The 288358-nt window shown below is 37.6% G+C and overlaps 15 protein-coding genes across 21 annotated transcripts; 9 read left to right on the top strand and 6 right to left on the bottom strand.

The window, feature by feature from the left end:
• The first annotated feature begins 357 nt into the window (after positions 1–357).
• LOC145766936 (eukaryotic translation initiation factor 1A, Y-chromosomal-like) lies at positions 358–6810 on the top strand. The gene is made up of 6 exons (XM_082578644.1): positions 358–512; positions 1988–2082; positions 2998–3090; positions 4393–4525; positions 4750–4967; positions 5944–6810. Exons 1-6 carry the CDS (start codon positions 497–499, stop codon positions 5947–5949), a joined length of 561 nt encoding a protein of 186 aa, XP_082434770.1. The 5' UTR covers positions 358–496; the 3' UTR covers positions 5950–6810.
• A 12624-nt stretch (positions 6811–19434) lies between these two features.
• Positions 19435–31907, top strand: LOC145767355 (protein unc-93 homolog A-like). 2 transcript variants are annotated; one of them, XM_082579165.1, is made up of 10 exons: positions 19438–19672; positions 20155–20342; positions 23924–24104; positions 24868–25010; positions 25278–25512; positions 27102–27240; positions 27558–27731; positions 29671–29764; positions 30321–30499; positions 31568–31907. In XM_082579165.1, exons 1-10 carry the CDS (start codon positions 19485–19487, stop codon positions 31670–31672), a joined length of 1626 nt encoding a protein of 541 aa, XP_082435291.1. In that variant the 5' UTR covers positions 19438–19484; the 3' UTR covers positions 31673–31907. The 2 variants fall into 2 exon arrangements, 1 of the variants encoding a protein (XP_082435291.1); XR_014288767.1 differs by lacking the exon at positions 31568–31907 and having other exon boundaries at positions 19435–19672; positions 29671–29827; positions 30321–30361.
• Positions 31901–46525, bottom strand: LOC145767353 (protein unc-93 homolog A-like). The gene is made up of 10 exons (XM_082579163.1): positions 46290–46525; positions 45780–45967; positions 39730–39910; positions 39445–39587; positions 38507–38741; positions 37158–37296; positions 36535–36708; positions 34972–35065; positions 34650–34828; positions 31901–34324 (listed from the first exon to the last, which is right to left on the bottom strand). The coding sequence occupies exons 1-10, from the start codon at positions 46469–46471 to the stop codon at positions 34184–34186; spliced, it is 1656 nt and encodes a 551-aa protein (XP_082435289.1). The 5' UTR covers positions 46472–46525; the 3' UTR covers positions 31901–34183.
• An 18183-nt stretch (positions 46526–64708) lies between these two features.
• LOC145766351 (lysosomal protective protein-like) lies at positions 64709–73242 on the bottom strand. The gene is made up of 10 exons (XM_082578046.1): positions 73060–73242; positions 72328–72439; positions 71149–71286; positions 70670–70828; positions 70170–70261; positions 69400–69490; positions 68989–69156; positions 67378–67514; positions 66797–67046; positions 64709–66495 (listed from the first exon to the last, which is right to left on the bottom strand). Exons 1-10 carry the CDS (start codon positions 73215–73217, stop codon positions 66406–66408), a joined length of 1395 nt encoding a protein of 464 aa, XP_082434172.1. The 5' UTR covers positions 73218–73242; the 3' UTR covers positions 64709–66405.
• A 4637-nt stretch (positions 73243–77879) lies between these two features.
• On the top strand, positions 77880–78839 carry LOC145766820 (general transcription factor II-I repeat domain-containing protein 2B-like). Its single transcript, XM_082578526.1, has one exon. The coding sequence runs from the start codon at positions 77880–77882 to the stop codon at positions 78837–78839; it is 960 nt and encodes a 319-aa protein (XP_082434652.1).
• Positions 78840–88484: 9645 nt separating this feature from the next.
• Positions 88485–100442, top strand: LOC145767051 (methionine synthase reductase-like). Its single transcript, XM_082578789.1, has 4 exons — positions 88485–88639; positions 90308–90451; positions 94380–95262; positions 96131–100442. The coding sequence occupies exons 1-4, from the start codon at positions 88591–88593 to the stop codon at positions 97209–97211; spliced, it is 2157 nt and encodes a 718-aa protein (XP_082434915.1). The 5' UTR covers positions 88485–88590; the 3' UTR covers positions 97212–100442.
• An 8306-nt stretch (positions 100443–108748) lies between these two features.
• Positions 108749–110111, top strand: LOC145767338 (exodeoxyribonuclease-like). Its single transcript, XM_082579139.1, has one exon. The coding sequence runs from the start codon at positions 108786–108788 to the stop codon at positions 109815–109817; it is 1032 nt and encodes a 343-aa protein (XP_082435265.1). The 5' UTR covers positions 108749–108785; the 3' UTR covers positions 109818–110111.
• Positions 110112–110122: 11 nt separating this feature from the next.
• LOC145766819 (protein mono-ADP-ribosyltransferase PARP4-like) lies at positions 110123–156073 on the top strand. Its single transcript, XM_082578525.1, has 40 exons — positions 110123–110278; positions 112740–112941; positions 114353–114504; positions 115305–115489; positions 116005–116122; positions 117793–117930; positions 118362–118526; positions 119116–119303; positions 119674–119791; positions 120476–120597; positions 120917–121138; positions 121617–121743; positions 122235–122378; positions 123160–123291; positions 123566–123652; positions 124230–124459; positions 125389–125464; positions 125720–125860; positions 126242–126361; positions 126662–126805; positions 127400–127611; positions 128840–128939; positions 129487–129681; positions 129963–130043; positions 130488–130670; positions 131622–131735; positions 132181–132373; positions 133156–133396; positions 136890–136972; positions 142364–142399; positions 142977–143108; positions 143264–143977; positions 144588–144725; positions 145135–145239; positions 147002–147256; positions 147814–147899; positions 150594–150708; positions 151281–151345; positions 151755–151842; positions 153830–156073. The coding sequence occupies exons 1-40, from the start codon at positions 110147–110149 to the stop codon at positions 153964–153966; spliced, it is 6216 nt and encodes a 2071-aa protein (XP_082434651.1). The 5' UTR covers positions 110123–110146; the 3' UTR covers positions 153967–156073.
• A 2576-nt stretch (positions 156074–158649) lies between these two features.
• Positions 158650–172439, top strand: LOC145767562 (aromatic-L-amino-acid decarboxylase-like). The gene is made up of 12 exons (XM_082579405.1): positions 158650–158756; positions 161344–161485; positions 161780–161988; positions 162339–162459; positions 163510–163668; positions 163977–164095; positions 165431–165497; positions 166357–166451; positions 166882–166949; positions 169220–169310; positions 169628–169852; positions 171257–172439. The coding sequence occupies exons 1-12, from the start codon at positions 158733–158735 to the stop codon at positions 171449–171451; spliced, it is 1515 nt and encodes a 504-aa protein (XP_082435531.1). The 5' UTR covers positions 158650–158732; the 3' UTR covers positions 171452–172439.
• Positions 172440–174480: 2041 nt separating this feature from the next.
• LOC145767564 (uncharacterized) lies at positions 174481–179121 on the top strand. Of its 2 annotated transcripts, XR_014288807.1 has the most exons (4): positions 174481–175124; positions 175741–175929; positions 177706–177824; positions 178798–179121. XR_014288807.1 is itself a non-coding variant. In XM_082579410.1 (3 exons), the coding sequence occupies exons 1-2, from the start codon at positions 175695–175697 to the stop codon at positions 177816–177818; spliced, it is 348 nt and encodes a 115-aa protein (XP_082435536.1). In that variant the 5' UTR covers positions 174481–175694; the 3' UTR covers positions 177819–177824; positions 178798–179121. The 2 variants fall into 2 exon arrangements, 1 of the variants encoding a protein (XP_082435536.1); XM_082579410.1 differs by having other exon boundaries at positions 174481–175929.
• Positions 178324–190337, bottom strand: LOC145767563 (ethanolamine kinase 2-like). Of its 3 annotated transcripts, none has more exons than XM_082579406.1 (9): positions 190181–190337; positions 187124–187246; positions 186017–186153; positions 185336–185476; positions 184183–184328; positions 183005–183088; positions 182210–182382; positions 181819–181892; positions 178324–178884 (listed from the first exon to the last, which is right to left on the bottom strand). In XM_082579406.1, exons 1-9 carry the CDS (start codon positions 190298–190300, stop codon positions 178788–178790), a joined length of 1095 nt encoding a protein of 364 aa, XP_082435532.1. In that variant the 5' UTR covers positions 190301–190337; the 3' UTR covers positions 178324–178787. The 3 variants fall into 3 exon arrangements, with proteins under 3 accessions (XP_082435532.1, XP_082435534.1, XP_082435533.1); XM_082579408.1 differs by lacking the exon at positions 190181–190337 and adding an exon at positions 187960–188060; XM_082579407.1 differs by lacking the exon at positions 178324–178884 and adding an exon at positions 179914–180775.
• A 1701-nt stretch (positions 190338–192038) lies between these two features.
• On the bottom strand, positions 192039–206872 carry LOC145767038 (fatty acyl-CoA reductase 1-like). The gene is made up of 13 exons (XM_082578772.1): positions 206727–206872; positions 205331–205531; positions 204454–204629; positions 200076–200170; positions 198881–199019; positions 198513–198636; positions 197925–198144; positions 196183–196272; positions 195831–195912; positions 195394–195483; positions 194806–194935; positions 193697–193824; positions 192039–193150 (listed from the first exon to the last, which is right to left on the bottom strand). Exons 1-13 carry the CDS (start codon positions 206742–206744, stop codon positions 192988–192990), a joined length of 1656 nt encoding a protein of 551 aa, XP_082434898.1. The 5' UTR covers positions 206745–206872; the 3' UTR covers positions 192039–192987.
• Positions 206873–221354: 14482 nt separating this feature from the next.
• On the top strand, positions 221355–240912 carry LOC145767023 (rho GTPase-activating protein 26-like). Its single transcript, XM_082578751.1, has 16 exons — positions 221355–221558; positions 222835–222958; positions 225226–225328; positions 226160–226289; positions 227136–227267; positions 227871–227942; positions 228461–228630; positions 229122–229350; positions 229941–230051; positions 231221–231402; positions 231864–232022; positions 232769–232928; positions 234918–235111; positions 235400–235581; positions 236117–236724; positions 237187–240912. The coding sequence occupies exons 1-16, from the start codon at positions 221436–221438 to the stop codon at positions 237661–237663; spliced, it is 3156 nt and encodes a 1051-aa protein (XP_082434877.1). The 5' UTR covers positions 221355–221435; the 3' UTR covers positions 237664–240912.
• Positions 240913–242258: 1346 nt separating this feature from the next.
• On the bottom strand, positions 242259–258475 carry LOC145767339 (vesicle transport protein SFT2B-like). 3 transcript variants are annotated; one of them, XM_082579142.1, is made up of 5 exons: positions 258375–258475; positions 251931–252029; positions 248278–248439; positions 247505–247540; positions 242259–243755 (listed from the first exon to the last, which is right to left on the bottom strand). In XM_082579142.1, exons 1-5 carry the CDS (start codon positions 258441–258443, stop codon positions 243627–243629), a joined length of 495 nt encoding a protein of 164 aa, XP_082435268.1. In that variant the 5' UTR covers positions 258444–258475; the 3' UTR covers positions 242259–243626. The 3 variants fall into 3 exon arrangements, with proteins under 3 accessions (XP_082435268.1, XP_082435267.1, XP_082435266.1); XM_082579141.1 differs by lacking the exon at positions 258375–258475 and adding an exon at positions 256806–257175; XM_082579140.1 differs by lacking the exon at positions 258375–258475 and adding an exon at positions 254055–254164.
• A 12990-nt stretch (positions 258476–271465) lies between these two features.
• Positions 271466–282268, bottom strand: LOC145767540 (uncharacterized). The gene is made up of 8 exons (XM_082579382.1): positions 282229–282268; positions 281906–282030; positions 281019–281237; positions 279639–279803; positions 273636–273764; positions 273172–273259; positions 272157–272367; positions 271466–271684 (listed from the first exon to the last, which is right to left on the bottom strand). Exons 2-8 carry the CDS (start codon positions 282005–282007, stop codon positions 271609–271611), a joined length of 990 nt encoding a protein of 329 aa, XP_082435508.1. The 5' UTR covers positions 282008–282030; positions 282229–282268; the 3' UTR covers positions 271466–271608.
• Positions 282269–288358: the final 6090 nt, after the last annotated feature.

Raw genomic sequence — 288358 nt, 5'->3', positions numbered from 1 at the left:
AGACGACGACGAGGATGAATGGGAATTTATATAAATGATAAACAAAAATATCTGCACAGTGCAAGATAAAATAAAATTTGTGTTAAATGGTCTCATGGTGAGGTGTCTCTGCCACAGGTTGTGACACTCACATCAGCTATGACTGAATGTTCTTAACATTGCTGTGTCTGGTCAATCCTAAATATATAATATACGGTAGACATGAAAGTCAATCTTCCTTGAAGCAATTAATAGAAAGACACAAGGTTGCTTTGCATGTAGTTTTAAACTCTAGTATGGATTGGATATGTAGTGTCCAGTTGTAGAAAGTTGATGACAATTGGATTTAAATTATGTTCTTTTTTTTTGTGCAGTGTAGGTTCAGACAGACTTTGTTTTTTGTTTGTATTTACTATCTGCTTGCATTGATAAAAGGATAAGTTTTTTAAACAGATTAAGCCTCATTACCAAACAATACACAAAGTTTTCAACTTTTGCAGAAGAGCCAATCACAACCATGCCGAAAAATAAAGGTTTGTTTTGTAATAAATTGATTTCAGTATTAAATGTCAATATTGTTTTGAAAATTAATGTTAGGTATATATAGTTATATACTTGATAAATTTAACAACTATCATTATGTGCCATCTCCGAGCTGATGGCTGGTCTTCAATTGCTTCCATTATGTCACGTTCTTTGGCTATTCTTTTTGCTTTGCGGATGCTAGACAAGTCAGCCCACCGTTTTACATCATCTTCCCGAGTTCATCTCCTTTCCTGTACTTTTTTCCTTCCACCATACCTTCAATAACCAATTGATGTACGGTAGCATTGTAGTAGCTCTTACCAACTCTCTCAAAATATCGCCCCGATAGCTCAATTGGTTAGCGCTGGTTAGGTCAATTGGATATTGATTGGTTGGTTAGGTCAATTGGATAGCTCAATTGGTTAGATGTAATCCACTAAGCAGTTTAGGTGAACTGTGATTAGCCTACTTGCAACAGGAGTTATACTGTAGGCTACAGACAGTGGCGTAGCGTAACCATGGCATGACTTATTTAATTGTGGGGCACTCCAGAAGCACAAATATTTAACTTGACATGAAAATTTAGCCTCGGGCGACTTTTGCAACGGCCAAGTGAGCTGGCCGAAAAGGCTGAAAGGCTTGCTAAACTTGCTAAATTGACATTGCTAACACAGTCAAATAGCTTGAGAAAAACTGCCAATGAAAAAGAGAAAGCCTTGGACAGTTGGACACACTTGACAAACAGCTCCAAGAGAAAGTGTCATGCTTGTCATCTTTATGAAATGTTTTGTAACGTACAGTATATGACCATTTATCTGGACTTGGGAATCCGTTGTTGAAAATAATTAATAGTTTTTGCGCTTAAATGATTGTGTGTACCAAGATTGCTTGTCTTTGTGTGTTTTTAATATCATTCATGAATCTTATTTACTGTATATATGTACAATGTCTTTGTGATTCAGTGTTCAGAATTACAAAGACAGTGTTCAGTGTTCGTTTCACTTGCTTCGTTTTGTCAGTAGTGTGATTTTTAATTGTTTTGGTTTGGCTTATGGTAGGTTGCCATGTCCGATGGAATGAGGCTTTAAATTGCAATTTTAGTATAAATGTGACAGTTTATCCAAACTGAGTTCAATTTAGGTCTTTCGAAAAAAAAGAGTTTTTTCTTCAAACAGGTATCTTCTACTGTACATTATTATTATTTTTCATATTGATTCCAATGTAATAGAGTCCGGATATACAGTACAATTTTAAACCTGTGCTTAGCTTAGGAAATAAACCAGCACAGAAATTTTCATTGATTAAGCACTGTTAATGCGCAATTTAGATCAAAATCAGGTTGGGAATTTTTTTAATTTAGTATTGAAAAAGTGGGGAATTTGTTTATAAAAAATGTGTGGGAACCCTGAAAATGGTTGTTTTGCTGTCTGGGTAAATTTGTAAAGAGCTATGCTACCGTATTGATTGTCATGTGATTGTTTAGGAAAGGGAGGAAAAAATCGAAGACGTGGTAAGAATGAAAATGATCGTGAGAAGCGAGAACTTGTTTTCAAGGAAGATGGTCAAGAATATGCTCAAGTGAGCTTTCTATCTATTCAAATTGTGTTCATTCATACTGGTTGTGAAATATTTTAAACTACAACATCAGTTTTGATGAAGGGTATTTGTGTCAAGTATCTAATAAAGCAATATATAAGCATTTCTTGTAATAAGATAGGCTACTCTTTGAAGTAATGTTAATATGGGTCTGCTACTATTCGGTGAGTCCGATTCGGTGAGAGCCTTTTTCGGTGAGAGCCCTATTCGGTGATTTTTTTGAATTTTTTTTTGAAAATTATCGGGTATAATACAGTAGCCTAATTAAAACCCCTAACGTAAAACCCCCAAAAAACCCCAACCCCCCAAAAAAAAACAAACCCCAAAAAACCCAAACCCCCCAAAACCCAACCCCCCAAAAAAAACCAAACCCCATCCCCCAACCCCAAAAAAACCCAAACCCCAACCCCGAAAAAACCCCATCCCCAATCCCTAAAAAACCCCATCCCCAACCCCCAAAAAAACCCATCCCCCAACCCCCAAAAAACCCCAACCCCTATCCCTTGACCCTATAACGGCAATGATAATTAGGCTACGGTACCCAATAATTTTAAAAAAAATCACCGAATAGGGCTCTCACCGAAAAAGGCTCTCACCGAATAGGGAACTCACCGAATCGGACTCACCGAATCGGGCCATTCCGTGTTAATATACGCTACTTGCTTAGTGTTGTAGCATGGACCTAATGTAATGCTGCATATTGAATGAAAACGGGATTTTCATGTCTAAGTGATTTCCTTTGCAATTAGTCAAATTTGCCCTCTTGTAACTTTCTCTTTTTTTCACTGATGAAAGAAGATTTGTTTATTTTCTGAGCTTTGTTTCTCTTTGTAACGTATTTGTTTTACCTAGATTATCTTCTCGTATTATTCCAACTTCATTTTCAATATTTTTAAGGTCATAAAAATGTTGGGAAATGGCCGGCTGGAAGCGTTATGTTTTGATGGCACAAAGCGGTTGTGTCATATCAGAGGAAAACTTCGGAAAAAGGTTTGTTAATTTTTAATATCAATTTTTGGATACTGTTAGGTTTTGTACTGTACTGGTCCAAAATAATAAGTTTTGCATTTATATATGCTTCTACTACACTGATTTCAACCATCTAGGGTCAAGCATTTACCCTTTCACTGACTGCAGATTCATTTTAATTTGAAAATACCTGTACAGTAGTCCCTGTTTATTAAGTCCACCTTGGGACTAGATGATTTTGGACATAATAAGCGGAGGCCTATTAACCGCGTCGTGGACCTAATAAGCGGGAACTGTTGTATTACTTTTACTGAATTCATTTTGAGTAATGTCCAGTGGTTAAGTTTTGAATGATGTGTTTTTGTAAAGTGCCATATCCATCCACCCCATTCCACCCCCAGGATCTCAAATAATGTTTTTAGCACCTATAGCTTTGGTATCAGGCTTGCTTCAGCTTAAATTAACGTTTGATTATGTTCCTTTTAGTAAACTTTTATATATATTTTTTCAAGTTTCACTTTCACATAGAGTTTTATTGTTGCATTCATCATTCAAGATTCTTGAAATAAAATACAATATACAGTAACTGTTTTGTGAAGCAAATTGACTCCTTGCTTAGTTTGTGGTGCCAGAGGTGGGTGTCATAAAAGCACGCATTTTTCTAATTTATGTCAAAACTTGAAAATGTTTTTGTTGTTGTATTTGTGTGGTTTCATCGGCAACACTCGAGATTTTTAGTTCTGCTCTGCCACCAGAAAAAACTGAGAAACCACCGATGTTGCAACCGAGAACGCTACAATATCTATCGACTTCTAGCAATGCTCAATATCAAATCTGAAGTGTAATAAATTAAACTGTTTAACAAAGTGCATTATTTTACCTTTAGGAAGTAGGATAGCATGGAAGGGAAATGTAAAAGTGCCATAAGCGTTTACACATACATTGCATTTTCCCTTTAAAGGTTGTACTCACTCAAGTGCCTTTTGAACGTGGTGTCAAGCTGGTTTTTGTAATTGGTTGCAGTCCTTACTATTCTCATAAGAAACTATGCTCTTTTAAAGCTTTTTATGCACTCAAGCACAATAGATGCCTGGCTGGCAGAAGTTTTTGCTTTTAGGGAAACTTTTGCTTGCTGACTATGCATGACACATTGGATATGTACGATAAATGTTATTATCACTTGAAAAAGAATGCTCAAAACCAAGCGCAATGGTAAGGAGAGCATATTCAAGTAAATTAAGTCTTTTTTATTGTTTAATCATGAATAAACATGAATTTATCTGTTTTTTTAAGTTTTTGAAGTTCAGAATCTATTTTATACAGGTTTGGATCAATCAGTCAGACATCATATTAATTGGTTTGCGAGATTACCAGGACCACAAAGCAGATGTGATAATGAAGTATAGCGCTGATGAAGCTAGAAACTTAAAACTTTATGGAGAATTGCCTGACAATGGTAAGCAACTTCTGAATTTCTCACATTGCCAAGAAATTTGGACTAACCGTTGTTTAATGTGTAAAAACTTGCAATAATGTAATATCCTTCATCGAATGCGATGTCTTTGTCCTGTTGCAAGCATTTGTACCTATTGATGATTGAGACAGCATGTGACAGTAAGTTGGGTGTAATCGACATCGAAGGAACAATGTTCGCTAAAACTCGACTTCTATTTATTTCAGCTAAAATCAACGACTTTGCACAAGACGATGAGCATGACATCATGTTTGATGACATCAGCAGTGACGTGGCGCCGGTTGTTGTCAATAATGACGAGATTACAAGCAGTGAAGAAGAAGAAGACAGCTCCGATGAAGAAGGAGGATTAGGAATCTACAAGGCTCCTCCAGGAAAAGCAACTAAGTCATCAAGTTCCGGTGGAGCGTTTGATGTTGATGGTGTGAGTTTTTTTTGTATCGAAGTTCATGGGTCATGACCGGTGGTTGAGGATTTTAGTTCAAGTAGACGGGAAGACAAGGAAGCCAATCTTCGTGACCACCTTCACTCCTTAAGGCATGCCTTTAAGCATGCCAAGACACAGCCGCTTGCTCTTAGAGGAGTAGAACCGACGTCCTTGCGTCATCAAAGGCTTTCACCACTCGGCTATGCAACGAGTTTTGTTGATCAAAGAATGGAGGCATTTATCCTTAATTACTTAATACTTATATATGGCTAAGCCTTGTAAAGTTTGAAATGTTTTTCGTTTGGTGGTTATGCACTTGTTTCAGTTAAGTAAAAAAGGCAAAATCTTATTTTATACCTCATTCCTATTGCCCTATTTATACTGAGTTGGTCTTCGTAATTTAAAAACTACTGCGTCATCTGTTGACCAAGTTGCCGACAAGATAAAACCATATTTGCGAAAATCACAAAACTCCAGCTTTGGGCTGAAATCGATCAAGTTTAAAAAATGCTTCATTTTTATAAACCACCGAATACATTTTTTCTGGGCAAAACGCTGCAAAGCAGAGCATGCTTTCTGCAGATAAAAAGAAATCACTTTCCCCTGGTGTAACATACTCACCCCCCTCAAAAGTTCAACAATACAGTATCTCTGACTTTTTTTTTGGGTGGGGGGGGGGTGATTCTACGATAAAACGTTATGGTTAGAAGGAGCGATTTTCCTGGCGTCAGCACTACCTGACTACTCACTGGTGCGATACTGATGAGTCCAGCCTCATGGGCGAAACACGTGTCTGTCGCTGTCAATTCTTGCGACAATCGACTGACGAGAAACAAAAAACGTTATGTTATTTGAAACCGATGTGGCGACGTGTGGGCGGAAAATAATTTTTTTTTTCAATTATTATTTTTTGCTAAGACTAATTAAATTTAAATGTAACATTATATCTAACCATTTATTTTTTTTATTGCAGATATAGCATCAGCTGTTTTTGGAAACCAGTTTTTTGTTTTCCGTCTATTTTTCGTGCGTTTGTGGTAAAAGTGTCAACTTGTTTCGTTCACGAGAACCACTTTGTAAAAATAGTGTAAAATCATCGGTTTGCATCATTGCATGGGGAAGGAGTGTACTCAATGAGCGTCAAACTGAACCGTTGCGAAAATGTGCCGTTCCGTTTTGATGCTGTCCTTATACCTCGTATAAGTTGAGTTGGAGCATGTATTAAAATTTAATAAGACGTGCAGTTTCGTTTGAAAATCTTTCGCTTTTCTGTTTCATTACTCAGTTGTTGCAACCAGTGAAAATTTGTTCCTTTGATGCCAACAACACTGTCGTCCGCATGATATATCAGCGCGAGTACATTTGTGGAGGCTCGTGTTCGAACAGTACTTACCCAGCAAACCAGTCCTTTCTCACAGTGCTTCAACACCTGCAGACGTCTAGTTGAGTGGTGAGCTCAACCTATTCTTGACCCGTGCGCGGACATTTTGCCGAAAGGTTATGTGGACACATAATATAATAAATTTGTATAATTTCGGCAATTTGTCCAATCGACATTTAGTCCTTTCGGCAAAATGTCCAGGTACCCTCTTGACCTGATGTGAGCTTACAGAAAAAGTCTTGTGATGTTTTTCTGCCATGAAACTTTATTTCTGAAACTTAAAACATATTTCAATTTGATAACCTTGTGTTGGAAAAGTTGAAAGAATTTGGCTCTCATTGAAGATAGGTGCAAGTTCTACGTCATCGTGGTCTTGCGAAGAAGCGTACGACTCGTTTGCAGAACAGCGTTGCACGACTTATTCTGTTAAACTGTAATAAACGGTGTTCTATAATTACAGTTGAATGAGTTGTGTTTCTGTCTTGAAAGATGGCCGTAGTAGCTGAAAATAGACAACACAGATAGATTGCGATGCCAGGTCATCCATGCTAACAATTTCGAGTTAGGGCATAAGAAGGTAAATTGGACCCGATGCCATTCCCAGTCCTTATAACATGACAGCTTAAAATGCACTACATTATAGCAAAAATATTTGCAATGCTTCGAAATTTTTATCGAAACAAATTAAAAAAAAAAAAACGCCCATTTGCTAACAAAAATTAGTATCGTAGGCTAAGTGATATTGTGTAAGATTAATCTACACTGCTCAGCTTGCATTGACGATATTTTTTAGTTTGCAGCAACAAGTTCACTTATTTGGATAGATTTTGTATTGAAAAAAAAAGTGATATAACACTCTTAACGGCGCATATAATAATCAATGTTGCCATCGACATGGACCCAAAAATAAGGACAACCGAAAAATTAGATTAGGCTTTAAAAAACGTTTTTGAGCATACTTTGTATTTATACGAGCCGTGCTGTGCTTTTGATGTCTTTTCAATAAAATGCCAATGAAGCAATGTCTTTTGATGACCCCGTGCAAGTTTTCTTTCCAGAAACCCGTCGACGGAAACGCAGGAGATTTTTGTTTACAGATGAGGATGCTGAAAGCAGCAAGGAAGCATTTAGAATAAATTTTTCAATGCTCTTCCAGATGAAGCTATTACCAAGATGGATGATAGGTTTGAAAAAATCATGGAGTTCCAAAAAAAGTATGGTTTTGTGTGTGATATTTGTTTGCCGACCTCCATAACGGAGGAAAATCTGTTTAAAAAGTGCTAAGAAGGAAAATATTCGTTTGATGAAGTTGCTAACTTGAGTCTTAGAAGTACAAAAACTACTCCTTTAAAGACACAACGTTGGACCAGTTCAAAGCTCGACGTAGAAACTATCCTTCTTTTGGTCGTAACCGGTTTATTCAAGCTTCAGTTGACAACATTGGAAGCAGGATGGTGGACACCAACAATGAAAATTTTGTGAAGAGCTTGGAAATTATTGTACCAGAGTTATGGCCGGTTGTAATCGAAGTTCCATGGCAAAAAGGGGAGCAGATATTACGGAAAATAGAGGAGGTATTTCCTGTCACCACTTTTATTTTCGATTGTAGCCTAGCCTACGTTGACAATCCTTGCCATATACCAGATACGATAAAGTTGCTCAAGAATGTAATACTAAACATGATTGCTATAAGTTCTGCTGAAGCCGAACGTAGATTTTCGCAAATGAACTTGGTCATCACACCGCTACGATCGCGGCTGACCAAATCACTTGTTTCAGTAATGTTATTCATCAGCAGCAATGGAATGGCACTGTGGCAACTCAAAAGTGGTTGCGGGATAAGATCTAAATAAAATGACCTAAAAATTAAATTTTCATTCGAAACGAAACAAACGTTTTTGAACAAATCTTTGCGCTTTTACAAGCTATGATACCTGAAGATCAAAGGCGATAGTTTTTGCCAGAAACGGACTGTTCCAGCAACTCCTTGTTCCTAGAAAGCACTTTCTACATCTCATGACAGCTCAAGTCTAGGCTTACCTTTAGCCTACATGTAGCAGAGATTTAACTGTCATTCACTAAGTCTGTTTCTTTTCTTGGTTCACTGAGCCGATATAAGAAAGAACACCTGCTCCACAAACGCATTAATGACCGGAAGAGAGACGATGACGCTAACCAGCTTGTAGAGCAATTGAAAATTTTGTTTCTAATAAAGATCTTCATCCACTTGTCCTCAGGTTCATCTTTGCGGAACACAACATCTGGAATCTTTTTGAGCAAATCCTCAACAGCCGAGACCTCATCGAAGAACTCATGCTTCATTGCCATTGGAGGATCAATTTGTTTCGCTAACCCCTTAACTTTCTCATACTCAATTGTTTGATCTCTTAGCAGGGTCCAGTTGATGTGTGTTGGAATGTTGGATGCTTATCAAAGTGATACCACTCGTTGATATATTCCCAAAAAAAGATAGAAGATTTGTAATTGTTAAAAATAAGACAAAATAAGGATTCAAGTCAAAAACAAGGACATTTCTTAGAAATAACGACAATTAATTTTTTTAAGATATTGTCTTTTAAAATAAGGATAAATCTGAGAAATAAGGACGGTATGGCAACCTTGGGTATAACTTAGCTCATAAAACCAAAGACCTTGCAGACAGGTTATTTGTTTTGTAGCCTATAATCTCGTTTGCACCAACTTGGAATATGCTTTTGCTGTATTTGGAGTTGTACTGTTCGTTAATAGCTAAATGAGATTTTAGTGTAACTGTCACATTGGCAGCTTATTGGTTCTTACTCGCAAAGCTGCAAAGTGCTAACACAAGCGCTCATTTCAGGAGGTGCATTTCTTCACTTTCCTACAGTCATCTCCAGAACTGGCGACTGAAACTCATCGAAACCAAAACTGTGGTAGCAGCTTTCCACCTTCATAATCGGGAAGCTGATCGTGAGCTACACGTCCAGAACAACGGAAAATCTCTGTCGCTTTGCCCCGAACCAAGATATCTTGGGGTGACACTGGACAGATCGCTCACATACCGCCACCATATGGTGTCACTGCGCAAGAAACTCATATCCCGCGCTGCGCTACTCAAGCGCCTGGCAGGCTCTAGCTGGGGGGCGAGGGCTGACACTTTGCGTGTAGCAGCCTTAGCCCTTGTCTACTCTTCAGCAGAGTACTGTGCACCTGTTTGGTGCCGCAGTGCTCACTGCCATAACATCAACACTGCCATAAACAGCGCCCTGCGCACAGTGACCGGATGCCTGCGTCCCACACCATTGAACAATCTCCCCATTCTCGCTGACATCCAACCCGCTGAGCTTCGTCGCGAAGAAGCCGCTCGGTCGACGGGCACTGGAGCCTAACCATCTTCTCCACCACAAGATCTCTGCTCTCCCAAACGAGCACTCCTGTCGACTGAAATCAAGATAGCCATCCGTGCCAGCCGCTCAACTTCTTATCAACGAAGCTGCTGATGTACAAGACATCTCTGCGGCTGCTTGGGCGGACCATAAATGGAGTTCTGAATGGAAGTCAACCGCCACCAGACTCTATTCGTTCATCCCCGACGCCGACACACGCCCCATTGGCCTGACACTACCAAGACAGGCATGGGTGCGCCTTAATCGTCTCCGTACGGGCGTCGGGCTTTTCCGCTCAACCATGCACCAATGGGGAATGGCCTCTTGCTCCTCCTGTGAATGTGGTTCCGAGGAACAGACCGCAGACCACATCATCAACGACTGCTCCATCTTCAAGCCATCTAACGGAGTGGAAGGTCTGCGTGTCATGGATGATGAAACCAAAGACTGGCTGCTCTCTAGTAGCCTTGCAGTGTAGTCCGGGAACATCGTGAATCTGGTGTGGTAAAAGGATAGACCCTTGGCCCCAGATGCTCACACGACGACTAACTGGATACTCTTTTTTCAACCAACAAACATTTACATGGGGTTGTAAGCAAATACCAGTAGAACTCGGTTAATCCGGATTCGGTTAATCCGGATCTTTGCCTAACCGGATAAAACTGGAAGTACAAATGAACAAGTCTTGATAGAACCGTCATCGGTTAATCCGGATCTTCGCCTAATCCGGATGGAATCGCCGGTCAAATCGAATCCGGATTAACTGAGTTCTACTTGTAGGCTATGTTTATTTGCTTTGAAATCAAAATGCAATGAATTCTACACCTAATCACGGTAAAAACGTTTTTTAATGAACTCGTTGTTAAAACTGGTGATATTGCACTTTCCAAGTTATTAAAATTAAAATTTTACCAGTAGCCTATATCTGCTTAAAACAAGTAGCCTACATTTGAACTTATACTACTTACTATCATACCACGACGATATACTCGTATCATACTACATCGTCATACTGTTATCAAAACATTTTCCAACTAACCCCACCTACCATTTTCCAACTAGCCCCATTAGCATATGACAAACTATTTTCCTGAAATTTTCAAGCATGGTGCATTTGACTAAAATTTGTTTATTTTGTAGTGTTGTAGAACACCTACAGCTGGCACACACCAAAAAAAACTTCTGCCTATCTTTAACGACATCGACGCAAAAGATGTTTCTTAAAACGCCAAAAATTTTACTTCGAAAGTAAGAAAATAGCCTACAAAGTTGTCAGCCAAACAGGCATAACTGGACTCAACAAATCGAAACTAACATGGATTAGCCTATGTGTTTTTATAAATTACATCACATGGTGGCAGTAAATATTTTAAAAAGTCATCGAGAGTTAAAAAAATGATAATTTTTCAACTGACCCCGCCTTCCAACTACCGTAACCCCGGTCTCTTCTAAATAGGGCCTTGCGTGATTTAAGCTTTTGAATATTGAGCTTCTGCAGCAATATTTACAACATTTCTTTCTTTTTAAATTGTCACACAAAAAACATTAAACAAATTGAAATAAATAAAAGGTTTCTCTCTCTTTTATTTCGTCTATTGTGATTATTGTACGGTACAATATATAGGCCTACACAGTTTGAATAAAACAGCACCATAACAATCTAGGTACCACAACAGACAGGAAGCAGCGAAAAACTATATCAGTCATCGAGTCAGCTGCTGCTAGCATTTGCAAATTACGTTGAAGCAAGATAGCCTGATGTTCAGTAAAAATGAAATAAAAAAAACTTTACATAGAAATCTTTAATTATTATTTTTGAAACAACCGGGAATTAAAGACCATTTCATGAAGATTTAGGCAAAATGTAGGTTACTAGTTTTTTTTATTAAATTTGAATTTATTTCTTTTGTTAGGCTATATAGTGTTGGAGTGGACTTAGAGATGATAAACTAAAAAACTATTATTTTTAAATTTTTCCATGGCCCCCTTGAAAAAGGCTCATGGCCCACTAGGAGCGAAGACCCCGTGCTTTAGAAAATGACTAAAAATGTTATGTGGTTGCCAAGAAACAAATTAGTCTTCGAGCAGTAATAATGACAATCTTTATGTAAATTATGAAGGTCATCGTCGTGTGAGCGTCTGGGGCCAAGGGTCTATCCTTTTACCACACCAGATTCACAAAGTTTCCGGACTACACTGCAAGGCTACTAGAGAGCAGCCAGTCTTTGGTTTCATCATCCATGACACGCAGACCTTCCACTCCGTTAGATGGCTTGAAGATGGAGCAGTCATTGATGATGTGGTCTGCGGTCTGTTCCTCGGAACCACATTCACAGGAGGAGCAAGAGGCCATTCCCCATTGGTGCATGGTTGATTGTAATTTTGAAATCAATAAAGTTTTGTAACAAGAGCGTTTATTAAAGTGCAGTGCCGGTCTTTGGGGTGTGCAAACCGTACGATCTCACAGGGCCCGCAATTTACTTAGAAAATGCGGTAGCCTAATCCAAAAAAAATGACAAAGAAAATATGATCTTATCCTTTTGCTATGCCACCGGACAGCACCATTTTACAGTATTACGATATTCATACACAAATTTTTGTTGAACGTGCTCTCAGAATGCACCAAGTTTAGAATAATTTTTCAAAAATTGTTGGGGGAGGCCCAGACACCCCGTCGGTGGGTGTCGCATTCGGCAAACACGCCGTCGGCTTCGCCCACCGGCCGTCAAAACCAGTGGCGTATATTTAGGGTGTTCAAGGTGTTCACTGAACACCCCAAGAAATCCAGAAAAAAAGAAAATTTCCATCGATTGTCGATGTTCTTTACTTTCATGATATTCTAACATCTTGCTGCATGCTGATTGCTTTCTTTTCAATTGCAAAACTCGTCCCCTTCTAATTTTAATACTCCAACGTTTGAGGTCATTGCGTTTAATTTTTTTCGGTCATTACCTTTAAAGGGGACCTGAAATGAAAAATTAAAAATTTTTTGGTGATTCTTTAGTGTTTAAGTATTATATTTTTCGAAAATTTTTTTTGATATGTCTTTTTGTTTGGGAGATAAAACCAAATGAAAATCAGCCACCTGATGGCGCTATGTGTCTTGTGACGTCATCGGCTGGCAACCAAGTAAACGGTAGCCACTTTAACAAGTAGAAATTCTGCCACTGCGAATGACTACAATGCAACCGCCAACCAATCAGAACATGATATAAGAGGTTACCGTCCAATTGTGACCCTTTTAGCACTCAGCCAGAGAGTTAATGCTTGTTTTGAACTTTATTTGGTAATTATAGAAGAAAAAAGCGCAATAGCAGTGGTGGGAATCGAACGCGCGTCAATGAAATAACTACTTTCTAGCCCTAACCCTAACCCCTAAGCCAACCAGCTGACAAAAAATCCATCACTTGATTTGCTTTGTATTATCTTCTTTTCGCTTTTTTTCACGTCATAGAAAACGTAGCTTATGATTGGTTGGCGGTGCATTCTAGTCAATTGCAGTGGCAGAATTTTTCCTTGTTAAAGTGGCTACCCAAGTAAACAGCTTGATGCATTTGCCTTAGAAACGTCGCATAGGTCATTGTATATTGAGTAATAGAAGATCAGCATATACAAGATGTCTGAAATAAGACAAGGATTTTTCTTTGAACCAAAAAAACTTCGACTTGACAGCGAAGAACATCATTCTGATTCGTGCTCTGACAACACCAGTTCGGACAGCAGTCGGATGGAAAATTTGCATTGAAAAAAATGCAGGAAAATAATTTGCTTGAACCAAGTGGTTTATATCAACTAAAAGTAGCCTATGTATTCAGAATTGCCGAATATGCCTACCCTGCCAATGTTTTACTGTCCTACTGACCTGTTTCAAAGTCTTGATGCTTTCTCGCTTTGCTATTCGATCCAAACGTCCGATCGTACTCACAGACCTGCAGCCTACCTAGGTCGATCGAGTTTTGTGGGTACTGTATTGACAGTGGCTTTCACATATTTTGAAAAATCAAAGACAGAAGAAACAGCTTCAGGGATGAGCAGGTGTCTGGACTTGGTGCCTTGTAGCTCTGCCTGTAGATCACGTTAGTAATCGCTGGCCAGAAAATGATTGCTGCACACACAGCAGTGCTTGTTTACAGGTGGATTTTTGAGTTTCATCGCTGAGATCCATTTCTTCAGCTTGTCATCATTATTCAGAGGTAACGATGAAAGGATATCCCTTTGACGATTCCCCGGTTAGTACAACCGGGAGCCATACAAGAACAAGAAGCCATCATTTTAAGAGCGTAAAAACTCCCTTAGCACAAAATTGTTCGCTGTTTCGGTAGCCTACGCGATTTGTTCCTTGTGTTTGCACGCAAAACAGTAGACCTTGGATGCGGCTTTGCCAGCCAATGACGTCATCAAAAATTTTGACCAATCAGAATCATTCAATTCAAAAAAGGTTATTTTAGGTTTTTTAATTAATGGTAATAATAATAATCAATAAAAAATCATTCTTTTCATATTCTTTTTTTAATGCTAATTTATTTGTGCTTTTATAGAGTAGGCTACTGATGAAGCCGCCTTTACGGCGGCGAAAGCTCTACCAATAAATTTTTGTTGTTACCAAACCTGGTTGATTTTTTATTGATTATTATACGTTTGGTTGAATCCTCTCACATGGATCCTACAATTATTGATGATTAGCAATTCCCATAACACCGAGAAGCCAGAACAGAGGTTAAGAGTCTGCAGAAACCTTTTATTACTAATAATAATAATGTTAGTTTTTATATAGCGCTGTATCCATTGCAGAATGTGTTGCTCCACAGCGCTTTACAAAGCAGATAGTGTCAATGCAGCCGTATAGAGGCGCAACTGAGTACATTATTACCCGAATCCACTCCATTGCTCAGTGCCAAGCCGAAATTAGATTCAGTACCATTTTTAAAAAGTCTTTGGTATGCATGGGCGCCGATCCCTATAGGACAGTGGGGACATGTCCCCACCATCTTTTTACATGTCCCCACCATCTTTTTACATTATTTTTGGAACGTAAAAGGGAAAATATTAACCGAATGTCAGAATTGTATCAGTCAGACATTTAAAATATATTGAAAGGAGGGGACAACATTTTTGTTTTACGCGAGGAAGCCCCAACCGTAGTAGAAATTTTTATTAGGCGGAGAAACCCTGGTGTAACTCGCAAATTGTATTTGTTTTGGTTACGTGAGGCCGAGGGCCACACAGTGCAGAGTTTTAGAATTGCTTAGAAAGAGTCGTACAAGCATGTGGTGCAATAAGTTTAGTTTGTGTTACTTTTGTACAAGAAAAAAGCTTTTTTTTCAGTTATTATTACATTGAGGTTAAGAGCTGCTGAAACGTCTTTTCCCGATTTGACAAAAAATTGTATATAGGCCAAATCAGTAGTTGGAAGGCTGGCAGGCAGCTTTTTTTTAATTGAAAAAACTCTTACAATTTACCCAATTTTTAAAAGACTTGTCACGTTTCAAATCGTCTTCAGTATGGACATGGCCATGGTCAACCTCCTAAACTTCAAACACCATAGACGATCGATCGGTCAGAGTATTTTGCAGTCATTGACAGCTTGCAGCAAAATCTTACTGACTATCTCAAGTCGACCGATCTTGAGCACTACGAAATTCTACAAGAATCACTCTTTAGTGGAAAGCTACAATCACATTTGGTAGACGATTATCCTGAGTTCTTTGACACAGAGTCCCTTGCACAAGATTTTCGAATGATATTCAAGAAGATGCCATCCGCTGTTCGGCAAATGTTTCCGCAAGTGGAACTTTTGCTCAAAACACCAGCCAGCTCGTGTTAAGCTGAACGGTTATTTTCAATTTTGCGACGTATCAAAAATTTGTTACGATCTACCATGACACAGAAACGGCCAAATCATGCAATGGTCTGCCATGTGCACAACAAAGTTTTGAAGTCGATCAACCTTCATTGCCTCTCCAAGGACTTCGTTTTTAATTCGCTGGAGACTTGTTGCCGAGTTGCAGTGTTTGGACTTCTGTTGTCAAATGCTGACACTGACAATTAAAATACATCGCATTAGACTTGTAGCCTATCTACTGTATTCGTTTGATTGTTGAACAGTCTTTCAGCTCGCTTCGCTCGTCTCCCCTTTCTTTCATACTTTTCCTAGTAAATGTCCCCACCAATCTTAGAGAGCGATCGGCGCCCATGTTGGTATGACCCGACAAGGTATCGAACCCGCTTCATGCCTACCGCTTCAGAGGCGGGCGCACTAACCACTAAGCCACCGAGCCGGTAACACAAAAAATAAAAAAAATTGTTCAAAGACGTTTTATTTCAGAAAGATCTACAAATACAAAAGCCATGTATTTTCGTTGCAGTGCACCTTTAAGCTGGGTGTGCACTGACAGCTTGGCGAGTGCTATTTAAAATAAACAATTAAGAAAAATGACGTCACAAGGCAGCGAAAACAGCAATGGTTTTAGTTCAGCCAGGCTGTTCACTCGCTGATCTGAACACCTTGGTGCGTCATTGGGGGAATCCAAGGCAATAGCAAGTTTTAGCTTGTTGGATTAGAGTTTGAGGTGATCAGAGTTGGAAACAAGATAAGATAAAATGTTTTTTATGCACCAAGTGCCAGTAAATTAGAACTAGCTTGTCTGAATCTGCAACAAAGCTTATGGCAACAGCTTTATTTTCTTGTTTATTATCGAGTTGCTTTGCTAATTGCTATTGTTTTTTGTTTTAACTTTCACCTGTTTGTTTTTAATTTGCTTGTACATTTCTCAAGGTGTTGCGACCGTGCCTAATCCTTGCATGAAGTAGGCTAAATCATTTCCATCTCGAGCACGCTTTAACTTTCGCGTTTTTTCTGACTCCTGCGCTGTGTTATAGCAAGTAATATTGTTCGTTTTGATGATCGGAAATAAAAACTGAACTGAAGTATCTATATCTGTGACAAAAATGAAGATATCTATATCTGTGACTTTAGAAATGCAATTTAATGTTTGATATATCAAGTCTTTCATTCAATAGACGCTGTTAAATAAATATCTATTTTGTATTCTTCTCCATTCCGACAACATTATTTTTGTCAGTTCTGTTCATGTTCAGAATTTGTACTGAAAATGCTCTCAGAACGCACCACATTCAATGTTAATTTTAAAAATTTTCTGGGGAAGGCCCCCCAGACCCCCCACTGTTGCTTTGCCCTCACTGAACACCCTGTCAAAGTGGTTACGGTACGCCACTGGTCAAAACCCCCCTCCCCTTTCAAAATACCTAGCTACGCTACTGAATTGGATCATTATCATTGGGGGCCGCAAAGCATATTCCGCACAGGGCCCGAAATACCCTAAGACCGGCACTGTTCAGTGCAACCAATAAGAGTTCAGGCCAATAAATAGTCGCCTACAAGCAAAAACATTTTCAGCACAATATTACAAAAATAATTACAATTTTGAAAAAGGTATATAGGCCTATTGTTTTGTCATAACAGAAATGGCTATCTGTAACTCTCAGCATGTGACCTGTTAGGCTGCACGAAACTAGCCCAATGTGTCCGTGGAAATTGAGAAAGAAATTAAATGGAATCATAGTTAATAAATATACCTCAATCATAGTTAATAAATAATGGAATCATAGTTTATATTTATTAACTATGATGGAATGTAAATGAGAAACTATTGAGTAGAGGTGGTTGTGATATCACAGAATCTTGTTTGTCTGTTCTAGTGTTGCCAACTTTTCCGATGCTTTGAATATGTTTTTGGCCTGAGAAGAGGAGCGAACGACCTTTTTTCTGAAAAGCACACCATCCTAAACAATTAAAAACCTTTTTTGAGACACATATTGGTGTAACTAAAGCTATGAAAATTCGTACGGCGTAGGGAAAATTTTGAAGAACTGTAAAGTAATTTACTGATGCACATCTGGCAACAATGTCTTGCTTGACAGCTTGAAAGTAGGTAAGTGCATTGAATTTTGATCACATTCAGTAGCTAAACGTATGTAGTTTTTGATTGCAGAATTTTGTTATGAAATGAGGAGAAGATTTCAGTTTTTGAACAGCTGTAGTCAAGTCTAAATTAGTTTTTGAGCCAAATTATTCAGAATTTAACCTAGCCTGTGTGGAATAAGCTAATAACTTAGTAGGCTACTGCAGGGGTCCGCATATAGTAGGTTGCGAGAGCATCCGCATGTATAAGAGAGCAGGCCCGGATTTAGGGGGGGGGGACAGAGGGGACAGTTGCCCCGGGCCCCCCGACTTTTGAAGGGCCCCCTATGTGGAAAAAATGTGATTTTGTGTTATTTTTTTCCTTTTGGCCTTTAAAGTTTCTTCAAAATGCTGTGCAGTACTGGACTGATGCTACTGTAGACGTAAAGATGGTTTTTCGCGTCGTAGGCGCGAAAAAATTTTTTGCACGGGGGCCCCCCGATCTAAAAGTGCCCCGGGCCCCCCATCAGCTAAATCCGGCCCTGTAAGAGAGGCGGAGAATTGTCCCCGTTTAAAAGACCCACCCGCTTAATCAGCCCAAAATCGTCCGATCCCGATGTGAGTTTAATAAGCGGGGACGACTGTATTGAAATTGATATTTAATTGCAAAGTATTTTGCTCAAAGTATTTTGCCCAATATTTTGCCCAAAGTATTTTGTCGGCAGCCGTGGCCGAGTGGTTAGCGCGTTGGGCTCGCAGTCGAGAGCCTGCATGTTCGACTCCAGCCACCCGCACTTGCTGTTGTTTCTCTAGGCAAGAAACTTTACGATAATTGCCTCTACCCAGTGATCGATTTCGAGTAATGGGTAGTACCAAATTTAAGTCATAAGTAAAGTAGACAACTGGAAACAGACATTGCAGTCGGCTGCAGCGTGGGTCAGGTGTACGTCGGAAGGTGTACGTCGGAAGGCGTACACCGATGCATAGCGCTCAAGTCCGCTTTCCCGCAATGCAGGATAAAGATAAAAAAAAAAAAAAAAAAAAAAAGCCCACAAATATATGCTTCCGAAACGTTTTGATCGCGAAGATTTAGAACAATTGTTTTTGGGTCGTGCCAACAAGTATGCTATGTGTGGTCCCCTGGGCTACGGTACCCTAACTAGCACAGTGATGTTTGCTAGTCATAGTTCAAAGGTTCTCAACCGTAGCCCAGGGGACCGTAAGTAATTGTTGGTAAGACCATAAGTATTTGTTGGTAAGATATTTAAAAAAGATTTTTTTTTAGATATCCCTGTACCAACGTAAGAAGAAAAAACTTCACACTAAAACACACAACGTTTGATGCAAAAATGTGGGATGGGCGTAAATCTATCTTTAAATTTTCTTTGAAAAAGGAAACGAGAGAAAAAAGTTGACGACCCCGAGTCCCGACGTAGGCCTTCATCCAATCAAGACAACATTTTTACACGCGCTACGAAAACATCACCTTATTTAGTGAAGCATCAGTCTGAGTAGGCTAATGTAATCAGAAGTTAAAGTTACTATTCAATGTGTTTTAATTCATCTCTATGAACAAATGGTTATTTTTCAAAAAACACAATTGTTACTTACGGAAAATATTCATACAGAAAAAAGGCTATCCTTATTTTCGAAGCGGATATTTTCCGAGTGTGTACTTTCCAATTGGGATTTTTTCTGTAGTCTGGAAATATTTTTCGTATGGACATTTTCCAGCCTGAATAATTTCTGTGTAGATTTTATTCATTTAGATTTTTACCCATTAGGATACCTATCAGTGGCCTGCATTTTTATTTAGAAACAGATTAGCCTACGACTGAAGTTGAACAATGAGTACAACATTGGAAAACGAAATTGATGGCCAAGAAAATCAAAATGCGTCTCCCGACGATGGAAATAACTTTGAATCGAAGACTCAACAACACTGTCTGTCGGACGAAAGAACATCTATCCCTTTATCCACCGAAACCATGGTTGAAGACATCGAAGAAATTTTAAAAGATCCCGAAGCTATCAAGTATGTACCGGCTCGATGGGTTAAGTTAATGGTTAGTGTTCCGCCTTTGAATCCATAGACCATAGGGAAAGGTTTAATGCTTACTAAAGACTTTTTAAAGTGGTAGCCTGCTGAATCTTATTCCTTCTTGGCACTCAGCAATGGAATAGATTCGGGTAATAATGTAGCCTACTCAGTTGTGCGTCTATACGGCTGTATTGACACTGTCTGCTTTGTAAAGCGCTGAGGAGCAACGCATATCTGCGTTTGTGACATAAAAAGCGCTATATAAAAACACACATTAATATTATTATTATGTTAGATGATTAAGATAAACACAGCCTGGTTTATAAAACTTGAAATAGCCTATTTAGTCTAGCAAAATTTGACAATCAATTAAATTTAAATCTTTTTAAGCCTAGGTATAATTTTGCATCACACTCTGAGAAGTAAGTTATAAATAGTCTGATTTTCAATAAAATAAAATTCACATGTTATTTCAGGCGGGAGAAGTTTAAAATTATGAAAAATCTTCTCCTCATTTGTTTTGCTTTCTTATGCAACTTCATTGCTTTCCAAGGAACTTCCAGTCTCCAGTCAAGTTTAAATTACGCGGAAGGCCTAGGAACCGCGTCCCTTTCTGTTATATACGCTGCCCTAATCTTGTCGGCAATGTTCTCGCCAACAATTGGTTAGTTTTTTGAAATTTAACACAATGGTTCTCAAGTTGTGCGTCACGGCCCCAACGTTAATCGTTTACAATTTCTAAGGGCATCGTACAACAGAAATAGTTTCTTGACTATTTTGTAACTTTGTACATAATTTTTAAGTTACAAATGTATTCGCATATTTTTAAATCAATGTTGCCATATTCCGATAAAAGAAATTCCCAATACCACTTCACAACTTTTCCAAAACAAATTTGCATTTCTTTATCGCTTCATTCATTGAAATACGTTTCTCAGAAAATTCAAAAAGGGAGCGTTCAAAGATTACGTAACGCTGTTTTTCCGAATTTTTGACCCCCCTCCCCCATGTGACGCCACGTAACGTTTTTGTAAACCCCCCCCCCCTTCCCCCACGTGACGCTTTTCCATTACAAAGCCCGTTTTGCCAGTTTATATCCAAATTATGACGTGGAAACACGTGCTGATAAAATATCTTGGTTTGTATGCACCTAAAGCTTACGTTTGAGACATGAAATTTTAGCTATGTTCCACGGCCTACTAGAACACGGCCAAATATGTTGCTATTTGAGGAAATTTCTAAGAGTCTGAATTGTTACAATCATAGCTATGACAAACCTATCATCTTCCCATTTTTAAAAGTAAGTAAAATGAGCAATATTTGCATCTAGACATATTTTTGGCTTGTTTTTCCAGAGATTAGATATGTATGTTAAGCACAACTTGTGCAATAATAATGTAAAATATGTAAAAAATTTCCAACTACATCCTGGAGGTAGTCTCATCATACAGTCGTTAGGTTTTGTATAGCAGGATTTTTTGCCAATAGCCACATTTTGCTTGCAAAATTAAACTTGGTGGAAAACAAAACGAACTAAAATTTAAATTAACACATCAAATGAACCGCTTACAACATAGAATTCACAAAAAATCCTTCATATTTTGAATGGAACATGCAATTTTACCAAAAGCGACACACCAAACGATATTACCTCCAGGTTGCAGATGGAAAATCTTACATATTTTACATTGTTATTGCATAAGTTGTGCTTAACATACATACCTAATCTCCGGTTAAACAAGCCAAACATATGTCTAGGTACAAATATTGCTTATTTTACTTACTTCTGGAAATGGGAAGATCACAGGTTTGTCATAGCTATAATTGTAACAATTCAGACTCTTAGAAATTTCCTCAAATAGCAACATATTTGGCCGTGTTCTAGTAGGCCGTGTATGTTCTTTTTTTGAAATTAAAACGTTATGTACCTACTGAAAACGTTTTGTAGCCCACCCGGTTCAACTCAATAGAACCACCCTGTCCACAGTCAGTGTTGGGCGATATTGAAAAAAATACTCGATATTTCTCGATATTTTTGTTCTAATTAAGAAGAGTTTCTCAGTCTTCAAAATTAGCGTCGGCAATCAGCAATTGCCGAGGTGATTGCCGACCCAGATGCATGAATGGCGCATTAGCGTCGGCAATAAAAATGCCGAGGCCACACGAGCGCTTGTAAGGTTAGGGCTAGACATTCCTGCCAGTCGTTATGCCACAGCCATAGATTTGCTCCTTAGTCAACAGCCTGATGGAGCTCTGCGAAAGAGGCGTGTGGATGGGTATCAAAGCACGAAAGCCGCAAAACGTGGACGCTTCATTGCGAACGGCGAAGACAGTGTAGATTTACAGCCAAGCGATGAGCCTTTTGATGAGTCCGTTTCCAGTGATGACACGACAACCTCATCCTCCGATACAGCATCTAATGATTCCGATTCTGACATCTAGTTCTTCATCATAAGAGACTTTGTGTTGCTCGCAGTATCCTAATTGTGCCGAAATTATGTTAGTGCATACGTAAATCGTTGCAATGTTCTCGCAGGGAGCGATTAATTTGTTACCGGTACCTGGTTGAGCAGTTAACGTTATTTTATGATAATTCAACGTCGCTAGATGTCGAATTAATGTAGTAAGTAGCCTATGTAAAACAAACGTAATTTTCTTATTGGCATTGTTGTTACGCAATATAACCCGCCGGGAAAATTAAATTGATTTGTGCTGAGTGTCGGCAGCAGTGGCCGAGTGGTTAGCGCGTTGGGCTAACCACGTTAGCGCGTTAAAAAAAAAAAAAAAGCGCGTTGGGCTAGCAGTCGAAAGCCTGCATGTTCGACTCCAGCCACTCGCACTTGCTGTTGTTTCTCTGGTCAAGAAACTTTACGATAATTGCCTCTACCCAGTGATCGATTTCGAGTAATGGGTAGTACCCAATTTAAGTCATAAGTAGAGTAGACAACCGGAAACAGACATTGCCGTCGGCTGCAGCGTGGGTCAGGTGTATGTCGGAAGGCGTACACCGATGCATAGCGCTCAAGTCCGCTTTCCCGCAATGCAGGATAAAGATTTGAAAAACAAACAAACGTTGAATCAACCCAAAATTAACTTACTTTTCCTCCCCTTGAGTTATTCAACGTGAATTACCGTAACAGCGTGCGTATCGCGTTGCTCGCTTTGTCGCTACTTTTGGCATTATTACATCACAACAAATCAAACAGTGCGGTCGGGATAGACTACTCTAGTATATTTTTCGCTTCTCGTTTTGCATATTTTGGTGCAATGTTTTTCCTAATGAACGTTCACAGTAATTGCCGAGGCAATTTCAACTTTTGCCGTTTGGCCTCGGCAACGTTTTTGTAGGGGTTTGCAGTTACGAGTCAGGGCTGTAATCGTTAAAATATCGAACGATATTGAAATAAATATCGATATTGAAAAGATACGTATCGTATCGAAAATTCGGTATATCGCCCAACACTATCCACAGCTATCACATTCTCTATGTCTCTAGCCTACTTAGTAATTAAAACGGATATAGTTCAGGCTTTAAGTGATGATACTTTTATTTGCAATTTACTTAAAATAATATATACATTCTAAACCGGTCAAAATTTGCAGCCATAAAAAGGGCCAAATAAGGCCAGATTTTCTGGCCTTATTTGCATCAATTTTTTTAAGCCAACTGCAATTTTAAAAGGCCAGATTTTTGGAGCTTAGCATAAAAAAGGCCATCTGGCAACCCTGATGTTGTTCACTCACATCAAAGCAAGCTTTGTGATGTAAGAATGCTGCCTTGCAATTTCGCAATGCGAGGTTTTAAGCACTTAGAACCTGTATGGAATTACAGGAATTACAGTACTGTAGTTGATACTTGATAGAGATTTTGTTGGTGCTGAATAGGTGCTGTTGGATATGATTTCAGCTTAATTTAGTATCCAAACGACGATAGCAGCCAGCACAAATAAACTACCGTACCGTACTCGTAAGCGTTACGTAACGTTTTGCTTGAACCCCCTCCCCCCGATGTGACGCTAATGCAACGCTTTTTATAACCCCTCCCCCTCGATAGCGTTACGTAATATTTGAACGGTCCCAAAGGTCTTAATTGCTTCTGTAGTGTCCTATTTACTCGGGGTATGCAAAGATTTTTGTGAAACAGCTGACTACAGTCTTTTTGTCAAAACCATCAAACTGGATACGTAGAATACACTGACGACGAATCATTGAGGCAAATCCCTTTTTCCGATTTTCTTGTTTCAGTGATCAAATGGTTCGGATGCAAATGGACGATATGTGCTTCCATCGTCGGTTACGTCACCTACTCCTTTGCTAATTTCTACCCGCATTGGGCAACACTGATCCCAAGTTCCATCATTGTGGGGTTCGCTGCTGCCCCTTTGTGGTCGGCGAAATGCTCATATCTAACAACGACTGCAAAAAGGTGAACCACGTTTTTTTGAGTTGTGCTTGTCAAAGTTTTGCTTTGGTAGCCTTTATTTCAAGTCATAGCAATCTATGTTTCAAATGATGCAATTAATTGTTACGTGAACATTAAAGTTCAGTTACGTCGAGCAGGCCTATAACAAATAGCAGATATGTAGGCAGTAGGCTTCATGCGTCTCGAAAGTTGGCTAAAGGGGAAACTTATTGTTATTCCCCATTGAATCAGCTTTCAATCTTCTGCTTTATCGACTTTTGCTGAAATCGACACTTTGAGTTTAAATTTTCCCAATCATAGAAAGCAGAAGCGAAATGAATTACAACGCACCAATAAGGCTCATAAAGCTGTCGATAAGCTGTTGCCATTTTTTCCCAGTTAATCGCCGAAAAATCACATTATTACGGCTTGGTTTGATTTGGTTTTCAATCTTTATACTCGGACTGACAAAACCTTTGATAGGTTATTAATGTTACTTTCACATACTTGTAGAAGCTTTTGACGCAGGGCCGGCTACGGAGTACGGAGGTAGGCAGAGTGAAGTTTCCGATTGTTGCCGAGGAATTATTATATCCACTAGATGCCGCTGAATAGAGAGCAGTTTTGAAATACGTTGCTCAAGCGCACAGAGCCGAACCAGCGCTGCTTGGACTTGAGTCGGGTGTTTAACCAGTAACCACTGAGTTAACGGAGCGAACGAACGGTTACTAGCAAAAGCCCATATTTTTTTACTACTGAAGTTTAACTTAAATTATTGCTGTTTCAGGTACGCCCGACTGACAAATACTTCCACCGAAACTGTTGTTAACTGGTTTTTTGGGATTTTCTTTCTATTCTTTCAGTTCAACAACATCATTGGACAACTTATATCCTCATTCGTCCTGTCGAGCGGGGACTCAAGAAATCTGGGTGAGTTGGCAATCAGTTTTTGCCTTTTCACAACAATTAAGACAAAATTCTGCTCTCATTCAGGCATGCCAACCTTGGCATGACAAAGCCACGTAGCCTCCTCCCGAGCGGTGTCGATACGACGTGTGCCGGCTGTTGAACAGGCGCTACACCACCTGACTACACAGTCGCACCCACTACGCAGTTAATTTTTTCTTCTTACGGAAAATTGCCACATATCTCTTTGACCAGCGTATTCAAGAAGCTTTAATCTAATTCTTATTACAGCTTTCCCCACTTGTTTCAACGCTTCTTACATCGAGGGTTTTTGTGGACCGTACGACTGCCAAGAAGACTTCAACGCTGTTCGGCAGACCTTCAACTCAAGTGAATGCCCAGTCACTGAATTGCAAGGTGGCAAGACACCACCAAGTCTGCTTTACACTTTGATGGGAATATACGCGGTCGTTGCTATAATTGGGGCTGGTGTAGTTGCAGTTTTTGTCGATCCAGTTTTACTTCGGTGAGATAGAGTTGCAAAAGACTTATGGTGTACCAGTCCTTTGCGTTTTAATCAATTACTGTCTACCAAGTAACAATCAGTGGGAAACGAAACTTACAGGTCCACGGACCTATAGCATCGTTATTTCTGTAGCTTTCTTGGTGTCACAATCAATGAGCGAGGTCTCGCGACGGGCAGCTTTGTATCCTAACGAACGTGCTGTCTTGATTGTGGAATCCTTGAGCGATGTGTTATTATCGGTTACTGACTTGTAGTGACCTCTGATTGCGAATTTTTTATTATGTAATGTATTTCCAGAACATTCATTCAGAACAAACCTGGAATGTTCTTTTGTTTTTCACAATTGCCAAATGTCGTTTGTCATGACGTCATAAGGATGTTTAACAGTAGATCTGCGATTGCTAAATCTTTATTATGTAACGTATTTTCTAGAACCTTCTACCCTACGTGACAATCTGGAAGCTTCTTTAAACTTGCTTGTTTACGTTTAGTGCAACTTGACAGAACAATGAGTTCTTATGATGTAACATTACGTAACCTTCTCGAAGTTACTAGACCGAACAACCTTCTATATATAGTGGTGTAATTTGCGTAATCGTTATTATGAGTTGATTATGAGAGTTGTGTTATGAGTTTTGGATTGGTAATAGGTGCAGAGATTATTGTTGATTGAGAGTTGAAGTAATTGAATACAAGTAGATGAGAATTGGTGCTGATATAAATTGTGTTCGAAATTAGAGTTATTTGAGAAGCCGTTCGTTAAAGTCCTTCAAGAATTTTCATTATCATTTTACCAGTAGAACTATTGGACATTTAATTGACTGCCTTTCGGTAAGCCCATTAAACTACGTCATTGAACCTTTCCAAGTCTCTTTCCTGGTAAGAGATAGAAAGAAACTGTGACACTTGGCTTAACGTTTTTTTTTCATCAACTTCAGTATGGTAGCCTATAGGTATAATAGAGTTCAACCAAACTTTAGATGTCATTTATGGAGGCATTTATTCTTGGTTTATGCACGTTTGATCAGTGATCACGAACCTTTTAACGCTTTTTTAACTGTACGAACCCCTGCAAGGAAATAATCGGCCACCCCACTAGTGGGGACAAAACCGAGTTTTGATGATAATGATAATAATTAGTGTATGCGAAAATAAAACGCAATCTTAGCTCTACTTCTTGCGGTATTAAATAAACAGAAAAAGATCAAGTTTAGGCCTAATTGAAAAAAACTTCATAATTTTTTTTTTCTAATGTGAACGTCAAGAATTTGTTATCTGAGAAGTAATTTGTAAGTATTTTTTAAGTATTTTTAGTAATATTGTAAGTATTGGAAGTATTTTTAACCCATGTACAAATACGATCAAAATGTTCTTTATAAGTGGTGTGTTTCATTACATAAACTTGGCTGTCAACTTGACTTAAATGACATTGGGAAAAATAATACAGTATACTTCATTACACAATGTTTAGACTTTTAGATTGTACTTGAAACGTGCAACTTGCTGGCAATCGCTGTATCTGTTGTGTCATCTCCATTTGAAATGTTTTTGCAGACAATTTAATTAGCTCTCTGCATTATTTTTTACAGTCAAAAAGAGACCAGAGGTCCATTTGATCTGCTGATCGCCACTTTTAAACATATGAAGGATTACCGTCAGATACTACTAATAGCGATTACTATGTACAGTGGATTCGAACAAGCGTTCTTTACAGGAGACTTTACAAGGGTAGGAGACTAGCTATAAATTCTAGCTATTTACTGCAGCGACTCTCATGGGCAGCCCAGCCAGCAAAAGTTGCCTTTGACTTATCACAATGCTATCTCTTAGGTCATCATGCCATCGGTTAGTGAAGATTGGTTGTATTTTGATAATGCTTTGAAACATATATGGCTCACGAATGCAAACCATAATTTTTTGTGTTTTTAGTAAAACATAAAACGATCCTTAGCCTACTTGGTACATGTTACACGTCCAATCTAACGTTGTTTTATGTTTGTTTATAGTTTAGTCGTTGTTAACTCATTATTCTTTTCATTCTGCAGTCTTACATATCGTGCCCTGTAGCAGTGAATTGGATTGGCTTTGTCCTGATTTTCTACGGTACATGCGATTCCATTTGCTCCTTTATGTTTGGCAGGATGGAAAAATACACTGGAGTGTTGCCATTGTTTATCGCCGCGTTTTCCCTGAACTTCATTTCCATTTGCGCCTTAATGGTGAGGTTGATGTCTTGAAGTTTGTAGGCTACATAGAAGCAGCGCTCTTCGACCTTTTTGTTATTGCGAAACCCTTCTTTACTTTCGTGCTTGTCGTGGAATCCCCATAACGAAAATTTTGATGAAAACAATAACGATCTTGTTGATAGCATAACAATGAATAAGTGACGCAACCAGTGGCGGCTGGTGCTGTTTGTGAGGAGTGGGGCTGCAATAAATTGTCCAGGGGGCGAAGCCAGTCGCCAAGTTTTCCGCAGGCGAACGACTTCGCGAGGGTGTCTGGGGAGTGTCCACCCAGAAAAATTTGAAAAATCACATTAAAGTTGGTGCGTTCTGAGCATGTTTTTACCCCAAATTTTGAAAAAATGCATTCAAATTTTGTTGAAAAGTTGATGTATTCCTAAGCTGTATTTAAAAAAACTAACAGTATTGCTTTGGAGACAAACTTTAGCCTACTAGTATTGAGCTTAGTCTTGACTAGCCTAGCCGTTGCATACAAGGTTCAAGTGATTTTGAGATGCCCTAGGCTGGACTAGCACTTCCTATAACCTGTTGAATACCTTAACTCTACAGCAAACACTTCTAAATTCATGGCTCATAGCTACTCTGCGAAATAAAAACTAACTTTAAAAAGTCTGTAAGGTTATTCGGTTAGGTGGGGCTGTTTTCCATGCAGCCCCAACAGATTTAAAAATTGCTGTAAAATACCAAAAGAGGTAGAGCTTCAAGAATAATTTTTAGCCAATCAGAGCGCTTGCAATCCAGAATCTTGGGCTGCAAAGAAGTTTGGCCAAAATCGGTGTTGCCAAACGAAACTTTTAATATTTTAAATTTGATCCGCAATTCTTAAGTGAAAAAAGTAACCGGGTCGGACAAACACAAAGGAAAACATATTTTCCCTCTTCTCTTTCTTTCAGTTGGGGCTGCAGCCCCATGGCACGAGGCGCCACTGGACGCAGCGGCTATCAATGTTTATTTTTGGCTATTGACTGCCTTCAACTTCTTGTCTAACTGGCCTGCTCGGAGTGCGAGTGCGAATGTGGTCTAAGAATTTGAAATGATGCATCAAAATACTGAATAAAGAAATCAGTTTTCCAACGAAACGATCGAGGAACCCTCATGGAACCTTTCTACATGTTTAATGTTTCCTGTTGAAGAGCACTGGTATAGAGTATAAAATTAAACATATCTGAAGAAGATACTTTACATAGCATAGAAAGTATGAATATAAACGGATATAACCTGAAATTACAGAGGCTTAAACCAATTAAGCAGCCCGCAAACTTTGCCAGTAGGTTGTAATATTCGCCGGATGGTAATAGAATGTGGCTTAATGCTTAGACAGCGAGTACCGGCGAATTGGATACTACACAAAATACAGAATTAATCTGGAATTTAATCTTCTTCTTGTCAGAGAAAGATTAGCAAAATGGCTGCAACCCACTTTGCTAGTTTACTTGTTTTGTGAATAAACTATAGCTTGCCTAACCGGTAAGAGGTCAAAGGAAATCACCCTTGAAAATTAACTGGTCGGCGGTCAGAAATACAAATACAGCATGGTGATTGGTGGGGTTAATATCCTCATCGGTGAATGTCACCGCTAAATCGGCCAACACATCATCTAAGTCGGTTTAGTATTGCCCAGAGTTTATGATATCATGCATCGGTTTCCGGTGCTTCATACCAGAGGTATGGCAATAAGAACAGAGCCAGTAGCCTAATTCTTGCATATTCTCTAATCCTCGACATTGGCTCTTTTGCTAAGATTAACTGCTCCAGCCATTGCTGTAACTTCAAAGGCTTAAAATTCACATTGCCTTGCATTTTGTTACATTTTTTTTAAAGAAAACTATACTTTACTAAAAAAATTACTATCTACAGGTACAATATGAAAAAGTAACTTACACATTATTTTTTAACCTTGATTTGTTATTTCAAGGCTTGGATTCCATATCCGTCTAATCGGGCTGTGTTCTTCGTTGTTGCGGCCGCCTGGGGGATTTCAGATGCTGTATGGCAGACCCAACTGAATGGTATTTAGATTTCACATCTTTTAGCTATTGCAGCCAGAGGTGGATGCAGCTAGTTGCTTTAGGGTGGGGTGGCGATTTCAATAAAACAACATAATGTATGAAGGTCTACATTAATGCGACCTTTCAAATACAATGCATCGTAAATAAGGTTACTTTTCTGTATTTTAAGGAGTAGAGGGGTAATCGTCTCCCTGGATCCGCCTCTTCCAGCCATGACTTGAAAGCAGCGTCAATTGTACAGAACCAAATCGTAATGGCTTGCAGTTATTTGACATACCCTGATCAAATAGTCAGCATCTTGAATGCTGGATTCACATCATGGGCAGTTATGTCTTCTTTGAGCCTCCCATTTGTGCAATGTGTAAAAGAAATAAGCTGATTGATAAATACATAACCTTTTCGGAAGGCTGCTATAATATGACCAAAGAAGTTCACACGAAAAATACCTAAAAAAAAATCATAGATTTTTTGTTTGACAGTTTTTTTCTCTTTTTGACAAAGTTGATTTTTATACTTTATTTCCTGCAAACTGCGACTCGATGATGCGTTGTTGCAGCGCTGTACGGGGTGATCTTTTTGACCAATCAAGAGGCTTCTTTCGCCAACTATCGACTATGGGAATCCCTTGGCTTCGTTATCGCTTTCGCGTACCAGAACTTCTTGTGTACACTCACAAAGCTCTGTATATTGCTCACGGTGCTGGTTTTGGGGATGACTATGTACTGCATTGTGGAGGTTAGTGTTTCCAGTTCGTATCTTGATAAACGGCAGCCAGGGGGCGTATCTAGAAAGGGGCCCTGGGGGGATTTCAATAAAATGTTGGTTTTTGAATCTTTATCCTCGGACTGACAAAGCCTTGATAGGTTATTCCTGGTAGTTCTGCATACTTGTAGAGGCTTTTGACGCAGGCCGGTTACCGAGATTGACAGAGTGAAGTTTTCCGGTTGTTGAAGTGTTATTGCCGGGGAATTACAAATGATTACAAAAATACAATGATGGGCAAGTCTTCATTATTCTGACCTTTCAAATATATCATGAATTAAGTTACTTTTCTGTTTTTGGGGGAAGAGGACGATCACCCCATAGATCCGCCACTGACGGCGGGAGTCGTCCGGGGTCAATACCCCTGCTAAAATTTTTCTTCTTATGAAAATCATATCGTGGCGACATTAAAATGCGTGTTTGCTTCATGCGTGTATTATACTATCTTGTACTTTTCTGTTATAGTTTTCAGATAGGCCTACAGTTTCTTATATTTGTTCTTTCTTGCCTGGATTGATCGCCCTTGTTGGCATGACGGTCTGACCAAAACACTATCTTGATACTATGCTTGTTCTTTTTGCTTTGGTTTAACATTGGATCAGTGATAAAAAAACACTGATTTGCTTGCTGAGTATGCACTTTAACTTTGGCTTATCTTGCGTTTTAATGTTCTCATCACCACCCAGCTACATTGGGGCACTTGTCTTCCACGTCTAATGATTACCTGTATCAATGGCCGTTGAATGGGTGAGAGGGTAAATTGGAGTGTGTACCAATGAGACTTTCGGGGCCCAAATTCAGATACATCTAAGAAAAACGTTTCTTCAAGTTCCCAGGCCCCTTGGAATAGTTACGGGCCCCTAAAACCTTCCCAGGCTCAGATCCAAAAATATCTTCTGAACCCTCCTCCCTTGTCAACGCTATTGCCTGTATGTATTCTAACTTGTTGTCGAGGTGTGTTTGCCTAATTTACATACTTGCGCAGCTTAGCTGATGATTCTTGGCTTGGCCTTTCGTTAACTTGCTCTCGTGTCCTTCCAGGCCGATAGGAATAAAACCAAACGGAAGATCAGAGGAGAGGAGACGCGAGAGACGACCGAAGATAACCAAACAGTGGTCACGCAACCGAGCATTGACGCGTCATAAAAGGTTACTGTTGCGCTTATGAAAATGGTTATGATTTGAATTCTTGATATTTGGGCATGTAAATAAATGTGATTTTTTTTGTTAATAGGTCAGTATATACATTGCAGGTTGGTCATTATAACTTACTTTACGACTAGCACTGCATGTAACTCATTGATGTCCAAATTTCGTACGGCTAGGACATGCATTCTCTGTTTTGTCACTTGAGATTTAAGAACAACACATTAGTACTCTACGAAAGCTTTTAATTACGCTTTAAAATTCTCACAATAAATAACATTAAAAATATCACATAAAATGTAGTATAACCTAACATTTAATACTATAACGTTGGTGAGCAGAATGCATTAATTATATCTTGACAGACATTGCATTACCTACGCTTCATTCAGCATGGCTACGCTTCATTAAAATACGCTTCAAGGTCATCGATTCATTGCACACAACGTGCTAATTAGGTCACAGCATTTCTACGTCGTCGCATAAATTATACAAAGCAATATCGTGACCTGGACGATAAAGATAGTACCAGCTACAAAACACGAAGTAGGTCACCAGCACACCAATGGACGGGAAAATGTAGAATAGCTTTGTAAGTTCTATCTAAAACGTGGATGAGCAGGTTAGACATGGTGTGTGCCTTTTGAAATAAACAATTTTCGAAAGCAACAGGCATATAACCTTTTTTTCAATAAACTGATCCACAAAGGGGTGCGACAACAAAGGTGCTATTACAAAAAGTATGGATGACAGATTCGTGCTCCATGTCGAGTTGGCATGGCTAGCAATCAGCGTTGTTTTACCCAAGAACACAGCAACGATAACCGGACAAGGGCTCAAACACGGGACATAGCAAGTACAAAGGGCTATGGAAATGAAGTACCGGTCGCGGTAAGGGCTTGTTTGTTTAATAGTTTCAGTGATTCCCAAAGACACACACCCATCACTGGCTCAATCTAAGATTTAGAATCTAAATCTACTCACTTTGAGCCCTTTAAAAATGACTTAAAGTAACCGTTTGCACGACGAGCGACTGGCAATCGTTGTCTTGCAAGACAAAAAGCGAAAAAGAGATAAGAAAATTGTGAAAACACGCTATATAGCATCAACTGATATGCTACATACCATGCTTCAGAAATGGTACACACACAAGCAAAAATAAATGTCCAAATATCTTCTGTGGAAACATCAACACAAAACGAGACATTACACGATTGCCAACTATTTCACAATGGAAGTCTAGAAAATGAAAAAGATATGTCGATATTGTCACAAGAAATTTTCTTTACCGTTGATCCTTGTATCTATTTGTGCTTGCTACCCCGAAGAGAGGTAAATAAAGATTACAATCGGCCTGGAGCTCAGTATTTGTCGCAGGCCTGTTGTCCATCACCATGCTAATCAACTGTACGATCCCGCGAATCGGGCAATGATCTTCAGTAGGCCTTGGCAAATATAAAATGTAACAAAGCAACCGTAATTTACAGATACTCTTATTTGTCGACAAATCCTTTCCACAGTTTACAAAAACAATTTCAGAACTCTTTTTAAAATCTAAGATCAATACAGCATTCATTGCACGACAAAATGAGATCAAGCCAGTTCCTCCCAAAGTTTACAATCAGGAATTTGAAAGAATTGACAGCAACAGAAAGACATTGAAAAGCTTTAGAATATTATTAACATCGTCAGCGTCTGCGAATCACTCCACAAGAATGTAAATGCATAGAGAACCAATTTTGATTACGCTTTATCTTTAAGTGCCTTGTTACATTGGACTTACAATTACCAGCAAGCCGAGTGCTGCGAGCTTTAGTCAAGGTTCCGTTACCCTTGGGTCATAGTCATTTTTCTTTGACACAATAACGTTGATTGGGTTTCGTTGTAATTGTTGGAGCAGCAGTCGGCTTGCAGTATCGAAGTAGATAGACACTATATTCAGCATAAATACAAAGCAAAACAGTTAAATGCAGCTGTAGTTTCAACAACTGGTAAACGACTTTGAGTCTACATAGTAGACTCAAAGTGGTCAAAAATCTGATTGTTGAAACAACGAAACGCTCAAGAGCAATCTTTTTAACTCCTGCTTTGTGATAAAAGCTTTTGAATTAAACTCGCTGGCTGGTTTTCAATTAGAAAACTTGTGCAAAAAATTTTGGCCAACCACGAAGATGGCGACGATTGAATAATGGTATTTCATATTTTCACTTTCTGTTTAAACAACTTGTGGTTTTCGGCACAATTTTTTGGTTAAAATGATAATTGTGTATCTTATCGTTATTGAACTCAACTCTTGGGGCTGAATCCTCCCTTTTTGTACTCTCGAGATGGCGCCCACAAGCTTACAACACCGACATTCAACAAACTGTGCAAAGTGCAAACGAATCGCATTCTCTATCTTTCAATTGGAAGCACCATTTTCTAAACGACTTAGCGAAACTTATGCTTTGATTAGACTGCTGCGCTAAATTATCGCTTGAAGGCAGGGATTGGACTCTTGTCTTGAAATCATCATATTGTTGTTATTGTATCTTTCTTCTTGGTCATGCTGTTATTCGACTGCAGGTAGGCATCATTTACTTCAGCTTCTTCTGATACTTCGCTTTTAGAGAATGAACGGCTCCCATTGTTCCGTTTTTTTCTAGCATCGTACTGAAAAAAAAACTTTAACTTTCAACAAGCTATGCATAAACATTGAAGCGCATCTGCGAAAGGTTTTGGTTTGAGAATGAATAAACTATGACATTATTTTAACGACGTCTTGCCACGCAGCCTTCCATTCACTACACAAAGCAAGAAACAATTATCGGAAGATAAAAACTGGTGCATTTCAGCAAACGCACCATGGCCTTTTGTCCAATGTAAGAAAAATGTTGTCTGGAAAAGCCAAGTAAGTGAAACACTACTGTTTTTTCAAGCATGGGAATGAACACAACTTAAAACAACATGTTCTCCGTAAAGAAACACTCAAACTTACCTCCACGAAGTAATAGAGTGACATTCCAACCAAAAGTACACCCAGCAATACCCAGAGCTTTGCACTGACGCAGATAAAGCTTTGGTAGGCAAATGCAATTACAAAACCTAATGATTCCCACAACCTGTAGTTAGCGAAGCAGGCTTCTTGATTGGTGACGAATAAAACACCATATAAGGCTGAAATAAAATAGCAACACTGATTAGATTATTGTTAGAAAATATATGATTGCTTTTTCGTTAGGCTACTGTGAGGCTTATTGTAAAAGATGGAGTCTAGATTAAAAGACAATAATCCTACATCAACATTTACAAGATCTTACCGTTCAACTGGGTCTGCCATACGGCGTCTGATAGTCCCCACAGGGCAGAGAGGATAAAAAACATAGCCGGACTTGAAGGGTATGGAACCCAGGTCTAAATAGAATATATTATATAACTTATCATAAAAATCTATCAATCAAATTCAACTCAGTCGTAAATAACTCCAATTAAGTCTAACCGAACAGACAATCAGTTCTTTTTTTCCTCATGAATTTAACGTCTGCAGACATTGAATCAATACAAAGGACTGGTTTGAGAATGGATGTGAACCATTCTCCTAAACTCATTCTTTTCCTTTCCACCTTGCCAGATATTTTTCTAAAAATTCTAAAAAAAAATTGAATAAGTCTAAAAGTATTTTTCTAAAAATATCTGACAAGATTTTCATTCTTACGGTCTATTTCTTCAATTTTGCATTTTACGCCATTTTTGTAAGCAGGTGGCCTTTTGTATATATTAAATTTCGAAGAATTATCCCGAACCTATTTAACTGTTCAAAACAAAAAGTAAAGTAAACAATATCAAAACAAAATGGACATAAAACAAAGAATTTCAGAGAAAACAATGAAACATCTCAAAACAAAAATGTTTTGAAATGTTTCGTTGCGGGGAAAGATTTTTTGTCTTGCTTTTGTTTCGAATTAAGTTTTGTATCAAACAAGGCGACATGGTTGATCTTTAAACCTAGTTTTAATCGGTGAAAACTAGGTTTAAACCGGTCAAAACTGGTCAAAACCCAGAAAAATTGGTCGGCTACCTGGGCTATGGGCTATTTAGGAAATATAAAAGCAGTTGTGAGTTGTGACCATTTTGATATGCAGGCCATGAACTTTCATTAATGGCCGCCAATACTGACCAGTCAGGCAAAATTTGATGGCAAATGTTTTTCATAAAAAAAAAATTTGTTGAAATAAATTCTTGTACTTCAGTTGGCTGTGCAAATTGTTCATCGTTCTACCAAGCCTTTTACAGAAACTTATTTTAAAGAATTTGAATTTTCTCAATAATTAAAATACCGTAACCAACTGATTAAAATATCAAAAATAAACAGAGAAATTGAATATTTTTTGTTCCAAATCCAGCATTTAGGTTATTGTTGATCAAAACAAAATATAGTTGAACATCATTACTAAACATGGAAGGTAATATTTTTAATTCAATTGAAAAGCAACTTGATTCATACACTAAAGGGGTTTTGACCAGTAATAGGTGGTCAAAACTGCCCGGTTTAAGCCAGGTTTTAACCGGTTTTAAGTCTATTATTATTATTATTAAATTATTGTTATTGTTATTATTAAATTATTATTTTTTTATTATTATTATTGTTATTATTATTATTAAATTATTAATATTATTAAATTATTATTATTGTCATTATTATTATTAAATTATTATTATTGTTATTATTATTATTAGTATTGTTTATTAAATAACAATATTGTAAAACATAACATAAATAATGATTTTAACAGTCAACATTTAAATTGCTACAGGCTATTGAGTCACAAGCAGCTAATAGCAATCACAGTTGTTTTACATTGTTATACTTTATAGCGACTTACCAAAAAGATTATGATTAGAACAAGGTTGATTAAAGCGGCCATGGTGAAAAGCGGAATTCTTCCGGTGTGTTTTTCCGCTCTACCAAACAGAAAGGAACAGGCAGAATCAGTTAATCCGAAGCAGATCAACACAAATCCTACCCAATTCACCGCAAGAGGACATGACACGAACGACTGTGAATTCAAAATATTTTTCGTCAACAAATTTATTTCTTCTTGCTGGTGGAGATTGATTAGTTAAGGAAACATTTATCCTCGAACTGAGAAAGCCCCTTTGAGAGCTTTATTCTGGCAGTTTTGCATACTTGTGGAGGCTTTCAACCACTCACACAGGTCCGTTTACCGAGATTGACGCAGTGAAGATTCTGTTTAATAAAGTGTTGTTGTCTGTGAATTATTCCATCCACTAGGTGCCACTGAATAAAGAACATTCATTAAAATACGTTGCTAATGCTTCCATTCCAAGAGCCGAATCAAAGCTGCTTCATCCCGTGCTTTCTTCATGCACAAAGTCGGGTGCTTAATCAACAAGTTATCCGATTCCATGAAGTCGCTACAATATATGACAGTAACGCTACACTATATATCATACACTGTGCAACAGCTTAAAGTTAGCAGCCTACCCTTGTAAAGTCTCCTGTAAAGAATGCTTGTTCGAATCCACTGTACATAGTAATCGCTATCAGCAGTATCTGACGGTAATCCTTCATATGTTTGAAAGTGGCTATCAGCAAATCAAATGGACCTCTGGTCTCTTTTTGACTGTAAAAATGCAAAGAGCTAATAAAATTGTCTGCAAAAACATTTCAAATGGAGATGACACAACAGATACAGCGATTGCCAGCAAATTGCACGTTTCAAGTACAATCTAAAAGTCTAAACATTGTGTAAAATCAGTTATTTTTCGTTACTTGAAAAGGGCTAACATGTGTATGGCCGAAAACGTTCGTAGTTTATAGTTTATGTTCAGTTTAATATATTATGTGAAATGCTGTGTGGTTGCTTGGTTTTATCTATTTATGGTTGAAGAAAGTCACCTCTTTACCAAAATTGTTTTCTGTAAAGAAGTATAAACTGTATTATTTCACCCAATGTCATTTAAGTCAAGTTGACAGCCAAGTTTTTGTAATGAAACACAACACTTATAAAGAACATTTTGATCGTATTTCTACATGGGTTAAAAGAATATTACGCGCAGAAATGCTAAAGTGATAAATTATTCGAACTTGGTTAACCCATGCTTTTATGTATGATGAAAGAAATACTTTGATAACGTCGTCAAAACGTTTTGCGGCAAAAAACATTCTCATGCAAATAGCGTAACCGACTGCAATGCAACTAAACAAGCTGTAACGGTCAATTTATGTTTTGATTAATTACATCCCGGGCTTTTTATTGAGTCGCTTACAAAACTAGTTTAACTGTGGGCGAAAACAATGTCGATATCAATAAACGTCACACGAAATCATGTTTTTTCCAATGGAACAATGAGTTGCCAAAGTCGGGCTGTTTGCTTCTGTGTTACAGTGAACCTGCAGGCTGTAAAAATTGCTACGGCCACGGTAATACCCAACCCTGCTTTTTTAAGCCAACGAATAGCAAGTACGTATAGCAGCAACATGGCTATTTTGAAACAATTCATGGAGAAAAGCGAAAAACAAGCTGCAAGGCAGGTGTACCGTGGCTATGTTGTCACAATGCTTAACACGTCAGTTTTTGCAAATTGCTTCCTTTTGTAACAAAATAATCATTGCATGTAAAAGAGTAGGTTATCGTTGTTTATACGCAGTGCTTGAACTTCTCAGGCATTATTTCGAAGTACAAAACTTCTTTGGAAAATTTTCAAAACCGTTAAATGGAGCAATTAATGGAAACCTAATTTAAATGGGCCTCATTTTGGACGTGAAACCAAAATATAAACTTCCGCACATGCATACTTAAAAGTAACTAGAAATAAACTCAGTGATCTTACCGCACGGTGACTGGGTCTACAAAGGCCCCCACAACAAACGCTCCAAACAAGGCAATAGCAGCATATATTCCCATCAGCGTGTAAAGTAACTTTGGTGGTGTCTTGCCACCTTGCAATTCAGTGACTTGGCATTCACTTGAGTTGAAGGTCAGCCGAGCGGCGTTGAAGTCTTCGTGGCAATCATTGGCTCCACAAAAGCCCTCAATGTAAGAAGCGTTGTAGCAACTTGGGAAAACTAAAATAGACGCACAAACTTGAAAGTTGTTGCTTTTGGGGGGAAAATATTTCAGTTGATTAAGAATAACAAGGTGGACTGACAAGGTTCTTTTACAAAACTTTGTTCGCACGTTTCACAAAGAGCACAGACACCCGTAGAAGCTCTAAGAGAAATATTTCAATACAATGCAAAGCCCTCCAGGAGGCTTGCCTATCTGAAGCTTCAAAATTCATTTTGGAAAAAAATAAGTTGCGTGGAAACTGACGAAGCAGGTGAGGGATGCAGCAGTTTTTCAGTTGTGAACTTTTTCACTATTCTCGGCGCTGTGCAGCTGCTGCCACTTAGGCTACAACTTGTGTGGAATGTACAATTGAAGGCATGATATTGAGTACAGTCATGTGCAAAGTCATGCAGTCAACTGTCACAAACAGAGATAGAGCTGTAGCCTATCATAAATTCTCTGTTTTCAAAATCAATTAAAATATTAAGTTTCATGTTTATTGAGTCAGGTACATAGCCGAGTGGTGAGAGCCCTGGTTCAACGTTTGAAAGCACGCCGGTTCGATACCGCTCAAGAGCATGTGGCTGTGTCTTTGGCAAGGCATATCAGAAAGTGGACACGAAGATTGACTTCCTACTTTTCCATCCACTTAATCTCAATTTTGAACCATCCGGCGTAAGCCTGGATTCGACAAAAAAGTTTATTAAAAAGAGAACGAACCTAAATTTTTTGAACTTCCACTTGACAAGACGAATGAGGATATAAGTTGTCCAATAATGTTGTTGCACTGGAAGAATAGAAAGAAAATCCCAAAGAATCGATTGACGACAGTGTCTGTGGATTCATTTGTCAGTCGGGCGTATCTGTAACAACACTTCAACGTTCAGCTGTGCAAAAACTAGTCAGATCCAATTATGAGTAATTCATTGTCACAAACCATGCAAGACTATGACGCAGCTTCATGTAAAATTTCCGTACTTGGTAGAAAATAAAACAATTTTTTACCTCTTTGCAGTTGTTGTCAAATAAGTGCACTTCGCCGACCACAAAGGAGCAGCAGCGAACCCTACAATGATGGAACTTGGGATCAGTGTTGCCCAATGCGGGTAGAAATTAGCAAAGGAGTAGGTGACGTAACCGACGATGGAAGCACATATCGTCCATTTGCATCCGAGCCATTTGATCACTGAAACAAGAAAACAAAAGGCTCGATACAATTTTTATACTCGATACAATTCTCGATACAATTTTTCTTCTATGCAATAAATTGAGTTTCACTTTTAGCAGCATGATAGTTGTTTTCTTTACAAATGTAGATACAAACGATCTGTTTTAGCCTGATGCTACGGGTTCACTGTGGTAGAAGTACCGGTTTGCATTAGCTTTCGGAGCACAGTTTCCTAGTCATGTGCAATAGCGTGCTTTGCTTGTGTGTTGACTCTTTCCGGCCGAGTTCTTTCTCGTCTATATTTAACGAGAAAGATTTCCAACGTGTTTGCAGTTCACTGGTTTTTGATGGAAGATCGTGATTCGTGACCGTCTTACATCACAGCAGGGATGTCTTAAAAGTTTTACATCACAGCGATGTCTTAAAAAGTTTTACATCACAGCGATGTCTTAAAAAGTTTTACATCACAAGGATGTCTTAGGTGTCACATTCTGACACCACTAACTCTCGTGATACACCACAAAGAATAAAAAAGCTAAAAAAGAAACAAGTATCAGATTAGTGTCGTCCACCACGAGAGGATGTTCACCCAAGGGGTGAAAGTGTCTGGTCGACTTTCAAAAGGACATAGGTTCAACTCCCATCCTGGGCTCGTGGATGTGTTTTGATAATACACTTAATGGCATATTATAAAGTGGACATATGAAGCTTGACTTTTGCACCTCCTGACCACTTGATCTAAAATCTTTAACCTCCAGTTATAAGTCTCAGTGCGACAAAAAAGAAAATTGGTGTGTATTTACAGGCCTTTAAGCTCTTCCTATGTTTCTGAGCTCTATTTGTTTTCCAAGAAATACAGTAGACGATAAATGGAGTCTGATTAACAACATCAACCTCAGAAAATTGAGATATTTCGGACACATAACAAGAAGCAACTCGTTGGAAAATTCAATGTTGACTGGGATGGTGCAAGGCAAACGAACAAAAGGACGACAAAAAATGAAAGATTTTAGCAATATCAAGAAAATTACGGGAATAAAAAACATGCTGGAAGCACTAATAAAAACGAAAGACAGAACAAAATGGAGGCAGTTCACAAGGGAGATCACAGCTGAACAAACGTTATCAATCTGTTGAAGAAGAAGAAGCTCCTTTGTTTTTTCGGCGACCATGAATGACCTGTCAGAGCTTCTTCCCGGAGGCCAAAATCTCGCGCCTAGCAGCCCAAATCAAAAAATCCGCTAAAAGGTGTGTTTTTAAAAATCATTTAATTAATTTCGTGTTTTTGCGTTCACTCAGGTAAGAACAATGCAAACGAGACCCTAAAACGTATTTACAGTTACATTTAAATTCACTGCTTCCCAAAGAAGGTGTAGAACGAGTTTTCTTCGAGTTTTTATAGGTTGGCTCTCAGACTTTTTGAGAAACTTTATTAACAACATTTGTCGTCGGCGTGTGAGAGACTTTGCTCTGTTTGTGTAAACAGATTGCGAATGCGCGTAGAGAGAAAAAAGTTTCACGTACACAGGCAAGTGGAAAAAACAAAACTTTCTAAATACCAAACATGGCCTACCGGCCCGGTAGTTTCGGAGGCCATTTAACGACTTAGCTCAGAGATTTGTATTTATTACTCTACACCTGGTATCCCTGCTTTGGTATAATAAATTATTATTTTAAGTTTAATCGCACATGGATGTAACAGGAGAAGTGTTTGAAATGCAAAATGGTTTCAAGCAACCAATAACATGGCATTTTATCAGAATTCAAAAGTGTATTGATAGGGCGTAGTTTATAAGGCACCAAAAATGTAAAATACACAGATTTATGCGAAGAAGTTTGAAGTTGAGTAAACAGTACAACCTTTAAAGTCTGCAAAACTGGATGGCATCAATCATAAAGGCAAATACATACGCGACAAGGCGAAGCTTTGGTGGCTATGAAGTAGCCGCCAATTCATTATTTAAGAAAAACCTTTTTTATTGTGTGTTTGGGGCCTGTGATGTATTGTGTGGCGGAACTTAACAAAACGTTACACTTTTCTGTATTGAAAATAGTAAGTTGCCAAGTAAACAAGCACATCAATGAATGAACTCCTGGTTTGTGTTTGGATCCGTTAGGCTACATGTACCCATCAATCAGCGAATTACTTACAACTTGAAATAATTAATCTTTTCAAGCAATTTAAGTTCAAAATTATAGCTTTAAAATGAGTCAAAATTTTCTTTAAAATAAATTGAAATCATTTAAACGCTGAGCAGATAAAGCCATTCTTTTTATCGTTGTCGCGAAACAAGATAAAAAAATGCAAACCAAATGCCTAGCTCTTTTCTTAGAATGCTTTCAGTTTGAAAATCTGGACGTGGTTTAAGAATTTCGCTCGAGAACAAATCCGTCCCAACGCAAATGCCAAGCTACATCCAAACAAATGATGGGAACTTATTTGAAATGTAAGCCTACCTAAAAGTTATTGTACTCATTCGGCCAATGAATTAGACATTTTTTCATCATCATCACATGCCGTATCCGCATTGAAGGTTGGCTGTTATTTGCTTCCACACGTAATCAGTTATCGTCAAATTTCTTAAATACAACGAGTAGAAAATGACAGGGAATCGAACACGGAATCTCTCGATTCCCATTCGGGCACGCTAGCCATGATTCGTGTGTAATACTATCGGCAAGGGTTGGGAGAAAATTTAAAATTAAGTTGAAAAAATTAATCTATTTTCTTTATGAGTTTCGTAAATGTCTTAATTAAAGCGCAGGTTACTAGGGCAAGCAGTTGCCGACAAAAAGTTAGTGGGTTAAACTAGTTTAATCATTAAACATTTGGTCTAATTATTCATCTGAGGCCGTCGATGCCTGGTTCAGGCAAGGCAATTGAAGAAAAATCATTAAACCCATTTTCATCAAACCAGACATACTTCGAAGCAATTAACATTTAAAGTCATAAAACTTTTAAACAGAAGTGATTATTAATTGAAGTAGCTAGAAAATCAAACATTGAATAGGCAAACACTGTAAAGTTATGAGTAGCATATCTATGATCATCTTACCAGCGTGAAAAATATTTTACCTATCAACAATATTCTCTTGGTTTTGAAATTGTAATTTTATCTCTTGCAGTTTGTAATATTGCACGATTAAGTCCCAGACAGCACAATTCGTCATTTTTACATGTAAAAATGGCGGATTTTGTTGTCTGGGATAGACATGATGTAAGAAACAGTGTTTAATATTTACTACACACTAAAATATGTAGTACAATGATTCTATTTCTGTCTTCACTAGAAGTATTTATTTCAAGGCGTTTATTTCAAGCGTATTTATTTCAAGCGATTGAAGTATTTATTTATATTCAATCGCTAAAGCATGCCCCCCCCCCCCAAATACTGTTTCTGGGTGATATAAACCAATTACTTTTGATTTTTTGTAATAAAAATGTACGATTGTGAAAAAGGGATCGTTCTTCTTCGCTATCAGCGAACGGTGTCTATTGCTGTCATTTCTTAGTATAATCGGCTGTCGAGAATCAAAGATGTATGAATTGTAAAACAATATATATACAAACTACAGAGGTTTGGTAGAAAACTTTTGTTGTGCCATAACATATACAGCCAAGTAACATCAGCCGATTCAAACAAATACATTTTAAAACACGCACAAAAAAGGTTAAAAAAAGTTTTTTGGTGCCTGTTTTTAATTGTGATTTTGAAGCCGCTGATGCTAAGTTACTTGATTTTATATATTTGCAAAATACATAAGCTAGTATCACAACAAAAACATTAAAGCTCAACTTTGTCTGTGCTCAAGCATCGCAGAGCGGCTTCCTGTGTCAAAATAACGAGAAAACAGTAACACTGCTCTCGGGGTTGTGATGAGGGGAGCGTTCTTCCTGGCTGTCAGCACACGGCTGCGCACTCACTGGTACAGCATTTCAATAGCGAAAATTTATGTTAAAATACTCAGTTGTTATCGTTTTCGCATCGTTTCAACGTCGCTAAACGTTGAATCAATGTGAAAAGAAGATCTTTTCGACCCGGACGTGTTAATAACGAAAGATAAAATGCGTAGACGGTATTTCTTTTCCCAGGGATTTGCATACGAGCGATAACGTAAACAAACAACAGTTTCAGTCAAGTAGACTCGTTTCAAATGGCAAATCAAATAATTCTATCACAGGAAGAATTTTTGCTTGTTCGGAGAATCGTGATATTATATCGGGATTGAGATAAGTAAAGTGGGCAGTGGTGAACATGTGCCATGGCAAACAAAAATCGCTGTGAAAAACTTAGTTTTTTTACATAAACGAACTCGCGCAAACACAGTTTGTACATATACATATTTGAGAAACGTCTTTTGAAACGTATTTCAAGAAGCGTATCCCCACACAAATACAAGTTAACCGTGACGAGGGACTTTACGTAAAACTTTCCATGTATTAAAGCAATGTCACATGCTGTTGGAAGCGCACAACAATAAAAAGGATTATACCGTGCAGACATACCAATGGGGTCAGTACCTAAACAGCTAATTATTCCTGTTTTACATGCATTCAACGTCTGCAAACGTGGAATCAAGGCGTTTTCTAGTTGGGAAACAACGATTTGTATGCAACGTATTATTAAAGTTTGTCTTGTAAAATATCTCTTCGGACGCAAGGTTGCAACAAGACGTTTTGTTATCAGTTTTGAATGTAATTGTTTCCTGAAACATTTACACGCTCCGTCGCTCCATGCATTCAGTACGCAGAATCTTTACAGGTACATTATACCTGTGAATGGCGATGTTAAATCATTGTAAACATTGTAGCTGTGTAGCCTATATCGCCGTAAATTTCCAGAAATCATTGTCCATTTGTGCCGTTTCCTGAGCGGCTTCAGAAAACAGAAGGTAGGCCTACTCCATTTAGACTTTAGAGATATATTTGTTCAACAAAGGTTGTACTTTGAACATACGAAGTTCGGAAAATTGTTTTTTTTTAAATGACTTATCTTCAAATAACGTTACCTTTATATTAAACAATGAAAGAAATGCTTTTTAATGCTATTGAAATAAGTCCCCCGTATTTTTTAAATACTTTTCAAGCTCCTTATGACTTATTTAATGCTATTTACAGATATTGTCATCTTAGGAGAATATGTGACTTCATTCTATAAATACTTTTTATGCCTCAGAAAACTTATAAAGCGAAACGATGTTTTCAAAATGGTTTGCGACTGTGACGTACACAACAACGTCACGAGCGTAAAAATCTGACAAACACGTTAAACATACCCAGGTAGTGAAAACTTTTTATATAGGTGACAACTCGTTTCATATTGGAACAACAAAAATGAGCCAAAAATTTAAATCGCCTTTTCTCCATATGAGCTGCTTCTATATACCTCTTTGTGAGGAAACAATTGAATAAGGCTGTTCCTTAAACACCCGAGCTGACGCGTCGAAAACATCCGAAGAAACACGAATAGACACAAAAACTTGTTGTGGAACAATTCACGTGAACACAAAAAAAGTTATTTAAGTTTTTACTGAAAATAAAATTTCATTAGCTATTAGCGGTCGAGTTTTGTCTAATACTATATGACCTTGTTATAGAATAACTACTGTATAGTGAGATCCCTGGTTTGACGTTCAATAGGGTACTGGTTCGACACCGCTCAAGAGCATGTAGCTGTGTCTTTGGCAAGACACTCAAACGCATGCCTTCGATTGCGGAATGGCGCCCCTTCGATTATACCCCTTGTTTTCTCTCGTAATTATGAACAGTGCGCTGCTAAAGGTTATGGCCGGCTGATCTGAATGATATAGATTTTATTCACTTATCGCATAAAATTCGTAATTTTTGATGCTCTTTATCCTGTTGATGCAGCCAACGGATCCTTACCAATAGTAGGAGTAAACATGGCGGAAAGGATTAGGGCTCCGTACAGGATTGAAAGAGATGTTGGACCCAAACCGTCAGCGAAATTGAGGCTTGACTGAAGACTGGCTGTACCTCCGAAAGCAACAAAGTTGCACAAGAAAGCGAAGCAGATGATTATAAGATTTTTCATAATTTTTCGCTTTTCTCGTCTAAAAAAAACAACAGAAGCAACTGATAAACAACATAAGTTTAAAGCAAAGCAATTGTGTAGTTGTTTTTGCATGAACACCCGATTCATCAGTTGTGGCATATTCTCTAACGAAATGCTGAAAATAATAATAAATGGATAAACACGTGGTGAATTCTTTAGGTAATTTTGTAAGTACTTTTAGAAATACGTCATTAAACTGTTTAAAAACTGGGCAAGTTATCTCAGCTTTTTCTACATTCATATGCAAAGAATTAAGGATATGTAAACTAGCCTACGTATAAAACACTTTCATATTGCTTAATTTTCTTCGCATACGTTACCTCACAGCAGCAGGATCCATTAAAATTTGCTCAATGTCTTCACGGCTATCATCAGAACTAGAACTTTCTGATGGCAAACTTTTCTTTCGAGACAATCTTCTATCGTCCTCCTCCAAAAGCAAGTTGCTGGATGTGTTACTGGTTTCGTGATCATTGCACTTTAGTTCTGCTGTTAAAGTCATTTTATCTTGCAATATACACAACTTTAATGTAACTTAAAGTATTATTGATGGAAATCTATCTGTATGAGAGAAACAAAAAAAATTATGTTACTCCACATCAAACTATTATTCAAACACGAAAAATGTGTCAGCCAATAGTTGCAATTTTTCTCAAAGAATATTCTTTCCAAAATAAGAAACAAAATTATCAAGCGGGTATTTTCCTCTTAACAATAACAATCTTGCGTTGGAAAAATATAAGAGTAGAAATCATGGGGGTAGAAACCATCTCGTTTCTTTCTAGCCTACAGCCATTGCTTACTTTCTAACTTCTTACACAAGACACATAATCTTCGTTTAGTTTACATTCGCCCCAAGTTGTTAGCACACGTGCTTCAGTTTCGATTGTTGTTAGAAGCCCCAATTTATTTCAATGGGGTAAATTTTTATTAACCCAAACTCTATAACTTTTCTTGCGCTAACAAGTTATTTCAAAACTCTAGCGCTAAAATGTTTAACAAGGAATTTAAGCGATTTTCAAAACCTTAGGGTTTATATAAAAAATTGGACATAGGAACGAAATAATAAATAGACAATCACCCAAATTCGGTTATATTTTTCTTGGTATCTGCCTTGAACTTGCCTAAAAAGCAGCTTTGCCTTTGCCGTGGCTAAATTGTAAAACACGTGCCCTCTACGAAGCCCTTGTAGCCTACGTCATTTATTACACTCCCGTCTAATCTACATTTTTTCCTTCTAATCTTCATCGTCTAACCTACTTCTGCTGTGTTTGTGTTGATCTTTTGCTACCATCCTGATAGCGCCATAATCCAACCAATAGCTGTAATTTACAATGCGTGGTTTTTACTTTTCATTTACTCTGATTGTTTGTTTGTATGTGGCGCTATTGAAACAAAATAAATTGAATTGACTTGGCTTCACCCATTCATGTGATTACACTGCAGCAGTAGCGTTGAGAAGGAAAACAGAAATAAACCAACGTAGTGGACGAACTACGTTGGTGTTGCTATGCTCTGTGACAACGCCCACAAAAGAGGAGGAAAGAGAGTATTTTTACTGTTTCTTTTATTCTCTTCCACGGGCGGCATTGCCTGTGACGTCATAACGGAAGACAGGAAACTAATTTGTGAATCAATCAAACCGGAAAAATCGGTATCTTTTTTTTCTCACGCTCTCGTTTTTAAGAAAAATATATCCGAATAAGAAGTTATATGTTAATATATGATGAAAAAGTTGGAAAATATATTGATTAAGTTTGAATATGAACACTGATGTTGAGGTTATGCAGTTTAAAAAAAAAAAAAAATTATAAACTAGAGCGAAAACAATTAGGATTGTTTTGATAACGTCAAACTAAAAATAAGGAAATCCGTAAAAAAATAGTAGGAAAGTGATATCATACTGACGTAAGTATAGTCGGGGCTGTGTGAGTATTTTTGGTCACGTTTTAGGCATTTTTAGGAGCAAATATTTTATTTTTATCAAGATGCACACTTTGTATGTAACCAAATTCATCAAATTAAAATTAGATTTAAGAAGAAGTTTTGTTTAAATTTAAGTTAGCCTACCATTTCAAAATTTTTTATTCACAGCCACAAAAGGATTTCAACAATTTATTTCTTGAAAGTTTGTACAGCTTAGTGTGTTTTAGCCTTTCAGCAGGCTGGAATTTTGAAAGTTTTACCTGAGGTGTACCCACCTTCACAGCTAACATTTTCACTTTATAAACTATCTCGATTCACATTGAAATTTATCAATTTAAAGATTATTAATTAACTAAGCTATGTGAGTGAGCAGTGTTTACTTCGAAATATTGCATCATTTTGATGGTATTTGTTTTTAGATACAAAAAACTTTTCGCTCCCTTTATCCCCAACTATGCTTGCCCTTGAATAATATTATTAGAAGCATTTGAATAAGATACTAAAGAAGCCGCCTTTACGGTGGCCAAAGCTTCATCAGTAAATTATACAAGTTTTCGATCCTGGTTGATTATATTGAGTTGCATCCTAAATGAAGGAAGGATCCTTGTGAAACTTCTGATTCTCAAAAACACTGAGAAACCGAAACAAAGGTTAAGATACATCGGCGTTCACTTTATTTCCGATAATTTTTGGCTAGATTTAAGCATTTACATCTGTAAATTTGGTTTCAGAATGATTTTTCCGATTAGGAATCGAACCAGGTCCTTGTGTTCCCGATTCCAAAGTTGGTTTCGATTATCTTAAAATTAAAATTCATAGCTTTAATTTGGCTTAGCCTACTATAATTCTCAATGACATGAAACCATGAAAAATGCTTTTATAGAATTACAAATTTGTCTTCGCAAGCCCTTCTTTTCTTTCCGCCATTGAGACAAATAATTTGATAGCAACTTGATGGGATTAAATTGCATAATTCAAAAACAATACATAAAATAAAAGATAACTACATTCAGTTGTGTTTATACGTAGCTCAGTGCAGATTGTAATTTCAGTCATTTATTATTAACATTTCACGAATATTTGTTGTTTTGTTTCGATGAATTAGTTATTTTCCTGACGAGCTCAAAAAAGTTTGCCGAAAACGTTTGAATTTATGTAGTTATCTTTTATTTTATGTATTGTTTATGAATTATGCAATTCAAACCCATCAAGTTGCTATCAATTATTTGTCTATGCCATTCCGACAAAGTTACGAGATTCTCAACAGAAAGTGATTTTTGATTTTGGAATTTCCAAGAAAAGGCTACTATTGATACTTTTCAAAAATTTGTCTGGCAAAGAATGTCTTTAAAGTGGGATAAGGCTAAGCATTACGTGTTTGCTAAGTTAATAGATTTATAGCTTTTTCTGACGATGCGTCATTCAGAAACTTGTACATAACAATTGTTGGAACTAGAAGTCTTTTAAACAACAGATTACCAAAAGTATTTTTCAGACAAGTTCAGCTAGCTGTTTAGACATACGTGTTGGCCTTTTGATAGGATTGTTTAAAACAAAAATATGTAAAAATTTTTTATTTGTTTCGTTTGTTACACACAGTTTTATTTTAACATAAAAAAATGCTTTTAACAACATCAGTGCTGTTTAGCCTACGGTACTGTACATATCATGTATAAGCGTAGGCTACACCCGGGCGCAAGTTAACCAACATCAAAAACAAATCGGCTTGGCCATGAACGATTGGTATCAGTTAAGACTTTTATTTAAGATTCACTGACAAAACACAGGATTCTCTGCTATCTTGAGTAGTATAGGATGAAGCTACAGACCATTTTTAGACGTTATAACACAAACGAAGCGAGTAATCTAATATCAATTGCTGTGTTACATTGTGGCCACGGCTTCCGACTACAAATGAACAATAGCACACATCACCCTGTAGCCTGCACAACACAAAGCGAATCCTGGTGTTTGTCATCCTTGGTGACATCACATAGCACGCGATCGTCGAACCGTTATGTTGTCACGGTTTAAAGGATAAAAAAGCTTCCATTTGCAGCAACTTTTTTCTTCCCCAAATTTGTGATCACTAGCCTCTCAAAAAGTTCACCAGAAACTAGACTATCTATCTGACCAAGTTCGGAAAAAAGTTATTTTTACATAATTTTAACGTCGCTAACGTAAAGTAAATAGATAAAAACATAGCTTCAAATACGTTTCGTAAAAGCAACTTTTGAAATTAGTGAATTAAGCTTTCAGTTTCGCATGTTGTGTAAACTGTCAAAGTCTCCAGGACAATTCCCATTAAATTCTTAACAAGTTTTAAACAACATTAAGTCTGACATAAGGTGAAATGGGGCCATAAAATTTACAGGTCAACTATGACGGATTGCAGATAAATTGTGTTTTGATTTGTATTACGTCATCTGTAGGAGGCGATTGATGAAAGAGCAAACTAGAAAAGTGGAATAAATTGACTTTAATATTTTTAAGTTTTCGTAAACGTGATTTATCGCTCTACTTTTACTATCGAAACAGGTACATATTTTTTCAAGCTACATAAGTATGCAATATTTTTTAATTGTTTAAAATACAAAAAAGGAGGTGTTTGGGGAATTTTAAATGTTCTCGAAAAACAAAATACTTTTCAATAAAAGGGCATGTGCTACAAATAGAAGACGTTTGGTAACTTTACCTATCAAGCAAAGTGGTGTAGAAGCTGGGCTCCTCTTTGATTACATTTTACATAAAAGACACTGCATTTTTATGTCAATGCGGTCTAAAATTTTGTTTCAGCTGCATTTGTCTTTGGGGGATAAACACAATTTTAATGTAATCTCAAATTAGAGCACTGGTCTTTAACATTTCGTTCAATAATGAAGACATTTTCCCTCCCAATACCTGTAAAATGAGTAGCCATTCATTGGCTAAAACATAATTCGTCAGCGTGCACTTGCCATAAAAGTCTTGAGCTAAACTGTAGGATGTTGTCTATGACTAAGCCAAAACGCGTTTAAACACTCTATATTTTGTGTATCAAGACTATTTACTCTTTCAACAATAATTCTCTAATAATGCCAAGCGACATAGCTACTTTGCGACAGTAAATTAATGACAGGTCGAATACCCTTGTACCAAAACTTTACTTTCTTCATTTTGTTTTCTAACTCACTGAATCGCATGACATGATGTCTTCAGGTTCAGATTAAACAGGACAAACATTTTGATAGAAATAACATAGACCGACATCATAAAAATGATAACAAGAAAATAAAATGGGTTCAGAAACTCAGGTAAAGTTTATTGCTAAAACTATTGCCATCGTAAAGGCGGCTTCTTCAGTATCAGGAAAGGCACAGCAAATGAAAACAGATAAATTAATTAACGTTTGGCGTTTAGTTAGCTGCGTTTTTCTCGGGGTCAAAGAATATATCAATAATTCATTTCGTCTTTCACACTGAAAATTCATTTTTGTTTAAGCCAAGCCCTTACTTTGCTTACTACAGCTTAACTTTTCTGGCTTTTCACACTCTACAGTACATTCAACAATTGAAGATAACTGTAACCTACCTGCTTTGAATACTGAAGCGTTTGGGTGCTCATCAGGACAATTACCGTTTCTAGCTCTACTTGCAACGTTCATCTGCTTTATTACTTCATAACAGAATTGGCTACATTAAATGTTCGTTTTAAAATATATTTTTTTGTAGGGTAGGCTATTGTCGAGTTATCTGTGAAGTTGTCTTTGCTAAAGTCGTTTTGCAACTACTGTATCAAGGTATTTTTTTCATCGTTTAGATTCTCTCGCTTCAGTTGTGCACAGATCGCAACTTTTCTCAGACGACTTACTTCTCTCAGACGCTTTTGATTTCTGACTCATGAATGATAAACCCACGACTCGTTTCAAAGTTGCCTGCGGTCTTTTTACGCAAGCTACGCTTAGACAAGACGAAACTGTCGATATCGTAGCGATCTGCTGAGCTGTAATCGAACAAACGTGTTGTAAGTCCACATTAAAGCTGCAAAACGTGTTTTTGTCCAACTGGCATAACAGGTTATCACAGCGCCGATACTTTCATAAAGCGAGCCTGCGCACACGCCCCTTTGTTCAGAAACCGTAAAGTTTTCAGACCGCAACCCAAGTTACCGAACGAGAACATAAATATGTAGCATCACCACCATGAACTGGATTTGCATCACTACGAATGTTTTGGTTTTGAGAAAGAAGAAAAAAAAGATCTTTGTCTCTCTTCAAGTCAAAGACTTATATTGTAAAGGCCACGGTCGGCAGTTTTCTGAAGTCTACCGTATAATCGAATATAAAAGAAACTCTTAGAAAAGAATATCAATATGGCAGCCCTGATTGTATTTCAACAATTTGCCAATCCTTGTCAATGAGCTTGTGACGGTGCTCAATGGCCATTAGCGGATGTGGATAGAAGAGAAGTTTTTTTATGGTGCTGCAGGGTCTTTTTTAAATATGCTTTGCTAAAAGTGGAAAAGAAGACAAAGAGATACAGTAGGAGGCTTAATAAAGTTAAAGCTTTAGCTCGAGAGTTCAAGGGCGTGCTTCTCATAATTTTTTTCCATGTTTTGTCCCAAAATATTACATTTTTCAAGTTTTTTTTAAGGGGGCACATATCCAAGTAGGCTTACCCTTTATGGAATATTGTTGCCTAGGGATATATGTGTTTATAACCGAAACATCTTTCTTTTCTACCATCTTGAAAATTTTGGCCTGTCTTTACCTTTTTTCTATGTATCTGTATTAATATTAACAAAAATGCTTTGCAAAGTTATAGGTGCGCTTTCACAAGCGATTCTCACAAATGTTCAGGATTTGTGGCTTATAAACTCAAGAATCGTATCAACGTATAGCCAGAGGTGATTTTGCCCTGCTCTGCCTCTTTCAAAGTTTGAGCCAGTCCAAAGCATTTTGACGTATGTATGCTATTTTTGACGTATCCAGGCATACCTCCTGTGGTTGAAGGTTTATATTAAATGGACGAGAAGGGAAAGAAGCCAATCATCGTGTCAGCCTTCAGGCATGTTTTTAAGTGTCCTGCCAACAACCAGTGGTGTACCGTGACCGTTTTTTTGGTGTTTACTTTTTCATTAAACTTTAAGCATGTTTTTTTGTATCTAAAAACAAGAAAAAAACAAACAGTGAATCTGACTCATTTGAACAGCACCCACGGCTTTTTCAAATAGCCTACAAGTAGACTAGAGATCACCGACAACAGTGAACACTAAAAAAATGTCCATCGCTGCTAAAGACACAGCCGCACGCTCTTGAGCGGTGCCGAACCAGCGCCTTTTCGAACGTCGATCATGGCTCTCACCACTCTGCTATTCAGTGGCGTAGCCAAGGGGGGGGTTTGGGGGGTGCAACCCCCCCCCCCTTTGGCACGCGTGTGACGTCACGATATTGAGAATGATGCTTTCAGTCTAAACAAATTGCCTAATTTTAAACAAAACTGCATTAAAAGAGTGAGTTTTGCCAATACCAAACATCTCAGCCAGGAATTGGCAACAAGAAAACATAGAGACTTAGCTTTATTTCCGAAAAATGCCGAAGAAAACATGATCTTATCCTTTTGCTATGCCACCGGACAGCACCATTTTACAGAAATATTCATACCCACGTTTTTGTTGAAAATGCTCTCAGAATGCACTAAATTCAAAGTAATTTTTCAAAATTTTCTGGGGGAGGCCCCCCAGACCCCCCGCCGCTGGGTTGTCAAAACCCCCCCCTTTCAAAATTCCTGGCTACGTTACTATATGTACTTATGCAGCCAACGAAGCAATGTTATTGAAATAGGAAAAAGATTACAAACATGTATTGATCAGAACAATTAGTTGCTGTACTGGTATCCATAAAATTTGTCGTAGGCCTATAAATAAAGACGGTCGTTTTTCTGCTTGTTCGCCATTTTGATATTGCCTATAGCAATGGTTTTTAACCTTTTTGTCTTGGCGGACCTCTTTTTGTGCCTTTGAAGCGGTCGCCGACTCCTAAAAGAAATTATCTGAAATTTTTGGCATATCTCATCTTCCAGTGGAAACAAATATTTCACAAGTTTCTAAGTAACACACTTAGAAGAATTTTCTGAACTCGTCACGCACTTATGACGATTGATGACATTGGCAAAGTTATGAGCTATATATAGGCACACAGGTTCAAAAACCAGTAAAAAGCGTTCTTTTTTTATAAATGTTATTGAAAATTAATTGAATTTTTACGACATTCACAAAGAATTTCTTCCTTTTTTCATTTGTAATCAATATTTCTTTGTAATCACAGTCATGACAAAACTTTGAGTGCTAATAGGCTATTGACTAACGTTTGCATTTCAAAGTTAAGTATTGATCAACAATCTGCTGTCTGAAAAGAATAAAGTTGAATATACTTAGCCTTGTGAAATATTGAACTCTTTTGTATGAATTCTTTTTGAGTTAGGAAGCCGAATCTTTGTGTGACGTCCTTTGGAATTTCAAACCACTCACCAAGGCGTCGCAATGCACAACTTGAGAATCACTGTAATAAACAAATAAAGCACAACTAATTTTTAAATTCAAAGAAAATGAAGGGGTGTACCAGCAAACAGTGGCGTAGCCAGAAAAAAAATTTGGGGGGGGCCAAATATTTGATGAATTGAAGAGAACGACAAAGTGTTTGATTTAAGCCATCGCCACCTGATGTGCAGTGGCGTATCCTGGTGGGTTGAGCAAGGGAAGCAATAAAAGTGGTGGGTGTTAGAGCGTGCCGAAGGCACGCGTATTCTAGGGGGGTCCGGGGGCATGCTCTCCCGGAAAATTTTTGCAAAATTACACTCAAATAATGGATTATAGCGCTTTCTGGAAACACTTTTAGGGTAATATTTGTATGAAATTTATTAGCATGTAAACAGCTATTAACTTATTAAAGGTAGCTCTTACGCACGAACGGGCAAAACCTGCGGCTAAATTAGAGAACACCAAAAACTCAGCTACAATAACTACACATAAACATAACAGAGTAAGCCATTCTGAAATTGTTTCCACAAATTAGTTAAAAGAAACGTAAATCGCGTAAATTTTGCGCGATTTACGATTTGCAAAATTTATTGGTATCTTTCTGTGTGACTAAAACAAACCCTTGGGGGTGTTAATAGCCAGATGACTTGGAAAACGTTATAAGTTTCTACAAATTTTATTATATTTTCAACAAAGGGCTCAACTTCGGAATCCAAACTTTGAAAATTTGGGGGGGGCCATGGCCCCTTTCGCCCCCCCCTGGCTACGCCTATGCCAGCAAACATCTATAGTCTCATTTGTCTCATTCATTCATTATAGTCTCATTTGTCTCATTTGTCTCCAGTCTCATTGTCTCACAATAATCACTCAAGTTTCAAATCATCATCTCAACCAACACTTCAAGACAACTTTTCACTTTACTACGCTGAAGAGATCGGAAGATCGAAACACTGGCCTTTGTCCGCAGTTACTTTTCGTAATGTCTTTTTAGACATTCTTTTTGGATCAATAATGTCTTTTTAGACATTACTTTTAAAGAAATAAAGAAGAGTCAAAAGGCATGTAAATTTCACTCTGTGTGGAGCTACATGTACTTGAGAGGTTAACTGTTAATTTTTTATTCACTTGTTAATTTTTAAATGTCGTAATTTATCAATCATGCTGCAAACTCGGAAACTTTCAAAAAAAACCTGAAGACGCTTCCCGGATCCCTGGTTGAGAACCACTGGCCGTCTGGCCTATAGCTTAACTCAGGGGCGTATCCTCAATGGAAGCAAGGGAAGCATTGCTTCCCCTGCCAAAATTGAAAAAAGAGAAGATGATATTTTTAAGTAAAACGGTTTCGTAATTTCTTTACCTGAATACGAATTAGAACAGTTTCTAACTCACGTCCCCGTATGATTTCAGCTCGGTTTTAATTTAAAAAAAGTTGGAAGCTTACGGATGCAAAGATTGTATCGCTTCCCTTGCTCTCGTTTTTGCTATAAGGAGAAACAAGCGAGAGAGAAAGGAAAAAAAGCAGCGCAAAGTTTGCGAGATTTATGTTTCTTTTAACAAATCGATGGAAGCAATATTTAAATTGCTTCCAGAGTTGCCAGATTGGACGAATTCCTCGAATTAGGCTTTTTTTTAAATTAACTCTTCAAAATGCATAATCAATATTTCTCAAATATCGTAACCTTACCAGATAAAACCATATTCACCATTGTTCAATACATGTTCTATACTTGTTTATACTCGTAATGTGGCCGATTAAAACTCATCCGCTACAGTCTTTTTATACTTGCTATTTTTGGGCTACTTTCAGAATTATTTTTGCTACAGTTTATTAAAATCCACTACAAGTCATTATGTAGCCTACATTTTATAATTTTTAATAGAAACAGGTAAATAGGCCTATATCCATTTGGCCTTTTTGTCTAATATTTTCCTTGTTTTGGCCTTTTTTGTATTATTTTGGCTTTAAGACCTTTTCATAGTCTAGTAATTCTGATCTGTTGGATAGGCCTATTGTGTCAGTGGGCTAGGACGCTAGGTAATGAGAAAATCTAAGGCGCTGTTATGGTTATAATATGGGCCTAGTAAGCAAAAGTTTGAGCCAAATGTTGGCTTTACACTGTTATCTTGGCTGGGTAGACTTTGGCATAAGACATGATATGTGAGGTCTAGGCTAGAATTGACTTAATTGACTGAAATGAATTCTGGCTTAAGCTACTTCAGCAGTAGGTAGCTGTAGCTGAGTTTTTGGTGTTCTCTAATTTTAGCAGCATATTTTGCCCGTTTGTGTGTAAGAGCTACCTTTAATAAGTTAATAGCTGTTTATCTGCTAATAAATTTCATACAAATATTACCCTAAAAGTGTTTCTAGAAAGCATTTTAATCCATTATTTGAGTGTAATTTTGCAAAAAATTTCCGGCGGGAGCATGCCCCCGGACCCACCTAGAATACACGTGCTTTCGGCACGCTCTAACCCCCCACGAGTTATATTGCTTCCCTTGCTCAACCAACCAGGATACGCCGCTGGCTTAACTGCGTTCTTCAAAATTTGTTGTAGCTTGTAGGCTATAGGTTATCTTAACTTCTTAAAGGCATGTTTCTCGGCAGCCGATTTGTAGCAAGAATTGACAGCGATAGACACGTGTTTCGCCCATGAGGCTGGGCTCATCAGTATCGCACCGTATTCTGCCACAAATTTATTCGACCACCAAGGCATATTAAATGAAACTTTCAAACGGGAATTAGGCATTAAAATGCGTAAACTGAACATTCAAGAATACATTTCAAAAAAAATTACCGAAAAAAAATTGTTTTCAATGGCACTGGCAAGGCCCAAAGTCCAATGTTTCATGTATTTTCATTACTTTTCAAAATGACCAAAAAGTGCAAACACAGCTCGGGAATACGTCACAAAAGACAGCAATAACAAAAGCCACGTTACAACATCTGATGTTTTAACATCACATCTGAGGCTTTGAGCAAACTGTCTGATGTTTTGACGTTGAAATCTGATATTTTGATGTACATACATACATAGCCTACAGTTAAATCGCCGGCAGTAACAACTGTTGCGTGATCAGCTGATTGCTCGTCTTTTGTTACGTAGACTGTACAGTCGCACGCTTCGCTGCTCAGGCCCATTCTGGTTTTGAAAGCTCTGACAAAAGCACGCGCGCAATGATGGTCAGACCGCAATGGGGCAAAATTTTATTGAAAATTGTTTTATGGTAGCAAGTTAAACACAAAGAACGTGGAAAATCGCCAAGTCAGGTTTTTCCTTTAGTATCCCTTTAAGAAAATCTTTAGGTTACCACGTGCCAGAAATCAGAATTAAGGAGTCAACAAGTTCATTTACTTAAGAGGTTTGTTTGTGAGAATAACAATCAATCGTGTTTTTCAAGAAAATGTCATTTAAGTTCAAACTGATTTAAAGAAGCAGCTATAGCTCATGTTTTGGTACAAAACAATGATCTTCTCTTTCAAATTTTCAGTTGAAGAAAAACAAAAACTATCAACTAACGCATCAAAGAGGTGAATTGCATCAAAATCAATCGATTAAAATTTTAGTTTTGTGTTTCACTCAGCTAAAACAATGAGTCCTTTTTACATTAGCACAATGTCAGCAGACGTTGTAACACAACGCAAAAAATCTCAAACTCCAACAAGTAGTCAATGTCATTCCCCACGTTAGCACAATCATCATAGATTCTTAAGGAGTTACCATTGGTGAAGGTGGGAATACCTCGGACAGATTTTAGAAATTTCACGGAAAGGCACAACACTAAGCAGAAATAACTTTTAAAATAAGTTAAATAAATTACTAAAACACTTCAGTGGTCGTGAAACAAATTATTTAAAGCCTAACTTCAATTTTGAACAAAGCCTTGCATTCCAGGTCCTTCACCAAACTAATTTCTTCTTCATTTCTTTCTTAAAGGGGTAGTACAGGAAAAACCTGACTTAGCGATTTTCCACGTTTTTTGTGTTTAACATGCTACCATAAAACGATTTTCAATAAAATTTTGCCCCATTGCGGTCTGACCACCATTGCGCGCGTGCTTTTGTCAGATCTTTCAAAACGAAATTGGCCTGAGCAGCGAAGCGTGCGACTGTACAGTTACGTCACTAAAGACTATAGCAATCAGCTAATCGCGCAATAATTGTTACTGCGGGCGATTTGACTGTAGGCTATGCATGTATGTACATCAAAACAACACATTTCAACATCAAAACAGCAGACAGTTTGCTCAATACATCAGATGTGGTAACGTGGCTTTTGTTGTTGCTGTCTTTAGTGACGTATTCTCGAGCAGTGTTTGCACTTTTTGGTCATTTTGAAAACAATGAAAATAAATGAAACATTGGACTTTGGGCCTTACCAGCGCCATTGAAAACATTTTTTTTTCGGTAATTTTTTTTAAAATGTATTCTTGAATGTTCAGTTTACTCATTTTAATGCTTAATTCCTGTTTGAAAATTTCATGTAGTAGGCCTTTAACAATTTGGCTTTGTTGAAACTCTGATGCCCCTAAATTTGTTTTATGGCTTTGCTACTTTAAACAAGGTCCAATTCAACTCAGCTTCGTAATTTCTTTAGCTGAGGGCTGATGATGCATTGTGGACAGTGGCGTACGCGGGGGAGACATTGGGCCATGACTTTCCTGCATAATTTTTTTAAAACTGTTTCAGCAATTTAACAGGCTATAAGATATTAAAGTGTTACTTTTTGCCAAAAAATGTCAAGTTAGATCAAATGCCCTTCCCTCCTCGTTGCAAAAGATTACGTGCGCCACTGGCTGTAAACACAATCATTTTTTTGGTCAGGTGGAGCCTTTGTTCGTCATTTCCTTTCGTGTATTCTATTGCTTCCCACGCAACAACGCTCCTTGCAAAAAAAGAAATAAATTATCTGTTAACTCAGACTACACTTTTTTTCATTGCATAATCATAGGTATTATTTATCTGAGTCCAAGCCACAGCTGGCTAAAGTTGATCTCCACTCTGTCTGAAGGACAACGCTTACATGGTAGGCCCCACCGAAAAAAATTTTAAACCCCCGATGCGATAATTTCAATCTACCCCCTGCAAGTGGGGCGAAATCACCGGAAGCAAATTTGACTTGGAAGTCGTGCATGCTCATCACAACAAGCTTAAAATTTAGTTTTATAAAATCTAACAAGGCGTCATAACTAGAGTTGTAAATGCAAAAAAAACGAACCGTTTTTTTTTAAAAAAAACGTTTTTTTTCCAAAAAAACTTGGGCCAAAAAAAACACGCGTTTTTTTGTTTTTTTTGTTGTTTTTCATATTTTTCTGGAAAAGTTGCAAACTTTTTACAATTTGCAGCTTAGTTTCATTATAGTGCTCTTGAAAAACATTAAACTAGTAAAATTGGTTTTATTGGTGTGCTAAAATTCCTAAGTGTGTGTGCTTGGCAGCAGCATATGTTTTTTGCATAGCCCTATAGCCCTTCGTTGTTTCACTTTCTTCTTCATTCTCAGGCATGTTTGTGGCAGTAGACCTGACAAACATTGAATTAATGCAATTTGATACATGACATAATGTAGATGAGTTAATTTCTTTTTCCTTTTATGGAAGTGCCCTTTATGGAAAGTAGCCTACGATGTTAGTATACCGGTAAGCCTACTGGTTATTCTTGTACACACTCAATGGGTTGACGAAATTTTGGCAAAAACAAGATGGCAGTATTCAGAACACACATTACTGTACCTTGTTTGTGGTAATTTACTAATGCAAGCTATTGCCAATAGCTTGTTTAAAGCTATTGCCAATAGCCATGTTGACTATTGCTAGTAACTACCAACCATGAATGAAGAAATTTCCCCTTTAAAGTGTAGTTTTTCAGCACTGCTCAGTGTTCACATAGTGAATAAATGCTTCATAATACTTTTCCTGACCAGTATAAAGTTTTACCCATATTAGGCTACCGCAATGCAGGATAAAGATACAAAACAAACATCAAAGATGAAAACTTATTTTATTTGGGAACTACGCTGGAGTAAAAAGGAGTGAGAATTGATCTCTTGTCGTTACGCACCAATAAAACCATAATGCGTAACTTTATTTTTATTGGGTAGAGGAAAGATTGATGAAAAGTTTGGCAAAAACAGAAAAGTGCTAAAGTCTCAAAGTCCTGAAAACGACAGTACAGTAGTTCAATTTGGATGGATAAGTGCAACCATAGGGGAGAGTGGGGCTAGTCGGAAAGATTTTTTTTTAAAGTGAAATTTAAAGCAATTGGTGCATAACCTGACAACTTGAAGTGGCTTAAATTATCATCTATGGTGTCCTCTACCATACAACCAAAAATAAGTATTGAGTCAATTCAGCTTTTAATGAAAATTTAAAATAAACAAACATTCAATTGATTTTTCAACTAACCCCATGCCTGGGGTTAGTTGAAAAACGTCAGTTTAATGCCCACTAATGAACTGGATACCCTTTTTTCAACCAACAAACATTTACATGGGGTTGTAAGCAAATATGTTTACCTGCTTTAAAATCAAATGCAATGAATTCTACACCTAATCATCGTAAAACCATTTTTTAATAAACGCATTGTTAAAACTTGTGATGCCGTATATATAACACTTTCCAAGTTATTCAAATTAAAATTTCACAATGTATGTCTGCTTAAAACAAACCCATTGGAGCTTATACTACTTATTATCATACCACGACGATATACTCGTATCGTACTACATAGTCATACCTTTATCAAACCATTTTCCAACTAACCCCACCCACTATTTTACAACTAACCCCATTAGCATGTGACAAACTATTTTCCTAAAATATTCAAGCATGGTGCATTGGACTAAAATTTGTTTATGTCTTAGTGTTGTTGAACACCTACAGCTGACACACACCAAAAAACTTCTGTCTATTTTTAACGATATCGACGCATAAGATGTTTTTTAATACGCCAAAAATTTTACTTCGAAAGTAAGAAAATAGAAATTTGTCAGCCAAACAGACTCAACAAATTGAAACTAACATGGATTATGTGTTTTTATAAACTACCTCACATGTTGGCAGTAAATATTTAAAAAAGTTATCGAGAGTTAAAAAAATGATCATTTTTCAACTAACCCCGCCTTCCAACTAACCCCACTCTCCCCTACTTCTTTTAAAAATGTCTATGACAGCACAATGGTGTGATTAAGGGAAAACAAATATGACTATGACATCACAAAGGAGTATTGAACCTCTTCAGGGAAAATAAAAAAACATCAAAATGTTTCCATCTTTCATTACATTTAAATGTGATTTGGGTTAAAAGTTGAGACTTTAGCACTACACTGCTTTTGCCAAACTTTTCATCAATCTTTCCTCTACCCAATTAAAAAAAAAATTTTTTTTTTAAAGTTACACATCATGGTTTTATTGGTGCGTAACGACAAGAGGTTAATTTCTTTTTATCTGACAAAGTAGTTGTCAAAATTTGTTTTAATGTTCATAAACAGATAGCCCACCCCAGAAAACATGGGGTAGAGCTAAAAATTATCCAAATATGTTGAGCGGTTCTTGAGATATTGCCATTTTTCTATTGCTCCTTATCTATGAAGCCACCTAGTGGCTAAGGTTACTTCACTTATAACTCGAGAACCGCTTGTGTGATTTTCATCAAGTTTGCACCAAATGCACATCAACTGGAACAACCCCTTAACGTTATATTGGAAAAGGTGTGGAGTGCTGGTCAAAAGTGCCTTTGTTAAGTAGAAAAACAGGACACTGACCACCTGGTCCTAACATGCCCATTAACCAAAATCCCAGGTGGCTTCGAAACTGTACACAAGTGTGGTACTGCATTTAACAACTGGCTCGACCAAAGTACAGACAATACTTGAGATGTGCCAACCATAGGACACTGTTACTACTATTTGAGACAGTGAGAAATCTTTATGGCTCGTGTGTTGAGACTTGGGATCTACAAAATTGCAATGAAAAAATAGGCCTATACCAGACATATAGTCTGATTTAAAGTAAGTTATACGAGTTATGAGACTGTTTCTTTGTTGAAAGAGACACTATTGCAATGAGTTTACCCTAATTGCTGCATATTGCGACATTTAATGTCAAAATAGGTAAAAAAAAACAAAAAAAACGAATAAAAAACAAAAAAAACGATAAAAAACAATTTTTTTTTTAAAACAAAAAAAAACGTTTTTTTACATCTCTAGTTATAACTCCTACATGCTCCTACTAAAAAATTCTGGTTATTGCCTACTGAATATATATGAGCGTGATTTTGCCAAATAATTCAAGAGCATTGGCGGATGTGTTCTTTAGCAAGATGTTAATGTTGTAACTTACTGCAAGTCGTCGTGACCACAGTCACCTCACCAACCTTTTTTTGTTTAAATACTTACAACTTATTTGCATATACTCTTCCACTTTCCACATCATTTTACTAACTTCAAACGCTCTTTGTACTTGTATATAGACTTGGACTGATGTGAACACAAACAGATGTAGCTACACCGTGGGAGAACCAAACATGATGTAAGCTGTTGGTTAGTTCCGTTTAGCACTTATCGATAAAGTAAATAGCCTACTTTTAGCCTGGGAAGGTGGGCTATGATATTTGAAGGCTACTTAAAAAAAAAAACATTGTATTTTTTGACAATTTTAACGTTGCCTAAACGACTTAAAGAACTGTTAACAATTTCATCATTTATAAAGCAGGATAGGCTATTTCGAAAACGAAATCTTCGTAGATTTCGTTTTGACTCAATGTGTCTTGGTTCCGTTTTAAATTCGAAACAATTTCTCAAAGGGTTATGAATAGTCTGAGTAAAATAATTTCAAAGATAAAAATAAATAATTTTAAAGTATCCAGTTAAGCTTTGTAGCATTTCGTTTCCACATAAAGTTTATTGTTTTGATTTCACGTCAAATTAAAAACTTTCTGAAAAAATTTGTTTTTACAATGACGATTGAAAAAAATCAGTCGGTTAAATTTTGCAGTTGAAGGTCCATACACCAATCCTCAGGGCCGTTGGGATGATAATTTTGGTCCGGTACCAATGGGAATGGGATCTTCGGGCTCCAAATCAAGACGCTTTTAAAAAAACCCATTGTATCCAAAGAATACGCTGTGGTTTCTCAAGTTGCCGAGCCCCTAAAATCATCCCGGCCCTAAAGTACCTCTTGGACCACCCCTGTCAACGCTACTGCCAATCCTACACCTCATTCAACGAAAATCTTTTTATGTCCAAATGCTTTAGAAATCTTTTTTAACCAACTTTGAGAAACAGACTTGATACAACTCAGAAATCTTAAAACCGGACCTTTGACGACTTGAAAAGGTTCTTGAAACGAATTTATCACATTCCCGGATCTAAGGACACACCTATTTATTTTCAACCTTCTTAACCAATCACAATTCTAAAATATAAACTCGCCCATTTAAGCATTGTTGCGTCACGGAAATGTTTAGCGTAGGTGTGATTTTTGCCAACTATTCTGCGGGATTGCCAAAACAGAAACTGTGGTATTTAAAGTTTTCAAAAAAGTCAAGACTGCCCACCAAAGAAAAAATCAGAAAAATTGCTAAAAGTTGTTTAGTTTCCAACATCTACCTTTGAGTTTTATTGCATACTGCGAGTGGCAGAAGATGTTGCTAAACGAACAAATTATGGAACATAACCAATGGGCATACTGACTCCAGCACTATTCGTCATAGCACATGACTAGGGAACTGTGTTCCGAAAGCTCGTGTAATTCCATATTGCCACAACTAACTCGCAGCATCAGGCTAAAACAGGTCGTTAAAAGTAAAACTCGTCAGTTTGCCTTATTCGTCACACTTTCGGCGGTCCCGTTATGGTGTACTGTACACTGTACAGTAGTTTTGACCTGTTTACATAATTCGTCATTCGCCTAATTCGTCAATTTTTTTCTAATCCCCTTGAGGTGACGAATTAAGCAAATTCTACTGTAATATTAAACAAGTCATTTGCATCTACATTTTGTGAAGTAAACAACGATCATGCTGCTAAAAGCGAAACTCAATCTACTGCTTAACTAATGGACTCTCTACCGCAACCAAGTGGATGAGTAAACAATTACAATTCGCCACTAAAAGTTAATGTGAAACTTGTTAGAAGCAATCCCAATTGAACTCAATTCTGTCTGTCATCATTTCTTCTCGTGCTCTCAAGCCGCAGTCGCGAACTTTTCCTCTTGACAGTTTGGTTTGCAAATAACCCAGACAGAAACATGAAACATTATTTTTGCATTGATTCAATGTAAAAAACGTTTGATTTGCTGATTGGAAAAAAAACATTAGGAGGGGCGCCCAACCTCAGGAGCCTCAGAGCAAGCGCGACTCCTAGGAACGTAAAGTAAGCCAAGTGCTGTCATGTTTAAGACAAACCTGTTGCATCACAAAAACTTTTGATGACATGGTATTTTGTATTATGAAAAGTCGCTTGCAATTGAATTGCTGACACATCATACACAATTGCAATTGATAACTAAAATAGCAATTAAACTGGTCGTACAGAATTAGGTGTATTTTATTTCAGCGCAACACTTAGATTCAACAGAGTATACAGGAAGTTAGAACTTCCAAAAAACAGGCTGATCCCCAGACAGCAACGTTGAATCAACGTAAAATGACGGATTTTAAAGATAAAAGCGCCAAACAGTTTGAGATGCAATTTACAAAAATCAAGAACCAAATTTTTATCACCGATTCCCATTCAGTTTACTGAACAATGGGGCAGCGTGAGCAGTGGTGGCATAAATTTATAACTTTTCATTAAAACTGCAAAATTTAACTACTGCATCAACGTTCGCAAGATTCCGTATTGAAAGGCGCAATAGAAAAAAAAACGAGGAATTTAAACCACAATTGTGTTCAAGCCAAGCACAATATCACACAACCAGGGCCGGATTTTGCTGATGGGGGGCCCGGGGCACTTTTAGATCGGGGGACCCCGTGCAAAAAAATTACAGCGCGAAAAATCACCTCTGCGTCTACAGTAGCACTAATCCAGCACTGCACAGCATTTGGTAGAAACTTCAAAGGCTTAAAAGAAAAATCAAAAATATTAATACAAAGTCACATTTATTCCACGTCAGGGGGCCCTTCAAAAGGGGGCCCGGGCACCTGCACCCTCTGCCCCCCCAAAATCCGGGCCTGCACACAACAGAATCGCTTAGTTCGATAAAAGTGATAGATGAATACCAAGACATTGCATAATGCATATCCTGCAATGCAATGACCAACGACGACTTTCTTACAAAAACAATCCAGCCTCGTTTGGGGTGAGGTTAGCTTGTTTAAAGTTTAAACGCAAGGGAGCAAAAGCTGCGTGGCCTGGAGTGCGATAGATCGACGTTCCGGTGGTCACAGGTTCGATAACCACCAAGAGCAACCTTTTTTTTTGCAAAACACTCTTGGCAAGGTGGTGATGCAAAAAATGCTCATCTTGAAGAAAGCGTTGAATCGATGTAAAAGTTGGTTAGTTTTGCATCCAAAGCTTTAAAGCATCGAGGATTCTGGGCACTGTCAACACTGTTTCTCGCATAAACGTATTATCAGAAAAATCACAGTCAAAAGAAATACAGTACCGCAACAATCACGGTACTCGGTATAATGAATATTTGATAATATCAAGCTATGAAGCAAAAATAGAGGTATGACAACCATGCAGGCATGCATGGCTTACTATAGCATGACTGTGTGAAAAAAACTGTAAACGCAATTTTCATGATTCTTTCGTAAAACGATACAAAGTAATGTTGCTAAAATGTTGTAAAGCGCAAGTTTTGCTCGATACCGTTTGGTCTACTCGTGCATTAATTAAAAAGTGAAGCATAAATCAAAACAGCTAAAATTTAAAATCTTTATAGCGTTCAGGCCTAAAGCAGTTAACATGCTGGTATGGGGTGTACATGAATTCAATCAGGAGTATCTTATTTATAGATATTCAAGTCGCAGTCCTCAATTTCACAACAACTCCACTAGTTGTTGAAGGGTTTGTCGTTGATAAACTTTTCGAACATGACGTAGGCATATTCGGGGGCCCATTGAGGTACCATGTGTCCTGCACCCTGCAATCATACGGAAAAGCTTATAAGGCGTAGAATGGTTTATGTAAAACGATCATTTTTAAAAGGACTATGTTCCATGTAAAAGACCTTTTTTTATCTTTAATAATTAATTAATTAATTTACCAGAAAATTGCTACGTTTTTATTTCAAAAGAATACAGTAAAATTTTATGATTACAAAACAAAAAAGTCAAAGATAAGCACTCGGATGCAAAATGATAAAAGAGACAAATTGTCATCCTTCATCCTGTGTGCAAGTTGGAAACTATTTTTACCAAAAAATATTCTCTAGCATCTCTCACCCTAATGGTGGTGTAGGTGATCCTATCAAAAGTTTTCACGAAACCAGCCACCTGGCCCTTGATGTACCAGGGGGAGCGGGAGTGTGTGATTGGTCGTTTCAAATCGTCAACGAACCACTCATCGCCGAGGAAGTTGCAAGCCATGTCGGTGTCACCGTTGTAGACCAACACACGAACATCAGAATTCTTCAAGACTTGCATGTATTGTGCGGTCACGTTCTGGTAGATCTTCTGGTAATTGATCGAGCCACTGAAAACGCAAATATATGATTTTGACATTCCTTTTAGGTTATAGACTTTTCGTGAAAAGATCACTTTGTACAGTGCAACAAAAATATAGAAATGTAGTGTCTTTTAATTGAAATGTATAAACTTTTCAAACAACATCAATGTTGATGGTTGTTAAAACTTGGGCGGCGCGCAAAAACAACACAAAAAACTTAAGCAGCTGTAAAAAAAGGAACTTAAGCAACTGCAACACTGATTAATGCAACCAAGCACCGGAAATCGTCTTATACCAAAATAAACTTTAAGAGGAACCACTGCAGAGACGCGAAAAAAAGTTAGTTTCACAAACTTGCCTGCACACTGCCCATGCTGGCAGAGAGGAATGGATGTGCAACGCGGTACGGACATCGGCTCTGTTTAGCCAATCAGTGGAGGCGGTGGCATTGATGCATGGAGGGACCACCTTCACGTTTCGACCGAAGTTGGAAAGCTGAAGAATAACGTTGTTTTAATGGTTATTTGCATTCGCGAAGCTGAAATTAATAAGGGAAAGAAATGTTCTGCAATTTGGCCATCAAATTTAATTGGCAAAAGATGTTACAAGTACCCCTACAACAACACAGATTGGACGGGGCTTAATTTTTTGAAATTAGACATAATTCCTACATCATATTCCTATTTGAATAAGCTGAAGATGCTATTGCTATGGCGAAATCTATTCTAAAAATATTAAGCCAAGAAGATAAATCGCTGAGCAAATGCCAGCATTGGATGAATGCAAAATAGCAGTGCCATTTTATTGTTAACTTATTTTAATTTCAGTGTTGTTTGTTATGCTTTCAGGGCGGAGAATCCATTTTTCTTTCACTGCAAAGTATATCTAACAAACGTTGAATCAATGCAGAAAGAAGTTGTTGTTTAGTGAGAAAATCATGTTTTTCTTGCAATGTGCAGAGTGTGCATTCCACATTTCAGCCAAAGATGTTGAATGGTCACAAGACAAATTGTCTCGTGATGAAGGCTAATCGGCTACAGCTGTGTCAAACAACAGTCGGTGACAAGTAGCGACGACCACGATGGATTTGCAGTGGATTGACGACCGTCCAAAAAGCAAAAGCCGCCATCTTTGCATTGGTTCAACGTCTGCAAATTTTGTTGTCTGGGCGTATGACAGTGACACGTGCTCAAGTCATTAAACCTTTTCGTAACAAAGGGTTAGCAAAGGTTATAAACAAGAAAATATAAAATTGATGGCGCAGGAATAATGAAAGGAAGCTATGATCATACAATAATGAACTGTCAAAAATGCCAACGGAAAAGCAGCATATTTGCTGATGTAGAAGCCTATTGTACCTCTCATATGCGAGCTAGCAGACAAAACATACACAAATACAAAATATCACAAGTTGAAAGCGGTGGAAAATTTATTACCCGGTTTTATAAAAGTAATGATCGGTCATCATTCTATTCAATGGGATAAAAGTTATTTACATTGCACTACTTGAAATAGAAGTTGGTTTTAAATGCCATTATGTTTCATCATGGTCGTGAACAATGGCGCATTGTATCCAACCCTCAATACGAGGAAGGAACATAATGATGATGTTTCATCGCAATGCAACAGATATAAATGTTAGGTGAACCATACTCGAACGGAGAGAATCAAGTGAAGCTGAAGTACAGTATAACATGCAAAGGAAGATTGTGATCACATGGACGCAATTTGTTTGTGTGTGCAACGTTGATATACGTTGAATTACCGGTACTGGAACTAAATGTTTGTGTGCAAATTTACGGGCAATATTAAGTAAAATTGACAAACCATGCCGGCAAGGGTCTAATTTTGAAAACAAGATGCTCTTACTTATGTTCAATTTTAATCCATTATGTTAAATGCCGTGTGGTTGCTTGGTTGTATATGTCTGTGGCTGAAGAAAGTAACCTCTTTACCAAAATTGTCTTACTTTTTGGTTGAAGACTTTTGCTCGCAATGACGGACGGAGATTACGGAAAAGCAAGTCCATGTCACGTTGATAACGCTCGATGGAGCCAGTGTTTCCACCATAACAATCCAGATAGAGAGCGTAGGTGTTCAGTCCGCTGTTATACACATATTGCATAGCTTCGCCCACCTAAAAATATACAAGCAATAGAATAATCTGGTCAGCAGTGGTGTCTGGCCGTTATTCGAAATCAATCCTTGATAGCTTCTGAATTACAAGCCGCTCTCAGTTGTCCTTCAGTTAGTTCTGTGAGGCTGAAGCCAAGCTTTAAGTAGAGTGTAAAGCGTTTTTAGGGTTCCACGCAAAGAGATAAAAGGATACCATGTATTTCCATGTTTACTAAGGCCAAAATTCTAAATTTTTTTAACTCACCGAGTCCTGACAGTCTCCGCCCTGAGTGAAATCACATTGTTCGCGAGACCAGTAACCCTGGCAACAGTTTTCTGATAGAGCTTTTCTGAGTCTAAAATATATTTTTATGCTTTTATTATCTTTACAATGTGCAAAAGTTCCAAGCAATACCACCACACATTCAGAACAGAGTGACACTTTTTCAAAAGGCTTTTCTTCGAATAGTCTCTACCACTTAATTCTGCACAACCACATAGACGTGTCTTGTTCAGTGTTCACGTTGAATCAACATAAAAAATGGATCTTTTTAGCTGGTAAAAAGTTTTTAGACTTTAAGAGTACATTGTATTTCATTTTTTTCCACATAATTCTACTTGGTCAAATTCCCTTTCTCGGTCAACACTGACTATCCGGCCAATTCATGATAAGTTATTGTCCCAAAACTCAAGCAACGCATTGTGACCAGTTTTGGTACATTTACATTCCCATGCCATTGAGTTAGGTGACGTTGGGCTTTTCATAATAAAGTCTGTTTCTTGTCCAATTCTAGTTATATATATCCAGTGGTTGAAGAATTAGATTCAGAGGGAGGAAAAGATAACCAAGCCTTCAAGCATGACATTTTTGATCTCAGTTTTCATGAAATCTCTGTTGTCCACTACACCAAAAGCATGGAGCCGCATGTTGTGGGCAGGTATCTAACCGGTGTCTGAGCATTGGCTCTTATAACCTGGCTACACATCTCATCTTCATGAAACCAATGCATTAAGATTAAGCGTTTATATACTTACATTTCTCCAAACAACCCATGGTAGTAAGCAAAGAAAATCAAAGACTTATCGTTCAATGTATAGCTGCCCAAACCATTCCCAACGGCAAAGCCCTGAATAAAATGCAATATCCAAAAGTGAGAAAAAATGCTTTGAATTAATTTCTATTATTTTTTTACACATTATTTCATTTTGCTACTCAACTTTTACATGAACGCAATGAACACTGCAAGCAAAAGCAACAAACAAACAAAATAAAGCTTACACTGAATTAAGCATTAATGCAAGAAAGGAAAAAAAACTAAAACATACTTATATATAGATTGTATGAATGTAAGTATTAACAAGTGAAGAAAATTAAGAGCACTTGTATTTTAGGGATACAATTTCTAAATATAGAACGTGCTGTAGAAATTAATTAACATTAACACAAAATTTGTCTAGCAAATCAACCTCACATATCTATGCACAATTTGCACATTCATAAAAAAACAAACTGCAGTTTTCAGTATATCAATCACCTTAAAGTTAAACTTAGCAGATCCCTCCAAAATCCTCACGCTCAAAGTTGGAACATAAATGCCGCCATAACTTTCACCGGTGACAAAAAATGGGTTTTTTGAATATTCTGGAAATTTCTTAAAAAAGTCAACCAGGGCTTGATAGTTATGCAAAGAAACCTGAAACAAAGTTATCAGTGACGAATGACTCTGCAATCTGCATGTGCGCATGCAAAAGATAATGATCACGTTAAAATTTCATTGTCAATATAAACCATCTTTGAACCTTTGACAGAAACATAATAACTACACTTTTTAAGAATCCTACAATTTTAAATTAAGTTGACTTTCACATTCAAATTAATCAAAACACAAGAAAACTCACTGCAAAACTAAAGTTAAAGTAAATTCTCAGTTGTTTGTTCAGACCGAAAAATGCAGTTTTAATGTTGAGAAAAGTATTGAAATGCTGCCGGCCAACTGCAGCAAGCAAATCTTACTTTGTCATCGTCTGTTGTTAAGTCATCATTGCGATCATAAGAGTAACCAACACCAGCTGGTGACTCCAAATATATGACATTTGCAATCTTATTCCAGCTATAGGGATTGCTGTAGAGAGTTATTCCATCATCACTGACCTACAAAACAAAAACAATGTACATATATATTTTTTTAAACAACGAAAACTATTAATACTTGCTACAAAAAGTGCTCAATGCCAAGCAAAAAGCAAAGCAGAGCGAATTAAATCAAACACGTATAGTTATTACTATCTAAACCCTTGACAGCTTATTTCACCTAAAGATCCTTATTCAAATAGATTCTGTTTGAATAAGGACCTTCTAATGATCCTCCTTTAGGTGAAATAAGCTGTCAAGGGTTTAGATAGTAGTTCAACTATATTTGATTTATATATTCTTTCACATACAAGATTTGGTAGTCTAATTTGGTACGGTAGTCTATTTCGCTTTTTTCATTTATTTATTTAATATTGCTATGTAAGTTACCATGAAGGTGAAAAAGCACCACCATTATTATTATTATAAGATAGTCTACTCTAACCATCACTGGTCAACAAATTTTAATTATATAAAATATTTAATCAGAGATGGAACTGAAAGTAAACTTTTCTATATGAGTTTTCTGCGCTGATTCCGAATCTGCGCTCGTGTTTTCTCTAGCATATCTGGATTTGAAAACATTTGCATTTTTATGTATTTTATACATTTATTTATAAAAAAATATGTTTTTGAAATGCAACTGGTAGTCATAATGCATTGTGAAATCTGCATGGTGCAAGCTTGAGGTCAAAATTGTCACTATTAGGTCAAATTACATCGCATTTGCGTAACTATACAGCAAATTTAAAAAACAAAAATTCAAACACTGTATTTCAAAAACTTGGTGTGCTGGAGAGAAAATGAGGACATTTTTGGAATCAACGTCAAAAACTTTTCAAAAATCACCTAATCGGATCTCCGTTTAAATTTTGCTGTTGACAAATGAAACATACAACTAAAAAGATGTTGATAAATCATTAAAAATTCAATTAATGCAATAAAATTATAATTCATTGAAATTATTCAAGGTAACAGTTTTCTTGATCTTTTATTGACTACACTGAAACCTGACATTAAAATACCAATATTGAAGGACATCCTGTAAGATGCACTTCTTACATGCAAAGGTCCATTTTCTGATAAGAATCCATCCAATGAACTGCACCCTGGGCCTCCATTCAACCACAAAACTACTGGATCATTGCTTGGGTCACTTTGAGATTCAACAAACCTTCAAAAAAAAAAATAATAATACTGCAACAATCCTTTTAGCATAGCACATTGGTTACAAGAGTAGGAGCTTAATGGTTACCTACAATCCCTCCTTTTTTCTTGTCACAACCATAACTTGCAATATTTTATTTATTTTTATTTATTGAATCTAAAGTGGGGATAAAAACCTGATTTTTTGTACACACTTATAAACTTCACATCAGTTAAACTCAAATCCAAAGTACTGGCATTCCTCTCATTTGTTTTACCAATACTAAATTCAATACAAAAAGGTAAGTGGTCTCTGTATACACAACAGCTCCTGGCATGCAACAATTAAGAGTGAAACATCCGGGTCAGTAGGGCATTCAAGTGGTCACAACACAAATACATTAGCACAGTAACTTTATTAGCTATATCCCACACCAAACAATCATATAATAATCAAAACATCTCAATTAGCCATCCATCTGCAGTAGAAACCATGAATAGGCTGACACCACAAACAAGGTTAGAAACTCTAAAACCAGATATGGACAACAATAACATAGAAACCTGATGCCATATTCCTATCAAAATACAGTGAACTGAACATCATTAACTTTTCATATGTAGCCTACATATATATAGTCTACATACCAGTAATGAAATTGTTTTGTTGGAGAAGCTGTCAAATATCCTGAATATTGTTTGTACGATGGAAGCTTCGCTAGTCCAGGCAGGCTGGTGATCAAGTCTTCAGCAGGAGCACAAAATGCAATGCTTAAATGCAATAAAATAAGAACTACAAGCTTCATTATGTTAAATTAACTTAGCTTTTCCTGGACTATCAAAGCTGTATAAATTGTACTGAAATGACGATTGGAGCAATGGAAGGAAATCTTTTTCACTATCAACGATGACAAAATAAGATTCCAGTGACATATCCTAAAGCTTCTGATTAATGTTAACAAAATACAATTACATAAATCAGGTGGTTGAAGTATACCACAAAAGCCTGCATGCCAACTTTTATGGAATTATGTAACTAGTCTTACCCAGAGAGTTTTTCTGCTGTCAAATGATCATTGACAAAAGTATGTACCATAAGCAATAAGCATTTTCAGGTGGCCGAGGTTTAAAGCCAGTATATATAATTTGAAACATGGCTATTTTCCTACGCTGTGACATAGCATTGGAAGGAAGCTTACAATCTACATAACTTGCATTTTTTTCAGATGCAGGCTAAGCCTAAGTGTCTTCTTCCTAGCTAAGGCACAGTGCTGCATTTTTCTGCTTCTATATCAATGCACAATAGTTGAAATGATACTCCAGTTAATTTTCTTCTTAATCAGAAATCTCAATCTTTTTGTTAAATAAGAACAAACTGAACTGAAGTACTTTAAATATTTTCAGACAAACAAGCTTTATTCATCAATTTGTGAAGTTTTCTTTAAGACTCATTTAATTTATTTACGAATTATAACTCCTTTAATTCGAATTCACGACAATAAATATTCTTGAGACTCATATCACTCCCTGTGTGCCATCAAAGTATCAGTCATGAAGCAGTGGTTCTGCAGAACCATCAACCACCTCAGTAGAAACTCGAGAAGTGCACTACATTGACTGCAAACGCATATATTTAAAATAAAAACTGTCTCTAGACTCCAATCAGCGCATTACGGCACCTGGTGGATTGAATTATATTACATACAACGACACTTCAACAAGCGGAAACTTTACTCTGTTGATCTCTGCGGCTGAGCCTGGCGGAGCGGGAGCTTACATCAGTGGCCCAAATGCCTTCAGTACAGTGCTTCCACTTCTGACAATTGATAAATCCTCTTCAGTTACCTTTTTTGTGCTGAAAAATTCCTTTTTTCTCAGTCGGAAATCCTTCAAAATTTTCTTCATAAGCGAGGTTATTTTAGATGTTATTTAAGTTTAAAAAAAGTTGCTAATACAACTTTAAAGTTAATATAATCTCAGTTAAAGCTATTTTAATCTCAATTTTTTTCAGTAACACCAGTATGTCGAAGCAACGTTGTTTTATTAGAACAGTAGGCTGCACAAAAGCAGCACATATTGTACAATAACATGGTTTACTTCCTTTGTTCACTGTCCAGCCAAAAAACTGCTTGTCAGTTAGTCGGTTCTGGGACATTTACCACCTAGAGTCCTGGACATCAGTTACCAATTACCGTACACCACTCTCATCTTTCCTACCCGGACTCCTAACCTATCCCTAACAGCGAAAATGTACAGGTGGTAAATGTCCAGTTTTAACAAGTTATCCATCCATTAACAAATTTATTTTTGTGTTTAGTTCAGTTTTCCTTGAAGCGCTAACCACTATTGGCTAGGCTATCTATTGTTTCTCCTTGTCAGTAACGTTTTCACAATCATCTGAGACTGATGAAAAACTTAAGGATACTAGGCCTATTCATGATACTGACTCAGTCTGACCATGGCCACCTGGAGATGCGGTCTGATTTGTCATATTTTGCAGATTTTGATTACAGCTACTGCTAGTGTTTGACTAACATTTTCTGAGATTTTTTCACTTTTTGCTGTCTCCTAATGATATAAAAGCTTTTTGTTGCCTTGGGGAAGCAGTAGCAAATGAGAAAAAGTAAGTTGAAAAACGCTGAATCTGACTAAAATCTTCATAAATCAATTTTTCTTAGTTTTTCAACATCTGAGGATGTTAAAACCTATTGTGTCATTTGGGGAAAACAATAAAGCGTAAAAATATAATTTTTAGAAAAACTTATTTAAACATTTGCCCAAAGTTAAAAAAATCTGGAAATTTCTGCAAAATGTGACAAATCAGGCCGTATCTTTAGGTAGGCTTGGTCTGACTGTACACTATGTTGTATACACATACACAGCCTACCTAGATTTATTATTATGACACCATAATAGGTTAGCATAGGCTATAACTAACTTTTCTAAACCGGAAGCATACCACTAGCCCAAGCTTATCATACCTAACTGTACAGCCAACTAAAAGAATTGAGAACTAACTCACTCGCCACTGCACTCAGGCCCAATTCCCCAAATGGCTAGAATAGAAATCAAGCGACAGAAAGGTGAGAAATTCAATCCACAACATTTTTCATTAGGCTGTCATTCATTACTACTGTAGCCTACATGTGTGCTTCTTTCTGTTTTTATTTTATTTTTTGCTATTTGTTTTTTGGGTTTTGTGGCCGTGCTAACTATACATACTGATATATAGCCTACTAGGCTACATGATTTTCCATTCAGGCACGTTTTAAACTTTTCAAGGTTTTGCCACCTTTTCCCCTTCATTAACGTGCTGGAAGGTCTATATCGATTTTTGTAGGTGGTATCTTTTTCGTCCCGGACGCGTTAATGACGAAAAATAAAATGATTGATTGAAGTCGAGAATGGAAAAAAAGAGTTAGTGGGGGCAGTGCCGGATTAAGGGTCTGCTGGCCTGTCGTAGGCACATTTTATAAGTGGCCCGAAAATCAGGGTTGCCAACTAAAAAATTAGAATTATCAGTGTTGCCAATCATTGTTACAAAGATCGTTGTTGCAACTATAACACAGGGTACCGTGCAAAAACTTGGTCATATGCCTAACTAAATAACAGCTTTGCGCGTTTTTGCGATTGAAAACGCGTTAACTAGTTTTTGGAGGTCAATTTTACGGAGTAGATCGCTTTCAGGTTTCAATACACAAAAGTGCTAGTCTACCAAGACGTTGTTGACACATTATTGATTGTTTAACATCTTTAATTCGTTTCAGTTGTGAAAACGAGCGTTCTCCCGAGCAATTCGTAGCCATTAGAGACAAGTACATTCTAAGTGCTACTTCAGTGTTTGGAAATGCATTATAAACACCAGTAGTGTGCAGCATTTTAAACATCTTCTGGGTACTTTCTGCTGCTGCTGTTTCATCGCATCTTTGCTCTTTATAGTCTTTATACCAGCACATAAACTGACGAAATGCTGATGGGAAGTTATTTCTAATTTCTTAACAGAACACAACGCCACGTTTGTTTTGTTGCGTCACCCAAAAGAAATGCGAATTTTTAAAAACATCAAAAAGGAAGTGGCAACATGTTTCAATTCGTCTTTTTTAACGATTTTTGCAACCTTTAATTTATCTGGAAAAGCAGAGCTATTAAAATAAATACTTGTTAGTTTAGAAAATAATTATTTTGAAAACATGACTAAATTTTTACTGATTTTAAAGTGGCCTGGATTTTTGACTGGCCTGTAGGCACGTGCCTACTTTGCCTAATGGTTAATCCGGCACTGAGTGGGGGTTCCGAATGGAGAGAGAGAGATATTGTTTTTATTTGCCTTTCTAATACGACTCGTTATAAAGAAACACAATTACATACAAATCAAAATATGGCAATAGAAAGGTCTGGCAGCACCGAACAACCTTGCGGTTAACCAGTCAAGGTGCTGCCTGTCATCAGTCATCTTACATTGCAGCATCAGGCATTATAACTGTATCAATAAAACATAATGATGGATGGAACAGTAGCTTCGAAATCGAATTGAATATATAAGGTTTTGTAGAATATTGAATCAAGACCAGCTGGGAAAACATGAGCATATAATGAATCATATCGTTTAAGAACACAAATACGAGGTTACATGAGATAAAATAATTTAACTGAACGATTTTAACGATTTAATAAGAACTTAACAAGGTAATTTTATAAAGTTTTTTAAACAAAGCAAGGTGTTTGCTTTTAATACATTCATCCAATTCACTCCACAATTTAGTACCCCGATGTGTCAGAAGATTGTGTGCCACGGATTTGTTTATTTGTGGAAGAAAATACTTCATTTTATTTAGTTGTCGAGTGTTGTGCGAGTGAATATTATCAAGTTTTATAAAACGATCTTGCAATACAGGCGGTAGATTATTATTGGAAACTTTATGCATAAATTTTGCAATTTCGAGTTTGTAAATATCTTCACGTTGTAAAATATTCAAAGATTTGTATGAGCTAGTGACGTGACTGAATTTTGTACTTCTAGTGATTGCGCGAATAATATTATTGTGTCTTACGTCAACTTCCTTGATTAGTGTTTTACCTGCAGTACCCCATATAGTAATACCGTATTGAACACGACTATATACTAGAGTCCAGGGGTGGGGAACCTGCGGCCCGCGGGCCGAATGCGGCCCGCGTGACTGTTCCATGTGGCCCGCGTCAAGATTTCTTTACCCAAAACATATTGAAAGTTAAACAACAGCTCAAAAAAGAGTAGGCTCTGCATTCTCGGTATATTGCGTAATACGTATGGCCTTCTATGACTAGTTAATCCATCATAGAAGGCCATTTGTAACAACAATGTGTACGTCACAATGTGTAATCTACGTCACAATGTGACCAGTCATTGTTAATCGGTCAGTTATGCTATTCGTGAAAAGTGCGTTGTAGAGTAGCCTACTTCTCAAATTAGCAAAATTTTGCGTTGTACAATGGCTTCTGGAAAGAAAAGAAAGATTGGTGATGAAGGCAGAATGTTCCAGAAAGATTGGACAAACTTGTACTTCTTTGTTGAAGTAAGTGGTAAACCTGTGTGCATTGTTTGTGGTAAATCTGTAGCAGCAAAGAAGAAATCAAATTTAGAGCGTCATTATGACTCCTGCCATGGTAATCTGAAACAGCTAACAGGACAGGCAAGGCAGGATAAGATTAGTGTCCTTAGAAGAGAGTTACAAGCGCAGCAAAGCACTTTGTCAAGGTACTGCAAACAGGATAAAGATATTGTCAGAACGAGTTATGAAGTTACTGAAGTGATAGCGAAGAAGCTGAAACTACATGCAGATGGAGAATTCGTGAAAGAATGCATTGTCACTGCTGTCAAGCTACTAGCGCCGGATAAGGTGGAATTGTTTCAGAAAGTCAGTCTGTCTCGAAGAACCATCTCAGATCGGATTAAGGATATGGGTGAAAATATTGAAAAAACATTGAAAGAAAAAGCTCATGCTTTCGATTTTTTTTCTCTAGCCCTGGATGAGTCGACCGACATAACCAATACCGCCCAGCTAGCAATTTTCATTCGAGGAACAACTTCAGACTTTGAAATACAAGAAGATTTGTTGTCATTGGAATCTATGCATGGAACAACACGTGGTGAAGACTTGTTTGAGAGGCTTGTTGTGGCAATGCGCAAATTTAATCTATCATTTGAAAGGTTGAGTGGTCTTGCAACAGATGGTGCTCCAGCCATGGTGGGTTCACAAAAGGGGTTAACTACACTTGTAAAAAGAGAAATGACACGTTACGGCCTTAATGCAAGTGATTTAGTGGTATGCCACTGTCTCATTCACCAAGAAAACTTGTGCGCGAAGTCAGTTCAGCTTAGTAATGTCATGCCAATAGTGATAAAATGCATCAATTTCATCAAGCAGAGGTTTGAACAGCCGCTTGTTTAAGCAATTACTGGAAGATCTGAATACTGATTACCACGACCTTGTCTACCACTGTGCAGTTCGTTGGCTGAGTCGGAGCGACATGCTTACACGCTTTTACTTGTTGCGAAACGAAGTCGATCAGTTCATGAATAATCAGGGAAACCATGTCGTTGAACTCACTGATACCCAATGGTTGTGTGACTTAGCGTTTATGGTTGACATTAGCAAGCACCTCTCCGAGCTCAACGTCAAGTTGCAGGGACCGAGTCAGCTTTTGAACTCCTTGTTTGCAAAAGTGAAATCATTTGAAGCTAAACTACGTCTGTGGAAAGTACAACTTGAAAACAATAACACTGCACATTTCCCTACCTTGCAAGAGCAAAAGCCTTCTACAACAGCCAAATATTCCCATGTATGTGTCAATCTTATGGAGACATTTAATGCAAGATTTTTGGACATAAAGAGTAAAGAAATGGAGTTAGATATTTTTGCCTCTCCTTTCAATGTGGTTGCAACTGATGTTCCTAGTAACTTCCAACATGAAATAGTAGAGCTCCAGAGTGACAATACGTTGAAAGCGATGTACCAAAACATTCCACTGCTCAACTTTTATCAACGCTACATAAATGCTGATGATTTTCCAGTGATGCGGAAACATGCTTTGAAATATGTGTCTCTATTTGGAAGCACCTACCGTTGCGAGCAGTTTTTTTCCAAATTGAATCTAGCAAAAAGTCGGCTTCGCTCCAGACTGACTGATAAAAACGTGGAGATGCAGTTAAGAGTTGCAACATCTTCCGTGTCAGCAGACATCACACGACTCAGCAAAAATAAAAACTTTCAGCCATCCCACTAGCTGTGAAAGTGAAATAAATCATTGTCTACTTATCGCTGCATTTTTTATCTGTAAACAAAATTTCGAATTTTTAGTGGCCCGCCTGTGTTATTTCTCATTTTATGTGGCCCGCAACACTAAAAAGGTTCCCCACCCCTGTACTAGACTATAATATAACATAAGCAATGTTTCCTCTAACACATAGTTACGAAGGCGATAAAAAATTCCGGAATATCGAGCCAACTGCAGCGACAAATGTTTAATGTGTGACGACCAGGTTAGATTTTCATCGACATGGATTCCCAGGTATTTAACTGTTTTCATTCTTTCAATTACTGTTTGGTTTATACACAGCCTGAAATTAGTTTCAACAGTACGCTTAGGTACTTTGTTTATTAAAACGTAGCTTGTTTTAGAGTAGTTTAAAGAGAGTTTGTTTCTTCGTAGCCAAGCATCAATTTTTTGTAGTTCAGTATTGGTTTCTGTTTGTAAAGATTCCAAGTCTTCACCACGTAAAGCCAGATATGTGTCATCCGCAAAAAGCACGGTAGAAAATTTAGACATTAAAGGAAGATCGTTAATATACATTAGGAAGAGAAGGGGTCCCAATGTTGAACCCTGAGGGACTCCACAAAGGATTTTTTGCAAGCCTGAAGCAGAATTAGACACTTTGGTATATTGGTATCGATTAGTAGGATAACTTTTCATCAGCTCAAGAGCAGTGCCACGTATTCCGTAGCAATGTTGAAGTTTATTTGTCAGTATGTTGTGGTCAACTGTATCAAATGCCTTTGACATGTCAAGGAATATGCAACAGGTATAGAAATTTTTGTTCACATTGTTTAACAGATCGTCATACAGCGTGCTTATTGCCATTGCAGTGGATGTATTTTGACGAAATCCAAATTGTTGAGCACTCAATAGGTGGAATTTTTCTAGATATGTGTAAATTGGTTTGGTTTGGTTTTTGAATCTTTATCCTCGGACTGACAAAGCCTTGATAGGTTATTCCTGGTACTTGTTCGCATACTTGTAGAGGCACTTGACGCAGGGCCGGTTACCGAGATTGGCAGAGTGAAGTTTTCCGATTGTTGAAGTCTTGTTGCCGAGAAATTATTCCATTCACTAGGTGCCGCTGAATGGAGAGCAGTCCTGAAATGCGTTGCTCAAGCGCACACCCCGAGAGTCGAACCAGCGCCGTGTGATCTTGAGCCCGGCGCGTAACCACTGAGCTATCGGGGCTATCGGGGCTATTCTAGTGTGAAGAAGCTTTTCAAATATTTTACTAAATGGAGATAGCAGTGATATTGGTCGATAGTTGGTGGAATTATGAGGATCACCTTTTTTATAAACCGGAATAACCTCAGCAATTTTTAAGGCATCAGGGAACACTCCAGTAGTGACGCACAAATTAAATAGTTTACTTAGGAAGAAAGAGATCACAGGGCTGGCATATTTTATAAATTTAGTTTCACAGTCAGATTTCCTTGTTGACTTTTTATCTTTCAAATTAGAGATTAACTTATATATTTCTTCTGGACTTGCGGGATCAAGAAAAAGAGAGTTTTTGACACTATCTGGAGACGAAGTTATATTACGCTGGTCTTTTGATTGTTTAATTGTTTTTGCCATGTTTGGCCCGATGTTAACAAAAAAATTATTTAGTTCCTCTGCTATATCTTTTGGTAGCCACTTTAACAAGTCGAAATTCTGCCACTGAAATTGACTAGAATGCAACCGTCAACCAATCATAAGCTACGGTTTAAGTGACGTAAAAAATGGCGAAAAGAAGATTATAGAAAGCAAATTAAGTGATGGATTTTTTGTCAGCTGATTGGCTTAGGGGTTAGGGTTAGGGCTAGAAAGTAGTCATTTCATTGACGCGTGTTCGATTCTCACCGCTGCTATTGCTCTTTTTCTTCTGTAATTACCAAATAAAGTTCAAAACAAGCATTAACTCTCTGGATGAGTGCTAGAAGGGTCACAATTGGACGGTAGCCTCTTATAACACGTTCTGATTGGTTGGCGGTTGCATTGTAGTCAATTTCAGTGGCAGAATTTCGACTTGTTAAAGTGGCTACCATATCTTTTGGAGACGTCAGAGGTTTGCCATTTGTAGTAATTACTTTAGAGGGCATTGTTGTTTTTTTCTTTTTGATACTGGATAATTCATAAATGAAGAGCTTGTTTCCAAAACCGCTTACATCCACTTTCGGTGATTTCGAGAAAACCACGAAAAACGTTTATGACAGTTTCACTTGGTAAATGTAATGCGTTTTTGATTTCTAACGATGTATAACTACCTACTGAATTGAGCCATGACGTTTGTCCAGATCTAAGGAATATTAGAGGGCTTAAAATCGCCTTTTTATAAAATTAAAAATGTGGATATAAGCGGTTTTGGAAATAAACTGGAGAATAAAAACTGCCAGAATGAAAGAAACCAATTTTTGAAACCATTTTTCCAAGCTGACCACCACTAATTCATCACCACAATCCAAATCCACTTTAAACAAAGCAAAAAAACACAGTTATAAAGCTCAAGTAGGCTACTAAGCACCGTTGGTAACTGCAACAATAGTCTACAAGCCTACAACAGTGCTTGTCAGTGTTGCCAGATAGTAGATGCTTCAAACTACCAAACACATTTCAAATTTTGCCAAACTGACCAGAGACTGACTGTCAACTCACCAAAAATGTTGGCCAAAATTCTGCCAACTCAAAATTTTACTGCCAACAACGTAAAATTCTGCCAAATCTCGAATTTGGTAGTGAAATTTGCCAAATGGTAACACTGCTGCTTATCACGAAACGATGACGAAAACAGTTTAACAATCAGCGATATGTCACGTGATACAATGGCTTAATATGATTGGTTAATTGTGGATACAAGTGGTTTTGGAAACAAAGTGTGATGGCGCGTAAGCGGTTTTGGAAGAAAACGCAATTTTTAGTGTCAAATTTGAAGCAGAAAGAGAAGGTTTTGGAAAAAAAGGAATGGATAGTAGGTACCTATGGTAATACTCTACCTAATGACACTCTAAACTCAATTTTGGTAGAAGTGGCGCCTAAGCGGTTTTGGAACTGGGCTCTTCAAATACTTTTCCATATTTTGTTGGAATCGTTTTTGTTTTCTGTTAGGGTGTTGTGATAATATTTACGTTTAGCAGCCTCGATAGTACGGTTTAGTAGATTACGGTAAGTTTTATATCGTTCATGCATTGCATGCTCAAATTTTTTATGTAGACGCTTAAACATGGAATTTTTCGTTTTAATTGATTTTAGCAGTCCCCGACTGATCCACGGTTTAAGCTTGAGGCGCTTTTCTTTACGGGTAGCTTTTCTGTAAGGGGCATGATTGTTTACTACTTCAGAGAAAATGCTTTCAAATTTATCAAAGCATTCATGCACTGAAAGATCGTTGAGATTATTATTATAATTGAGTTTACGGTCTAATTCGTCAATGTAAAGTTCAAGATTAAAGTTATGCATGTCACGAACATAGTATACATAGTCATTATTCATTGTTTTTATTGGAGTCTGTATCAGGGTAAATACAGGAAAATGATCAGAGAGATCACTCACAAGGATGCCACTTAACATCTGGTTGTTTATGTCTGACGTATAAATATGATCAAGTAATGTTTTAGAGTTCGGCGTTAATCTAGTAGGTTGATTAATAAGGCACTTGCAAGAGAAACTTAAAAGCATATTTGCATACCGGCGATACGAATCATTTGTTAATATTTGACACAAATCAATATTAAGATCACCTAATACATAAAATGGGCTTTTCTTACAAGTTAAAGTTTGAAAAATATCTGATAGAGCTTCGCAAAAGTTGTCTACATCTTGCACAGTGTACACAGGGTGACGATAAGTTACACCAATCGTTAGGCCTACGTGGTAATTTCCCGTTTCTACGTTTACCCACAAACTTTCAGAGTTTGGTAAGTTTGGATCAAATTGTTTCCAAATTGAAAATTCAAGAGTGTCCTTAATGTACAAACCCACTCCACCAGCTTTGGTTGAACTATCAGAGTGGATAAAAGCGTAACCGCTGACTCCAATATTGGTGCAAATTTGATCTTTAGTTAGTTTCGTTTCGGTGATGGCAATGATATCAGGTTGTTGTTTGAATTCAGATAAATAGTTAACCAGTTTATCAATATTTTTTTGTAGACTTCTAATATTGATGTGTAATAAAAATAAAGCATCGAATTTTTTTAGAACAAGGTTATTGTTTAATAAGTTGGTGTCCCAGTACTTGCTGTCATTGAAAAAAGCATCGAATTGCCCGAATTCGTTTGACGTAGGCTATTGCCAGAGGAAGCAAGCGATGCGTTTAAATCGATTCTACATTCAGGATTAAGTGTGCCATCTTGACTTAGAGTTTCACACAAATCAAAGTTGTCGTTAGGATTGCAAATGAACGTGGCTGGTTGACTTGAACGCAAAAATTCAAGAGGATTATAATCAATCGAGCTAGACATGAGTAAGCAATTTCAGACGCATTCCTAGAACAACACATTAGTTCAGGGCTAGTCGCTTTCTATTTCGATGTCAGAGGCAGTTTCCAATGAAGTATTTACGTTTAGTAGCAAAGGTTGATAATTTAGCTTATTAAAGTCAATGTCAATTCCAACCTTAAACAAATCATCAAAACTATTAATATGCAGCCATTGACCAGTACCTTCATCTTTTCCATCTTTTACCGGTCCTGCTTTTTTAGCCGATCTTTTCATACGAATTCTTCCATTGATGGTGTGCGCTAGAACAAATTTACCGTCGCAATGATTTTTTACATATGAAAGCAGTTTGGATTTTAAAGTGGTTAGGTCTTCTGTGATAAAGGCATTGTTGAAATCGTGGTTTGCCTTCAGGTTTTTCTTCGCTCTAATTATTTCATTCCGTTTTTTGCAGTTGGAGAAGCGAACGATGATCGCTCTAGGCTTGCCTCCTGAGCGCTGTTTCCCAAGGCGATGCGCTCGCTGAATTTCATTCTCGTTCAAACTAACGTGTAGTGTTTTTGCAATTTTTAATATTGTTTCTACTCCATCTTCACTGTTAGAATTGGTTTCAGTTACTCCATGGATTCGTAAGTTTTCACGTCTGCCGTATTGTTCTAATTCATCAGTCTTTGCAATGTTTAGGTTCAAGCAGGGCCTGATTAAGGCTCACGGGGGCCCGAGGCACAGCTAAGTTTAGGGGCCCCTGTTGGCAATCGCTTTCAATGCAATGCCCTGTAGTCTCTGCGAATGATGAAATATGGGCTAACAAATAATTCAAGCAAAACTATAACTTCATAAATATTAATTTAGCCAATTTACCAACAACTTTCTAACAGTATGAACACTCTTATACTTGTTGCAAAAATTATTGGATGAAAAATCTCTCTAACAGATAGGAAATTGAGCTCATTTCAATTTTTGAAAATACTAGCAAAATATAGACTACATTTGAATTTGAAATAGCTGAGTTTATTAATGGTTCCTTGAAACCACTGCTGTGTTAAACCCTTTGTGGTCCCCGGGGCCAGAATAATTTTGGGCCCTCTATCGTCAAGCAAACCTATAATATTGTGCATATTTTCACTGCACCGACATGGAAATGTGGTTCATTTCAATAGACTTTCTCACCAGTTTAGAAAACAACACAAGTGTAAGTAACCGCAAACACAGGTCTATCATTTCTTAGCTACACCTTTGCTCGGAATGAAAGCCGAAAGTGTTAACAATTTCTAATGAAAAAATACTGGCAATGGAACATATCGGTCGCGATGCGGTAATACCATCGTACCGCACAAAATTTTGACTGTTTGAACTTTGCCGCCCGGTACCGCACAGATAAAATCTGACGATAAAACCAAAACTGTACAAATTATTAATTTCCATTCAGATTTGGTCATCTGGTAACATTATTGTTTTTCACCATTTTTATGTTTTATCTGGCAACATTACTTGTTCTGTCAACCAAGGTAAAAATAATTAATAAATGTTGTAATTTGTAATAACAAAAGCAGTGTAAAGCGTTTTGAGAATCAGGTGTTCAATTATTTTTATTCAACATTATTTCATTCCAAGGCAAAGCTTTCATAATTTTATGCAGGCATTCAAGTCTAATTAAAATTTTTAGGGTATAGTAGCCTGGGTTAGTGGCAAGAATAAACAGGTCCCTTGTTAAGAATGATTTTTGTTTTGTACCGTACAACATGTGATATGCCAGGCTTATAAGGTATTTGAAGATAAGAGCAATTTCATGTGCATATATTCAAAAAAGTAAATACAGAAGAACGTTTCTGCTAAAAGTACAGGACAGGTTTTTCCTGCTCGCAACATCACTAGTCAAGGATATTTATAATTACGGTATTGTAAATGTTAAAAATGAAAGGATAATTAAACTATCTGAAATGCTATTTTGCTTACAGCTAACAATTTTTTAAAACAAAACACTTTTATTGGTGAAAATAAATTGAATATGTGAATTCACAAAGGGCCCAACCCTATTTTTTTTATTTTACTATTTGTGCTTTCCGATTTCTTTCAATGTCTTCTATATGATGCTTAAAAAAACAGCCAAATTTTTCAAACATATCGGTAAGCACATAAAAAATACCCTATCAATTTTTCCATTGGTTTTGAAATGGGCCCAACTACAGCAATTGCACTTCAACTTCTCTATAGTTTCTCCACAGAATCCTCAATGAGTGAACTTTTTAGGTATATATATATGATGCTTCTTACCAGTATGTTTAAGCATATAATCAGTGCTATATTCGAGGGTATACGGGATACGGCGGTATACGCAGTATATATACCCTCTGCTTTTTCGAGCAACTATAGTATGCCCTCTAGTTTTCCAAAAAAAAATTTATTTTGCACCTCTCGTCCAATTTTGATGTTGATAATTTATGTTATGGTAGAATAAAGATTAGTATTTTGCAAGTTGGCCTATGTATTATTTATCATTTTGGCAAAGCTCACAGTATACCCTATGCTTTGTTTACGAATACAGCACTGCATATAATCATTATCGAAGCTTCACCACAAAAGTAAATGACTAAAATAATTAAAACAGTTGTGCCGAAAACACTTTGTGGCAATTGTGCCCTTGTTGAATTCATATATTCAATTGCATCCAACCTGTTATATGTTAAATACATTTCTTCAGATCATGTTACTAACGTTATCGCATTTTAACTTTGTGTTTTGATAGTAATGGTGTTTTTAGAGATGTTTCAGTGCATTTAGGGCCCAAATTTGTATCATCGGGCCCAAATTTGAGATGTTTTAGTATAATAAGGGCCTAAATCATCTTCTTAATGGACAAGTACACACAGTGAACTTTAGCAACTCAAAAAACACTTTACTGAAACGCAATGTTATGTTACTGAAATGCAATCTATTATTTGTGGGCCGTTTGAGATGGTGGGCCCGGGGTCCGGGGGTCCCTTGACACGGCACTGCTTGAAACCTATAAAAGTATTGATGCCTACGGTACTAATGTAAAAAAAATTGGGGGCCCCCAAAACCAGGGGGCCTGAGGCCTGTGCCTCGTGTGCCTCATGGTTAATCGGGCCCTGGGTTCAAGGCTTGTTTTAGTTTCAAATTTTCCTCATTCAGTAGTTTTAGATGGCTTTTGCTCTCTTTGAGTTCCTTTTTTATAATTTTAATTTCTTTAGCTAAACTTTTTACTGTATTGTTTATTTCTTTAAGTTCTTGTCGGTCTTCTTCGCTGAAATTGGTTGAAATTTTCTTGCCAGATGGCATCTTGATGGCGCACAAAAAAAAAACACGTCCGTTCGCTGGAATGACAGATCGAGAAAATGATCTGTCATTCCGACATGACAGATAGAGAGTGGCGACGCAAACCAGCTGATCATCATTATTCCAGTCGATTTTAGAACTTTTGAAAGGGAATATTAATAAAATTCTTTTTAAAATTGCTAAAAAAAGCAATTCCCTTTTAAGACAAATTTTTCTTGCAAAATTATTAAAAATCCTTCCTATCTGCATTTTCTTTTTTTATCCTTCTAAGCGTTGAAAATCCCGATTTCGGGATAAAATCCTTCAAAGTGGAAGCACTGCTTCAGTAATCAGTAGGCTACCTCCAGTCTCCAAGCTTGCAAAGCTGCCAGAATTAAGCTCTTAAAAAAGCTTTTTTTAGTCTGATGATAAAGGTTCCCACCAGAACCAATCAATCAACTCAGGTTAAGAAGTCCCTGTAAAAAGTTGACCTATTTCGAGTTGCAAATTTTACATTAATAAGAAAAAGATCAAATACCTGAGTTTTTGAGGTGGAGACTGGAGATAATTTGCGAAAATCTCGACTTATACTCATGTATATAGGCTACGGTATGTTAAGGAATATGTAATATCTATGTTTTGATAAATGGTCCTAATTTTTTGTGTTTTGTTTAAATGTTTGGGTGGAAGTTGACATTGGTGACCTATTGGCTTTTCGCTGCCATCTTTGCTGTACGAATTTTTTGTGTTTGTTGTGTTTTGTATGTTTTTGTTTATTTACCAACAGGACAAAATAAACTGAACTGTGAAGTTCTGGAAGCAACATTCCCGGATACCTTGAAAACCATTCTTTAAGATTGCACCTACTTCTAGGTTCTATCTAAAAATCATTAAACAATGTTAAAAATGAGAATATTTTTGTGGCATCCAGGATCCAGTTGATGTTGAGGAGATACTCATGGAAATGACAAAATTCTAAACAGACCGTTGGAAATTCACGAGTGGGCATATGGCAGCACTAATTTCTAACTTGACCCACTGACCCAGACCAAGCGACGAAGTCAAAAGTCTAAGGAAAAAGGAAGGCACACTTACCTCGCACCTACAGTCCACCACCTTATAAAATAGTGATGAAACTGAAAGGAAGTCCAGCTTTTTTATTATAATAACAACACATGTTACTAGTTAGGCTATGGCTACTAGAAACCGCATCATTTACATTTTGTATGGATCACAAACAGGTAATAAGTTCAAAACAACTTTCTTCAATAGGGTACTGCAAATACTTAGTTTTCATTCTATTTATTGCCTGATGATTTTGCAATAAAAGCCAAAGGTATCCAGGCCTATTTAATCATTGTCTGTAAGCTTGTAACAGTAGATAGCCTATTTAGTGAGATTTTGTGCATTTGCAGTTTGTGTATTATTTCGTTGTTTTGGATATGGACAGCTCAACAGAAAACCTCTGTCCTTCTGCCCCGAGCCAAGGTACCTTGGGGTGACACTAGACAGATCGCTCACATACCGCCACCATTTGGTGTCACTGCGCAAGAAACTGACATCCCGCGCTGCATTACTGAAGCGCCTGGCAGGCTCTAGCTGGGGGGCGAGGGCTGACACTTTGCGAATAGCAGCCTTAGCCCTTGTTTACTCTTCAGCAGAGTACTGTGCACCTGTCTGGTGCCGCAGTGCTCACTGCCACAACATCGACACTGCCATAAACAGCGCCCTGCGCACAGTGACCGGATGCCTGCGTCCCACACCATTGGACAATCTCCCCATTCTCGCTGGCATCCAACCTGCTGAGCTTCGTCGCTAAGAAGCCGCTCTGTCCCTCGGTCGACGGGCACTGGAGCCTAATCATCTTCTCCACCACAAGATCTCTGCCTTCCCAAACGGGCACCCCCGCCGACTGAAATCAAGACACCCATTCGTGCCAGCCGCTTAACTTCTGATCAACGAAGCTGATGAACAAGACATCTCTGCGGCTACTTGGGCGGACCATAAATGGAATTCTGAATGGAGGTCAAGCACCACCAGACTCCATTCATTCATCCCCGACGCCGACACACGCCCAATCGGCCTGACACTACAGAGACAGGCGTGGGTGCGCCTCAACCGTCTCCGTACGGGCGTCGGCCTTTTCCGCTCAACCATGCACCAATGGGGAATGGCTTCTTCCTCCTCCTGTGAATGTGGTGCCGAGGAACAGACCGCAGACCACATCATCAATGACTGTACCATCTTCAAGCCACCTAACGGAGTGGAAGGTCTGCGCGTCATGGATGATGAAACTAAAGACTGGCTGCTCTCTAGCAGCCTTCCAGTGTAGTCCGGGAACATCGTGAATCTGGGGTGGTAAAAGGATAGACCCTCGGCCCCAGAAGCTCAGACGACGACGACGAGCTTTGTCTGATGCAAATAAATATTATTATTATTATTAATCCTTGCGATTTTTGTTGATATTTTCAGTGTATGGGTAGCTACCTTATAAGTAGCATTTAGTCTTGCATGTTTTCTCATCCTTGCAGTACAAGATATTTTCACCTTTTTGTGCTCTTTTTGCATGGTATTTTTTTACTTTGTTGGCATCATCAACTAGGAGAATAAAAGAGAGTGAAGCAATGTTGAGGTGTAACTTCAAAAAATATGCCTACTTTACTAAAATTGTACAAAATACAATGTATATTACTGGGAATGTCATAGTATATACCGGTAGTCTATAGTTTTCCCTGATAACTCAGTTGGTTAAGTGCCTGGAGTACAACTTGAGCCTGTTGAGTCTTTCTCATATGGATTAGACGTTTTTATTCAACAAGTTATTCTCTGATGAGGAATCTATTTGCAAATGTAACTATACTTAATTTTTTAATAAAGCATCTTATGAATTGTGTCAACAACTGTTTTAGGACAAGCTGAGGAAATTGCTAACCAAATTCATGAGGAGGCAATCTACAAAAGCTATGATGCCAACATATGTTGTCTCAAAGATGAAGGAAAACATTTTGAAATAAACTCGATTAACTGTGCTGTGTTTATATGCTCAACGACAGGTGAAGTGATTTTGAAGATTTATGTTGTTTTCTAATCTTTTGATTTCCAACTATGTTTTATGTATTTTATTATCAGCAAATTTAACAAGAATTAAACAATGGCTGATATTATTGTGTATAGGCCTACATTAGGGTGTTGCAGGCGCCCCGACCCTCTCGGATTTTGCTTACCTTTTTTGTGGTACTGTGTTTAGATCAGTAGATCACAAATATGAAGTTTCATAAATTTTCATCGACGTTTACCTCCACCGCCGAGGCCATTTTGAGGCCCACTTTTTGAAATTTTTCATGTATTTTGCCACCAGAGGACAGTGTATAAGTTTTGCAATATTGGGGGTACATTTAAAAGATGCTCTATGATGTTCTGAATTGTTTTAAAAAAAAATTGGAGAAATGGGATAAGTATATCCTAAAATATTCAAGTTTTGTCACTAATTTTTTGCACAATACTGCCCCTAGTGGTAAAAAGAAAAGTTAAAATATTTTGAAAACTACTCATCATATTGTTATGGAACTTGCATGCACCCCTCCATTTTCATGGGTAAGGACTTTGATTTCAGCAATATTTTTGCAAAATATTACCACTAGAGGGCGGTAGTTCTAATTTTGAACTATTTTCCTGTGAAAAGGCGATATTGTTGCATTTCTTGAGCTGTGCTTCTGAAGAATACAATTTCATGGTTTATGCACAACAAAATTTGTTTGTTTGTTTATCTTTATCCTGCATTGCGGGAAAGCGGACTTGAGCGCTATGCATCGGTGTACGCCTTCCGACATACACCTGACCCACGCTGCAGCCGACGGCAATGTCTGTTTCCGGTTGTCTACTTTAGTTATGACTTGAATTTGGTACTACCCATCACTCGAAATCGATCACTAGGTAGAGGCAATTATCGTAAAGTTTCTTGCCCAGAGAAACAACAGCAAGTGCGGGTGGCTGGAGTCGAACATGCAGGCTCTCGACTGCGAGCCCAACGCGTTAACCACTCGGCCACGGCTACAATTTATTCAATTGTAAAGAAACTGCATGCATGCATGTACTATATCAATAAATCCAAACAGGCAATGTGAGTCTTAGTTAACACAATGTTCGCAAAGGCAGTTGTGCATCTTCATTGTGTTGATAAATGACGTTTTCTAAGATTTAGTATCTTTCTTCGATTCTCCTCCACCACTTGAATATAGTTTTGCAGATTTTTTTCTTGTTTTTCTAGATGAAGAAAGTCGGATACCACTTTTACCCCTCTCTCTGCTGAATCATTACAGACTTTGAGTGCACTTATGATACCATTAGCAGAAGCATAGCCATCATCTATTTCCCACTTTTTTGGGTGTTTGACAAGAAAAGTTGTTGAAATGTGCAAAAGTTCAAATAACATTTTGCTGCTGGCATTTGCATAGGAGCACAATGACAGTGAGTTACCATTAACAATGTCTGGCAGCTCTGGCTTACCGTATCCATTACCAAACCTGTTTGTAACCTGGCCATGGAAACTTGCATTTAAACGCAGCAGAGTTCCAGCCAAAGCTTCCTTTTTATCAATAGTGACTTGTTTGTCCCATAGAACTAAGGGGATCAGCTCCCCAGTTACATACCATGTGTGCCTACCTAAAGCTTTTAAAGCAGCAAGACTGATAATTTTGTCTACTGCAGCATAGCTTTTGATGTCACTTACCAGTTGCAAATCTTCTCGGGGTGCTGATGCAGCAATTGGACAGTTGAACCACCATCCATTAAATACAAAACTGCAAAGGTCAACAAATCACTCTATGTTTTGTATTTGTGACTTGGAAATGATTCCTTGCGGTAGAAAGTCTTGCAGCATTACTATCTCATAGCAATAGAGCTGCTTTCCCATCCACCTTGCTCGATGGACAGCAGAGAGAAATGCATGCAGCAGAGAAATGGCCTTAAAAAAAAGAAAAATTTAAAACAACAACACCCAAAAACTTTTTTCAAGCCATCTCTCTGCTGCATGCATTTTTTTTCAAATAAAGCTAGACAAACCACTTCTCTGCCTAGCATGCAGAAAACATATTGGAGAAGTTATACTTTCTCATGTGTGGGAAGCCCTGTAAGTCGAAACGTCAAGATCTCCAGGCATTGAACTATTCGAAAGATTCCGGAACAAAGGATTCAATGCAACCCCACATGCTGCAGCTGTACTGCACACCAAAAATCCTCAAAAGAGTTGGGAGAATTTGTAACAACTCAAAGCAGAAAAGTGTAAGCACATAAAGTTTGAGAGAGATATGCAAAATTATCAGAGGGGTGATTACAAAGAACTTTTAGACCTGATGACGGTGTAGATTGGAATCAACAGTGGACAGTACAACTTCATGAAATGTGGTACAGTCCATCGAGCAAGGTGGATGGGAAAGCAGCTCTATTGCTATAAGATAGTTATGCTGTAAGACTTTCTACCGCAAGGAATCATTTTCAAGTCACAAATACAAAAATTAGAGTGATTTGTTGACCTTTGTGCTTTTGTATTAATTTAATGGATGGTGGTTCAACTGTCCAATTGCTGCATCAGCACCCTGAGAAGATTTGCAACTGGTAAGTAATATCAAAAGCTATGATGCAGTAGACAAAACTATCAGTATTGCTGCTTTAAAAGCTTTAGGTAGGCACACATGGTATGTAACTGGGGAGCTGATCCCATTAGCTCTATGGGACGAACATTCGAACAAGTCACTATTGATGAAAAGGAAGCTTTGGCTAGAACTCTGCTGCATTTAAATGCAAGTTTCCAACTTTCCATGGCCAGGTTACAAACAGGTTTGGTAATGGATACGGTAAGCCAGAGCTGCCAGACATTGTTAATGATAACTCATTGTCATTGTGCTCCTATGCAAATGCCAGCAGCAAAATATTTTTTGAACTTTTGCACATTTCAACAACTTTTCATGTCAAACACCCGAAAGAGTGGGAAATAGATGATGGCAATGCTTCTGCTAATGGTATCATAAGTGCACTCAGAGTCTGTAATGACACAGCAGAGAGGGGTAAAAGTGGTATCCGACTTTCTTCATGTAGCAAAACAAGAAAAAAATCCGCAAAACTATATTCAAGCAGTGGAGGAGGATTGAAGAAAGATACCAAATCTTAGAAAACGTCGTTTATCAACACAAAACTGCCTTTGCGAACATTGTGTTAACTAAGACTCACATTGCCTATTTGGATTTATTGATATAGTACAGGTATGCATGTAGTTTCTTTACAATTGAATAAATTTTGTTGTGCATAAGCCATGAAATTGTATTCTTCAGAAGCACAGCTCAAGAAATGCAACAATATCGCCTTTTCACAGGAAAATAGTTCAAAATTAGAACTACCGCCCTCTAGTGGTAATATTTTGCAAAAATATTGCTAAAATCAAATTCCTTACCCATGAAAATGGGGGGGTGCATGCAAGTTCCATAACAATATGATGAGTAGTTTTCAAGATATTTTAACTTTTCTTTTCACCACTAGGGGCAGTAATGTGCAAAAAATGAGTGACAAAACTTGAATATTTTAGGATATACTTATCCCATTTCTCCAATTTTTTTTTTAAACAATTCAGAACATCATAGGGCATCCTTTAAATATACCCCAATATTGCAAAACTTATACACTGCCCTCTAGTGGCAAAATACATGAAAAATTTCAAAAAGTGGGCCTCAAAATGGCCTCAGCGGTGGAGGTAAACGTCGATGAAAATTTATGAAACTTCATATTTGTGGTCTACTGATCTAAACACAGTACCACAAAAAAGGTAAGCATGGTGAAACCAAGATTTAAATTTCATGGGGCGCCTGCAACACCCTAGCCTACATATTTAAAAAGTATCAACATTTATTCAATTATAAACTAGTTTATCTATTAATTAATACTTTACACTTTTAAAAGCAAATTTAACTTATGCATAATAATTTTATTTAGGTGATGGAGAACTTCCAGAAAATGCTAGAGCATTTGTAAGAAAAATCAATCGAAAAACACTCTCCAATGATCATTTGGCACATCTCAGATATGCCCTTCTTGGTTTAGGAGATTCAAATTATTCTACATTTTGTGGAGGACCAAAAAGACTTGAGAAAGCGTTGACTTCACATGGAGCAGTTCCCTTTTTAAAAACTGCTTTAGCAGATGATGGAACAGATTTAGAAATGACTGTAGAACCATGGATCGATGATTTGTTTTGTGCTCTTGAAAAGCATTTTGATGTAACTGACAAATGCAATAATGATGTGATGATTGATAAAAGTACTTCTTTAAACAGTTTTAAGACATCGGAAAACAAATCTCTAAGCGATCAAGTTTCTTCTGGCTCATCAAATCTGTGTCCAAATGAAACACACGTTGATTCTTTGAAAGATTTAACTATTAACAATTCCTTTGCACATTCAACAACACATATACCTGAAGTTCAAAATCCATTAGAAAATGGTAACTTATCTGGTGTTGAAGAAAGTCTAGAAATGTGCTCAGTTACTGACTCACCACTTCTCAAATCCTCAATAACTGAACCAAATCTGTCATTGCCTCCATTAAGTAAAAATTACTTAGGGGCACATAATTCTAATCAAGACAATTTTGATCCCAAAAGCATTTCTTATCAAAATGGTGCAACCTTTCCCATTGCCACTTCCGAAGTTCTAACTGTGACAGTAACAAATGCCCGGGAGCTTTCAAGTAGCGATGCTTTGAAGAAAGCATTGGAAATTGAACTCACGCTTGAAGAAGCATTTCCTTATTGTCCTGGTGACTCCTTTGCGATTTGTTGTGAAAACAATGATAAGGAAGTGGAGTGGTTGGTTGACAGGTAATGAAACTGTTGTAATTTAGAGGGAGTTGTTGTCGATTGATTGTGATAATCTTTGCCTTTGAATTGATAAAATCTTTTTAAAGTTTTTAGGCAGTTTTGCATACTCACAGATGCTTTGAATCACTGATGCAGGCCTGATCAGTGATCACTGAGGGTGACTGTGTAAACTTTCCATTTGTTGCTGCCTTTGAATTATTCCATCCACCAGTTACACATTTCTGCACAAGCTTAAGTATAAAATTTATAGGCTAAGTAAAAGATTGAGTTTTCAATAAAGAGATTACTATTAAATTAGACTCTTTGGTTTTGTTGCTACTTTTTTGCCCTTTTACTTCAACAACGCAATGATCATGTGAACCGATTCTTCGCCAGTAGGCTACAAAAGTCGAGGCGCTGTGACTTTTGCCGAATTAATAAAATTAACTGTTCAATTCAGAGGGTGTGATAGCCCCCCTCTAAAGTACAAAAAAGTAAGTTTGTTCATGGTGTATTTGCATTTGTTGAATTAATGTTCAATATGTGTGTTTTTGTTGAAGCCCCCCTCAGGCTACTTGCTGGAACGGGTCTGCTACTATTCGGTGAGTCCGATTCGGTGAGTCTGATTCGGTGAGTTCCTAACCTCTAACCCTAACTCCAAACCCCTAACCCTAAAACGGCAATGATAACTAGGCTACAGTACCCAATAATTTAAAAAAAAAATTGAAAAAATCCCCCGTTAAGGGATCGGACTCACCAAATCGGACTCACCGAATCGGACTCACCAAAACGGGCCATTCCGTGCTGGAACCACCCTTGCACACCTATTACCAGTAATTGAATTTTCTTTCGTTTATGTGTTGATTTCTATGCATATCTACATTTTCAGATTGGCTTACAATGTGACGTCAGACGACCCTTTGCAACTGGTGATTAAAAAAGACGCGGCCAAGAAGAACGCCGTTATCCCACCACATATCCCACAACCGTTTAGCATCCGATATGCACTGAGTAAATGCTTGGAGATTAGAGCTGTCCCAAAAAAGCCGCTTCTCCGTAGGCTTGTTAATGCGACCGTTCTCTCTAAAGAACAACGCTGTCTTGAAGAGTTATGCAGCAGACAAGGATCGGAAGTGTACAGTCGAGCTATAAGAGCGGCTAATATTTGCATTTTGGATTTACTCGCCACTTTCTCAACATGTACACCTGATTTTGAAACACTTGCAGAGCATTTGCCACGATTGCAACCTCGGAGATACTCTGTTGCTTCTAGTAACTTGGTCAGCCCAAATAAACTCTTGTTCGTATTTAACGTGGTCAGAATAACCGCGGAAGATGGCAGGACTTTTCCAAGAAACGGTGTTTGTACAGGGATGTTAGAAAACATATCTTCATCTTTCCTTAATTCTGCTTGTGCTGAAAACCCGGTGAGTGAACAGAGTCGGAAAATTCAAATCTTTTTCACCAAGTCAACTGGGTTTCGTCTTCCAGATGATGTAGCTACTCCGATTGTTATGATAGGGCCTGGAACTGGAGTTGCTCCGTTTCTTGGCTTCCTGAGACACAGAGAAGCTTCCAGCACAGTCGCAGAGATGGGAGCGTCTTGGTTGTTTTATGGCTGTCGGCACAAAGACCGGGATTATCTGTACAAAAGTGAGCTGGAGACCTTCAAGTTTAAAGGCGTTTTGACAGAGCTAATCGTCGCTTTTTCAAGGGATTCCCAACCTACTCATTCACCAAAGTATGTGCAAGATAACTTACGTTTACATAGTGCCGCTGTTTCTAATTTGCTTTTGGAGAGGAAAGCGGTGTTTTATGTATGCGGAGATGCGCGGAATATGGCGAAAGACGTTCGACAATGCATTATTAACATCATTCGAACTACAACGAACTGTGATGAAGAAAGTGCGAATGAGAAATTCAAAGAAGTCGTATCTGAAAAACGTTACCGCGAGGACATTTGGTCTTAGTCATGGAGTGCACTTTATCAGAACTGCCTATCCAAAAATGTAATCTCTGAATTAGAATTCAAATCAAATAGGATTGAGTTTACAGTCTTAGTTTTTGTGACTTTCAATCAAGAATGCGGATAGACACCATTTATTTTCTATTGCTTAATTTTGCAATTTTTTTTGCAAATTGTAAAAACTGACTGTGTAGTGTGTATGGGGCTGTTTCCAACAGCGGCGTAGCGTGACTAATTTTTCAGTTTTCTCTTTCAGCAAACTTTACGCATTTGGTCTACTTGTATTTAAAAAAAAACTGTAGAAATGCCCCAGGGATTTTTTGAATACAAGTAAGTAGACCATGTGCTTAAAGTTCGCTGAAAAAAAAATGGTTACGCTACCCCACTGGTCTCCAAGCGTCGGATTTATCCCCGGAGTTCTCCACAATTACCAGTGGCATGCTTTACGTGCTACCTTTGCGGTCGCGCATTGGACTGTTTCAGGGTTGCCAGATTGTAAAGGCAACAATATACCAAACTTTGAATTAAAATATAGGCTACCAAATATATACCAAGCCTATTTTTACCTGAAAAAAACAAACTATGAGCAATTAGGAGCACATATACAAACAATACATGTTAACAAAACTTAACGGCCATTTTTCATCAAGAACCTTGAAAAATAAATGTTTCACAATGCATTGATAATATGAATGGAAAAGTTTAGTCAAGTAATTCAAACTCTTTTCCATTCTCATTTTCTAGAATCTAGATCATACATATTATGTGAATGAAAGTTTGCGAACATTTGTTGGGTAACATCAAATTTCTTACAGCATTCTCCTTTCATAATTAAACAATGCCTTACCCTCAGAATTGCTTCTAGCATTGGAAGTTTAAGCCTATTTCGGAATTTAGTTTTTACACAAGTGACGTGGCTAAACATTCTCTCAACAATAGCGTTACTGACTGGAGTAGCCAAACAAGCAAGAGCATAATGTGCTAACTCTTTGTAGGGTTTACAACTACAGTTTCAAAGTTTCGGATACCAAGCCAAAATGGAACAGTTTCTTTTGGTAATCCGTCAGGAAAAGCAGACTTTTCTTCTCACATGTGACAAATTAACTTTCTGTACTGGCTTTCAAGATCTGGGTTACGTGATAGAAGGTGCTGAAATGGAAGTTGCGAAAACGGTAAACGTGACATCTGTGAAAGAACTACATTTGGATGAAGGCCATTTAAGAGTTCCAATTAGCTCTGCTGCTGCAAAGTATTCTTTTAAAACTTTCTAATTTTCCAATAGATTGGTAATCAACTTTCCGCGTACTAACCACCTTGTTGCACTCATTTTTTGGAAAGGAAGAGAACCTGAACTGCTTTCCTCAGCAGTATCCAAGGCCTTAAATAAAGTCTTGTACTCGTCTCTCCTAAGTGCACTCTTACTAAACCAAGATGGAATTTCAGCTAAAAGAAAGCCTAAAGCTGAAGGAAGTTTTTCAAAACCTTTCTCTACACACATAGCAAGACTGTGGCAAATGCACTTAAACAAAACACAGCTGGGCGATTCCTTCAAAATCCTTGAAAACACCGAGTTTTGCTCTCCCACCATGTTTGCTGCTCCATCACTTCCAAATCCGATGCAGTTCTTAAAATCCATACCAGCATCTGCAAGAGTTTGTTTCAGCAAACAAACAAACAAAGCTTCTCCTGTAGCTCTGGTGACGGGAACTAATCCAAGTAATCCAACATCAATCTTTTCAAGCCTTTCATTGAAGTAAATCACAAGAGCACACGTATGTTTGTCAGAGGAAATGTCAGTAGATTCATCACAAATCAAAGAAAAGGGCTTGTTTTTTTATATCTTCCATGAATTCTTCAAATAATGATTTGGACAAAACGTTGTGAATTATTTTGGAGCACTTCGTTCTGTGCAAGCGAATATTGGCTAAAGCACTGCCTGTGCCATGCTTTTTTACTATCTCACTTAAATGATCCACTTGATACAGAACAATGACAACATACCGAAGCAGCAAGCTCTATTTCCACTTTTTTAACTTCCAGTGAAGGTGACACGCTTTGAAATGTTATTTTTCTTGAATTGTTAGTTTCATTTTCTCTTTTCTTGTGTTCGTCTGTTTTGTGATGCTGGATGATGGCTACTTTTCGTACCGCAAGCACTTTTCTGCAAAGTTTGCAATAAGGTGCATCTCCTCCATCACTAGATTTAGAGATCCAAGAAAATTCATCAGACCATTCTGAACGAAATTTTCGTTGACCATCATAACGTGGTTTCCATTTCCTTGATGCCATTATTATTCAATTTTGAATTTCCTATACTCTACTGTTACTGTAAAGGGTTGCCAGATTGTAAAGTAAATCTCTGGTAGAAATTCAGAAACAGTTTTTTTAATTTCAAAAATATACCAAGAATAGGCCTATACCAGTTTTCCAAAATATACCAAACGAAAAAATCGCATACCAAACATGTTTGAAATATACCAGATTTCTGGAATTTGGTATATACCAGCCGGCAGCAGTGGCCGAGTGGTTAGCGCGTTGGGCTCGCAGTCGAGAGCCTGCATGTTCGACTCGAGCCACCCGCACTTGCTGTTGTTTCTCTGTGCAAGAAACTTTACGATACTTGTCTCTACCCAGTGATCAATTTCGAGTAATGGGTAGTACCAAATTGAAGTCATAAGTAGAGTAGACAACCGGAAACAGACATTGCCGTCGGCTGCAGCGTGGGTCAGGTGTACGTCGGAAGGCGTACACCGATGCATAGCGCTCAAGTCCGCTTTCCCGCAATGCAAGATAGAGATATGAAAAACAAACAGTTGGCAACCTTGGACTGTTTAGCTATTGTAGAGCCTGCAAATGACGTGACTGAATTACAAATCTTCGTTCCGTAGTACTGCCATATTTATAATTTTCCTACACTAAATGAATATACAATGCGCTTTTTTCCAAAAAATTGTGCACTCGTGCAGTTCAAACTTGGATAACAGTTCTTTCAGTTTCTTTTCAAAGTTTTCTAATCTTATGCAAGCAATTTGCGAGACCCACTCAATACATCTACGTTTCGGCTGTGGGATATTTGGTCATTACTTCACTATTCGTCAGTTGCTGCCTACGTGCAATAGGTTACAAGTTTTGTGGTTTGCCTCTCGAGCTTTGCATGCTTGTAGGAACAGATTTGAACTTTTATATTCTAGAAAACGTTTATTGCAATAAAATGATAACTATTCTATGCAAGGCGTTTAGAAAGCCTCGTATTGTGTGCATTACCAATCTGTTTCACGTACGATACAAGGTATAAAAAGAAACAGAAAAGAAAATTGTGATGGCCGTTGTGCACAAAAAGCCGTTTAGTGCCAGAGGGGTTTCGCCTTCGGCTTTTGTGCTGATAGGTCTAAGATCGATTCCAGGTCGGGTCAAACCGAAGGCCTTAAAAAGGTACCGATTGTGTTCTTTCTTGCGTATAACGCAGTGAGATTAAGTCTGGTGAGCATAGGGTGACGTCGTAAATTTGATACAAAATTAAATATGAGCCCTTTCGCTAAAAGACCTTGGAAATTGTGGAACGACAAAAAACAAAACATTATTGTTAGTGCAAAATATATTTGCAGCATAATGGCCCAATTCACAAATGCAGATCAGGGGCTAACTAGCAAAGCAATCATATATAGGTGCAATCAATCAATCAATGTTTTATTTGTCAGTAACAGGAACATAGGTATAGATGTTTGAAATATGCAATTAATGTACACAATGCAAAGTTACACAAGTTCCCATACCGACTGGGAGACAACGAAACGACCATACGGTCTACAAGTCAATTGCCACCCTACCGAAATGACGATTTTGCCATTTAAACTAAGCTTACAAGAGAGAGAGGGAAACCTTTTCTTTTGTCTGTTGCGACAATTGCGACAATACGAATAAAATAGTACCATAGCTATCTAAATACCACAACAGACCGTTGAATAAAATCTAATAAATCGATACGGGGCTTTGTGTCACCCTACTGATATCCTTAAAAGATCACGAATATGAGCATTTGTGAGTCTCCTATGCTTGTTTATTTTTACAAAATTCATTGATGAAAAGAACGACTCACAAAGGTACGTAGAACTAGAAGCGAAGCAAGTAAGGACCCTTCTAGCCAGCCTGGTTATGACTGGGTAGTGGGTAGCTATACCTTTCGAAGGTTACAAGTAATAAACAAAACACATTTGGATCTGCGATACAAATTTCATCTTTAAGATTACGCAGTTCAACCTGCATTTTAGATTCCAGCAATGCATATTCAGTGGAAAGTTGGGCTTTCCAAGTGCCTTTAACATCAGCAGACAGTGGATGAGAGATTAGCTGTATAACTGAACTGATAAACATGTGAGGGCATGAATCGACAAATTTTTGGATGCAGAATGCTGAAGCACACGAAACTAAAATGCTTCACTATCTTGTCCGCACCGTTAGCTCAGTGGTAACGCGCCCGGCTCAAGATCACCCGACGCTGGTTCGACTCTCAGGGTGTGCGCGTGAGCAACGCATTTCAGGACTGCTCTCCAATCAGCGGCACGTAGTGAATGGAATAATTTCCCTGTAACAAAACTTCAACAATCGGAAAACTTCACTCTGCCAATCTCGATAACCGGCCCTGCGTCTGTAGGGATTTTCTTGTTCTAATTGTTATATTTTTTTGTTTATAAAAGTAAAATTTAAAAGGATATATTAAAAGGATATTGAGGCTCTCTGTCTCTAATTAAAAAGGATAATAAAAAGGCTTCTGGCTGTCTAGTCTAGGGGTATGACTTCCTACAAAAAAACAAACGAATAGAATCATACATTTTATTGTTTATCAATGTTACAAGTTTTAGTATTCGGGTAGTTGAGAAAATTGACTAACTAATCTAGTTTATTGAGACGGGTGTCGGATGAGTGACATTCTCCCGGCGTGAATTTAACCTTCTCGTTCTAAAATTCAGTCCGTTCGTTTTTCTAGTCAAATTTCGAATGCCTGTCCTTTTCAATTCCCCGCTTACTTCATAATATACCGGTAGAGCCTTTTCATCAATAATGGCTATCGTAAGAATCAAGGGAAAAGCTATACCGGTTTCATAGTTATGTCGCATTAGAAATACAGATGTGTTAGCTAGATTCTGTGTGAGTGGCGTTTGTTAACAGGAAGCTTGACTTATGTTCTATGAGAACGTTAGGTTTTGAATTTGCAGCATTGAAATGCATTTTGCAATAGGCCTACTGATAAATTTCGGTTAAATGTTAAAATATAAATTTGTTATTTAAAAACATGGTACATGTTACACGTCAATAGCCTCTACAAGTATGCCAAACTAACAGGAATAACCTATCAAGGCTTTGTCAGTCCGAGGATAAAGATTCAAAACCAAACCAGACATTGGAAAATCCACACAAAAAGTTGAAAACATCCGGAATGGGATCAAAATCCGCCATTAGTCGGCAGCAGTGGCCGAGTGGTTAGCGCGTTGGGCTCGCAGCCGAGAGCCTGCATGTTCGACTCCAGCCACTCGCACTTGCTGTTGTTTCTCTGGGCAAGAAACTTTACGATAATTGCCCTTACCCAGTGATCGATTTCGAGTAATGGGTAGTACCAAATTTAAGTCATAAGTAGAGTAGACAACCGGAAACAGACATTGCCGTCGGCTGTACGTCGGAAGCGTGGGTCAGGTGTACGTCGGAAGGCGTACACCGATGCATAGCGCTCAAGTCCGCTTTCCCGCAATGCAGGATAAAGATATGAAAAACAAAACAAAAAACAAACAAACATTTGAACACCATCGTTCTAGCTAGTAGCTATTATTTACGGTAACGACTAGAACATCACACAACTAAGGCGAAAGAGAAAATTGAAAAAAGAAAGCTAATCGGGGGAAAAAAGTGTTGCTTTGCGAAATAGAGTTTTTTGGCGCTAAAAGCAACTACTTTCAATTCTCTATTTTTGCAAACCATCATTTTTTCCCGATTAGTTTTCTTTTTTCAATTTCTCTTTCGCCTGAGTTGTGTGATGTTCTAGGTTTTTTCCATTATTTACCGTGATGCACTGATGCAGCTACAAGACGCAGTCATGCAGAAAACCGTTGCATTTGCATTGCAGCGAAAAACGGTAAGCAGTCAGTTTCTGTGATTTTGTTTTTGGCATTTTTGGAACTTTTGTTTTCATCTGGAGAGAATCTTTTGTCTATGCATAAACACACATTGTTGGCAATGGCATGTATGTGGTGCATTCATTAAGTCTGTTGCCTGTTTCCGTTAAAATATTGTATTTAAATGCTTTCCAAACGAATTCTCAAACCAAGGCACCTACTAGCCTATATTGCTGTACTCTGCTGAAAGTTTTCACTCCTCATTCATATAAGGCTTGAAAATTTGGTTTTGGTTTGAAGTTTTATCCTCAGATTGACAAAGCCTTGATAGGTTACTTATACCTAGTAGTTTCGCATACTTGTAGCTAGGCTTTAAATGCAGGCTGGTTATCGAGATTGGCAGATTGAATCATTGAAGTTTTCGATTGTTGAAGTGTTGTTGCTAGGGAATTATTCCATTTATTAGGTGCCGCTGAATAGAGAGCAGTCTTTACTGTGCGTTTCTCAAGTGCAATCCTCGAGAGTCAAATCAGCTCTGCTTGATCTTGAAGCCTCTTCAATTCATTTACAAAGTCACACGCTAACCAACTAAGGTATTGTGTCAGACAGTTTAACACACCCCGAGAGCTTGAAGTTACCGGTATGTCTTTGTAAAGACACTCATGACTTGCTTGAAGGATAGTTAGCTACAAAGATTGACTGACTTTCCCATTCATGTAAGCTTGAATATGACACAAAGGTATGTTAGTCTGATTAAATTCTTTTGTTGCTATTTTTATGCTTTCCTTTTTTGTATGATGTAAAGCTAGAAGCTGTTATAAAAAATTGAGCACCAGATGGCTTGGCAATAAATCAATCTAGATTTATTAAAAATATAGGAAGGGAATGATAATAAAAACAAATTAAAGTTGAAGAGACTAGCACAGTTGTGTGGGCCAGGTCAGGGTCTAATGCAGTGGTTCCCACCCAACCGGGTGCCATATAATTCAGTAAGGTGCCACAAACTGTTTCTCATATTCATTTTTTATCTGTCTTCACATGGTTAGCCAGGATAATTGTTGCTGATAAATTTTCATTCACCATTGATTGTCACAAGTTCTAAGTGTAGTACACTTCTACAGTATTGTTGGAGTTGATTGATGGTACAGAACTTAAAAATAGTTAGTAGAAAGTTGCCTATAGCTCGCAGCTGCAGTTTTTCATCTGACTCCCTTCAGGAAATTTTGTCAGAATAAAATATACCTAAATGTGGTGAAGTATATAATATCATGGAAAGAAAGAAAAAAAAAACAAAAGTAACTTTTGTTTAATCAAAGTAATTCAAATCAACGAAAGAGCTTTGAGGCATGAGACTGGATCTAGAGCAGTGGTTCCCAACTCATTTTTAAGGCGACCCATTTTTACAAAAAATTCAGTTCGGTAAAATCTTGCGACCCAAGCAGATTGTTGTAGTATTTTAAAAGCCATACAAGAAGATTGTGTTGACAAACAGCACTAAAAAACAGTAACTTTTTTCAAAAATAATATATTTATCAAATCACTAATGAGATAGCTGTGCTGGCTTGCTGTCAGTGAGTTTTTGAAATCGAGGCGTTATTTTGCGTAGGCATAGCCGCATGTCGGTTTCAACTTCCAGCTGGTTTTGCTGTTTAGTTTTCAATGCACCACGTGGCGCTGAATCCAGTCTCACAAAGCCAAGTTGTTGCAAATGGAATCTGTTTTTGAATCACTAAATTTGAGACTGTGGGATACACTTTGTACATGGAAGCCTAAAAGTGGATGTTAGCAGAATCTTTGGAGTGTTTGTCTTTGAAGGACGCAAAAGAAATACGATTTGCTGCTTCTGTCGTTATGTCCATGAACTGTTCTGCAACATGGATGGGAAGTCGAGGTAGATCTTTTGCAACAAATGGATCAAATATCTAATCATTTTGGTTACTATGTGTTAGAGATTCTCCATAGTAGTGCACAAACTTTTTGGCAAACTGTTCCAGGTGTCCAATTATGGTTTGCTTAATATCAACTTCCTTGCCACAAATATATTGCGTTAGCTGAGGAAATATATCGTACTCATCTCTGGTAGCATAATTTTTCCAGAATATGAGTTTTTTGTAGTAAGCAGAAACTTTTGCGGTGCGATCAATCACCATAAAGCCGTTGCCTTGCGTAGATAAATTTAGAGAATTCAGAGAGTCAAATATATCGGCAAGGTAAGCAACTTTTGAGTTAAAATCTTCTTGCTAAAACTTCTCGGCTAATCTCACAAGTTCTGTTGCCTCAGGAAGATAGCAATCTCCTCCCGCAAATTACAAACTTGCTTCAGGACACAAACTCGTGACAACCATCGCACTTCTGTGTGCAGCAGCAATGCTTGGTAATAATCAGAATCCACGTCAGTGCACAAAGACGAAAACAAACGCCGATTTAGTGGACTTGCTTTGATGAAGTTTACACACTTCACAACATCATTCAACACTTTGTGCCGCTTTTGAGACAGCTTTTTTTGCAGCAAAGGCCTCTCTGTGAAGAAACCAATTAGTCTATACAGCACTTGGGGCTTTGTGTTTGATGCGTTTTACCACATCAGACTATGTGTGGCCCAACGTGTGGAAAAATTTGTCATGATTTGTCCTACATAGTGTTTGTGACATATAATATAGTAGGGTGGCCCCTTTTGAGGCAATGTTTTCATTTCAACTTGCCTGGGTGATAGACTTTTGCCTTAGCCCAAAATATTAGTAAATCCTAATTTTTTTTGAAATCTGACCCTGTTTAGACCCTGCCCCAACACCATTTTTAAACCGAGTCCCCTAAATCACGTTTTTAATGATAAAATTAGTACTATTTGAGCTAGATATATGTTGTTGGTATTCATGTTTATTGATTTTCAGAAACGAAGACACTTGCATGCCTTAATTCAAGATTTAAACAACTTTTTTATTAATTCATTTTATAGTATCAATGTAAATGCTTCTTAAATTGACCGATGAAGTGATATGATTTCTTTCTGCGAGTTAGGCAAAAAACAAAGTGATGAAAGCACTACTAACTTATTGACCAAGAAGTAACAGCACATTGCATTTCACACAATAGAATCTATGTTGGCTTAGATTTTCTGGTGACACGATACTTTTTCCCGATCCATGGCTTTTTTCTTCTATGATGCACAAAGCTTCCCCAATTTGTCGTTTTTGCCCGGCTATCCGCCCAGTTGCTGTTGTTGTCAGTTTAACTCCATGTTCTACAGAGTGAGTGTGACTTGGATAATTTAGATGAAGAAGATGTTCCACAAATTGCTTAATGTTAACGCATGGTTTGGTCAGGAGAGGTTCATTCAAGGGAATGATTCCTTTTTTGTTTGAGAGGTAGGATATTGTGGAGCACCCACTGCCATATATGGTTATCATTTCTGTATGATACTGTATAAGATGTTGCCTCAAAATTTAATTTGGGAAGGTGAAACTCTTGCACTGAAGAATTTTACGATTGACTTTCATCATTGGTGGTGCGCCAAATGTTATAGATTAATTTGACTGCATTAGCTTGTGATGGTTTTGTTATCATCGCCCAGCATTGCCAAAAGCACGTTTTCGGGATGAGCAAAAAAGCAATTTTGTTGAACACTCTGTTGAATGTCTAGGAGCACTTCATTGCTATTGAATAGATTCAGTGCAAGAGTATCACCTTCCCAAATTATATTTTGAAACATCTTATACAGTACAGAAATGATAACCATATATGGCAGTGCCTACTCCACAATATCCTACCTCTCAAACAAAAAAGGAATCATTCTCTTGAATGAACCTCCCCTGTCGGCTGCATAGCCGAGTGGTGAGAGCCCTGGAACAGCAATCAAAAGGGTGCCGGTTCGACACCGCCCAAGAGCGCCGCCGGTTCGACACTAACCGCCGGTTCGACACTAACCCACTTAATCTAAAATCTAAATCTTCAGCCACCGGTGTAGGTCTAAACCTGGATACATCAAACAAACAAACCTCGCCTGACCAAATCATGCATTAACATTCAGCAATTTGTGAAACATCTTCTTCATCTAAATTATCCAAGTCACACTCAATCTGTAAAACATGGAGTTAAACTGACAACAACAGCAACTGGGCGGATAGCCGGGCAAAAATGACGAATTGGGGAAGCTTTGTGCATCATGGAAGGAAGAAATAAGCCATGGATCGGGAAAAAGTATCGTGTCACCAGAAAATCCAAGCAAACATAGATTCTATTGTGTGAAATGCGGTGCTGTTACTTCTTGGTCAATAATTTAGTAGTGCTTTCATCACTTTGTTTTTTGCCTAACTCTCAGAAAGAAATCATATCACTTCATCGGTCAATTTAAGAAGCATTTACATTGATACTATAAAATGAATTAATAAAAAGTTGTTCAAATCTTGAATTAAGGCATGCAAGTGTCTTCCTTTCTGAAAATCAATAAAAATGAATACCAACAACATATATTATATCTAGCTCAAATAGTACTGATTTTATCATTAAAAACGTGATTTAGGGGACTCGATTTAAAAATGGTGTTGGGGCAGGGTCTAAACAGGGTCAGATTTCAAAAAAAAAATTGGATTTACTAATATTTTGGGCTAAGGCAAAAAATTTATCACCCAGGCAAGTTGAAATGAAAAAATTGCCTCAAAAGGGGCCACCCTAATAATATACCGTAGTGCATGTTACAATGTATATCCCGTAATTTTGGCAAGTTAATTTATGTTAGAGACTGAACGTTTTGTTGGGTTTACATTTATTAATAATAATAACAATAATAAAAACGAAAACTGTTAAAACTTCTTGCACTATGATCATGCTACAAAGCTTTCCAATGTCTCGACATGAAACGCTTCATGACTTGTGGTTATATTTGCCAGTTTTGTGATCGATCTCTTCATGTTTTAAAATTTTTTTATTGTTATTTTTCGCCCAAGATACAATATGCCTAAAAAACAGGCGACCCAAAAAAATAATCAGGCGACCCAATGTGTTGGGTCGCGACCCATGTGTTGGGAACCACTGATCTAGAGTTTTTATAAAGAATGCTTCCACAGCTCCAAAGTGGAACAAAGAATGATCTTCAGTAAAAATGGAAAACATTTTCAGTCTAAACCTCAATGCACTATTGCACATTCTTAATTATCCATCAGGTGTTGAGTGTTGACCAATTTTAGAGTCCCTTGACATATTTTTGGCATTTACAATTTTTCATGCATGATTAGGTTGATTCAGGGTTGATTTCTGGTTTCATTGTTTTCTTTACTAATTATTTTCAGGACATTTCAATAAACCGTTTTATCTAAAAGATGTTACTATGCTAAAAATGTTTTTCTTTTGTGTTGAAATACTGCCATCTTATTAAATAATGCACAGTCATACAGCCAGTCTATAAACTGGAATATAAATACTTATTTTTGTTTACAGCTGATATAAGTGCTCCAGACATTTTAAAGTTACTTCGGTGAATGCTCAGATTTGTATCTGCCCGGTGTTTATCACATAATAATTGGCCCAAATTTATAAGTATGCCAAAAAGATCATCAAACAAATCTGGCAAAGCACAAACAGTGAAAAAAAGAAAAACGGAAGTGTTAGAAAACGAGAGCAATGACACTGAACCTGACAAGTTAAAAGCTACATCTCCAAATGAAAAAGGTGATGAAAAACAAGATGATATAACTTCAGAGGTGAAATTGAAAACGCCTGATGGACGTTCTTTCAATCATAAAATTGCATCTTTCAACGTGGCTGGTGTAAGAGCTTGGGTGAAAAAGAATGGACACCAGTGGTTGATTGACGAAAATCCTGATATTATATGTTTGCAAGAAACAAAATGCTCTGAAAAAGATACACCTCAAGTGCTGAAAGATATGAGCGATTACAATCTATATTGGAATGTCGCAAAGTCAACAAAAGGTTTTAGTGGCGTTGCATTGATGTCCAAGCCCAAACCCATCAAAGTGGACTTTGGCATTGGGGTTGAGGAGCATGATCAAGAAGGGAGAACAATTACAGCTGAATATGAAAAGTTTTACTTAGTTACTACTTATGTTCCAAACTCACAACGAGGATTAAAACGTCTGGACTACCGTCTGAAGTGGAATGAAGATTTTCTGGCACATTTATTGAAGCTGGATGCTAAGAAACCAGTTGTGTTGTGTGGTGACATGAATGTTTCACATTTAGAAATTGATCTTTCTAATCCAAAAAGTAACAAGAGGAATGCTGGTTTTACCCAAGAAGAAAGAGATGATATGACTACCTTGTTAAAAAATGGTTTTGTTGACACTTTTCGGCATTTCTATCCTGATCTCACTCGTAAATATACTTTCTGGACATATATGGGAAATGCCAGAGCGAAGAACGTTGGATGGAGGTTGGATTATTTTATTGTGTCTGAGCAATGGCAGGAGAATGTATGTGACAGCATAATTGCTTCGTCTGCAATGGGAAGTGATCATTGCCCAATTGTGCTACTACTTGCAGTTCCTGAATAGTGGCTAAACAGCGTAAATAAAGGCAAAAACTTTGATTTTCATTTATTTGTGTTTTGATACATTCAATATGTGACTAAATCACTAAACAATCACTGATTTAAAATGTTTTATACCTGTCAATATTTCTTTTCTGTGTGTGCATTGCAATGGTGTAACCAGCAAAACTTTTTCGTTTTTTCTTTTTAAATTTGTAATGGTTCTCTGCAACTTCACTGCCTGGCATTATTTTCACCTCACAATTTTTTTAACCATGCTTGAGTTTATATCGCAAACTTCTTTACTGCTTTTCATATGTAGAAATAGTCATACTCTCTTTGCAATGTAAAATTATGATTAAACTTTTGTTTGAGGAGCTTTTGTTTGTATTGGATCTTGGTTCAATTCCATACAAAGACAAAAAAAAGTTGAGAGAAAAAATAACAGACAATGGAGGAGTCATTTCATACATCATCACAAAGACGGTAATTTTCATTTTATTATAATTAAAATGATTATGTGTTTTTATATTGCGATGTATCCATCACTGTTCTGCGGGTATGCATTGGTGTAAGTGTCTTTTAATACAGCCATATATGGCTTAGCCAAACAACTTGTCACTTTTCTTCTAAGTACACACTACACGGTTTGTATAACTGTATACTGTATATATAAACTAGTTTTGTCATTTGTTTTTAAGGGTCCACATCTTTTAGGCGCAGACAGTTAGGCGCCGGTCAAATAGGCGCGCACACTGTGGCGTCTGGATATTTAGGCGCGGAGCACTGTGGCGCCCGTTCATTTAGGTGCTATTTCTAGTAAAGTCTGCAGATTGTATCAGCTTGGCAGGTAGGGCAATGCTTTTCACACAAAATGTTATATTGAACAGAAAAAATATGTTGTTTTGTTAATGCGCGTGTGGAGATGAGGTGCGAGACAACGCTCTACTACTCTTGATATTAGCACATCTCCACAGGACATTTGCTATGCATCCTAAACACAGGTTGCAGCCAGATGGAACCTTACTTAATCTGTTATCTTTCGCAATTCCTTCTACTCGGGATGGATTGGTCGTGTGGCGAGTATGTATGAGACAACGCTCTACTACATGAATACGGTACATTTCTATAAGGCATATGAACCCTAGCTACAAGTTGCAAGCATAATGGTGCGACTTTGCTCGTTATTAAACCTAGTCGGGGTTTCGACGGAAAACTAAGTTACTCTTCACTCAAGCCTACCACCCACTTGAATATAGGTTACGGCAGTAGTTCTCAAACTGTGCGTCGCGACACCCTGGTGCGTCGTTTCAATTTTCCAAGGGCGTCACAGAAGAGTTTTGTTTCGTAGCTGAATTCAGTTTATTTTATAAAGATGAGGTTAATCCTTTGATTAGCAGTTTCAGTTTGTCATCAAAGTTGTTAACTTCATTAAAACACGCCCACTGAAGTCAAAAGTTTTCAAAAAACTTTGTGGAGAAATGAATGCAGTGCATCGGAGTTTGCTCTTTTAATTTTCATCCAAGTGGCTTTCGCTTAGAAAATTCTTTGAACGCTTCTACGAATTGGTGGATGAACTTCAGGCTTTTTTGCAGCAAGAAAATAATCCACTTGCAGATTGTTTAGCTCAGAACAATTTCTTATTGAAATTGGCTTACTTTACTTGTGTGATATCTTCGCCAAACTGAACATTTCTATGCAGGGCCGAATAAAAATGACATTTCAGATAAAATTGCAGCATTCGTTAAAAAGCTGCTATTGTGGAAGGAAAATATATAGCAAACCTGTTTGGAAGCTCTCGGTCTCGATACTTCACTTTCTTGTCCAATTTGCTTGAAAAGAAAAGTATGACGCTGCCTTCAAATTTGTGAAGCATATTTGGGCAACATTTGTCCAAGCTCAAGTCGAAATTTGCAAAATACTTCCCAAAAAATTTATCAAACTACGAATGGATTCGTGATCCTTTCGTCCAACCTACTCCACTGTCTTTTACTGCACAAGAAAAAGAAGCCTACATTGACCTTTTTTGTGACAATTCCCTGAAAAGGATATTTAATTCAGGAAATCCGGCAAATTTCTGGATTTCAATGAATGGCGATTATCCAGCTTTGGTGAAGAAAGCACTACGAATTATTATCCCATATGTCACGTCATATTTAATTTATGTGAAGCAGGATTTTCTGCCTTGGCGGTGATAAAAAGCAAATTTCGATCACCAATAAACACTGAAAGAAAAATGCGGGTGGCAATTTCAAAAATTCTCCCAAGATTCAATGAACTTTGTAAAAACAAACAAGCCCACATGTCACATTAAATAATATGCATTGCTTTTTGTTGTTGTATCAACAAATAAAACTTTAATAATAAGTTTCCTCATTAACTTTTATTTGCTGGTGCGTCGCAAGTCCAGAAAACTTTTCCAGAGGCGTCGCAACAAAAACAAGTTTGAGAACAACTGGGTTACGGTATATTTTTGACCGATGTTTAGTGTAGTTATTATTTGACTCACTAAAAGTGAACTCAGTCATGTTCGGAAACTTGAATAATTTATTGATAAAGCTTTCGCCGACTGTTCAATGTAACATTTTGTGTGAAAAGCATTGCTGGTTTAAGCAGCTTCACTCACGGAAGCCATGACATAGTTTTTTGTTCAATATAATATTTTGTGTGAAAAGCATTGCCGGTTTAAGCAGCTTCACTCATGGAAGCCATGACATATTTTTCTGTTTAATACAACATTTTGTGTGAAAAGCATTGCCCTACCTGCCAAGCTGATACAATCTGCAGACTTTACTAGGAATAGCACCTACATGAACGGGCGCCACAGTGCTCCGCATTTAAATATCCAGACGCCACAGTGTGCGCGCCTAACTGTCTGCGCCTAAAAGACTTGCTCCCGTTTTTAATACGTTTGGATGCTTTCATTTTTTTTTCTTAATTGTTTCAGAGCGATTATGTGATTGTTCCAATAGACAAGGGTGACAAAGTAGACACATATAAGAGCCGGAAAGCTCAAGCCCTCAAAATTCCAGTTTTATCTGCTTCTTTTTTGGATGCATGTTTAGAAGCCGGACGTATTGTAGATGTAGATTTGTATAGAGTTGTTGGGTTAACAAGAAGTGGTCAGTTCAAGGATGGAAAGATTGAAGGTGAAGTTTACATCTGAAAAGATAGGTAGCCTATTATATTAATTTCACAATGTACAAATTGTACATACTAACGACTTGTTTTAGCCTGATGTTGTGAGTTTGCTGTGGTAATAACAAATTGCACTACCGTACCTTTCAGAACACAGTTCCCTAGTCATGTGCTATGACGAAACGTCATAATTGTTGAATCGTCATAGCACATGACTAGGGAACTGTGTTCCGAAAGGTACGGTAGCGCAATTCACTATTACCGCAGCAAACTCGCAGCATCAGGCTAAAACAGGTTGTTAATATCCACATTGTGAAGTAACCTAAGCAAGGATCATGCTGCTAAAAGCGAAACTCAATTTATTGCATATTCTATGAATGATTAAAACTTACGGTATGCTGTCTCAATGTTAGAGGCATTGATGTTGATGTATTCAATAATTCATTTGTCACTTTTTGTATGTTGTTTATCATTGTGTGATATTTACAGTCGGAATGGCCCATTTTGGTGAGTTTGATTCGGTGAGTCCGATCCCTTAACGGGGTATATTTCAATTTTTTTTTTAAATTATCGGGTACCGTAGCCTAATTATCATTGCCGTTTTAGGGTTAGGGGTTAGGATTAGAGGTTAGGAACTCACCGAATCGGACTCACCGAATAGTAGCAGACCCATTTACAGTACCGTACTCAAATTGTTAATCATCATCATAATCCATCGTCGGTTTGTTCCCCACTAGTGGGGGTGGCCGATTGTTTCCGCGCAGCAATTGTCTTAATCCCTTTTCTCCATTTCACCCTGTCCCTTGCATCTTCCTCCTTCAGTCCGACTTTTTTAAACTCATCCTTCACTTGTTGTTTCCACGTTCTTCTTGGACGACCGCGTTTCCTCTTCCCATCCACCTTTAGATCTAGTGCCTTTCTAAGAAAACTTCCTTCCTTCCTCCCTCCTTATCACATGTCCATACCATCTTACTCCATTTGCCCTTGCCAGGTGGTCTATGGTCTCTCTCATCTCTAGCATATCCAACAATTCTTCAGTCCTTTTTTCCCTTCTCGTTTTCACCCCACACATTGCTCTCACCATTGACCTTTCCGTTCTTCTCAGGATTGCCAGTTCACTCTCTCTCAATACCCATGTCTCGCTACCATATAGCATTGCAGGCCGCACACAGCTCCGATATACTTTTCCTTTCATCCTTAGTGAAAATTTTCTGCCATCCATGCAACATTTCCCCACATTCCTTGAAATTTGCCCAGCCCAATCTTGCCCTTGTTGTCACGGCTGCTTCACATCCACCACTTCCATTTATCCGATCACCATTAACTGATTAACAATCTTCAATGGAATTTTGTTATTAGAGTATGGACATGATATTAGAGTATGGACATAATCTTTGCAATATTGCTAATAATTTTATTTAGTTGAAGGATGGAACGTGTTACCAAAGTCACAGTTTAATCCAAGAAAACTAAAAACGTTTCCTTCCAAAACTGTAAAACAATATGTAACTGGAAGTGGTGATTGTCCAAAGTTCTCCAAACATTTTCATGTTGGAAAGTTTATTGTTTTGGAGGTAAATGTTGATTTCAAAATCAATGGTTTTTATTTTTTGTCATATAGTTATTATTTAACAGTGACTATAAAAAAATGACATAAAAACATCGAGCACAATTCCAGAGGTTTCTTTCATGAGCAATTATTAGTTGCAAACGTACAAACTCATAACTCAAGCTAAATTATATTATGGGTTGTTCCATTATATTTCAACAAATTTTTCAGCAATTTTATTATTTAACAGTGACTATAAAAAAAGACATAAAAACATCCAGCACAATTCCAGAGGTTTCTTTCATGAGCAATTATTAGTTGCAAACGTACAAACTCATAACTCAAGCTAAATTATATACGGTATATACCTGATATTTGTTTCGACGAAAAATCTAGGGTTGTTGCTTAACTTTTAGTTTTTGTCAATTTTTTTACTGATTCCATTCTGTTAGTATACATTCAGCACTTTTGTAAATAGCTGCTATATTCTGTTTGGAAATAAATTAAATATATTTTTAAAAAGAATTAGATGCACATACAGTATTTATCCAGCCATTTTTCAAGAAGCAGTTCTATCAACTGCAAGACATTTAAAAGTTCTAAGAGTGTGGATACAATTTGCAACATCTCTGGCTCACCAAATGCCTTTTCAGCTATGAAACACACTGTGACAGTTTACTAGGTCATATCAATTTTTGTAAAATCAAAACAATTTGCAAGTTTATCACACCAAAAAAAATGAATAAAAGATACAATCTACTTTCCCTGGAACTTACCTAAACCAGGCTAAATGTCTTCTTGAAAAGATTTTTAATACTGTTTCAGAGATGCAATGCTGATGCTGTGCATGTCACTGTTTTGGAACTTCATATTGCGGCCTACGAAGACAGTTCTGTTGATGCACTGGGCTTGGATGAATATCGCATTAGGATTCTCGAGCAATCATGTGTATTCCCACAAGGCACTGAATCTTCCCAACACATTCTTTCCCATGAATATTTTTTGGAAAGGTTGGTATAAACTTTTTTTGTTTTTATGGAGCAATTGCAAGCTACCACGATTAAGCTTCCAAAGAGGGTTTTCCAGATGAAGACACAACCGTAAAAATTCCTTTTGTGGTCCCTTTGTCTGGAACAAATCCAAACTGTGCTGTTGAAATTTCCGATTGTAGTTTTGGTCTCAATCTCATCTTCATGATTCGGAATAAGATCTTTGTTAGATGATTCACAAGGCTAATTGTTCTGTGGAGTGAGCATTCTGTTGCTCCGGTTTTCTTTCGTAAAGTTATGAATATGGAACATACCATATCACTAGGGTCTTTCCGGTGTCATAAATATGATTTAAGATCCCAGTGGTTAGGTCTAAACCCCACTCATCTAAAGCTTCGATAATTTCAACTATAAAATTTTAAGTCACAGAAAAAGTTAGTGTGACGTCATTGTGAGATCAATCACGCTGCTTCACTTGAATCAAAACTGTGAAGTTGATGTTCAGGGTTTAACGTTGTTCAACTTTACTTTGCAAGTTGTGAAGATGCCCTTATGAAAATGCAATATATGGCCGATGAGAAAAAATTACAACACAAAATGATGGTAGTGAATCAAATGCATGGTGTGAAGATGGGTTCTCATAAGCTCAGACATGTAAGTGTTGAAAATTATTATAACATTGATTTTTTAAAACATATCTCAACGATGCAAAATCGCTGAGATATGTCTGATACGGTTGTGTGTTCCACAGCTGTGTGGAACCGTAGCAGACACACAAAAAAGATGGATGTATGCATTAATGACACCTTGCGCATCATCACTGGCTGTCTCCGCCCCACACCTACTGCTTATCTGCCAACTTTGGCTTGCATTGCTCCTGCTCATGTCTTTAGGGAAGAAGCCTCTCACAAACTGGCTTTGCATGCAAGACTCGATCCTCAACACCTTCTCCACAGTCACTCCCAAAGATATGGACCAGTCAGACCCCAACGCCTGTCATCAAGGCGCCCATTCCATCGATATGCTACACAGCTTGTGGATAAGAACTTCAGCTGCATGGAGACATGGGCCCAGGAATGGAACGAGCTGCCACACATCCCTCCCCAGTTTTCAGTTATACCAGCACTCTCCATCCCTCCTGGAGCAGACCTCTCAAGAAAGGCATGGGTCACATTGAACAGGATCAGATGTGACGTTGGCTGCACTGGAGCTAATCTATTTAGGTGGGGGTTGCATAATACGCCGATATGTGTCTGCGGAGCGGTAGAACAAACAATGCAACACATACTCCACGAATGTTCCATCTTACGGCCTCCAAGTGGAATCACTGGTATTCGACAACTGGACCCAACTACCGTATCTTGGCTGCACGATGAGGCATTGCCAATCTAAGCTAATACAAGTCAAACGAGAGAAGAGCAAGAAGCGATGCAAAATCAATGAATTTGTGCAATAATTTGTGTTCTTGACATATTTTTGTATCAGCTACAAGATTGGGTTTAATTAAAGGTTTCAAATTATATCAGAATACGTAGCGCCATGTTGAGTTGGTAATGGTCTATTGCTATTAGTTTTTTATGTGTTTGGTGATTTTCAATTTGCCATTAATTGGCAGTTTTCTTATTCTGTTCTTTTATCAAAGCTACTTTTATGTCATTTACCTGTCTTCTGGCGTGTGAGTGAGCGGTTGAGATGGGCTAGTTACCCTGATAGAGGAATGCTTTCTAAACACATTTGTTTGTTTACATTGGATTTGTTGGAGACTGCCATGTTTGAGAGTGAACAATATCTGAGTGAATAATAAGAAAGAAAGCTTATGGACTCAGCTTTTCGCTTACAGCTGTAAATTATTGGAGTTGGCGTAAAGAAGTGCATCCGAGTGTAAAATTCTGCCTCAAACCTAATCATATGATATTGTGTTCAACCTCCGCAATACAGGAACAAGAGATGTTAAATAGGCTAGTATAGATAGATAGAGATAGACCTATCAATTATACATTAGATTGTTTTTCCTAAATGTGTATTTTTGAAAATAATTATCTTTTATCTTCTAGCAATCTCACTTTGAGCTATCATAATATATCAAACGTTGAAAAATAAGTATATGTGTTCAACTGTTCATAAAAAATATCGTTGTGCACAGGATGCGGACATTGTATAAACGAATTTATTTGAGCGTTCAGATAAACACCCGACTTTACCACATACTTTTGAACACCAATATCTTCCGTCTAGCACTGTTATTATCTCGCTTTCTAAGTGATCACATCAAAATTGTGTCGCGGTTAAAACGTTGTATTCAAACGTAGTTACATGCACTGCAGATGCTTGAAGAAATGGGCGCCTCATCTGGCATTCTTCCAGCCCCCGTGGCTCGTCTGGTGTCTAGCATTGCTACTCTAGCATTTGGTGAATTGTCCCAAAGTCTTACTGTTGGCATTTCAGCAGTCACGCCAGACCAGGCAAGTGATTTGAACTATGTTGTAATGCATCACTAGAACATGCTTTTGCTAGAGTATTGTGTCGGGTGTACTTAGCCTTGCGGTTTGTGTAAAGTTTAAATTAATTATATATTTAAGTTTGGCCCAATAAATGTCCGTGTCATGAGTTATCAAACAGCTTCATGCTTTGGTGTTTCTTGTGTGCAAACAAAAATGGCTGCATGGTCGAGTTATGGGAGCTCTCGTACGATGCTCAAAAAGGCGCCGGTTCGACACCGCTCAAGAGCACGCAGCTGTGTCTATTTGTTAGACACTTAATAACTTGCTTCAGGGTGGACACGAAGACTGGCTTCCTTGTCTTCCCACCCGCTTAATCCAAATCTTCAGCCACCGGGCCGAAGTTCGGATACGACAACAGCGAAGTTGAAGTAAATTTTTGAAATCCGTTGCAGATCACGAAAGCAACTGTGTTGTTGATGAAGATGAAACAACGTTTGAAAGAGGGCAAATCTACGTCGCAGCTATCACTAGAATTTAACTCAGCTATATCACTTAAGAGCTCTTGGGGAATGGTGTCAGATATGAAAGCTTTATCACAGAGACAGGATTTTGTTCAGGTATTTTTTGCGATCTTACTCATGACGTGTCATGGGTCATGGTGTTATTATTACTATAACCCGAGTACAGCATAGGCTGCAGTTCATTACTTTACTTTTGCATCAGTTAATTTTAAGTTATTAACTGGCAATTTAATGATAAATAAGTCTATTTTCATTTGATGGACGGTTAATTTTATTTCGATTTCTGGCGATTAAATTATATCGCATGTTAAGAATATTTCATTATAATATTTTTGTTAACGCACAACTTTCAAGTACTTTAATGCCTTTTTAAGCACAGTGATGTGCACGTAAATAAACTGAAATGGTTGAGCTTTTGCAAACCACTAATGATTTGATATCTTTTAATTTTCTTTGTTTGATCTTCTTTAACCAACAAGCTACTCCTATTTTGAAGCAGTGTACAGAGGACTAGTTTGCTGCCCGCAGATGTTGAATCAATCAGTATGAAATTGAACCGATTTGCCGGGTTAGATTCACCTGTGTTATTAACTGTTACAGCGGCTTGTACCAGAAATATCGCTGCAAAGCATTTGATCATCAATTTGCGATCTTGTCATTTTTACCCAAATTTTTGTTTTTCTAGTTACTGAAAGACATTATGCTCGTGCACGAAATTGCGCCAGGCATTGACTCAATTATCAAATCCAAGTTTGATCCTCAATGTCTTCTGGCGTTATACAAAATGCTAAAGTGCTCCATCACAGTTCTTAGTCCTGAAGAAGAAGACCACGAAGCGGTTTCAAGACTGCTCTGTGTACCAGGATCGAATATGTGAGTGAAATAGCTTCTTTATATTTTCATTCCGTAACTTTGACCAACAAAAAATACCAGCTGCGATGAACGATATGCCAACCCCCCAATAAACAAGTCGTCATTTTTAAGATACGTCAAAATCATTTTAGATATGGCAAAAATCATTCCACTAAAAATACTGTGTCTAAGCTAAAAATCTAAGCAAGCCATTTGATTCAGAATATATTTCTTAAATGTCCATTGCCCATGCGTTTTTTGATATTCCGTTATTTTCGTTGTAATTGTAATAATTTTTCGTACATGATATTTGAGTAGTGCTTGATCATTACAACTTCCCACACAAGTTTCCAATACTTGTTCCACGTTTAAAAGCATCATTTTTTGACAGTTTGCCTCCACGCATGGAAATTCGAAATATTTTTCGTGTCCACCGCGATATTGAAGATAACCAGTTCGCGCACTCACTGTCGCCAACTAAGCTTCTATTCCACGCTTCCAATCCACAGGTAGGCTTGATGATTTCAAGTTTGAAAGACTTTCCTGTTGATTTCATGTTTCGCCAATTAATGTTCCTGTATGTGTTTGTGTATTTTATGTTCTATTAAATTTAATTTAGCATCCAGAAATATTTCGATATCGAGACTTGGCACCCTTAAACGACACCCAAGATGCCTTTGTTATCTTCTTCGTCTTGTGAGCCTCTAAGGCCGAATGTCTATCCGTTTACCACCACAGATTCGCGATGTTCCCGGACTTTGCTGGAAGACTGCTAGAGAGCAGCCAGTGTTAGGTTTCATCATCAGACAAGCAGACCTTCCACTCCAATAGGTGGATTGAAGATGGTACAATCGTTGATGTTTGTCGTATCCAGGCTTACACCTGGTGGTTGAAGATTTAGATTAATTGGACGGGAAAACAAGGAACCCCATCTTCGTATCCACCTTCAGGCATGCCTTTAAGTGTCCTGCCGAAAACACAGTCGCATGCTCTTGACCGGTGTCGAACCGGCGCCCTTTCGATTGCCGTTCCAGGGCTCTCACCACTCGGCCATGCAGCCATCGTTGATGATATAGTATTGTACCCATAGCTTTAATGCTAAAGTGTCGGTAATTGCATTTATGTGTTGGAAATAGAATCGTAGTTCCACGGGGCATTGTCTCCCTTTCATGTTGTTTGTATCTTTGTTTCAGAATCTCGTTGGGATCCTCTCTCGAGGTCTTTTGCTTCCTCTTGTTGTTGTGAGCGAACATGGCACGGAACGGACAGACATTGGAATGCTTGGGAGCGCAATTTATTTCGCTGATGATATTAGGTATGCCATGACATAAGTCTTGCCATTTTCAGCTTTTTTAAATATACTTCGTGTTTCATTTTTTAGTTGAGCCTGTTGTGTAGCATGATGTAATGTATTCATTTTGTGTTTTGATTTTGTTGATTATTATTATGTATCGCCATTGAAACTATTTGTTACCATATGATTGCTTGTTTTTTATGGTAACTGTATGGAGAAATATATTTCTTGCTTTCGAATTGCCTAGTAGCAGAGTCTCCACATTTGGGCCCAACTGGCCGTGTCAAAAGAAGTGTTGTTTTAGCACGTTACAGCTCGGGTTGATAATGTTGTTTTTTAGAAAAGCAATTCGGTACTCCGAGCCGAACCGTGTGTCTGGAAGCCGTTACGTGCTTGTGAATGAAGTTGCTTTGGGGCGTTGCCAGGATTACACAGAATTTACCCCATCTTTAACCCATCCACCCAAGGGGTTTGATAGCGTGCGAGGGGTCGCATCAGAAGAAGCCTCTGATTTTGACTTCAACGAATACGCCATTTTCAACGTGGAACAGCAAAGGATTCGGTAACTTAGAAATAATAAATGAAATTTCTTAGACGCTTGGAATGTTCATTTCAAGCTAAATCGTGATGACGAGTGTTACGTAACGCAACTTAGAAGATTTGATTTGTTTGTTTTTACCACCATCATCCAAATTTTGTCTTGTTCCCACTAGTTGGGCTTGCCGATTCTTTCCTTGCAGCGATTGTATTCACTCCGACTCTCCATCTCGTTCAGTCCATCGCATCTTCATCTTTCAGTCCGACCTTGTCTGCCTCATTCTTCACCTTTCCATGCTCTGTGTTAATGCACGTTTGCTTCATGATATCTTTTTGTGCTAAGTGTGACTGGATGTACTTTAGTGTTCTGTAACTTCAGTCTTTGTCTTAGAAACTGCTCAGTTCGAACCAAGTTTATTGCTTTAATCTCTGCCTCTGGCGTTAATAGACAGTTTTAGTGGTCACATTGTTGCGCTTTTGTTATACCGTCGTGTCTTGTGCAGATACTTGGTAGAGTTCACTTTAAAAGAAGATGTTTTCATTCGTTTTGACGACATTCCTCAAATTCCAATTACCGATATCAAAACTAGAGATGGAAACACTGGCGTTAAGAGTTCGGAAAACGAAAAAGTATGAACTGTTTCTTGATCGCTTTAACAAGAAAAGTTAAGTCCAAGAACAACTTTCAATTAAGAACTCATTTTTACATGAACAAAAAGAGACAGCCTTCAATTTTATGGTACGGCTGTTCCTAAATCGCTTAGCAAAAATTAATCTTGATAGATGTTGATCTTAGAGGTATCAAATTAAGTCGGACAACTTTCCATTAAGAATTTACTTTTACTGGGCAGTAAAGCTTTCAATTTTTTGTTTGGCTTGATTTAGTTGCTAGATTCTTTCTATATCATCCCCTACCTGGGATGTTCGATTACCTCCTTGCAGCTATTGTATCAACTCTTTGGTTTTTTTATTTAAATTGTCCACATTTTTAAAAGTAATGTTTTCTTCAAAGAAAATAGGGAACGAAGTTGCTAAATGACAAACAATAATCAAAATATGAACACCTGAAAGTAATCTTCATCTCAACTCAGTTAATTTAATAAACTTTCACTGATTCGCAGATTTCTTTGGATGATATCAAGAAACTGAAGAACTTACCTGACCAAGTTAAGCCGGGACTGCTGGTGCAAACAGAGGGGAGAGACCAGCAAGTTCCGCTTGAGGAAGTACATATCCGAGCCAAGATGATGGACATGGTGGCAGAGGTGGTTGTTTCATGAAATCGAGAAGGCTAGCAGTGGTTTCAAAGGCCTACAGTAGCTTGAACCATGGCCGTTTAAAAATACGGCCTGGATAGTCACCCTTGGCAGTTTTTACAGACTGTTACCAACGTCTTGACTGAACTGGTCTAGAAATAAAATTTTCTCATCTGTTAGAGGCAGGAAGTGAAAGACGGTGGTTTTCAACACACTTCAGTCGGTATCACGACAATTCAAAGCCGATGATTCAAAGACGAAATTTTAAGGCAGGGATCTCTGAAGACAAGATCTTTGTTCTTCAGAGATCCCTGGGTTAAGGTTAGGGTTAGTGATAGAGTTAAGGTTATAGTCTTTATGGTAAATAAATTATCGGCTTTGAATTGGCGCGTAACCACATCAGTCAGATTGTTGGCAATAGTCGACAAAATGTGACTGAGCCGGCCGACCCCGTATCTTTAGACAACTAAGCCTGCACCTTGTATTGCCCAGACCGGACAAATTGTTCAAATTCTTCAAAAATCATTTGATACGAAGAAAATAACTGACTGATACAGCTTTCAATGTCTTTCGAACTTGCAGAATATGCAGCGGTCAGATGCTCTGTGAGATGATCATTGATCATGTTTCCAACTGTTGATCATTTTATTTGTAATCGATTCTTTCCAGACTTTCGCAAACCGGATTCCCACCTGGAATTTGTGCCACCCTATGACTTTTTTCACTTTGTGCGTTGTTGAACATCGATGTCGTCATGTGTTGAATACTATTTATTGCAATCTCTTTTCAGGTGGTGGTCATGCAAGTTTACTCCAACAACTCGAAATCTGCTTTGGAAGCGAAATATGTCTTTCCGCTAGACGACGCTGTTGCTGTTTGTGGTTTTGAAGCGTTCATCAACGGCAAACACGTAATTGGCAAGGTAAGAAGTTGTAGAGTTACTGTTTGAGTTCCATTATAAAGCACTTTGTTTATTTGTAGACTGTTGACTGTTGAGGTTATCCAACGTAAAACTATGTTAATCCCAACTTTACGTATGGAATGTTGAAATAAGTTTTCAGTTGTGTTTTTACTTTTTTAAAGTTTTTGTTGTATGCTGCACATAATTTACCAAGGCATGGAGTTACACTTGAAAGTTATTTTAGTTTATATTTTAAATATTTTTAATTAAGTTGTTTTAAGCCTCAAATTGTCAGGTCAAAGAGAAAGAAGTTGCACATAAAGAGTACAAAGCCGCCATTGACGCCGGTCATGGCGCATACCTCATGGACCAAGAGAAGCCTGTGAGTATAGCAACGACATTATGACCTCACCGCCTGGTCACGTGGTTCTCGAGTTAATCCAACGTAACGGATCGTAGACTGTGATATCTTGTAATTTTTTTTTAGATTTTCTCGGACTACGTTCGATGCATGTGACTTTTTAATTTGTGTTTACGCTTATACTTTGCAATTCACCCTTACACTGAAGAAAGTAGTTCTTGTGAACATAAGTTCATTCGAGATTGCGGGATATTTTGCTTTTTGTCATTTGTTAGGATATTTGTAAAAATACATTGAACACGAAGAAATGAGTACCGTGTATGTAATTTAGCTCAATTGCACAGCAATTCAATCCAACTTTAATTTTTCGTATAACATTTAGTGTCTGGTCTGTATGACATGTACAAAAACTGCATTATACCTGTTTCAAAATACCTGTTCACTGTTCAGAGATGTTTTTCTCAACGCAATTCACACAAATTGGAGCTTTTACTGTGATCAAATTTGATTTTTTAAATGAAAGTAGCATCACTGGATGGAGGTATATCCTATTCAAGATTAGGAGTAATTACAAATGTTTATTTTATAAAACCTCCAGGACATCTTCACTGTCAGTGTTGGTAATCTTCCTCCAAGAGCAAAAGTACTCATCAAAATCACCTACGTGGTGGAGCTTCCCGTTATTCCAGCGGATGATGGGAGTTCAGACAGCATCCTCTTCTTCCTACCTGGTTCCGTGGCTGCTGCCTCGAGAAGGGAAGCCCTCATCTCTGGCCCTGTGACGCAGACAAAAGTTGGCCGGGTCACCGCAAGCAGCACTAAGCTCAGGCGAGTTTTAGAATTATTTGTAAATAACTGGTTTACTGGTACTGCTATTTTGCACTCATCAAAAGCTGGCATTAGTAGTGTCGTTCTATTGGCTCTAATCAATAGGACCCCGGTTCAGAACCCAGCTAAGCTGTTTTTTTTTAAACCGATGACAAAAAACGTTGTATAAAAAGTTTTATAAAATCAGAAAACAGTGGATTCATCTCTTGCCGCATTCCAACTACTGTTTTAATGCATTTGCTATCTTACTTGCATTGGCAACTCATCAATGATATGAATTTTTGGTCAATGATCGTTTTTACTTTTAAGAATGAGTTTACAATCCACTCGGAGTGTATACTTTATTAGAGGATATTTTATAGTACTATCTTGGTAAAGAGGTGACTTTCTTTAACCATAGACAGATAAAACCAAGCAACCACACGGCATTAACATAATATATTAAACTGAACATAAACTATAAACTACGAACGTTTTCGGCCATACTCAAGTTAACCCTTCTCAAGAAATAAACGAAAATAACTGATTTTACAATTACATCTATTATAAAATCAGTTATTTGCGTTACTTGAGAAGGGCTAACTTGAGTATGGCCGAAAACGTCTGTAGCTTATAGTTTATGTTCAATTTTAATGTATGATGTTAAATGCCGTGTGGTTGCTTGGTTTTATCTGTCTATGATTTTATTGTACAGTTTGCATATAATTTTTCTCAATGAATTGGTTGATGAACCGCGTTTGTAAGGCGTAAAGAAAACACTTAGAATTTTACTGCAAGGCAACACACCAACATGACATCGAAGTGATCGTGCCCCAAACAGCAAAATCCTTCATTTTTGCATTGATTCAATGTCTGCAGACGTTGAATCAATAGAAAAATGACGAATTTTGCTGTCTGGGTTGTTAACTATTTGCATTCCACAGAGACAGTAGCGTGGTTATTTCCATAGAGATGCCGTTTCCCATTCGAACCATTGAGTCTCCAACGCACAGGATATTTGTAAAGGTGCAAGTAGTTTAACATCAAGTGATTCTATCTGGTCTATTTCCGACTAAATTTTCTTCATCTCCCGTTAAAGATGGTTCTTTAGTTTTGGTTGAAAGTCGTTCATTTTTGTATTTTAATACGCTGCGTATTTTTGTTCAATTCCATCTATGACAGTTTCTCTGTAAGTAACAGTGACATGAAATTAGATCTCTTGCGCTAAACGTAAATATAACGTCCACCTACATCTGTAATCAACGATTTCTATTTCATCAGAGAACATCGACGAAAGCTTGTGTTCGTCTATCAAAGAAGGACAGGATCTGTGATGTTGGCTTCAAGCTTTTGGTGTCACTGGCTGAGATCCATGTGCCTCGGATGTGGGTGGAGCAGCATCCGGAAGAGGAGGAGAGCCAAGTATGCGTTTGTTGTCCATAGTGGTTATAGATTCGAATTAAGCTGATGTGAAGACAAGTTGTCTTGCACATTGGTTGTGTCTTTATAGATTTAAGTATTTGATAAGACAACCAATCTCCTCTTTGTATTTTTAAGTATGTCGCTATCATCATAACATGAAATGTCTCAGGGATGGATCTAGAAAAAAATTGAAAGGCACCAAAATTCCCACAAATTAAAATTTTTTAATAAAACTTTGAAAATGTGACTTTGAAGTTTAAAGAAGAGTTGAGTGCTTTCGGAAAACTTTGACACATTTTACCTTTTTGTGGTCACTTTTGCGTATTTTATGCGATTACTTATCAAGCTATTTACCTACCGATTCAATGTAACTTTCTACAGGCTTGCATGCTGGCTTTTTATCCGGAATTCGAGGTCAAGCCTGTACGCGACTACAAAGCTATCATATTGTTAGACATGTCGCAGTCTATGAAAGGAAATCTTGAACAAGATGTGAAAAAAGTATGGAGTTTCATTTTCATGATTTGTTATTGCCATTTGCTATATTAAACCAAATGTTTCTACTTGTTAGGTTTTGTGGCCGTAGCACCTACAGGCATTTATGTTCCCTCGCTATACAAACACCTACTCATGAACCTTTAAAACTCTTTATGGTTGTGTCACCTTCTCTCGTTCATTGACGTGCCGGTATATTGCTCAGCGTAGCACTGTAGCTGGTACTTTCTGCATACCAATAACGACGAATGTCTACAGGAAATGACGTGTCTGTGACGTGTGTCTACAGGAAGCTTGTTGTTGCAGTTGGCTTTGATGTTGTTGGAGAAATTACCGTCAGATTGCTTCATCAACGTTGTCAAGTTCGGATCAGGCTACGAAGAGCTGTTTATCATGGAGCAACACTTTGGTAACAATAAGGTTGCTATGGAAGTGGAAGAATTTATTCAGGTGTTTGTTTTAATCGTTTCTATCATTTAGCCATTCGCTCGTATCATGGCTTTTGTGAGGTTGTAGATGAAGTTTACTTGGTGCCTGGCCAAAGACAAACAACACTTCACTAAACTAAAATGCAAACTTGACCGATGAAGGATTCATTGGAACAACTTGCCTATCTGTTCTTCGCAAGGCTCAACGCCTCCCGCAATATGTTAATGTATCTTCACCACTGTGCCTAAGAAGAACATACCCAGCACCAATTTTAAACTTTTTGGTTTGATCTGACCAGAAACTGGACCACTGCCTTTCAGAAGCAGTAGACAAGTTCTAAAACAGCGGTAAAAGGGTAAAAGACCATTGATTTTTATTACGAAGGTTGGCAGACGTTGAATCAATAGAAAAAGAACGTATTTTACTACCTGGAGGACATAGTTTGACATTTTCCACTTTCGTTGCGCAGTGGCTCATTTTTTGTCGTATCCAGGCTTGCGCCCAGTGATTGAAAATTTAGATAAGTAGGCGGGAAGGCAAGGAAGCCAATCATTGTGATCATTTTCTATCAACTTTATCGATGTTGTCATATTCATTTGCTCCTCTCTTGTTCAGTCATGCTCGGCTTCATCTGGTTCATCTGAAGCGTGGCGACCCTTAACCTCTCTTGATGCTCTTCGGAAATCATCTGACAGCCAATCACTCACCAACGTGTTTATGATGTCAGATGGCCACTTGAGTGAGGAGCATCGTCTCCTGCAGCTAGCTCGGTCACTTGGAGAAAGCGGGAAGAAGAACATAACCCGAATATTTACATTCAGTGTCGGGTAAGTCTTGTGGTCGACGAGCATTTGCTGCCGAATGTTACCATTGTTTTTCCTTGCACACCGTGTCTTGAATAGTAAAGGATACTCCATTGTTGATTCTATTCCAAGATTAAGGGTTGGACGCACCCACAGAAGAACTTTTAAGAACTAAAAATTACAATTTCAATTTGATATTTTTAAATCTGACTTCTATCAAATGTACAGTGCAATTTTTAGTTTGTTTCGGTCTAGTTGTACTGCCTTTTTATCAATTTAAAATGTAATTGTTTTTCGTTTCGACCTACCGTAGTTGTACTGATGAGTCCTAATGGACGAAAACCGCGATTCTGCAACATAAAAATATTTTATTAAAGTACTGTTGTGGGTGTTAGCCTAGCAAAATGATTTTAAGCTTAAGATTTTAGAAAAAAAAACTATTGATTTGCTTTCTTAGTAATTGCTTCTGATTATTGGGTAGATCGCCGATTTGAGGAAGGGTCTTAGTACCAGATCGCCTTTTTCAGTTAGTTTTTCCTACGTTAGAATAGTTTGAGTTAGCTAAAACTTTGAAAAAGAAATCACTTTCGGTTTCACATTACTTCACAATCTTGCATGGCTTCTAAGCATCAAACGCGTGATCGGTTCCAGAGAGACGCACAAAGCTTTGGTTTTGGTTGAAATATATTTGTCAGCAATTCCGTGTTTTGTTTTCTTTGTCTATCATTTCCGCGATATATACTAGTCTTTCTTTGAGTAGTTGCAATATGCGTTTGCAGACGTTGAATCAATGTGAAAATGACGGCTTTGCTGTCTGGGATCGCATACTCCGTGATTTTAACCTGGTTGTAGATTGCCTCGCGCCTAATCTTTCCCACTGATTCATCTTGCGGCTGTGACGTGGGTTATTGCTCGATGAGTCATTATCAGTGTTGTGGAGTCGGAGTCCCAGAGATTTTGGCCAAGGATTTTGATGACTAACCCTGACCCTAGTCATTATTTTCCTGCAGTTGCTGCGTGTAACGGACTGTTTTGTTGTATGGGTATTTTAGTTACATGTAGTCTTTAGTTTCTAATCTCCTTATTCGTTAATACTAATTGGTGTTAACACTAACCGCTATGTTTACGTTCAGCTGCATCAAGTGGTATGATTATTAAACCTTGAATATTATTGTTGCAATGTGTTGAGTGAATATGGATTCATAGCAAACCTTTATACCTGGATCAATGCTCATGTGTTAATTACGAACAGGAATTCATCGAACCAACATCTCCTTCGATCCATCGCGTACACATCGGGTGCCACCCATGAGCACTTCAGTGCCGACTTCAAGTCTAAATGGGAGGCCAAGGTGAGGGTTCCTGCAAATCATGAGTTCGGTCAGAATGTCATTTGCTTACCTTGCGATGTATAGAGCTTTGCACAAAGATTACCAATGTTTAAAATGTTGTTTGTTGGTTCAGAAACTGAACCTCAAAACAACTATTTAAAACAACAGCAAAACAAGAATTTATAATAACCAGGTTCCAATCACATCAGTTTTCATATCCTGGTGCCGAACTGCCTCCCTTTTATTAGTTTATTGCTTCACATTCACAAGGTTACATCCGTTCCACTGCCCGATAAACGTTAGTTATCCTTCTACCCTGCCTTGCCTCATGATTTCTTCAGTTGTGGTCAATCAGTGGTTTATAGGTAAATTAACTTATCAGGCTAGCTGCATGGCCAAGGAATGGTAGCCATGGTACGACGCTCGCCGGTTCGACACCGCTTAAGAGCATGCGACTGTGTTTTTGGCAGGACACTTGATGATATGCTTGAACGTTGAAACGAAGCTTGGTTACCTTGCCTTCCCGTCCACTTGATATAAATTTTCAACATATTGTTTTGACGTTCAGGTGGAAAATCAGCTAAAGAAAGCTGGCCAGCCTATGTTGAAAGACATCAGAGTCGAATGGAAGCGTTATAATGACGACGACATGTTTGCGAATGACCAAGAAGTTGGACTTCCAGTGCAAGCTCCTGAGAAGATTAAATGTCTCTTCAACTCCTGTAGATTGGTGGTTTATGGTTTCATCCCCCACTGCACACAGGTGCATATGTTTACCTCATGCATTGGTTGTGCATTTTATTTCTCTAGTCTCAGCCGTTTTTGGCGTTATTTCATTTCTCTACCAACTCATAGTTGTCTTTACTGCGTGAAAAGTAATGGTTTTCTCTGCAACAAGTTGCTGGTCCTAAAAGTAAACGAATAAGCAAGGATATGAAAGTAGTCTCTTTTTTAAAAACCTTAATTTAACTTTGTGTGAGTTACATTGTGAATGGATCAATCTTTTCTTCCTGCTGCCTCTTGAAGCCATTTGTTTGTTCTTAGGCTGAACTTTTTGCAACAGTTTGTGGAAAAGAAATTTCAACAGTTGTATCTACATCTCAGCTCAGCATCACAGAGGGAAAGGTAATAAATACAAAGATATCATTTTCAGCGCACCACTTTGAATTACTTGTAAGAATACGTGCAAGTATGGTTTATGAAATATGTTCTTCTATTTTTTGTGGTGACAATTTGTCGTGATTATTTGTGTTTGGTTAACATTAACATCAACATCATTATGGCCAACATCATTATGCGATTGGTAAGAAATTAACCAACTTCTTCTTAAGGAGCGTTTAGATATTTATTTGCCAGATCGGATGCGTATTGGAGTTCTAACCCATGTTTGGGAGTGCCTAGGTGCAATCCTGAACAAGCGCACGTTGCATCGTTCGCGCTACGTTCAATATCATACTGATAGAACATTGACGGACACACTGGGTTGCTTTTTTCGTCTAAGTGTCCTTGATTATTACAAAAATTTAACATTAGCGGCTGTGCTCGTTTTGATTCTTTATTATATCCCAGACCCTGCATCGCCTGGCAGCACGGGCCATGATAAGAGATTATGAAGAAGGCTTGCCAGACCTAAACCCTCTACTGCGTGATAAGTTGAAGGCCTCTCGCAAACCACACGTCATCACCTTGAGTTGTCTTCACGATATTGTGTCGCCTTACACAAGCTTTGTGGCGGTGGAGGAAAGACAAAAGGTTAGCTGGAAACTAAATTTCAATTAGTCTCGTGTTAATGCTTAAATCAAGAAAGCCATTTTTACGCGCTGCACAAGACCTTCTGGTAGCCTCTGGTGGAAGTTCTAGCAAACAGTGGTGCCACGCGGCATTTTGTGAACAATAGCAGCACATCCCCACTTCGCCAAGTATTCAGATCCCCGCCCGAAAACCAGCTGGGCCATGGCCTCTCTAGACTTGCCTCATCAAGACGTAACCGTTTGCTCACTGGTGTTGGACGCTATGGTGCAGACATGTTGCGCTGGCGCTTAGCAGAGAGCGCTGCTTGTGAGTGTGGTGAAATGCAGACGGCAGCCCACATTATCAAGGATTGCTGGCTATACAGACCACCTCATGGTATGGAAGGCCTAGTTTCTATCGATGACACCAGGTAGTGGCTAACCAACGGATGCCCTGACATATAGCGACAACACGAGAGAAGAAGAATGCTTGATTCACATGGATGACTTTAAATGGGAATGCGTTTGCCAAGTAGTGGTCGACATTTTCAGCCTCCTTGCCATTTTTTAGTATTTGAAATGAAATGCGGTGACTAAAAAGAAGTGAAAAAATGAAACTATGTTGAACTTACTGTTCGTATAACATCGTAGAATTCGAATGTACCGGAGCTTTCGCCTGGAACCTTAATGCGACATAGCTGTAAGTGGTAACGTTAGCAGCTAGCCAGAGTGTCTTGTGATGATAAGCATTGTCTTGTGGATAATTGCAATGAGCCAAATTAATCGTAATTTTAGATATTGTCAAATTACTTGTTCAGTATGTGTCAAATTTGCAGTAATGTTCTTTCTGTTGTTAAGTAAAGTTCAAATGCTTGAAAACTTGCTTTGTGGTTCCTTGTTTTCTGATTTCACCTTAAAAGTTTAAGTCGTTGCTCAATTGGCTCAGAGAAATCATCCATCACGTTGTTTTCAGGATGAAGATCTGGCAAGTGGAGATGGTCCTCCAGTCGTGGAATTGGTAAATTCGGTTTTCCATGATCCGATCCCTGAGATCCAGTGGGATCAGGAAGCCTTGTGGGAAGAGATGGTGAATATTTGATGTAGTTTTAGCGTCAAATTTAGAAAGTCCACTTCAAGTAGGCCAGCCTCATGTTGTGCGGCGGGGAGTGTCAGCATTCGACATTGGATTTAAAACGAATTTGACATCACAGTCAGGTCTTTTTTCCGTTTTCTGCTTCAGTTGATTACGTAATTATCTTGATTTGCTTGTTATTTGCTTAGGTTTCTGTTAAAAAGATCAGTCGTTATGTTGCTTTGTTGTAAAAGTTAACTACTGGAGAAAAATGATTTACCAACGGAATTGATGGACAAACGAGAGCCATTACTTTTATGCACATTACCAGGGTGAGATCTTAGCTCAACCATACGGACGTTTGCGTAAGTTCAAAACTAGAGCATCTAAATTATGTAAGCTAGAAGAAAATCACTTCAGTTGTGAAATTGAATTAATGAAAATTTTAATTTTTTTACAGCCTGGGTTGGAAAGGGTTAAAAAGGGAATCGAAAACGCTAAAAGATCTTACCACAGTTCTGTAGCGGAATGCAACCGCTATATCGAAGAAGTCGAGTCGATAATCCCGACTTTGTCGAACGTTCAGCTTAAAGAAGCTCAATTGAAGCTTCTGGCGTTGAAGATGGACTTGCAAATGGAAGTGGAATATCCAGGTACTGTTGCACTACACAATCGGCTTGTAAACCCAACAAACCGTCCAGGGAGAAGAAGCAATGGATTAATTTGTTAGCTGTCAGGATAGGTTTTGGAATGCTTAAACCTCAGCAAGTTCTGCATTTCCAAGTTATTCTCCATTTGTTGTCATAGCGACCTCAAGAATACATCTTCACGCAAAAATAAAAAAAACTTAAAAAGTAACGTTAAAATACACAGTTTGAAAGTGTGAAACAGTTTGAAATACAAAAGTTATTTTTATCATCTATACAGAGCGAAAGTTAAATTAACAGTGGATGTGCTACAGTTTAAATTAAATCATTACGCTCAAGACTAAACTTTGGAGATTTGTATGATGTGATGTTGGCGCAATTGCAAATAAGTTCCAAAACATGTCAATAATGTTGTCAAATCAACTGGCCACTCATTCTCACATAGCAAAATCCGCTATTTTTATATTGGTTCAACGTTTGCAAACGATTAATCAATGTAAAAATGACGAGTTTTGCTGTATGGGTTAGTATGGAAAAGATAGACGTGTTTCTATTCATCATTTGTTGCGGCGAAAACCATGGTTGAAAATTTTGTTATAAAACTATGCTAATATTTTTGCTTGTTGTGAGACAGCAAGTCATGCAATCCCAGCTCAGCCAACTGTGGCCATCGGTGCAGTGATTCAAAGGTTGTGTGCTTACTGCTTGTACTGATGAAGCTTTTGTACTGATGAAGCTTACTGTTAATGTCGTAGTTGACTTTTTGCTTTGTTTTCTTTGCTTTTCAGTTATCAACCTTGCCTTGGGAGAGTACTTACTAAAGGTTGTGAGAGAACCAAACGCCCTCGAAGACTTCCCATTTTCTTTGCTGGAAACGGACCCCAAGAAATGGCGGCCTCCAATGATTACCTCTGGCTCGTTTCGTAAATGCTGCGAGAAATTGAATGAAGTGAAAATGACGCAATCCGGCAACGATGACCCAAGACGTGCTGCTATTGTGGAGTGGTGGAACAAGCTGGACCCTTCCAGGTAGCTGTAGGTTCTTTAACGTTTCCCAACGGATCTAACAACAGTTGAACTTGTTGATTATAATACAATTTAGGTAGAGAGGTAACTCTTTTAAACCATAAACAGACATAACTCAGCAACAACACTACATTTAACATTATAAAAACAAAAAGCGAACGTTTTCGGCTAGTCATATAGCCCTTTTCAAGCCTATAAGAAAAATACATTTTTAAAAGAAATGCTAAAGGTTGCGACGTTAACACCAATACAAAGACCACCATTCTTCAATGTTCAACGATGTTGCACGAGAGTCCGAAACCGATTTTGTTCAGTCGAAACGGAACAAAACCTTACTACGTAGAATTCAGTTCAGTAAGCCACAGCCCGAAGCGTACTGTTTATACACGAGAGAAATCAAGGGCTAGAGTCGAAGGGGTGCCACTTCGCAATCGAAGGAATGCCTTTAAGTGTCTTGCCAAAGATACAGCCGCATTAGGGTGGCCAAAAAAAATTGAAATTTTTTATTTTTGTTTGCACACCCTCTCATTTGAGGAGGATTCATGAAAAAATGACACTGTGAAAATTTGAAGTGAATCCGACAAGAGGAAGTGCTCTCCCACCGACCTCAAAGTTTGGTTTTATTGGCATAATCCGTCAAAATTCCTTGAATATGTGACGTAATTCTTTTTTGATTTATCTACATTGCAGTTGCAGCATTTTTGTTTTAACCATTGTTTTACTCTGAATTTATGATACAATAAGTGTTTCCACATGCAGAAAAACATAAATAATGCACAAAATAGATCACATTAACAAGCGTTTGGTATGAAATTAAATGCACTAAACTTTAGCGAAAACCGCATAAAAGTACGTTCACTAGTCACGATCGCAACGCTTTAGATGACAACACATTGCCCAGAAATTGCAAGAGAAATGTTTGTAAAGAGTCAAGCCATTGGTTGACTTTATTGCACTTGTTGGAAGCAGCTTTCTGTGGTGTTCAACCACTTGATAGAGAAGCTGGCGCTGTTATTCATTTTTTGTAAGAACTTCATTGAAGTCAGTAGCTAATTTGACTGCCCAGTGCTCGCTCTGCACAATCATTGACGGCTTTGAGATGACGCCAAACTTTGCAGGCTTCTTTATAATCATCACAATCACGCCATGTGTCGACAGAAGCAGTGACTCGAAAAGGTTAAGGGAATGCTGTGTTACAAACTGTGCCAAAGAGAGACGTTGAAACTTGACAATTTTGTTTGGGGCAACACGACAAACATCTTCGAGAAATGGGTCTTTCTTAAGAGCATTAACGATTGCTTTCTTTTCATCATCTGTGTTATTATCATTGAATAAAGGTACCGTAGTGCAGCAAGATCCTTACTGATGTACCACAAGCGCAACCTCAACTTTTTTCTGCCACTTGAGAAATTGCATTGTCAACCTCTTTACAATCCTCTGTCAGCTGTAACATTGCTAGGTCATTTGTAGGGGTAGATATTGATGAAGGTGCTGCAAACCAAAAAGTGGCATAGATGGTAGTAGTTAATATTCCTTCATCTACAACTGTACTGCACGCAAGTGGCAGTGTAATCTTATTGATCTTCATCTCGTAGTAGAAACGGCGAAGAACCACACCCCATACAGGCAGCTGACATGGCCCCTCAAGACAGTCAACAAATGGACACCCACTCGCTAGTGTTGACTCTCTTGAGGGGCCATGTCAGCTGCCTGTATGGGGTGTGGTTCTTCACCACCTCTACTACGAGATGAAGATCAATAAGGTTACACTGCCACTTGCTTGCAGTGCAGTTCTTGTGGGTGAAAGCTAATATCGCTACCACTGCAAAGACTCACGTTGTTACCAAACTAAAACACATCCATCAAGAGCATATAGGAAAATCAAAGCACAAAGGGAGGCGAAATTCAGCTTCCTAGCTGACCTCAGAAGCTGACTTCACCCAGAGCTTAAGTGCATTATTTGATATTGCATATGCTAACTGGGAATGCCGCACAACAATACCAGAAGACTGCCAGTTTTTGATAGACCAACGTGGTGCATGACAGATACTGATGACAGCAGAGGACCCAATGCATTGCAAAGCTGCTGCAAAGTATAAAAAGCGCAAAGATGATGAACAGAGACGCAACAGAAATCGCATTGATCCAGTACCATCAAGTGCTGCTTCTTTCTCATCTGAAAATGATCAGCAGATGATGAAGATTCTTCCAGTGACCCACTATTTGCACCACAAATCCAAATAACAGCAAAACAAAAACAAAAATCAGTAGGAGCAGCCATTACCAAAACACTGCATTATTGATAATCCACTGTTTAATGCAGCACTGAACAGAACTATAACATCAAGTCGTCAAGCAATGATGATCATCACTCCTGATCTTGCTGCAGCTGGAATTGATATAAATGAATTGACAATGTCACATTCCTCTGTCATGAATGCTCATTCCTCTGTCTGGAGCTATCACTGTCGTGCAGCAGGCATTTAATTGAAGGCTGCTACTTCTTGCATGCCGTCGTCTCAAAGCCGTCAATGATTGTGCAGAGCGGGCACTGGGCAGTCAAATTAGCTACTCACTTCAATGAAGTCCTTACGGAAAATAAACAGCAGCGCCAGCTCCTCTGTCAGGTGGTCGAGCACCACAGAAAGCTGCTTCCAACAAGTGCAAGTAAAAGCCAACATGCCAACAGCTCCATTAAATAAAATCAATGGCTTGACTTTTTACAAACGTTTCGTTTGCTTTTTCTGGGCAATGTGTTGTCACCTGAAGCGTTGCGATCGTGACTGGTGAACGTACTTTTATGCGGTTTTCGCTAAAGTTTAGTGCATTTAATTTCATACCAAACGCTTGTTAATGTGATCTATTTTGTGCATTATTTATGTTTTTCTGCATGTGGAAACACTTATTGTATCATAAATTCAGAGTAAAACAATGGTTAAAACAAAAATGCTGCAACTGCAATGTATATAAGTCAAAAAAGAATTACGTCACATATTCAAGGAATTTTGACGGATTATGCCAATAAAACCAAACTTTGAGGTCGGTGGGAGAGCACTTCCTCTTGTCGGATTCACTTCAAATTTTCACAGTGTCATTTTTTCATGAATCCTCCTCAAATGAGAGGGTGTGCAAACAAAAATAAAAAATTTCAATTTTTTTTGGCCACCCTAAGCCGCATGCTCTTGAGCGGTGTCGAACCAGCGCCCTATTGGCGCCTTTTCGAACGTTGAAACAGGGCTCTCGGCAACGCAACCACAAAAGGTGGTTGGAAGCAACAGCAAAGTTTAAGCTTTACGTTGAGTTGAATGTGGAATTATTTTTGTTTCGAACACACCTGATAGCAAATGATCACAACGGCTTCCACCATGTTGTTGATATAGCCTACTCTCCTCCCCAACTCTTCAGCATTTCTGGCAATATCTAGTTTGATATTGAAGAAGCAATTGTTTCCGAAATAACAACCTGAATACAACATCGCATTACATTATTTTCTCAGCTCCTACGTGTCATGGAACCCAGTAGACTTTCAACCATGCATTGATAGCGAGTGGAGGTCATCATCCCCTTTCACGCTCCAAGGTACGATAACTTATTTTTTGAAGCTAAGTTACATTGTATTTCGGGCAAGTAGTAATTTGTAGTACCATAAACAGATAGTAATAAATATACAACAAATTAATGGGATTGGGTAACATTGTACAAGCAAAAACTTACATACAATGCACTGCATATTAAATCCAAATGTTTTGGGCAAAATTCTATGACCTCATTAGCAAAATAAATCTAATACATTGAAAGAAAACAAAGACCAGGCTGCCCATGTGGGCTGGGTTTTTCATTGAAAATCCGGGTTTTATTAAAAGGACGTTGCTAGATCTACAAAATTAGTGTTGCCATATGAGGAGTTCTGCTCCATTTTTAGAAAAGTCAAAGTTGGATGTTCATCTGGATTGTTATCTTTTGTAGCGTTAGTTTTGTTGCAACTATTGTTAAAAACAGAAACAAAAAAAAGAATTTAAGAAAAATGTGAACACTATAATATAAACGACGACTTTTTAGAGTACATGTTAATTGTATGAGTACATGCGTAAAAGTGAGACAAAGTCCAATAGTTCGATAAAAATTGTCATTATTACTGCTCGCAGACTAATTTGTTTCTTGGCAACCACATAACATTTTTAGTTATTTTTTTAAAGTGAACTGCTGTAAATTGTACTGTACTATGCTGTTGATTAAAGTTGTACTGAAGAGGGTTCAATACCCGAAATCGCGCGATATGCAACATTGAATTTCAAATTGGAAAAATGCAACAGAAGAATTTCAAAGTGGACTTTGTCTCACTTTTACGCATGTACTCATACAATTAACATGTACTCTAAAAGGTCGTTGTTTATATTATAGTGTTCACATTTTTCTTAAATTTTTGATGCTTTTGTATCTGCTTTACGCGGATCCCCGATTGACTTTACGTTGATACGGGTTTAAAGTAATCGCCCCTTTTTTTAAATAAAAAAAATAATGCATGTGTTTGCAACAAAACCGTGACAAAAACCTACTTTTGCTTATAAAACCCGTTTTTTTTTCATCAAAAAGCCGATTTTTGCCCATGAAAAGTCTCGGCGGGCTAGGTTTTATTAAAAAAAGTTTTTTACAACCCCGACAAAGACATCCGTGAACATGACCGTCACAGTAGCGGATCTGCTTAGGAGGGTCCTTAGCCATGTTCTACCTATAACTGGGAAAAAAACATGTTATATTTTCCGCTTTTGCAAAACGTTTTTGGCCGCTTAGCTAGCTCAATCACATTTTGTTGATCTAACCGGTTGTGCGGGCTCGTGTGTTTTCAACGGTTGTAGGTAAATTGTTCGTAAATAATTGTTCGTAAAACAATTGTTCGTAAACAGTTGTTCGTAAAACAATTGTTTGTAAGCAGTTGTTCGTAAAATTAAATCCCTAAAACAATTCTTCGTAAAGCATTTCTTGGTATACATCAATTCTCAATTGCATGCACGAAGAAATGCTTTATAAAGAATTGTTTTACGAAGAATCAATTTTACAGGGGTCCCACTCGGCATAAAATCATAAAAAATCATAAAATTTTGCTTGATTTGGAAAAAATCATAAAATAGCATAAAATATAGACACAATCATAAAAAATCATAAAATTTAATTGTAATGGAGAACTGGGCATGTAAAAATCAAAAAAATTGATATAGTGTAATGTGTAACAATTCCAACCATGATATCAGCATAATTATTTGTGTAACGATTGTGTTGAATGCATTGATTTAGGACAGCGGTCGGCAACCTGCGGCTCTTTTTATCTCTGCGCTCTGGCTCATGCGGATGCTATATGCAATGAAATTCAAGAGCAGATATCACATTAACTGCGTGAAATAAATCATTAAAAAATATGTGTATGTTTATATCTGACCATGAACCGATTAGTTGTGTTTCCCAGTCATGTTAAAAGTTGACAGCTGTTGGAATGGTAACTACAAATCAGTTCTACAGGGTGCGGTCGAATAACTCGAACAAAAGGCTTTCCTGTAAGCGTTAGGTTTTTGCTGTATGTTAGCAGTCAGTTAGATGGAGCGGCTTCGAGGAGGTTTTACTTTAATGGAGACGAGACCAAATGGCTCTTTCAATGCTAAAGGTTGCCGACCCGTGATTTAGGATAACATGTGGTTGCGTAATCAAGTCCAGTGTTGCCTGTGGAGCTGGAATGAGAAAAGGAGCGTAACTAGATACTTTCATTGCATGTTTTAAGCGTCATTGGACATAAACAAGTAGACACTGACAAGATTTCAAGACATTGCAGTTAGTGTGGGAGAATGGTGAAAAGATAATTTGACAGCAATGTTTTGGGAAAAAGCGTAGGGCTAGGCAAGGAAACTATTGAGGCCATTTGCAAGCAATGTGTTACTCAGGCGAAATTCATGGCGGACATGTCCTTAAACCTTGAGTGGGACCTCTGACATTACTTCCTGTAGTTTTTGCCTTAGCAAAAAACTTCAAGTCAAACATTGCATCCACCCAAAGATACAAAGGATTTAAGAAGCATTAAAGGATCCTTTGATTGAAGCTTATATTTCATTTGTATCATTTGCTTCTGGTGACTTTGAACGATTTTTAGTCCTATTCCAATATGAAGAGCCACTGATTTACATTTTTTACTCAGCAATGTGCTATCTGATCACAGCTTTGCTTAGTACATTTATCAAAAAAAAAAAAACATATCATCCACAGAGTCAGAAAATCTTGTGCTTGATGTCACAAACAAAGAACTTCAGAAGCCATTGAACTTGATTGATGCTGGAACATGAGCAAAAATTTTACTCAGTGATATTGCAGTCCTTACTGAAGCCAACAAGAAGAAATTTAAATCAGACTGTCTAAACTTTTTTGTGGTTGCTACAAGTTACCTTTTACATCATTTGCCATTGCATTCATCTGTTCTTAAGCAGGCACAATTTTTGCACCCAGAAAAAAGAAATGATGTTGGAACTACAACTTCTACTGTCAATCTATTGGACAGTCTCCAATTGCATTAAAAAGTGCCGTGCAAGTGCTTTTGCAATTGATGTATCTGTTTCAAGAGAAGAGCTTTATGATAAGGCAAGACTGCAGTGGTTGCGGTATCAATCTAAGGATATTCTAGATGAGTTTTACAAAAAGACTGATCTTGAAAGTAACAAATACACCAATTCCCAATCTTCTTACTGGGCTCAAGCACTAATCAAATATGGTTTAACGGTAACACCCCTACCAAAAGTGTCTTCCTACGCTATTATTAGACAAAAATTGGTGGCCTGTTTGATGATGCTGGGATAAAAAATATCCGCAACTATTTAGTCTGGCAAAATGGTTTCAAACATTAAGTCACGGTAATGCCAGTCCTGAAAGAGGTTTCTCCATTAATACACATTTGATTGATTCACATAGAAGTTCTCTTAAAGGAATCACAATTGTTTCGCTGAGGATGGTGAAATATGAACTAAATCGGTATGATGATGAGGTAAACTTTCCCATTAACTGTTTGAGTAATGTTACTAGAAAGTTGGTTTACATGAAAGTTGCCATCTGATCACGGCTTTGCTTAGTAAATTCATAAAAAAAAAGAACATATCATCCACAGAGTCAGAACATCTTTTGGTTGATGTCACAAACAGAGAACTTCAGAAGTCGTTGAACTTGATTGATGCTGGAACATGAGCAAAAGTTTTACTCGGTGATGTTGCGGTCCTCACTGAAGCTGACAAGAAGAAATTTAAATCAGACTGTCTAAACTTTTTTGTGGTTGCTACAAGTTACCTTTCACATCATTTGAGTAATGTTACTAAAAAGTTGGTTTATATGAGCCATGCAAGAAAGATCAAGCCACAACAAATACTGATTAACAGGTCTGTTCCAAAGGAATTATGATAAATTGGATTTCCGCAGAACCTAGAAGTACTGGTTATTCCCAATGTCTTTGCAAGTCTGTTGTTGCGTTGATTTGATTTTTAAAGTGCAGCTTGCTCGGAACTGAGCTAAACAATTTAACCACATTTAAATAATGTAAAGTATAACAAGCTTACAGTAGGCTATATTATGTTTTCTACTTCCACTCAAAAGCTGTACCGTAGCCTATGTTTGCTTTTACGTAATGACTTGCATTGATTGTTTTTCCGTAATCGCTTCTTATCCTTAAACTGTGAAAATAAATACTTTAAAAAAATTAAATGTAACAAAACATCGAGCTCTGATGTAAAATCATAAAAAAATCATAAAATTTTGATGAAAAATCATAAAAAAAATCATAAAATAACCAAAAATATTCATAAAAAATCATAAAATTTTTGACTTTTTTGGCATAAAATCATAAAAAAAATAGGAACATCTTGAGTGGGACCCCTGATTTTACGAAAAATTGTTTTACGAACAATTGTTTTACGAACAATTGTTTACGAACAATTGTTTACGAACAATTGTTTTACGAACAACGGTTTACGAAAAAAACGTTGGACATCGTTTTCAACAGTTGATGTAAGTGGTAGCATTAAAAACTGAGAGAAAAGAGCAATAATTTAAAGTAAACGTATTGCTCACTCAACTAGTTCACAATTAAATTAATCTATTCCAAGTATTAATGGGGTGAAATGTGCCTTATATACCATAGGGGAATGGGGGGAACACCTACACGCACTTTTGAAATTTTCTAAAAGACTTCGCAACACCATACAAGGCTATCGTTTCTAGCACTTGTTGTAACGTTCATCTGATGAAAGTGAAAGCAACAACAAATAGGTTGATTTATTGCTTCACTGACGTTTCGCGCACCATGACAATGCGCATCCTCAGAGCAAACAACAAACAAAATTTTTTTTAGAAAGTTACATACTGCAGTGCAGTTGAAGGCGAGAAAAAATGAAACACGCATTGTTTTAAAGATTAGCCAAAAGGTATGTGAGCGGTTACTTTCCACGTTAAATTACGTAAAAACTTCCAACATTTAAACATATAGCTTTTCAGTAACCAAGGCTATACCAAAGTTATTTAAAAACTAAATTGTTGAAATCTATTTGTGGTCATAGCCAAAGTGATTTGAAACTTCACTTCAACTCGAAAACCAAACCTTGTAACTTTAAGTTCTACCGGCATCTCGCTTTTAATTTTATAAACATGAACAAATGCAACTTGCTCACAAAACATGGACAAATGCAACTTGCTCACAAAACATGGACAAATGCAACTTGCTCACAAAATATGGACCAATGCAACTTGCTTACAAAATACCCAAAAAGAGTCAAACAAGGAAACATTTTTTAAAATTATCTTGGGCAAGCCTCTCAGATCCCCTACCAGATTTTTTATTTTTTTGTATATAATTTTTGCATTGTTCATTTCTGCGCGTTTACAAAAATATCTAAAGCCACTGCTTTAAATGCTTTCTAACCTTATCTAACAACACATTATCTTGTTCTTCAGGTGGCCGAAAGCCGTTTTGCTTGGATCTTTGTAAAGGTTGGTTTGCTTCCCAAAGAAGTACCTGAGAGTAAAATCCGTCATTGTTACATTGATCTACAGACGTTGAAACAATGTAAAAATGACGAATTTTGCTGTCTGGAATACGAAGATTAATTCCATGAAAAGCAATTTATTCACTGATAAGCTTAATCCACATACAGTATGTAGATCGCTGTGGCTTCGGGAGTTACCACTCCATCCGAAGCTATTTCTCGTATGTTATGTTCAAAAGCAACAAATAAACCAACAAACCACTAAAAAACAAAAAAAAGGGAGAAATTTGTGAGAGTGTAACTTGCAATTTCTTATCAAAACCACAAAAAAAGGAAAAATTTGTGAGAGTGTAACTTGCAATTTCTTATCAAAACCACAAAAAAAGGAAAAATTTGTGAGAGTGTAACTTGCAATTTCTTATCAAAACCACAAAAAAAGGAAAAATTTGTGAGAGTGTAACTTGCAATTTCTTATCAAAACCACAAAAAAAGGAAAAATTTGTGAGAGTGTAACTTGCAATTTCTTATCAAAACCACAAAAAAAGGAAAAATTTGTGAGAGTGTAACTTGCAATTTCTTAGTGCCTTTCCGATACTCTGCCCAGACTGCCACACCATCAAAGTTCGAAGGGCGAATTGCAGCTGATGGTTACAGTAATTCAAATCACCCTGTCTTCGCTCAACAAAGTGGGCCCTTTAGTGCCATGCATACAAGTAAGCACTCTTGCATGACAGCTGCATGTAATGATTAGACGTATTTTGTACTATGAAGTGTTTTTCCACACAAAGGTTTCATATTTGGTAGAATTATTTAAATTAAATTTTCAACCTAATAAACGTTTCAACCACTCCTATGTATTGCTTTGCAGTGAATGCTTTCTCCAATATTCCGAGTCGCTCTAGTGATGGAAGCCTTCTCTCAGGAATCACACCTTGTTCTGAAGACGGTTTTGAAGCTCCATCTTTGGCTTCAAATGCAGGGGTTCCTTTTGCCCCTCTATCTGGATTCAGTTTCAGAGCTTCGTCTATGTCGGCTCCAAATGCAGAGGCTCCTCCTGCACCACCATCCGGATTGGTTTTTGGAGCTTCGTCTGCAGGTGCACAGGCTCCTCCTGCGGCTCCATCTGGGTTCGGTTTTGGAGCTTCGTCTGTAACGTCTACAAGTGCCTGGAGTCCTCCTGCGCCACCATTTGGATTCGGTTTTGGAGCTTCGTCTGCAAGTGCCAGGGGTCCTCCTGCGCCACCATCTGGATTCGATTTCGGAGCTTTGTGTGCAAGTGCTAGGGCTTCTGCTTTACCATCTGAACTCTGTTTCGGAGCTTCATCTATTTCGGCTTCAACTGCAGGGGTCCCTTTTGCCACCACATCTGGATTCGGTTTCGGAGCTTCGTCTATGTCGGCTTCAAATGCAGCGACTCCTCCTGCACCACCATTCAGATATATGTCGGATACAAGTGTAATGGCTTCTTCCCAACAATCTGCATCCATTTTTGGCTCTCCACCTAAACAATCCTCTAACCAAATTTTCCAAGAGGAATTTAACTGTTCCCTTTGGACACAGCGTACCGCGGTACTTCGTGAAGGTTTGTGCGACATCTGTACATTAATGTTAGTAGCTCAAGTACTAGCTACATCAAGCATTGTTACCTGTTGAATTTCTCTGTCGCAGACATTGCAGGAATAAGAAGTTGATGTCATCTAATTTATGTTTCTTAACTTGTTGTTAAAATTTACCGTCTGAAAAAACTTACAAGTGTACTTTGTTTGCACAGTGCACACTGGTTAGATTACTGGAACTTTTATGCTTGAAACACAGAGCTTACTTTAATGACGAATTTCATTTGTCTCTGAGAAACAAGCATTTGCAGTGTTTTTTATCGACACATAGGCCGTTGTGCTATTTTAGGCTTAATGTATTAGTGAAAGTATAAATGTCATAATGCAGGGATTTTGTTGTTGTCGCGTAATATGCACAACACATACACATAAAAAAGTGAACAAAAATATTGTAAGAAATGCTTTCTAAGAGCGAGCTGTGTTATCGTTGCTTGAGATTTTTGATTGAAACAGTCTTCCTTGCGTCGATATTACAGCAATTGCGGTTTAAAATAGGCTGAGTTTAATGACAAATTTCCTTCAACGTCACCGTGTCTTGTTTTGTTTCATGCATCTCCCACATGACGTTATCCGCAGACGATGACGTGCCCATTGCTGTGCCTGCAGGAGGCATCCGCAGTATGAAGAAACGGAGTGGAAAATCTGGAAAAGAGAGTGGAAAAGCTGTTCACGATTTTCCATGTTATCTGTCGAATCAAATTAATGTGGACGCCGGTAAGCGTATTTACTGCAGGTTGCTACAGCAGATGGAATTTTTTGACCGAATCGTTCGTTTAATTTACTTCATATCCGAAAGTTCCGAGAAACACGCTCGCAATATCACGTGGTTGATGCAGTGACTTGCAGATTATATACGTCGCCTGTAAGTGCCACGTTCGTTTGCTCACATTGGATTCATTCACTCGCTTCGTGGTTCGATTCCCGGTAGAGCCAGATAAACGTTTGTTTTTTTAGTACTGGAAACGTAATGAACTTATTGTTGGTGTGAGCTCAGAGTCGTAGTATCAAAGTAATGTCTGGTTAAACCTTTTTGAACAGCTGCTTTGGTAAAAATGTGTATAACACGGCTACGAGTCCTTCTTTGCCTTAACTCTGTTACTTGAATCTCTTGCACTGTCTGCAGAAAATGACGTACCCACGGAAAATGATTTCCTCTCTGTTCAATTGAGTGCCAAATCTCCTGTATATTCTCCTACTTCACCTGGCCATGTCAACTCGGTCCACAAACGTAAGTTGACGTTGATATCACATCATGATATGTTTTTTGTTATGACGTTTTTTCACTACAGCACATGACGTACTGCATAGAGGCCAAGACAATGCACATTGGGATTGTTGAAACTGGGGGGCAGATAGTGATGTCATAGTGCCATTGTCTTCAATGCAATTGCTCTGCAGATTTCTCCATTTTGCAATGTTTTCCGAATTATTTTATTTCAACAAAGAAAATACTGGTACTTGTGTTGGAACTTTAAACTTGGTGGGAAAATGAGTTAACATTCGCCCATATCAGCATAAGTATGAGATAGACCGATATTTGAAACAGAAATGATGTACTTCGATTCGTTTTTGGCATTTCAAAATCCAAGCAATTTTATGTCGTTGTGCGTTCGAAACGAAAGCGAAAAACGTCACTATTCTAATGCAAACGTCAAAACGTCACTATCCCCCCCCCAGTTTTAACAATCCTACTGCATGTTGTCTTGGCCTCGATGTAGCACGTCATGCTACAGCAGCAATTACAATTCAACAACAACTTAACCACTGCCTAGAATAGACTGTAATATACCTAATTTTACATTGATTCAACATCTGCAAACGTTGAATCAATGTAAAAATGACGAATTTGACTTTCTGGTTGTGTGTCCTTGTTCCCTTATTTGCACGCAATTGTATGTGTTTTTATCCACATCGATTTGAAAAACTGTTGCATTAAACATTTGAATCGTGCAAAGATTGTTTTGGAGTTTGACTGATCTGCATTTAATATTCAACCGTTGCTTGTTGTGTGTTTGTTTTAATTGAAAGCTTTTTTTCGAGCATAATCTGGCCGTTTCGTTTCAGTTTCACATACTTGTGGAGACTTTAAACCACTGACGTCTGCCCAGCTTCCAAAATTGACAGATGGAAGTTTCCGATTGACGAAGTGTTGTCTGTTATTACTCCATTCAGTAGGTGCCGTCCCTCGACGCGAACTGGCGAAAAAGGCTTAACAGTCAAGGAAGAATAGAAAGCGGTTCTTGCGTTGTTGAACCATCGTTTCTCGGTTTTCATTATTGTTTACAACTAGAACGAAATGAACTTACTTGGTTTGTCACGTTATGCGGAAACAAGGCAAAACTCTGCGTCGAAACGAAATTTTGTTTCGCAAGGCCTAAAGGAAATCAACCAATGAGAATGCGGCTTTGCAATCTCAAGCCTAATTAGCTTTGTTGCTTTATGTGATAGAGATACTAATTATTAATTTTCTATTAACTCGTGAATAGAAACTACCATGTCAGTTCTTAAGCTAAAACACCTTATTAAAATCCCGGAAGCACTTTTCAAATTCCAAAACAATCGTTTTCTCAAAGCCTGTTTTTTTTTCAGTCATTTATCAGTCATTGACCAAGTTTTTAGTAAAATGTCCGAAAAAAATATAGTCATAGTCAGTGTCTGCGGCCGGGTGTTGCAAGGTTGAGTTTTGCTGATGAACGTTGAAGACACGTTTATCTGTTCCAACTTTTCTCAGATAAAACACGACAACGTTTTTCAGCGAAACGTAATGTTGTAGCTAGTCAGAAAGTGAAAAGTTTGGTTTGTATCAGCTACTTGAAAGGAAATATTTTCATCAGAAAAAATTACCGAATTTTTTCAAGTCATTTCGGACAATTGACCGAAAAGTCTCAGCGAAAAAAAAAAACGTCTCAAACCAACCCTTCATTGTGAGGCGATCCAACATTGTCTGAGTAAATTCTCCTTCAATCCTTTGTGTTCATTGCGGTCCACAGTGCGCAGACGCTCGTTCGATGATGACGTCCATGCATCGGTGAAAAAACGTCTCGATGACGACGACGAATTTTGGTGCGCGTCATCGTACGAAAGTCGATCCCGTTCCAGCGAGAGTGACGAACATTCTACGGGAATTGACAGAAGTTCCAGCAAAAGTCTTAAAAGTTTCAGCTTCAACGGAAGTGATACTTCTAGTTCCAGCGGAAGTGATGCTTCTAGTTCCAGCGGAAGTGCTTCTAGTTCACTTGTTGCCGGTATGCACAACCTTTATTGTCTAATCAACCGATTTTTGCATGCAACAAAAGTCTGTTCCAACAGGAATGAAATGCCATCCCGAATGACTGGCCTCATTGCTATCACGTTGGACGCATGAAATTAAACTCAAAGATCGCAGTGTTGCCATCGACCACAGTTTTGCTCGTGGATCACAATGTTGCTCATCAATAGCAGTGTTGCCCCTCGACCGCAGTGTTGCCGTCATTATCATCATCTGGTTCATTACTGGCCAACTTAAAAATGTTCATTTCACAGATACATCCTTCGGGCATTTTAGACGTGTTTCATATTAATGTTGTAGATAGTTCATTGTTAATATACTGGTCGGGTATGAAGGAGATTGCGGCACCCACCGGAGTGTATTTGTTGGTCACCTTCGGAAACGGAGTCAACATCAGATTAAAATTGGGCTAGTACAATAAATAAAGGAGTCGTAGTTTTATCCTGTAGATTTTAAAGTCACCCTCATACTTTAGTTGAGATTGTTCAATTGAGGTCATGTTTTTAGCGGTTGAGTGATCAATTTCTTTTTTAGGTTTGGGATCCGTCTTTTCTCTCTTTGGAAGCGATTGCTTTGAATTGCTTTACAAATTGGGCCAAGGGTACGCTCCTGATATAAAGGTATGTGATGACCATGAAGTTGTTGAACTGGGCATGACGAGGCTTGGATGCTATCAGTATATTTTTAGCAGCAGCGCACGGCCTACTAGAACACTACTGTTCTAGTAGTTCATCAGCAGTGGCTGCTGTTTTGATATGATGCATTGCCTGCTCTTTTAATTTATTGTGCATCAGAGCGAATAATGTTTCAAACTGTTTTCTGATAGAACAAATAAAACGTAAAAAGTCAGACATTACGAAAAAGCTGAAGTAATTGCATGCCGACAAACAAACTTAAGACGATGTTTCAAGTTTAAAGGTTTTAAGCGAAATATTGCGAAGAAATTTTCTGCTTGCGACACGTATGCATTAATTGGTTTGATTCATGACAACAATATTTTTCCAACCGGTTAGTTTTATGATTTCGTCAAACAGAGTACAAGCTCAACTCGGATTCCATTGGTCTGTTCAAGCTGATGTCGTATAGGAAAGACTTTGCAGTGTCTGAGCAACTACAAGTACATAGATGCAATATCTGTCGATTGATGCTTCGTGTGCTGTTGGCAGAGATGGGCGTGATCTTGATCTTGAAGATCACTTTTTTTTGGTGATCTTGATCTAAGATCACTTTTTTGTGTGATCTTGATCTTGAAGAACAATAAGATCAGGATCACTTTAAAATTGAAGTTTACCTACTAGATAGAGGCATTTTTTTAGAACTCGTACTGTGCAAAGTAGTTAGTGGCAACTAGTAACACAAAGCCACTGTTAATATGATATGTGTCCAACAAAAGACGATTTAAAGTCTCCATCTAATCTGGTCAGTGTTGCCATTTCAAAATTGAAAAAGTTTTCTGTGTTGGTCATAATAAAGAAGTCAACTTCCGTGTCTTTTATGTTGACGTATAATAAAAAATGATTTAACCTTGTTCACAATTTTCATGTGTGAATTTTAAAGAAATATTTACTTTCTTTGACTCAATTTTTAGATGTTTCAAAAGTGTAGAATGGCGGTGTTAAAAAACCTGGATTCTAGCCGACTTTGGTCATGTAAAGTGGTTTATTGCAGCAAATCAACCAGACCAAGACTTGTTTAAGGTCGGAGTATGAAGCGGTTTGTCTGGCCGCAAACCTCTGAACTTTTTTGATAGCAGACTGCAGTATCAAGGTTGCCAGATGGGTAAATGGTGCAATAAACATTGACATAATACAGTGAAAGTTAAAACTACTTAGTAACACGCATAAAAACTCCCACATGAACCAGACAAAAATTTGGTAAAAAATGATGCAGTTCAAAGTTTATTTTTATTTATTTATTGTAAATAAAAAGTATAAAACTAATTGCAAATTTTGCGACTTTTTCAGTACTACTGTAATTAACCCCGGCCTTGGGTGTGACGTGGTTCTACGCAAATTTTGTCAGCAATTAATAGGCCTAATAGCAACAGTCACTAAGTTATTACAATTCTTAGGCCAGTGATCGAGTAGTTAAAAGTAAAAGTTAGCAATACCAACTTTGCAATACCAATACAAATACCAATACCAATTGCAATACCAATACCAACTTAGCAATACCAACCTTTACCCAGGTTGTTTATAGTAAGTATTTTTTGCAACACCATTGATCAAAAACTTCATTTTTTTCAAGTACACAAAAAGCGATCTTGACAGTGATCTTGATCTTCAAGATCACATAGCTTGGTGATCTTGATCTTCAAGATCACATAGTTTGGTGATCTTGATCTTCAAGATCACCTATTCTTGGTGATCTTGACCTTCAAGATCACCAATACTGGTGATCTTGTCCATCTCTGACTGTTGGGCGTTTCTCTTATGGTCTAAATCAGTGATTTTTAAGCGGTGTTTCGCGAAAGATCGTCAGGTGTTCCGCAAGAAGTTTATTAGTTTCACTGGTGTTCCATGAAACACCGATTGCAAATCAAAATCACAAGAGCTTCGCGTCTGTCTTTCTGCAATTCCTGCCCGAATATCAACTTTGTGCTCATCCAAACAGGCCCAGATATCGCACTGAGAAAAACTAAAAGTGAATAAATTCTTTTTGTGTTGTTTATTGCATCATTATAAAATTTGGTTTGGTGTTCCGTACGATTATTTTAACTCTTTCGCAACCACCGAGGTCACGACGTTTTAATCTAAATAACCAGACATTTTTCACAAAAACCTGTTGTATTTACACCGTAATAATATCTCATGTGATCGACGTAGACGCACAATCTTGACATCAAATGAACGTATACATCTTCAGCTACCCGAAGATGAAAAGTTTTGCAATAAAATTTGAAACATTCAATGTACAACTAGCAACTTTCAAAACGGTATTTTTTATAATTTCTAAAAAAATTAAAAATTGGCAGAAAAGCATACTTCATTATAATCTTTACTACCCAAGCATGATACAATAATATGAAAATATATGTAGTTTAATCGCATGCCAAAACAATTCTGCACATGAGAAAAATTTTACTTCGTTTCTGCGCGCAATGCTTTAGGAGATACAGCAGAATGAATAAGGACAGGTAAAGACTATGGATGGATCTGCCATCATTTACATTTTTTTTGGCTTGAAACACCTTTTAAACTTGGACGTGTGTATACGTCCGTGGTCGCGAAAGAGTTAATGTACAAAGTGTTTCGTTGCTAAAAAAGGTTGAAAAACTCTCAGTCGTCATCCATGACAAAACAACTCCCTTTCAGTTGAAGTCCCGCTTTGTTCCGGCTCTGTTTGAAGCAGCGAAAGGTTACGACCTCATGACACAGCTTCTATCTTGCTTTGAGGAAGTTGTCCAATCATCGGGCGCCGTGTCTCTAGGTAGGTACATTTGTATATACTGTACTTTACTTTCATAAAAAGCATCTGCACGTTTTAACTGTATACGAAGCCAACTATCCCGACACCTAATCTGTTTCTTATATCTACTGTATGTAGTTGTTTTGTATATGAAGGATAGTGTCGCACGGATTCGAGTGTTTCAGCTTTTGTTTGTTGGCTACCTAATGAGTGGTGAGACCTCTGCGCGACGCTCGGTAAGGGGCCGGTTCGACACAGCTCTAGAGCACACGCTTGTGTCTTTGGCAGGGCACTTAAGGCATGCCTGAAGGTGGACCCGAAGAGTGGCTTCCTTGCCTTCCCGTCCACTTAATTCAAACTTTCAACTTCAACCAATATACTGTACATGAGCTTAGATGCGACTAAAACACCATTTGTGTGCCACAAAAAACGCTGTTTGGACTCAAAATGGGTGTGTCAGTGAAGACGAACCTGTTGGTAAAGTTACACAAATTTTGCCCCATGACATAAAAACCATTCAGGCCCGGTTCAGACATCGTTACTCGTCCCGAAATATGGACAAAGCCTTAACTTTTGCGTTTGATTCCCAACAGGTCAGCAAGGCTACGAAACTGCCTGCATGATGATTGGAGTCGCCTGCGTTATAGCGTTCTGTAAGGTAGGTTGCTTGTCATTGATGTTTGTGCAACGTTGAATCACACCCTGCAAACGTCTTTGCATCAATTAAGTAACATTTCACAGTAAATGAGATTTTGCTTAGACAAAATGTACTGTTACTGCCGTGATTTGTCTTCTTTTACTTTACAACTCCTGAGCTTTTCTAGTGGCTGCAAGGTTCCTAATTAAAGAGTGTATTTAAACCGCCATCATATCATTACCCTGTCTTATCGTCTTTGTAATCTGTACAAGTTTAAAGTCCTTAGTGTTACCCAGTTTGGAGTCGAACCATCGAGTCTGGAGTCAAGAACAGTATTCAATTGCAAGTTTGGTAAATGGTTTATACATCTTAACTGCTGTTGTGCCACCCCCGTAAAGGTTGATTCTATCCGACCTAATACTGTGCGCAGGTGTTGGGCAACCCTCCAAAGGCTTGTGTGGATTGGCTGAAGAAGATGGACGAAGAATACCCAATGTTGTATTCACGGCTGGATTTTGGTAAGTCTCTTTTCTGACACTTCACATTGTTGGTTACTGCATGAAAGAGTCACTCCGCAACCAGAAAAATTAATGTAAAAGTAACGGAATTTTCAAACTTGGTGACCCCTGGGCAACCCCGCTTAGCTCTTGTCTCTTCTTTTATTAACGTACTTGGTTCCAAGCATTTATGTGATTTAAATCCTTTATGAATTTACGTTACTGTCGAAAGCAGTGATTCCCAAACTTTTTCTATTCGCGTACCATCTAGAAGTTTCGTACAGTGTTCGCATACCACCTACAATCCGATGTCCAAAAAACCTCAAAATATACAACCAAAGGCAAGAAAGTTTAACTAATATCAGCACAGCGCCTCCCAAGCCATAAAAAAGCTGTTTCGCTGTCGCATATAAGTGGAAGACCAATAAACAGGCTGCAGTATTACTGCTACCATGAGTAGCAACATTGAAAACTGAGAAGTGTTGGCTTCGGTTGAATAACCTATATAAGAGTTTCTCAAACTGTGTGTCGTTTCAAATTTTCAAGGGCGTCACGCAATGTTTTCGCTTCGTACCTAAACTCAATTGAGATAAGAAAATGCTTACAAATACTGTTATCCTCTGACACGTGCATTTGAACTCATTGTTACGAAACTGTAGCAATCGATTATGGACTAACAATCACATAGCGCAATTCCAATTTACTTTGCTGCGAGACGGTAGGCACTTTAACATCACACACTCGTCGAAAAAGCGTACTCGCGATTCAGCTGATTTCAGTCATGTGACTCGACACGTGATATTCTGATCGAAAGATTTTGATACAAAAGAAATTTAACTGAATGCCTCGCCACAACCAGCATTGCCTAATGGTTAGGGCAGAGGAGTAGTAATTTCGATTTCGTGGATTCGATTCCCACCCTCTGCTAATACTATTTTTTCTTCTGCAACTGAACTGAGTGCAAGAAGGATCTTAATGACTGCAATCAATGGAGTTTATAAGGAAAATTGTGACTAAAACACAAAGCAATTTCACATTGAAAAGCAGGCACTCTTCAACAAGTGATATACGTTAAAGTGCCTACCCTGCGAGACAAATGAAGGCTGGGCCTGGAAACACAAACAAATAAATAAAAAATTCCTATCGCTGGGTGCGTCGCAAGTCCAACAAACTTTTCCAAATGCGTCGCTACCAAAAAAGTTCGAAAACCGCTAACATAGATGCTACGTCATAAACGCTTGAGCCGCCCTTCAAATAAAATTAAATATGACGCAATAATGCACATTGTATAATCTGAAGTTTGTGTAAATTCTAAGATTTTGTTTTATTAACTCTTGTCAACTTCAGTGAGTTTCTGGCGTACAACCTGGTGTACAATCCGCGTACCGCTGGTGGTTTGGTACCGCAGTTTGGGAACCACCGGTCAAATGGAAGGCCAAATTTACCCACAAGCTTTTCTCAGTCTTTTGACAAAAATTCATTCAAAACTCGCTTGAAAACGTTCTATTTCACTGCACAATATGAGTGAAAGTACCGTATTAATTATCACCATTGTCATGTACAGCGCCCAGGAGCACAGTTTGACTGTGGATGTGGCGTTATATAAATATTGTTATCATTATTATTAGAAATTAATAACGAAGAATGGCAGTTGAACCCAGACAGCAAAATCCGTCATTTTTACATTGATTCCACGTCTGCAGACGTTATTTCTAAGTTGTGACAGAGCCTTTTTCATTCTGAAGATGTATCGGTTTTAGTACAAAACGTCGGCATTGCAGTAAGTATTATTTACTGCATTTACTGAAGGGCAACCCAAAGTAAGACTTTTATAAAGTGATTGGACATTACATTACGTAAAACGGAATTGCTTGTGCACTGATAGGCTACTTAGCTAGCAAAAGCCGCTATTGTTGCATTGTTTTAACGTCTGGCAAAATAAATAGCAACTTATTTTAGCTATGTAGCCACATTTTGTTTTATTTGCTGAGTCATTCATTTATTGCAGGGTCATCATGGAGTGAAGCCGCCACGAACATTTTCAACATGGTGGCTGTCTTGTGCAATGAAAAGTCTCTGTCTCTGGAGAGTCTCAAAGCTGAGATTTGCAGTTATTGCGAATCGTTGGATTATAACCGACAATGAGATGCTTGATTTTTCCAAATATTTTTTAGTTTTCGAAACTCTTCATTTTTTCCCTTTTTTTAACATTCGGTGACGTTTATGTTACGTAAATATGGTAGTTTAATGTGAAGCAGACATCCACTCCATCAAAGCAATCACTATTTTAGGCTTTTTAATGAAAATATATTTTTGAACTTCTTTGTCAATGTCTTTAAAGGTTGATCTGATCAACACTAAACCCAGACAGCAAAATCCGTTATTTTAACATTGATTCAACGTTTGGAAAGTGTTGCTAATGTTTCAGTGTTATGTTAGTGCAATATATCATGGTGTTGTACTTACTAACAGTGATGTCGTATTATTAAAATGTGCACACAGCCATGGAATAGGATGGAATCGGTGTTTTCCATCCTGACATATTATTTCATTCCACCCCAAAGTTTTCCATCTACTTTTAGATTTCTACATTTGTATATGCCACAACCCCATTGTATAAGTTGTAATGTTGATCTAAAGTTTTACAGCAATATGTATTGATAAATACCTACGTAGCAATGGAGCGTCAGATGAGGCAGTTTTGTTTAACGGGATAACTTTCATTTAGCGGAGTAACTTTGTTCTGTTTCCCGAAAAAATATTAAAAATGTATGAAGTACAAACTTTAATCACCGGATTAAATGTTGTCGACTTATCAAACTCATTAACCGCGGCTCATGTAAGAGTCGCTTTGGTTTAAAAAGGTTGAATACTGCAAACCTGTTGCTTCAGTTTTAGTTGAAGAAACGAAAATAGATTGTGAGTTACGCACTTTCACAATCTTTGTACGTCAGGATACGGTGGTAGACATTTTGTGGTGCGCACACCACCCCACTCCTCACAGAAAGTTTGAAGTCTTGCCAATGTAGCCTACCTTTGCCCTACAAGTACCTCGGGCTCTCTCCAGTGGAAAAAAGCTCGAAGTAGCTTGCGGTTTGCTATCAGTTTGTGGCAGTTTATGTCTTGCTGGAAGTTAACTGTTTTAAATTGAAACAACTTCTAAAAGTGTTTCACAAGTGTAAATACAAACGACCTGTTTTAGCCTGATGCTGCGAGTTCGCTGCGGCAATAGAGAATTGCACTAACTTTCGGGACACAGTTCTCTAGTCATGTGGCATTACGAATGGTGGTAGAGTCAGTGTGTTGCTGTTTTATGCGGTTCTTTGCTTGAGGCCGCTGTCTGTTGAGTTTATGTGTTCTAAAAGTATATTTCCTGAATCTGAACGCTTCTCATAACGTTTGAATGTCAACCCCTTACTTTCATAGTATTTTACAAGGTGTAGGTGGTTAAAGACAAATTCATGGCGTAGATAATGCAAGTTCGTACCTTATTTGCATTTACACTTGTTACCGAATTATGATTCTGTTTGTTTCGTGCATTAAAAGCATTCACATGTTCCACTCCACCTGCCGTCATATAAAGCCGGTCAAACCGTTTAACTTTTGTAGTGTCTTTTAACGATTTTTGTTTTTTGACATTTTTATTATTTTTGAGGAAGGATTGATCATTGCGCTTCTTTCAATGGAAATTTAATTTCAATTTTTATATGCAATTTGTCGATAGAATGGTTAATGGGGCAACCCTGATTTGGTGTTCCTTCATCTTATTGTCTGTGGAGAGTTACTCTGAGCGACATTTGACGTCATTATGTTACGTCAACACCATCTGGAAGACGCGTGTCGGCTCGTTTGTGTTCATTTACTCTGCAAATAGCTTTTCATTTATGTGATTTTGATTTTGCTTTCAACATCGTTGACTTGATTTGAATGAAATTATCGATTTTTTATTGATTAATATTGTCAACAATTTGGTTTGCATTTATAGATTTCTTATAGAAATGTCATTATCTGTTCTTTATATTGTATTGTAAATACAACCCTTTGGCATGTCGCCTTAGTTATGGTAGCACCCAGTACTTTAACGATGATCCAACCTTATAACACGTTTGTCAAAGGTGTTAAACGCAAGTGGTCTGTCATGATGGATTGTATTGATTATTGTTATGATTAAGATATTGTTAGCTTACGTTTATAGATGATGATATTCTTAGGCCTACACTTCTTTCTTAATACTTACATAGGCTTTCCTATATTTTGTTGTGGGACTGATTTTCTTTTAAAGTCTGATCAAGCACTTGCAGTACGAAACAATGGCCCAATGTATCCAACCCTCAATACGAGGAAAGAACGTAATGTTGATGATCAACCATGATGTCCTATAATCTAGAGGTAGTCTGCAGTTACAAAAGAGAATGTAGGCCTAGCTTACGAAGTGTGCTCTAGGCTCAGATAAGTTGTCAAATGGGGCAGCACACTTCCAATATAAGGTGCACCCCAGATGGCTTTTCAAATAAGCTATACAAGAAAGGATAAGGGAGGTAAAGAGATAATCTGAAAGGAGTTGGTGTTTTGAAAATTTTGTCTTAAATGTTGCATGGGAGACCGGGGTTTGTCGAAATACCGAGTTAGTTGAAATGAAACATTGCTGTTTTTTTTAACTGCGCGAACAGGCTGTAAATCTTTACTGCGTCTTAGCGATTGATAAAAACAATCGTGTCTATCAGCCACGTTAATTTCATTTGGTTCTGAGCAGATGTATGAAAATGCTGCAGGTTTTATGATGTTTAGTGTTTACGCTTTGCACCAAAATTTGAGCTTAGAAAATATCTTGTAACGTACCGTAATGATTTAAAGCGACAAGTGGAGGTCCTTTGGTCTACATTACCTGTAGGTGCCATAGTATACTAGAGAAAGTTAAATTGCCTGTTTTTTTGGCGACATGACAGTAGGCTACGTTTCCACTTTCAAGAGCATATGGGGTTAGTTGAAACATTTTGAATGGTGTTAATTGGAACAGGTTTTTTTTTTATTCACGATAGCTTGATAAACACTTTTGACATTGATTGACGAACAATTTTAAACAGTAGCCTATTTGTTTTCAATTCAGGGAGACGTTGCCAAGTGCTCTACATACGCTCCCACGGATAACATAAACTACAGTAATATATTTACGCTTGCTTTAAAGCAGTGGTTGGTAACCTACTTAATCTTTTTTGTCGCGACCCAAAATCGTAGCTATAGTGATCTATTAATAATAATAAACAAACTTCCGCGATTAAGAATAAGAAAACAAACTTCTATATTTAGGTCGCGAGCCAGGGGTTAAGGACCACTGCTTCAGAGCATTTACCACCTTTTGGATTTGTTTTGTTCAACATCGTCAAATCCGTTTGGGTAGATGGGTTACAATATGAGCTAGGCTGGTACTAAAAGAAAAACCAGGTAGGGGAACGTTCAAATATTATGTAACGCTTTTTTTCCAAATTTTTGACCTCCCCTCCCCCATGTAACGCCAACGTAACGTTTTTTTCAACCTCCCCTCTCCCCCATGTAACGCTTTTTCATACAAATTCAGCACAAAAACTACCATTCCGTACTCGAAAGCGTTACGTAACGTTTTGCTTGAACCCCCGATGTGACGCTAACGTAACGCTTTGCATACTCCCCTCCCCCTCGAAGGAGTTACGTAATATTTAAACGTTCCCTAGTCGCTCACGAAACTATTCCGAGTTTCATTTAGCAATAACGTCATTTTTTAAGGCTTGTCCCTTTTGTAGGCCCCTTGCCAACAAATGGACGAATACGTCCAAAAACAGTATCCCAAGACAACTAAACAGATCCTTTTTGAGATGGCGGATTTTGCTGTATGGGACCATCCTGTAATTCAGGGACGGGCAACATACGGCCCGCGGGCCGGATCCGGCCCGCGACGGGATTTTGAGCGGCCCGCAGACAGTTTCCGGTCTTTACATAATGTGGCCCGCGGCCACTCTACCGCAATCCTCCACTACTTGCTTACTACGTCAAATAATAGTGACTGTTGGTTATTTTTTAGTTCTTTGATTATTTATTTTCGGTTTTTAGTCAAGTGACAAGCATGTTATGTTCCGTCATTAACGGGCCTTCCATCCCTTTTCTTTGTCTCTTTTAAGAACCTCCTTCAGTCTCAAGCTGGAAAAATAGATCAAAGTGAAATTTGGCTGATTAGTGTAATAATTGCACGGGGAACGTATACAAATAATAGTGATTGTTGGTTATTCTCTGGTTCTTTGTGTTTTTAGTTTCTTTGTTTTCAGTTAGAATTAGATTTTGAATGTAGCCTACAATAAATATTTTCCTATGGATTTTGCCAAGAAACGTAAAGTTGAAAAGGAGTGTCGCGAATTTAACAAATATGCTCAAGCGCTTTTTCACACAAGTCGGCAAGAAAGCAGTAGGCTACCATAGATGTTTCAATGAAAGTGACAACTTTGATCGACTACAGATGTCCCATTGACTTCAGAAGCTACATTACGTTAATTGTTAATAAATTCATTAAAGACTATTTTTGGTCTTTATGCTTTAAACTTAAAGTTTACATTAAATAGAATTCATTCTTTGTCTAGGTGGATAAATACACGCTTAATGTAGCAATTTATGAATCCGGCCCGCCAACTACTTCATTTTCCCATATCAGGCCCGCCGCCTGAAGAAGTTGCCCGCCCCTGCTGTAATTGGTATTTTTATTTGCTCTTTCAGTTTGTAACCTACACAGCGCATACACGGATCTGCTGATGCCTGCCACTGGTGATAATTGCTGAAACTTTAAATTCCACAGATGTAAAGACACCTGAAGGAATTTTTCAAAAGAGTTTTCTGAAATTATTCAACAAGGACTTCTAATCCATTAGAGCTGAACTTTGTGGAACGCAATGACTTCAAATGAGCCACTTGAGGTATAGTAGTCACTAGTCAGTCCTCTTGAAGTTCTGCATTGTAGCCTAAAGTGTGTTTACAGTATATTATATAATACAGTAAGTCAGTAATATGCATTCTTTGTACAGCTCTCCATTCAATTTTTTTGGAGTTTCACAAGGTGAAGGTGGTAGGCAGTGTTGGACGCGTCATTGAAATAATTTGACGGCGTCAGCGCGAATTGCCTAAAAACTTTACGGCGTAAAGGACTGCGTAAGCTCTTGAAGAAATTGACAGCGTCAGCGCTATTTTTTGCCAGCGTCTCATAAAACGGAAATATTTCAACCAAGTTCAGGGCAACAATAGCTATAAACAAAGAGCAGATATTATGTTTTGAGACTGTATTGTAATTAGCTGCTCAGCCTATTAGTTATTTCCTTGCAGAAAAACAAGCATTTCAAAACGTTTGTCTGACAATCTGCTGCGTTTGGGACGCATATGCAGGGGCGCCGGAGCGATTTTTGACTGGAGGGGCAAGATGACCTGATGGCAAGATAAACCTGATGAAAAAAGGGCACTTTTGTTGCTGAAAGGCCAATTTGTTTTTAAGTTTTAAGATAAGATATAGCGATAATGCTCATCTATCAGCTCATTATCGAGTAATGATACAAGTGTCCGCTATACAAACAACAATGGCACGGAAGGGCATCATGCTATTTTATAACTTAATGATGTAATATAACTTACTATGATGGAGAATTTTGTGTCGTGAATATTATTTTGAGGCAAAATAAAACATTATAATTAGGCTAAAAGCGAATAGCATAAATTGTTATATTGCAAAGTGTGCAGTAGCTTACATGACCTTAAAAGGGCACCATTGCTCCCTCTTCCCTCGCCATCCACAGAAATTTGAGGGCAGGGGGGCATCCGCTCCCCCCCACTTCCGGCGCCCCTGCGCATATTGTCCTTTCCAAGTGAAAACATGCGTTCCACAGCAGCGCTGGTTAGTATTGGTGTGTTGTATTTCAAAAACAAGTTGAAAACGTTTAGTCGGAAAGGCATCACTGTTCCAAGCGTGCTGTGATAGTTTAGCATGTATAAATCTTTTAACGAGGTCCACTGCACCAACATCGCTCTTTTCAGGGGCATAGAGCTCTTGAAATAAAGTATATTTAACGTCCGCGATGCCATTCATGGATTTTTTGCTTTCTGTCTCTGATCCCTCGTTCTCAATACATGGGTGATCACCATTTGGCGACCTTCTTCCGCGTGTATTCCAGGGAGCCGTTCCAACCATCGCCAAAGCCGGTAATTCGGATGAGTCGCGCTGGCCAGAATATATTGTGAAACGAGATTTTCCATGAAAACAAAAAATGACGCTTAGCGCTTGACGCTTAAAATCGGCAAAATAGTTGACGGCGCTATCACTTCCGTCAACTGAAAAATAAATTGACGGCGCTAGCCTCAGCGTCAACAAAAAGTTGACGCCGTCAACGTACAACACTGGTGGTAGGCTACATAGATAATGTAAACAACGATGGTTTATTTCACGAAAGCTATGATATCTTCATGAAGTTTTGTGCTGTTGCCATGTGTATAACCAGTTTCATTTTGGTCTATCTTTACTGAACCACTAAAGGATAAAAACAACCCTGCTAGAGAAATCTGTCCGTTTTACGTTGATTCAAAGTACACAGATTTTGAATAGATGTAAAATAGTATATTTTGCTAGCTTGGATTTGTAGCCTACATCATTTTTAAATGTTTGGCCCAGTAATCAAACCAAGGCTTACCGCATTCGGTTGGCCTACGTGAAACACCTCCCATTAACCCTATTAAAAAAGCTATCCGAAAAACACCTTTATAAAGAAATAATTTTCATCTATCTAACCAAAGATTGTTATGCAACTGGCTGTCTTAAATATCGTCTTGCTTGCAATGTGGGCTACCTGTAGACAATTTGTTGGTAGGCTATTTGTAAACAAAAACCTGCTTCAACATGGGAGAAAAAAACCTAATCGGGTTAAACTAACTTAATCGGTTTAGGAAATATTTATTCTCAGTCTGAAAAAGGTTCTCTGGAAGCTTCAGACAACATCAATTCTGACAGTTTCTCATGAAGGCTTTGAACCACTAACGTAGACCCGATCACCGAAATTAGCAGAGTGGTGTTCTTTCGCTTATTGAAGTGTTCTTGTCTTTAAATTATTCTACACAGTAGGTGCCACTGAATGTTGGTTGGTTTTGAATCTTCATCCTCGGACTGACAAAGCCTTGATTGGTTATTCCTGGTAGTTTCGCATTCTTCTAGAGGCTCTTGACGCAGGGCCGGTTACCAAGATTGGCAGAGTGAAGTTTTCGATTGTTGAAGTGTTGTTGCCAGGGAAATATTCCATTCACTAGGTGCCGCTGAATGGAGAGCAGTCTTGAAATGCGTTGCTCAAGCGCACACCCCGAGAGTCGAACCAGTGTTTTTTAATCTTAGTCTTCTGCCAGGTTAACACTTAACAGACTGAGATGTCGGATCGGTTATTTTGGAAGCAGAAGGCGTCGTCTTAAATTATTTTACCCGTTCATTAAAAGTTATTTTCAGTGATAGATTCAACGCAAAAACAATTTTTGCAGACAAAACCTGCCTGCGTTCCACCGATGGGTTTGGAGAACAATCAATTTCGCGAAGCCGCCCACAAACTGGTTGATATCATCATCGCTTATTATGGCTCTCTTCAACAAGGCGAACGACCACCTTTGTCTGATGTAAAGCCAGGTTAGTTTAACAAAAGTGCAATTTTGAAAAGTTTTTATAAGAATTTGCACTCATGGCTAGCTAAAGACAGCTGTGGTGTACCAAATAAACCACACAAGAGTAGCGGAAGTTGCAGTGTATCACCATTTTCAGTGTGCTGTAGGCTGCTGTATTGAGTTAGTAGCCTAGCTAAAGCGTTGATAAAAAAGTAAAATTTCTACCCGGACGTTTAGGCATAGGCTACAGTAGTCTACTAAATTTGTATTATTTGACTGGAATCTATATAATCAGGCTACCAACGTTTTTTATGTGAAGGTTTTATGAGAGACAAGGTTCCTGAAAGCTCACCTGATGATCATGAGACGTGGCAGGAAGTGTTTAAGGACATTGACAACGTTGTATTTGAGGGAAATACTCATTGGCAAGCTTCTGGGTTTTTGGGTTACTTTCCCACGGGAGCAAGTTACCCATCTTTCTTAGGAGACATGCTCTCTGCAGCGGTGTCCGCGATAGGATTTACTTGGGTACGTCTAAACTTGGTGTATTTCCAAACCTGATGTTTTGCCTATTTTATCCAATAGCCTTTTCAACTTGCACACACGCCTACTGGTAATAATGCATAAGATTAACACCATATATTGTAGCGGTATAGATTACTGGACACGCCTGCACTATCGATACAGAATATTAGACAAAATTAGACAACATATTGGTTACCATAGCAAGCACTTTAATGTTTCATACGTATATGTGATGTTGTGCAGTTCAGTCCTTGTTGTCTTACTAGGTTAGTAGCCAAGCACAATTTCCAATGGAACCTTAACCTTTGAAAAGATCTTGATCTTACTTGTGAACAAATTTTTCTTTTATTCAGGCTTCCTCACCTGCCTGTACCGAGTTAGAAACCATCATGATGGATTGGCTCGCCAAAGCATTAGCGCTTCCAGCGTGCTTTATTCACGGTGGTCATGGCCCGGGAGGTGGCGTCATACAAAGTAGTTAAATTTTCACAATTTCATCGTACTTTTTGTTAGAAATAGTTAAAAAATGAAAATTTTTTAATTATGAAAGTGCTACCTATAGCCAACTAAGAGCACATGATTGAGAACAATGCTGCATTGAATCCAACACATGATTGTCATTCTGTTACTTAACATTCAAAACGATTGTGCCTTGTGCATGACGTCAAATATGATCTTGCGTCAGTGACAGAACAATATTTCCCCCTAACAGATCCATTAAATCGATGATAGAAATTACACTGGTAGCCAATAGATAGCATTCAACATCAAATTGGCCGGTAGCACCTTAACTTTAAAATTATCTCTGGCCGCGGCACCTGGTGGATGGAATAATTTACAGATTACAACACTTCAACAATCGGAAAATTTACTCTGCCAACCTCGGCAACCGGCCTGTGTCAGTTGTTCAAAGCCTCTACAAGTATGCGAAACTGCCAGAATTAAGCTCTTAAAGAAGTTTTCCCTTTCCGAAGATGAAGATTTAATCAATCAACTCAAAATGACAGTTTTTGGCTAGATACGTTTTTGGTTACGAGAACCTTATTTAGACACAAAACCCATTCACGTAAAATAAATGATTATAACATGTGTAAAAATCTGGATTCATGGGAACTACTTGCTAGTGACATAACACTTTGGAGAAAAAGAATTAGGAAAGGCACGGAAATTTTTGAAAAAAAACAGGATACAAAAAGCCCAAGAAAAACGAAACACTAGAAAAGAAAAGCTAAAACTACCACGTCCCCCACCCTCCATACAATGTGACTTTTGCTCACGTCTTTTTCATCATAGACTGGGCCTCCAAAGCCACATACGACATCACCATCCAAAACCAAATTCAATTTGAAGACGAAACCAATGCTCGGACACGAGCTGGAGCCGACGACGACAACGAACATGTGTAAAAATTTACATGTGGCATGTGGCCAATTCATCTTGTTGACAATAGTTGGGAGAAATGACACTCGTCACTCACACGTTGTCAATGCATAGCTTTGATTAAGCATTGTTGTTTTGTTGCAGTATCTGCCAGTGACTCAACACTGGTGACATTATTATCTGCTCGATGTAAAGTAGTCAAAGAGGAAATGACGAGAAACAAAAATCAAACAGAACACGAAATCACCAGCCGCATGGTGGCGTATGCTTCGAGATATAGCCACTGTTCTGTGGAAAGAGCAGGTCTGGCTATCGCCGTTGTGGTTTGTATAGTGGTGCCACATTTTTGGGTGTCCACATTGCTATTTTAGAAAGTTTCAAACACGTGCTTAATTTGCGCAGTGACTCTTTAAAAATATCACATCAGTTTATCTGATATTATCTGAACAGCTATTGAGCAAACTGCAAACCTAGTGTGCGTTTAAAGCTTACGGTAGGCCTACTGAAGAAAAGGAAACACCCTAAAAGATGGTCACCGTATGCCACTGCTCGCACCTTGCCTGCACTTTGCGTAACTGTGTGAACATACAGAACACAATCCATTTCATCAGGCTTGGTCTCTATGGTAAATATGCGATTACTGGACGTTGACGAAGATATTTCTTTGACGGGAGAAATCTTACAGAAAGCGATTGACGAAGACAGAAAGAATGGAAAGATTCCAATTTACGTGAGTTTCACGTTGAATATTTCATAACTTCCTTTGGAATATTTCACTGCGCTTGAAGCCTCCTTATTGTGGTAATGTTAATTTTGTTTAAAAATGCTTTTTTTTTTTTATCAGGAAAAAGATTCTCACTGTTAATCAAACAAACAGTCTTTTATAAAAACTGAGATCAATGTCTCCATAAAAAAAACTTCCACTAAGGCGACATTAATTTCTCACAATTAATTAAATGTCGGCTACATAGAAGAGTGGTGAGAGCCCTGGAACGGCAATCGAAAGAGCACCGGTTCGACACCGCTCAAGAGCATGCGGCTGTGTCTTTGGCAGGACACTTAAAGGCATGCCTGAAGGTGGACACGAAGATTGGCTTCCTTGCCTTCCCGTCCACTTGATCTAAATCTTCAACCACCGGGTATAAGCCTGGATACGACAAACAAAAAAATCGTGCGCCACAGCTGGATCAATGGTAAAAGGATTGGTGATGTTGGCATAGCATTTCAGATGAGGAAAATAATAACTTCAGCCAGCATTGTATAGTGAAAGGTGATCAGTGATTCCATCTAACAAATTGTCATTGCTAAAAGTAAAAAATTAGGCCAACCAAGAACTTAAACAATCCATGATGTTTCTTCTCCACATTCTTCCCCCAGAGGCCCAGTTTTAATGTTCCGTTACAATTTATTTCGCTACAAAGCTTATATTGGCACACAAACCATAACATACGTTGAAAAATAAATAAATTATTATTATTTATTTGCGTCAGACAAAGTTGTCCATATCCAAAACAAAAACAACGAAATAATACACAAACTGCAAATGCACAAAGGTAACAGAGAGTCACTTTGGATGTCATCAGCTTAAGAGCTCACTAAATATCTACTGTTACAAATTTACATACAATGAGTGTTAGAAGAGTTGAAAGTATTCAGAACGATAAAAACAATCAGATGGCATCAGGTCTGATATAAAAGCGATTTGAAGAGTGAATGAAAATGTTGATAAACGAAAACATGTTTTTCCTCAATAAAGCATCAAACGTTGTTATATTACAAATTACAATTATTCATTACTTGATATTCACGGGCCGCAATCAGGCACTGACATATCGAGGCAAATTGTTTGTGCAATAATAATAATTTCATTTTCTCTACTCGGTAGCTCTGAGCAGGGAAGAATAAAAAAAACAAAAACAGGCAGTGTTACTGAAAGAGTATGTGCAGTTGTGCACTCTAGGATAGGAACTACTGGTTGACATAGATAAAGGATCAATACGAAATTAAATGATATCAATTACCCTTTAATAATTTTGTTACAGCCTGTCGCTTGTATTACTTTCAGGTGTGCGCCACACTTGGAACTACTGCGTGCCTTTCTTTCGACAACATTGTTGAACTCGGAGACGTGTGTAAGTTTTACGAAAAAACAACAACAAAACTTTAGACATAATTTATATTGAAAGCTGTTGGAAAAAGTTATAGAAGTCAACTTCTCAATTAAAAACTCTTGAAATTTTCTTAATTAACAGGAGTCTAATCTCATCGTTTTTTCGTGGCCCACTGGAATTGTTTTAGACTAGAGTGTAGAATTTGACTTCAATTGAGCAACAAACTTCCACAAACCTTCAACTAAGCGCAAAAATCGTTTTTCTTATTCTCTTCTCCGTCTTTCAGCGACAAGCGAAATTAAATGGGCTACATGGTCAAAATGGGCTACTGGGGCAATTGATGTTGGCAAGCTTCCTCCATGGAAAACTATATACTGTAAAACTAGGCCGTCAATGCTTACAATTTACGTCTAACATGTAAGCTCGCCTGCCCAGATAGCCTACGGTTGTATTTCCTAAATTCTAGTAGCCCACTGACATATCGGACATGCAGTGCTGTATTTGAGGGTATACGGCGGTCTACGCAGTAGCCTATGCTCTCTGCTTTTTCGAGCAGTTATAGTATGCCCTCTGGTTTTCCAAAAATAAATAATTTTGTACCTCTCGTCCAATTTTGATGTTGATAATTCATGTTATGGTAGAATAAAGATTACTATTTTGCAAGTTGTGTAAGTTATTATTTATCATTTTGACAAATCTGACAGTATACCCTGTGCTTTTTTTACGAATACAGCACTGGGGACATGGGTAATGCAGTCAGGTAGGAAAAACTACCACTAACAGTATACTTACCCGCTTGCACAGCCTGTATTTTCTCTGATCCAAAATACGTTTAAGTTTAAAAAAATAGAATTTCTAAAAACAACTCTTCATGTCGCAGGTCATCAGGAGAAAGTCTGGCTTCATGTTGACGCCGCGTATGCAGGAAACGCCCTCTTGTGTCCAGAATTTAGACATTTTGCCAAAGGCTTGGAGGTGAAGTGAGCAAGCAATTGGTTATTATTCTTGGTTGGTTTGGAATCTTTATTCTTGGACTGACAAACCTTCGATGGGTTATTCTAGGTAGCTTCGCATACTTGTAGAGGCTTTTGACGCAGGGCCGGTTACCGAGTTTGATAGAGTGAAGTTTCTGATTGTTAAAATGTTGTTGTCGGGAAATTATTCCATTCTCTAAGTGCCACTGAATGGAAGCAGTCTTAAAACATTTTGCTGAAGCGCACACCCCGAGAGCCGAACCAGCGTTGCTTTGTCTTGATGCAGGTGCTTAACCACTGAGTTAGGGGGGCGGACATTTTTTCTTTTCTAAAGTTGATTTTTTATGCTGATTTTTACAGAAGGTTTGTAAGTTTACAGTAAATACAGATTATTATCACAAATACCAATTCACCGCGCATGTTATTAATAGAAAGTCACATCTTTCAACTTCAACCCACACAAAGGGATGCAGATTAGCTTCGACTGCAGTGCGTTGTGGTGAGTAGAAACAGTAGACTCGTTTCTTTTCCATATTTTCTAAGTTAGTTTTAAATTTTTTTGTGAACTTAATTGTTGTCCGTATTAATAGGCTTTGATTTATCCTATTTTGTTTTCTTTCAACACTCTTCGTGTCGAAGTCCTGCCATGTTTGTTCTCTTTTTTAGGCACATTGTTAGTGAGCTACTGTGAGTTTTACGATTAACTTCATTGATTGAAGATACGTTTATCTTCAGACTGAGAAAGCCAGCTCTCAAACTTGCTCTCGTCGATTCGGTGGCCTGTAGGCTATAGCCTACTTGAAAAGGCTTGCACCATTGCTGCAAGATAGGGATGGTACATTACGGGACGCGCAACTCCGTTGTTCCTTCAACATTAGAAGGGTCAATTGCCAATTTGACATTTTTTTACGCTTTACTGCTGGCTTGCTTTCAACTAAAAACCTTAAATTACTTTAAAACCAACTTCACTCTTCTTATATAACCCATAAAAAGTAAAATATTTTGTAAATTACAAAAAAACGTAACCCTTCTAATGTTGCGGATAAGCCAAAAGCGGATGAAGTTTCGCATCCCTATGATCTACAATCAGTGCCGGTCTTTGGGGTGTGCGAACCGTGCGATCGCACAGGGCCCGCAAATTAGGGGGCCCGCATTTACTCAGAAAATGCAGTAATTTTTGTCATTTCCAATGGAAAAATTCAACAAGTGAATTCAACGAAGGAATTAGCAATAAGAAAACATAGAAAAACAACCTATATTTCGTCCCCTGAACATTTCGTACCCTGAAAAGATCGAGAAAAAAAACAACTTTTAGCCGAAATTACTCATCGGAGTTGCCGCAAACATTTCAAAATTTCTCTCGATCTTTTCAGGGTACGAAATAGGTCGAAATTCGATTTTGTTGACAGTGGACAAACGTGTCCAGTTTGAGCAGCTATCTCGGCAGACACACGAGATTTAACTTCGATCGTCATGCTTAATCACTTTATGTTGATAATTCTTCACTCTGAAAGGCCTTCATCAGACCAAACCATTGAAGAGTCAAAGTGCCGCGTAGCTGCTCAATACACAACATAACTGATTAACTTCCACCGAACGAGGTCGTGTGGCTTCTTGCGTCACAATTCTCTGGGCAGGACTCGGAAAACATCAGCACTAACGTTACTGTTTTCTGCTGTGCAAAGTTTCACTAGGCTTTATCCTTAGATTTATTTTTGCGTGTCATGTGAGCCAAAGTGATGGGGAGCAAGTACTGTAGGTTCATCTTATGCATTCTCACTTACAAATTTTTTTCCTGGGCCTTTTCTTTCTCACTGTAATACCAAAACTTAGCCTACTCGTATAATTTAATTTTGTAACCAACCTTGCCTTGTCAATATTACTCGGAGATCAAAGCCAAACATTGTGATATAACACTTGAACTAAATTGCGCTGATTAGTGTAGAAGTAGGTAAGTACTCCCGTCCATTCTTAACAAAGAATTCACCGTTATTATGCTGATGCAATGTCATCAAATGTTTAAGCAACTTAAAATTCCAAAGCTTTTCTGCTTAAATGGAAGCTAAGGGATACAGCATTAACATTTTCTAGATGCGCCCTAGAATGTGCTGGAAATTATATTCTCTCAACAATTGTTCATGCTATGCAATCACGTCAGGGTTAGAAATGTTTAAGGATTCAACCTATTTCGTACCAGGGTTAGGGTACGAAATCGAGGTGCGACTTGTTCAGGGGATGAAATAGGTTGCATCCAGACTCAACATAGAGACATACCTTTATTTCCGAAAAATGCCAAAGAAAACGTGATCTTATCCTTTTGCTATGCCACCGGACAGCACCATTTTACAGCAATATTCCTACCCAAATTTTTGTTGAACATGCTCTCAGAATGCCTCAAATTCAAAGCAATTTTTCCAAAATTTTCTGGGGGAGGCCCCCCTCAGATCCCCCGCCGCTAGGTGTCGCCTTCAGCAAACACACCGGCAGGATTCGCCCGCCGACCGTCAAACTACCCCCTTTCCCCTTTCAAAATACCTAGCTACGCTACTGAATTGGATCATTGTCATTGGGGCCGCAAAGTATATTCTGCACAGGGCCCGAAATTCCCTAAGACCGGCACTGTCTACAATCCCTACCGCAAGACCAACTGTCAGAGTTGCCAATTTAATTTTTTTGTAGTCTGTTTTATATGATGCTGCCAATGCAGTTTATTGACCAGGTTTCGAACCAGCGTAATCTGGTTAAAACTGAATTAACTTATCTTTTTAGGGTTCGCAATAGCTCGGACATGATGAGTTCATTTGATGTCAATCCTCTTTACCTCCAGCACGAAGAACAACGCAAAACCATCGATTATAGGGTAAGATGCTTTGGTTTAAAATTTGAAAGTTAATAGCACGTCAAAGTAGCCATGAAACTGAGACAGCAAACGCTTTTTTGACTAATTTCATTGGAGAAGAGCAGTAGGCTATATCAACTGTTATTAACTTAACAATGATAGCCTAAGCTTATAATTTACGTAGGCTACGTGTTAGATTCAATTCCCTCTCTATAAAAAAACTTGACTGTAAGGTTCGTTTCGAATCGCACGTTTTTTGACCATGTAAGCTTAGCCTTAGTTTTTGATGGATTTTGTTAAGCTTTGGTACAATTATTTCTGGCGAAAAACTTTTACAGCATTGGCAAATATCTCTTGGCCGAAGATTTCGAGCAATCAAGATCTGGTTTGTTTTGAGGATGATCGGATTGGAAAGATTACGTCATCACGTGAGAGCCGGTGTCGCTAGAGCGAAGTATTTTGAAAGCCTCGTTCGATCTGACAAGCGATTTCAAGTTCTATTCAAAGTCACTCTTGGGCTTGTTTGTTTTCGGATTGTTTTACCCAATGGTAGCACAAAAGAGGTACGTACGATATTGGGCTCCTCCAAGCTTCATATAATTTTGCTGAAATATCATTTTCGTAAGGTATCTGCAGCTAATAAGGCCCGGCCAGAAATAAGGCCCACCACCTGGATCTCCGTTGTTACAAATCTTTTAAACAAAATTGGAAGCTCTGATTGCTGCTATGGTGAATTGAGACTAACTGGTAAAGTTTTACAGCCTAAAGTTGAGAACTTTTTGAGTTACTGAAAGTTGAAGTTTGGAGGGACTGAAATTGAGTGGTTTTATTAATTTTCACATATTTTAGACTGTTCTGCAGTTAACAAACCGCTTTGACTTCCGTTTTTTTGCATTTTATGTGAAAGATATGTGCATGCTGATGCAGTAAAACCAATAAATTTGAACTTTTTTTCTAATTAAAGCAAGACTGATAATGATGATCAGACTAGGCTAATTTTGGTAATGAGGCCCTTGGCCCCTGGGGTAACATTGTGCACCCCTGGTTAAGAAAGTGAGGGTTAAAGACTTGAGTGACCTAAACAATTCTTGTTACACCATTAATCCAATTTGTTATTGCAATGGAAATACCATAATTTCAGAATCAAAATACTTTACCATTTCTACCATATCTAAAAACACCATGTCGCTTTTTAAAAAATGGAGCATGGGGCGGGGGAGGGAATAGTTGTCTCTGTGTATTTAATTATTAGTTATGTGCCTGTGTTGTCGATTAGAATTTGTTTTGTGGTGTTGTTATAGTGAAAATACACCTTTGCCATCACTTTTGGTGCTAATTGAAACCGGGCCTTATTCACAACACGTGCATCTAATAAGGCCCGCTTGAGATTTTGTTTATTTTTTTAATATTTTACAACCCCTTTTACTTAGAAACTTGTTTCATAGATATGTTGTTTAGATAGACCCAAAGTATCCTCATTCCAAGTTTCGTTCAAAATTATGCAGTATTTAGAAAAATATTGAGGTTTGAAAATTAGCGGGCCTTATTAGCTGCAGGTGCCTTACATATTGAACCCGTCTCTTGTTGCCAATATAGCCTACAGTAGGCTATTCTCTCAACAAGTGTGGAGTTGGTTTTAAAAGTCAGGTTGAGTAGCAGTTTACGTATAGCTGCTACATAGAAATTACGAACAGACACAACAGGCAGCAGAGATAGGTACATACTGTTCCCATTATCCCGAGACACAGTCGTGTGCTCTGGAGTGGTGTCGAACCAACATCCATTCTCGTCACACAACTGATGAAAAACCGGGGTTTTACAAATTGCTACCTTGGGTTTCTTGATGGATAGTTTTTTGTATTATATGTCTGCATTTTCCGTTTGCTCTTTACATGGGCTCTTACAAAAACTTAAGCTAGAATTTGCTCCTATCTTTTCTATTTAACTACGTCATATAAACGTTTTAGGCAACCAACGAAGTCAACCATCGACTTCTGCAACTGATTCAAAACGACCGAGAATACCTGATCACTCCTTCGACAGTTAACGGAATATTCTTCTTGAGAGTTTCCACAGGCTCTAACTATTGCACCAACGAGGTGCTGGAAAAGTGTTGGAAGTCGATTCAGGAAAAAGCGGAGATTGTGTTGAAAGGCGTTTGAAGAAAACAATTATCTTGCTGTTGCATCCGTTTAACAGTTGACTTAATAGGCCTACGGTCAATTGTGGATGACCAGGGGGCAATGATAATATACAAATTTTACTAGGATCGCTTAGCGCATTGTTGCTGTGGGTGAAATAAACGTTCAGGCCAAATTTTGCGTTAAAATGAGCTGATCTTCCCTTTTCATGTCAATTTTTAGCTAATTTTGCTTATGAAAGCTATACACTTTGTATTGTAAAAAGTGTTAATACCGTATATGTAAACGTTTAAGTATTTGAAGAAATTTTATTTAAACACTGCGATGCCTTAGCATCAATCATTTTTATTGTTAATTAAAGCTAAAATGCTTCTTGGTTCTACAAGTCCGCCCCGTTAGCTCAGTGGTAACGCGCCCGGCTTAAAATCACGCGGTGCTGGTTCGGGGTGTGCGCTTGAGCAACGCATTTCAGGACTGCTCTCCATTCAGCGGCACCTAGTGAATGGAATAATTCCACGGCAACAACATTTCAACAATCGGAAAACTTTACTCTGTCAATCTCTGTAACCGACCTGCGTCAAAAGCCTCTAAGTTACAAGTATGCGAAACTACCAAGAATAACCAATCAAGGCTTTATCAGTCCGAGGATAAAGATTCAAAACCAACCAACTAATAGCCTACCACGACAGATTTTATTAAATTTATTAATCAAGTTTAACCATATTTGCTGATTAGTGGATAATAAACACATTAAATCGAAATAGATCGAAACCAGTAATGTTTTTATGGGCAGTAGGCAAACAAGAGTTTTCTTACTTTTAATATGATTGCAGTTGAAAAATGTGACACTTTTGCTGCTAAATACAAAATAAAACCAGGACATTTTGTCGCGGCCGACATGTCGCAGGGACATTTCACAGCGAGACTAACTTGACTAAGACACGAATTCTTTTGTATTGTGCAGATATTTTCGTTTACCAGTGTTGAATTTCCATAATAATTTGTTTCACTAGTGGCTAGACACTTATTATGACACAAAAGTTATCCAATTTTTAAACAAGACAATACAAACTATGAATAAATATAATGTGTTGATAATAATAATATAATAATAAATATAATACCCAGCAAACATTGATTGCTGGGCCAGCGTCGGCTATATGCTGGGTATGTTGGCACAAGGCTGGCAATTTTGTCCAACATTTTGCCAACATTGCCAACATTACGCCAACAATTTCAATACTTCTTATTATGCGTTCAAAAAGGTCTTAAAGATTTTGTTTCAGGTTTATTTGTTTTAAACTGTAAAAATACTAACACAAACCTCTTTTCATGTGGTATTGCTTCAAAACACAGTTGTGTGATTGGCTGACATCGGTCAGAAGCATTGCCAGTGTTGTGCCAATTCATAACAATTTCGGTGTTTTCTTCAAAATTATGCAAATGTAATACCATCATTTTGCTACAATTTTACATTTTAATAATAGGCTATCAATGCTGTTATTATTTTCTGATACCGTACAAGTATACTATGAATAGTTAAGACCAGCGTTGGTCAGAAGGGTAGCCAACAGTTTGCCAACAAAGTAGTTTCATTTTAGTTTGTTTATGCCAAACTGAGCAGAGGTCTAGAAAAAGGCTGGAGCAACAAAACGCGAACGCGATAACGTGCTTGATACCCAAACAGTTTAAACTTTCCATTAGCCCTACACGTTTCCACAAAATAAACAATTGCAATGTCGGCTATATGCTGGATGTGAGGGCACAAGATTGGCAATTATGTCCAACATTTTGCCAACAATACGCCATCAATTTCAATAACTTATTTCTTATCATGCGTTCAAAAAGGTCTCAAAGATTTTATTTCAGGTTTATTTGTTTTAATCTTTAAAATTACTAACACAAACTTCTTTTCATGTGGTATTGCTTCAAAACACAGTTGTGTGGTTGGCTAACATCGGTCAGAAGCATTGCCAGCGTTGTGCCAATTCATAACAATTTCGGTGTTTTCTTTAAAATTATGCAAATGTATACCATGATTTTGCTACAATTTTACATTTTTATAATAGGCTATCAATGCTGTTATTATTTTTTGATACCGTACAAGTATACTATGAATAGTTAAGACCAGAGTTGGTCAGAAGTGTAGCCAACAGTTTGCCAAGTTTGTTTATGCCAAACGGAGCAGAGGTCTAGAAAAAGGTAGGAGCAACAAAACGCGAACGCGATAACGTGCTTGATACCGAACCAGTTTAAAGTTTCCATTCGCCCTACGCGTTTCTACAAAATAAACAATTGCAACGTTGGCTACTTTATTTCAGCTTCACTGGATTTATTCTTTGAAAATATTAATAGCCAACAATAAAATGACTCTTTAACTAAATGACTCATGTGGTTTAGTGGAAAAACACAGTTTCTTTCGCATACCGTATTCTTGTACCAACAACGCCATGATAAAAATCGTTTGTTCATATTCAATTGCTTCAGATAATTTAGTGCAATAAATGTCTTGTGATTCAGAGAACACTTCCAGAAAGTTTAGGCTTTGGCGCCTCCAATACCCAACTAGCATAATCCGTTCTGTTTACATTGATTCAACGTCTGCAGACGTTGGTAAGGTAACTAACAAGCGATAAACTTAAAAACGTGGTTGCTAATTCAAGTTGCCAGGTCTTCATTTTTTTCTTATGTTCAACAAAAGCTTTTTTAGTTTTCAAGTTTAACTATACTAAAATGTTTTGTAATATTTTTGAAAACATTTTTTCAGGACTAACCTCAAAATTTGCGTGCAGTTCAAGAAAATTTAAAACAACTTGTAAGCTTAATCGAATTCACTTGTTGATGTTTAGTAGCGCTCGACACAGCAGCATGATTGTGGTGATCATGTAATCATTGAGTTGCGGCTGCACTGCCGCCGCGCTGCTGACCTGTCTGCAGACGCTGAATCAATGTAAAAAAAATCGATTGATGCAGTATCACTTGTTGATTTTGTTCTGAGAGCAGTCTCGCTCACTGTCTGATTTTGACCACGTGAGTGAGATTCTCGTGTCGCCAACAAAGGGGCGTCTTTACTTTAAATGTAGCAAAGCTTGCACAATAGGCCAGCTTCAGGAGCAGTCATGTTGCGTCGAAATCTCTCCTCAATTTCTTGAAGCGAGATTTCACAAAACGATTGCTACTTTTACTTTCAACGATCCGGCAAATCGTTTTTTCTACTCCCGCGGTGCATAGAACAACACTGCAGGCACAATAATTGTTGTGAAAACTCCATTATGACGTCACTACTTAAACTTTGACTGGGCAATACGACGCGTTGAAGTGAAAGAGGCAACAAAGCTTTAGAATGCGGCGATGTGTTATATCAACGTGAGGAGATGCAATTTAGCAGAAGAACTTGGTTTGTTTTGATGAAGGAAGACAGAGGCCATGACTTAATCCTTTGCTAAAGGGATTATGACGTCACTCGATTCACTTCGACTGTTCAAGCATGGCGGTTGTGCTCAATACACAATTACGTGGAGAGCCGAAAGCACAATGCTTATGTGAACAGCGCTAAGAGGAATTTTCGCTTCTTGCATCGAAAATATAAAAAATCGAATTCAATTGAGATAGGCCTATTACGGCCGAAAGAAGTTTTAGAAATGATCAAAATGAAACTATAAGAATGACTTACGACAATGTTTATGAAAACCTGGTAAGTGAATGTCTTTTATTCATTAAACCTGAAATAATTGTGTAAAGTCGTTTTTGTCACTAGGCTACGTTTACACAATTTAAAGAAAGTTATAAAACTCAATTTAGAGAAAGTTATAAAACTCAATGACCAATGGAAAACTTTCATATGAAATATTCTCGTGACAAATTTAGTGCCAGTGCTTCTAGATGAGTGCTAAGAAGATATCAGCAAAGTAGCAGAGCTTGTGATGTCCCACAACATGTGTAGGGTTCTGCTCAATCTTTGATTTTGCTGCTCCGGCAGTGTTTGCCTGACTGCTTGAATGTGTTTGTATTTTTATGTCGTGTGGATAGGTCTGTGATGGATGTAGAGTATTTGCAAATGTAGCTTTCATTGCCGTCAACTGAATAATAATAATAATAACATGTTTTATTTTGCGCCCATTGCGACAACATAGCCTACAGTAGCCTACACTGCGACCTACATACGCAACAAAACAGACGACTGGAATCCCAAAATAAACTTTAAACGTTGGCTGTCATTTGTAACAGTCGAAAATGTCTGTAACAAGTGCTGAAGCTTTTTAATATGATGGATGAAACCCCTGTCATTACATTCGATTTACATTTTGCAGGTAGCAAATTTAAGTCAAGCTGTTGGCAAAAATGCAAGCGATTGTATCAGTGGACTTATTACCAACTAATTATATCGAACACAACACAGTTCAAAGCATGTCGAGAAAAAAGAAAGGAAAAAAAAAACGTCGTGAAGTCTAAGCACTCGTTTGATTGTTTAAAAAAGAATCTGAAAAAGATTGTTCTTGGTGAGTACGGATAAATGTTTTTACTACGACTAAATGATTATGTCATAACTATGCCATTTTGTTCTTTTGATTAATGTATGATGTAATTGTGAAGAGTATTGAGTAGGGATGGTCAAAATAGAATACCGAATATAGAACAACCGGTTGTGAAGCCTAACCGGTTTCAAAATCCATATGAAATCGGATAATTGAAACTGCTTTAACGATCGACTCCGTACCGCTCCGTCTGGTCTCGTTGCAGCGAAAGTAGAATTGTTTATCGATTTAGTGCAATTCGGCATAGGAAAGACGTACGAGTTTCGTTGTTAGAGATCTTTCTTGTCAAGCGCAATATTTTGGTGTAACTGCCACATCTGCTTCTTCTGAGAGATGTTTTTCAAGTGCAGGTTTAATTGTCACTAGTGTTGGTTGTTGGGCGATATTGAAAAAAACAAAACGATACGATATTTGAAAATACTCGATATTTCGATACTTTTCGATATTTTTGTTCTAATTAAGAAAAGAGTTTCTCAGTCTTTGAAATTAGCGTCGGCAATAAAAATGCCGAGGCCACACGAGCGCTTGTAAGGTTAGGGTACTAGACATTCCTGCCAGTCGCTATGGCACAGCCATAGATTTGTTCCTTAGTCAACACCCTGATGGAGCTCTGCGATAGAGGCGTGTGGATGGGTATCAAAGCACGAAAGTCGCAAAACGTGCACGCTTCATTGCGAACGGCGAAGGCAGTATAGATTTACAGCCAAGCGATGAGCCTCTTGATGTGTCTGATTCCAGTGATGACGCGACAACCTCATCCTCCGATAAAGCATCTGATGATTCCGATTCTGACAGCTACCCTAGTTCTTTATCAAATAGACTTTGTGTTGCTCGCAGTATCCCAATTGTGCCGAAACTATGTTAGTGCATACGTAAATCGAGGCAATCTTCTCGCAGGGAGCTATTAATTTGTTACCGGTACCTGGTTGAGCAATTAACGTTATTTTATGATACTTTAACGTCGCTAGATGTCGAATTAATGTAAAACAAATGTAAATTTCTTTTTGGGCATTGTTGTTACGCAATATAACCCGCCGGGAAAATTAAATCGATTTGTGCTGACTCAAACGTTGAATCAACCCAAAACTAACTTACTTTTCCTCCCCGTGAGTTATTTAATGTGAATTACCGTACCGTAACAGCGTGCGTATCGTGTTGCTCGCTTTATCGCTACTTTTGGCATTATTACATCACAACAAATCAAACAGTGCGGTCGTGATGGACTACTCTAGTATATTTTTCACTTTTCGTTTTACATGTTTTGGTACAATTTTTTTCGTAATAAACGTTCAAAGCAATTGCCGAGGCAATTTCAACTTTTGCCGTTTGGCCTCGGCAACGTTTTTGTAAGGGTTTGCAGTTACGAGTTATCGCCCAACACTAACTGCCACCAAGATGAGATCCCGTTTGACTGGTGAACATTTAAAAAGCCTCAATTTGTTACACTGCAATAAGGAACTTTGTGATGTTCATTGCTTTTATAAAATCATTAAAATGTGTTGATGGTAAAAACGATCAATTATTCTAGAATAGATATCTGTATTCTATATTCGGTTTCAGTATTCTAGAATATTCTAGAATAGCTAATTATTCTATTTTGCCCATCCCTAGTATTGAGTAATGTATGAAAATGTTTTAGTGGTGTATTCGCAGTGATGTGAACAACGAACATGGTGGTTAGTAGGCTGTGTCGGCATTTATATACTGATTTAACACTTCTTTTTTTACTTTCATGATTAGACATGGTGATGGCGCACGACAAAGCTGCTGCCGTGCAGCAAATTGATGAAGAGTTTCAGAGTGATTTCGAAATTGGAAGGACAGGCAAGGTGGCTGAAAACGGCAAAAACTAACTTTTGGTGAGCTTGTTATATGTTTGAAAGACAACAGCGCATGTGTTGCTTTAGTTGTTGAATAACTACTGTACACGCAATTAGAATGTATTTGAACTTGATTATTGCTCTGCGTGGCGCAGAATCGAATGATAAGTTTTTTGTCACGCACGTTGGAGAGAGGGATATTACATTGATATTGCAGATTGTCAATTAACTTCGTAGTATCCTGAACGACAACTGATCAAAATCCTACACAGTGGCGTAGCCAGAAAAATGTTTTGGGGGGGCCAAATATTTGATGAATTGAAGAGAACAACAAGGTGTTTGATTTAAAGCCATCGCCACTTGATGTGCAGTGGCGTATCCTGGTGGGTTGAAGCAATAAAACTGGTAGCGGGGTTAGAGCGTGCCGAAGGCACGCGTATTCTAAGGGGGTCCGGGGGCATGCTCCCCCGGAAAATTTTTGAAAAATTACACTCAAATAATGGATTATAGCGCTTTCTGAAAACACTTTTAGGGTAATATTTGTATGAAATTTATTAGCAGATAAACAGCTATTAACTTATTAAAGATAGCTCTTACACACGAACTGGCAAAAACTGCGGCTAAATTAGAGAACACCAAAAACACAGCTAAACAAAAACTCAATAACTACACAAAAGCCCAACAGAGTAAGCCATTCTGAAATTGCTTCCACAAATTAGTTCAAAGAAATGTAAATCGCGTAAATTTTGGGCGATTTACGATTTGGAAAATTTATTGGTGTCTTTCTGTGTGTCTAAAACAAGTCCTTGGGGGTGTTAATAGCCAGATCTCTTGGAAAACGATATAAATTTCTACAAACTTTATTGCATTTTCAACAAAGGGCTCAACTTCGGAATCCAAAGTTTGAAAATTTGGGGGGGCATTGCCCCTTTTGCCCCCCTGGTTACGCCTATGATTCCTACACTGTTGCCAAACAGCCCTCTTGATTTAAATATTTTTGTTTCATTCGCAGGAATTCACAATGATAAAGATACACAAGAAAAAGCTGCTGATGTGCAATGAATCTCCATCTGTCAATACGATTTGATGTGGCTTGTTTCTAATAAATGTGAAAATATACGAAGCTCGGCTGTTACTTTGCTTTGTCACAAAGGGAGAAGTGTTGCTTATAAATCCGTGTTGCTGCTGTTCTTTCGCCCAAGGATTAGCTAGGTTCAACAATAAACTTTTGGTGATGAGCGAGGTTTAAGTACAGAGACGTTTGGCAAATGTAGATGCCAATGCTGTTCAGATGTTTTATGCACCAGCTTGCTTTGCATGGCCAACCTTGGTCAAAGCGCGGGCATCACAATAGTCAATAGATCAGATGAAGCAGCATCATGGTGCATAAAAGTCAACCAGAATTTAGGCGCCAGATGAAGCAAAATGGTGCACAAGCCATCTTGCCAACGTTGGCAAGATGAAGCAAAATGGTGCATAAAACATTTTGCCAACGTTGGCAAGATACAGAAGCCAACGTTGGCTAGATGCAGAAGTCGACGTTGGCCAGATGCAGACGCCAACGGTTGCAAGATGCATACGCCAACGCTGGCCAGATGCATCCAAATGGTGCATAAAACATTTTGCCAACGTTGGTAAGATGCAGAAGCCAATGTTGGCTAGATGCAGAAGCCAACGTTGGCAAGATGCAGAAGCCAGCGTTGGCAAGATGCAGACGCCAACGCTGGCCAGATGCATCCAAATGGTGCATAAAACACTTTGCCACCGTTGGCAAGATGCAGAAGCCAATGTTGGCAAGATGCAGAAGCCAGCGTTGGCAAGATGCATAATCCAATGTTGGCAAGATGCAGACGCCAACGATGGCAAGATGCAGACGCCAACGCTGGCCAGATGCATCCAAATGGTGCATAAAACATCTTGCCAATGTTGGCGTCTGCATCTTGCCAATGTTGCGGCCAACTTCTTGCCAATGTTGCCCCAACAATCAATGTTTACTGGGTATATATAAAATATATATTATATATATATTAATTATTTATATTATTTATATATTAATTATTTATATTATTATTTATATATATTATATATATATAATATATATAATATAATAATAGATAAATATAATAAATATAAATGCGAATGTGTTGATGATGTAACCTTTTGTGTGTGCGGAGCTTATTTTGTTGTTTTAAATATACGTTGGATAATTGTTGCGTCACAGCAACTGTCTGATGAAAATTTGTTATGAAAATTAAACATTTGTAAACAACTGTAGGTGCATAAAATAAGATATGCTCAATGGATGGAGTGGAATTCGAGTCAAGTCGGCCGCGACACAACGTCGTGAAATTGATAAAATAATAGGCTTGTTGCTCAGCGACAAACAGTGAGTAATTAGAAACGAATCTATAAATTGCGATGAGAAGTAAAACCAAGCGATAATGTAGGTGTTACTATGCCTTGTACGAGATGAGTAAACATTAGGCTAAGTCAGAGATTGCATTATTGTATTCAACAATGAGAACGGAATGGTTATGAAAAATCAACAAATATCGCGGATGATCTGCTGAACAGCGTCACAGTTGCCAACGGCACTAAATGGCGATACAAAGTTGCCAGTTCTTATAAAGCTGTCTTGAAGAATCAAAATAATGAAAACGGTATTTTCTGAAGAGAAACTGTCAGTGCTTACCAACTTTTCATGTAGCAACCTTTTCATACCAACGTTGGTGCTGTGCCTGGCCCAAACAGTCATATTTGTTGACTGGATAATTTGTATGAAGGAAAACTATGTACCGTAAGTAGAAAACTAGAGAGTATTTGCGTCATTAAAGCTTACAATTTGATAAAAATAAATTCACAAATAATTGCAAGATTTCTTTTAAAAAAGTGTAAAAATATAAATTTGTAGGGTTAAGACTGAAGATGTTCAGAGGGAGAGAAATTCTTTTTTCCGTTTTGCATATTCACTAAAACGCAATTGTGAATATCTGGAATCAACAAAGCATGATATTATTAATAAAATACAGATACTACTTAGTACTTAGGCCAAGCAAACCAACATTCTGGCTGGACACCCTGTGCACAATTGTAGTGACATAACAAGAGAGCAGCTAAAGAAATCCGTCCTTCGCTAGCTGGGATAGCAGACTAAGTATGTATATTAGGGTGTTTCATTTTTTCACCATTTTTGAAATTCAAAATGCCTGGGGTCCCATCTGGTGGTATTTGGGGAAAAAAGTTTACACCCCAAATTTTTTTCAATTATGACGTCATATTGAGGTGGTCCACGAGGTTTGAAATTTTTGGGCCTCAAAATCTCGAAATTTGGGCGTATCTCCGGAACCACACATCATAGATCGACAAAATTTGTATCAAAATGCGCAGAAGGGTCGGTTTCCTATACCTGATGTAGAGAATGTTAAGGTCTATCTGCTTGAGAAAAAAAGTTATTTCAAAAAATCTGATTTTCGGTCTATTTTCTCCTATTGTTCCCCAAATACCACCAGATGGGACCCCAGGCATTTTGAATTTCAAAAATGGTGAAAAAATGAAACACCCTAATGTATATTGTATATACAATTATCTTACAAACTTTCGCTGCAATATGAAAATAGAAATGGCAACTCTTTGACCACTGGACCTGACCGCTTTTTCCCACCAACGGCGTAAGATCAACGTCATTTCAGATTCATTTTTATGCAAAATGTTAATTAACATCAACGGTCAAGCGAATGAAAACGCTACCAACAAGCTACCTCATCAGGTCTGTTTCACCGTTATGACATCATAATTGATCGGTTTGTTGTGGTGTGAGTCCTATTTATTAAATTAACTCTCAGGATATCAATATTGTCACCAGCTTCGATGTTACAACATAACTACATGTCACATGAAGAAGAGTTTTCACAGCAATAGTTATCTACATCCAAGACAGCAAGTCAGTCGTCTTTTTACATTGATTTGTTGTCTGGGAACACGGTGATATTACCAAGTGAAAGGAAACTAAAACCGCAGCGTGACAACAACTTACGTTTTATAATCGAAATCCAACTTTGAATACCTCGCCTGCACAAGCGCCCAGATGCCCCACAGCAAATGAGCTGCCTAGAAATAGAAATACGACGTCAACTGACCAACTTAGTGTGAGTGCAAAATTGTTAATGCAAAGACTGAAGCATAGCTTGGGAAATCAGGAAATTTAAGTATTGTAAAAACAGTTTAATTTACTGGTGGTTATCGATTATGGTTACTTGTTAGTTATTATTAATGATTATTATCGATGATACGTAAAATTGACAATCTCGAACTCTCATGTGATAAGTCATTCAAAACTAAACCAATCAAACACGCATTGGATGTGATTTGTAACTCAAACGCTGCCGTCAAAACAAATAAACATTTGTAACTACGCAGACACTCACCAGAGCGAATTTATTGACTTGCTTATACAAAACTTCAACTCTTTGACTTAAAGCTTCTTTTTCCAAGACCTGACCTGGATGGCAGCGCTCATGCAAGGCGGTGACGTAACACCTCAACCAATCAAACTGCACAGATTTGTTGGGATAAAAACGGTAGTCGACGTCATCAAGGCCTACATGCAACAAGACAAATGAGGCCGACAAATCAATCCTTTTTTACATCGATGCAACGTTTGCAGGCATAGCCGGGTGGTAAGAGCCCTGGTAAGACGCTCAAAAGGGCGTTGGTTCGACACCGCCCAAGAGCGTGTGGTTGTGTCTTTGGTAAGACACTTACAGGTACGCCTGAAGATGGACACGAAGATTGGCTTCCTTGCCTTCCCGTCCACTTAATACAAATCTTCAACCACCGGACGTAAGCCTGGATACAATTAAACAATCGGCAGACGTTGAATCAATGTAAAAACAGACTGACTTGCAGGCTGAGAGGCGGTCAAATAATAAATGGTTGATACAACTTTTTGGCATCATTTTTTACCAGCATTCATTACCAATGTTCATTATTTGCGCTTTGATAATTAATCAGAAAGAAAAACACAAAGTTGCTTGGACTTGCCAAAGTTGCAACACAAGATTACCGAGTTTATTCGTGACAAGAAAAAACAACTTCGAATATATTTAGTCAGTTTTCAACATAAAACATGGAAAAGCGACGCAATTAGTTTTCCTAGCCAGAAAATAAGTCCTTTTTACGTTATATCAATGCAAAAAGGACCGATTTTTGCTGCAACAAACCTGCAAACTCGCAGAAGTGATTTCCGATGTCAAAGGCTTGGTAGTTGAAGCCAGCATATTCGTAATCAATAAACTTTACAACGCCTGCAAAAAGAAGAGGTTCGTAATGAAAGGTAAGATGCAAGACTGCGTAGGGGATGATTTTGAGTGATCGGTTATTTTGTAATCATGTTAAACGTCTACGCGCAAATTGTCGTCTAAATGCCAAAAATACCAATTATTGTTATTGACCAATCGCTAAGTTGCCTCAATTGTGAGTTGCTACCAATGAACTAAAGCACATGTTTGTTTGAACACTAACTTATTCGTTCAGTGTTCACTAACTTATTTGTTCACTAACTTATTTTGTTTACTAACTTATTTGTTCACTAACTTATTTGTTCACTAACTTATTTGTTCACTAACTTATTTTGTTCACTAACTTATTTGTTCACTAACTTATTTGATCACTAACTTATTTTGTTCACTAACTTATTTTGTTCACTAACTTATTTGTTCACTAACTTATTTGTTCACTAACTTATTTGTTCACTAACTTATTTTGTTCACTAACTTATTTTGTTCACTAACTTATTTTGTTCACTATAACTTATTTGTTCACTAACTTATTTTGTTCACTAACTTATTTGTTCACTAACTTATTCGTTCAGTGTTCACAAACTTATTTAATTTCCAAAACTATCACTTCGGTGTAATGGCCGCTCACCGATTCGGCAAATTTTAGCCAAAATTTTAACAGCCGTCTATGTTTTGGAATCTTCACCTTCAGACTGAGAAAGCCTCAGAAAGATTATTCACGGCAGTTTCGCATACTGACAGAGACTTTGAACCACTGACGCAGGCCTGGTTACCGAGATTGGCAAAGCGAAGAAGAAGCTGAATGGGGAGTTGGTCTTGAAATGCGTTAGTCATTTATAGTCAAGCGCACACCCCAAGAGCCAAGCCAGCGCTGCAGTTTCTTCGCACACAAAGTAGGACGCTTCACCAATTGAACTGACTAGGACGGACTGGTCAGAATATCAAATAAGCTCAGTGACTATCGTTCCGGTCACTTATGATAACTACCGGAACTAAACTATAAGTTCCGGATGAACATACGGAACGAATGGAGCACAGGATGGAACACGTTATAAATGACAAGGAATTTAACCTTTCAACGTGGTCTTGCCTGTACCAACCTGTCTCGGAGTTATGGATAATATTATGAAGGAGGAGGTCATTGTGGCAAAACACAACTGGTGAGTTCAAAGCCTTCAAGTGTTGCTCTAATTGTTCCACTTCCTCAAGCAATGTACTGTACTTCTTCTCTTCATTTGGGCTAGTACTACAAGTGAGAAAAACAGGTTCAGCTAAGTCAGAATGTTCACTTTTACGTTAATTCAACGTCTGCAGATATTGAATCACTTCAAAAATGACGGATTTTGCTATCTGGGGCATTATATCTCACGTTATTTAATTATTTCACTGAGATATTAAGAAATTTCTTATTTTCAATGTTACGTGCAGTAAACAAGCAATGTAAAATAAATGATCAATACCCAGCCCACGAACCAGTGTTATTACATTAATTCAACGTCTGTAGACGGCAAACAAAACACATAATATCACTGCAAAACACTGTTTTTGACCCAATCAAATGCTCAATAATATATATATGCAATATTGCCGTGGGTCATTTTTATAAAAAAGAATCGTTCCATTAATCTTAAACTTTGTTGAAACTGAAAACAATCAAGCATGAATTAAACGAGCCCCAGACAACAAATCAGTCGTTTAATTTACATTGATTCAATTTCCATAACCAGCATAAATCATAAATAGTGTACAGGGACGTAACTGTGTGGACACCATGCATTTCTATTTGTTTAATTTCCAGGAAACTGAAGCTATCTCTTGCACGCTACATTATGACTCACAACAAGCAATGCAACCGACTTCCGTGAAATTTAACGGTGCATTCACGGATGTGAAGATTTAGCAGAGCACAATTTTTCAAATTTTTTAAGCCACCATGTAAAAGATGAAGCCTGTTTTACAAAGCCAAGTCATCGCCAGCCACGTTATGTAGGGTGATGTCAGTAACACATTGTTATGATAAGAGGCAAACTAAAACGACTGGGAGATAAAACATATGTTACTGCAGTTTTTTCTCATACCTACATTAAACTAATATCTTCCCAGAAAAACAAAATCCGTAATTTGTACATTAATCCAACGGCAACGATTGCAGACTTTAAATCAATGTAAAAATGTCAGATTTTGCTGTTTGGGTTGATACACAAGCAAACACATCATTGCCCCGATAAACAAAAACAAGCTAATCAAACCCACCCAGTAGAAAGCGCGTGGTCTCCAGAAGGTCTAAAGGCGATATCGAGGAACTTTCGCATGGTAGGAAAAGCAATGGGAGTGCACAAAATGTTGTCGTCTGATGGAATAGAATGCATTTTCGCGAGCTCCAAAGTCAGGTTTCTGTACAGAGAAATAATTACAAATAAAGTATTGTATTTGAATAAGATACTGAAGAAGTCGTCTTTATGGTGGCAAATCAATAAATTATACAAGTTCCTGAACCTGATCGATTATGTTTAAGCTACTTATTAAAGCCGGAATGGCCCGTTTCGGTGAGCCCGATCCCTTAATGGGGGATTTTTTCAATTTTTTTTTGGATTATCGGGTACCGTAGCCTAATTATCATTGCCGTTTTAGGGTTAGGGGTTAGAGGTTAGGAACTCACCGAATCGGACTCACCGAATAGTAGCAGACCCTATTAAAGCATTGTTTGCTAACAAAAATGAATTTTAAATATATGGAGTGTTGCGCTTACAAGTTACAAGCCAACTTTTGTACCTACTTCTCAAGCATATCATTAAACGACTTGGCAAGATGGCTGCATGCTCTTAAGCGGTGTTGAACCAGCATCATTCAGAGCATCATCACTCAGCCGTGTATGGCTCATTTCAGACAACAAAATATAAGAAGTCAAGTGCATCAATTAGAAATCAAACTTACTTATACACAGAAGGGCACTTAATAGTCTCTCTTGTCAGCGTGTTTCCCTGTATGTACTCATAGGATAAACCATTGTTAAAAATACAATACAGGGTTGGTGCACAACCATGTCGATGCAACAGTTCAAAGCAACGTACCTGAACAAAAACAAACAATGTAATGAAGTGATTATTATCGACTAATAGCAAGAAAGTTAGTAATAGTATATACCGTATATACATCTACGTGCCATTCTGCAAAAAAATGCATTTAGTACACGAATTGTATTAATATTATATAAGCTAAGAAAACTGATACCAGTAGCCTACTTAATACCTAACACTTGACTTCATTTTTGACTTAACTTGAGTAGCCTGAGTTTAACATTTCATAAAAACTCAGGTGCACAGTAGTGGATTCGTACAAGTGACCAGACATGATAAAAGCATTTCTTCATTTCAAATAATGAAGATTGGCTTCCTTGCCTTCTTGTCTACTTAATTTAAATCTTCAACCACTAGGTGTAAGCCTGGGTGCAACAACAACATTTTAAACTAAATCAGATATAATTAAAACAAAGTTTATTTGCCAACATGAACACTAACCATTAATAAAGACTTTCTTTCATCAAGAAAATAAAATATCTTCTGACACTGTGTCAAACCCACAACAATGCTTGATATGATGAATGATGCGGTTACATGTCTTGTTAATTCAAACGAATTTATTTTTACACAAGTCAGTTCAATCATAAACAGCTAAAAATCGATTTTGATCAGCTAACAGCTAGATAATCTTGTGTTAAGCTGAAAGCAAACAGCACAAAAAGTCAAATGATGATGAAGGTGCGAAAGAATGAAAAACGTTTCATTCTTGCTACGTCAAAGAATTGATGGAAAAGACCAACAACCAAAGGCAAAATAAATGAAAAATGCCACAAAAGAATATGGTATAAAATTGTACCATCATAAGCATGCCTAGCAAACATAAACCAGCAATCAACAATACGCAAAATATTTAGTAAAACTGATAAAACGAATAAAATTTGCACTTTCACCAGTAAGGCGCCTGTTCTGGCAAATATAGCAACAAAAAGACTTTCATTCATCAAATACCGTATATACATACTTCCTCTGCCCTTTGAAGGAATAGTTCTGTTCCTTCACCATTCACCCGAACTAATATTATGGTCTGTTCATCATCCTTTTGATAGAAACCAAACATTTTGTTGGTAATTCCATTGTCAAAAATCTAAAAATATTAAAAATCTCTGATGAAAATGAACATCAAATTCATTTGTTTGACACTTGTGACAAAAATCTTTACTTTTACTTTCGTTTTAGAATATTGACCACAAATTATCTTGAGAGCTGGGTTTTTTTTCGCTGAGACTTCTCGGTCATTTGTCCGAAATGACTTAAAAAAATTCGGTCATTTTTTATTTATTTTGGTCATTTTTTCTGATGAAAATATTTCCTTTCAAGTAGCTGATGCAACATATATTTTTTTGGACAATTTGACCGAATTGACTATATATTTTTTTGGACATTTTGACCGAATTAACTATATTTTTTTCGGACATTTTGCTGAAAAATCGGTCAATGACCGATAAATGACCGAAAAACCCCCCCAGCTTGAGAGTAATATACACCCAGATTGCAAAGTATTTATTGTACAGTGTACACTGTCATATTGTAAATAATTCTCAACATTGCATATATCACATTGCTCAAGTCACTCTTGCAGATGATCTCCTGCAGTTAAAATATCTTGTTCACAACACTATAGGCTACAGTACACCCCATTATGCTAGTCAGTTGTAAAGTGTCATTACTAGCCTACAGATTGGAGAGAATGATATTGTGTCAACTGTACACATCACAATATTTTTATTATGACGAAGGATTACCAATGGGAAATGGAATGTAAACTTTGCTTATAGCGTAAACTTTATTTTGAAATACCTAAATGGACAATGAATCTTAAGATCCAGTTCAAAATGACACGTGAAAAGACAAGGCAATGATGATCTCAAATTATGGGATTTAAAATCAAGCAAGACACTTCAAAGACATTCAACTCAACATTTTTGTCTTCAGTGCTCACACCTGGAGGTTGAAAATCTTGATGATAGTGGGTGTTGGGCAGTGACGATCGGTGAGGGAAAGCAAGGAAAGCAGTGCTTACCTGAGCGAAAACTATGCAAAATATAATGACTAAATTCTAGGTTTAACTTTATTTTTATCACGTCTATTTTAACTTGAAAATTACTGTATTTGTGACTAGAATTACTCGTAACGCTTGTGAGTAGTCTAAGTCCTCACCAAACCGCATGTCTTGCCTATAAATGCCAATTAACGCAAACGCTCCTGTCAGAAACAACCACTGAGGCTCCAGGGAAGCAACTATCAAAGTTGCTTTCCCCAGGTTCAAAAATGTCAAAAAACGCCTTCGTTTTATCCAATCTTCACTCGTTTTGCAAAACGTCACCAGCTGCTTAGCCAATCAGATGTGTTATGGTTAGAGTTGCTTTCCCAGTGACGTCAATGCGTACATTCGCTAGACTAACTCGTCAGAATGGTCTCTCGTCACGGTACACAGCACAGCATCATAATACCGAAAAGATTGTTGCTGTTTTTTGATGTCTCCTCACCATGTACTTTAGCCTACTAGCTTTCATAGTCACGCCTTTGCCCTTTTTACAGCGTTGATATAACGTTACTTCGCCAATGAACGTTCAGGTGCAAATGCAATATTTAGTTCGTTAAGCTTCTATACGGTATACGCAGGAGGCAAACTTATCCAGCTTTTTGTACAAATTGCTTGCGGTTGTAATGTTTAGGCCTAAGTGTTAGTTTTTGTTGTGTAGGCCTAACTGAATATCTGAGAATGAACATTCATGACGAATTAAATATTTAGACAACTATTATTCCATGTCTAACACAGGATTTTGGTCCTGCAATGTTAAAATTAAGATTGTTCATGACTTCTAAACATTAAATGGATGTATGATCACGACATAGGCGAAGCACAATTTGACAGATTTTTATTTTTGATTTGTTTTGGAAATGCTCTCAGAGCGCACCAAATTGGAAGTGTTTTTCAAAAATTTCTGGGGGAGGCCCCCCAAACCTCCCGCTGGAAGTGTTGCCTTCGGCAACACACCTTCGGGCTTTGCCCTAAGGTTACGCTTTTTGTGCCTACTACCTGGCTGCTGCATATTTCCAAGTTGCTTTCCCAACGGTTTAAGCCACCGAACGTCACTGGTGTTGCGAAGGTAAGGAATCCTTGTGAAAATCCTTCTGGTAGGAAGGTAAGAGAGCCAATCCTTGTGAAAATCTTCAATCAACCTTCAGACAAATGTGTCTACCAAAAAACACAGCCACGTGCTCTTGAGCAGAATTGAATTGGCATCTCTTTGAGCATTGTACTAGGGCTCTCACCACTCGGCAGTGCAACTCCAGGTGGGTCTGCTACTATTCGGTGAGTCCGATTTGGTGAGTTCCTAACCTCTAACCCTAACTCCTAATCCTAACTCTAAAACGGCAATGATAATTAGGCTACGGTACCCGAAAATTGAAATTAAAAATTAAAAAATCACCGAATAGGGATCGGATTCACCAAAACGGGCCATTCTGACTCCAGGTAACATATAGAGTATATAGTTATACTTTATATCAATGACAGCAAAGGAATTCCATGGCATTAATTACCCCATTTAGCACATATACTTTAATGACTATTTACATTTCACTTTCAGTGTGGCAACAATATACGGTACCCAACAAAGAACAATCTTTTGTCTTCTTGTGAGTGTAACATTAAGCAACCCTACACACCCCAATCATATATACCATTGGCCTCAAATGATGGGAAGAGTGGTAATAGCACATTTTTCATGTGAGATTTTTATCATATGGCATATTACCATATTTACAAACAATATTTTAGCAACTAAGTCAGTTTTTTTTTTTTTTCAGTTCAGTTGTTTTTTATTTCTGACCATCATATCAAAAAAAAGTTAATGATGATGATCTAAGTTAATGATGCAAAGACTCCACAAGCATGACAAACAAAACTGTTGATTTAACTTCTAAAGAGGCTCTCTGAATTTGAGATGATGCTTATCGTCAGTCAAGTTGATAGCAGTATGAAAATAATGAAAGAGTATGTATATAGCCTAACCTTTGAACCAGTATCTTTTTTATTCCAGTCTGGTCTGATTAAGTTAAGAATTTCATGGGCTCCTTCCAATGCATTATCCAAGTCAACTGTTTTATCAACTCTTAAAACAGTTTGCTCCATCACGTATAAATGAATTACATTTTATCTCTTTTGCAAAATATGATCTGTAACATATGCTACAATGCAAACAAAGGTTCAGTTCTCAGGCTGTGCCCTTTCAGGACAGCTCTCTATTTAGCAGCACCTAATGGACATAAGCTAACATTGCACGAGCAATAACACAACAAAAAACTTCTCCCTGTCAATCTCACTTTAAACTGGTCTGCATTAGTAGTTCAAAGCTTAATAATGATGTTATAATATACGGTAAGTGGTACCGTAAGTATTTTTATTGTCACTCTACACTACAACAGTTAAGACCTTTTAACAATAGGGCTTATTTTTAATTTTATATAAGGTTTACGATGTCATAACATTACTACCAAACTTATTCTGACTACGTTAGGCAAGAAAAAAAAACAAACAATCGGTACCGGTTTTAAAGTCTTTGGTTTGACCCGACCTGGAATCGATCTCGCATCTACCAGCACTGGAGCTGAAGGCGATACACCTCGGCCACTGAGCTGGTTGTTCAAAGCTTCTGCAAGGATTTTGTCCAAACGTTAAAATTTGATGACTTCTCTTATTTTGATAATGTCCTTAAACGAGGATATTTTCTTTGAATTAAAAGCGGTGATATATGCAGACCACATGAGGAGCATAGCCTTGAATTGACAAGCTGCGTGGTGACGTCGCGTTGCCCTGTGCAGCGCCGCACCAGTGTTCTCACATTTGAAAATACCAAAGTCTGGATACCGGCCAAGTAACCACAAAAATCTGTCAAAACAAACTCCAGGCCTTAAATGAACCTCAATCTCTAAAAAAAGGCCTGCCATGCAGGGTAGGTTCCAGCCTGTTTTTTTTTTTTTACATGGCTCGCAAATCTTACAATGTTCGTTTGCCTACAGTTAGCTCAGTGGTTACGCGCTCAACTCAAGATCACGTTGCGCAGGTTCGACTCTCCGGGTGTGCGCTTGAGCAACGCATGCAAGAACTTGGCAGCTAAGAGATAAAATAATTCCCCGGCAACAACATTTCAACAATCGGAAAACTCACTCTGCCAGTCTCGGTAAACCGGCCATACGCTAAAAGTATCTACAAGCATGTGAAACTACCAGGAATAATCAATCAACCATCAAGGCTTTGTCAGTCCTACGATAAAGATTCAAACCAATCAATAACAGTTTGGTGCTCAAAGTTATTAAAAAAAAAACAAGTAGGTTTACGCAGGGCAAACCGTAAAGTTTAACATTATTGAAATTTATAATGTCGTTGTAGGGACTGTGCTCAAGCTTTAAACTCATTCTTATCCTATTCTGCCTTCAAGCATGGTGTTACGTCCGCGTTGTAGCTTTTTCTAGACCTCTGCTACGTAGCCTACCTACCTTATTGTTTTTGCTGTGATGGTCAAAAATATACCTATTAGCTTCTATCCCTATAGTAGTCTACAGCCTTAAAAGGTTGATTAGATGTCTGAGTTAATGACGTATTATGTAGGCTTATGAGAAAAGCTAAAGAAAACCACATCATTTCGTGTATTAGGTTTAGTTCTATGTAACAACCTGACTAAAACTTTATCACTTTAAAATCAGTTAAATGGCGAAAGAACTGGGCGGTTTCATATCCTGCCTTGCTGTAAAACTTGCGGAATCTAACACGACAACACCTATTGATCATGTTGATGGAGGGCTTTTCCAAACTGTTTAATATTTCTCTGACTTGCAAAAGTCTAAACTCAAGCAAACGAGATATCTGGCAACCTTTTTATTTTTAGTAGGCTACTGTATCTTGAAAAGCAATAACTTATAGGCATCATCATTAAAAATTAGGCTACCACCAACATTGTTATCAAACCTACTTGAAACTTAACTTTTGTAACTTACTGTAGACAGTAGTTTATATTGATAAAGTTTGGGCATCATCAACAAATAGATAACGCTTAACGGCGGCTAGTTTTCTGTAGGCCTAACCAACATATTCTTTAGTAGCTGCTGTACAGTTACAAGAAAGCACGTGCTTCTCAAGCAGCCTTGTTACATTATTACAGTCAACAACAGCGATGTTAAACAAATGAAGGTATCATGGCTCTGTTTGTTGAGCAATCAGAACTCCCCTTCAAATAATCACAGTTAATAGTAGCGGCAAGTAAATGACAGTGACACAAACAAACACAACTAGTCCATTGTTTAAGCTTGCTGTAACAGAGATTCAGACTCACGCAAACACAAAATGGTTGGAGGGCTAGTGTTTTCATGCTTTTGTTTATGCTAAACCAAATAGGCTCACAACTTGCAGAACATTGCTGCATGAAAATCATAGATAACGATGAGATATTTTGTTGTTAAAAGCAATTAAATGACAATTTTGTTGGGTGTTAACCTTTTTTCTGCAAGTTTTAAACACACACTAGGTTTGCAGTTTGCTCAATAGCAGTTCATATCATATTAAAATAAACTGATGTGACATGAAATATGATACGGTAAAAAGACAAAGAGGCACTGTGTAAATCAAGCAGGTGTTTGAAACTTTAAAAAAAGTGAGCACCAAAAAATGGTCACCGTATGGCGCGCCACTGGTCTGGTGACAACTTTTCAAAAACTATTCAAAACAACATTTAGTAGGAGGTGAAAATTGAAGGTTTTCGGAAGGGACTCATTGAACAACAGCAACACATGAAGAAAACTGCTTCGAGGCTAGGCATGACAAGTTTATCGAACTGAAAACCTAATACTTGAAATATAATTGAAAAACTTAAACAAAAGAGAGATGAAGAGATGCCAAAGGTTTCTTGCACTTGAAGTCTGTGAGACCAGTAGTCTCCAGGAAATCATCAGGAGGAGCCCTTGGAAGCAGTAACCCAGCATCCGGACTCTAAACATTAGAAAGTATTAAGAAAAAAAGAGGAAGGGTGATGTAGCTTAGGCTATTTTCTTAGTCTTAAACATTTTAGGATGAAACAAATTTTTGGTTGGCGATTGCTCGATGTGTAGTAGAATAAGTTTTCTCAATTCAGATGGCTCTTATGAGAGAGCAGTCCGCCCAGATAGAGCTCAGCTGGTTAAACGCCTGACTTTGTGCATAAAAACAACAAAAGGTCAAAAAAGATGCGTTTGAGCACTCCCATATCAAGCACTGCTCTCCATTCATCAGCACCTAAATAACTCACATAGAATAACACTTCAACAATCGGAAACTTTATTGTGATTGTGTGAATCTAGGTTACTGGGTCTGCATCAGTGCTTCAAAGCCTCTGGATTAAGCTATCAAAGGAGTTTTTTCAGTCCGAGGATCACGATTCCCGCAATCTCTTTATGATTTAGTAGGTTATTCTTAATACCAGACTAGAGTACAAAAACACTTAGCACGTCAGAAGTAGGCTACTGTAGCTATGGAAAACACCAGGCAACCCCCACTAACCTCCACATACGTCGTCTTGCTTCCGGGTAACCTTTTGTGTCTTCTTTCACAATGTACTTCTTGGTGCCTATTGCGTAGTGACGAACATATTTGGACCAATCAATGGTGTGTGCAATGGGAGTGAAAGTCTAAAAAATATCACAAATAAATAAAGTTCTGCTTATACACATCCAACGCAGACAGCAAAATCCATCTTTTTTACATTAATTCGTCTGCAGACGTTGAATCAATGCAAAAATGACGGATTTTGTTGCCTGGGAACTATTCTGGGTGGGCTGCCAGTAAGACCTAGTAGCTCCGTTGAACAAGCGCCAAACTTTACGAACAAAAATACGCCAGGTTCAAGCAACGTATTTCAAGGACAGTAAAGTTGTCCTTGAAGTTACTCCATTACTTTCCCTTGATATTACTTTATTCCATTCAGGTGCACTTAGTCGATGGAACAATCCACAGACAACAATACTTCATACGGCGAAAACTTTTCTCTGTCGATTTCAGTGACGAGCTGGCGAGCTTGGGCCAGTGGTTTATAGCTTCTATAACAGGGGTGTGCAGACCGTGGACCCCGGGTCAAATGTGGCCCGAGAACTTACGCACTTTGGCCTGCGAAAACGCCCGAACTTTACATGATGTGTGGCCTGATAAACGATTTTCATTTATGTCCCAAGTTTGTAACGTTTAGTAAACATTATCTTTGTTTGACAACCCGGCAAGTTCAACCAGTGTAAATTTAGGCTAGCTAGGCGAGAAGTAGTTGCGTGGTCATTTATTGTGTGCACAATCACATCCGTCACAGTATAGTGAACAAAAAATAATTCCAGTGAACGCAAGTACGTGCACTTGACAGGACAGAGTACAGTAGTATTGTACCTTTCAAGGATATAGCCTAGTTGTGACAGTGCTGATGGTATGTTGCCTCACTTTGCCTACGTTGAGGCTACTTATGTATTTCACATAGTCACTATGAAGTCTATGTGGAACACAGTTGTGGCTCACGGACCGAGCTGGTTATGTATATTTGGCCCAGCGGTGCAAGTTTGCAACAACCCTGTTTTAAAAGTATAGAAATAATTTTGGGCAATAATTTTGCATCACTGAATAAATCTCACCCGTTTGTCTTCTTCTGACATGTCGCTGTGTAGACGAAGAACGCTTTTGTTTTCCCATATCCACTGGTTGTTGATGAAGAAATGCAGCACGCTGACATTGTCGTCTATCAGCTGATTGTAACGCAACAATCTACAATAACAAACGAACAGACTTCATAAGTGCAAAATCAGTCAAAAATTGTTTTTTTAAATAACCTTTTTCTGCTGCCGACACATCTTTTGACAACCAGAAGCGGTCAGAGGAAACCATCTCTTCTGCGCATTTTGACGCCAATTTTGTCACTCTACGAGTCTACGATAACTGGTTTTCAAAATACGTGAAAATTGGTGTATTTGGAACAAGAGCCGTGCCCTACTGTTGAGTTTTTACTCAAAACTCCACTACATCAGACCCCAGACTTTTGAAAAATCGGAAATGGTGAATATGTGAAACACCTTTGTATATATCCAATAAATTCTCCATGGCCTTTGAGAAAAAAAAGCAACACTAACGAAAAACAATGCATGACAGATCAAAATTCCTGGTTTCGATTTGTTTGGTTACATGGGAGGTCTACTTTAGATTAAAACCATGGACGTTGAACTTACGTTGATTTCTGTCCAAACACCGACATTCCTTTGTCGAATATATACGCTGGAAGGTATTGCATCACAAAGGCTTGCAAACGATACAAAAACCTACATGAAAATGTAAACCAACCGTTAATAGTAATCCTAATGAAATACGTCTGTTAAACCCCGGTAACGCTAGGCTACCTTGACAGTGCTTATTTGAGTGCGGTTAAATGCCATCACATTATCTATTCAGCTTGAGGTGTACTAATTAACAATTTGTCACTTTTTGAGAGAGTAGCTGCGCGGATGGCTTCGAGCAGCTACTCTCTCAATCTGTAACAGAAAGTAGGCTACTCTCGAAATCTGTCGCAGATATTACAACTCAGAAAGCCTGTGACCTGTTTAAAATGTTTAAAACCACAAAATAACTTTGTAGCGTGGCCTACGGTTTGTAGCAATTGGATTCTTACTTGTTGGAGACAAGGTGGAGAGAAGGGGCGGTCATTACTTTATCAAAGGGGTAAGCCGAAAAGGAATCATGTAGGAGTTCACCTGCAATACATGTTGAATATGTTGTGACACGTACAGTAGTCTGGTAGCCTATCTTTTCTTGCATCTAATGTAACGCTGAAGGATTCAATACAACGGATAGAAAGCAAAAACCATAGTAGATTAGCGTTGTTTTGCCGTACATTTTTGTGGACTTGCGTACGGCTTTTGGATAGAAGTTAACCAGCAGGCTAAACCAGAAACCAACTAACAAAAACCTTTAATAAGAAAAAAACTAACTAACAAACCAACTGCTCAACAATCTTTTCTTACTCCATTGCTGTGCTCTAAGTGGATTGTTTTCACCAACGACAACTTGGTATATCGGGACTCTTGTGCGACGTGAGATTTCAGGGTCATGTTCTAAAATACGTAACCGAGTGACATCAGTTATTGCAAAAAACATGCTGCAGTTGAGCAAATTGCCATTATCCAATCATAAACTGGAGTAATACTGTAGACTTCGAAAACAGTACTTTTTAATATACTTAGAAGCCCTACAAGTTATTGTTGCTGGTCTGCCAAACTTTGTTGATGTCATATGGTGCACAACGTGAGCCATTATGGTCTACCCTCGCTGAACAGTGTGCATTTTACTTTACTGTTACAGTTTACAATACCGTTCCACCTTCCTGGATGCACATCAGTGGCGTATATTCAGGGTGTTCAAGGTGTGCACTGCACACCCCAAGAAATCCAGAAAAAAAGAAAATTTCCATCGGTTGTCGATGTTCTTTACTTTCATGATATTCTAACATCTTGCTGCATGCTGATTGCTTTCTTTTCAATTGCAAAACTCGTCCCCTTCTAATTTTAATACTCCAACGTTTGAGGTCATTGCCTTTAATTTTTTTCGGTCATTACCTTTAAGCTGGGTGTGCACTGACAGCTTGGCGAGTGCTATTTAAAATAAACAATTAAGAAAAATGACGTCACAAGGCAGCGAAAACAGCAATGGTTTTAGGTTAGCCAGGCTGTGCACTCGCTGATCTGCACACCTTGGCGCGTCATTGGGGGAATCCCAGGCAATAGCAAGTTTTAGCTTGTTGAATTAGAGTTTGAGGTGATCAGCGTTGGAAACAACTTTTGCTAGAACTGAAGCAAAAGCAAGCTTTCTACTACGATGTAATTCAAAAATTTATTGCACAAACAAGAAGAATCGAATTATGCTATAGATGAATTTTCCTTCTGTAGTCGAGGTGTTAAACATTTTCGTTTTTACTAAGTAGTACGGCGGATAAAAGTACAGCCGACCAACATAGCAATCGACTTTCTTTTCTTGTTTATTATCGAGTTGCTTTGCTATTGTTTTTTGTTTTAACTTTCACCTGTTTGTTTTTAATTCGCTTGTACATTTCTCAAGGTGTTGCGACCGTGCCTAATCCTTGCATGAAGTAAACCATTTTCATCTCGAGCACGCTTTAACTTTCGCGTTTTTTCAGACTCCTGCTGTGTTATGGCAAGTAATATTGTTCGTTTTGATGGTCGGAAATAAAAAGTGAACTGAAGTATGTGACTTTAGAAATGCAACTTAATGTTTGATATTATTAAGTCTTTCATTCAATGCGCTGTCAAATAAATATCTATTTTGTATTCTTCTCCATTCCGACAACATTATTTTTGTCAGTTCTGTTCATGTTCAGAATTTGTGCTGAAAGTGCTCTCTGAACGCACCAAATTCAATGTTAATTTTAAAAATTTTCTGGGGGAGGCCCCCCAGACCCTCCGCTGTTGCTTTGCCGTCACTGAACACCCTGTCAAAGTGGTCACGGTACGCCACTGATGCACATAAACCAGGTAACATCGCAGGTTTTTTTTTATTGTGAAAGCCTATGTTGCTGCATAGTTTTGCCTGCTTTTGGAACAGCAAAGTCAACCTTGTCTTTTACAGCACAGCTTTGGCTTACAAATAAGAAGGTTATAATTAATCTCATTTCAAGAAATAAACTTCAACATTTGGTTGCAGTCTGCACTAAGTACTAACAACTGTATTTTCTAAAATTCTCATTAATAACCTGGCTTTGAAACGCTGGTAAACTCGTTGAGCATCGGAAGTTCTTCCTCACTTTGATGCAATAAACCTGTTTTCCAAGCTGATGCTACAACTACGTTCACTACAAAGTCCGCTGGAATAATATCTAAGTTGAGATGGGTGCTCATGTTTAAGGAATGAAGCAATCCCTTCCCATAAGCGACAATAATCCCTGTGGCACCATTCAAGTTAGCACACCAACCCTGCAATTGAGGTTTAAGTTCACATGTTCCATCGTCTTAATTGTGAAATGTTTTTTTTATTTTTTAGTAAAACTTTGAGTAAAGCAAGTTATCTTGAAACCTCAAACAACACAATAGGATAAATAGTTTATCATGGGAAATTGATTCAGTTTTCCAATCTTGTAATGTTGCTAAAACGATCATACTTCGCATAAAAAGAAATCTCGGACCACATATTCGTCGGAGGCGCAGATGCCTGGCTCAGGCAGGACAAAGGGAAAAGACTGCTATATTACTTAACATGGCATGTTTTTATTACAAACTATGCAAAAAATAACAGTGGTGTTGCACCGTATAGCTCTGTTGTGAATGAAAGTCTAATTCCTTACCGGTAACGGCTCATTCATGCACGCGCCAATGATGCTTGGACGAACAATGCACATCGGTAGCCCCGCACCTTCCTTAATGAGAATTTCTTCACCGATTGCTTTCGTTAGCGTATAAGTATTTGGCCTAAATGAAGACTATACGTTAAAGAAATAGATGGGGGTTTGTATACAGACCAAATGTAGCCTACAGAAAACAAACGGGATAATGACAAAATATAGTGACTGGTTTAATAACAGCGCAGCTAGAGCTTGGTCTGCAAAAAAGACATGAAAATATCAGCACATGGCTTAATTCGGGATAAGAATAAATTGATAGCGTGAAAGAAAAATGAATGGTAAAAATGCAAACAAAAGCATTGCACTTAAACCTGTCGCCAAGAATGTCTGGAGTTATCTTGGTTATCATCTCATCGCTCATCCATTCCATTGCGTCCTTTAGTTTATCAAAGTTCCATCCAGTTGGAAAAACACCCTCGTCAATTTGCTTGTAGTTGCAATAAGAGTAAGCTGAACAAAAATTTACATATTTCATTTATCCAAGCAAATGCCTAGAGATTGAAGAATGAAGATTCAACTTGAGGGAACAGTAATACAACAAATATCTAATGCTCTTGTTCCAGCGTGTAACTAAACATTACTAAGCCATGGCTCGTTGTGAGTATTCTTGTACTTTTCGTCGAAAAAAAAACAAAAAAAACGAGGCCTAAAAACGCTTCTTTACATCATTAACCATGAATTATTAGCTGTCTCGATGATGCTCAATTCAACTTGAACCAATAACGTCACAAATTAGTCAGCACATTATCTTATTTATAGTTTCAACGTCTATAAATGTTGGATCAATCTAAAAAGGGCTGATTTAGCGGTTGGGCAGTAACTTTGCTAACAAAATGCTCAAAGAAATGTGTCAAATACAGCTCAAGCATTAAATTTTTGTTGTGAACTTTAGGCATTTTGGAATGCAGTTTTAGGAAATTGTTTGTGAGGAAAAACTTGTTCTCGGACGTCCACTAACTCACAGAACTTCTCACATGTGATGAAATCAACGATTGTATGCACTCACACTCTCACAGAACTCTGCAACCAGTTGTGACAAAAATGTAAGTTGTAAATATAAAAAAGCAAGGAACTCTTAACAATCTGTTGAATGTAAAAAAAATGAGTAACTTATGAAACGTGTTTGTATGTATGTATGTCCGCCTCGATAGCTCAGCTGGTTAGCACGTGATTTCTGGAACGAAGAAGCTTCAAGATCAAGCAGCGCTCGTTCGACTCTCGGGGTGCGCGCTTGAGCAACGCATTCAAGCTAAGTACTGCTCTCCATTCAACGGCACCTAATGGATGGAATAATTCCTGGCATCAACACTTCAACAATCGAAAATTTCACTCTGTCAATCTCGATAACCGACCCTGCGTCAAGAGCCTCTACAAGTATGCGAAACTACCAGGAATAACCTATCAAGGCTTTGTCATACCGAGGATAAAGACTCAAAACAAAAACCAAACATAGAAAATTATGAATACACATGGCTTATGCAAAAGCAACGAAAGCAATTACCTCACCTGTGGACAAATGAACTAAACAAGAAAAGTTCTTAATCCTTTTGCACAATCTTACAATGAAATACACGGCAAGTGAATTCATCCGAAATGCCAACCTATATAAGCAATAAGCATTAGCTTCAAAAATACTCTAACATTTTGAACTAACCATTTCACTACTATCACTTGCAGTTAAGCTATATGGGATATACCTTAAAGAATATTTGTTATCACTCTATCTATCTATTACTCTATTTATCACTCTATTTATTCTTCACTTTGAACATTGGTTTTATATCCCATGACGTAAATATTTTTGTGAATGTGTAAATGTTGAAGAAATTTTGCTCATCATTTTAATTTTGATTATAGAGGCTTACAGCATAGTTTCCCTTTACGCAGCACTCATTGCAGTAATTTGTTTGTTTGCAGAACTGAAGATGCTCATTATTATGTAGCGAAATATATATTCTTTTTTAACATGAGGCTTGTTGAACTTTATTTTAATAATTCTCAAAAAAGTTTGTCGATGTGATCAAGTCAACCGCTTCTTGCTGACGGCGTGCCAGGGTTAGGCCTCGGTGTCTCAGAAGACATTCGCTTTATCACTAAGCATTAGCTTCAAAAATACCGTACTCTAACATTTTGAACTAACCATTTCACTACTATCACTTGCAGTTAGGCTATATGGGATATACCTTAAAGAATATTTCTTATCACTCTATCTATATATGGTTTTAGAGCAAAAAAAAAGTATAAAAACATATCAAATTTATAAACTTTTTATTCAAGACCAGCACAATCTTTTATGCGAAGAATTCAATCCCTTACAGAACACACCCAAGAAAAACTAGGTTACAAGAATTGGCTGAAAATCGCCAAACATGGAGACTTTTTACTGACGACATTTTGCACCCAATTGGTGTAAAATAAATTATTCTTATTATTAAGGCCTAATGTTGTTTTAAATATTTATCTGCATGGGCAATATTCCGGTAGGTACTCACTATTCAGTGCTGGCAAAACCACACAGTGCGTGTGGTAAAAATTCTGCACAAAATTATAAAGCAAAATTTTTAGGCATTTATTCTTTATTTAATTTATATAATAGCATTCCCTACATGTCTCAAAAATTTTATTAACATTCCGCATTTGGACTATCAGGCACATGTTGTACAACATTGGCTTAACACTTTGCTCCTCAAAGGGAGGCCAGATTTGGCCCCCCCCTCATATTTTCTTTAATTATTTGAAGCACAGTAACGCCATGCACTTGGTTTTTCTTGACTTTTCCTAAAATTGCCAGGCGGATCTGATGATATTAAATTTGATGCTAAAAGTTGTGTAGTTTTCTTGTAAATTCAAGATTTTGGTGAATTTTTGCTATTTCTAGCTAACTTCCAGCAAAGCGTGAAATGGATTACATTGCGATGACAAGCCATAAGCTCATAATTGCTTCGTGTATCGATATGCGCGAGCAGAGAGAAGCATCCTCTTGCTTTCTTTTGTTTGGTTTGACCTCAATAATACAAAGCGCGTTATTTCTTATGCTACAAAGAAAAGCCAGTGATCGCAAAGCTGTTAATTAGAAGCAATAAAAGCAAGCTTTTTTGCGTTATCAGCTCTACAAAGAAGAATAGCAATCCACGATCAAAATAGTAGGCTATGGAGGCCACAAACTATTCAAAACAGTTGTTTCAAGCAGATAATATTCATTGACGAATAAAAAACGTTACAATAAGAAATCTTCTCTTGGATAAAGACACGAAAACCTGGTTTCGAAATAAACGTTCTATGGAAATGCTCTCATTGACAAAACTTGCAATTGAGGAAATGTATCACTGCAAATGCTTTTGGGAGAAGCCAGAGAAATAGCGTTTTTGCAAACAGTAATTGTGAGATACACTCAAAATTATGAGATAGGCTCCATTTACACGTAGCAGCTAACTCGATGGCGTCCCTTCACTGCTTTATGTCGCCTACTTGTTGTTATGTCCTGTATTTTTGTTTCACAGTGCACTGTGTTTTGTTCCAAAGAGCGCAAAATAAAGATGATAATGCCTCATCTACATTACAAAATATTTTGTAATGTAGACCTACAAACAAAATGTACAATGTACACAATGTACATTACAAAATATTTTGTACTGTAGACGAGGCATAAATTTAGGCGTCACATAAGACAAACAACAAATCAGCTTTCTTCATCATTGATTCAACATCTGAATACGTTGCGCCAATGTATAAGAGGCCGGCTATTGTGAAGACCCGCCATTTATAAACGATCCGATTATACCAAAAGTGGGACAAACTAGTGGATCAAAGAATGAATAAATAATGCTGAGAAAACTAAATCTAAGTGACGAACAATACCGATGTCTTCATTTATCTTGGAAAAATGCTGCCTAAACTTATCAACAAAAAATACAGTAAATAACGGCAAGGATCCCGAAAGCAGAATTTGCTCGACTTTGGCATGAATTTAGTCAGACATCTACAGTAATAATTCCACACATACAATAACGGGCTCTCAACTGCTGTAAGATACATAATAATCAACCTGGTTCTGGGCGATTTGTGTAACAGTTTAGGGGAAGACACTACTTGAAATGATGCACCACACAAAAGATTTTCAATGAAGACTGAGTCTAAAAACCGATGTGGATAGTGCTGCACAATAACTTCAAGTTTAGGACAGAAGAGGCACAAAATATCACGATAAAAATAAAGACCTTGTGGGAAATTTTCAAGAATCATAACACGATGCAAATAACATAAACGCTTAGTTTGCATGCTGCTCTAAGCTGGCCGGCAACCACAAAGGTAGACAATAGCCTACAGGCAGTTTATAATTCGATAACAGCGCAATAAACATTATAAATACGTAAACCGACAATTTTCTTTTACAAACGTTTTACGTCTAATAGTAAATTTTCCCCCAACAATTTTTTGTGAAGCACTTGCAAACCACGGTTTTGTAAAATAATTCATCATTATTATTTTTTACTTCTCGGATATTGTAAAACGTCATCAGCAAAATCACAAAAAAAATTTCATTACTTCAATGTAGTAGGCCTAAGAATTTTTTATAGAATTGTAGCCACGTTGTTTCAACAAAGAAGCCATTTTTTAGCAATGTAAAGTTATAGAAAATAATTTGCAATCATGCAAATGGTTGGAAAGAATCTAGGAAGTCTTCTCACAATCTGGCACAAAATGATTATGTTTATTGTATCTCAGTAAAATGTTTTTTTTTGGCCAGAAACATAATCACTGCCTTGCTGACGTTGTCGCTTTTACGCGTATTTTTAGTGCTTCAAACAATAAGGACCCAGTCAGCAATCCAGTCCTTTTACATTGATTCAACATTTGTAAACATTAAATTTATGTAGATTTGCTGACTGTGGGTTATTTCACATTTCCTTTGTTTACGCATGTTCCTCAATTCGCTGTTGCATTATTTCGACGCTGGCTGACTAAAAATGTATTTTCAAATTGATTGACACAATCTTCAATAAACAGTGAGCTTCGAACTTAGCTTTGTTGATGTAAATGCTGTATTTTTTGTGGATGTAATTTATGAGTCATGTTTATAAACACCCGTAAGCGAAATGACTTATGATGTAGCCTGCATGATATTTGTGTTGCGACTTGACACAAATTCACAATTTCAAAAGCACCTAATTTGAACTTAGAAATTTCAGATTATTTCAACAACTTGTTCAATTGTCTTCTCTCTACTAAAAATATTCATTCTACAAACTCAATTGTTGACCTAAAATACACAAACGAAGATGTAAACAGCTATTCAAGCAGGCTAAGGTGTTACTTATGAGAAATTTGGTTCCATAAAACTAGAAGCTAGCCACGAGTTTCGGAATGCATTAGTTTAGGATAAAAATGTAAGACAACAAACGCAGTTTTGTTTTTTTCAAATTCGTGTAACAATATTACTCTGATTGTAACTATTTTAGAATCAGTGAGTAGCTTACAATAAGATTTGCTCGCAAGTCGTAAATTCTAATCAATGCAATGATTCGGCACACCGCACACACACTTCGTGCGTTCGATCGAGCTCTTTGTTATTTAGAAGTTTGCATGAAATCGGATTAGCACGGTTAATTAAAGGCGGCAAGTTAAATCAAAATTGTCGTTTTTGGGTACCTTTGCAAAAATTGAAATATCAAGTTTAACATATAAAATTTTAAAATAATGAGTTTTCAAACTTATAGACCAATGATTTGCTTTCACACCAGTGCAACTTCTGTTGAAATAGCATCAGCGGATAACTCGTAACAGCTGATTGAATTTGATCCAAAAACGGCCCCCCCTTGAGCAGTTAACTTCCAAAAAAACGTTGAAAAGCAAAGGGTTAATGCAAATACCAGGAAGTTCTCACCTTAAATGTTGATCAAAACGCAATGTTGCAGCACAGTGAATGAAAATGTTTACTTCATTTTGGATTAACTCGATGGAATCTTTGTCAAGATCAAGATTGTCCCTTTCAAGATTGCAATAAATTGATTGAATTTTTCTTTCAAAGTTGGGTTGCATGGTGCGCAGTTTATCAAAGATCTGCAAAACATTTTTCAGAAAAATCAAAGTATTATCACATGAACACAAGATTTGCATAAATGGTTGAACAGTAAAAAGTTTATAACAATAACAGAACAATGTCACCTTCGACTACCATCAACAACCACTATATTGCCACATCATTTGATAGCACAGTAAATAAACATTCAAAGTTCCAATGACGAAACTGAAAAGTAACCAAGGAATAATATTTCAGTCTTAGAATAAGCACACAACGTAGTGCGCTGGATAATCATGACCACAACACTTTTATGCTCAGATACTTCAAAGAGTAAACCTTGATAAATGGGCCTAGGTCAGTGTTTTCTACATGGAGGCCTATCGTATATCGTAAAAAAATCAATTAGCGAGGGGTTTTATTCTTGTATTTGTTGTTTTTGTTTCATCTCTAAACTCTGCTGTGCTTTTATGTGTCTCATATAACATTGCACACTTTACTAACCCCAAGATACTTATCAAATACATTAATAAGCTTAATAGCTCAATTCATAAACACCCGACAACTAATAAAATAAACACTTTAAGGCAGCTATCCATTCAATGGTAGGGCAGGATCAATACTTCAACTGCACAAAAACATCAACTTATTTACGTCAAATGTTAATTAATTTACAAAACAATTTTTAGTAGCAGTAGTTAATAAATAATTGAGTTAAAATAAACAAAAATCATATTATTACAGGCAATTTGAACCAAAGATCCAATCTCTCATTCACTGTTAGATTTTTTTTGTTTCTTAAAAGAATGAATATTTTTTTGACTTGCGGACAGGTACGCAATAATTTCTCAACAACACATTGTCCAAGAAACCCAGTGGCTCCAGTAATGGCAACTGTTTTATTTGTATAAAATTGTGAGATACTTGGCAGAGCAAGTTTCATCTGCAAATACACAAAAATAAAAATGGATTAAAAGTAATTACATCTATTATGTTCTTCACTTTATAAGCCTATTTTAGTGAAGACAATAATTTTATGTCAAATCTAAACATTAAAAAAAGACAGTGTAATGGTGACACAAAAACTTGCTGCACAACAATTCCTGAAAAATAAAAATATAAGACAGTGTTGTATGGATTACAGCAAACAATGTGGCAAACTATGTAGCCTATCTACTCCATTTACAATTAGTTTTGTGAAGATAAGGTAAAGAGATGCAGAAAGCTTATGTTGTCTGTAAGCATTTGATGACAGTTCTCCAGTCAATAGTGCCCCTAAACTGGAATAAAATTAGTTCCAGAAAGTAAGAATTACGAGCAGAGACAGTAAAAGGGGAAGTTTCGAAACCTTAAACCAAGTAAACAGGACCATCTCAATGCAATAGCCTACCGTTTTTCTGTGTGACTGTAACCATTTGTAAATTATCTCAATCAAAGTGAGATGGTATAACTTTAATTAGACCAGCAGGCTTGTTAAATACAAAGTTATTTGAAATTTTTTTGTATTTTTTTTCAAAAACAATAACAGTGGCTGACACAATTGCTTTAAAAACAAATCAAAGGACAACACTAAAAGGCGGAAATGCGGAAATAAGCCGGGCGTGAAATGGCGTATTGTCCGCAGAAGTAGCGATTTAATGCTGATGTAGAAAACGCGGAAATACGATCTTGGCGTCCATATTGTTTAACATAGCAATAACTTCATCATGAAAGAATGAAATGTTGCAACATGGAAAAAGGCGGAAATGCGATTTTTAACAACAACTCAACACCGAACCTACTTTTATGTTGAAATATCATTGAAAGATATTGTTTAGAAGCAATTGTGAGGTCATTAAATACTTTGACTGTTTTAATTCCACAGTTAATGGAGTAAATTTCGAAATTTAATGGAATTTATTGAAATAGGATAAAGGCGGAAATGCGATTTTTAGCCACAACTCGATACCAAACAACTTCTTATGCTGAAATATCATTGAAAGATATTATTTAGAAGCAATTGTGAGATCATTAAATACTATGACTGTTTTAATTCTAAAGTTATTTTGGCTTATTTCCGCCTGTTAGTTCTGCCCCAAATCAAAACGTTATTCAAAACAACAACTTTCATTTAGATTGCAACTTAATCTAATGCTCACTTGGTCATTTGCTGTCATTTTTTTGTATTGCAAGATTCAAATATGTTCAATACGCATTTTCTGAATTCTGTACAATAAGTGAGTTTCAACTCTGATAGCCTAAAACAAACCTGACAATAACAAACAAATAGCGCTGATGCTGCCTAACACCTGAAAATAAAATAAATATGCAATAGGGCTAACATATGTTCATCAAGACACAAAAACCTTGCTAGGTTAAGCACTTTGTGAATTTCCACTCTTGCAGTAATTTAAGTGTCCTAACTTAGCAGGTACCAGTAGGTTACAGCTGGGCTAAGTTAGGCGTTGGTCTAATTTTAATTAGCGCATCCAGGCTAGTTTCACATTGTAAAAAGTGCTGCTATATATTTTCTTAAAATCCAAACATGATTCAAGTCAACGCTTAGCCTATATTAAAGGCTATAAGCCTACTATGACTTTTCGCATGGCATGAGCAAAACTCGATGAAAACGGACTTTGGAATTTGAACCAATTTTCAGTTGCAGACGAAGTATTGCCAAATTAAAATCTTCTTTTTATAGGTTTATATCCTAGGTTTACGTCAGAGACAGTCTGACATTCTGTAGGGTAAATTTTTTCAATAATGAATAATTTCTAAGATTGTGACTTGTACGTTAGACCTAATTTTTAATCATTTTAGGCTTACACCCAGCCAGCAATGACAAGTGGGGTCCATCTAGGTACCAAATGGGAAATATATTAGGCCCCAACTTGGCTGCCCGACTGGGTCCCAGTTATATTTGTTTGTGGCAGTTCCCTTGAAAATGTTTTAATTTTTTTTTTTGCGAGCAGTAGGTTAATCTGGATCACAGACGGATGAGCCACTGAACCTCAGGCCAAAAGACGCTGAGTTTACAGGTAACGAAATCAGCTTTTTTTGTAGTTGAAGGAAAGGTTAAACAAAAGGTGTATAAAAATGCCTCTACTGCCATTATGTCAAATAGTGCACCAATAATTAATGCAGTAATTATTGGCAGTATAAAAGCAACACTGGCAGAGTTGTTTTTATACTACCAATAAAAATATTCTACAAAATATGCAACAGTGAACCATTGTCTTGCAAGATCTCCACCATGAGATGGAACATGTTTGGACACATTCTGAGACTTCACCAGGACTCACCTCCCCAGAAAGCCCTTGAATTTGCAATAATTGGCAGCATAAAGTACCAAGGCCGAACCGGACGTCACCGTACCAATTTATTACAACTGCTGAGATCTGACATCAGAAAAGCTGGCCTGGGATCCCTGCTCAGCACACCACATCTCCATCGATTGCAAAACATCGCAAAGGACAAAACAGAATGGAGATCCTATCAACCTTGTTGAAAGACTGATCGAAGCCAGCGGATGCCAAACGATTTGGCTACACTGGCGGCGGAGACAGTTACAATAATAATAAAAATATTTTCCTGACAAAATAGGCAAAAACCTCTCTGTTCATAGCATTCACCCATTGAAATGCGATCGACAATCAGCACAACGTTTACAGACAGTAACATCACAAAGTCACAGCAATATAAGGGTGTCACACACAAAATTTGTGACAACGAAACTGTTTTTTTTAAATGCCACATCAGGGTGCCGCGGCACTCCGGTTGGAAGTTACTGCACTATTCTACAAACGGATTAGAGGCTCCTGTCATAACGACCGTTATGACAGGAGTAGTGGTTAGTATAAATTGATAGTCTGAGAAGTGGTTGATCAACATAGTCTTCGTGCACCAGTATATCTGGTATAATTTAGGGTTAGTTTTGACAAGGGTGTCAAACAGCGAATAGCATCTGGCAACACTGAATACAGTACAGTGAAAGAGAAAACTTTTGTTTCGTCTGTTGCGAGAATAATATAAATACCATACGGTGCAATTATGAACAATGCGAATAGAATAGCACCATAACAATTTGGATTCCACAACAGACAGGAAGCAGCAAAAGACTATGTTAGATTGTTAGTTATTGAGTCAGCTACTTCTTGTGCTTTTAATGTGACAAATGTCAAGCAGTCGTCAAGCATCGGCATTGAAACAAGATGGGCTTATTATTCTTCAGTAATAATGAAAACGAAAAGTTGTTTACTGCTGCGATAGTCAAGTGAAATTCTGTGGTTTTATTCAAACATCAAAAAATATTATGCCATACAAAAGTAGTATGAGAAAAAAAACCTATGCAAAAACAACAATTGTTACGACCGTACCTTAACTGCTAGCATTAAGGACTAAGCAAACACACTAAAAGTAGGCCTAATTAAATTATAGTTTATAACATACCGTAGGCCGACTTGAATACAGTTAATAAGATGACAGCCCAATGTAGTACGATGTTCAGTCTGAAGCAATTTGTGAAACAGTTGTTAAGTTCGGAGTTTGCACTGATTTGAGATTTCTGTTATTACACCTACGCAATTTGGATTCTCAAAACTACTGTTTCAAAGAGATTCAAGTAAATTTAGTCTACAGATCAAAATTGCACTGGCCTCTAGTTACTACCGGTATTATTTATTTGTGCAAGGCTTGTGTATTGAGGTTGCTATGATTCCAATTATTATCATCAAAAATATTTTTTCAAGTTGGGTACTCACGCTCATGTAACTTCACATCAATTACGTAACAGAACTTTTTCAAGTCCACATAGAAAATACAACTTTTGATGACAAAAAAAACTGTCCTGTCATTTAAACCAATCCTAAAGTACATGCATCATGGGTACCTTGTAGAAGATAGTCATTGATTTAACAGAATAACATTGCAACAACCAAAAAATTAATTGTTATATATGCTGATTGCATGTTAATTACATGTTAATTACTCATAGTAAAAGTTGATTCTGTAGAAATACGAGTCTTTGCTGTAAGAGAAAATTATTGAAGATAAGGATATGAGAAAGAAAAGCGAAACGCAATGGCATGGATGACTAGGCTAAAACGATAAGAGTCTTCTTTCGGTGGCAAATAAAAAAAGGTATATAATCTACTTTGACTCTACAATAAAAAAGTTTTCAAATAATGCATCAATAAGATACAATAGAAAAGTTGTCAGATGAAAACTCGAAGACTACTGTAGCTCTACACCTATATGGATAGCAGTTCATTTAAATACAACTGCAAATATGTTTCAGGTCCTTGTTTGTGTTCTTTTTGAGTGAACGCAAAAACACGATATCAGTTCAAGGATTTTTGTAAACATGCTTTTTTGCTGGATTTTTTGTTTTATCTGCCCGGCACGAGAATGTGGTGTCCCACAGGGGTCAATCCTTGGTCCCTTGCTTTTTCTTCTTTATGTGAATGATCTTCCAAATGCATTTTCTTTTTCAATTACACTTTTTGCTGATGACTTAAACTTTTATATGTCAAATAAATGCCTGTCATCTCTCCAAAAAAATGTCAATAGAGAAATAAAAAAAATTGATGTGTGGATGAAATCCAATAAACTTTCATTAAATTGTAGTAAAACTACTTATATGATCTTCTGCAACAAAAAAAGTGCAGCAGAAAATTTTAGTCTGTCCATCAGTGGCCAATCCGTCGAAAGGAAGAAAAGTATAAACTATCTAGGTGTAACTTTGGATGAGCGATTGACATGGGATAGTCATATTATTAATCTTAGAAAGCAGCTTGCAAAGGTCTGCGGCATAGCATTTAAGCTGAGATACATTGCCCCATTAACAATATTACAAACTTTATATTATGCTTTGTTTCAATCCAAGATCCAGTACTCGATTATATAATAATTGGGGAACAGCAAACTCTACATTGCTTGCTTCACTTCAAGTGTTACAAAACAAGTTCATCCAATCCTGCTTATTTTTGTCGAGGTCAACAAATACAACTGTTCTTTATCACCAATTTAATGCGCTCAGAATTGATGATATTATTAAATTAGAGACTGCAAAATTTATGTACAAATATGTGCACAAAATGTTGCCCCGGGCCTTTGCCGGCTGCTTTATTTTTGTAAACAAAATTCACCGTCATAAAACCTGTCAGAATGATTTATATTTGTCTTTTACAACGTCAAACTTTGGTAAGAAGATGCTATGTTTTAATGAAGTGAAACTATGGAATCAAATACCAAAAGAAATGCAAGAAAAGTCTTACAATGGTTTTAAATTTAAATATAAATGTTTATTAAAGAAGTTGTACAATGATCACTCCTGAAACATATCATCTGCTTATTTCTCTTTTTATTATGTTGCCCTGTGTTCCACTGTTATCTATTATGTCAAGTGCTGGTATTGTGCTATATGTATTAGCCTAATGTTCTTAATTTTGGGTATTTTGTGTAAATGTTTGGGTGGCAGCTGACTTTGGTGACCTTTTGGTCTTTCGCTGCCATCCTTGTTGTGCGAATTATTTGTGTTTATTGTGTTTATGTATATATATTTTTGTGTTTTTTTTCTTTCTTTTTCGCCAACAAAAAATAAACTGAACTGTTAGGCTTACATCATATTCGACTGGATATATTTTTGCCATAGGAAATGAAGCAAACGCAAATTAAAGTCAATGTTTTGTTTGCGACAGCAGATTATAGCCTCCCCATTAAAACGTACATTTTTTTGCAGACTTTGTACACTGTGCATATTTATGCACTAGGGCTGTTTAACTATGAGGCCTTCTTGCATTTATAATCGAGTTTTAGTGTAGTACAAAGTGGCATTACTTGATTTCTGTGTACTGTTCAGAAATATCCACTGCATTTTCAGTTTATCCTTGGAAATTTACTTCACAATCACATCCTTAAGTCCTAATTTGAAGTTTGTTTTAAGTGCTTTGTAGTGTTTTTGTTTATTTTTTTGATTTTCTAATAAAAACTGGACAAATATGATGCTCTGGATTTTTTACGTTTTTTTAAGTTAAAAAAAAAACGCCCAGGTTTTTTTGGGTCGGGTAAAGTATCGACAACCCTGAGTACTAGCTGCATAGTTCGTAGTACGGTAGTATTGAATTATTTAGTTGGGCACCAGAATTACTTGAAAATGATTGTTAGTTTGTGTTGTAAACATTTCTTGATGACCAGTGTTATAGAATATAAAAGTTAACTGCCTAGAACCTTTTGCATAGGTATGGAAAGTTAAACCCAAAAACCGCCTGTTGCTGTTTCCTAAAATAAATCTACTAATGCCCAAGGTTTGAGTCAAACAAGCCATGGGCATGCTATGATAAGGAAGCATAAATCAGATGGGTCATTCCATGGCAAGCGTCCTAGACCTATCAGTTTGACCCTCTTCGATTTTGCTCAAACTTGGTCAAAATGTTATTTGGCATGATTTAGCCATGCGATACAAATTTTAGCTCAGTACGTATCTATTATAGTTTTGGAAATATGATGCTTTAAAGTTTTAGGTACCCCCTAAACTTTTCCGCATTCAGTTTTTTGGACCATTTTCGATTAACCATATATTTTTTTCCGAAGGTTATATAAAGTTTATTTTTGGTAAAATGGTTCACTTATAGCTGTATTACATGATCGCATTGTCAAAATGCAATTAATTTGCAGCATAATGGAGTAATCAAGCCTCAGAGTAGCTCTTTTCTTCACTAAAAACAAATTTTGTGCCATATTTGGAAGTCTGTAACTTTTTTATGAAAAGTAGGATAGTTATTATATTTATCATGTATGCTCTTTTCCTACCAGGCAACAACTTCACCAAGTTTGATAAGTAACATTATATTTTTAGAAAGTTACAATGCATCAAAATATGCACCCTGAGCAAAAAAGCCAAAAAAACACCATGTTGTGGTATAAAAATACCCCCATAAAAAAGTGTTGACAAAATAATCTTTGTAACCATTTGATGAACATTACCTAAGGAACTTGTGTACAAAGTTTTGACTTAGTCACTAAACCATTTAAGGGTCATTCCATGCCAAATGAGCAAATGGGTTACACCACATGTCATAGATTTTATTGAAATTTGGCATACTTGTAGATGTCAAAGAAATATTAAGAATGCAAAAAAATTTTTGGAAAATTTTAAAAATTAGTAGAGTTATGGTCATTAGAAAAATCACCATTTTTGCCTGTTCCGCTTTAGTGATTTTGTCCAATTTCTTATTATACTTCTAATTTCTTAAACTGTGATCAAACAAAATGGCTGAAAATTGCTAGACAGACAGTTTAAGACCCAAGGAATCCAAAAATGTAAATTAAAAAGTTGACAGAGAACTTCTTGATATGATTATAAAGGTTTCAATTTGACACATGCATTTTACGGAGGCCAAACTTTGGGAGCCTATAAAAAAATGGGTATAAAAATTAAGTTCCAAAACAAAGCTTCGTTCCTAAACTTTTCATCAAATTTTCCTATAATTCAACTGATGATCCACTGGGATGCACGGTGTGACAAAACATTTTAAATAAAGTAAACAATATCACACCAAATCAGAAGAATCGGTTTATTTAAATACAGAGCTTTCGCCACACAAGTGTGGCTTCATCAGTATAAACTGCAACAATAATAAAGAATGATATACTATTAAGATGGTTATAAAATTTAATGAAAGTGTTAAAAAAGTAGATAATATAGTAAAGAAATAGAAAAGATCAAATATTATACATAACTATAAGACTTTAGGTCAATACACTAGATAATAAGATGATAATCAACATGTAAAAATTCAAATCTATTAAAATTGTAATTGGAGAGAACTTTTAACTATAAAACTAGTTTCTACGTATTGTAGCTCCTATCATTTGTCTGACTTGTCTGACTTCTAACGATGACATAGCCTACACTATTTATTATCGTGATAGCAAGGGATGAAAACAAACTGAACTGCTAATTCAAAGAATGTTGAGATGGAAACAAACTGAACCGCTAATTTAATAATTATAATATTATTAATTATATTATTATAATAATTAGCGGTTCAGTTTGTTTGCATCTCAACATTCTTTGAATTAGCAGTTCAGTTTGTTTTCATCCCTTGCTATCACGATAATAAATAGTGTAGGCTATGTCATCGTTAGAAGTCAGACAAGTCAGACAAATGATAGGAGCTACAATACGTAGAAACTAGTTTTATAGTTAAAAGTTCTCTCCAATTACAATTTTAATAGATTTGAATTTTTACATGTTGATTATCATCTTATTATCTAGTGTATTGACCTAAAGTCTTATAGTTATGTATAATATTTGATCTTTTCTATAAAAATTAAGACCTGAAATTCACATGTTTTATACTTATATCAATACTCTTTCATGTCAAATAAAAATTATGATATAATTTTGATAACTACTATGATAAAAGCTAAATTTTCTGACTTGCAAATTTTGTACTTTTTTTCACTCATTGTTTAAGATTTTTGTCTATGACATCACAATTTACATTATTGCTTGTTGATGACATCACAATTTACATATTGTTTGTCATGACAATTGTAATGTAGCTCATGAATGAATTCATTCATAGCTTATCACGCCAGTGTCGGAGCCAGGTAAGAGCATTGTTTGTGATGTTTTTGAGGTCGTTGTCATCACATGAAGGGCTAAGGGGGCAGTTGGTGAGGATGTGCTTCATCGTCTGATTGTCTAGGCCGCAATCACACGTTATATATAGAGGATGATTTAACTCAATATATAGAGGATGGATTCGAACAGAAACTCGCCACTGGAACCGTCTTCGTAGACCTATCTGCCGCTTATGATACCATCAACCATAGGGCCTTGCTTCTTAAACTAGATCAAGTCATCAAGAACCCCACAATCAACCAAGCTATTCAATCACTTCTTACAAATAGACGATTTTTGTTGAGATGAATGGTCGAAAAAGCCGATGGAGAACCCAACGTAATGGCCTGCCGCAAGGCTCTGTCCTTGCACCTATCTTATTTAACATATACACCAATGATCAACCAAAACCCCCCAACGTACGTCGTTTCATTTATGCCGATGACCTCTGCCTAGCTACCCAATCAAAAAACTTCTCGGTGATAGAAAAGACCTTAACAGGAGCACTCTCGGAGTATTCCACATATTACAAGTACTGGAGCCTAAATGCAAACCCTTCCAAAACCCAAGTGACATGCTTTCACTTGAACAATCATAAGGCTAGCCAAAAACTTATCATCAATTGGGAAAACACTGCTTTACAATATACCCCCTTTCCTGTATACCTTGGCATAACACTAGACAGGACCCTATCCTATAAGACACACCTACTGAAGCTTAAGAAAAAATTATCTGCTCGCAATAACCTTTTGCAAAAGCTGGGAAACTCAAACTGGGGAGCAGATGAGCACACACTGAAGCAAACAGCACTGGCTCTCTGTTATTCGATCGCTGAATACTGCGCTCCAGTATGGGCTAGGTCAAGCCACACCAAAGTAATTGACTCCGAATTAAACCAAGCATGTAGAATCATAACTGGCACACTCCGTCCAACACCAATCGCCGACCTCTATAACTTAGCAACTATAGCTCCACCTCATATCCGAAGAGAAGTCGCTACAAAAAAGGAAAGAGTAAAACAAATATCCGACCAACGCCACCCTCTCTATGAACACAAACTTATTCCAGCAAGACTCAAGTCACGCAAAAGCTTCATCAAAGTCGACCCATTGGAACACACAAGCGCGACAGCTGCACGACTAGAAATGTGGACCTCTGAGCTCGATAGGACACAACATCCTGCCATCCCAAGTCCTTTCGAAAGTCTACAACAAACTCCCACCCTTGAGAGAAGAGAGTGGTGCTGCCTAAACAGAGCCCGCTGCGGAGTCGGGAGAAATAAAAGCAATCTTTTCCGATGGAAGATGACTCCTGACCCAATGTGTGATTGCGGCCTAGACAATCAGACGATGAAGCACATCCTCACCAACTGCCCCCTTAGCCCTTCATGTGGTGGCAACGACCTCAAAAACATCACAAACAATGCTCTTACCTGGCTCCGACACTGGCGTGACAAGCTATGAATGAATGAATCACACGTTGGGTCAGGAGTCATCCATCGGAAAAGATTGCTTTTATTTCTCCCGACTCCGCAGCGGGCTCTGTTTAGGCAGCACCACTCTCTTCTCTCAAGGGTGGGAGTTTGTTGTAGACTTTCGGAAGGACTTGGGATGGCAGGATGTTGTGTCCTATCGGACTCAGAAGTCCACATTTCTAGTCGTGCAGCTGTCGCGCTTGTGTGTTCCAATGGGCCGACTTTGATGAAGCTTTTGCGTGACTTGAGTCTTGCTGGAATAAGTTTGTGTTCATAGAGAGGGTGGCGTTGGTCGGATATTTGTTTTACTCTTTCCTTTTTTGTAGCGACTTCTCTTCGGATATGAGGTGGAGCTATAGTTGCTAAGTTATAGAGGTCGGAGATTGGTGTTGGACGGAGTGTGCCAGTTATGATTCTACATGCTTGGTTTAATTCGGAGTCAATTACTTTGGTGTGGCTTGACCTAGCCCATACTGGAGCGCAGTATTCAGCGGTCGAATAACAGAGAGCCAGTGCTGTTTGCTTGAATTGAATACTGGTAATGCACTTAGGTTTAGTGTTCAATTTTAGGTTGTCGTATTAGTACTACATTAGTTTTACTTTTACTATAACACAATTATTCATCACAGCAATGCAACATTGGAAAAAAATGGAGAAATTGTGCCATAAAATTCACTTTGCTAGAAGCAGTGGGTTTGTGGACATTGGTGGACTTGCAGAAACAGATGAACGTGTTCATTATGAACATTAACATTTCTCTGCTTCAAGCAGGTAGATGGGCTTTGAACACTTGAACAGTGGGAAAAGTATATTTCCTGGACCTTGCAAGATCTGTCGAGCAATCGAGCATGTTAGGAATAATACATTACTAATAGGACAACCTAAAATTGAAATCACCGGTAAAAGAGTATGGTAATTAACTCTACACGTTACCTCTATTAATATTACTATGGTGCATGGCCTACAACACTAAACTTAAGTGCATAACCAGTTATTCAATTCATTCATGAGCTACATAACAATTGTCATGACAAACAATATGTAAATTGTGATGTCATCAACAAGCAATAATGTAAATTGTGATGTCATAGACAAAAATCTTGAACAATGAGTGTAAAAATGTACAAAATTTGCAAGTCAGAAAATTTAGCTTTTATCATAGTAATTATCAAAATTAATTCATATTTTTTATTTGACATGAAAGAGTATTGGTATAAGTATAAAACATGAGAATTTCAGTTCTTAATTTTTATATTTGACATGAAAAATTTCGTAATGTCTTTTTAGACATTCTTTTTGAGTCAATAATACTTTTAAAGAAATAAAAAAGAGTCAAAAGGCATGTAAATTTCACTCTGTGTGGAGCTACATGTACTTGAGAGGTTAACTGTTATTTTTTTATTCACTTGTTGATTCATTCATATCAGTTTGTATCCTCTGGGGATCCTTCTCTTGTATCATGGGCCAATCCTATAGATGTTTGCTGGTACACCCCTTCATTTTCTTTGAATTTTTATACTTATATGTGCCGCTAGAATCTAATTTCTTGTATTTTAGATCCATCTCAGATGATTGTTTTGTCCTAGCTCAGTTGCAAATTCTTGTCTTTTTTTCTAGTTTTTATTTTTAACAAATTCTTGCCATTTCTTAGCACAAATTCTCTTAAAAAAATCACACCTTTTAATAGGCTGTAAAACTACGTTTCGCTGAGGTCCAAATTTAAAACTTAAATCCAGTCTCATTGTCTCACAACAATCACTCAAGTTTCAAATCATCACCTCAACCAACGCTTCAAGACAACTTTCTACTTTCACTTTACTACGCTGAAGAGATCTGAAGATCGAAACACTGGCCTTTGTCCGTAGTTACTTTTCGTAATGTCTTTTTAGACATTCTTTTTGAGTCAATAATACTTTTAAAGAAATAAAAAAGAGTCAAAAGGCATGTAAATTTCACTCTGTGTGGAGCTACATGTACTTGAGAGGTTAACTGTTATTTTTTTATTCACTTGTTGATTCATTCATATCAGTTTGTATCCTCTGGGGATCCTTCTCTTGTATCATGGGCCAATCCTATAGATGTTTGCTGGTACACCCCTTCATTTTCTTAATTTTTATACCCATTTTTTTTTATAGGCCCCCAAAGTTTGGCCTCCGAAAAATGCATGTATCAAATTGAAACCTCTATAATCATATCAAGCATTTCTCTGATGACTTTTTAATCTATATTTTTGGATTCCTTGGGTCTTAAAATGTCTGTATAGCATTTTTCAACCATATTGTATGATCGTAGCAGGGTTGTCAGACAGTTTTTGAGAAAAAGAGCCAAATAATGTCGAAAAAAGGGCCAAACTGGGTAAAAAAGAGCCAAATTGTTCAATAATGTTAATAACGTTGCTAATAAAACATAATAACGTCAATAACGTTACAACATTGCAACAACACAGTCTACGTTCTACAAGAACAATTCCAAATCTTCATCTTTTACAGTGTTTCCACTCGAATCTTTGGCATTGGCATAAACATTGTCAGCTAAACACTGTCCAAAAAATCCTAATAACACTTTTCAGTCTCAATTTCCGAAAGACATTTATTTAAATAGCTAGTTTGATAGTATGTGTCAACTGCTTCCAAAAAGAGCCAAATATTGACAACAAAGGGCCAAGGGGCCAAACAATTTTTTTTGGGGCCAACTACCTCTAAAAAGGGCCAAATTTCACAAATTTGGCCCCAAAAGGGCCAATCTGGCAAGCCTGGATCGTAGGTTAAGAAATTAGAAATATGACAAGAAATTGCACAAAATCACTGAAGCGGAACAGGCAAAAATGGTGATTTTTCGAATGACCATAACTCCACCAATGTTTAAAATTTTTCAAAAATTTTTGTTTGCATTCTTCATATTTCTTTGACATCTACAAGTATGCCAAATTTCAATAAAATCTATGACATGTGGTGTAATTTTTCCAAAAAATTTGCTCATTTGGCATAGAATGACCCTTCAGCGGTTGAAGTGAAGGAGCAAAAAATAACTGTAGGGACAAAACTACTGCTCTGAGCCATTTGGAACAGTTTTTAGTGAATTCAGTGCCCCTGAAAACCCCCAAATAGCAATTTTCCCCACTCCTCTACCATCTATATAAGAAATATACTTAAAAATCACTCATGCGTAACCAGGATTTGCACCTCGTGTGGCCAAATTGCAATCCTGAATATCGCGAGAACCGAAGGTCATAGAACGCTAATTTTTTTTTAAAAGAGTTGTCTCAATGAGCTCTATCTGAACACAATATATCATAAAATTCTGTAACCATGAGTGTACAGTAGAACTCGGTTAATCCGGATTTGGTTAATCTGGATCTTTGCCTAATCCGGATAAAACTAGAATTACAAATGATTTGTAATCTTTTTATTGAGAAACAGCTTTGGTTCTTCGCCTATTCTGGACAAAAGTTGCGCTTTCTCTATCGCTTTATCCGAATTTGCCCGATTTTTTGTAAGTTTTCCATAGAAACTCGTCTTCGGTAACTGTTTTCAAAAGTTTTGAGTGACTACAGATTATTCCGACACACATGTCTGAAGATGTAACTTTTGCCAGTGTGTTCTTGCGTTAGACGCAGAGTCTACAAATACATTCATTTTACATGCATACTGCATTTCAAAAGAACTCTATCACTGGGTCGCTATTGTGGTGATCGCGCGTCTCGGAATTGGCAGATGACCACACTAATGCGTTCAATTTCGGTGATTTTTACCGATACCATTCTATCTAGGTAACGTCAGGCTTGATAGAACTGTCATTGGTTAATCCGGATCTTTGCCTAATCCGGATGGAATCGCCGGTCAAATCGAATCCGGATTAACCGAATTCTACTGTACTAATATTTTTTCCCCTAAATTAAGCAATAAGCATGGAATGACTCCTCTGTAAAGAAGCCAATTTTTTATTATGGAGAGTTAAAATTGGCCTCTAACTTACCTCTTAATAGTTGAGTGACAAAGTTAAAACTTTGTACACAAGTTCCTTAGGTAATGTTCTTCAACAGGTTAAAAAAGTTATTTTGTAAACACTTTTTTACGGGGGTATTTTTACACCACAAGATGGCGTTATTTTGGCTTTTTTGCTTGAGGTGCATAGTTTGATGCATTGTAACTTTCTAATAAATATAATAAAACTTGGTGAAGTTGTTGCCTGGTAGGGAAAGAGCATACATGATAAATATAATAACTATCCTACTTTTCATAAATAAGTTACAGACTTCCAAATATGACACAAACTTTGTTTTTAGTGAAGAAAAGAGCTACTTTGAGGCTTGATTACTCCACTATGCTGCAAATTAATTGCATTTTGACAAGGCAATCATGTAATACAGCTATATATAAGTGAACCATTTTACCAAAAACAAACTTTATATGATACAACCTTTGGAGCAAATAATATGGTTAATTGAAAATGGTTCAAAAAACCGAATGCGGAAAAGTTTAGGGGGTACCTAAAACTTTGAAGCATCATATTTCTAAAACTATAATATTTATTGATCTAAAATTTGTAATGTATGGCTAAATCATGCCAAATAACATTTTGACCAAGTTTGAGCAAAATTGAAGAGGGTCAAACTGGGATTTTTATGATTTTCAGGACGTTTGGCATGGAATGACCCAGATAGTAAGCAATTTGCATCAAGTTGTCTACTGGTGAGATATCCTGGTGATAGGTTGGCCATGATCAGTTGTCTAGCCACAATGTCCTGCTTCCTTTTCCTCTCTAATTACATTGTTTTATTGGCACAATAAACACAAAATGTACTGCATATATCATACACTAGCTATGTGTTAAACAGTCCTGTCATTTTTGAAGATCCTATATTTTAGCTACAATGTTGTTTTTTGCCAAATAATTACAATTTAGTTACTACTGATAAATATAAACAACAAATACTATCAATACTACAAAAAGTGCTAAATGCTCAAAAAAACTCGACAAAGTGAATTATATCAACTATATAATAGTTAGGTACTAGACTAGTCACCAAAAAACCTTTACAGCATGTTCCACTTTAATTAGGTTTGCAAACAGTTCTTATTCAAATATAATTCAATCAGTAAAGTAACTTTAAATGTATTTGACAGTTTTTACACAATAAATAATGACAGAATCTGCTAAGGCACTGAACTTCCAAGTAGCTTTTAACTTTTTTTTATGGCAAAAAGGCCAAATGTAAATTGGAAAGTGAAACATTTTTTGCTTGAAGGACTGTTTTACATTGAACATATGGGCATGCCCTTAGTCGTCATGACAAAAACCCTGAAATGTCCACGCCCTTGAAAGAATTAACAAAGTTTTTTTTTCATTCCACATTATATGAATCTGCTTGCGATAGATTTGCCAATTAATCAGCTCATATCTTCAGCTTCGAAGAAAATAAACTGGGTTTACCTTTTAAACAGTCGGCTCCACCTTGCCTTCATTTCTACACAAAACTTCGCCTTCCTTTAAAACACATTGTACCAGTACCAAACTCCTGCTTCACAGGATCCTTGGATCAACCACAAGCTCACATGGTGTCTACTTCTAGTTGTTTATTCCAGCCTTTTTATATAAGTCTTACTGTATACATATTACATATACAGGTGAAAAGTGTTTGGATTTTTAAATTCTAATATAGATTGTAGGGTTGTATGTAGTCTTTTAGGTCAAGCATAACTTATTGAAATATTAGTTGGATGTTTTCACCTTTACTAGCGGAACAGGAGAAGCAAGAAATACAACATGGTGTTGCTTCCATTAGAATTTTCTGAATGCTATCTTGATTCTCCATGGTTTAGAGAAAACATTCACGAATATGAAGAAGAATTGGAAAAAACTAACTCTCAAATTAAACAGCTTATCAAGGTACATTAGCTACATTTATTAGTTGTTATGAATTTATTTTAGCAACATGGTACGAAGTAAGTGTGGGTGTCACACGTCACTACAAAAAAAATCTCTGTTAGTGTGGTCATCATCTATGCTTACCAATTTTTTTCAATGTTATTGTGTCGCTTGTTATGCTAAATGAGTTGCGCAAACTCTGGACTCATACAGTTGAAAATTTTGACTTTGAAATGATACTGTACAGTGTACATGTTGAATAGTGTCACTTAACTTTAGATGATGTATTTGTGATTGAGATTCATACCATATTATACATTTGTTTTTATTTTGAAATTATATTTTCATTGTTAGCACAAACATAATACATAGTTTTATTTCGTTTGCCTTTTGTATCTGTGCAGTAGCACAATTTCATGTTGTGTTTGTTAAAAGCCTTGTATACGATTTTTTGTTCATACAGCTCCATTTGATTCAGATTCAATAAGGATGATCACAACAACTTCCTGTCAGCTTTTTGTTGTGGCAATAGTGTAGAAATAGGGGACACTCATGCAACTAATGAGTCACACTTCATGCCTTTCCTTTTCAGAAAGGAAATGCTGACACAATTTCATTTCCAGATCATGTGTGTGTGCTTTCATTGTAGTTACTAATATTCCACTGATGTAGCTATTTAGTACCTACGTATGTTATGTATTCTTAGCTTAATTATGGATTATATTTTATGCTTAATTGCTTATAAAGATAAAACATTTTCAGTGCAATTAATTGACACACCTTTATGCTGTGCAGTTTGCTGTCTATGCTTTTAGATAAAAAAAGTTCAAGTCTGAGCAAGTCTGTATAGTAAACAGTGGTGTTGTCAAACTTCATATTTTATCAGGATCTGGCTGTCATTTTATGATATACATCGTTTTCAAATACCTTCATTCTAGCTGCCCCAATCAAACATTAACCACAAAAACATAAGTAGAAAGAAAACAGTTTCGGTTATGAGTTATCAGTGCAACACGAGAGCAATGGTTGTTTGTTTTTGACCACTGAGTCACCTTTTATTGTGGTACTGCAGTGCAATACTACAACTGTTTGACTAAATTTGCGACATTTTTTGAATCATTAAGAAAAGTTAGGTTCGGATAGCTGATGCCTGATTGCTTGCAAAAGTATACAAATGTGTATCTGCGCTCCATTGCAGCAATAAATTTTTTTCTGTCCCATATGCCAAATAGTTCATGAGAAACAAGGAAAAAGATATATTACATTGATGTAACTGCTTGTTAAATATCTTTTTTAGGATGGAAAAAATATGCTACATGCTTGCAGGACACAGGGGAAAATGATGACACAGTTCAATGATCGCTTGCAAAACTTTCAGTTTGACTTTGGTGATAATTTAACTGATGATGAAAAGGCAATCGGTATTATAATGTTTATTATGTTTGTATCTTTTGTCTGAAGTGTTAAGTATTGTTGCATCATGTATATATGATTCTATTTCAAAGTTATTATATGGACATTAGGGCCACAAAAACTTCAAGCAAGTTGAGAATAGACTAGTCAGCGCCCAGACAAAATCCATCATTTTTTTCATTGGTTCAACGTCTGCAGATGTTAAATATAAAATGTAATGTAAAGATGATGGATTTTGTTGTCTGTGTGTCTGCTTTGTAACATTATTAGTTACCGGTACCGGTACCCCAATAATATTTACCGTTGTTGAAAGTTTTTGAAAAGTTTAATAGTTTTTCTATGGGACTACCAATTCACAAAGCTACCTACATTTCCTAAAGTTTTTGATCTAAAAATGTTCCAATACGAGTTTGTAACATTGCTTTTCATTTTGGTACGGATTTTGCTTTGGTATTCTTGTTACTGATATGTGCCAACTGCGAACGGTAAGGGTGAACTGTATTGATTAATGGAGCATTGTTAGTCAAGTGTTTATATTTTCTAATCCATATTATATTAATAATAATACTATAAAGAGAGTGTGCCCTGCTAAGCGGACCAAATTCCAAACAAATGAAATATATATCAAATTAACGGAAACAATCTCCACGGAATATGAACTATGAAGTTCTAATTTCGTGTAGGATTTTTAAAGCAATTTTTTTTGTATTTTATACATTTTTTACGCTAGCTCAAACAAAAACTGGTTTACTGTGCTGTAGTTGAAGAACAAAATGCATCTTTGGGATTTGAGGAAATCTTTGGCTTCTGTCGCTATAGCTGTAGGTGATAATATGTTGTTTAAAAGTATCTAGTCATTTGGCAGTGACCAAAATGGATTGATTAATTGTTACCGTGACCTAATACTGCCTACAATAAATATAAGATTACGCCAAAATCCTGCTGGGTTAAATTAATGCTCTTACGCTTTAGCTTTGCAACACACTGCTAATATTTGTTTTAAGGGTTGTTCACATTAAGCGCTGGTGGCTTCTTGACATGTTCCCCATTTCAATGTTGGAGCAAATGTAGCTTTTGATATTGATCATAATTTTATTGTTTTATATTTACATTGTTACTGTATTCACCATAGTATTATGGTGAATAAGAAGGAAATAATGTAATGATATAAATTATTTATGTCATTACATTATTTCCTTCTTATGATTTCGTTTACAAATTCATAATGATTTAACACATAATACTGAAAAACATGTCTTGAAGAGTTGATTAATGGTACAAAACATTTTGCAGAAAACATGTTTAAATCAATTAATTTCGTTTCTTTCATATATTGTCATTATTTCTATGTGTTCTACCATCCATGGTTCTACACGTCTAAAGGAAATAAGAGCGCAAAAAATAATGGATTTTGAAAAAAGATCAATAGTTAATATGCAGGCTACTGTAGACAAAAACAACAGTATTGTTGTAGCTTATTTTTCATCAATGATTGATTGTTAATGAAAACTTAACAATTAACATAATTAATAATTAATTAATAAAATAATAATTAATTAACTTAACAATTAACATATATACACAATATAACATGTAGAATCTTAAGTAAAAGGGGCATTGATTTGCTATGTATGTAGTAGTAGTATTTGAATAGTAGCCGGAATGAACACACTTTATTGAATGCAGCAAATTATGCCTTGTAATTAGCCTGCGAAGATTATAGAAACAAAAGCAAAGGTAGCCCAAGATGATTTGGACATAAAAATTTATATATATATATATACAAAATTGAACTATAAACATGCTGTAAGAGGTGTACTTGACGGTAAACAATGCTTCTACTAGTTTTGTAATTTATATGGTATTCAACAAATAGTAGGCCTGATGTTGAAAGACGTGTAATGTCACCGGGTATCGATTTGGTTAATTTCTCAACATCAAAGCGAAAAATAGTACTTACCATATAGCCCATAAGTGGAGCAGAAGTCTAGGAAAGGTGCAAGCTACGAAACGTTAACTTCGCTAACATCATGACACAGACAAGCAGGCAGTGACGCACGTCATTTAAAACTAAAGTTTTGCTATAACTAGCACTGCTAGCGATACCTGTGAACAACACAACCTCAACCACCAATACAAAAATAACCAAGTTTCGTGGCACTCGGAGTTCGCGCCACAATATAGTGAACCGGCTTTTGCATTCAAATGCGACGGTTTATCACAGTTCACTTTCGCTTTTGTCTTTGTTCTAAAAACTGTTCCTTATTTTTTACAGCGGATTCTTTAAAAGAGTTTGGACTTATGTTGGAGGAAGTTGCAGGAGAATGGAACCGGACCATTGAGAGGTCGGAGCTGCAGCTCATTAAGCCACTAGAACTGTGAGTCTTTAACCATAGCAAGCCAAGGGGGCATTTAGATCCCAAGAGTTTTTGTTTTTTCAATCACAGCATTGTTTGTTCAAAGAAATCTGTCACTCGCTGAGTTTTCCTGTTTTTGTAAGAGGTGGTCGTTATGATTAATTAGGTATAAGTTGTTAATTATTAACATGAGCATTGAGCATATGTTTACTTTTCTTTTCAAAGCATAACAACTTTTACGCTACTGTTAAACGAGTGGAAAGTAAACAAAATGAGAGACTTTAACTTTTGAAAGGATTAAAACTGCAACTATAACGACCGGGTGATTTATTGTGATTTCACTGCTGAGTGCTGGTCTATCAGTTTTAATTACGTACATCCTGACTTGCTGCTGTGATTGCATTTTGTAGTGGTATTGGCTTTTGTTTTATCATCTTCACGTACACTGACCAAGCAACGTAATTGCGGAGTCCGATTTCAATCTGTTCTTGTTATAATGATTATGCTAAGTTTATTGAAAGTTTGGTAACTTTATGGCAATATAGCATGGCAAACTTCGACTAACCCAGCCACGTCAGCAGACGTTGAATCAATGTGAAAAAAGACTGGTTGGCTCGTTGGAAGTACGTTAATCTTTGCTGCCAAGTGCTGCTATTTTTTATTGAATTTGCGTCTTGAAGACGTTGAATCTATGTAAAGTCACCAGCGTTTGATAATTGAGGTTATCTGTACTGCAGGTTAAGCCTTGATGACATTTGCAGATAAAATTGCATCTGAAGTGGAATGACGTGAAAAAACTGCTGAAATATTTCGATGAACTGGAAAAATTGAATATTGCTGCATGTGTTTTAGATTCCGCAAAGAGCAAATCCACAGCTACCGAGAGTCTAAAAAAACTTTCGAAAAGGCAAGCGAGCGTTACTACAAGCAACTTGAAAATACTCTCAGTCTTTCTCACAAGAAGAAAGGGCAGCAGTTGCTAGTAAGATGAGTCTTACATGACTTGATATTCTGTTTTCTTAAGTTGCAGATTACCTGCATTTCAAGTTTCAAGCTTTGTTTCAACATCACTGTGTTTGTGATTTGTAAATGTTAAATAAAAACCATCATACCTTCCACTCTCCAAAAGTACGGTCATTTTCTGTATCAAGCACAGACATGTCATAGTTATTTACTTGTTGTTCTTGTTTATTATAAATAACAACTTGATCATCATACTCCATCACAGGATGCGATGAACGCTGACGACAAAATTCTTAAGTATTTGACCAAATTTGTGTCCAACTCTTGTATATTTAAAAGCTTCTTCAAAATTTTTTATTGTCAGCGTTATATTTAGCCACACTTGTCAAGCAATGCGTCACAGCCAGGCTGTTAATACGTAGATCGAATAAGCGCATTGTTCGTGCCGTGGTTGAAACTTTCAAGCAACTGAATCATTGCCATGCCACTCGCAACGTTCTTCCGTTGTCTGTGACCAAGTTCTCTCTTGTCACTGGAGTGTGTGAAAGTTTATGTTCACATTGTTTAACGTATTATTGATGCATCATTTTTTATGATGTGACCATGACCAATCACTTAGCCAGTGAATCTGTCATCTTAATTAATTGATTCAATCGTCTATATACGTTGAATGAATGCAAAACAGAGTTGTTAGCAAAGAAAAACCCTAACGTTATTATCCGTTTGGTTTTTTTGGTTTGTGATGCTATCAGTTCTGCATTTATAGCATTTTTGTTGATTGTCATTGCTGTCTACTGATATTTGATCAACGTTTACTATACAGCTTTTCAACGTAAACAATAAGCGAATAAATTTTTTACTTCAGGACTACGGCAACGATCTCACGCATTTGAAGAAACATTTCCACCGGGAAGCTCTCAAGTATGTCTGCAAGCTGCAGGAAGTACAAGAGAGAAAAAAGTTTGAATTTGTTGAACACCTTCTCATGTTCATGCAGGTATGTCCGTAAGGTGTTTCATGTGTTCTCTAAATTCAGTTTCTTGCACTATCTCCGCTTATGTCTTAGTTATTTGACACCTTTGACAATCTTTTCTCCTGTTTTTTTTTGGGTGGTAAAAGGCAGAGCCCCTCGACCCTTGAGGTAGCAAAGAATTTTCAAACAAAGAAGATGTAGCATAGGTATATAATGAACGTTACTTAACAGCACTAATTCGCGCCACTATTACAGCAAAAATTACAGCACTATTTCGGTCTAAACCGACTTTAGCCTGCTTCAACTGTTGAGTATGGGTAACAATTTATCGAAGTGCAGGGATGTTACTGGAATCGATATTGTAGTAAGAAATTATAAGAACAAAGAAGACCACGTAAAGCTATCTCTTTTCCAACAACAACTGGTTTGATAATGTCTAAATCTTGAAGCAAAAGTGTTTTCGATAAATTACCCAGTTACTAAGTGCTGGTTGAGAGCCGTGTCGTGATTTTGACCTTCAAAACTCACCAGGGTTTTATTTTTGTTTGCACTTTTTATAAAGTTACATGCAAAAAGCTTTTTAAATGGTTGGAATCTCCCTCAGTCATATCCAGTTTCTTCTTCCAGGTGTACTTCAACTTCTTCCATCAAACACATGAAAGTGCGATAGATTACAAAGATTACATGAAGCAGTTACAGGTTTGTAGTCATGCTAGAGTTCAGTTGTTTCAGCTTTTGTGAAATGATATAATAAACCAACTACCTGTTGATATCCACCAAGGTTGCCAGATGCTTTTAAATTTTAAAAGTCTAAATTATGTTGTTAAGTAAAACAATGAACTTGATCATGGTTTATAGCCTTTATTTTTTTTGTTTGTTATTACTTTTTGTTTAATGGTATCTGGTCGCGTTTTACGATTGCTGTGGCGTTTCAATTGTAAAGTATTGATGTGCAATGAGGCTGAGCTTACACGGAATCATTGCATATGATCCACAACCATCAAACATACATGGATCTGTATTATTATTGAGTAATTGAGCTTTGCGTTGAATATTGTACGTGTGTCATTTAAGGGTACATTTGTTGTAAAACACTTGGCGTTCATCCAAGCAGTACAGATGTTTTTTGAAAATAACTGCTCAGAACCATTATAAGTCCAACCGATACAATTTCATGTTTAACTCAATATCCCATGTACGTGACCTTTGATCTGCAGATTCGGCTCATGTCCACTAGAGAGCGGTATGATGGTACCCGGGACAAAACCAACGACCTGATGGGGCGAATGGCCGAGCAGGATTCCGAGGAGAATACCGCGCTATCGAATGCTGACAGATGGTCGAGAGCTGGTTACCTGTTTCTTAATGAAAAAACGATCAGCGCCAGGTAGTTGCTTGTTATCTCGATTTCTATGACGTCAGTTTTCGTATCGAAATTAAGACAAAGTGAATCTTCAACACAATTATTGATAGGTTGCTGCTGACACAGATTCATAAACACGTGATGTTTGTTCTTTAACAATGTGGTTGGTTGCTTCGGTTTGTCATGTCACGTACGGTACTTTAACGTAGTGTAATGCAACAGTGATGCAGTTTCGGCATGTTTTCTTCTCTAATTGTAGTTAATTGTTAAAAGTGGATCTATTATAATTTGGTGGTAAGAAGAACCTGTGTGGCTGTTGTTTATCCGGAGCGGTTGACGCCATGCTGAAAAAGAAGATCTTAAAATCACAATCCATTGATAAGATTACTAAAATGAAACCTAATCTAATGATATCTTAAACTTCTTACTGTTTCTTGAAGTATTATGGTCATTTCTGGTGTAGTAATCATCATTATACATATTAATTCGCGTCCAATGGCACTGCTCAATTGCAGGCTGACATCAAAGTGGACAAAGTACTTCTGCATGTACACAAAGAAAAATAAGTTCTTCAAGATGATCTCACCTTATCATTCCTCATCCAACGCTTCTTTGGCTTCCGTTGGATCCAAAGTCAACCTCACAACGTCCAGCGGACCCGTGCTGCCGATGAAAGTGAAGACATGTACAAGAAAAGATGCTGACACCATTGACAAGCGATTCTGCTTCGACCTTGAGCTTGAGGTACCTAGCCCCGTTATAACGCCTCAGTGAAGGAACCACTTGAGCAGCTAAAGTTGCTTTTTACTGATCATTTCAACGTCGCTAGGTTTTAGACTGCAACTTTTACTCGCTGGAAAAGTGAATGCTTATTACGTGTATGTAATGTGGAACAGAGAGTGCTTTTTAACGAATAACTTAGTTAGGACGTGGCATACGAGTTACCATACTCGTAGGCCACGGTTAGGATTGTCTATAACAAAGCAGTGACTTGCGCCGATTTTACGTGTATGTTTAGTGTTTACCTTTAATATCATCTTTTTAATATCAACACGTACCGCGTGTTGTTAACATTAAACTGAAGAATATAAATGTGGACTGTTTGTGCTGCTTGAGCTTCACCTTGTTACCTTTGGGTGAACATTTGTTGTATTTTCACTTCGATTCATGCTTAGTACTACGATTCATGCTTACCTATTCAGCAACTCGGTCGTTTTTTCAGTCGTCTGTAGAGATTGAATCAGTGTAAAGAAGGACTGATTTGCTGGCTGGTACCCTGTAAACATGGTACAAGTACCTTCAATCAAAGAAGAATGTTTTTATAACTCCTCCAGGACACCAGCGGGAAGCAGATGACGTTCACTCTTCAAGCGGTGTCAGATGAGGACATGAAGAGGTGGTTGGCTGTCATGGACGGGAAGGAACCGCAGTATACTCAAACGAAGGTAAGATGTAAGAAAAAGAGGAGGTTGTAGGTGAGATGAGGAGGCTGTAGAGGAGGTGAAATGTAAGAAAAAGAGGAGGTTGTAGGTGAGGTTAAAAGGTTGTAGAGGAGGTGAGATGTAAGAAAAAGAGGAGGTTGTAGGTGAGGTTAGGAGGTTGTAGAGGAGGTGAGTTGTAAGAAAAAGAGGATGTTGTAGGTTAGGTGAGAAGGTTGTAGAGGAGGTGAGATGTAAGAAAAAGTACTTACAAACAACTGTCTGATTGGCCCTTGAAGCAAGAGAAGGATCTAGAAAGGATACCAACTGATTTATTGAGGTTCAACAAGTGAAAAAAATGAGCAAGTTCCAAAACGCATGTTGCTCCACACAAAGATCGAGAAGGTCTCAGTGGCCACCAGTTTCACAGGGATGACCTAAAAACATCGATTTGTGTTTTCAGCAGTAAAGTGTATAAGACAAGAATAGCGATAGACACCGTGCTGCGACCATCAGGCCTGTCTTGTCTGTGTCACACCGATTCTTTCACAAAACGTTCGACCTATATTTTTTAAATTAATTTTTGTTTAATCACTATCTTGTTTGGGTTGAAAAATAAGCTACTAGCTACAATAAGCCACATGGTACCACGTCAATGAACGGGTAAAAGTGAAAAATCTTTGCAAGGTTTAAAAATATGTGACCAGGTGCTTGGGTAGTTAGATGCATGACTGCGGCTAGTATAGCACGAACTAACCAGCCAATGTTGTGAAGAAAAGTGAACTTGTTTTTATTATGGTCTTGGCTAAGCTGATGGTGGCAAAGTCGAAAATTTTTCTCAAGACGAAGCTTTTTTTCGACAACTTTTTTTCTGGCGAGACGTTATTTCAACGTTAACGGATAAAATTGGAAAATAATTGTGCATTTCGTGTTTTTTATTTTGTTAGCAGCTGGACTCTAACGTCATCAAGGGATTGTAAACAAACTTTGCACTCACTGAATTAGATGATGAATTATTCATGTTCTTGTATTAAAATATATGTTTTTGCCAGGAAAGTAGGAATGAAAATACCTTGGCACTTTAAATCAGAGTTTATAGATCTCCTTGTGTTATTTTAGTCTCGTTGAAAAATTCGGTCGTTTAGGAAAACTGCAATTGATTTCTGCAATTTTCAAGATATTTCCAAACCTTTCAGGATTTTAGAGCCAAAGAAAACGTGTATTCTTTAAACGAACCCGGCATTGAATGCGTCAAGAAGCTGATCAAAGAAATAGAAAATCGTGACGTGAAACATGAAGGCATCTACAGACTTGTTGGGGTCATGTCCAAGGTTGACTTGCTTCTTCATCAAGCCCTACAGCCATCCTCGGCAGCAAAGTATGGGCTGTATGGTAGATATCTTAGGTTGTTAGAACCCTAATAGTAGATCAGTATTTTTTACATTGATTCAACGTTTGTAGACGATTGTTGGAAGCAAATAATTGAAACCAGTAGCCTTTAGACATCGCAGCTTCCCAGTTGTTTCTGCCAGTTGCTGGAGTTGTGAACCTATTTATGTTACCGAAGTTTAAACATTAAATGAAGTCAAAATTCCCTTAAAACGTTCTATTTTACTCCACATTATGGCTGAATTGTACTTTATTGTTTTATCGCCATCGTCATGTGCAGCGTCCAACATCAGTTTGCACTGTGGATGTGGCGCTATATAAATGCTGTTACTATTATTATTAAAACGCTCACCCATTTCCAGAACAAAAGATCAATTTCAATTTAAACTCACGATTGATTAATTAATTATTTCAATTACTTTTTTTGTGAAGTGAAACATATTTCCATAGAATAGACTTTTCTGATGCCGACGAATGGGAAATTAATACCCTCACGAGTGCATTAAAAAGCTACTTTCGGAACTTACCGGAACCAATAATGACCTTCGACCTCCATCGTGACTTCATAAACGCCGCCAAATGCGAGCATCATGACGACAGAGTGGAAAGGTGAGTGGAAGTATGATGGTGTCACTAGATTCTTCTCTCGTCCGCCGTTCTAGAATGTTCTGTGACGTGTCTTGCATAGCTAATTGCATTTGAGACTAATCTCCCAGACATCACAATCCGTCATTTTTACATTGATTCAACCTCTGCAGTCGTTGAATCAATGTAAAAATGACTGATTTTACTGTCTAGTCTGCCAAACCTCAACGGCCTGCTGCATGTATCATGATGGATATTTCAAAAAGTGACGTATTTGTGAATTGTAGAATCAGTCGATATGTGTGCACTTACATATTGCAGATTCTGCAACTCCAAAAAGTCAGTTTTTTGCAATAAAGCGAAACTGATCACTTACTGCACCAAACCGCATTTACAAAAACCCCCAACTCACGTTGGTGGGTCACACTGTTGATATGAGATTTCTTAAATTTACCCACACAAGTTTTGTAAAATATTTGAAAATCTAAATCAACAAATACTTTATGAAATAGTTAAAATTGATGGATTGTGGGAGTCTACTAAATTGTGACTTGTTCTCATACTTTGAGGCAAACGGTGGAGCTGACTCATGTACATCGTACATCTATGGCATGGGTGTCAACCTTTCATCTTGCCGGTCCAAATATGCGAATTTGAGTTAGACCGTGGACCACATAATTTCACTTCACAGGCCCCATTTGCCCCGCGGCACATAATTTAGGCCCGCGGCCCGCAGGTTGCACACCCCTGATCTATAACGCAATTTATAGGGTCGCCGCATTAGTGAAGAAGTTACCTCATGACAACAAGAGGATTCTGGCCATCCTCATTGAACATTTGGAGAAGGTACAGGAACACCACGAGACGAACAAGATGACGGTACAGAATCTTGGTGTGTGTTTCGGCCCTACCTTGATGCGACAACGAGAGGTAATTTCAACGATTCAAATTACACTGGTCTGCACGATTTTTGCTGTATCAACTTTTAGAACTGATTTAGAGTAATTTTGGGGTACTGAATCCGAATCTGACCTCAGATTCATCCTATCACGTCAGGTTTGTGAGATATGATAACAACAAATTGTCACTTTTGTTAAAAATGGAAAATTTGACATTGCGTTTATCACACATACACATACCGACAGGCTTGTCCATGGGAATGGGATTCCCACGGGAATCCCATGGGAAATGTCCCATGGGATGGGATGGGACAGCACGAATTGCATTTCCCATGGGACAGTAGCTAGGCATTTTTATTTAAAAAATGATATGAATTGTCATAGATAGACAACTTTTCTGAACTTTAAAGTTAACAAAGTCAATAAATTTTGTCGTTTTGTATCTCTTTTTGTACATTTAGTCCTATCTAGTACACATTAGACTTAAATTTCCATAAATTTAATAACATTTATTGAATTGTATTTTGTTGGGAATCCCATGGGATGGGATGGGACAGGCATGAATTGCTATGGGATGGGATGGGACAGAAAAAAATGTCCCATGGACAAGCCTGCATACCGGTAGTGCTATATCCCGAAATCCAGGTCATGTTTTGCATAAATAGTTGAAATACACCCACAAACTATAATTTTGATACCAATTTGTTTTCTAAGCAACATTATTAACAAGGCAGTAATAACAAGTTAAAAAGGAGGCTAAAAGTATAACTGACCGGCGTGACCGCCCGCCCCCCTCCTCCGTCAATGTTTTGCATGAAACCTCAAAGATTTAAGCAAGCCTATGGCAATGCTTGTTCAGTAACCTTATTTAGGCTGTTTTGGCCTGTCTAACACTAACCTTTCGCTGTAGCACTGCATATGCTGGTGGTAAACACTACTCCAAATCTTCCACTTTTGGCAAAATAAAGCATTTTTGTTATATCATTTCTCAAAAATCTGATGTGATAGCAAAAATCTGAGTTCAGATTCGGATTCAGCACCCCAAAATTACCTTAAATCAGTTTTCAAAGTACGAACAGCAGAAAAAAAATCTTTTTTTGTAGACCAATGTTATTCATCTATGTCCTGACAGACGCGGACTCTATGTAGTGTCGAAAACGTTCGATATAAAATTTGATTTTATATTGTTTTTATTTTTTATTTTTATAAGCGTTATGTTCAATCAGGTCGCATCATTCGGCTTTGTATGGTTATTTATTCTCATATTTATTAATAAAGGTTTTTTGGAAGCTTAATGCTGACAGTTCCGTTATTGTAGAAGTTATGAGCCAGGGACTCCGAGGTTGGCGTAGTGAAGTTGCCACTTTGTTTGTAAACCTCATTTCAATTGGTTTTGCTGAATGGATAACTGCTTTCAAAATGGTTTACTTTACTGTCCACGGCCAGGATTGAACCAGCGTTTCTTGATCTAGTAGTTGCTGTGTAGGAGCTATGTGTGTGTGCAGTCTGTGCAAGCAACCATTGCTATTTTGCTAATTTCATGCTCCAACTTTTACCACCACTTCCTGATGTTCTCGTCCAATATCGTCACAAACTGCACTTCGAGTGTCATCAGTTTGCTTTCTGACGTCACAAACTCACACGTATTGGTGTTGTTGTGAGTCCGAGCTTAGCTCAATGGCATTATCACGAACGTTAAACGTGTTGAAGTTTGTGGCATCGCCAGCCAGTAACCAGCGATTTCTTCTTCATTGGCCTTTTGATGATTTTGACCTTGCTCGTCAAAGTTCTGTTCGGTCTTTTAGTTCCGTTTGGCCCTACAAGTGTAAACACAAACGACCTGTTTTAGCCTGATGCTGCGAGTTTGTTGTGGTAGTAGCGGTTTGCACTAGCTTTCGGAACCCAGTTTCCCAGTCATGTGCACGAATGGTGTTGAAGTCAGTGTGTCGTTGTTTTATGCCACATTTGTAAAGCCGCATTTTTACTTTGTGTTCCAAACACAATGTTCTTTGCCTTTCAGGAAACCGTACAAGCGATCATGGAAATAAAGTTCTCAAATATTATCGTCGAGATATTGATAGAGGAACGCAACACGATTTTTGACGAAGCTTTGTTACTCAATTCCGAACAAACGGACACGCCCAAGAAGAGACCAGTTTCACCGAAAATCGCATCGAAAACAATTTCCCACGTCACTCGTCTCCCTTCGCAAAGGTATACTAAGCTGGAAAGCCGGTCCTTTTTACATTGATTCAACCGTATTTAGACCTGATTTTACCTTAGACAAATTGATTTAAAGTCTAACGGCTATTGCTGGTTGAAATTATCAAGTGGAGATTACGCTTAGTTTGCACAATTTTTTTACTCAGGTATATGTCTGATGGTTGGTTGGCAGACGTTGAATCAATGTAAAAATGATGGATTTTGCTGTCTGGGTACAGCTAGTTAATTATATTATTTTATCTTTACGTTTCTTCAACGTCAATATCTGTATGTTTAAAGGATAAAACAGCAGAGACCTCGTGGAACAGTCTATGAGACATCTTCCATGCCCAACCTCCAGGAAGAAATTCCTCCTCCTGAACCACCAGGTGATGGGACGCAGAAGTTCACAAGATCATTGGCGATCCGGGATAACCAACGAAGATCTCGATCTCCGAGTCCGAGATCGACTCCCAGCTCCGGTGAGATGACGCGGAGGGACATCCTCTTCTTGTGATGTTGTTTTATGGTTGCTTCTTTTGCATCGCTTTGATGTTATCCAATCATATTTCAAGCAGTTGTATCACCGTTGTTGGACATTTTTATTATCCAACATCGCCTGCATAGCGGAGTGGTGATAGCCCTGGTGTGACGTTCGATAGAGCGCCGGTTCGACACCGCTCAAGAGCATGTGTCTTTGGCAAGACACGTAATGGCATGCCTGGATGCGATATATTATATATATTTTTTTTGTTGAATACGAGAAAATCTATTTTGAAACAACATTTTCATCAAGACTTATGTTGCATCAGTTTTAAAAAACTTTTTAAGCTGAAATCAAATCCTCTCTACCCTTTTTAATGTTGTGTTGTCGTGGTTGTGAATTTCAAAGTTTTTGTTTTAGTGTTCAGAAAAGCGTTGCTAAGTCGAGTATTTAATGCTAGTGTATTATTAGTTCGGTAGCTAGATGTATACTATAGCCAATGCAATGAAGTTTTAATTCATGTTACTTCTTAGATGAGAGGAGAGCTGTACTGCGTCTTTCACTCTCGTCAGAAGAAGATGGTTTCGGACACATCTCCCCATTGGACCTCAACCTTGATTTTGACGAGCTCACCACCTCGACCGTCACCGCCCCTAAACCCCCACCCCGTCGTGAACGCCCCAATTCCAAAGATGATTTGACTCCTAACGGAAGCGTAAATATGTCCCCTGACGACGGAACCCACGCAACGCAACCGCAAGGCTCGGACCCTCCTACCTCTGACGCATCTCCCCCTGGAAATGACCCCTCCGCAGATGAAGTCCCTGCTCTTAATGCTGATTTAATACAAGGCCTAGTGGTCCCGCGGCGAAAAAGGCGCGTCTCGTCGCTACTGCGCCGAAAACCGGTCACATCTCCGGGCGGTGATGGGCCGTTGTACGTGCCCGCTGATCAAGAAAAGAACATCAACAATAATAATAACAATAAGTATCACATGGACAGCTCTCGTAGCAGCAAGTTAACCATTCCTAAAACTCTTGCTGTGACTGCTTCGATCAAACAAAAGAGGAAAAAGTTCATTGCAACAGTGAGAGAGGGCTTGGCATCTCCTACCGTGCCGATAAAGCATGTTAGAAAAAAGGTACCTCTTAATTAGATCGCTGAAAAGGTATTTCACTAATAATACTTTCACATTATTTCGCAGTGCTGCGAAGACATCATGTTACATTTGCTAGCTCAAATATTAAACGTTCCACCAGCCCCGCATTTTCTATCCAGTGAGAAACCATTCGAAAGTGTTAGTTCTTTACAAACTATTTATAATTATTGTTTCATGTTTTTACAGTTGTTACATTGTTTCTACTTTTCCCAGCGAGCAAACTTGGTCCTTTTTGCATTACTTTAACGTATGCAGATGTTTATTCGATAAAAAGGACGAACTTTGCTAGCTAGGTTGATTTGCCTTGTTGCTTCGCAACGTCAAGGATCTATTGTCGATTTTTTAAAAAAACTGTTTCAATTTGAATTTGTTTCTCATCAGAAGTTGGAGTTGTCACAGTGCTCACCCATGTACTCCAACTTCTCACAATCTTCTCTTTTTCAGGCAGGTGGAGCTTCAAAGGGACTTAGATTAAGTGATTCCTCTATCGTACAACCGGAGACAAAGAAGTCTCATGACGTTAAAAAACGTCACAATTCCGATTCACAGCCGTCCTCTCTTGGTGGAGAGGCGGCAAAGACCGATGAAAGCGATCGAACTGTGGCACAGAAGTGTCCAGATCACGCACAGACGAGTGAAACCTTTTCAAGATTGCCCGAGTCGGAAGAGACACGCTCAGTAGACCAGGTGGTAGTTTTCAGCGAAAGTAGCGACAACAGCGACTTTGAGGTTGCCTCATCCGTCGCGCGGACGCTCTACGCCTGCGAGGCCGAACACAGTAACGAGCTGTCTTTCCAGCCCGGTGAGATTGTCAGAGACGTGCAAAAGTCAGGGGAACCGGGCTGGCTGCAAGGGGTTGTAGACGGCCGATCGGGTCTTGTGCCGCGTAATTATGTTGAGTTTCTATGCGGACACGACTAACTTGATCTTCACCCGCGTTGTTCGTTACAACTGAACAGAGATATCTATATTAGATAGATAGTTATCTCTGCAAATGAAACCGTCCACATTGACCAAACGCATCAGCGTTTCTACCAATACAACAGTGCAAAGCAGCCTAGTTGAAACACCGCCCATGTGCATCAAAACTTGCTGCTGTTTCAGTCCTGTTGCGTTTGCAGTTGCCATTGCGCGTAAACTTACACGTTTTGTATACGGTCACAAAATTGTAGCCTACACTTCTGCCGTTATTCCGTGACAACAAATATTACAGTGGATTCCAACCATTGAACTTAGGGGTTTGTATTTGGTGTCCGACAAATTGTTCGTAAAACAATTGTTCGTAAAGTTAATTCTTCGTAAAACAATTCTTCCTAAAGCATTTTTTCGTGCATGCAGTTAAAATTTGATGTATACGAAGAAATGCTTTACGAAGAATTGTTTTACGGATTTCATTTTACGAAAAACAGTTTACGAACAATTGTTTTACGAGCAATTGCTTACGAACAATTGCTTTACGAACAATTGCTTACGAACAATTTGCGTATAACCGAACATAGGGGATTGTATTTTCATCAACTCTGCTGCAATACCACGACACCAATGCTTGTCATAGCAAGCAAAACTGTTCTAGATCTCCCGTTCAACGGAAAAGTTCTTGTGTAGTATTTGCAGCCCGCAGCCACAGTGCAATTGCCGGAAAAGAGAGTTTTATTGTTTTGACATTATTTCAACGTCCGTCTACTTTCAACTGGAGATAATGGAATAATTGGAAAAGCAAATCATCACAAATTTTTTTATTGGCCAAGTCCATTCATTTTATTATGCAGACAACTTCGTTTGTCCAAAATTTGTGCGAAACGAAGGTTCCATTAGGGTGTGCGCCACAACCAACAGGTAGCAAATTTTCTTTTTAATCCAAACTTACGGAGATTCGATTGGTTTTGCGATGAAAGTGGGAGACTGGTTTTTAACGATTTCTTTGGGAACTCCACCGCATTGATTTGAATTGCGTCATAGAAAAAATTGGTTCCAGCTTCTAAAAGTTGTATTTTTTTACACCGTTTTAACGTCTACCGCCGCTGAAACGACGTTAAAAAGGCGACGTTTACAAACCAGGAACTGCCGAAATCCAATCATCGCACTTCCAGATTCAAAACTAGAAGTACACGTCATAAACTCCGAAATTCTATGCTGCTGCTTGTAAAGCAAAGCCGGCTGAGTTTGTTTGAGGGTTGCCAAGTGACGCTACCCACTTTTACAAAGGTACACGTCAGGATTCTGTCGCACTTTCATCGACTGCTTGATTTTGTCATAATTTACCTAGTCATTCCACGACCTTGTATAAAACAAATTACTTCTCTTGAGTAGCTATAATAACCTATATTTCATGCAATAACACGATTATAATGCGTAGTGTTTAGTGCCTATTAATATTATCATATTGAATTTACTCGTGCCTGTTAAATTCATGTCGTTTATTTCTTTATTGCCTCATTTTCCGCTACCCCAGCTATGAAAGTGTGTTCTTTTCACATAGATTTAACCTCTGCAGCTGTTGAATTAATGTAGAAAGGGGCGGTTTTTACTTGTATTGGCTGCTATAAATTATATAGTTTAAGTCCAAAGTTCTGCTAATATTCCTTTTTATTCGCATCTTCAATGTCTCAGTGTCGCTTTCTCTGTATTAATTTACACTCTATTGTCCAGTGAAATTTTAAGTGGAAGGACATGCCCCCCATTTTGTGACACACAATAAAGACGATTTTCTGACCCTCCCACACTCAAATAGATGCAGCCCAGCTGCAAAGAATGCCACTTTATTTCGCTATATATATATCGTGCAATTGTCCATCAAATTCTTGAATAATCAAGTGCCTTACCTTCCCAGGTAGCTAAGGCAGTTATCGATTAGATTATTAGAAATGTTTTGATTTTTGTTTGTAGCAATGTGTTCAAAATCTACATTGGCTGTTGTGTAAAGAAGTATCAGTTGTTTGATTTTTAAGCATTGTTGAGTCTCAAAGGAAATTTTTTTGCATCCGATTTTAAGAATCACTAAAGTGATTTTTATTACACTTTTACGTTCCATTTTTTTTCCCAATTGTTAAGAGCTTAGCCGAGCGAACAGTTCGCAGGTGGTACTGCTAACAAGACGAACTTGCTTTAATATTTCAAACGCACTTTTTTTCTCCTGCACAAAAAGCAAGCTTATTGAAACCCTTGTAGCTGCAGTGTGCGGTATCTTTTATTACCATCTTTAATTTCATGTTTTAAATGCACATAGATTTGTTTAATTTAATTCACCAACACCTTTTAGTGGTTGCCCAAATATCATATGGGGCCCCTTTCTTGCTTCTGATTGCTCCCATGCCCCTACCTGTACAGCGCATGATGACAATGTCACCACCCTCCTGACGGTATCATGTAATATTAAGGCACTTCTTGGTACTACTAAAGCATTAAGATCTATTTTGTGTTGTATAGAAATCGTTTATTTTAACGCCACGAATCGTGAAGGTGTCACTGTCGCAGACTAACGTTGAGTTGCAGCACGCCATCTTTTCCCTTCTAGCAAAATTGCTTCTTTTAATTATTGTTACTTCAGCGTCTGCATACATGAAAGCAATTTTACTAGTTAGGTAGGCCTATGAGCTGCTGCTCCATACAGGTTTTTATAATAGATGAGTTTCGCTTTTAGCAGCATGATCCTTGTTTACTTCACAATTGTAGATACAAACGACCTGTTTTAGCCTGCTGCTGCGGGTTCGCTGTGGTAGTAGCGGTTTATCACTACCTTTCGTAACACAGCTCCCTAGTCTTGTGCTGTGACGAGTCAATGATAACCGCTACCACCACACTTGTGAATTATATCTGTATTATTGCTTTAACGTCACTGCTCCATAACTTTCCCTGAATGTCAAGCAGGAGTAAGATTTGGTACCGTACAACTTTTCAAAAGTCTTTGCCACGACTGGACAGGGTGCCGAACCTACTTCTGCCAATTCAGAGATATTGCCCATTTTTAAGTACAGTATAATTAAAATGTGCATATAATCTCGTCCAGTCCTTCTCTCCTCTAGAAGATTAATTTCATCAAATAATTGATATTATTATTGCACGTGTTCATAATGTGACGTATTACAGTATATACTCTTGTTCTTTAACAATCGTTCTTGATTGATTGTGTCCCACTCGTTCGAGTTCCAATACAACATAAATTATACACGTTTTATATGTTTGGTAACACAGGAAAGATTTTTATTCCACAAACCGTTTGTGCATTCGACGTTGGTCGAGTGCAAGGCGGATTTTGCTGTCTGGGAATGACGATTTCTCTGCCAAAGCGACCTGGTCTTGGTTGCACCTAGAAAGCAGAGATTTATCGCAGACAAGAAACCTGAGCAATTCTTAAATCCGTGTTAACGTCCTCTACATTGCTATCTTCAGAAAGATACAATTTTCTGCCACCTTGTCATGACCAAATTCGCAGCCGGTATCATCCATGGTAAGGTTTAATGCACATCAGTAGAACAAATGGCGCATTAAACAATCATTTGAGTAATAAGTCTTTAGAAACAATCTTAGACGATTTGGTCTAATAATAATCAAGTACTTCAACTTTTCACGACTAATGTTGTGCATGAAGTTAAACGAGGAGAACAGGAAAAAGTCTTTCCGTCGCCTTGGTTTGTTATTGTCTGGTTGACATTTATCACGATGCACTATTTCCCATCATTTAATATCGACTTCCGATGAATCAAATACTTTATGCTATTGCCATCAACCAACTGCGGGCACACTGAATATGTGAGTGGAGGCATTTATTACGTTTGGCATCGTTGAAATATTAATATTTTTGCTGGTTAGGAAAATAGATCTGTGAAACAATGTTATCTTCTGATCATGCCAGATCACAAACTCATTTTCCCGGTAGAAAATTCATATTTTTGCATTGATTCAACGTCTACAGTGTAAAATGAACGGCTGAGGGTCGTAGTTATGCATGTCTAATTGTAGCCAATTCACGTCGCTACTTCACCAATCCTTGAACAACAGTATCTATCAAAAATAGCCTACGAAGCGTTGCAACGTACAATAAACTACTTGGTAGGTAGGCTACATGGCCAGGAGTTACGCTAAAAATAATTATAAGCATAATTCGTCAGTTCGCCTATCTCGTCACTTTGTTTCTAATCCTCTTGAGGTGAGGGATTGTACTTGAAGCTAAAGGACCAAAGTACAAGAGAACAGCTGCGTTTCTCTCAAATAGAACAGAAAAAATAAGCATCGTTCTGAAAAGGACAGAAAAAGTAGAGAATTCAATTATTTTAGGTTAGTACTTTACAGTTTACAAAACTCACAATAGTTCAGAACAAGGTAAATTAGTTTTGATGCATCGTAGCAATAATAACAAGGCAACTCAGATAATGGTAAAGACGCGTTCTAAATTGACATGATAAAAAGTCCGGTGGTGCAAAAAGTGAAGAGCAAGGGTATTACCAAGCTGGCAAATCAGTCTTTTGCATTGATTCAACGTCTGCAGACGTGTAAAAACGACTAATTTGCTGCCTGGGTAGTGGGTATGGTTTATTTTCAAGAGGTCAAATAAAAAATACTACTCACTGTATTTGTTAAACTATCACTATGATGATAATTTTTAAAACTGACATAATTTTGTGCTTCCAATTACTCAAAAACAAACCTTGTAAGTGGCCAAAGTCGCAGCCGAGATATTTAGTTAAGCCACTGTGATCAAATTGCACACAACACAGGGTAAGTAAAAAAGACACTTTTTCAGAACTTCAAGCAACAAAAAACTGATGGTAAATCTCGAAATAAAAATACCGTACGTACCGACAGCAAAATTCGTCATTTTTTCATTAATTCAACGTTGAATCAATGAAAAAAAATGACGGATTTTGTTGTCTGGGTCGGATCTTCGGCCAGGTGTCAAACCTACGATGCTTGATGTAAACAATTCGGTTATATGCCATGAAATTAAAACCAATCTATTTTCACTAGAGCAGTATAATGGTGAACATATTATATGACTTAGTCAAACAAACGAAAAGTCAACATCGTTGATTTTATAGACCAGATGAAAAATAATTTGATCTGTATTATAAATTCAAAACAGTTATAAAAAAAAAACACTACAAATTAAAAGCTGGTTAATTTGAGACTAGGATTTGTTTAACTGTTGCAATTCCAAAACAGATCAAGATTGAAAACACTGAAGCTACTTTAACACATTGAATGGTCTTCGCTCAACATACTTCACACATACTACAACCTCGTTTCAACGTTTCTAGACATTAATAGTTCATCGCTTGACAAGATCAGTAACATTAAGTCGTTTGGCTTTTGTGGCCTCACGCTTTAATACGTGTGCGTCTTAAATCTTGCAGGGTTTTTCCTTGCTCGTTGGAACGTATATACAGTATATCGTACATTGTAGCTGGTACTGTAATCCCCACGAGCATGCTTACGACAAAATTAAAACGTCATAATGCAATTTTTGAGATGACATAGAAAGATTAATGACAAACGTTGAAATAAAAACGAGTTGTTTCTCTACTCTCTGCACAAATTAGAGGCCTGAAACGTACACGAAGCAACTCATTTGTCATATCTACAAAAGCATCGAAGAAAACATAACGGAGGACCGAAGCTAAACTTTATGCAAATGAAAATCCACAGCGAAAATTCTAAGATTATCATCCAGGAGACTGCTATACAAACAGCATCCACAATTCTAATTTTGAAGTAAAAAAAACTGTTCGAAACATCATAATAATGTGATACCGTAATGCAGTTTGCTCCATTTATGAAGCAAAATATGTCGTTCTTACAATGACACGATTCAGACAGTCAACCTGGTGCGTCACATGAAATTTGAACAGTCCTCAACAACAAGTCTGAGCTGAGAGATCGCCAGCCCATTATGACAGACAAGCTCCAAAGCATTTCGTCACCGCATCGCGAGCGAAGGGAATGTAGGAGATAGAATACCAAGTGAAGGCCAGGAACTGAAGGATGCAAAACAAAAGCGCCAGACCCGGGATGACCCACTGGAAAACAAGGTGATATATGCAATAAATTGAGTTTCGCTTTTAGCAGCATTATCGTTGCTTACTTTACATTTCACAATGTAGATACTAACAACCAGTTTAAGCCTGATGCTGCGAGTTCGCTGGGGTAATAGCCTAGCGAATAGCACTAGCTTTCGGAACACAGGTCCCTAGTCATTAGGGTGTTACATTTTTGTACAACCCAGGGCAAAATCGTTCAATATATCATTTATTTGATGGGTTTTTGCACAAAAACTAGTCAGCACAAAAAATAAATTAAAAATATTTATATTTTGAGGTTCCACGCTCTATGGGTAATATTGGATAAAATCTAAAAAATTCAAAAAAATGCAGGATTTTTATGCCTGCTATTTCTTGGATTTATTCATGTGTATTAACTTTTTTTTAGCAAATGGGCTCTAAAAACAATAGTTTATAAAATCAAGTTGTTGTGTACTTATCTGGCAACCTAGAATATGAAATGATATCTTCACGCGTCACTAGAAATCGGACTAAAATCTTGGATTGCATTGGTTATCCAACTGAGTTACCGCAGCTTCAACTTCCTACTAATGGTGATGTAGCAAGAGCTTTCTTTTGGTTAAGAAATGAAATAATGCTTGATCAAAATACTGAAAAAATTCCTACATTTGTTGAAGTAAAGACATTGTTAGTACAAAATATCATTCAGTTGTGGGGAAAAGCTGGTCTGCCACATGTTAACATTGATCGTGTAACTCAAATGACGAAAGAACTTTTTGATCAGGTGAAAAAACTTCAAGCTAAGCCATTATCTCATCTAAACTCCCCAGCATATTTAATGAAAGTAGCTGCATTTCAGAGTAAACTTGAGAACTTATTTGATGTGAGTTCCTGTAAGTGCAAAATAACAGTTGAGCAGCAATGGCACAAGAAAACAGTATGCAAATGTGATTTTGAAAGGCGCATTCCAGTGCTAGAACCAGGGTTTTTAACTGACCTGAGAAATAGGAGAATACAAGTGATTGGTGGTTTAGATATTCAGGAAACTGAAGCAAATATGAGAAGAATTAGCAAATACAGCTGTAGAAACCATACACCAGAACCATGTAGAGTTCTTTATGGACAATCAATACAGGGAAGCAGTTCAGCAATTGATGAAACCGAGTCTAATGGGTAGTGATGATAATTATGAAATGGAAAGTGCACAAATCCAAGTTGAAGAAGATGAGGCTGGGCCATCTAATCGTACAAAAAGGTTAAGTGTTGTTAGCACAGATAACTGTATTATGGCGGATAAAAAACTGGCTTCAAATCGTTTATCATCATCACTATTGAACTCAGCTGCTGAAATATCTGGACATCCAGAAGCAAAACGATCCCATGTTACAGTTTATCGGCATAAGTTGGCACTGAGGAACACGTTGCTTGGTGAAGTAGAAGAAAAAATGATTAATGCTGTATACTATCAGCTATGCTTTGAGGGAAAGCGAATATTCAACAGAGAAAGACTTGTATGTTTGGCCAATTTCACTGATGAAGAAATCTTCATAGCTCTTAAAACTTTTAGAAGAAATGAGAGCGTTACCGGGGAAGCTTGCTTTTTGGCAATAAAGGAGTTGATCCAACCCAGCTTTTTCAAGAAGATTCTATGTGTTATGACAGATACAACATCTCTTAACACAGGACACAGGCGTGGAATTTGTGCAAGAATTTCACAGCATGTTAATAAAGAGTATGAGCATGATGTGCTGTTATAGGAATGCTTATTTCACATAGTCGAATTGTATTTGGGAGATGTTATTAAAGCTCTTGATGGCGATACAACATCACCGGAGTTATTGCAGCATGGATCGGTTTTTAACTTTATTTCGAAGATTTCAAAACATTATCTTCTGGCTAATAATTTGACCACCCCTAATTTAAAACCAACTACAAAAAGTCAACAGATTTTATCTGACTTTTTGGAAGCTGAGTCCACTAAACCTGCTTGCAAGAAATCAATTCGAGATGATCAAGCAGTTTTACTAGCATTGGCTTGCAATACATTCAGACAAGTTCCAAGTTCTTTCCAAAAATATTTATTTTACAAGCAGGAGACAGTGGGACATGCAAGATGGCTAACAACTGCAAATGGGTATTTGCGCATTTTATCATTTTGTCCATTTCAGTTGAATTCCTCACAACATGTTGTTCTGAACCAAATTTCCCAATTTATTGTTGATGTCTACACTCTAATGTTTTGTTCCATTTTTAAAAGACCCAGTGCGGTTGAAGGACCAGCCTTAATGCTTCTGGCAAGAGAATGGTCAGCTAGACCCCTCAAAGCTTTCTTTGATATCACCAGTAAATGTTCTCCTTGTATTTCATTGGGTGACGGAGGAATATGGCAAAGTTTCAAAAATAACCAAATGCCAAATGAAAGACTGATTGGGAATGTTAAGAAATCCTTAGAGGAAAAGAAAATCAAGGATAGCGATGATGACATGAGTGACGAAAAACTGAAAAAGATTGATACAGCGATCAGAGGATATGTTACTTGCATGACCACCAGTCTCGAATATCTGTAGGACACTTGATTTTTTTGTAATATTTCGTATATTTAAAATATACAGATACACTAGTGAATTGTAGAAGATGAGAGTTTGATATTATTTAGTAATACAGTGCATGTATTCAAGGGCGTTGATAGGACGTGGGCATTGGGCAAGGGGGGGGTCTTGGCCCCCCCTAGAATAATCAATATGATTGTGAAACGTACTATTTCAATAAGAAATGCCCCAAATTTTCCACTTAGCCATGACCAGAGGTGTAAAGTAATGAAAGTAATTCTACTTATGTAGATTACATAAGTGGCGCCCCCCTAAAAAATGTCAAAATTACAAAAAACGCCCCCCCCCCCCTTAAAAAAAATTCTGCCGACGTCTTTGCATGTATTAGCCCATGTCTATGTTTCTTACCAGGACAGATTCGATAACATTACTCATACTGTTACTGTGTTGTTCATATGATAAAATCGCCAATATCGGGTGAATCGTTAACGCAAGTGTGGAACCTCAAAATATTATTTTAAGTGAAAAATATTTTGACATAGTTTGTTTGAGTGCATTTCCCACCAAACAAACACTATATTGTAGTAGGTTTGAAAAAATGTAACACCCTACTAGTCATGTGGCCAGAGGGAACATGTGAATTCGTTCTAGAATATGACTAGGGAGCTGTGTTCCGAAAACTAAGTGCAATTCGCTATTGCCCCAGCGAACTTGCAGCATCAGGCAAAAACAGGTCGTTAATATCTACATTGTGAAGTAATGTGATAGATGTTGGAAGGTAATCTTGTTTTTATACTGGACTGCATTTTTTCGCAATACAACTAAGAATCATTTCCGATTAACTAATTATTTACAAAGGCAGAAGGTCTAAATTCAGTAAAATTATTATTTTCTTATCAATATGTGACACTGGAAAGTTTTTTATGGTACACCACCAACATTAAAACAACGTGAAAACAAATCTAGTAATGCATATTCTTCAACCAGTTTTTTAACCTCGTGTTATTATACTCGCAACAACATACAGCAAACCAATCAACCAATCTTGTACTTCGTTTGGTGGAAGTTTGAATAAAAGATTGTCAACTCAACTCACATTTGTCGAAAAAACAAAAAAACAACCCCTAATTCAATTCTATTTTGTATTATTCCAAGTGATATCGCAGCTAAACCAGTAGACTATCCCGAGTAACTGTTCAATTAAACCACACAACTCACCCAAACGGCGGCGCATATGGTAAGAACCATCATAGCCTGAAAGTAAAAAACAAGATTAAATAAAACGGCTTAGGTTTGCCTTTAACAGGTTTGCTATGCGATTTCTTCCCATTGTTTAGATTTAAAAAATATTCAGCTTACTTCAACGCTATCACAATTCATGTAGGCTATTTGCATCCTCTGAAAAACTACAACAACCAAAACCAAATCTGATTAAAAAACTTCACAAGTGCGAAGTTCAGATACAGGACAATAGCTAACATGCTGTTTAACCGCAAATGTCTGCCATTTCCAGTTTGTTTTTGTACATTACGCTAAATGCCCTGTTGTTGTTTGGTTTTATGTGTTTGCAAGCAAACAACCTAGCTCACATTGTAATCTTGTATTGTTTTTTTTTTCGCATGTGCTGATGATGCAAAATAAAAGAACTTCTTCTTCTGCCAATGCCAAGGCTTAGCCAGCAACAGTAGTCCAATCCAAGTTTATTGACTGTTTGCAGGTCCAGTTTTGTCAGTCATGTCTAGAGGCATACTAGTTACCAGAGGTTGAAGCGAAAATAGCAAAATCTTGAAATGTGGAAAATGAATTGTAAAAATTTGTATTACCGGTACACCATATCGTTATAAGAACAACAAATATCATTATAAAAACAACACCATATCTCATATGGCAACACCACAAACATATGAGTACAGAATAAGACTGTGTGACGTGTCCATTTTGGATCTAGTTATTCACAAAATTTACAACATATCAGCCAACCAGGAACTCACCAGCAAAGTGATGGTAGCAAATATCCGAGTTTCTTTGAACATGCCTTTTAACTGATTCATAGGTCCACGGAGAAAAAGTGTGCTCCCAAGTGCAGTGCAGGTGCCGGCGGTATATAGGACGGCAAATCCAACGTAGTTTAAAAAGAAAAGCAATATAGTTCCCTGTTGGAAATAAAGGAAAGTTTAAAATCAGTAGCAATGCATTGGGAACACTAAGCAAAGTTAATGGGAGCAAGTCTTTTAGGCGCTGACAGTTAGGCGCTGGTCTAATAGGCGCGCACACTGTGGCGTCTGGATATTTAGGTGCGGAGCACTGTGGCGCCCGGTCATTTAGGTGCTATTCCTAGTAAAGTATGTAGATTGTATCAGCATGGCAGCTTGCCAGAAAATTATATCATGGCTTCCGTGAGTGAAGCTGCTTAAACCGGCAATGCTTTTCACACAAAATGTTTCTCGAACAAAAAGACTGTAGGCTAAATTACGTAAACTTTTTGCTTAAAATTTTCCAAATTTTCTCCATAATCATTCTGCTGTACCTCCTAAAGCATTGCGCGCAAAAACGAAGTAAAATTTTTCTCATGTGCAGAATTGTTTTGGCATTCGATTAAACTACATATATTTTCAAATTATTTTATCATGCTTGGGTAATGGGTAGTAAAGATTATAATGAAGTACACTTTTCTGCCAACTTTTAATTTTTTTAGAAATTAGAAAAAACACCGTATAGAAAGTTGCCAGTTGTACATTGAATGTTTTAAATTTTATTGCAAAGCTTTGCATCTTCAGATAGCTGAAGATGTATGCTTTCATTTGATGTCAAGATTGTGCGTCTACGTCGATCACATGAGATGTTTTTAGGCGTAAATACAACAGATTTGTGTGAAAAATGTCTGGTTATTTAGATTAAACGTCTTGACCTCGGTGGTTGCGAAAGAGTTAAATCAAATAATAACTACACTAAACATCAGTAAAAAAATCATACCTTAGCCTATATTGAAGCGGGTGGTTAAAATTTTTGTGTGCAGTGCCTGACTTTGCAAGTAGCCTAGGCTACAGCAAAGAACCCACAGCAAGCTCTTTTGTTTGAGAAGGTAGGCTACACGAGGTGGAAGGATGAAGATTTTTATTAAACAATTAATAAATACGAAAAATGCGCAATCAAACACTGCAACGTATACATGAAGCCATCAGCAGCAATTTTTTCACGATTACGTGAAGTTGAAATAGTCGAAGCTGCCATATCAAACTTTGCTTTGTGATGTGGCAAACTTTTCGGTGCAAATGAAGTGCTCAGATCCAACATCGGCTTATATGCAGGGCAATTAGACCAGTAGACCACCTGATCTCCACAGGACATGTACTTCTGGAGTAGAACTTGCCGGTTTAAAGGCGCAGCTTTGTGCAATCTGTTACCTTTAATAATTACTTCTACTTGAGACAGATAGATCGTGTGGAGTTGAGGTGCGTGAAAACGCTCTACTACTCTTGATATTAGCACATTTTTACAGGACATTTGCAATGCATCCTGAACACAAGTTGCAGCCAGATGGAACTTTACTTAATCTGTTATCTTTCGCAATTACTTCTGTTCGGGATGGATTGGCCATGTGACGAGAACGCGTAAGACGCTCTACTACTGTTCACATGAATACATTTCTACAGGGCATATAGGCTACACCTTGGCTACAAGTTGCAAGCATAATGGTGGGACTTTGCTCGTTATTAAACCTAGTCGGAGTTTTGACGGAAAACTAAGTTACTCTTCACTTAAGCCTACCGCCCGGTTGAATACAGGCTACGGTACATTTTTTACTGATGTTTAGTGTAGTTATTATTTGACCTAACTAAAAGTGAACTCATACATGTTCGGAAACTTGAATAATTTATTGATAAAGCTTTCGCCGACGCAAACCTGGACTAACAAGAAATAAATGCTGAACACGCGCATTAAAAAAACAACATATTTTTCTGTTCAATATAACATTTTATGTGAAAATCATTGCCGCTTTAAGCAGCTTCACTCACGGAAGCCATATGTAACATATTTTTCTGTTCAATATAACATTTTGTGTGAAAATCATTGCCGGTTTAAGCAGCTTCACTCACTGAAGCCATGACATATTTTTCTCTTCAATATAACAATTTGTGTGAAAATCATTCCCGGTTTAAGCAGCTTCACCCATATATTTTTTCTGTTGAATATAACATTTTGTGTGAAAAAGCATTGGCGGATTAAGCAACTTCACTCACTGAAGCCATGACCAACAACGCACACGCATTAACAAAACAATATCTTTTCCTGTTCAATATATTATTTTGTGTGAAAAGCATTGTCCTACGCCCCTACCTGCTAAGCTGATACAATCTACAGACTTTACTAGGAATAGCACCTAAATGAACGGGCGCCACAGTGCTCCGCACCTAAATATCCAGACGCCACAGTGTGCGCGCCTATTAGACCAGCGCCTAACTGTCAGCGCCTAAAAGACGTGGACCCAAGTTAATGAATACAAAATACTGGATGCTTCTGAATAGGTTTTGCTAACTAAAGATCCCAAGACCGAGAGCTATACAAGCTGTGACTACTTCGCGCAGTGGTTTCCAACCTGGGGGTCGCGAGACGCTTGAAAATCCAGTGTATCGTTTTCAATGATTATCATTTTTTGCCAGAAAAGATCAAAAACTGTGTTTTTTTCGTAATCGACTTGAGATTACTCTATTGTTCAAGCATTCAGACATCGCAAAGGTTTTAACAGTAGGAAAGTATTCAATATTTTTCACCTAGCCTAGTTCTTGTACGTTGCATATTGCAGTGTGTACTGTGCTTATTGCAGTGTGTGCTTTTCACACTGAAGCTGATTTTAAAAAATTGATAAAAGGTTACAATAAATTTAACCGCTGAAAATGCATAAGTGTAGTTTATTCACATTATTCTTTCTCCTATAACCTAGCCAAGCTTGATAGAAAATGGAAATAATAATTCGGAGGGATGTCATGAATGCAGTAATAACATCGCGAAAAGGCGTTTTTGGGTTCAGAAGTTTGGATTAAAACAGTGAGACGAGACATAACTGGATGTCGGCAGTAATCAAACTTAGTTAAATGTTGCATTAAATATGCTTTTGTTGAATGTTTTTACGTGGGTCGTGAGGCTACGTTGATTGCTCTGAGGGGCGGCGGTACAAATAAGCTTGAAAACCCTTGACTTGGCGGAACTATCGACATTGTATTCTAAGAAGTGGAGTATTTTGTGCTTCGAATGTGCTGGGTCACTCACAGGAATGGTTAATTTATTGTCTAATGTTGCGAATATGTTATTTTTGACACGAACAAAAAAATTTGAATATTTGCAAACCAGACATATTACGCGGTTGAAACCACGCGCAAAAAGTTAATAAAATTAAGCAACACCGATGCGATGAACTGGGTTACATTGAATATCTACAGGTGAATAATTGCATTGTAACACCAGTGCTGTATTACCACAGGGGAAAAAAATTGCAAAAACATAAAATGTGCTTGTTACAACAGCAATCATGAAGCGAAGGTATTGATAGACTTAAAATCAAGGAAAACAAACATTGAAACAACATCGCCTAATTTGTAGCTGAGCCAAAAGCAGCATTGAAAGCTTATAGGAAAGTGTGACTCACGATAATAGATAAAATAATTCCAAACACGAAGCAAATCACAAATCCTTTGATCCTTGTCTCCCAGCTCAAGGAAGGACACATGCTCTCACCTCCGCCGACCTGAAGAAGAGGAATAAGTGAATACTGAATACAATGCTTGTGTACACGCGGAAGATACTGGCGTTAATTAGAGCTAATATCCCAGACAGCAAAATTCGTCATTTTTGCAATACAGTATATCGATTCAACGTGTGCAAACGTTGAATCAATGTAAAAATGACGAATTTTTCTGTCTGGGGAAACTACTACTGTCTTAATGAGGAGATTTCAGAACGTCTTTTGTAATGAAGGGTTGAATAGCTGTAAAGACTCCATCAAAGTAATGCGACACAAAAGCTAAGCTGGTTTGATTTTGTCATTTCAACCATTTTACTACAAGTTCCTGTAAAACTGCAACAACTACATAACAAATGAATAAACGCACAGTGACACAAACACGACCAACCAACTCCATCATAGAGGTGAGTGTTAACTCAGTCTTAAGTTAAACTTGGGCGCATATAAAAGTGTCAGCAATAAAATTACAGTTTGCTTCGGCAACACGGTTATTTTCTACTAGTGTACTACTATCATACTTGTGCTAAATTGTTGCATTATCAAGCACATCACTAAAACTTCAGCAAAGCATGATGAATTAACCAGAACCATAACAGTTCTGTGAGTGCGGAATGGCCCGTTTCGGCGAGTCCGATTCGGCGAGTCCAATTCGGCTAGTCCGATTCGGCGAGAGCCCTTTTTGGCAAGTTCCCTATTCGGCGATTTTTTGAATTTTTTTTTAAAATTATTGGATACCATAGCCTAAATATCATTGCCGTTTTAGGGGTTGGGGTTAGAGGTTGGGGTTAGAGATTGGGGTTAGAGGTTTGGGGGTTAGGGTCTTATTTCAATGTTTAGCGATGTTAAAACGATGTAAAAGCGGCAATAATAATTAGGCTACGGTACCCAATAATTTTTTTTTAAAAAATCAAAAAATTGCCGAATAAAGAACTTGCCGAAAAGGGCTCTTGCCGAATCGGACTCACCGAATAGTAGCAGATCCCTGTGAGTGAATCAATTATTTATGGCACAGTCAGATAAAGTTTATTATAAAACTTCGACAGGACTGCACATGCCCAAATAAAGCGTGTGATAAAAGCAAGTAAAAAATCAATTCACCAACAAACAACCACAAGAAACTAGCGAATAAGAACTAAAAGAGTGTATGTTTACAACATTAAGTTGAGCATGCCAAACAAGCACATGAAACAAACTTTTCATTCAGAACGTGGACATTTGGAGAAAAAAATACCGCATACTGATGTTTATGCTCGGAATAGCCCGTTTCGGTGAGTCCGATTCGGTGAGTTCCCTATTCGGTGAGAGCCTTTTTCGGTGAGAGCCCTATTCGATGATTTTTTTTTAAATTGTTGGGTACCGTAGCCTAATTATCATTGCCGTTATAGGGTTAGGGGTTAAGGGGTTAGGGTCTTATTTCAACGTTTAGCGACGTTAAAACAAAGTAAAAACGGCAATGATAATTATAATTAGGCTACGGTACCCCATCATTTTCAAAAAAATCACCGAATAGGCTCTCACCGAATCGGACTCACCGAATAGTAGCAGACCCGTTTATGCCATATGCTGACATTGTCTTTGGCGACTATGATTGCAAGAATTATATGAGCAGGAAAACTTATTGAATTAACAAATTTGAATTTATTTTTACATCTGTACCTTTTTTCCAAGTGGACTTAAAATTGAAGAAAAGTTTAATTACAGGTGCCGAGTACCTAGTTTCACAAAAACTAAGAGCTCAGAAGAGGAAAGAAGTCAGGTTAATAGAACCATGTTAAGCTAACTAATAATTAACTCCAAGGTAATTGAAGCTGGAAAGCATGCTTAGGATGAACTCAACAAGCAATGTTATTAGCACAAAATTAAACATTGACTAAACATTCTTTTGTAAAAAAAAAGTGTTATGTAATTTTATCTCAGAGGGGAAGCATTTAAAGACAACACAAAATGTTAAAAAAAAATCAAATTAAAATGAAGGATTCATCAGTAAATGTCCATTTTGAAGCACCACACGCTTTTATTGAAACTTACATTCATTCCTAAAATATGAGCTTCTTCATCGTTACGTTCTTCGCCATTTAATACTTTCCTCAGTGAATCCATAACTACACAACTACTTAATTATTATTACAACTAATTCTGTTTTATTTTAAAAATACATAAACATAATTTTGGGCATGCTTTGCACTAATATAATACAGCAGAACAGAAAAATGTTTAGATTTTAAACCTTTCTTTATAATTCTAGGAACAGTGGTTTGTATGTGGTCTTGTAATTAATATGCATATGCACAGTGGCGCGGGAACTATATTTTTCTAGGGGGGGCTGAAGCTGTCGAAGTGTTATCAGCTTCTGGGGGGCTTCGCCCCCCAGACCCACTTATGTGGGAGAACATTTAAAACTGGTAGCCTAGTGGGCATTCGGGCACATCCTGTTTTAAAAAAACGACGCTAAAACACACACATTGTAAATTGTAACAAATGAAGAACGGCAAACAACAAAAAGCTGTTCAGGAAATTAAAATGAAAACGAACAAATTAGAAAGTGATATAAAAACGACATTTTGTGAAAATGCGCTCTCACACGCTTCCGAAGAACGATTTTTGCTCAGGTGTTTTCTCTATGAACTGTGTCATGAGTTCTTTGACATCGACAGTGTCCAAAATGTTTGGTGGACATGCATCAACGCAAGTTGAGTAGCCTACTGTGAGTCTTTTTTGTGTCATTAAGCTTCTCAAACACGTTTTCAGGCGTCTTAGAGCAGAAAAAAAAAAGTTGTGATGATGCAGCTGAAACTGAGAAGCAAAGGAAGAGCACCACGAATTTTCGCGCTTTTTTGAAAAGATCTAGTGTTTGAGGGTTTAGTTGCTATAGTATCTCAATTCTTAACCTTTTGAACGGAGTTTGCGGTTTTTCCACTTACAATATCGCTGAGCAAAGTAAGTTCCGTTTTTAGGCGATCTTTTCTGATGGCATCGGGTAAGCTGATCTCAATTTCAGATCTTTCCTCACCGTTTGCACAGCTCAGAAGGGCCTTCTCTCTGTTGGCTGCTGTAAGCAGGTTTGCTTGGTCGAATCTTCAATCAAGCTCAGCTTGAACCAAATTAAGGGCTTTGATGTATTGCCGTTTCCACGCTTCTTCCCCCGCAGACGACAAAGCATCCGATTCCTCTGTGTTTCGAAATCTTGCTGGAGTTTTGCTCACTCGGGGATCCTTTGGCGTCTTTAGATTATTGACAGAAGCAAAGACGTTTGCTGATTCCATAAGCTTGGAAACGGATTCATCTTTTCTGAGATTTTTGATCCGTTCGCGAAGAATGGTGATTGATTCCAAAGCTGAAGAAGCAAAAATCTTCTTGCTTTGGAGCTGTCTTGTAACGGCTTCTGCAGGCTGAAAAACTTCACCGCTGCCTGCAGGTAATCGCAAAATCAAACCGCATCGTGCGTGCTTGTTTTACCAAGCCGAAATTGTTTGCACGTGCGCCTCCTCTCATTGCACTTGTATCTTCTGTCATGTCGGTCAGACATGACAAAGCAATATCATGTATTATATTATTGTAATGTTCAGAAGTACGCATGAAATGTAAATATTGCAGAATGATGTCCAATAAACGATGGACCGCCGTATTAGTAGGGAGGGTGGCTACTAGTAGGCCTACCGCTACTGCGAGGTAGGCTATAGCGCCCTAGTCCCTATGATTGACGACCCTTTATTGCGAATGATAGCGCGACCACATGTAATAGGAACTCGATTCATCGTAGCAATTATTGTTCGAAAAAATGTCTGAAAATATGTTATGTAGGCCTACCTTAAATTGTCAGAATTTTCTAGGGGGAGCTGAAGCAATTATAGAAAATTCCAGGAGGGGCTGCATTTGCTCTAGGGGGGGGCTGTAGCCCCTTGAGTGCCCCTACTTCCCGTGCCTAGGGTTACAAAATTCCCGGGAATTTTCAGAATAAAATATTTAACAAATGTTTTAAACATAATAAATGCCAAATGAAAATTCCCAATATTCCCAATATTTCCAGGTCCTTCAAAATTCCCGAAAAGTTTCCAAAATTCCCGGAAACTTTCCACCCCTTTACAACCCTACCCGCGCCCCTGCATATGCATTCTTTAGATGTTAATATCAAACTAATGCTCGTGGGCCAGAAAGTATCGCAGAAACGTGTACCCCAACAAGATTTTTCATGCACAGTACAGTACACAAATGAAAGAAATCACAGCATTTTCAATAATTTAACATTGCTTATATATACAAGTAAAGAACGCTGGTTTGTTGCACCCCACAGAGCAAGCTAGGATTCCAACAAATACTGGTGGCATATATATGTCTTTTGAACTGATATTTTTTTTGCGAAAGAAAATAAGATTTCTTGCGTAATGCTCTAAATTCACTGTACTTTGGTAAAAACTTTGATATTGGTTTTGTTAAGTGCTTTAAAATTATTTAAAATTATGACAAGCACCCTACCGGGCCTACAGTGAAGGCATGCAAGTTGTCCAATAATATTTTGAATAGCATTTACAATTTTATACTGATACAGTAAACCAAACACCATCATATTTCATGCAAAAAAAAAGCAACTTGATTATGGAATATGCCTAAATTTTTCTTCAGTCAAAAGCTACAAAGAAGGGATTTTTTACTGCTATGCATGACATGATTAAAAAGAAATTTTTACAGCACAAGAAAACTAAATGCAAATCATAAAAAATAAACACATCTAATGGTTTTCAAACTGAAAATGAAGGAATGTGGTGCTAATTTCAAACTTACACCATTTCCCAAAAACTGGGATTCTTCATCATCTTCTCGGCCATTTAACACTCGTCGCAAAGAATCCATGATTCTCACTGAATACCAATGGTTACTGCCCAGTATAAGCGATTAAAAATAGTATATAATGCTTTTTCAAAGGCTTAACTTTCACCTTTTACTGTACGCTATTACAAATACAGTAATGTTCTGTTACGGAATAAACCTTTTTGTTATAATATAATGTGCTGAAAAGATGATATGCCAAGCAGCAAGTTACTGACAGAGTTTAATATGATTTCTTATGTCAAGTGTTATTTTTCAGAGTAGTTACTAGCTTTGTGCAGTGTTGCAGGCAGTGTGTGGTGAAACGCACATATTGCAGACGATCATGCTGACAAGCTTGTTTCCCATAGAACCTCAATTGACACAAAAATGGTAGAAAAGCTTACTAACGTTAAAAAGAAAAAATGGTCAAGCAGTCAAGCTATACATTTAAACAACATTTTAATGCAAAAAGTGTTGAAAAAGTTTACATGTAGAGACTAGTAGAGAGTGTGTATTGTTTAAGCAAAATTGAGCAAAACATAGCATCAAAAACGATAATTGACAGGTTAATAAGAAAAACAAAAACAGGTAAACATTATTTACCCTGTTAGATCAATGATGTATTTACCTACCCTGAAATAACCACAAACCATATCTTAATTTTTGAGCCCAAACTCATTCTCACATGTTTTCCTGCATAAAAAGCTGCTGTTTTAAAAAGCTAACTGAGCAGCAGTCATACTCATAAAATGATATGCTAGCCTACCAATAAGAAGCTAAGACAGCATAACTGTATCCAACTAAATACAAAAAGCTATCACTTCCAGGAAGTTATGCAAGAAACCCTATTGTGTCAAAACCTGCTGTAAGCAATTCATTCAATTGATTTTCTTTGCCTGTCAATACCGGCTTTTGTGGACATCAAAATATCGGTTGTCAAAAAGTCAATCATAGCAATCAAACCAGCCATTTCACACATATCCATCAAAAATAAACAAACAGCATTGCAACAACACTTAACTCAAAAAATTGTAATAATCAGAGTAACATTAGCATATATCGAAAAGTAAATATTCATATTATTATTCATAGAAGAACGATATTTATATATATAAATTATCTTTTAATTCTGCAATTGTAAGAAGTTGGTTTGATTGCAACCTAAATTAAAATTAAATAAGAATTCTGTACAGCAATGTTTTGTAACTATCGCATACGTACTATATGATAGCAGATCAATAAACAGTTCAATTTAGTGAGTTTTGTTGACGAAAAACTGAACAACAATCACAAACAAATAGCTTAGTTCACAAAACAAGGATGGGAGGGAAAGACCAAAATGTCACTAAAATCAGCTGCCACCCAAAACAAACAAACATAAAAGAGTTCAGAATTTCAGTATGGGAAAACTTTAAGGCTTCTTCACGTAAACACAGCTAATTCTAAAGCTACACCACCATGACAATTCACTTTTTTTCAGTGACAGTATGTACACAAGACAACACCAATGACAGTCTACAGCCCACCTCAAACACCACTCACCGCGGCAACAAGACCATACTCTCCGCCATCATCTTCTTGCCCATTTAAAACCTTTCGTAATTTTTCCATTGCGTAATTAACAACCTTTCACTGGTGCTATTAACCTAAATATAATAAACAGGATGATCATGGTCAGATTATGGGGCTGGTAGGCCTGCAGGCTGCAAGCTCAAGTGTTACAAACATGGCCCACAAATTACCCATAAGCACCATAACTCTGTCAAATTACCAATAAGTCCTGTCAAAGTATCCTACGTCTGGCCAAATTATGCATAATATGTACCGGTACACATCAAATTATTCATAAGCACCTTAGGTCGTCGTCGTCTGAGCTCCTTAGGTAATTCTGAGCTCCTTAGGTAATTCTGAGCTCCTGAGCTCCTTAGCACCTTAGGTAATTTGACGCAACTTATAGATAAATCGACCAGATTTATAATATAGGTAAATCGAAGGGACTTATGGGTAATTCAACGAGCTCATGAGTAATTCAGCCAAACTTGTAATTCGACGTCACTTATACTATTTATAGGTGATTTGATGTGGCTTATGGGTAGTTATGGTGCTCGTGGGTAAATCGTGAGACCCCAAACAACCACTTTCTATTAACAATTGACATGATCTTTGTAGAAAAACTGTGGGGCTTCAGTTTAAAGACATTATATACCACTACTCGTCAACCCCAACATATTTTGTAATGTTAGATTACAAAATTAATTGCTGCAGCCAGAATAAAATCACAAGGCTCATTTTAGTAAAAGTGTTTCTTTGCCTGTCATTTTAGTAACCAAACTTACTAATATTTTTTTTGCCCAGAAATGATAGGCCAATGTGTGTAGATTTATTAACAAAATAGTAAGGTTGTAAGTACTCCTACTGGCCTTCTGGTTCTTGTGTTTTTTTTTGTCCACAGAAGTTCTACAGAGTCTGCAGAAGTTTTTCCATCCTCTTCGACCAATCGCCATCTTTCGGTGAAGCGGTGGCCATGTGCTCCAACCAGTTGTTTTATAGCCTATCAATATCTTGGACTGGATCGTCATGCTATTGTCTGATTGTTTATCTATTTTTCTAACATGCCAAATTGAATTTTTTTTTTTGTTATGGTTTAACGTGTAAAACATACGGTAACCCAAATTTATCATATTACTGTGACATGCCACTACTACATCCCAGCTGGCGAAGCCTGTCGTTTTTGCATTAATTCAACGTTTGCTAACGTTGGATCAGTGTGGAGGTGACGAGTTTACCTGACTAGGGTCTAAAATTATCGATCTATCAACGCAACTTTTATCAAAGCACGCTTGATACCTTCAAGATATAACTTCCCTGGGTATAATTAAATTTCCGCAAAATGATGATGTTGTGTTTGCTAGTTTGTTTTATTTATTTTTGTCATTGTTTTCATGTCGTCAGGTTATAGCCTATCTATTTTGTGAGTCGTGCAAGGCCTATGGTGCGTTGCGCTTGAAATGGCTTTGCCCGTCGCCCCGTGGTAGGATTTCTTTGTGGAGTTTTCTTTGCCTGCCTTGCTCTTTTTTGATATGAGCTAAACGCATCAAGACGTGTTCCCCTTACGACCATCAGCACTCTTGATAACGCACCATGGCCGATCTTCATAGCAACTGTCCATACAAATCTTAAATATATCAGCTAAAGATATGTAGGCTAATAAAGCTATAGCCTAAATATGTGTTGTTTATTTATTTATTTATTTTTTTGTAACTTTTTCTTTTTTTATTTCCCCTTTATATCTTAAATTTTTCTGAAGGTGTTGCGACCGTGCCAAATTTTTTTCAACTCAATAACTTACTTCGGTCTCAAGCACGTTTTAACGTTCGCGTTTTGTCGCTTCTACCCTTTTCTCGACCTTTGCTATGTTGACGTGTATTGTTTTGATATGATGGTCAGAAATAAAAACAACTGAACTGAACTGCTCATGGAAACAGTTTTAACGACTTTATTTTGTCTGAATCATAGCAACAGATATGCCTTCCCAACATAAGTAGCAAAAAAAGCCTCAAACATAGCCCACTTCCTCTTGAAATAGTTGTTATGGAAAACCAAATTCCTAATGTGCGATCTATCAATTTTTAATAAGTGAAAGCTCTAAATTTACAAAAAAATTACAACCTGACCCTGTTACAAGCGTTGCCAGATGCTTCTCAGATTTCCAATAGGAAATGACAAATGCAAATGACAAACTCTAGTTTAATATTTGCATGGAACAGTGGCATAAAAGTAGCCCAAGATCAGACAAAAAATACTTAAAGACTATATTTTTCAGTTGGTTAAATTATAACCTTTAAAACATCAGCTTTGCAAAGTTATGATGCTTCATAAGTTGGTTGGTTTGGTTGTTTTTGAATTTTTATCCTCGGACTGACAAAACCCAGGGATATCTAGAGAAGGGGATATGAAGGCTCGCAGCGATTGCCTTATTCTCATGACACTACCAGGGGGGGTAGTTTGTAGTGCTTTAAACATGTGGTTCTTTTTAAAATCTTAGAAAGTTTTGCGGTGCAGCTGATACAGTAAGCTACAGAAGACAGTTAGCAAATGTTACTCGGAGCATATTTAAAGAATATTTGTTTGGAAAGACAGTTGAAAAGTTACATGTAAGCTGTTTTTTTTTAACAAAACCTTTGCAGTTGGCTAGATGTAAAGCAAGTATATTGGTGGTTGAATTAACAAGCAACCATGAGCATGCGGTGAATATCCAGGCCTGATGCTAATAGCGCAATGCAAGTTATCATAACAAGATCTATTAAACTACTATCGGTGGCAATTGTCATTTTCAGATTATTTACGATAAACAAAAGCCCTTCTATTGTCAGACGTAATAAAGTCTTCGTATCCCCTTCTTTAGATATCCCTGACAAAACCTTCATAGGTTATTCCTGGTAGTTTCGCGGCCTGACACAGGGCCGGTTACCGAGATTGGCAGAGTAAAGTTCAATCAATCAATCAATCAATGTTTTATTTGTCAGTAACAGGAACATAGGTAGCCTACATGTTTGAAATATGCAATTAATATACACAATGCAAAGTTACACAAGCTCCCATGCCGACAGGGAGACAACGAGACGACCATAGTAGTAGACGGTCTACTAGTCAATTGCCACCCTACGGAAATGACGATTTTGCCATTTAAAATAAGCTTACAAGAGAAAAATAAAATAAAACGTTTCCGCCCTTCAACATACGCACCAAAAAAAAAAAACATATTTAAGATAACGTAGGCCTAAGCACAAAATTCCAAGAAGCAAGCAGAGATTAATCAAGTTTCCGACTGAACATTGTATTGCATAATAATGAAACTGGCAAGTTGGTTTCCATAACATATCACTTACGATACACTGTAGCTTTGTAAAATTAACGTTTTGATCTCTGTTTTGAAACAATGAAATGATAAGTTTTTTAGCCTACTTGGAACCTCTGACCAGACCATTGGTCCCAATACCTGCATGGCAGTGGTGCCGAAGTAGGGGGGGATGGGGGGGATATATCCCCCCCCAATATTTTGGCAGCATCCCCCCCAATAATTAAGAAAAAAATATTTGCTATAAAGTTGTAGCCTACTTCGATTTAGTTGTGTGCAATCATCTTGCATTGTTGTTGTTTTTCTTTTATTGATGTTTGATCACAGGTCTAAATTGTCTTAGATTTGACGCTAGCTAATGAAGGACCTTCATTGAAGGTATTAAGGACGAGTTGGACCAGGCCACCGGCCACGGCACTGCAGTAATGCTTATGAGGAGACTCATTGTTTTAATATCCTGTGCAGGCCTTGTGTCGTTGGTATGCAATGGATTAATCTCCTGCGTTTAATCGTAGCTCCTAACTATAGTGTCTGCTGTTCTAATCTAAAAGAGCTTAGCAGGCATTGTCCGAGTTGGAAAAACCTCTCCATTCTCAAATACTTCAGCTGATTAAGATCCTCTTAGTTTTCCTGGTAAGCTCTGCTGCTGCAAGAGGTCATTTTCCAATCTGCATAGATTGAAAACCTTTCTGAGAAATACTTTGGGACAAGAGAGGTTGAATGCTAATATTATTTGCTGCATTCACCAAAATATTCTTAATGACATCAGCATAAATGACATTTCTAATGAGTTTTCAATGTGCACTACCGTAAGACACAACATGTTCGGTTGTAACAAGTTCTTGTTAAGTGTTTGAAAGTTATTATTTTTGTCATAAATTTGCAGATGTTCTTCTGTAGTTTCGATTGTTTTCAGTGTCCTGACTAGTGACTTTGTCTTATAGTGCACTAAGTGTAGTGATTCTAGTGAAGGAGAGGACAAGAAGAAAAGTATAACTTCTGTGTTTTTTTGAAAAACTAAGTATTCATTGGAAGGTCATAAGTTCGAATCCTGCTGGAGTTACCAATTTTTCTTTGACTGCTGCAAGAATAAGAAACAAGCATTCACAAGTGCACTGGTAGCACTTTTATCTCCATGATTTCTTATCTGTACCGTATATTATGCTGTTAGCAGCTAATTTACCCAGGTCCGGTGATTGTTTAATAAATTTAATACCTGTACCACTAAAATTGTGTACAAAAATTTGCATCCCCCCCCAATGTTCAAAAATCGTCTAAAATTTGATAAATTGTTGAATTATCCCCCCCAATCCTAAACTAACTTCGGCACCACTGCTGCATGGACTTTTTGCCAAATTCTGTGTTTGATCTATTTATAAAATAGTTGTTGCTTGTTTGATATCTTGTGTTATGCTGATGAACGGATGAAGCATTTGTAAATAAATCACAATACGTAGACGGATACTGATTCATATGAACTTTGTACATGTGTTTTTTTTATTTCTATGTTACGTAGGCCTACGTCTTTTAGTTTCAAGATGTTCATTTTGAAAAATAAAGAATTAGTGTGAGCATAGTAATTTTGTTTCGTAATTATTCTTATAACCTTTTTTTGTAATTTTATTAATGGATCCAGTAGGCTACATTGTCACAGGCCTTTCCCCAACTTGATATACAATATTGCAAATGACAGTAAATCAAAGCGTGATACACATCTTTTAAAGTGTCTGTGTGGACATAATTTCTGAGTTTTAGCAACGCCCATGAACCTTTTGCTGCTTTTCCGCAAATTTTTGTCTATGTGATATTTCCATGTTAATTTGTTATCTATGTAAACGCCAAGGTATTTTATTTGATCTTTTTGTTGCTTGTGTTACCAATGTTAATGTTAAAAATTTTTATTTGTTTTTTATTTGTTATTAGGCTAGCATGTATTCAGTTTTTGGAAATTTAACGATAATCTATTAAGCTTCAACCAGTTGTAAACTTTTTGCATTTCGGCATTCACATTGTTCTGCAAATTTATTTCACATTTGTCGCTCATCGTAAGATTGGTGTCGTCTGCAAATAGTTTAACATTCATGTTTTTTGAATTTGGTAAGCCATTTATATAAAGTAAGAAAAGAAGGGGTCCCAATGTTTTCCTATTGTTGAAGTATTGTTGCCAGGGAATTATACCATTCATTAGGTGCCGCTGAATGGAGAGCAGTCCTAAAAGTGCGTTGCTCAAGCGCACACCCCGAGAGTCGAACCAGCGCCGCTTGATCTTGAGCCGGACGCGTAACCACTGAGCTAACGGGGCGGCATAAGTGGGTCTTCATTTGGCCTAAGCATAGGCTATTCTAATAGGCTATTGAACAATGTCTATTGTAATGGTGTCCACTGTCCATCTGTTAACCTATATGCTATTCATCATTAGGCCGAATGTTCATTGGAAAATCTCGTAGGCCTATAGGCTACAATCCTATGAAGCTAACATTTAATTGAAAGTTACTAATCGAAGTATTAGTCTTGCTTGTGACTTCTTTTTGACCGTAATCGATTTGGTTAAATTGTTGATTAGTTTGAATAGTTTCATAACTCAAACTATTCTTTTCAGGGTGGCAACTGACTAACTTAGTTGACAGTATGGTCGTTTCGTTGCCTCCCTATCAATAACAAAACCTAAACATTGTAGGCCTATGTAGGCTATTACTGTGTTATGTCACTTTTGTGTTTTGGTTTTTGATAAATAAACAATTGATTGAATGATTGAATTTGAAACTTACCTGTCGTTGGCACGGTCTGTGTTTATGGGTCGTCCATCGTCAAAATCTAAATAAGTGATTTTCAACCTTCCTTGCAAAATCGGGAAATAAGAAAACTTCAAGTCTAGATTTGGAAATAAAATGTCTGTCTTTTCGAACAGCTTTCGGGTGTTCAATGCAAACGAGAAAGCGATTGTCAGTGACATCTTCTGCGTCTGCAACAACCGGGAAAAAGTAGCTAAAGTTTCTTCTGCTCAAGATTTGCTGGCAAAACTCCAGTTTGTAGCCTAAATTAGGCCACAAAGAACTGATTCGGATTTGACTAACGAGACTTTTTCACCCAGCAATTTATTTATTGTGGCGTTAGCTTTTTCATAAAAACTTGAAAGATAACACATGGTTTGTTTTGTTTGTTTTTAAGTCTTTCATAGGCTATCCTCGGACTGGCAAGCGCAAGGATAACCTTTGATAGGTTATAGCAGGGTTACTCAACTAATGTTAGCAAAGGTCCATTTTGACAAGTTGAATATTTTTGCAGTCCGGTGAATATTTTATATGCAACCATGAAAATTAAACAACCAGTAGCCTACGAGCACCGAAAAACGTTTCAGGTAGTCTATGTAACACGACTTGGATTTTTGTCTGACACAAACAAAGAAATAAAAAAGGAAAAAATGTATTGTGTTTTTTTGTAGTGTAGGCCTAGCTGTGTGGATCGCACATCAGAGAAGACGACAAAGCATTGGGGGGTCTGGGGGCGAAGCTCCCATCTCCTTGGATAATCACAAAAAATTGCTTTTCCCTAATGGAAATCTGTTTAAAGAGGCCCTAAAATGTGACAATGAGGTTATTCTTCTTCCAGAAGCCCGAGGTCCACCTTCAACACCCAGAAGGTCCGGATTCGGACCGCGGTTCCCCAGTTGAGTAGCCCTGGGTTATAGGTTTGATAGATCAATAACTTAGCCTATATAACGTTTGATAGCCATAGGTTATTCCTGGCAGTTTCACATACCGTATACCCGTACTTGTAGCCTAAAGCACAGGTTCTCAACCTAGGGTTGGAACCTAGGGGAAGGTCGGGACCCATGATCATGGTGGGAGCCATAATCCACCCCCGTTTTTTTTAATATAAAGTACTTTTTTTGCATTTTTTGACGTCATTATATTTTTTATGCCTGGATAACTTTCCCACAAACCTTTGGTCAAAATTGTGCTAAAAATGGAGGTGCAAAGAGGATTTATAGGTTTTGGGTTAAAAAAGTAAATTTTTTTGGCTGATTGTGTTTTAAAATAACTCCTTTGTTATGCAAGAAATGTTCATGAACTTTTTTGTAGTGGTAGGTGATGTATTTATGATGAGATTAAGCTGAAAGTTTTTTAGATAGCAATGTTAGTTTTTTTTCAGCTGTTGTTTCATTTCTGAACGATCAGGTAGGGAGCCTTGAGTCACCTTGTGTTGGGACCTACGAGCCATGACAAGTGCCTGTGATAGTAGATGTTAAAGTGTCATATGACATCATTTTTTTGCTTTCACACCTTTCCATTAGGATATATCACAATTCTGACTTTTGTTTCGTTTGCAACTATTAATTATGCTATTTCACATGAAAATTCTGACAACTCATCCCAAGGAATCATTTGAAAATTCTCCATCGCTTATTTCTAAATTTAAAGCTTGGAAGCTGGCTTGAAGATTGATTTCACACATAAATAATACAACTATGTTTTAGAATTGTATTTTTGATATGGCGAAGTGATTTCTTTGCTAAAATACATTTTTTGGCTTATCGCAATTGTGGCTTATCGCTCCCCACATGTGGGGTGCGATAACCCGCTTGGCGCGTGTTTATGTTTTTAAGCGTAAATTAAACATTTGCTGAAATAATAACTTGTGCTTTTGCTGTAGAGTAGGTAGCACTACAAGGCATTGCAAAACCAAATTTTAGAGAAAAATATTGAGAAACGTAGAAGATATGCATCTAAAAGAAAAAAGTGGCTCGCAGGTCCCGACCTTCCCCTATATTAAATTAGGCTACAATAAATTTCGATTGTGTTGGTAACAAAAGAAGAGAATAATAAAAATCAAAAATAAATCACCACAGCCCACTGTGGCATGAAGCAGCTAATCCGTTTTCGGGATTTTGCTCTTCGGTGCCACAAACCTAAGTTGTTTCTAGTAGAACACAAAGGACGACTTGCCTTCGCAGAGCAACCCAACATCGGAAGCTCCCACTCTCGACCAACGGGTGTGAAGAGTAGTCACTCTCCCCCACACCCCCTGCCAAAAACACCTTTTCAAAAATCCGTAACTTGACGGTGCCCACTACGAAACGACGTGTGTAAGCTACCACCAAGAACCGTGTTTACAAGATCATATGTAAGAAATGCAAGAAAACTACATATAAGCAGCACGACCCGCCTGAAAGATTACCTTAGTTCTAAAAAGTTCGGTCTTTAATCATGAAAACAGTGCCTCGCCGACTTTGAATTTAGCCTACAATCATTAGGCTTACCATAGACTACCAGAGAGAACGACGCTTAATTGCTAAGGAAAAAATACAAAACAATGACGCAAAATTATGTGAAGACATTTAGCAGATAGGAGGCGATCACAATTGACAGCTATCCTTCGTCTTCGAGGCTTCTTGTTATGTTAGTTTTTCACTGTTATCATGCACCGCATACATTATATTTGGGCAATTTCTATAAAAGCGTGCAGATTTGGGCAAATTTACGTTCTGCCCCCCCAAAATGGTTTGGTCTCGTACGGCTATGTAGCCAATTATTTAATTTCGCAATAGAATGATCGTGGATTAACTGTCGAATCAAAGAGTGGCGCAAAATTAGGTCAACGCGTCATAGCCTAATCGCCACTGTTGCATTGCGCGGGAATATTTGTTATTGATGGAATATATCCATCTGCGATCGCCAGCGCTGTAAGTCTTGTTTGTAATTCCCGAAGTTTATTTTAACAAAGTCTTAATACGAAGTGCTAATTTACATCGATTGGCAATATTGTCGTTTTTATGTCGATTCGATGTTGTCGGACATTGAACCGTTGTTAAAAAGGAGAACTAAGTTAGTTGACATCCGAGGAGAAAACATTTTTTGATCATATTTTGCAAAAATTATGCTTCTTTTAGTAATGTCCTTCACATCATTGAAATACTTATTTTATTACCTTGCCGTCATCGTCAACACAGTCATGTCGAACGTTGTTTTTCGTTGCTAAAAAGAATTCTAGGGGAGTGGCGAACTTCTTTAAAATCAGCCACATTGGATACACTCGTGCGAGTGTCGTTTGAATAGTACTGGATTACAATCCAGATAAAGCAGTTATTGCGTGGTGCAACAATTCTATTGTAGGACGTCGCCCAGGCCCAGACTTCAACAACGCTTAGTGATCATTTTTGCATTGTTTCAAGTTTAATTCTATTTACTTGTGCTATCGTTACTTTTGTTTTGTATTTTGGCCTCAAAGCACGCAGATTTGGCCCCCGAGAAGGAGCTCCCGGTAGGCCACGATGGCTGCGAAAAAAAAAAAACGAGTTTTAAGGCCTGTACTGAGTGGCAAAATTTTGTGCCGTAAATATTATTTTGAGGCAAAAATGAAACATTATAATTAGGCTAAAAGCGAATAGCAGAAATTGTTATAGGCTATTGCAAAATGTGCTGTAGCTTACATGACTTTAAAAGGGCACCATTGCCCCCCCTGCCCCTCCATCTGCAGAAAAATCGAGGGCAGGGGGGCATTCGCCCTCCCTGCCACCCCCCCCCCCCCCCGCTTCCGGCGCCCCTGCTTCGAGGGTGACTGTCTTTGCATAAACGATAACAGGGATGTTTTAAAATTGATCACAGGTTGTTGTATTAGGGTGGGAGCTGACTTAATTGGCCATGTGGTCTTTCATTGCCACAGCAATTATCGCAAACGATGTTGTGTTTGCACTCAAAGCTCAATGATTCCTTGTTCTGTAACAATAAAATCTGACTGCACAGAGCGCTCCATTCACCGGATGGAATTCATTTATTGTAGTTATTAATAAGATCAAGTTCAGACCAGAATTGCTCAAAAAATCTGAAAATGCCAACCAATCTTCACACGACTTCTAAGCGCTAGCCTATATAGCCAGCCTACTGTTGCGCTATTTTATTTGTTTGCGTTAAACTGTATGCCAATTATTTTTTCTGTATCTTTTTTTGGTTTGTTAATTTGAATATGGGCATTCTTGTCTGGTGCAAATAAATAATAACAATTACGTGCGAGAAACCCGTCTTGTTGCACCACAATCTCATTGTGACATTGCCTATTCAGTTCTTGTGCCGTTATTACAAAAGCAACTTTGGTAGCCTATTTGCGGCAGTCAGTTCTTCAAAGATTTCATGGTTTTCGGATTTTTTGAGATCCGCTTGCAAGATTTTCGCTCTCCAGGTCCAAGTAGTTCCGTTTGCATTTTTTTGCTTTTACAATGTTTTTATCTCATTGTTCTTTCTACTATTTATTTTTACGATCTTACGTTCCTAATACCTCTTTAATTGTGTCCTTACCTGGGCCGGAGTTAGCTGATGGGGGGCCCGGGGCACTTTTAGATCGGGGCAAAATTTTTTTTGCGCCTACGGCGCGAAAAACCACCTCTACGTATACAGTAGCATTAATCCAGCACTGCACAGCATTTTGCAGAAACTTGAAAGGCTGAAAGAAAAAAAATAATAATAACACAAAATCACATTTTTTCCACATTGGGTGGGAGGAGCCTTCAAAAGGGGGGCCTGTGGCATCTGCACCCTCTGCCCCCCCTAAATCCTGGCTTGCTCCTTACTGTGTTATTTGGTTTATTGAACGGTCATGAACTGTTTTATCAGCATTCACAACGCACGGTACAATAGAATTAACACTACGAGAAGAACACAATAAACCTACCAAGATCAGAGGCCTCAAAGAACCGGCCTGCTGCACCCGCGGCGACGTGAAGCGGAGTAATTTTGGAGGGGTGATGCATCCGGAGGAACGTCCACCAGTTTAAGTCGCGGGGGCCAGGCTGTGGAGTCGAGGTGCTATAAGTGGAACTTGTGGAAGTAGAGTGTAGATCGAAAATTCGCGAACTTTTGGACACATCTGCTAAATCTAGAATGGCGGAACAGGCTAAGAAGGCAGGCTTAACTTTCCGCAATGTAAAAAGGTTAGATATTCCGAACTCGGGATAATTTACATTTATTTGGCCTTCAGGCCAAGTTTGAGACCCTTGCTGTAGACCAGTGGTTCTAAAACTGGGGTCCGCGAGACAATTTTTTGGGACCGCAAGCGGCAAAGCACCTTCCAAAATATTAACATGATCCCGAAGAAAAAAATTTTGTGAAAAGTAAAAATTTTCAGGCAACTTATTTTCCAAACCAAAGTTGAAAGATATATTTTAGTAAGCTGGCTTAGCATTCCTCCACACAGTATTTTAAGCCTGGCCTTTCGTTTCATTGTGATAGCCTTTGTTTCGTTTTTATCACTTTTGTGACATCAAGGAGTGCACAGTGGTGGCGTACTCCTACAACACTTGTGTTTACCAAATTACCAGATCAAGAAAAGAATTACGAAATATACATGACTAAAAAGGAGTTAGGCGAAGTTGATTAAGGCTGGTTCTTTTTACTGATTTTATTTTTGAATTGAATGCCTTTCCGAACTTTTAGCCTTAGTCAAGTTAGCCAAACATTAATAACTTTTTAACTTTACTAATTGAATTTTTAACTTAAATTTGAGTACAAAAAGTGAAAATGGCTCAGCCTCGAAAAAAATTAAGATTCAATGATTCCTATGTTCAATTTGGTTTCACTGTGATATATTCTGGATAGAGTGGACTGGAGTGCTATGCTGTAAAGTTTTAGCAAGTTCTGCTCTAAAACCTAGCAAGCTTGAAAAACATTTGGTAACACATCATCCAGATTATCAAAACAAAGATGCAGATTTAATTAAACGGCGCGCTAATAGTTTAGTTAGGTCAAGATTTGATAGCACTGGTGATCGACGGAAAGAAAATACTGGAGAGTTAAGGGCCTCCTACAAAGTTGCAAAAGAAAAATAGCTATCGCTAAGAAGCCTCACATCATCGGAGAACAACTGATCTTGCCTTGTAACCAAGTTATTGTATCAAACGTTTTGGGAGAATCTGAAACTCAAAAGCCGAAGCAAGTGACGACACTATGTAAGTAGGAGAATATAATATGAGCTATTGAAAAAAATTTTGTCGCAGGTGGTGTCACAGATACAGAAGTCAATGTCACATTGATACCTAGCTTAAAACATGTTCGATGTAATGCATAATATCAAGATCATATTGAACCAAACGGAACATATAATAGAACTGATAACACCTAAGCAGGTGCACCAATTTTATCGACGTGTGCATTTTTAATTGCAAGTAAAAAATAAATTAATTATTGTTTACCGTTTTTGCGCTAATTTGCCTTAAGTTTTTGGTGGACCGTGAGTCGTTGAAAAAATCGCAAGGGGACCGTTCAACAAAGTTTTTAAAAAAGTTTGAGAACCACTGCTGTAGACGAACATGTTAAGTTTAACTAACGTGTGATGAACACGTTACGTTTAACTAACTAACAACCAGAGCATTTGCCAAACCCTTGAATTTAGTACCGGTAGACAGGGCCGTGGAGAGGATAATCTGAGCTCAGTGCCAATAAGATCCTAGGGAACCAAATCAAGATACTTCCAAGAAATACAATATTTAATGATATAGGCCTACGTGGTGGCTTCGTCAAGTTTGCAAGTTTTTCGGCAAGGCTACTGGCCTCTAAAATCATCGCCGGCCCTAGTTTAAAAGTACACCCTGTCAACGCTACTGCTGGTAGGCCTAAAGCTGGTAGGCCTATTAATACAGTATTAGGTATAGGCTAGGCCTACTGGTAATTTGATACATGGCTAATACATCGAGGGCTGTATCAGCCATGATACCTACGGAGAGAGAGATACTGGTAATATTTCTCGTTTTTATGGTCGGAAACAAAAAGTGAAACGGAAACTGAACACTGATTTATTTGTTTAAACATTGTACGGTGAAACCACTGCTTTCAGCATATAAAATCTTTAAAGTTCCACCGTTCACATGGTGTAATATCAACGCATGGGAAAATAATTCATTCGACATAGTGAAGATCACATTTCTTCAAACTAAACCGATTTTCTTGTTACCTTTTCCAGACCTTTTCGAAAATTTTGTCTCCGTATGTTTACACGTGGTTGGTGTCTGAACAAAAAAGTAGTTTCAAGTTGAAAATCGAGTATAGGCTGCATGTTAAAATAGGTACTTAGGAATTAGGATAGGTCAATCTAGTCCTTTAGATTTTGATAGGTTCTCTGTTGACGAATACAAAACTCTGAGATCCAAAGAAGGAATGATAAATGCTGTTTCATTATGCACAATGCCTAGGATATTATTGTGAAGACAAGACGTCCCTAAGCTAATCTCTAAACGAAGCCTTTAGGAATAGGGATCTCCGGAATTTTGCATTCTTAGCAACAGTAGTTTGCATTTCGGATCAGATTGCTGTTTTGTTTTTTTCGGAAATTTTGCTGTCGTGGTTTTGCCTGCTCTGCATGCTAATCTTCGGTCATAGGAACTGAGAAGAGATGAGAAATCGTGTGATAGCCTTATTGCCACTTGCCAACATTTTGGTGTTCCATTTTCTATTCAGATAAAAAGTATTTTTATAATTTACCTTGGGTAGCCTGGTTTAAAAAAAGCTGCGATGGCAAAGTAAACTCCTGAAATGCTCTCATAAGCAATATTTTGAAATGCTGATGTAGTTCCAGATGACATTCCCCATGTATAACCGTTTTGTCCATTCCATGCTGTCGTAAGAATTGGTTCACTTAAATATGTTTTTTCAAATTGTTGTTCCAGTATAAGAAATATTACTTTAAGACCACCTGCGAAAATAAAAAATAACCAAACACCTTTTTCCAGTGTTGCCAGATAATCATACAAGATTTCGGTAGGATTTGTTTGAAATTCGGACGTTTTGGGAGAGTTAAAAAAAACTGTTTTATTTATGGTCCATCACTTCATTCATGTCACAAGAACTTAAAAGTTAGTAGGCCTACAAATAAATGTTCGAATATTTTGCCAGCTGTCGGACACAGCGTATGAAATTAGGCCAATTTATTTTATTTTTTTGTTCGAATTTTAGGCCACTTACAGTAGCAACCCTTCTTTTTATTGTCTCTCAAAAACTGGCTGATTTTCGCAGGACAATGTGTGAGTTTTTAAACCACCAACTGCACCAGTAGTGAATCTAAAAAATTGAAGGCACCTGAGTTTTAAAAAAGCGAAGTTGTAGGGAAAAGTAGGCAATGTAGGCCTATACACAATAAAAATTGAGGTTCGAAAATGTAAATAGTGAGATGGGGAGCTTAGGGGCTTGCTTTAACAAAATATTTTTTTTTAAACCCAAGAACGATTGCATGTTTTTTGGTTTGGGGGTTTGCGCACATGGTCAAGCGCCCCGGATTTGCTACTGAACTGCATAGCTTCTGTGCCAGCAAAATTTGTTTTTTCACGTTGATTCAACGACTACAAACATCAAATTTCAGGTCAAACCAATGTAAATACGTTAGACGGTTCTAGCTGGGATCAAACCCATTCACTGACTAGACGTAGCCCAACTGCAGGCCTACCGCAATATCCCATCACTACTTTCGCTGCTTACTTTCAGTTGCTCTATTTGGACTTACTGGCAGCTAAGAAGAACACAGCTGTCAGTCCTGGTCTGCTGATTTGGCGAAAACGTGCAATCGGAGGGTCAAAGAGAAGGAAGAGCATCTAGTAGTAAATAAATTTATGATTATTAGTATCCTACATTTATTATGAAGAATTGTGCTTTGTTAATTATGATGCTGATTTCATGATGGCTGTTTAGCCGAGTGGTGAAAGCCATGGTTCGACGTTTGACAAGAAGCCGGTTCAAGAACGCTCGAGAGCAAGTGGCTGTGCCTTTGGCAGAACACTTAAAAGCATGCCTGAAAATTGACACGAAGAATGACTTCCTTGCCGTTTGTTAAACTATTGTTCGATGAACATGGCTTATAAGGTTGTAACTTTTAGTCTTTTTTTAAGGCTAGATGCATTGCCAAAAGCAAGTCAAATTCCGTGTTGTTTGCTTATGGCTTAAAAAAGATGGAAATTCCGACCAACTCACCAATGATGTGGCAGTGAGCGTGCAAAAAACTGACGTTAATATTATCAGCCTGATCAATCGAAATGCAGTAAACCAGCACCAATTCACATCTTGATGCAGGCACGTGTTATTTAAGCATCGCTGTAGAATCTGTAAAGCAGAAAGTATACATGACCAAGAAACCAGTTCAATCGTGCGGTTAAATTTAGGCAATAGCAATGTTCTAGAACCAACAGCGCTCGAGAATTAAGGATTGTTCAATCACCGCTTGACATCATGTTCTTGATTTTTTATAGGACAGTTTTCCGTTCGAACCAGCTACCACCATTGCGCCGCGGCGCATTGGTTAAGAAAGGTAGGACAATTTCGTTATAAACTCAATTGATTACAGTCATTAAGATCCTTCTTGCACTCAGTTCAGTTGCAGAAGAAAAAAGAACATTAGCAGAGTTTGGGAATCGAACCAAGGCAATCGAAATAACTATTCCCTTGCCCTAACCTTAACCCATTAGGCCACGCTGCTTGTGGCGATACATTCACTTAATTTTCTTAGTATCAAAAATCTTTCGAGTAGATCGGTCAGAATATCACGTGCTGAGTCGCATGACTGAAATCAGCTGATTTGCAAGGAAAACTGTCCTATGTCAAAGTGCCTACCTTTTTTATCATTCTTTTCGTAAATGATGCAGAACATGACGTTTTTAACCCACAGACACAATGTGATGTTTAAACAACCCTTCAATTCTACCAAGTACGGTATCATTGACATGATTTTAGAAGCTGTTGTGTATTTAAATTCTTTGGATATAGTGCGTTTTTCTTAGCAGTGCCTTGATTAGGAGCCGAAGAATCTGATTATAGTTCCAGTAGACTTGGCCTATAACCCGCAACAATCCAAGAGTGTAATTTCCTACTAACGTGTGTTAATTTCTCACGGGGAGCTGGTTCGACTCTTGGGGTGTGCGCTTGAGCAACGCACTTTCAGGACTGCGCTCCATTCAGCGGCACCTACTCAATGGAATATTTCCCCGGCAACAACACTTCAACAATCAGAAAACTTCACTCTGTCAATCTCGGTAACCGGTGTAGCAGTCCAAGAGGGTAGGCACTTTTACATCACCTACTCGTCGAAGAGTGCCTGCTTTTCAATGTGAAATTGCTTTGTGTTTTAGTCACAATTTCGACTTGTTAAAGTGGCTACCATTAAGATCCTTCTTGCACTCAGTTCAGTTGCAGAAGAAAAAATAGTATTAGCAGAGGGTGGGAATCGAACCCACGAAATCGAAATTACTACTCCTCTGCCCTAACCATTAGGCAACGGTGGTTGTGGTGAAGCATTCAGTTAAATTTCTTTGTATCAAAATTTTTCGATCAGAATATCACGTGTCGAGTCACATGACTGAAATCAGCTGAATCGCGAATGAACATGTCACGCATGATTGCGTACCTTTTCGACGAGTGGGTAATGTTAAAGCGTTAAAGTGCCTACCGTCCAAGAGTTACTGCAGGCCAAAAGTTACCAGGGTTGCCAAATAGTTCGTTTAAATTTTATTTAATTTTGTTTTGAAAAATAATTAAATTTTTAACCTCTTAAAAGGTCAGATTAATAATTATAAGAAATTTGGAATGTTAACTGAAAAGCTTGCATTAGTTTGAGAGCAATGAATTCATTACACTTAGTTAAAAACTTAGTTAAAACAATTTCCGCTTTTTTATCGTTTGCGAAAACGCCGGGTACCCCTGGTAACTTCTGGAACGCCAGTCCAAAAGTTACTGCTATTGTAAGTGGATGTGCTTTTTCAAAATTTGTTTGGAAAAACTTGTAAATGAATTGAAAATTTTGCAGTTAAAACTGTTTTTTAACTGCAATTAAAATTCTACACGTTTACACTTCACTTGATCAGTAGATTAAACCCTCTGCAAGTATGCGAAAGATTAATCCCAAGGATAAATATTCTCACCACGAAACCATTATTCTTGACTTTAAGTTTCGTGCCACGTGTTTTCGATGGGAGTCCAACGGAAATTCATTGGAATCTCAAAGTGCTCAACACTTTCGTAAAAGTTAAAGCCTTCCCCGCGTGTGAGACTGTGATAGCCTACTTACTGAAGGTTGACGGAGTTTTGACTACCAGTTGGCCTAGCCTACATGTAGCCTAAGTTACTTTATATTTTTTTTAAACGGTAGTTATGAAAAACCAGACCAAAAATAGGCTCAGTGCTTCATTCACTAGAAAACTTTGATTTTAACTTTAATGAAATACATAAAATATAGTCAAAGACTATGTTTGTCAACTACAACTCAAGACAAGCGGCTAACAAGTCAGTCTTCAAATGCAAACTTTGCACGATGTATTAAGGCCTGTAGCCTATTAGATGCAATGGTGGATAAGTCTTCAAGTTCAACATGTTTGCAATGTTAAAATCATTTATACAAATCTGCTGATTGATTGACATTTTATTTTTTGTTGCGAGTATAAACACACATATTCAACAAAGTCAGATAAAACAAACGATAACGTAGAATGTATTATGAGTGGATACTGCAACGGGTGGCTGCAAAGTGACCTGGAAGGTCTTCTAGTCGAGCAGCCACCCTCAACAAAAGAAAAAGTAACAAATTAAACATCAATGAAACAAGGCAAAAGAAAGACATAAATTTATGGTATAATCGCTTGAATGAACACAAAATACATCATCTAATAAAAGTTCTACGTAGTCCTGAGGCCATTATGATTGGTAAGATGATAGTAGTAAATTTTTATAAAATTTTTTAAATGAGTTAGGTGATTTTTTTCTTATTTCCAATGGGATTGAATTCCAAATTTCCACTCCTGTATACTTGAAAGTACGTTAAAGTTTTGAAGATGAATATTGAGGAACATAAAAATTATCCTTGTCAATTGCATTTCTGGTATTGCGAGAATGAACATTTTTTGCTTTTTTAAAATAATTAGAAAAAGTACATGGTAGTGAATTGTTTTCATATTTGTGCATTAATTTTGAAGTTTTGAGTTTGAACAAATCTTTTATTTTAAGAACATTTAGTTGTTTGAAATATGGAGTCACGTGATCCGACCATCGACCTCCCGCGACTATTTTTATTGCTTTGTTTTGGAATGTTTGAAGTTTGTCGACATGTGTCTTAAAAGTGGAACCCCATATTCTTATTGCATATTGTATATGAGGATGCACAAGCGAGTGATATAATTGAAGTCTTGTTTTCGGAGGAATGAAAGATTTCAATTTAGACAAGATGCCGACGGACCGAGCAAGTTTTAATTTTACATCATCAATGTGCGGTTTAAACGAGAGTTGATTGTCAATAGTTATTCCAAGATATTTAGCGTGGTCAACTATTTCTAATTTATCACCGTTGTAGAGAACATTGATTTTATCAAGATTACTGTAGCTTTTTTTTGGCGGAATTACTAATAAATTTGATTTCGAAGTATTGATAGTTAACTTGTTGGCATTTATCCGCTATTGATTTCGACTAGATCCGAGTTGAGCTTGTTTTCTGACAGACTTAAGTTTTCAGCTTTGATAATGAGACACGTGTCATCAGCAAACAATATTGGTATTGATGATATGCTATTAGACAAATCATTTATATATAACAAGAAGAGCAGTGGGCCTAGTGTGGATCCCTGCGGAACGCCGTACTCAATAAGCTGATGAGTGGAAGAGTAATTGTTAATCTCAACATATTGTTGACTGCCATTCAAATAGGATGCGACAAGATCGTTTGCTACTCCCCGGATGCCATAGTGGTCAAGTTTGCGCAAGAGTCGTTTATGGCAAACAGTATCGAAAGCCTTTTTTAGATCCAAGAAAGCAAGCCCTGTAAAATCGTTGGTATTCATTTGATCGTAGGAAGTGCTGATGATATCGAGAGCGGCATGTGTTGTAGAGCGATTAGTACGGAATCCATATTGCGTAGGAATGAGTACGGAATTTTTATCAATAAAACAGGAAATCCGTTTAAATATTATCTTTTCGAATACTTTTGAGAAGCACGATAACAACGAGATAGGTCGATAGTTAGATAGATCTTGTTTGTTACCAGACTTATAAACTGGTATAACTTTGGCAATTTTTAGCTTGTTCGGAAAAATTCCATATGTGAATGAATAGCTGATCAAAGCTGTCAAAAGAGATGCGATAATGCTTGATACAGGTCGGATAAAATATGGCGATATATTATCATAACCAGACGCTTTATTAGTATCTAAAAGACGTAATTCATTGTCTACTTCAGTTTCATCTGTTGGTTCGAAATAGATGGAAGATTGGACTCGATTATTCAGGTACCTAAGATAATCATAATCATTACTGGGTTCAACATTATCGGCCAAGTGTTTTCCAATCTTACAGAAATGATTATTGAAGTTATCAGCTATAGCCTAATATTTGGCTGGGAGATCTGTGTTCCTTCTACATTAATAGTACCAACAGTGGCTTGGGATGATCTTTTATTTGGTAAAAGCGAGTTAATAGTTTGCCATGTTTTCCTGGTATCATTACGATTTGCATATAGTTTTTGTTCGAAGTAATGCTTTTTTGCTAAAGATTTTACTTTTGTTAGTTTATTGGAGTACTTTTTGTAAAGGAACCTACTTATGTCATTGCCCTTTAAGAAATGAGTTTTATACATCTTTTGCTTATTTTTAATGGACACATAAATTCCTTTAGAAATCCAGGGTTTTCGATGCAACTTAGCCTTTTTACGCGAGATTTTTCTAAGGGGTGCATGGTTATGTATTACATTTTTGATTATTTCAATTAGCTCGGAGAATTTTTCGTTTAGACTTACAGGTGATAAAGCCATAAGGCAAGGCATGAATTTTTCCACACAATCAGAAATTTCTTGGCAATAACTTTCTAATTCAAAATTTCGTTTGTCACGTGAGTAGGTTGTTGAATACTTTGATGAGGAGTTGCAACTCGTAATGAGACAGAAAACTGGATAATGGTCAGTCATATCGTAATTAATAATTCCCGGCGTTAAACAATGAGAGATGTCATTGGTAAGGATATGATCGATGACGGTCGAAGATTTTTCAGTAACTCTCGTGGGTTTAGTTATTAAGGGATAACCTCCGTTGCTTGCAAGCATTGTAGCCTAAGATAATTGTTTGCAAGGGAAGATCTGCTGAAGTCAGAAATGTTTATATTAAAATCTCCGAGTATGAAGTATTTTTTCTTCGAGTTGTTTAGTTTGGACAAAGTAGCATCAGCAGCTTCAACAAAGTTAGTTTGACTAGTTCTAGGGTGGCGATAAACTGCTCCAATTATAAGCTTACATTGAGGAGAGTCTGTATCAATGCTAACCCATAGGTTTTCACAGTCGTTATTTTCAATTTGATATTCTGTTACAATGCTAAATTTATAATTATTCGAAATATAAATCAATACTCCTCCTGCCGATGTATGAGAATTTTTAAATACAAAATCATAACCTGTTAGTGATATATTTACACATGGCTCATCTCTAATCCGTGTTTCACTTATACAGATGACGTCAGGGGCTTTCTTAAAGGATTCAAGAAATTCATACAGTAAATCAATGTTTTTTTGTATGGATCGGATGTTAACGTGCAATACCAGTAGCGATTTTTGTCGATTATTACTGAAGGTTGAAGCATCAGGATCAAAGTAATTGCACAATTTAATATTAGAAGTTAATGAAGACGCAAGTGAATCATTCAAGTTAAATAAATGCTGCAAGCGTCAAATCTGACAACCCTGTTTAGGTAACTTCTGGTCTGGCAGTAACTTTCAGACCGTGTATACACGGTCCAGAAGATACGATAACTTTCAGACCGCAGTAACTCCTGGACCGTTACACCGGCCTTGCGTCAAAAGCATCTTCGACAGGTATGCAAAACTACCATAAATAACCTATCAAAGCTTTGTTAGTTCGAGGATAAAAATTCAAAAACCAACCAATCGTTGTTAATATTACTGTAACTAACAAACAACACAAAATGCTTGTTTTTATTACCAAATGTGTTTTCTCACCACATCGTAGCTCATACATCCACGAAACGACATTATAAAAGGGTAATCTATTTCGCAGACCCTTGTCACTTCCAAGGCAAATACAGCCATTCTGCCACTTTTATTCCTAAAAATCTCAAGATAGTCTTGTATCTCAGGCAAAGCAAGAAATTCCTCAGATTTTGCCTGTAATTCAAATACAACTTAACTGCAAAAATATCACAACTCGCAAAGCTGTCGTTTTTACTGTACATCGCTTCATCGTTTAACGACATTGGAACGATATAAAAAGGGCAACTTTTCTGACTTGAAAGCAACCGGTGCTCGTCTGGGTATATTACCTCAATGATTAACCCTAACCCTAACCTCAGTGATTTTCAACCGGTGTTCAGTGAAAGACTGTCAGGTGTTCCGTGAAAGACTGTCAGGTGTTCCGTGAAAGACTGTCAGGTGTTCCGTGAAAGACTGTCAGGTGTTCCGTGAAAGACTGTCAGGTGTTCCGTGAAAGACTGTCAGGTGTTCCGTGAAAGACTGTCAGGTGTTCCGTGAAAGACTGTCAGGTGTTCCGTGAAAGACTGTCAGGTGTTCCGTGAAAGATCGTCTGGTGTTCCGCAAGAAATTTATTAGTTTCACCAGTGTTCCATGGAACACCGGTAGAAAATCAAAATCACAAGAGCTTCGAGTTTGGCTTTCTCCAATTCCTGCCCCAATATCAACTTTGTGCTTATCCAAACAGGCCCAGATATAGCACAGAGAAAAAAATGAAAGTGAGTAAATTGTTGTCGCGTTGTTTTTGCATTATAATTAAATTTCGTTTGATGTGCTGCAAGATTATTTTTATGCATGAAGTGTTCCGTGGCACACAAAAGGATGGAAGACGCTGTAGGCTTACGATCTCATTCGAGGTGTGATTTCAAGAATTTTCAAAATTTGGGTTAGAGTTTTTGCACATGAATATTTTTTCGGAGCCGACAACTTACAGTACGCTTTCAAGTAATTGGTCAAGAAGCTTTTTTTACTGCTAACTAGATTAACCTAATTAGCCTACACTTTTTAAACTCTGTTTTTCAATTTCAACAATATTTTGAGCAAACGGGGTTGTTAAATATGTTTTCAATACTACTGTATTACAACGTTTTAATGATATAGTATTATATTATGTTTAATGAAGTTTCACGAATGTTTGGCTGCATTCAATATCTATATTTTAAACAAACTCTATATTTCAAAAATTAAAATATTTGACCCCCAAAAGTCGTTTTTGACAACCAAAAAATACCCTTTCTGCTGACGTCACTACTCATTGCCCTACTGTGTTACTAGGCCAAATAGCTTTTTACAGTATGTTTTTGCGCTACAACAAAGTATAGGCTATATCAAAGTTTGAATGAGCAAGTGCACCTTTCTCAGTGGATGTTCTTTAAATTCGTTTGTAAAAAACGAAGAATTGTCAATGAACGTTCTGAAATGAGGATTGCAAATAACTCTGTGATCAACATCAGTCATTGAAACATTGACAAAGATAGGAAGATGAACTAGCGCCTCTGGAGGAATATGAACTAAAAGCAATGAACCTCTAATAAGGTTGAATGCGTTAGGGACATTCCAGACTATAAAAACCTGTAAAAAAGCATAAAGTTTAAAGCATAAAATTTTTAGAGTGAAACAGGCTGTCAAAGGTTTAGACTTAGAGAGTAATAACTATATTTGATTTAATTCGCTCTGCTTGGCTTTTTGCTTGGCAGTGAGCACTTTTTGTAGTATAGTATTTATTGTTTAAGCTTTTAGCTATGGTATTCATGTATTCAATGACTTATTTCGGTTTATCCAAAGCTTATTTTTGGTAGGACTGTAGTAGTTTTGTTTGGCATTTTCACAAGAGAAGCTCGTTGTCTTAAGCCAGTTTTTAAATGTAATTTATTGGTGGATGTTGGTAGGACAGTATAGGAAACTTAATTTTCTTGTCTACCTTCAGTGTGTGCCTGAAGTGTCGGGTCACAGTCATATGCTTTCACCGGGTGTCGAACTTACGTTCTTTAGAGCCTGGATGAAACGGAACTTATTCAGAAGCTCAGTTTTGTAATGTAATAACAACACAATATTACGCTGTTTTCCATTGCAGAAATATTAAACTAATTTGTGGAAAAATTAACTCGTTAAACTTGACTCATACAATTGAGAAATCTCAATCAATTTTAAGAACGATGATAATTTATGATTTAAATCGACTTTCAACCAAAAATCTTACACTAATGAATACTTAATCAAACTTCAGTATTATTGCTTACCATAAAGATGCAAACAAAGCCGTCTATTTTGTAATAAAAAGGAACCCGAGATGACGTTTCTTCGACTTTAGGTGGCGCTGTACGACGTCGATTAAGCGTCATTGTTTGCTCGAACAAAATTTCACCTGCCCAATTAATAAAAAAAAATTCTTAATCAGCTTGTCTTTTCGTACCCAGGCTTGGAAGAAGATCTAAGTTAGCCTTAGTGGCAAACCGATATACCGATGTGAAATTTGTTTATTCAAAAGTTAAATTTACTTTCTACAAACTTCTTAATTGATAACTTTTCTAAAAGGTTTACAAATTTCCGAGAAGTTACCTACCTAATATAAAAATAAATGCCACTGTCTAATAAGTTTTAATTCAACTTCGCAAATTGCATTTGTGTGATTAGCATTGTGAATACACAATCTAGGCATGATTGTGTCGTATGTATGCGTCACTATCAACTTTGTTATTGTGTATGCAGGGTGTAAAGCCGGCTCTGTGGGGCACAATCCAATTATCAAAAAAGGTAACAAACAGATTTTTTTCAATGCTTACAGTTGATCGAAAAGCAATAACGGGTACAGGGACCATTGGTGACGTACCGCTCGGAAAACCGAGAAAAAACTTTTAATGTTGCAAAGCCCGATAGCTCAGTGGTTACGCGCCCGGCTCAAGATCACGCCACGCTGGTTCGACTCTCAGGATGTGCGCTTGAGCAACGCATTTCAGGACTGCTCTCCATTCAGCGGCACCTAGTGAATGGAATAATTCCACAACAACAAGACTTCAACAATCGGAAAACTTCACTCTGCCAATCTCGGTAACCGTCCAATCTCGGTAACCCTGCGTTAAGAGCCTCTACATGTCTACAAGTATGCGAAACTACCAGGAATAACCTATCAAGGCTTTGTCAGTCCGAGGATAAAGATTCAAAACCAAACCAAAGCACATTTTACAAGAAATTCTCGATTGCTCAATGACACTTCTTTTTTTTTGTTGAAACTTTTACCACCTCAGATTCACGATGTTTCCGGACTACACTGTAAGGCTTCTATGGGGAGCAGGCAGGTGTGGCTTCATCATCCAAGACACGCAAACCTTCCCCTCTGTTGGGTGGGTTAAAAATGGTGCAATCGTTGATGATATGGTCTGTTGTCTGTTCCTCAGCACCACATTTACAATAAGAGAAAGATGTCATTCCTCATTGGTGCATGGTTGAGCGAAAACCATTGTTATGACAGATAAGCAGTTAAGCACCCACCCCTGTTTAGACAGGGTCAAGCCGATAGGACGGGTGTCGGGGATGAACAAACGTTCCTTACCACTCATGCAAACGTAGCCTACCTTATACTCCATATACACTGCCAATTGAGCACTCTGCTAGCAGACATCTTGCTGTTGCATAGCACATAGCTCACCGCTCCGAGCAGTTTGAGCACTCTGGCAAGGTGGATGAAAGTATCTAAATGTGGTTTCTTGCGTCCTACTGACGGAAAAATCACCACGCTGTTACTTATATTATATAATGGTGTTTAGTCTAGGGCTAGGCCCTAGGGTGCGATTTACTGCGCTGAAGAGATCAAAAGGTCGAAACGTGGCGTCCTGTCATCAGTTATGTTATTCTTATTACGTATGTATTTTTTTGGATTGAACTCTGTGTTTTGAAACCTAACACATATCCTTGTCACTGAATTATTGACTTCTGCTAGGTTAAAGATACAAACAAACGTTGCCTAAAATCATCGATTTGTTAGAAAACTAAATTTTTAATGAAACGAAAATAGAGAGCAATGGGACGGCGGCATGTCGTGCAAATAAAAACATGGTTCAAGACACGGTTTGTAGCCAACTACGTAGACTACAAACACTGATACGTACAATCGAGGGCTAATCATCAAGCATTATTAAGCTTTTGGTTAAAGTCGATCCAAAAGTTGTAAAACTGAAAAAACAATTTAGGCCTACTGTTAAAGTTGATTTATTCATTTTTTTGTAACTTTTTCGCTTACGTAATCATATTATGTTGACCTAACTAGCAGGGATGGAGGAACCATTTTAAAAGTAGGTGGGCTCAGAGGCGCAGCAGTCAAATTCAATCCAACTTCTGGGGGGCTTCGCCCCTCAGACCCCCCTTAGCATAGCTGCTTTCCAAATACTTTACGTACGTGTGGAATACGTTTGAGTTTATTTTAATTATTTATATTTTTGTGTGTAATAGAGGTGTAATAGAGTATGTTAAACCCGCTAAGGTTAGGCTACTATGCTTTATTTCTCTATGCTTTATAGTGCTGTACAAAATATGGCGATAAACACACAAATAAAAAAGAAACAATACACACACAGTTATAATACCACCTGGGATAAATAGTCTGCAGCATTATACAGTAGGCTGTGCGCATATGTAACAGCCGCAGCACCAATATGCAAACATAACACTGGCATCAACAAAGCACAGTTAATTACCACAAAGCTTCAATACCAGGAGTAGGCTACCGGTAGCCTACTGGTATCCCTACACATATTTAACAGTTAGCAAAGTTATCCGCGAGTAACAGCCTGCAGTATTAAGTGCATACACAACAGCTGCACCACCAATATACAAATATAATAGGCCTACTACTGGTATCAAACAACAACAAGGTTCCTTCAACTGTCACTATATAGGTGACTGCTATTGTATTACACTTGAAATTTTTTCCTAAAAAGTTAATAACACGATCATTGAAAGCAATACATTCTTGGCAAATTGAGGTGAGATCAGCCTGATCGATCAAGTTTTTGTGAATGTGTTCAACTGTTCATCCTATGGTTCAAGTGCTCTTGGGTTAATCTGCTTTTTAAGTAATTTTTACCAGTTTGTGGCACGAAAAAGACCTTTTTGCAGTAGCATTAAACATAAGGATTTCCAGGTAAAACTGTATCAGTTTTGATAGATTTATGTAAATGTTTTATCTATTTTAACAGCTTGAGTTCGTTTTCGAGAGAATTAACGTCAATATCCCCATCTAGCCTGGTTCAAGTGCCTTCTTTTAGAGAGAAAGTTGCTGCATCCTCTACCCTTGCTGCAGCTAAAATTACTTTCTCTATAGCCTATCACAAAAAACTGAAGGTTATCTTGGTCAAATCTTTCGCTACCTTTTCAAAAATATTTGGCTTTCAAAAGTGGGTGGGCCAGGCCCACCCAGAAAATAAAGTAGGTGGGCCCAGGCCCACGTGGTTCCTCCATCCCTGCTAACTAGCGGTGTATGAAGTCACTTGTTTTCAATACTGTTTTAACAGTATAGCCTGTAGGCTAAGGGGTGTGAATCTTTGGGCTCAAAGCCAACAAATCAATGCAGAAATAAAGTATATTGCTCAACCAACTTGTCAACAATTACAGTAACCTATCCAGTAGGGTGTACCATTTTGCAAAAAGTTTTTAGAAATTATTGCGGCTATGTATTACGGGTTTCCACTTTTGTTAAAAAGCATTTTGGTAGAGTTTCAGAATTTTCCCGCCAAAACTGTGGTTCTGCCGCCATTTTGAAAAAATGGCGTCCAGATAAGATATTATGAAAATCTGCAGCCTTAAACTGGCATAATGTGATCATTAGGGCAAGTTTTTGTTGCACTAAAAACATGAGAAAGTTGCACCACGGCCTACTAGAACACGACCAAATATGTTGCTATTTGAGGAAATTTCTAAGAGTCTGAATTGTTGCAATCATAGCTATGACAAACCTATCATCTTCCCATTTCCAAAAGTAAGTAAAATGAGCAATATTTGCATCTAGACATATTTTTGGCTTGTTTTTCCAGAGATTAAATATGTATGTTAAGCACAACTTATGCAATAATAATGTAAAATATGTAAAATTTTCCAACTAGTCTCATGATACAGTCGTTAGGTTTTTTGTATAGCAGGATTTTTTGCCAATAGCCACATTTTACTTGCAAAATTAAACTTGGTGGAAAACAAAACGAACTAAAATTTAAATTAGCACATCAAATGAACCGCTTACAACATAGAATTCACAAAAAATCCTTCATATTTTGAATGGAACATGCAATTTCACCAAAAGCGACACACCAAACGATACTACCTCCAGGTTGCAGTTGGAAAATCTTAAATATTTTACATTGTTATTGCATAGGTTGTGCTTAACATACATACCTAATCTCCGGTTAAACAAGCCAAACATATGTCTAGGTACAAATATTGCTTATTTTACTTACTTCTGGAAATGGGAAGTTCACAGGTTTGTCATAGCTATAATTGTAACAATTCAGACTCTTAGAAATTTCCTCAAATAGCAACATATTTGGCCGTGTTCTAGTAGGCCGTGGTTGCACTTAATTTTAACAAAAGTTGCAGTAAAAAGTTGCATTTATTTATTTACCTTTTTACCATTCATTTACTTCGAAAGACTAGACACAACCTGTTTCCGTTTATGCGGGCTTGGCCAAAAGCCAAGTCATACTTCCACTTCTAATTTAGTTCGGGCGCTGTCGTGCTTGGCTGAGGTTGTTGAACTTCTAGCTTGCAAGCAAACTGTTGCGTCATAGATAACATTGAGATGCAGCTAATCCATCACATAGCTTTTGTTGTGCAAATCAAAGAGAATAGAACCATACTGTACTAGAAACAGTTTTATAGCATGTTTTTTCAATCACTCCTTTACATTTTGCTCAATACTTGATAAAAGTTGCAATAAAAAGTTGCATGAAAAATAGAAAAAAGTTGCAATATAAAATTCCTACAAACAGCTTAAAACATCATACGGTACTACATAAATTCTGAGTATTTAGGAAGCTGCCGGAAGCTGTAAAAAAAAGTTGCAAAAGTTGCAAAAACTTGCCCTAGTGATCATATAATATGTCGATTACGGGGTTTTTGGGGTCGCAGAACACGAATCTGAAGTCAAAAGTGCTCTACGACAACAATTTTGCAAAGTGAAATTTTACCACTTGAAATTTATGGTGAAATTTTGCAGACATGGACACAACCTGACCAAGAATACCTCACCCCAGAATGAGCATTCCTGAAATATTGTCAAACTGTTGAAATAACAACACGATTCATTTACAAACAAATTGAGTTAATCACTCTCAAACACGATCCATCCCTGTTTCTTCTGCATGCTATTCCTTATGCTTCAGTCCTGATTGATTTCAATTCCCAGTATTTCATCAACACAATAGCCTACCAAAGTTATGCAAGCACTCAATTCACTGAATTTTTGACGAATTTCTTTAACAATTGAGTTTGGCTAAGGTACCTTTTTTGTAATTTGAGAACTGTGCCTTTGCATGGCAAGCAAGAGAGCTTGCCGGTGGCTTTCGTCAGAACACCCCTGTCAAAAAAATCAGTGATTAGCTTAATCCCGCGTTCCGCAATATCGTTGACCATCCTTACGTTCAAAACGAATTTGCTTAGTTTCTTATAATCACTGAAGTTTTTCCATTCTGATACTGGCATTTGTTGCCACTCTTGATCAGTAAGTTCCAAATTGCCCACCCAATTGTTGCCTCCAGCAATGTAGCCTACAAGTACCTTGCCACTTCCCTGAATTGACGGCAGTCGTATCAAATACCTCCATCAATGACACCTTTCTCTCTCCAGTCTTCCACCAATTTTATAATGGCTTGTTCCTGAGATGATCTGGTGCCGTCTGGTCTCATGCACCCCCAGAAGCTTTCATTTCTGCATTACGGTACCTTCATCATCAAAACTAACGCCAGATACATATACACAGCACTGTTCTGATGAAACATTTCCTCTCATTTTCAGAATCTTACCGGCCTAGTGAATTATTGCCAAATCAGGGGCCTGGAACTCATCTCTGATAATTAATTTGGGAGTGAGAGGACCTATAGTCTTATTAGCCAGTCTATGAGCTGCTGTGACTGATATTAGTATCTTCGACTTGTATGCCGGACGCTTGAGCCACATAGCGAACATTGTTCTTTGCCGATAGCTCATCCAAGTTGATCAGATGTTAAAGGTATAGGCTAGGCGACGTAATACCCATTTTCTTTTCCATTCAGGAGTTTTCCAGTTGTCACTGTCACTTTCTGTTTCTTCATCTGCACTTAAGTTCAACTTCACGGTTTTCAGATTGTCAGCAACATCCTCTTTCTGTTTCCTTTCACCAGATGCACTGTGTCATTTTTCTCTAGCTCAGTCCCGTCTCTTCTACAGAGCATCTCTGCCCAATGCGCAACCTAGCCTACTTGATCTCTCTGGAGCTAATTTTTCAGATGTTCCAAATCTGTCTCCCAGTCAATAATACCGGAATGCATGAGAATTGATCGCTAAGTAGTCTTACATATATTCAGAGGATCCTTGAGCTTTTTTTCCATATCACGCAAACGTTTTTTTAAATGAATCACTATTATTCCTCTCACGCCTGGAATCAAGTTCTAGATACCAAGTTTCATACAAATTCTTCAGATGCCGGTCTATATCCGCATTTTTAACAATAA

The sequence above is a fragment of the Aplidium turbinatum genome, chromosome 3, assembly GCF_918807975.1.
Source record: "Aplidium turbinatum chromosome 3, kaAplTurb1.1, whole genome shotgun sequence".
NCBI lineage: Eukaryota > Metazoa > Chordata > Ascidiacea > Aplousobranchia > Polyclinidae > Aplidium > Aplidium turbinatum.
This window is presented reverse-complemented; position numbering and strand designations above follow the sequence as displayed.

Bases quoted from the DNA above. Each gene is read 5' to 3' on its own strand.
- LOC145766936 (XM_082578644.1), top strand. The intron at 2,083-2,997 runs GTGAGCTTTCTA...AATATTTTTAAG, and splicing joins ATGGTCAAGAATATGCTCAA to GTCATAAAAATGTTGGGAAA. The intron at 4,526-4,749 runs GTAAGCAACTTC...TATTTATTTCAG, and splicing joins TGGAGAATTGCCTGACAATG to CTAAAATCAACGACTTTGCA.
- LOC145767355 (XM_082579165.1), top strand. From the start codon at position 19,485: ATGAGTACAACATTGGAAAACGAAATTGATGGCCAAGAAAATCAAAAT. The intron at 19,673-20,154 runs GTATGTACCGGC...ATGTTATTTCAG, and splicing joins AAAGATCCCGAAGCTATCAA to GCGGGAGAAGTTTAAAATTA. The intron at 27,732-29,670 runs GTGAGGTTGATG...TGTTATTTCAAG, and splicing joins TTTCCATTTGCGCCTTAATG to GCTTGGATTCCATATCCGTC.
- LOC145767353 (XM_082579163.1), bottom strand. From the start codon at position 46,471: ATGACTTTAACAGCAGAACTAAAGTGCAATGATCACGAAACCAGTAAC. The intron at 45,968-46,289 runs GTAACGTATGCG...TGTTTTTTTTAG, and splicing joins ATGGATCCTGCTGCTGTGAG to ACGAGAAAAGCGAAAAATTA. The intron at 38,742-39,444 runs GTTCGTTCTCTT...CGTCTATTTTAG, and splicing joins TGGAAGTTCAAAAAATTTAG to TTTTCCCAAGTTGCTACAAC.
- LOC145766351 (XM_082578046.1), bottom strand. From the start codon at position 73,217: ATGAAGCTTGTAGTTCTTATTTTATTGCATTTAAGCATTGCATTTTGT. The intron at 70,829-71,148 runs GTAAGATTTGCT...ACTTTGTTTCAG, and splicing joins TAACAACAGACGATGACAAA to GTTTCTTTGCATAACTATCA. The intron at 70,262-70,669 runs GTGATTGATATA...CATTTTATTCAG, and splicing joins CTGCTAAGTTTAACTTTAAG to GGCTTTGCCGTTGGGAATGG.
- LOC145766820 (XM_082578526.1), top strand. From the start codon at position 77,880: ATGGCTTCTGGAAAGAAAAGAAAGATTGGTGATGAAGGCAGAATGTTC.
- LOC145767051 (XM_082578789.1), top strand. From the start codon at position 88,591: ATGGCTACTAGAAACCGCATCATTTACATTTTGTATGGATCACAAACA. The intron at 88,640-90,307 runs GTAATAAGTTCA...CAACTGTTTTAG, and splicing joins TTTGTATGGATCACAAACAG to GACAAGCTGAGGAAATTGCT. The intron at 90,452-94,379 runs GTGAAGTGATTT...AATTTTATTTAG, and splicing joins GTTTATATGCTCAACGACAG to GTGATGGAGAACTTCCAGAA.
- LOC145767338 (XM_082579139.1), top strand. From the start codon at position 108,786: ATGCTCAGATTTGTATCTGCCCGGTGTTTATCACATAATAATTGGCCC.
- LOC145766819 (XM_082578525.1), top strand. From the start codon at position 110,147: ATGATTAAACTTTTGTTTGAGGAGCTTTTGTTTGTATTGGATCTTGGT. The intron at 127,612-128,839 runs GTAAGTCTTGTG...AATTACGAACAG, and splicing joins ATATTTACATTCAGTGTCGG to GAATTCATCGAACCAACATC. The intron at 145,240-147,001 runs GTAAGTTGACGT...TGCGGTCCACAG, and splicing joins TGTCAACTCGGTCCACAAAC to TGCGCAGACGCTCGTTCGAT.
- LOC145767562 (XM_082579405.1), top strand. From the start codon at position 158,733: ATGACTTCAAATGAGCCACTTGAG. The intron at 169,311-169,627 runs GTAAGATGCTTT...AAACTTTTACAG, and splicing joins GCAAAACCATCGATTATAGG to CATTGGCAAATATCTCTTGG. The intron at 169,853-171,256 runs GTACGTACGATA...TAAACGTTTTAG, and splicing joins CCAATGGTAGCACAAAAGAG to GCAACCAACGAAGTCAACCA.
- LOC145767564 (XM_082579410.1), top strand. From the start codon at position 175,695: ATGATGGATGAAACCCCTGTCATTACATTCGATTTACATTTTGCAGGT. The intron at 175,930-177,705 runs GTGAGTACGGAT...TTTCATGATTAG, and splicing joins TCTGAAAAAGATTGTTCTTG to ACATGGTGATGGCGCACGAC.
- LOC145767563 (XM_082579406.1), bottom strand. From the start codon at position 190,300: ATGGAGCAAACTGTTTTAAGAGTTGATAAAACAGTTGACTTGGATAAT. The intron at 186,154-187,123 runs GTATGTATATAC...GTTTTTGTTCAG, and splicing joins TCCTTCAAAGGGCAGAGGAA to GTACGTTGCTTTGAACTGTT. The intron at 181,893-182,209 runs GTGAGTGTCTGC...TTCTATTTCTAG, and splicing joins AAGTCAATAAATTCGCTCTG to GCAGCTCATTTGCTGTGGGG.
- LOC145767038 (XM_082578772.1), bottom strand. The intron at 204,630-205,330 runs GTAATAATATGA...AATGTTTTGCAG, and splicing joins ATCTTTGGTTCAAATTGCCT to ATCTTTGATAAACTGCGCAC. The intron at 199,020-200,075 runs GTGAGGTAATTG...ATTTTTGTTCAG, and splicing joins TTTAGTTCATTTGTCCACAG to CTTACTCTTATTGCAACTAC.
- LOC145767023 (XM_082578751.1), top strand. From the start codon at position 221,436: ATGGTGTTGCTTCCATTAGAATTTTCTGAATGCTATCTTGATTCTCCA. The intron at 228,631-229,121 runs GTAGTTGCTTGT...GCTCAATTGCAG, and splicing joins GAAAAAACGATCAGCGCCAG to GCTGACATCAAAGTGGACAA. The intron at 236,725-237,186 runs GTACCTCTTAAT...TCTCTTTTTCAG, and splicing joins TAAAGCATGTTAGAAAAAAG to GCAGGTGGAGCTTCAAAGGG.
- LOC145767339 (XM_082579140.1), bottom strand. From the start codon at position 254,126: ATGGATTCACTGAGGAAAGTATTAAATGGCGAAGAACGTAACGATGAA. The intron at 252,030-254,054 runs GTAAGTTTCAAT...CCTCTTCTTCAG, and splicing joins CTCATATTTTAGGAATGAAT to GTCGGCGGAGGTGAGAGCAT. The intron at 248,440-251,930 runs GTGAGTCACACT...TATTTCCAACAG, and splicing joins GAATTATTTTATCTATTATC to GGAACTATATTGCTTTTCTT.
- LOC145767540 (XM_082579382.1), bottom strand. From the start codon at position 282,007: ATGACGCTTAATCGACGTCGTACAGCGCCACCTAAAGTCGAAGAAACG. The intron at 273,765-279,638 runs GTGAGAAAACAC...TCTGCTTTACAG, and splicing joins GATGTATGAGCTACGATGTG to ATTCTACAGCGATGCTTAAA. The intron at 272,368-273,171 runs GTAAGTCCAAAT...TTATTTTCGCAG, and splicing joins TGTGTTCTTCTTAGCTGCCA to GTGGTCTTAAAGTAATATTT.